We start from the raw sequence: 236219 nt of genomic DNA on the forward strand, positions 1-236219 counted from the left end.
AAAAAATCGAATCGAACTAACTAAATTATTCCACAGATTGAATAAATCAAAATATAATTCAGTTTGGTTGGTTAACTAAAAAAACTGACGAATAAAAATGATGAAAAACAAAAAGAGACAAAACGATGATAAAAGATGAAAAATAAATAAGATTTGAATAAGATGTTGGTAAAGGCAAATAAGAAGAAAACGAGTTATAAGTTACAAAAGATCGAAATTTGACTGTTGAATATTGGAGGCTCTGAGTCAAAAAGGGCAAAATCGCAAAGGGCTAAAGGTAAAGAAGGAGAGGAAATGTCGGGTTGTCAGATTGGTGGTGGCTAGTTGAGATGAGAGGACGAAAATCGAAAAAGACAAAATGACTATTGCAAGTTTAGATCGAAAATCTGATAATTGAAAAAGACATCGCCAGAAGGCTAGAAATAGACAACAAGGCTATTTGTTGCAAATTGAATTGGAAACTCACAAAGAAATTGATAAGTCTATTTGGAAAAAGTCAGAGACAATGACACAGGGGAAGGGTCGGGTTTTCAAAAGGGAAGGGGATGGTAGCGAGGCAATGCCTTGCTTCTCTAATTTTCTCTCTAATCAAATTAAAAAATGACAATGGTTTATGAGCGAGTAGGTTAATTCGGTCAAAAATGATACCATTTTGGAATATTTCGATGGTTTGATTATTTCATTTTTTTTAAACAAGGAGATTGAACACTGAATCGAACTAAACTAGTAAAAAATGTTCAAAACCCTAAATTGAACATAATTGTTCTATAAATTAAATCAAACTTAACTGCCCTATCTAATTGATTTGATTCGATTAATTCAATTTAATTGAATTATTGCTTACCCTTACTAATAACACGTGTTTATTGTATAATAATAAATATTAGCAAGTAAATAATGATTTATTATTAAAACAATTTAATAAGTTAGATGCATCTATGAAACAAAATTAAAAAATCAGTCTAAATATAAAGACACAATTAATTTTATATTTAAAGCTAATAAAAATAGTAAATACTAAATTGCATTTTCTAACTTCAGACAAACTTAAGAACAAAACAAAACATAACCCATGAAATGGGAGTCCAGTGGGTGCTAGTGGCCCACTGGACCAGAAAAAGTAAGGCCAACCATAGGGAATAAGACAATCACAAGTACCATATTGATGGTTGTTGAGCTAAGCATTGAACTTGAAGTGAAAAGTACAAGAAAAAAATTAAGCGACATGTATTAAGAAAAATTTAAAATATATTTTGGATCAAAATATGGAATGATTAACATAAGGTTGGAAAAAATTTCAAGATTTCTATCAGAGTGTTTGTTAATTTTTTTGAAATCCATTGATAATTGTATTTTTTATTTTTATGTGTTTGTTAATGCATATGATAAATATCAAAATAAGAATTTTTTACCAAAATATCCCTATTATTGTATATGTGGTCAAATGCATCGCTGTCTACTCTATGGTTGTATTTTCATCTATTTTTTTATTTTCGCCCGAGCAGCCATGTATGGTGGCTGAGGGTCAATTTATTAAGGTAGCGTTTGTTAAAATGAGCAAGATAATGGAGTATCAAGATAAGTTTGGAATGGCTTTTGAACTAAGATATGGAATTATCAAGATAAAGTTGAGAAATATTTCAGGATTTTTATCAAATTTTTTGTTAATTTTTTTAAAATTCACTAGATGACACAAATGTCATTTTTTTTTTTTATCTATAAAGACCAATATATGTTTATCTTAAGGACGGGAGAGATAAACATATATTGAAAGATCAAAATAAGAGGTCATTAATGATTTTTTTAATAATAGTTAAATAAATTTAATAAATATGTTAAAAATTATAAAAATCCTGAATGCATCTCATATATTGATTTTTTCAACTCATATCTTGATTGACAAATGCCCCTTAAGAGAGAAAGTGGCTGTGGAGGGTAAAATTAAATTTTCAAATAAAGGTATTTTAAGTATATTAAAAAATGACTACAAAGAGCAAAATGGGTGGTTGTGAATATAATTTCCCTATACATTTTAATGAGTAAATTATTACGTTCGACACCTCCAAAATGCAAGCAGTATCCTTCACTTCTTAAATTATTTAATAAAGTTACATTTATGTTAAATGGAGCATCCTTATCTTACAAGATACATGTTTCTTAACCACTCTGACCATGCAAAATTGGAGCTGTAATTTGATAAAAATCTTAAAAGAGTGGGGGACCGTAACCTATCCTCTGTTAATTAGTACAGGACTTTGGTAAGCACGTGATATGTATGGAGTGGCAAGGTTTACCCCTGGTTTTTAACCTATTGCAGTATTGCCCATAATAAGTCGTAAGTACAGGGAAGCCATGTTCAAACTTGATGACGACAGCTCGCAAGCTCATGGCTGGTCTGGACATCATTCCCATCATTTGTTTTGAAAAAGCATCACACTTGGGTAAAAATCTCCACAGGGAGAAGAAGACTTACCTCAGCAATATTATATATGTTACGCATAATTTTTTGTTCTGTTCTTGTTCTTGAGGCGATCGATCGACCCAAGTCATCAAGCGTATGCATATCCAATAATCCAGCGCCTCTGTGGAATTTGGTCCCTGCAGGGGCCATGATTGGGTCTTGAGAGTGTTTGAATAAAAAAGCAGATACGAATTGAAGAAGCATTTATTTAAACAAGGGAACACCCACACGCCACCAAGTATTTATTTCTACAAGATTTGATCATCATTCATGGCTTCGTGCAAATCTATGCTCTTCCTCCGCAAGACAAAACAACTGTTAATTAATTTACGAGGCTCTTTTACCTTTTGGTTGGTTTAATTGGGTCGAAGACGGTAAAAGTAAAAGTAAAGTAGATCAGCAGTACTGAAGTAAGTACCTAGAGAAGCTCGCCGCGCGCTGTGGGTTCTCAAGACCACGCACCTATCATCATGAAGAACTTGCGCGCAACACGCAAAGCTGACTCGCATTTCCTGCGCTTATTCCTGCTCGTCCTTGGCCCTAAGCTGCATTGAATTCTGGGAGGAAACAGAGCAATGTTGGTGACTTGTTTTAGGAGGCGAGAGGCCGACAAAGCCCACTGCGCTTGCGAAGTCCGCTTTATTATTATTATTATTATTATTATTATTCTCTCTAGTGTGAATTCTTCCCTGGCTAGCTAGCTAGCTAGCGTGTGAAGAAGCTAAGCTGATCATGGCATGGAATGGAGCCCCAGTATTGCTACTTTCTGAGACTCACTCAATTGCTCTTCCCTGCTTGCAGGGCTCGATCGCCTTTAAGGCTCTCTTCTGCGCCTATAAATGAGAAGCCAGCCGGTGATCCGATCGCCCAACTAGCGATGATCGAGAAGGCGGCCGCGGGTGAGTAGCTCCATGCTGGAGAAGCAGGGCACGTGCAAAAGTGAGTAATTAATTTGATCGATCTGCTTGCTGCACGTGCTCCCCTTCTCCAACACGGGTTCCTCACCTCTCCCTCTCCTCTTCCACCGCCAGAACCAGATCAGAACCGTTGCATCTCCATGCAAGTAAAGGGTAAAGTGCGTGAGCACCAACTAAGTTCCCGTATAACATAAAATTTCACTTTTTTTCTGCTCCTTCTCTTCTTCTTTCATTTGTGCAGCATGCTGATGCAACGGTCTATATACACGCACACAAATACAGAAATACTACCATTTAGATTAAGGACTTTACGTAAAGTTTAGGTCATCTATTTCGAGTATCACGCAAAGTATTATCATTTCATATCCAAATAGCATTTTTCATGTATCTATCTATATATATATGTATATATATCTCTCTGCAGGTTTTGTGCAAATGTTTGGTTTTTTCTTATAGCCATTAATAAACTATATATATATTATTTTATTTTTTGTATATATATATATATGAAGACAACCAGATCTCTAGGGTCGAAGACAACCCCAGTGATGGGTTGTATTGCCCGTGGCAGTCAGCCACCATGGCTAGCCGAAAGGGTAAAGCTCATGTACATGTACATTTAGTTCATATTTTTGTTTACAAAATATATTTAATTTATGTTTATATTTATATAAATATATTTTTGGTAAAAATTACTTAAGTGGCAATTATCTCGATCTGGTTTCACAAATCATGTTAACATTTAACTGTTTTTATTAATAAAAGAAGAATGACAGTTTAAAATTGGAACAAAAATAGAGATGGCTATTATTATTGGTAAAAAAAAAAAAAAATTTAAAATAAACTAAATGGGTATTGGGCCACGATTTATCAGGCTAATAACACCCAAGCCCTTTAAATAGGCCCAAGCCCGTGTACAGAATCTCGAACGAAACCTGCATCCTGCAACAACCGGCATACATCACAAAAACCCTTGTTGCGAACCCGAATTGCAAACATAGAATCACAAAACCCTTGTTGTTACAAACAACGATCGACGCTCGCCGACTATCGCATCTGTAAGCGATGATATCTATCTCCTTCTTCTATTTGTGCGATGGCCAAACCCTCAGTGACTTGTGCGATCTTATTTTGAATATTTTCACTGATTCGTGCGATTCTCTCTTTGTTAATGAAAATTTGCTCGTTTCGCTGATTTGTTCCTGAAATGTATATTTCTGAGGAGTTTAATCTCTTCCGCTTGATCTTTCTTTCAGGGCTTTCTTTCTAATCTCGATTATCTTGACTTTGCTTTCTCTCTCTGTCTTTATTCTTTTTATATTTCTTTCAGATAAGTAGATGCTTAGCCCACTAGGGTTTTACAGGAACGCTGCAGCTGCGGAAAAATAGGAGAGACAATCAAGGGATAATCAAAGAAAAGAGTTCGCCGGCGACAGAGGGTTTGCGAGAGAACCCTACGTCGTCCGCCGGTTTCATTGTTTTTTTTTTTTTCTTTTTGCGGGTTTCCGCTACGGTAAATTCCTCATCGCTTCTATGCTCCTTTCATTCTCTTCCGGTGATTCTTATCGTTCTAGCATGGTCACTATCCTTGATTTTTCGCTCATCTCCTGCTTCTTGTTTGAATTTCTTTTTGATTTTGATGGAGACTAGATTTGCTTGGTCTCTCTCTTTATTTTCTAAAGCGATGGCGGAGAAGAAGAGAAAAGATAGACACGAGAATGGAGAAGGCAGGAAGAAACGAAAGCATCCGTTTCCCGGAGCCCTAAAAAAATCAAAGAAGAACAAGGACGTCGATAGGAGAAAAAGGAAGGGACCTCACTTGCCGAATGCGTTGCGGCGGGAGTTGGATGCTATGAACCACGCGAACGCTCCGAAAAGCGACGGGGAAGAGATGGAGTCTGATGGTTTCGACGTTGCTGGCGACGTGTACGAGTATGAAGAAGGGGTTCCCCAGGAGGAATCGATGAAGAATCGCCGGTTTGATCACGTTGATAACTTCGAGTACGAGTTGCCGGAGCAATTCGAGGTCAGTTTCTTTCTGCTATCGACTTGTGAATTTTATTTTTGTACACCGTTTGACCTCTCTTTCGGTTAATAAGAGAAGTGAGTAACATCCTTGCAAATTTGTGTTGCTTTGGACCCGCAATTGATATTTGGATTTCAGATCCTGCCCCCCCTCCCCCTTCTTTTTTTTCTTTTCTTGCCCTAATTCTGTTTCCTTGATGTAATTGTTAATGATTACAGTAAATCTGTCCGCGCCGTAGTGTCTGACCTGCTCACGGACCAATTTTGGATATAGATTAACAATGGAGTCTGGATTTATTTGAATTGTTGCTCATGATAAATGTTCTATTTGCGACTGATGAATCATTTTATTATTTAAATTGAGAAAAGTTTATTTTGTCTATCCTGCCCCGTTTATTGTGATCTGAAACCTTTTATGAGTAGAAGGTGGTATTTATTTTTGCTAGAGACTTTTTATCAATGCTTCATGTCTTAATAACTGTAATACTTATGGGCTGCATGGGCGCAAAACCATGCGTTGTCCTATCTGTCTCTCTAAATAGTTTATTGCTCTTTTTTTTATTATTTTTTGTATAGGATGAGAATGTTGGATCAGATGAGGATGAGAACAATGATGAGGATGATAGTGATGATAACAATGACAGGCAAGACCACGAAGAAGATGAGGTTGAAGAGGAAGATGGAGGCAGGCATGCAAGAATGTTGCAAGGAATCACAGGACTTCCAGTTGAGGCTTTTGAAAGTAAGATCAATTCTTTAAGTTGGTGGCACTGATTTATCTTCGTAGCTGTTGAACTGCATTCAAGAAATAGTGTTAATGGTCACTGATTGAGGTTTGATCTCTCCCCCCCCCCCCCCCCCCCCCCCCCACCAAAAAAAAAAAAAAAAAAAAAAAACCACACAGGCACAGAAAACGACGACATTTGTCCCCAACCATTGAGCTTAATCTAGTTAAGCTTTGCTATCAAACTGGTCCCCACTTGCTTTTGGAAGAAAATTTAGGAGTCTAGTACATGAAGATGGATATTTATTTTCTAAGTACTTCTGTTTAGATGCCGCTTTTTATTTTTTATTGATCATTGCTCGTGAAATTGAAATTCACGTAAAGCAGGTCGTTTATAACCATCTTCTAGCTCTCTGTGCTTTTTTCCTACAATGGCTTAAGCTTTCTAACCTTGACCTTGGTGTAGTTGAATCTCTTATTGCTAAGAAATTAAATGGTTTTAGACGCATGTCTTGTTGGAAATTTAATTAACTGTAAAAAAAAATTTCTTGGCAAGTACATATGAGCTTGAGTACAGTGTGGGAATTGCTAATGGTGTCTGAAAGTCATCCTTGTACTTATTCAATTGCAGTCAATAACCTGACTTTCCATGTTTTTGCCCTCAACTTTCCAGGGAAAAAGAGGAAGAATGATCTTGTTGTATCTGAGGCCTATCTGGAATCCGAATATAATCCCAGTCGCGATGTTCTTGATGGTGATGGTCGTATTAGCATTCATGACCTTCTGGACCCTCTTCATGGAAAGTCTGGCTTCAGCAAGCTTAGAAAGAGTATGCAACGGATGGAGAAGAAGTCCCAGCCTCTTCATGCCCCACTTCCAAAGGCAGATCGTGAGAAGTTGGAGAGAAAAGTAGCATATGAACAATCAAAGAAAATTATCACTAAGTGGGAGCCTTTAGTCAAGAGGAATAGGGAGGCACCGACTCTTTACTTTGATGAAGACACAAGCTTGGGCTTTTCAACTGTTGGTGCAATAGCTTCTGAATTTGAACCTAGATCTGAGTTTGAGAAAAAAATTGCTTCTTTAGTCAATGATAATGAGGTTGTTGAAGCTCACAAGAAAGATGGCGCGAGGCTGTTAGAACTGAACAAGGTATTGAGTTCCCATGTATTTATTGTTAATGTTTGCTATGATACTGGCACATCTGATTATTGTGTTGTTGCTACTGAGGCATCATTCTTATAAGTTTATTGATATAAATAGCTTGCCCTCAAGTATGGTCAAAATTAGGTATTTAAACAAGTGCTAGATGTCATTTTTGGCATGCAAATCATTTTTCTGCTTGTATATTTTGATGCATCATTCATGATAATACTGGAGATGCACCTGGGTTGATACAAACTGTTTGATAGATGTCTTTTAACTTGTGGTTGATGATTGTCAGGTATCCATAGAAGATGTAGAGGAGCGCCAAAATCGTCTTGCCAAAATGCGTACCCTTCTTTTTCGCCATGAATTGAAGGCTAAACGCATAAAAAAGATAAAGTCCAAGGCGTACCATCGTTTACTAAAGAGGGACAGGTTGAAAACAGTAACTGCTGAAATTGAAATGGATCCAGAAGCAGCTAAGGACCTTGCAATGAAACAAGAGTTCAAAAGGGCTGAGGTAAGTTTCACACATATTCGTGCTGCTTAAAATTTGTGCAGTATCAACATCTATTTTATTTTCTTGACTGTAGAAGATATGCTTTTTAATGTTTGTTAATTCTTATGTCTTTTTTATGGTAATACAGGAGCGCTTGACGCTGAAGCACAAAAATAGCTCCAAATGGGCCAAACGTATTTTAAAGCGTGGTTTGAATGTCCAAGATGAAGGAACACGAGCTTCCATAACTGAGCAACTCCACCAGCATGCTCTTTTGACTAGAAAAATGAACTCCGTGAAGGATAGCAGTAGCTGTGACGACAGCAGTGATGAGGATGATGCTGATGATATTTCTGATATTTCAGATAAGGATCGTGCATCGAAATTATTGGAGAAAGCAAAAGAGAAGACTCTTGGAGTACTAGAAGAAGAAGATGAAGTGGCTAAATCTGGAGTCCTTTCTTTACCTTTTATGGTAATCTTTGTTGCATCTTTTTCAATTCCTCTATGCCTAGGATTTTGAATTTTTTGCTTTTCCTTTTTGCTTATCTTTTTCAAAGGACATGGAGGAGCATATATGGTCTCATGCTTCTTGGTTTAGCTATCTCTTCCTCAGACAATTTCCTCGGGGAACTTTTTATTATTTCTCTATTTATATTTAACTCTTCTTTGTGCCTATTTTGTTGATGCAGGTCCGGGGGCTGCAAAGGAGAAAAGAGGCAGCTGATGAAGAAGCCAAGTTAGCTCTAGAAGAGTATGAATCATCGTTGCAGCAGTTAGATGATAACAGCATAGGAAAAAAAATAAAAACTGAAGGTACTGGTGGTGGTAGACGAATTTTTGGAGCTTCTAGGAAGCATGTTGAAGAAATAGGTAATAAGGCTAAAGTAGATAACTATTATGGCAATAGTGATAGTGAAGACAACTTGGAGGCTAAAGAAGGTGCTGATATTGAAATTGGACAAGATAGAAGAAACAATTTCCAGAAGGATGTTAACATTGATCCTGATTTCCTTCGTGAAGAGTCTCAGATTGATCACGATCATCTCTTCAAGGTGATTAAAGTATTGGCCTATTAGCCTTCAGTTGAGTTTCATCTTTCAACAGCTAATTCTGACTAGAATTTCAATTTTGTTGTCCATAGAGTTTCAATGATGTTGTCAAAGACCCAGGACCACGGACAACATATGAAGTTGCTATTTTTGCATCTGACTCATGGAAGAAGGCTAGTTTATTTATTTTTTCTTTTTTCCTTTTTTTTGTTTCTGTTTTCTGAGACAGAATAATCAAATGATATTCACTGTAAACCATTGTATAAATAATGAACAGATGCCCAAAAAACATAATGAGCAGATCAAAAGTGAAAAGAAATTAGATGCGAATATGAACTCTTCAGAGGTTGAGAAACCGGCTTTGCGTGATCAAGATGTAGAGGTATGAGTCGTATGACCTCGCTGTATGTTAAATGTGCACTACTGATTGATTGCTTTGCTGCCTTTCTCATTCTGATTTTTGTATTGTTGACCATGAAGGAAGAAGAGAATGACAGTGATTCAGGCAGTGACATGATGGTGGATGGGGTTTTGTCCTCTGGCACCAAGTCAACTTATGAGCTTCCGTCACAAACTGATTTAATACGACGTGCTTTTGCTGGGGATGATGTGGAAGATGATTTTGAGAAGGATAAACAGGAAGTATTGAATGAAGAAAATCCTGAACCAGAGAAGCCTGTTTTACTTCCTGGCTGGGGTCAGTGGACGCATATACAGAAAAAGAAAGGTCTACCTTCTTGGATGCTGGAAGAACACGAGAATGCCAAGAAGAAGAGGGATGAAGCTCTGAAGAAGAGGAAGGATGGACGTCTTAAGCATGTGATCATCTCTGAGAAATTGGACAAGAAGGTAAGACACTTAGAAAGAGGCCCTTTAAATGGTTTTAGATAATTTAATTAAGCTCTTCTTATGTATTTTCATTTTTGCAGGCTGAGAAGCTACATACAAAGACGTTGCCCTACCCATATACATCTCAGGACGTGTTTGAACAGAGCATCCGAATGCCTATTGGACCTGAATTCAACCCAGTAACAGCAGTTGGAGCTCTTAACCGTCCAGAAGTGAGTTTCTCATAACCTTTTTATAGCACAGTATATATTCTTCGTGAAGCTGCATCAATTTCCATGTGCGTATGCATACATTCGTGGTTTTATTAGGCATGAGAAGACGAAATTGCGTTGCAGAAGATAGCATCCCCTGGTTTGGCATGCATACAACACATTCTAAGCCTGATTGCATTTGGTACAGGTGGTCAAGAAAACTGGAGTGATCATAAAACCAATCAAATTTGAGGATGTGAATCCCTATGAAAGAGAGGAGCGCAGTAAGCGGAGTGGACAAAAGCAGAAGAAAGGCAGTGGCAGATCTGTAAGAAGTGCAAACGCCGATGGGGTTAAAGTCAAGTGACCGAATTTTGGGTCGTTAGAATTGAATTTTTGTTTTGCAGTTCTGGGGGCAGGGGGTATTGAAGCCTCAAGCGGGAGGACCATTTTTTTTTTTTTTGTTGGTTTTGGGGGGGGGGGGGGGGGGGGCGGTTTGGGGGAAAGAAGAGTATGAGGTGTTTGGTTGAGGCTATTATTGTCAAGTTGGCTGGGATTCGTTCCCATGAAATTAGGCAAAATGGGGAGGGATATTTTCTAGCACATATGGTAATTAATAAAAGTAACTCTTGTAACTTTAAAAGAATTGATGTATTATTAGAATATGATAAAAAGGTCAAAATATACATATTATTGAATAATATAAAATTTTATTAATTATTTATTTTTAATAAAATTAATTATAAATTATTATATATATATATATATATATATAGACATAGCGATGGAGGAGATGGGGATAGGGATGGTTGGCAACGGGTAGCAACTAATGGAGGTGATGGATAGACGAATGATGATAGAGGAAATGGGGGGAGGGCTGACGAGAGTATGAGAGTTGAAGAAGGACAATGACTAAAAATTACTTAAAATATTAAGAATAAAATAGTTATTTATTCTCTCAATACAACTTATTTGATAATAATATTTTGGGAGAGGGCTGGCAACTGAGAGTTGAAGAAGAAGGATAATGACTAAAAATTGCTTAAAAAATTAAAAATAAAACAGTCATTTATTCTCTCAGTGTAACTTATTTGATAATAATATTTTAGGGCGGCAGCGAGGAAGGAGTTTTTGCAAAACATTAATGTATACCTTAATTATTCTTTATAAAATCAAACACTTAAAAATAAATAAATTTGAGTAACTTAAAAGCTGCAACACTAACTTATAAATTGTCAAATCGCCTAGTTAGACAGGCCCTTAATAGACCTCGTTGAGTATATGCGTTCATCTTATTTTATCCCCTACTATTAGGGGTGTGCATTCGGTTATAACCGAACCGACAAAAAAATTCTAATCGAACCGAACCGAACCGAACCGAATTGCATGTAATAATCGAACCGAACCGACCGATTAATTCTAACTAACCGAAATTGAACTAACCGAAATCTAAACTAAGCTAACCGAACCGATAACCGATTGGGCAAAATCAGTAAAAGAACAAATCGATTTGCTGAAATGAAATACAAGAACATCCATTGAATTGATATAGAAAAATGCAAAATCATTTAGAGATTGAGAGAAATACAAATCAATTTGTGCAAAAGAATGAAATACAAATGAAAAACCCAGCAAAGGAAGAAATATAAGAAACTAACCTCACTGAGTTAAAAAAAAATTAAAAAATTAAAACCCTAACCTAACGTCAATACTAACCTCTGTCTGACGGTCGGTCATCGTTGGTACTTGGTATGGGTCGATCGTCCAAGCACAAGGAAGGAAAGAAATAAGGAGACGAAGCCTCGTGCGATCAACGAAGGGAAAAGCATCGGTTTGTGTAACACCCGAGAATAATTTGAGAATAAAATGATATTTGATAAAGGGCATAATTGGAATTTTGAGAAAAATAAGACTATAGGGCACACTAACACAGCTTTGGACTACCGAATTAGTCAGAGGGAGTATCTCGGACCCTAGATAGTCAAGGAAAATGGTATAGTATCGACGAGTAATTAAAATTATGATTTTTAGTAATAAAAGAAATGACATTCAGAACAGTTTTCGGCACAGCAAAAATACAGCTGCCAATTAGGCCGTATTACCGAATTGTTGTAAACGACGACCAAAAAGTCAACGGAGAGTGCCAAGGACTAGTATTCGATATATAGAACAACCCTTAAGTGGTTTCAAGTTGAATCGAGTGGATTTGAGGTCAAACAAATCAGTCGGGCCTAAGTATAATTTCTAAAAATTGCCCGATGGAGGTCTAAATGGAAATTTTTCAAAAGTTTCAAGGGATAAATGAGAAGTACTAATCTTGAGGGTCTTAGTGAGGGTGTTAGAAAGATCAGGGGCTTAAGGTTAAGGGCCAAAATGCAAAAGAAAAATTTCAGGGGGCTAAAGTGCAATTTTCAGAAAATTGCTCAGAGATGGCAGATCTGGCCGAGATTTTGGCCGGAAAATCCGGCCATTTGGACAGCCTAGGACCGTTAGGGAATGGCCTAGGAGGCGTGGGGAAGAAGGCTTGGCCGGAAATCGGCCACGTGGGGGTTGTTTTTGGCTATAAATATCGAAGGTATTCGGCCGAGAATGAAGCACCAAATCGAGCTCGTTTTTTAATGATTTTTGGAGTTTTGATAGAGGGCTTTTGGTCTCTAGGCATCAAGGATCATTTTGGGAGTATTTTGAAGCATTTTGGTGAGCGTTTGAGGGGGTTTCGAGTTTGGCCGAGGGTTTGAGACGGTCTGCTAGCCGGACCTGTAACCGGCCATTTGAGCCATTTTTCGGTGGCCTTTCGACCTGATTTTTGTGGCATCGTGATCGATTCTCAAAGAGCTTTCGAACGGCACTGGTTTCATGGCCATCGGAGCAACCGCCGGCGACCAGCTAGAGGTAGAAGACGGTGGCGCGTGACTGCCACGCGCCAGCAAATTTTGTCCAGCCACTCGCCCGCGCGTGAGGGCGCGTGAGGCCTCAGGTAATTTTGAAATTTTTTTTATTTATTTTAAGAAAAATAAAATAAAAATTATGGTGGAAGAAAATTTTGAAAAATGTTGGAGAAAATGGTCATTTTGAAATTTTCAAGATAAATAAGGCTTATGAAAAATAGAAGGAGATATTAAATTTTTTTTAGAAAATTCCAGAAGTTAGGAAATATTTATTTATGAATTGTTATGAAGAGAAATCGAGGAAAAATCTTGAGTAGGCATTTATTAGAATTTTTGAGGAGAAATATAAAGAAAATAGGAAGAAATTATGGAAAAATTGAAAAAATAGATATTGATATGATTTTGAACAAACGTGATGACTAGGGTATCGTTGAAGCTCGAGGTTGAAGTATAAGAGCGTCGGGCGCAAGAATCGAGGTCAGGCACGCAAATCGAGGTGACTCGCGCTCTTCAAGAAAGTTGAGTTACAAGGTGAGTGTTCGCCCCCAACTTTGTTTTGACTTGTGAGTGGTTCTACCCGAAAGGACCTTGAGTGACATGTGAATGGTTTACTGTGAATGTTCATCCCTATGGTTTGGTTTATTATAGTTGTCCAAACAGTTATTTACACATGCATTAAATTTCGTACGGTAAGTTGCATACATTGAGATGTTGATTTTTATGCATGTTATGATTTTTCGGCATTGGCTTGTTTTGTGTTGTCCATGTGGGGCGTGGGTTGGTAACCTGTGACGTAGCCCAGAGTGACAGCACTTGGGATGCGTACCTAGGATTAATGCTAGGTGACCCACTTGGGACGGGGTTGAGACGGACTTCACCTTACGGGACCCAAGTGGCGGGGCTGAGAGTGGACACCACCCCAGTTGTTGGCTCAAGTGGCGGGGCTGCGAGTGGACACCACCCTAGGTTCCTTTAAGCAATAGCATTAATGCCGAGGTGACGTTGATTCCGAGGATAGTGCTGATGTGGCACTCTTGGGGCTAGGGTTGCGTTGGGTTTTGGAATGCTTTTGAGTTGGAGCGTAAAGCCTAACAATGACAATGGGGTGATTCCCGGGTTCATATGTCGAGGTTGTTCCTCTTAAGCAGGATTGTTTTGTCAATGGGCCGAAGTGGTTGTGTCGCCTTTAGAGAGATTGCATTTTCCCCGGTTAGGGCTAAATACTGTGTGGGGTTCTCTTAGGCTGATGCATGTCGAGATTTATCGATTTTGTGTATGATTTTTCATATTTGCATGAAAACGTTTTTGAACTCTCACTTAGATGATTCATAATCTAATTTGGATTATGTCCCTGGAATATTCAAACGTTCCAGGTGAAAGCAGTGGCGCCAAGGGAAAGAATATCATCGAAATGTAGCGGTTATGTTTAGTCTTCGTAGGTTTTGTCCATGATTACGACGTTCAGAGGTTATGTAATATTTTGATATTTTCATGTGAAACATCGATTTGATTATTGTAAAAGGAATTGTCGGTTAAGGGAATTGTTGGTTAAATATTATTGAAGTTTCGATCTTGCTTCCGCTGATGTGATTGTTAATACTTGTCTTAATTCATTATTAAATTTTGATATGCTAAGAAGGTACGATCGGGATTGCTGGGAAATGATTATGATGAGAGTATGAATATCGAGAGATTTATGCTGTGTTTGATTTTTGAAAAAAAAAAAAAATTCCCGAATTCTCGAGTTAACGCACGCTTGAGGAAAAATGGGGCGTTACAGTTTGGGTCTGATGAAGGGGACCACGATGGGCGAAGGGAAAGGCGGGGGGTAGCCGATTGCTGACGGAAAAGAGGAAGGCGTTGAAGGTGGAGACGACACCGATGGCGACGAACTCGAAGGATCTCTCTCGGTATCTCGCTTCCATCTTAGTCCACCCTTTTAGTTCCAGGTGAGTGAGAGTCTCTGACTCTCTGCCTCAGGTGCCGCGGCGTCGACGTCGGCATTGGAGGGGGCAATGGTGCCGCCGTGCCAGAGCGTCAGAGACGATGGAGCGTGACTTTGGTTTGACTTGGGTGGGGATATTTTCACTTTGCTTTATAAACCCAAACCAAAATTGTGTCATTTTTGTAAGTTTAAGTTCAGTTCGGTTATTTCAGTTATTTCAAGCAAAAAATCGAACCGAATACCGAAAACTGAATTTTCTAAAAAAATTAACTGGACCGAAATTTTGTAAAAAAATAACCGAACCGAACCGACTAAACTCGTCGATTCGATTCGGTTATTTCGATTTAACTGAAGTTGTGCTCATCCCTACCTACTATTCATGGGTTCTAGCAATTCATGACTACTTGCTTGCTTCCTTTTTATTTATTTATTTTTAATGCTTCGTCCGTGGAAGGCTTTGCGCTTGGGTTGAGATCACTCGTAATTCTTGACCGTCTGGTTTGGTAACTTTCAGTCTTATTTTTACCCCAAAAAATCAAATCTAAAAATTTTGAGTGATGTTAAATTTTAATTATTATCGAGTGTATGAGTCTACTTATATCCCGGACTCGAAAGATAATATATATTTTATCTTGTAATCTGTAAGTGTTTTAACTTATTGTGAATGGCGTCTGTCTTACTGGGGTATCCAAACAGGCTCTAAAATGTCTCCCAAACACGACCTTAATTTGCTCGGAGGAGGAGGCCGCCAGGGCGGGCGCGCTTGCTCGGCATTAATGTAAAGTGAATTCTGGGCTCACGCCGACTCAAACTTTTTTTCCCGAGTTGTAAACTAGTCGTCGTTATGCCAGCAACCGATCCTGATCCTGAGAGTTGATCAAGCAAAGCGCAATGTTGCACGAACTCTTGCTGGCACTCCTAGGCTACACGGGAGACCTAATCATCGACGAGAGAGAACAGCAGCAATCGATCGGCATTGTCCTGTCTCCGGACGCTCCCATATCAGAAGAACGCACCTTCAAACTCGCTCCTGATCTCTCTTTTATCGAACCCAGCGAAAGGTATGCCCCGAAACCCAATCATCGACTTCTTCTTTCTTTCCGAAGTGCCATTTCTCTTAGCTCCTGGAGTTTCTGTCTGGATTTCAATGTGCTTCCGGTATCTGTTGCTAATTCTAAGGTTTTATGTCTGGTGCAAGAAAAGCAAGTTCTCTGTAAGAGAATTGACTACTATGAAAAATTTGGCATTCTAATTATTTTTTTTTAAAAAAAAAATCCTGGCTGTCGTGTAGGAATTAGACTTTATTTTCTCCTTTCCTAACTGTGTACTCTGTTCGATAACGTTTTGAGAAGTATAAACAATCGTTACTATTTCTTCACATTTTGGGATAAGTCTTAAATTATTCTTGCGGTATATTTAACTTTACTTGGCAGTGAAGTAGGGACTAGGGAGAAAAAATTGTGCTCCCTGAGCTTACGTGTTTATCTTTTCAATTGCATGCAAGTGCGTTTTTCGTGGCTAAAAATCTGCTGGTTTTTATGTTCTATTGCGCATAAAATGATGGCAGGGATGCTATTGAGAGGATAATTACCTTAGGGTTTTACTACAGAGAACTTGACCGCTTTGCCACTAAGTCAAGGAATTTAAGTTGGATAAGGTCTGCAAACGAATGTCCTCTGCCTCGAGCATCTGAATTAGCCAAGGGGAAGAAGGAGAAACAGAGTGTGTACAGGAGGGCAATTGCTAATGGCCTTGTTGAGGTGTTGTCAGTCTACCGGTCTGCTGTCCTACAAATAGAGCAGAAATTGTTATCAGATAATGTTCCCATCTTGGCAACGGTTACCCAAGGTTTAAATAAGGTAGGTGGTTTATGCATGCACTGGCTCTTTTGAAGTTTTCTTACTAAAACACATTTATGTGATTGAGGAGATGATTGACATGTAATTAACCTATCTGTTTTATTAGGAAGACAGTACAGGTGAAATTTTGGGAAAAGGGTTATGAAATAGTCAGGACAGAGAGAGTGTAAGAAAAAAAAGTCAGTCTTTGTGGAAGCTTAATTACATGATACCTTCCATCAATATTGGGCAAAATGGAAAGGGATTTCTAGCATTGATGGTTTTGAAGTCACTGATGTATGTATGTTATTTGACAATAAAGCCATATTGAATAACTATATTTCTGTAGAGGAAATTGTTGATGATCCTTTTGGACCAATGTTTGTAGTTTCTTATACCTTTTACTTTGCATTGTTTACGTGTTTCCTTCCACTGCTAGGGCAGCTCTTGATTCTCCATTTAATAGACCTTGCTGGAGAGCTGGTCCACACAGAGTATATGCTTTTCATTTTATCCTTATTCGCGGGTTCTGGCAAACTGTGACTACTTACCTATGAATGACTGTTTGCTTCCTTTTTTTCCTTTATCAATGGAGGGCTTTGTGCTTGGATTGAAATGAATAATAATTATTCGACACTTTGAAGATTCCAACGGGTTTTGGTTTCTGATATTTGGGTCGGTTGACCTCCCGATCTCTGCCAGCATGAGGTTTACTTGCTCTATGGTTATTACTTTTGCTTCAATATACATCTCGAATTCACCATTTCCTTGAGTAATATACATGTTGAGTATATAATCTGTTTATACTAATATATTCTGCTTGCTAATTGATATAGTATGAGTATTTGTTTTTTATTAACAAATATCCTGCCCATTAATTAGTGCTTTTTTACTACCAGAATGGGATCAAATAACTTTCTTCTTAATTACCAGGCTGCATTTTTATTTTATTATTCCCAACATGGCTTATGGATGAATGTTTGTTGCAGTTCTTTGTTCTTTTGCCACCTCTTTATGAGCTCATTCTAGAGATCGAGCGTGATTGTATTTGCGGAGGACAACTTCTTAACCTTTTGCAGAAACGGTGCCATTGTGGGGTGCCAGAACTACAGACATGCATTCAAAGGTATGAATTCTTTAGTTACAGATATTTCCCACCCACTTCTGTCTTGTTGTTTGCCCTTTTAATTGAATTTAAGTTAATGGTATGGGGCAGTTTTATATAGACTTTTGAGGAATCTTTACGACATGCATTTGCTGTTTCTATACACTTTGGTGAAAGTTGATGTGGTTTATGCATGCAACAGTTAAAGGGAAGTGCATTTAAACTAAAAATGTTTTCTGAAGCATTCTTGTTATTGACTTTTCTATTGGATGGATTTTTATTTAAATAAACCAAATTAACTTGTACACAGCCTCTCGTGCAAAAACTTATTTTTCTTAAGAATCCAAAAAAAAAAAAAAAAGAAAAGCAACAACTTATTTTTCTTAATTTGCTTAAAGTTGGAGGACGGATATTACCATGCTAGTTTGTTGGGAGTTATGGCTGAGTTTCAACCCAGGGAACTCTTTTTTTTGTTATAGTGTGACATGTTGTAGAACATTTGGAATAGTGTATATTGGATGTTGGAAGTTACAACTAACAAGCTTTTTATTCTGATGGTGGAGAGTAGCTGTTTTCTATTTTTTTGTTATCTTTTCTTGTAGTTGATTGTTGGATATTAACTATTAAGCATATTTTGGATTTTCTGGGAAATTGCATTTTTGAGTTGTTATATGGCTCTGTTTATCTTCTGAAGAGGTGCAATTTCATATGTAGGAGGGTAGCATCCCCTTTTGGAGCCATAATATAATTATATCCCTCAACTAACTGGCTTCAACTTTCTTCTTATTTTTCATCCTGGGCATTGGAATGCCTCTAATGTAGAAGTACTGCTTTAGAATTTAATCTCAAATGATCAGCAGGCTGAACTGCTTTTAGTAAAAACTTAGTAATCTTCTGATCATAAGGTATGGATGCTAGATATTTCCAATCATGATTCACCCCTTTAATTAATTTTGGCAGATAGTGGAAATGCAGAGGCATTTCCTATAGGGGCAAGCATAAATATCTCATCTTTTTCTCAACAAATTAAATTTCTTTAAACTTGTATTCTATGATTTACTGGGAATAGAGTCTTACATACTGGTGCCTCCAGCATGCACAAGCATGCATGCTCTTTGAGCCATATAACATTACTAAGCCGTGTGAATCCAAGAATGATGCAAGAACTAGGTATTTCATCAAGGGCGTGCTTTCTTACCTTTGCTTCAAATCATTCCTGTGGTTACTTCTCCCACCCAATATGGGATATAATTTCCTTATAAAAGTATGGCCATGGATATAGGTGATTGGAGAGCTAGAATTCCTGTAGCTGGCCCCGCCTAGTGGTCTTATTAAGACTACTGGTACCTTTGTTGTTTTTCTTCTTACTTCTCCCAGCCAGAATCCGTGCCAAATGGAAAAATGGAGCAATAAGGAAATGTTGGTTTAACTGAGTATAAACATATCAGACTCTGAATGCTGAATTGGCCTGATGGTGGGCATGCTTAAATGGGCATTGGAAGTGGGGAATGTTAACTTGTACATATGCTACAAATAACAACTGTGATAGATATCTAAAACTGTATCCGATCCAAGTTTTCCAGTTTTTGGCTTTTAGCTTATCTGTTTCAAGTATTTCTGCCATTTCAGATTAAATTTACTTGAGGTACGGTTGGGTATTGGTTTGAAGTACTGGTCTCTTTCCTACTAGTGAGATAAAGTTACTTATTGAGTCTGAAAGGCAACAGGTGTTATTGTATTAATTTTCTTCTGGTTGTTTCTAAAATTTGGGGAACCGTGAGCTGTAGGGATTTCCTTTTTTTTTTTTTTTTTCTTTTTGTTTCTGAAATGCAGACTTCCATCTTTATCACATCATAACAACCAAACTGACTTATAGTCCTGATAACATAGGCTTCTTTGGCATGGGCATCAGGTCATGTATAATCAACTTGCTTCCTGGATGGTTTATGGGATTCTTAATGACCAGCATGGAGAATTTTTCATTAGCAGGTAAAAACTGATAATGTGATTTTGTTCTTGCTGACTGCATTTCTTAATTCATGCAGTTTCATATTTTCTTGAATAGAATCTATAATCTATAGTATTCCACAGCATTTTCATAAACAGTGAAAGGATAACATGCACAAATATTTGGTCCCTGAAGATGCCTTTCGTTGGATAAAATTATTTCAATTATGCATTCTTGTTTAAGGTTTGAATATTTTTAAATGGCTTCTGTAGATGTTCATGGTTATCATGCGTAAGCATATCTTTGATTTGTTTGATACTCTTACTAATACTATTGCTTTCATTTTTTCCTTTTTGGACAAGTAATAGTTTGTTTTGAAGAAGAATGACCTTTAGACAAAGAGAACAGTTGAACGTCAAATTACAAAGAATTGTTATTAAAGAGCTGAAGATAAGACTATAGGGAGAAAGAAGTGCCTTTCTACTCTCGAAAGCTTGTTCCTTTCCTTCCTATGTGTCACATAACATAGAAAGGATTAGTACTCACTTGAGCAAGCCTGCTCCCAAGAATTTAGAAAATCCAGCACAAAATCTGGCATGACCCACTATATACCAAAAAAAGGGAAAACGTGGTCCAAATATCATAAGCCATTGAGTAGTAAAGAAGAAGATGATTCACCAACTCATCTCCTGTTTCACACACTGCACTGGTAATACCACTCAGTCACGCAAACATGCAATGTACTCTATCTTTTTAGCTCGTTTGGGTCCTCAGGACACCAGTCTGTGACATGTTGCTGTTATTGAAGTCATTCCCCCACTACCTCGGGGAGGAATGATCTGTCTTTTTATTTCAAACTATCCCTTTGTGTGTATGTTCTCAAGTTTCTAAAACATAGATTTATAAAGATATCAAACATGTATTCTTAGCCCTAATTTTTTATGGTCCTCTCATCCTAAATGCAGTCAGGCTTATTTGTTGGCAAGTTACGAAAGATAATTTGCTGTCTTCTTGGGGCTTTAAGATAAAAAGGAGAAGTGCAAGACAGACTCTACTATTATTATGCATGGACTTTTACATATTGTATTCAATTTCAAGTGTACTTGTTATGCCATCTGTGATTGCTATCTAATTCACATACGTAGAATTTAGGATATTATCTGGGGAACTGTCAAAGATATCTCTAGAAAAAAATTGACATTCTCTTGCCCTCCCTCTATTTCTGGTGTTTCAATGATTTGAGTATTCATACAACTTCCAGTTAATTTATTTTTTCTGTCTTTTGTCATTTTACCTTTATAACTCCTGTGAAGTAGATTAAAACTTGATATGTCTTCTTGTTTTTCTCTAGCCAGGAAGACAGGGACGCTGAGCATGACTCATCTCATCCAGACATGCTCGACAAATTTGGGCGAATGTCAACTAATGATGCATCTCTAACAGATTGGCACTTGGGCTTTCACATTTCTCTGGTATAATAGAGCATATTTCTTGAGTTGTTTTCCATCCTCTACAGATTGACACCATCTTTTTGGCTGTAAATCTTGATGGAACCACATATTGGTGATGAGTTGGCCACTTGATCTTCAAATTTTAATATGTGACCGTCAATTCTTGATATGGATTCCAAAATTGTTTTCACACTTCTCTTCTTCCTCGAGTCTTGTGTAATTTGGTGAATTTATCATGACACTTCCTGTAGGAGGGTGATCAGTCATACTTATAGGGCCTCTTCTTTATCAATGCCTCCTACCGCAAATTGTTTGAAGAAACAATAGGTGTCTGCAAGTTTTCCTTGGTAATGATTAGGGTGCTTTTGCTTGAAGTTAATTAAAACCTATTCTGAAATGGCCCCTGATAGTAATTTTTAGTAGACCTTTGCGATTGGTTTATCCCATGCATGCTGCTGTCAACTTGAATTTAATTTTTTTTCTTTTATTGAGTTGAATGCACCATTTCTGCTGTTGAATTTCTTGATATACTAATGGTTATATGACATGGTATCAAAACTGTGATTCAAGGAAGTCCTTATTGAAGACTTCTTATGTGTTCGTTTCCTTCTTGTGTTTGTTATTGTGCATTTTATTGTTGATCTGTTGGTGTGTCCTGTTTAGGTAACCAATTTCTCTATGGGACACTTTCAATAGAGGGTCGCATGTGAGAAGTGTGATGGAAAAATGTGAGATATGTTGTAGATCCCCTTCCTAACCATAGTTACCAGGAACGTGGTATGGGAACAGATGTGTGTCACAACCTGATTTGTGACGAGCTGGTTTTAGCTCCGAAGAAGAATAGGAACATAACAAGAAGGATAGAAGAACGAATTGTAGAGGGAGAATAGAGAGAAATAGGGAGGAAATGAGATGTAGAAGGAAATTCAGATTCTATTGCTTGATGCCTTCTCCAGAGAACCTTGGAGAGGATATATACTAGCCAGAGGTAGGGTAAGTCTGCCATAGCAGATTCCTTCCCTCATGCAGTTACAACCAACCTTTTTGTCCTATTCGCCCCTTGCATGTGGGGCCTAAAACTAACTCATAACAGAAAAATACAGCTAGATACTAAGTGTTACAGCAATAAGAAATAATAGGATATTCGGCTACTAAGGAATTAAAAAAAACCTCCGAGCAAGCTGGTTCATCTCGTGACAATGTGGAGTATGTTAGTATTCTAATTTTGTTATATGGAGAGGGCATGCTTAATTAGTTCATTATTTTGGATCGTGATGTTTTATAGTTGTGTGCAAGTTGAAATTAGGTAGATTGATACTTTGCCATTATAGAAGTTGGTTTATTTTTTGTTCTGAATTCTTTTCTATATTCTTGTACAACTTGTGGGATGAAGAATCTTATTCAAATGAAGTTAGGTTTGAATATAATTCAAAATGCAATAAAATACAAGGTAGGCATGCTTTCTTTTCTCTATTTTTTTTGGGAAATTATTTTGAATATAAGTTTCTTCCCTAGTTTTTAAATTATTTTAACTTTTTTACTCATGCACTACTTGGGATCCCCATTCTTGGGGATCTGGATCGCATTCCTTGTGATCCTGGGATGCAGAAGAACCACAATTTGGAGCATGTGATCTGGATCATGGTTCCAGGGGGTAGGAGGGAATCCAGTGACTATGTTTCTAAAAATGTAAGCTCCTAGGAGTAATGATGTTTTAGCGGCTACTTTTAACCATTGCCTTCTATTTTTAGTTTTAATAAGCACCCATGTAATGCTGTTTTTGTATATTGGTATCTTACAAATGGTGTTTGATTAAGAGCATCAGCTTAATAGTTTTGGTTGTCCAAAAAGTTGCTACAAAATTGCTATCAGAATATTGATTCAACAGACTCTTCCGTCAAGCAAATCTATGAATGTTTAGGCCCCATTCAGTTCAGGGCTGTTTGGCTCTTTCATTGTTTTGTATTCATTTTTTTTTTTTCAGGTTTTTGTGTTCGGTTTTCAGTTTAATTTAAAAAAAATGAAAATTTAACATGGTGTTTGATATATTTTGTTTTGCTGTCAATTTTGTGTTTGATATATATTTTTTTTCTTTGGTATATTTTCTGCCCACCCATTCATTGTTGCCTTGTCAGTGACCAAGGGTCATTGGACGAGTCGCTGCAGGATAGGGGAGGGAAAGAAAATGAAAAAAAAAAAAAAAAATTTGTGAAACACCTATTCCTTGTTCTGTTTTTGTTCTCAAAATACTGAAACTAAAAACTAAAAACATCATCCAAATGGACCCTTCACTTTTTGTTTTCAATTTCCAATTCTTGTTTTCATTATTTTGAAAACAAAAATAGGAAATAGAGTTGGATTGCTTGTTTTCATTTAAAAAAAAATTGAGTACTTTTGAAAAAAAAAATGAAAACATCAAAAAGGTATTTTTCACATTTTGTCAAAAAATGAAAACATTTTTTGTTTGATTGCCTCCCTCTAGCAATCCATTTTGTCAAACCTCCCAAGGAATGAGACTGGTCCCTGGCCTTTGGCCTAAGGAATACTTAAGTCATCAACCTTATTTTGTATATAGTTTAACTTTATAGAGGCACATATGTAACGCAGAAACTTTTCACAAATAAAGTTTTTATAATCATTGGCAGTTGCTCTGCCAAAAATGTTATTGTTTTCTTGCATCATCACATTCCTTAGATTAATAAATGAAGGAGATATAACATGGAAAGTCTTACAGAGTCCTGCAAAAGGAGAAATGCAAAATTATGAACATGAGCTATCATGAGATCTTGAAGTAACCGTTGCCACTGTAAGCAGTTTAGTGTCTAGATGTGTAATAAAAATATATATATAAAGGGAACTTGTGAAGTAGGCTGTATGACTGCTTTCTGGCAAACCTTTATGGTCTGTGAGTCATCTTAGAATATATTATGGATGTAATCCACTGGTTGGTTTCTCTCAAACACTTAAATTTCTCAAGTTACTTTGCATTGATGGAGAGGTTAAAAAAGTGCACTAAATTTGATGAGGTCAATTGTGATGGAATACCTGTGAAATGAGTGAAGAAATGGTGGATTAAAGAGAGAAAAAAAGGAGTGGAAAAGTTCTCTCACGGTAGGTGATCTAGGAGAAAAAATTTTCAAAGCACCGTCATTCTCATACCTCGCCTGTTAATGTTGTGTATAAGATTGCAACCTAACACTTTAAATGCAGCCTGAGGCTACTTCCTTTGTGAGGGTTGGGAGGATTGTTTTTATGCATCCTTACTCTAGCTTTGGAAATTGGCTATATTCTTAACTCGAACTCGTGAACTTGCAATCATAAAGGAGCAACCTTACTATTACTATCAAGGTTCACCCTCTAACTGACGTTATAAATTAAAAAATAGTAATAATGATCCATACTCTCTTTTGTTCTCTCACCCCATAATGCGTGTGGACAGCTAAATGGATTCCAGCACTTAGGGCTTTCTACTTTTGGTTTGCCTGCATGTCTTGTTTTTGGAAATAATATCTGTTTGTTGGGCCTTATTGCCTTCTCAGTACTATTGGTGGACATATTTGATGTTGCAAAGCTTTTTGTACCTCCTGTTTTCTTACAGGGTATGCTGCCAGAGTACATCCCTATGCGTGTTGCAGAATCCATTCTGTTTGCTGGAAAGGCAGTGCGAATTCTACGGAATCCAAGTTCTGCATTCCGATTCCAGGACACTGCATATCATCACCAGAAACCAAGAGGACCACAAAGATTTCAAGGATTTTCAGACCGCTTTTCTTTCCAGAAGGAACCCTCCTTGGATGCAAAGATTGGTGAAGAATTGCTTCCTCAGTCAGAGGCTGATAAGATTGAAGCCATGCTTCAGGACCTGAAGGTTCTACATTAGCCACATTCATGGTCTATTTATTTTCTTTTGCTACCCCTCTGTGATTGATGTCATTTGATGTCCTTGATTTTCTCTGACTTGTTTGCTCTAGTACATTAAACTTTTAGACTTGAATTATAGTTTATGCTCTGACTTCATAATAGACAAACTTTATTTTCTAGATAATGAGAATATATTACTCTTCACCACATTTGTGCTTGGTTTTGTGCTCAGGAATCATCCGAGTTCCATAAAAGATCATTTGAGTGTGCTGTGGACTCAATTCGGGCTATTGCAGCCAGTCATCTTTGGCAGGTGCAGAATGTGACATTTATTATTTGTTTTATTTTCAAGAAATTGAGGGCATCCCTGATAGCAATAGTAAGGTTATTCTTTTGCAACTGGAAGGTCACAGGTTTGAGTTGTGGGAATAGCCTCTTTGTAAAGCAAGGGTAAGGTTGTGTACAAAAGCAACCCTTTGCCGATCCTTGCAAAGCAGGGAGCCTTGTGTATCAGGGGGTGCCCGTTTTCTGCAGAAATTCTGTTTACTGTTGTCCTTCCATATTTTCAGCTTGTGGTTGTACGCGCCAACTTAAATGGCCACTTGAAGGCTCTTAAGGACTACTTTCTGTTAGCCAAAGGTGATTTCTTTCAGGTAAAATATAATTAACAAATAGATTATAACAATTCCATTAAACTTTAGATATCACTCATATATTTTAAACCCATGTATTTCAACTTCTTATCAACCTTTGTCAATATGTATGTGCCCTTGTTCAACAATTGGGAAAAGCAATTACAAAAAACAAGGCAATGCATAGGAACAGTGAGTCCAAAAAACAAAAAAGCACTATTATGTGGGTGAAGACTTCTAGCAGTTATTAGTCTTCATCTTTAGGCTTACACTTATATGTATGTTTGGCTTTTTCGTGATACTTTTATACAGCCTAACAGTTGATGTGCAAATTTTCTACACCATATTTTTGGATGTAATTCCTGAGATTGAACTATTCATATATCCTGGCAATGTGCTGGAGATGAATGTGTAATTCATTTATCTTATATTATATGATAATAATCAGAACTGTGAAAGCAAAAAACTGATTTTTCCATAACTATATCCATGAAAATGGGGAAAATATTGTAGCAACTGCCCCACTTCATCACATCCCATCCTGTTCCATTTATATACATGGGTTGAAAAGCATAAACTTTATATCAAAATAATAGATGAAATAATTGGTAGACAACAGATTCACTATCCCGATTATCATACTTAGGTTGACTGCAAAAGGAGCTATTCAATTCATTGGATCCCTCCATGAAGTTTGTTCCATGTCTCCATGATTGAACTGAGCATTTTCCTGATGATGATTTCTGCCTTCAATGTCTGAACCAATTGTAGCACCCTGAGTTATAGTGTATTTTAATTAACTGGTGCAAGGATTGAGAAACTGCCGAATCAACTGCGGAGACCACCTTGGGACTTCAATGTCCAAGAAGCTTAGGAGATGTATGAGCATCATGAGACGAGTCTAATGATGCTAAGAATTTTCAATAGAGGAGCAGTTCCTGAACTGTCAAAGATACTGGCACAGAAAACCAAATCTTCAGAAACAAAGTCAGGAAAAGCAGTAGAAACCTAAAGGAGGCCCAATTTTGCAAGAGGAGTAATCCTGCCATGATTCCTTGTGAGACAGAGGTACTGTGTATTCGCAGGGATGCAAAATGAAACTAGGGAGTATGGTAAGAAATTCATAAGGACTAAAACCTAAGAAAACTGGGTTTTAAGTGAAACGAGTTAAAGGAATGATGTGTAAACCAGACTAACACACGGGCTCTGTAAGGATTTTCATAATAAGCCCAAGGGTGATGCAGTCACCAATCAAGACTCAGCCCAAGACCGAACCAACCAAACCGGAACAGTATCACCAAAATAGTAGTGCCATAATGTTATTTTAATACTTCTTAGGTTTTAGAATTCTACTTGATTTAGGATTCTACTTCATGTTTGATTAAGGTTTTATTTTTATTAGAATTCTAGTTGACTTTTATTTAGGATTTATTTCTATTAGAATTCTAGTTGGATTTTGTTTTCCAAATATTAGATGGCTTTGGATTAGCCAAATACTATAAATATGCTTAGGATCTAGAGTTTGTAATCAAGTTTTAATCAATCAAATTTCAGCAACTTATTTGGGTTTTTTTAGCAAAACAGTCTTGTTTTTGCGTCTTCTTGAAAGCCAAGCTTCGGCCATTGAAGTTTGCTCTTTCAAGGGTTTATTTTGGTGTGTTTTCTTCACACTCGCGCTACACACTGCGTCAGGTGGTATCAGAGCGGTTAATCAACCAATTAGATGGCCAATCTTGAAGGTAACGGTAGCAACCAGCCTCGTGACGGTGATCAGGGGTTGTCCGCAATTTCGAGAGCAATCGAAGAACAGCGGGAAGTAACTCGTACTATCCAGCAGCGATTGGAGCAACATAGCAACCAATTGAGCACCTTATTACGAGTTGATGATGACAGGAACCTGAATAATGGGGTGAATCAAGCCGGAGCGGGAAGACCACCCATTAATCATGTCCTTGTTAATCCTAGAAGACCAGTGATTGAAGATAGCGATAAAGATGATGATTTTGGTCGAGCAATAGCTAAGCCTGGTGGTAGAGGGGTTCGGAGGAATGCGCATCAGCACAACCATTGGGGCAACGATGAGTATAAACTAAAAGTTGATATTCCCACCATTAGTGGAGATCTTGATATTGAGGGGTTCCTAGATTGGATTACTGAGGTTGACCGTTTTTTCGAATACATGGAGATCCCAGATGAACGACAAGTAAAGTTAGTGGCTTACAGGTTGAAGGGCGGTGCATTTGTTTGGTGGGAGCGATTAAGAGAAACGAGATTGAGGGAAGGCCGACAGCTAGTTTAGACATGGAGACGAATGAAAAGCTGTTAAGAGGTAGGTTTTTTCCCCTTGACTATGAATAATATATGTTTGAAGCTTATCAAAGATGTGCACAGGGAATGAAGAGTGTGAATGAATATACTTCTGAGTTTCTGCGATTGGCGGAGAGAAACCAATTGTCAGAAAGTGACAATCAACAAGCAGCTCGTTACTTGAATGGATTGAAGCCTGCTATTCATGATAAAATTGGGGTTCAGATGGTTCTGAGTGTGCAAGAAGTAAGGAACTTAGCTTTAAAGGTTGAGTTAATGTTGAGTGAGAGATCTCATAATGACAACTATCGTCGGTATAGTGGGAATGAAAATAAACAACCAGCTTTTGATAAAGGCAAGTCGGTTCAAGGAGTGCAACCCTCCAATCCACTCCATACAGTCAACCCTAATAAGGCTACAACGGGGGGAAACATTCGAGGTACTACTTCTAATCTTCCAAAATCCCCTAATCCTTATGCAAAGCCTATTCTTTTAAAATGTTTCAAGTGCAATGAGGTTGGGCATCGATCTAGTGATTGTCCAAGGAGGAAAACAGTTAACATTGTAGAAAAGGAAGAGGAAGATGTTGCTGAAGAGGAAGTATATTGCGGGTCTGATGGGGAGGATGACGAAGAAGATTATGGACATGGGCAATATACCTGTGTAGTGAGGAAGTTAATGCTATCTCAAAAGAATGAAGATACTACTCAACGGCATAAGCTTTTTCGCACGAGGTGTACGGTGAAAGGAAAAATCTTTGAGTTGATTATTGATAGTGGAAGTCAGGAGAACATCATAGAAAGAGACATCGTGGCAAAGATGCAGTTAACTCCTGAAAAACATCCAAGCCCTTACATGATTAGATGGATCAAAGAAGTTGGTGGCATACATGTGGATGAATGTTGCAGGGTGCCTTTCTCTATTGGTAAGTACTCCGATGAAGTCTATTGTGATATTGTTGATATGGATGTTTGCCATATTTTATTCGGGAGGCCTTGGCAATTTGATGTGGATGCTAAGCACTCGAGTAGGAAGAACACATATCAGCTTGAGAAAGAAGGTGTGCGTTATACTTTGTTACCTATAGTGGAAAAGAATCAAACCAAAGCTTCTAAAGTGGAGCTTGATTTCGAAGATTATGTTGTCCCAGCACCTCAACGTTTGCAAACTCAGGTCTGATTTATGCTGCTAACATGATAGAAACTCCAAAGTTATTGACTCATACTGGAGTATTTTCCAGTCCGGATGGCTCAAGCATTGCTTCGCAACCCAAGGATGGTGGTATTTCTTCTGATCGACTTGCGACTGTAAAGGAGATGGAGGTCATGGTAGCAAATCTTTCTACAGTTTATTCAAGCTCTGGCATGGTTGAATCGAAGGCAATAAGATCTACCAGATTAGAGAAGTAGTTCAAGAAGATGTCAAACAAAAGTTGCACAAATAAGAAGTACAAGGCGACAACTGACAAGCATAGGAAGTACAAGGTATTTGAGGTTGGAGATGAAGTCATGATATTCTTGAAGAATGAACGGATTCCAGCAGGAAAGCAGAACAAGTTCAAGCCAAAGAAGTATGGTCCTTACAAGATTCCAAAGAAGACCAATGACAATGCTTATGTTGTGGATTTTCCTAATCATATGGGTATTTCTAAACATTCAAAGTGGCTAATCTCTCTTCGTACTTATCGGATGTGGATTTGTCCAAACATGATCAAAATTCGAGGTCGAATTTTTTCTCAAGTGAAGGTGAATGATGCAGTCACCAATCAAGACTCGGCCCAAGACCGACCCGACCAAACCGGAATAGTATCACCAAAATAGTAGTGCCATAATGTTATTTTATTACTTCTTAGGTTTTAAAATTCTACTTGATTTAGGATTCTACGTTATATTTTTACTTGATTTAGGATTCTATTTCATGTTTCTACTTGATTTAGGATTCTACTTCATGTTTGATTAGGGTTTTATTTTTATTAGAATTCTAGTTGACTTTTATTTAGGATTTATTTATATTAGAATTCTAGTTGGATTTTGTTTTCCAAATATTAGATGGATTTGGATTAGCCAAATACTATAAATATGCTTAGGATCTAGAGTTTGTAATCGAGTTTTAATCAATCAAATTTCAGCAACCTATTTGGGTTTTCTTAGCAAAACAGTCTTGTTTTTGTGTCTTCTTGAAAACCAAGCTTCGGCCATTGAAGTTTGCTCTTTCAAGGGTTTATTTTGGTGTGTTTTTTTCACACTCGCGCTACACGCTGCGTCAAAGGGTGTGTTCAAGTTGAGAAGTGTTTCATCAAGGGTTGGCCACTACAAGATCCTAAATGGATTAAGGATTGAAAAACAAGGGAAACGTGAAATGAAAGTGATAAAATAATCAATTAGTTGCTAGTCTTCCTCGTGAGATGCTTTAAGCCATAACATGGCCTTGAAAAATTAAACAAGAGGTGATGGCCAAGTATATATCCCTAAATTGAGAAGAAAAGTATTATATTAGTCATATAAGTGCTCAGATGGTTCTACTCAAATTTTTGAATTTGAGAATTGAAGTGGTGACAACATTTGAATTACCTCAAGCCGGAGGTGTCACCATGGTAACAAAAGGTCTCCGTTAAGAGATGATTCATGCTTTAGTTGATTAGTGGTTGATTGTTGTCGGTTGCACGTAGTGGAAGCTTGGAGAATATTAGCCATTTTATGTGAGCTTTCAGAAAGGAAGCCTGAGGTGGCAGTAGATTAGGCTAAAATCTACATCATGTGAAGATGTCAACATTAAGATGGGAGTGAAGAAGAAGTCAGCAGACTCAAAACCTTGAACCAGTGGATTCATCTTTCAATGGTGTAAATAGGTGGGTTTTCTTTGTAAATGAAGTTTTCAGCTAAGAGATGAAAACAGTGAGAGTTTGAAAGAAAATTGAGAGTTAAGGCGTGAAGCCAAGGACCACTCTCAACTAATTAGTATGAATCGTGAGAAGGGAAAGAAGAGAAGAAAAGGGAAGTGGAAAGCAAAGCAAGGGAGACTAATCTTTCTTCAAGCTACCCTAAAAAGGCATGGGGTATGAGTGCTATTTTTACTTAAATTGTGTTGTGACATGAAAGTTTAGGTTGCACGTGTGTTAAATGGCCATGCATGTGCTAGATGGAATTTCATTTTGAAAAGCATGTTAGCTTGCAATTTGAATTGTTTTGTTGCATTCTAAGATGCTTAACTGCTATTCATGTCATTCTCTAGTATGGAAGATGTTTCTAGAACTGTATATCTCACCCTGAATATGTTATTTTCTTGTACAAAACAATATATATATATATATATGTAGATGTAGCAGGTTCAAGGAAGTGCAAGGAAAGCTTGAGGCATAAGAGGAACCAGCTATAAGGATGTAGAACTACTTGGTTCAATCATGTTTTTGTTATGTAATGATATATCAAATTGTATATTGTGCATACTGTAGTTTTATGCAAGAATTGGTATATGTAAGTGATCATTAGGTTTGATCCTATTGCACAAACTCACCTTTATTTGTCATTAAAGTTAAATATGACTAAGGGTGAAATCCACTAGAGGTTAATTTGCAATTGGTTAAGAAATGTGGAGTTAAGTGGCCTCTAGCTGGGAATGTGGGAAAATTAAAAATTAATAGTGAGCATTTGGGATTTTGTAAATAAAATTTCCCAGTTGTCATTCATTTAATGTCCCTGGGGGCAGGGTGTTACACCAATCATGAACCTAGGAAAGAATGCTGCCTGCATTGCTATATATCAGCAAATTTTATACAACTTTCTTTTATTACTTTCAGATATTGAACATGTCTTTGATAAGTTATGTTATATTGTGATAGAGTTTCCTGGAAGAAAGTCGCCAGTTGATGCGTCTTCCACCTCGGCAATCAACTGCTGAGGCTGATCTTATGGTCCCATTTCAGCTGGTATGTAGTTATTTTCCATTTATATATGTATGTTTTTCATACATTGTTTATTGCCTTGTATAGCTTCCATCAAATGATAAAGCATAGGACCAGCATTGCTTGGGGAAAACCAACGTAAACCATGGCATTTCCGTCGATGATGCCTTATCCATGTGGGATTATGGTACAAACAATTTTGTAGTCAAACGTTTACTTTCATGGTTGCTTTAAGGCCACAATTCTACTAGTAATTTTTCCAATCACTGAATGTTGAATTGCCAAGAGCCATCAATTAATGAAATTGCAGCATTATCCTTAGTTTTTTTCTGATTTGTCCATACTTAAAATAGCTTTAGCATGTTTTCAAGTTTTCAGCTTGAAGTACCGACCTTGCAATATGTAGATCTCTTAAAGTGCTTGTGTTGAGTTTTAGCTTAAAATCTTCGTATGATGGGATGGCATGACTTTGGAAATCTATATAAACTTGGTTTCTTTATTACCAAGGAAGCTTGAAGCTTACTATTATCTAATCTTGTATATCTTGGAATAATGGGATCTGATACATCCTATTGGCATGGCTTAGCTGGTGAATAAATTTTTTGGTGTACAATAACCACTGGACATCTTTTTGTGCATATTAATCTATGTGTTGGTTATGCCAAGTTTCTTGAAGTGGGTCATGGAAAATGGAAAATCAGGAATCCTATTGGATAATACCCACTCTTTTTGTTCTTCCAGCAGACTAGATATGAGGAGTGTCAGCACGCCATCTGAAGCTCTAACTTTACTAGTGTCAAATTTCCTGTGTTTTTCTTCCTAACCCTAATTTGGTTCATAGCTTTCAAAGATTTTAGCATTATTAAAAATAAATTTGTATGCATGTATGGCATGCAGGCTGCATTAAAGACCATTGGTGATGAAGACAAATATTTTTCAAGGGTTTCCTTGCGGTTAGAAGCCATATTGACTACTCTTTGACAATGTCTTATTTTTCTTTTCTTCTTGCTAATCCATTTTGTAGTATTGTGGAGAACACATGCTTATTTCTCTTTTCACCAATACTAGGATGCTGTCCTTGGGAATTTCAGTTAAATCCTCCCAAATGGATTTGCTAAAGGCAAAAGCTTATGGTGAGGGAGATTCTAATTTGCTGTCAGATACTGCAGAGATGTCAGTTGATGGCTGGGATGGTATTGCTCTTGAATATTCCGTTGATTGGCCCTTACAATTATTTTTTACACAAGAAGTGCTCTCAAAGTAAGTTTCTTGTCTGACTTTTGTTGGTGATCTCAATCATCTCATTATAATGGAGTTGAATCCCTCCCCCCCCCCCCCCCCAAAATTCTGTAAATTTTCCTTAATTTATAATCAAACTCTCATAGTTCATCCCATTCCTGGGTACAATTCATGTGTGCAAAAGCAATGTAAGACCATTAGTGATTTTTGTTTTTACTAGCTTACCTGTTGCACCAGATATCGTCGGATATTCCAATATTTGCTTCGTCTTAAGCGAATACAAATGGAACTGGAGAAATCATGGGCTTCTGTCATGCATCAAGATCATACTGATTTTGCCAAGCATCGTAATGACCGCATGAACTCTTCAATATCTCAGCAGAGACGACAACGCTTTAAACCATTGTGGCGGGTTAGAGAGCACATGGCTTTCTTGATTAGAAACTTACAATTTTATATCCAGGTATAATGCACATGAATTCTTTGTAGATATTTTTAGTTAATTGAATCTGCATAAATTATGTAGGCATCAAGTATATTCTCTCTTACAAGGGAAATGAAAAGGAAATTGTATGCATGAAGTATTTGGAGTATCACAATGCTGTTGTCATGTGCAAATGGTTGTGCAGTCAGCAAGTTTTTTTACCAAACATATGAGATAGAACTTCTTTGTTGTTTCTCAAACCCTGGACTTCTTTTCCAAACTCAGGCACTCAAGGTGAAATCATATTTGGTCAGTAAACCACAACTTCGAGCTTGAAGGCATATTTCAGAAACACACCTTGACACTTGACAGTGAAGTCATTTTGTGGACCCATGATTTGCCAATTTCAAAGTGAAGTTATGTTTGAGAAATATGGCTTCAAGCTTAAATTTTTCTTTCTCACACAACTTGAATGAGTGCCCAAGTTTGGCAATTAAGTTCGGCTACTTTGCAAACAGTCATCTTAGTTGGGTGCTTCATGATGCATTGGAATATGGGCATTGCCTAGTCGTCTTGAGAGTATGAAAAAATAGGAAGAGGAAATAAAATAAATTTCTATGGTCAAAATGAAATTGAAGGTTGATGTGTAACAAATAAATTTGGAGTATAGAAATTCTTGACAGGGAAGATGTTTTAATCATTCTGAAGAAACTGTCATTATGCTTCTCTACACTTGGGATTCATCCTCTTATGTTTTTCTTTAGGTCTGCATTTTCCTGTTTTGATTCTTGTGGATATGTGTTTGTGGTTATGATATCTTTCATTCACATTTGTTCTTTTACCAAATGATCTTTGCTTGCAAGATTTGACATTTTTGAAGTTGGTTGCTGAAGCAGTACATATGTCCCCATTCTCTCTGTGTGTGTGTATATGAAATCATCAGTTGCTAGCCTGTTTACAGGACATATGGTGGGGTTGTGGATGATGTGGCAAAACTTTTTTAGTAAAGTTACCGTCTAGTTTTTTGTTCTAGGAGAAGTGGCAATCGTGATTTTGACCATAGGATGCTACAGTAAATAGTTTGGGCTATATGCTAGTATGCTATAGTATAGATGTATTTAGCTTGAATTCTTTTATGAACTGGTTGTGCACAGCCCAATGTCATCTACAACTCGTGTCATTGGTGGATTATATCTTATTTCTAGGCTCACACATTTTCAAACTGGATGCATTGTCATCTCAGTAACACTGTACTTGTTATAGGTATGCATCATCATCTTGCTGTTCCTTGTTTTCAGCACTAACAATTTTCTTCTAATCTTTGATTGTTTTTTCCTTTTCACAAAGAGTTTTTCTTGCAAGCCCTCCTTTCTCAATTCCACTTTGAAATTGGGGGAACAAGAGAGGTCCTTGGTAGGACATGTGTAGTAGTTACCATATTTTTCCTGTCACAACCCAATCCCACATCGGTAGTCTAACGGGAAGGTCTTGGGTATATCACTTGGTTCCATGTACTTGTAAGTCATCTTCACCTAGCACCTTAGGATGAGGATCCATGGTGTTACTTTTCCAGTCAATATATGATATGAAATTGTAATTGCCTCTCTTCTGATTTTGAGAGGGTTTTGTACTTGTTTAACACACCCAGTTTTTTCGCAGGTGGATGTGATAGAATCTCAATGGAATGTATTGCAAGCTCGTATTCAGGATTCTCATGATTTCACTGAACTGGTGGGCTTTCATCAAGAGTAAGTGCTCATTTGGGATTGTTGTGAAATTTCTATTGTCATTAGAATTACTTCTGTAAAAAAATGCTTTTAGTATAATCAAATTTAAGGAAAAACAGTTTAGCTTTGCCCTAATCATCTGACAAACATTTTTTGTGTTATATGTTGCTTGACCAAAGATTGGAAAACGTACTTTTAACAATAAAGCTACCAAAAAGGGTATTAACAAACTGTTTATGCAGTTAATACTTTGATGAGTGTAATGTTTACAATTTTAAATGTTGATTGGGGATAATTTTATCTAAAAATAATGTTATTTTCTGCTTCTGCTTCATAGTAAAAAAATAGTTTTTGCTGTCAGTAGAAGCAATAATGTAATTTTTGCCAAAAACCACAAAAAGCTGGCATTTTCTTGCAAAAAGGTCACTTTTCTGGCTTCTCACTGCCCAATAGGCTCTAAGTAAGGTTTCTTGTTGCACTCATGCATAATCTGTTATTAATTTTGATTGGCTAGATCTATTTCCTTGTTCAGTGTTACCCAGTAAATAAATTTGTTTTTGCATGTTAGTTGCTAGTAACCGTATCAGAAAATCAAGAGTTATATCTATAAACACAAACGAGCAAACATCAATCCCTTGTTCCCATTAGGTGGGGTTGGATTTAAGGAAATTGCTTCTGGCTTATCAATAATCTCTATCCATGTCCATACTTTCTGTAAGGCTATCATATCTCATGTCATTCCTATGAAATTTCCGCCAAATTTCTTGTGATCTTTGTTTACCTTTTTCCTGCAAAATTCGTTTATTTCATCTATTCTGCTCACGGTGTGTATTGATTTTCTTCTCATATTTCTAAATCACCTTAAACACGTCTCATGCATCATGCATCTTATCTTTAATAATAAGTATCACTCCCATTATATTTTAGATAATCTCATTTTTAATTCTATCTGTTTTTATATGGCTGCACATCTACAATAACATCCTCATCTCATTTATGCTTATGTTTTTCACATATTGGTGCTGAACTGCCCAATATTTTTTATTCTTTTAAAGTATTGCTACACATCTACTGTAACGTCCCCATCTCCTTATGCTTATATTTTACATAAATATAAAATATAAGCAAACTGCCCAAGAATTTGTGCCATGAAATAGAGCTAGTCTTATAGCATGCAATAATAAGCAAACAAAACACTCTTTTAGCTATATGTTTATGGATCAAAGCATTGTATATGCGTTTGAAACGGCATACTCCTTGTTGATTATATTTCCAAATTTCATATTCTGTTTTGTTAATTTATTGTGTCTATGCTATGAGATAAAGCTTCCTGAATGTTTCTGGCTTCCTGTTAAGATGCAAATTTGGCATATTCATGATTCTCCTCATAATAAAGCATGTCTTGGCTGATGTTTCTGTCATAGTAATATACCTTTCTTTATTTAGTTTGGCTTATTTAGGGTCTGGGAACATATTTGGGTTTTCCAGTGTCTGCTGCTCTCTGTAGCTACCATCTTATTTGGTAATTAAGTTGACAACAGATGGTTTTAGAAAAAAATAAAAGGTAATTTGTGTAATTGCATGTTATCTATAAAAGTGTGAACTTATGAACAAGAAGTGTAACTTAACAACAACAACATATCTACCCTTTATCCCACTATGTGGAGTCGGCTACATGAATTCTAGACTTCCATATATTTCTGTCTTTTGTCATATCTTCATTTAGGTCCATACACTTCATATTAAATTTTAATGTATCTCCTAAAATCTTCTTGGGTCTGCCAAACAAGAAGTGTAATTTAATGAACTAAAATAATCTGCTATGTTTTGATGCATTTATAAAAGACCCATATAAAACTCTTTTACATAAGCTAGGTTGTCATTATTGACAAGAAAACTTATCTGAAATTGCCTGATTTTTATAAGTTGCTATATTTGTTACATTACATGCAGGTACTTATCAGCCTTAATTTCACAATCTTTTGTGGACATTGGCTCACTATCAAGGATACTGGATAGCATAATGAAACTTTGCCTTCAGTTCTGTTGGAACATAGAGAACCAAGAAAATGGTGCAAGTACTGTTGATCTGGAGCGTATAACTGAGGTAGGGACATCTTATCTCTCCCTTATAGAATGACAGTAACGCTTTTCAAGGCATGCTTCCCTATACACACTTCATTCTTATCTGTACGTGTCCAGGGGGCATGGGTCAGTTATTTTGCCAGATATTTTGCCTGTCCCATGTGATCTCCTTATTAGCTTGGATTGAAGCATGGCTGTTGAGTTAATGTTTTAGGGGTTAAATTTAGGACTCCCAAGATTAGGGTTGCAAAAAATTGAGTACATTGCTGGCTAGTAAACTTTTATTGCACTTTTAATTTGGGTAAAGTGATTATACACTTCCTTAACTTTGATTTTTGAGCCTGGACATTCCTTGAACTTTAAAATTCACCCAATCAGTCCCTGAAATTTTCAAAATTAGCCACAAGACCCCCTCAAATGGCCATCGTTCAGTGGGTGTTGTGGCTAATTTAAGGGGTGTCACGGCTAATTTTGGAAAGTTCAGGGATTGATTGGTTAATGTTAACATTTAGGGGGTGTTCGAGCCAAATGATCAAAGTTCAGAGGCTGTTTGGTCAATTTACCCTTTTAATTTTGTTCTTGAACACCTTTACATACTTTGGGGGTGCATCGTCAAGCAAATAGGCTGATCAGAATTCTCACCTAGTCTGCCGATCATATGTCCCGTGTGTCAATTGGATTTGGTGAACAATATACCTGCACTCTGTTTAAGAGTTCAGACACGCTAATCCAAAGTGTTATTGTCTTTGCACATTTTAGTATAATAATATTTACTATTTATTATTGCTATTGTTATTTACCATCAATTTTCTTTGGTGTGTCCTCCACTTCAGGAATTTAATGATAAATCGAACTCCTTATACACCATTTTGCGTAGCAGCAAACTTGCTGGGAATCAAAGGGCCCCATTCCTTAGGCGTTTTCTTTTACGTCTAAACTTCAATTCCTTCTTTGAGGTAATTATACATCCCCAGATAAAGGCATCTCCTAAGTTCATTCCAACATCTAATATTTATTCATATGCTTCTGTTAACAGGCAACAGCTAGAGGCGTGATGAATGTTGTCAGACCACGCCCAACACTCCCAGTTTTGCATTAATAGCAGTAAATTAGCAATCAGTAATCCCCCTCCTTCTGAAGTGGCCAATCCTTGGCTGTGAGGTAAATCCTATGTTTCCTTGGTTTACTTTTCAGTTATTAAATCAATAAAGGAAACAAGGTCTAATAGGGCTGTGTAGTGGATGTGTAATCTCTTCTCATCTGGATGTTGAAATTTGGTTGATTCATCCGGTAGCTGAGCTTGAGGACACAAGCTAACTCTTGTTAATTTCGTGTGACTACCCTTCCGAAGCTGACACTTGGGGTAGCTCAAAGGAGTGCGGATCGATGTTCTGTTGTCACCTTGACCTTCCAGTGTGAAAGTCTGGTGGTGTGCTATCCGTCACTGGATTAGGTGTACCTGAGTCTCATTTGACTCAAGACAGTTAGGTGGTGCTTCTGAAGTTCTGGTAACTAGACAAGTTATCAGATTGTTTTTCTCCAGCTAATTTTTATGGGAATTTATGTGGTTTGCCTTTGTTACTTGTCTTCAGTTGCTTGCTCCTTAAGATGTTTCACTGTAAAAAGTGAGAGTTATTTCGTTTGTAATCAATCTATTGATTGCTTACCTGGAGTTGTGATTTGAGACCTGAAGGTCTGGTTTTTCTTTTTTGTAAAATTATCCCACCAAAAGGCAAATGAAGAATTTGTATCGTCTTGGACGGAAATTGAAGAAGTTTATCATGGCAGTGTGATGTCAACACGCAACTATGTTTGTTTTTTTTTTTTTTTTTCTTTTTGGCTGCATATAGCAACTTATGATATCTGTAGTATAAACATTTATCACTGCTTCTGGATGTGAGCACTGGTATTCTAAGTTTGTTGGGGTCGGAGCCACAATCAAAACAATACTGAGAGATGACAAGAAAAAGAAAAAGAAAAAAAAAGAGGTGAAAACTAGTGTGGCCGTTTCATGCTCTTGCAAGCATACGTTGGGCCACAGAAGATATAGTTAATTGACTTGTACGTCAACTTAAACTGGGGGCCAAAACCCCCCATGCAAAGGTAACTTCCTTTCTGTCTAATAAAACTGTCGATTAAACCATCTTTGAGCTTAAGCAACACTAATTTCATGCATTGGTAGAACTGTCGATTTTTGTTTCTTGAGCCAAACAAAAATCAGAATACGTGCTTGTCTAAATTTCATGTACTAAGTGAAGGTCTTAAATTAGGGTAAATTACTAATAAAAATATCAAATTTTGACCCGATTAATAATTCTATAGGAAATTTTAGAAATTATCAATTTTTTATATTTAAACTAATAAACGTCTAGTATTTTTATAACATTGCATAATGTAAGTAATTTTTTACGGTATTATAAAATTAATATAGTTTATAAAGTTCAAATGGAGAATTAAAAGTTTTGAAGTTAGTAGAATTGGTAATAGTGTCAAAATTTAATATTTTATTAATAAATTAGCCTAAATTATATATATATATATATATATCTAGTGGAAGCAAGTGCAAAGTGTGAACTATGCCTTCTACCAACCCCCCTGAAAATTTAAAAATGAAATTACTAAAAGGACCACCCCCTTAAATTGGGGGCAAAGCTGTTGAGTTTGAAGGTTAGTGGGAATGGTTAGGTGCAGTATTGAGGGAGGGGAGAAGGGAAGTGTGAGAAAAGGCAACAAAACTAGCACAGATAACGGCCCTTATATCCCCATCCCCATTCCCCTCCTTGAATTTGCCTCCACCACACCACCAAACACGCCTTCTTCACCACCACCATACCACCACTAGCATTGGATTTGGCTAGAGAGAGTGAGAGAGAGAGCAAACAAAGCAGCCCAGCTAGGGCTAGGAGAAGGGACAAAGAGCGAGCTTATCTTCTTCAAGAAACCCCTGGAAATGGATCCCATAAGCCAATCCACAGAAAACCCAGAACCTCAAACGCCATGCGAAGACCAACAAAACCAGCTGGCCATTGCCCAATCTTCCTCTTTTGCCTCTATCTCTGTTTCTCTTTCCACAATCCTTCCAACCCACTTTCTCCTTCCCCGCAAAATCTCTTCCCTTCTCGCTTCTCCTCACCCCTGCAAGGTCAAGATTCCTTCCCAGATATCTTCCCTCTCTCACGTCTCTCTCTCGTCCTCCTCCTCGCTCTCCCCTTCAAAACCATCCTTCAAGTCTACCATCTCCTCCAATCCCCTCCAAAGCCCTCTCTCTCTCAACCCTTCCCGCCCCTCCGAGCCCTCCAACGCCGCTGGAATCCGTCGGGCCACCGTCGTTTGGTTCCGCAACGATCTCCGTGTTCATGACAATGAGTGCCTCAACTCGGCCAACAACGAGTCAATGTCCGTACTTCCTGTCTACTGCTTCGATCCCAAGGACTACGGCAAATCGTCTTCTGGGTTCGATAAAACCGGGCCGTACCGCGCCACGTTTTTGATTGAATCGGTTTCCAACCTGAGGAAGAACCTTCAGGCGAGAGGGTCGGATCTTGTAGTCCGAATTGGAAAGCCCGAGACCGTGTTGACCGAGTTGGTCAAGGCGATTGGGGCCGAGGCCGTGTACGTTCACAGAGAGGTTTCGCACGACGAGGTCAAGGCGGAGGAGAGGATTGAAGCGGCGATGAAGGACGAAGGCGTTGAAGTGAAGTACTTCTGGGGAAGTACTTTGTATCATGTTGATGATTTGCCGTTTAAAATGGGGGAAATGCCCTCGAATTATGGAGGGTTTAAGGAGAAAGTTCAGGGACTGGAAATCAGGAAGACGATTGCGGCTTTGGATCAGCTAAGGGGGTTGCCGTCAACCGGCGATGTTGAGCCCGGGGAAATTCCGACTTTGGTGGATTTGGGTCTCAATCCCACCGCCACGTTGGGTCAGGTATGAGTGATTTTTACGATGTGATCTCATACTTGTTTTGTAGATTTTCTTAGAGATTTCTTCCAACATATTTCTTGTCAATACTAGTATGGAACTTGGATTTGTGGACGGGAAAAGGAGAAGAAACAAATTGAGGAGTAGAACTGTAGAAGTTGGACTGGTTTAGGAGAGTTTGGGATTATTAGGAATTAGAAAATGAATATCAAAAGATTCAGGCTTGGGCTCGGAAATTTGACGGGTCTTATTTGGTTTTCTGCGAGTATAAGCATCAGGAAGTTTTATCTGCCTACAGATCTAAATGTAAAAGTGAAGATGACTTAAAGGACGTAGTCTTAGCGGGTTATAGCTCATTGTGCAGGGAGGAATGTGCACTGTTGATTTGTTTCAATTATACCACTGATCTACTTAATTGACTTACTTATCAGTGATTCTACTTTCTGGAAACTCCATTGGGTTATATCATGGTGTTAGCAAACTTGTTACGGTGTGATTAGAAACAACAGTTATTTTGTATCTCTATTTCCTTGTTATCTCCTCCAGGTAAACAAAATTTGCAGTCATGTCCTAAGTCAAACATCTATTACTTCATCCGAACTAGATGTTACCTGGACAGTTTGGTCACTGGCCTTACTTTATTGCCCTTGTCTGAAACATGATATGAAGAGCCTTTTTAATGTAATATTATGTCTATCAAGTCCTGTTTAAGTACTTTGACTGGCTATCAATTGGCATCCACCTGCTCTGTTAGTAATGTTGCAGTGTATAGGTCTGTCTTTCATGCAAGTTGTATCCTCCTCTTCCATGTCATTTGGGTCCTTTTAAGTTGTCCATCTCCATGATTGTGCTGGGTATCAATCTGCCTGGTGATTCTTGAAATTGTGTTAAGGTGTCACCCCTTGGCCATACAGCCTTGGCCAGAAGCACAGGATGGATTGCTAGACACATTTGAATGATTTTGCATTTGTCACAATGATATCGAGAGAGAAACAAAGAAAGGAGAGAGAGGGGGAGTGAAAATGAAAAACTTTATAGTGGCCTTGCTTATTTCTTTTTGGAAGGTGGAAGAAAAAAGAAAAAAAAAACACTGATTGAATAGACAACGGAAAAGATGTTGCAAACAGTTTGAGCTTCTACTTAATTTAGACCCCTTCTTGCAAATTGCAATGCAGACTCTTTGAGCAAGAATCACAAACTGCAAACGAGGCCTTTGGTGAAGCAGCCCCTTTATACTTCTGCCACAATGCTTAATACCAGTTCTACTATGTTGAGATTTTGGGTGGGAGTTGTGGGACTGTTGAAGGCACTCCCATCCATAGATTCTGTACCAAATGAACTCTTGCTTGGAATCACCAACTTCAGTGGTATACTTGTCTGCACAGAGGATTTTGCACAATTTTTACCCTGATCTACATTGTGAAGCGTCAACAACCCCCTGGTTCATTTGAAATAATAAGAAAAACTAACAAATGTTCTGTTTAGAAAAATTGACACTCTTTTGTCTTTTTTGTGTTGCCTAGGATGGAAAACCAGCTGCTAATGCTTCTCTAGTGGGTGGAGAAACTGAAGCATTGCAGAGGCTTACAAAATTTGCTGCTGAAAGCCGAGCACAACCAAACAAGGGAAACAATGGAAATGGCAATAGCATCTATGGTGCAAACTTCTCCTGCAAAATCTCACCATGGCTTGCTATGGGATGCCTCTCTCCGCGTGCAATGTTTGATGAACTGAAGAAATCTGTTTCCCCGTACGCTCTATTGATCTATTGAGATTTTGTGCACTGATGAAAAAAATATTTGCCCAACGTGCTCTTATTTTGGAATGGTTTAATTTTGTTGGCAGGAAAATTTCTGCTGCCATGAACAAGAAAGATGGTGGATCTGATACAGGACTGAACTGGTTGATGTATGAGTTGCTGTGGAGAGATTTCTTCAGGTACGCCCCCCATGGCATTTTTGTACTCTGTAACATGCTATAACTTAGTTTTCAGATACAACACCTACTATAGTCTTTAACATTTCTTAATTTGTTAATATGCGACCAAAAAATCTGAAGCCCGATATTGAGCTCTAGAATTGTATTTTCCCTGGAGCTGCTGAGGCTGATGTTTCTGGTCTTTCGTTTTCAGATTCATCACCAAGAAATACAGTTCTGCTAGGCAACAAAGCGCCACTCAAGTTGCTGCTTGTGCTGCTGTTTAAGCAGAGGAACATTTTCAGAGATGGAATAAAATTGGGGTTGTTTCACCTATTAATCACATCCCAGCCCGTTACTGTTTGTCTCTTTTAGAAGTAAGGTAGTTGTTCCTTGTTAGACTTGTGTTCTCCCCCCCCCCAAAACAAAATTGTCGAGTAGAGCAGCTATCTTTTACTTGTGATGGTTAATATGTCCCGGTCCCATTTTGCATTTAACGCCTGTAAAGAGCTATATGGTTTTTCTTTTATTGCTTCTCAAGGGCTTGAACTATGTTAGGAGTGGTTAGTTTGGGGCATTTATTTACTTATTCATTTATTTTAGATTGATTGTTTTTTTATCAATTATTATGCAAGCCAAAAAAAAAAAAAAAAACAAAATTTGGTGTAAGCTCCTCTAAATAAAGAGGTTTGAACTTTAATGGTAGGAGATTATATTAACTTTTTATTACAAAACTAATCTTTCAGAGTCTCTGATTGTGTTTATTAACCTTTAGGGAATAATCACTGATCTTTTTAATAATGACAAAATAAGGGGAAAGATGCTTTATTTCAAAATTCCAACATTTCCAAAATTTCTTGAAGCCCTTAAAAAATTTGAGACAGTCAAACTTTACAAATTCTTTTTTGTTTTAATTCATTTAGAATCCTTCTTAAACAAATCCTAGATCAGTTAAACAATTTTATGAAGTTGGATCCATCAAAGATGTTTAGTATTTGTCTTTTAATGAAAGAAACATATTTGGCCAATTATTATTAAAAACATGATTAGAAAAATAATTTTTCAACCCCATTTTAATTTACCCAAGCTATAGAAATAGTCAATTGCAGATAAACAGTGTCCTTTGTATATTTTTGTCTTACTAATTTAGTCAATTAAATTCAAATGTGATAAGATAGCAAGTTAGATAGTCTATCTTTTTGAATTCTTGATAGGACCAAGTTATTGGTATTCTTTGAACTATATCTTGGGCTATACAATATATTATAAATGATAAAAATACTTCTTGTACTTCACCGTCTCTCATTACTTTGGGTAATGGATATTTTAGTCATACGTCTCACTGTCTCATCGCCTCACTTCACTGCTTTAGGTAAGGAGTATTTTAGACATAGTTACATTGTGTAATTCAAAGTGTAAGCTATGATGTATCAATAGTATTTTTTTTTTTAATATTCGACTAAATTTTAGTCTTGATTTGTCAATCAAAATTATCAGGAATTGATTATGAGAAATTAGGTTAGCTAGACCAAAAAAAAATTTAATCGATTAAACTCTGTTAAAAACTAATTTTTAAATTTAAAAAAAAATATGTTATTGCTCTCTCTTACCACATCCTAAACAATCTTTATTTAATTTTTTTTGTTCCCATGATTTCCTCATTTGCCATAAAAGACAAGTTTTCACTAAAAAAAGGTACCTAAAATGTTCCTTCTTCATTTTTGCAAGTCATAACCTGCTGTAGAGCCATACCCTTTCCAAGGTTATTAATCCATTTCAATTTTATTTATACTTCTTACACATCAAATCAAATGTTTAAAATCATTTTTTGATTTTCTGAGAAGGCTTTGCAAACCACCAAACTGTTTGTTCTTTCTTTTTTTTTATGCATCATTTATTATGGATGGTTAATGGTTTGATGACATTTGGCTCCTTCTATATTAAGCTAACTAAGAAGCTCCCTCTGCATAATCTCTCTTTTCCTTGAATGTTTTAAATTTTCAAAATTGGTTATATCTATTTTTGCCTCAAGCAACTAAAACCAAGAATTTAAAAGTAGCTCACCTACTAATATTTAACTCACTTATTTGCTCTCTTAACTTTTTTTTTTTTTTTGGATGGCACTCTGTCATGGACGTTCTTACTACTTGGCTCCACAATTTGAGTAGAGGGAGTAAATTAGAGAATTGCAGCAACCAATGTTTGAACATTGGTACACAGCAAATGTAAGGGCAAAAAACCTTTTTTCATGTTCGCTCTGATCACTATGCTATGATTTTAGGGACCTCTTAGCCTATTTTTTACACATTCATTTTTGTGTAACATGAGCTTACTATAATATGTTTTTAGCCTATTTTTCACACATTAATAATTTATATCTTTTTAGTTGAAATTTTATGCTTTTGCTTGAAGATAGGGATTTAGATTCTTAAATTCTAATTTTTATAAACAAATGCTGTGTTGTGTGATTGTGTTTGATTTATTTTTCACTTAATAACATAATCAACAAATCAAGCTATAAATCAAACTCGTTAAAAACATATAGTTTTTTTATTTTTTTGCAAAATTACTTACACTTTTATAAAACCCAATTCATCCTTCTTAGGCAAAAGTGTTTATTTTTTTAGTTCTTAATTTTAAATTAATTTGAAAATGTGAATTAAAAAATGAACACCATCAGTTTTAATATTTTCAATTTTTATTTTTACTTATTAAATAAAAAATTATGTTTTATTTTTTTAGATAATAAAACTTATTATTTATTTGATATATATGATTTGATTTTAAGTTTGTCTTAATATTAATATTTTTTCATTTTTTTTCCTCTCTTACCTCATTTGTTGTCACGTGACATTTAGGTTAGGTTGCATAAAAACAAAAATGGGAGACGAATACGATATGAAATGGAAATGAAGAAATATATAAATAAGAAAATATAAGAATTTTTTTATAAATATATTTTTAAAAAAAATAATTATACAATCAAATATAAATATAAATTCCATGATCTATTCCGTTAAATATAAATATAAGTTACTTTTATCTCTAATATGATCACCAAGACAATGAAAATGGAATTACTTTTGTCTTATACGTGATTGTGAAACAAAAATGTGTTTTCAAATTGAAAACGTATTTTTAATATTATAAAAAAAATAAAATATTTTTAAAATTATAGAAATGACATTTTGTGTGTGTGTGTGTTTCTTAGCGTTTTGGGGTAAGAAAAGTTTTAGAAATGTTGAAACGATTCTATTTCAATGTTTCCATACATCAAAGAGTCTACTTAGATATTTGACAAGGTAAAGGGAGAGAATATTGAGTTATAGTTATATTAATTAGGGTGAATTATATAATAATTATATAAATGATAAAGATGGTTCCATTTTTTACATTATATATCACACAAAAAAGTTAGAATAATTCTAATGAAACTTAGATATACTATAAAATAAACATAGGCAGATATATTAATAAGATGATGTGTAAATTAGGTGGTCATGTGTGTGCAAGAAGAAGGAAAGGTTCAGAGTTCGAGTTGAGGGAGAAATAAGTTAGAGTTAAGAAAAGATCTTGTGAGGATATGAAAAATAAATTTATAATGATTTTTGAGACATTTTTAAGTGTCGCAACAAACTTAAATTTATAGTTGTTTTTGAGGTATTTGTAAGTGCCTCAATACGTTTTGAGGTCACAATTACACGCGGCATTATTATTAGTGCCATAATAGTTAAAATGCTCCAATAAACTATCTATTAATGCATTTTTAAATATCTCTTAATTCAAAATTTGTTGTAATAATCACATAGATTATTAGACATGCAGTTCCATTTTTAACAGCAAGAGAGCACGGAGAGAGAAAAAAATAAATGAAAATTTTGAATTTTTTTTTTGTAATTCTTTTAATAACAATAAAAGCGACAACATTTAAAAAATTGAATGAAGGTATTGAATAGGAAGGGGAGAGATTTACACTTCAATGAATAAATTACATTCGGACTGTGATTAAAGTGGAATATGTTTTAAAGAAATAAATATATATACTAATTAACACTATGAAATAAAAATTTAAAAATAAAATTATCCCATATTACTTAATGAATTTAAAAGTGTATTAAGTAATATTGTAGAAAAATTAGAAAAAAAAATTATTTCTAAAAGCCAAACAATTAGAAAAAAAAATATTCAACAATATTAATGCAAATAATAAAGAAAACAAAATAAAACTCAAAATCAAATATTTAAATTAAAAATTCAAAACTAAGAGAAATTATTTTTATATTAAAAAATGATAGATGGTATTCAAATAGTGGGATATAACTTTTTTAATATACATCTCAAACTATTTTTATATTATTTTTTAACATTTAACAATAAAATAAAAGATTAAAAAACATCTCCATTAATTTAATAGTTGAACTAACCTAGTTCGACTGTTTGATGGGTTAATCAACTAAATTTTAAACTTTTATTGATTATTAGCTTTTCAGTTGGTTTACTTTATTTCTCAAAATATTGATGAATAATCAAGAGTGATTCTTTATTTTTGTTTTTAAATAATAAAAAAGAAAATAAAAAATTGAAAATAACGTGAATACAATATCAGCCATGAGACTTGAGAAGGGCATGTCTGTCTTTACCTCTTCTATGATAATTTACCCATCTCCGACAAAATTGCACTATGCCCCATTCTAATTTCTAGATGTTCCCACTTATTCAAGAACAACAATGGCTGTCATGTGCTCAAAATTCACTTGGATTGCATTTTGTATTTTCATTGTCTTGAATTATGAGAATAAAATTAAACATCAATCAAATTACCATAGCACGAAAATTAATAACTAACTATTAGTTTAGATTCTATTCTCTTTAAAAAAGAAAATTCTTATCGCCTATCATCATAATTTAATTTTTGAGTTAATTTTCTTACACGATTGACGAACTCTAAATCATCATTTATGAATAGACAAAATAAAACGAATAAGAACACAATAGAAAATATAAACCAAAAGAAGAAAATAAAAGAACTATGACAAAGAGAACTTCATATGATGCCCAAAACGCTAAGAGATGACAACACAACAAAGATAATCCAAAGCATCATTAAGTAGACACTAGTAAGCCAACCCCACAACCTTGGCCCTCCTAGCTCTGCCCCTAATGTTACACGCCGGAGTACCAGAACAGCAATGCAGCCTGCAGAAGTGCAGAAGAAGACTAGCAATGAGAAGCTGAGTCCGTTGGCATTCTTGATCCGCAGAGGTTCCCCTAGCGCTATGAAATTGTACAAGGTGTCAATCAGCCATGGGAAACCAATGCCAATATAAATGTTCACAGAATTGCTGCAGAACAAAAATAAGACAGGCATATCAATTCACTTTAGCTTCTTCACCTACTACTCTCTTCTTTAATAAGTAAAATATAATAGACCTAATCTTTTTTGAGTTAATTGAGATCCTAATTGAGTTAGAAATTCACAAGTGAACCTGCAAGTGATATTTGCTATCGCAGAATCTGCGGTTGTCTGCCGTTCAGCAGCAATCTTGCTTGCCACTAAATCCGGCCAAGAGGTTCCCGCTGCCAACGCAGTAAATGCTATGACATATTGATTTATTCCTGCAAAGACATGGAACGTGTGTATAATGTCCTTGCCTCCGCTAAATAGACTTTATGCAAAGTAATAATAAGGTGAACTAAAGAAAGCCTGGGATTTATCTGCAGTCAGGAAGGAAACCTGTGACACAGCTTATTAGATCTGTGAGCTGAGTGATAATGTATGCTACTCCACTGATGAAACACAGAGAGCAAATGAAAGCAATCCACCCATGAGCAATTTGGTAAGGAGGTACCAGAGCAAACAAAAGTCTCCATGGCACAAGGAGTGCCTGCCAGGAAATTTTAGCAAGCCAGAGGTAGGTATTGTTCGATTTTGTCCATTCTGCAAACTTCAACAGTCAAAAGAGGAAAATTATTCACCAAAGAAAATGAACACCTTCTCAAATTTGATGAAATGAATACACTGACATCAGAGTTCAGCAAGTCATATATGCACTCTATACTACAAGAAGGTTGACATATATATGTGTTACATAAGGATGCATCGAGTTGCAATAATTTGAATTACGGTTTTATTAATGTAAAATCCTGACTGAAATTTGGTTTCCATCATTAATCATGTCAATGATTAATTTGGTTAGTACAAAAAACCGACGAAACAGTGGAAGTAGAAATGAGATGCCTACTTCCAGTTTGAATGTTGCATTTGCATGCAAAGGAAAATCGTTGACATAAATCTACATCAGTTACAGAAGACTTAAAGAGCTTCTCAAGAAGAACAGAAGAGAAAAAAACAGTGCCATAGAGCTAATGCAGGACTTGTATTTCAAAAACTAAAATAACTCAACCGTCATTGCTTGGACAAAGGAGTCCAACTAAGGGAAGCAAAATGTACAGCAGGATCAATAGGTCATTCCCCCCAACAAACAGCAGATTTAGAATAATGTCTACAAATGCACAAATAAAACTTGACATAGAAGGTAAATTGTTAAGCTGTCAACCTTATTCTGCTTGAAAAATGTATATGGAAGTGTTCTAGAACCAAATTTAGCATTTATTTTTCCCCCACATAAGCCCAGAGAGAGAGATCAAAGTATCTACTCCTGCATGAAACTAAAAGAGTTGCTTTTCATCCACTATAGTATAAAATTCTGAAATAAAAAAAGAATTCATATCGTATTATACCTTAAATGCGTCCACAAATTGCTGCTTCCAAATTGAGAGCACATGTGATTCTCCAAGACGAATCTTTTTGCTAGATTGTTCAATTGAAGATTCAGCTAGATCATTTTGAGGCAACTTGCGATACTCGGGATCTGCAAGTTATGCTTTGAAAAGACATTTAGATTTGATTTTTTCCACTCACATGCAAACAGACAAAGAGTTAAATATAGTACAGAGCATCAGAGCAGAACCTCATGACATTTTGTTGATGTTTGCTATCAATTTTCAACATCTAGTGTATTTAGAAAAAGTACGATTTTTAACTATACTTCAACCGTATTGAGACCAAAGGCATCATTTTATGGAAATGTCTTTGAGTTTGACAAGTGGTTCATCTTTCGAACAGAACAAGGTATAAAAAGACACATTTTATGACATTTTGCAGCAAACCAGATGGAGCAATTTCTATAAATTTAGTGTGAATAGTGGCAAACTTGAAGAGGAAAGAATCAGTTCAATTAATGCACTTCACAACATTTCACTTACACGTGTCCCTTTCCTCCATTTTGTAGTGTGAATATTAACCATGGGCCTGAGAAAGTTTAACAGAACTGTCCTTCATTCAGACTTACGACTAACTTCGCATAGATAGAATGTAGAGGTATCCCTCACCTCCAAATTTCATGGGTTATTCTTCTGAGATCTGGGAGGATATATCTCCTTCATCCTGACTTGGGACTAACTATGCAAAGATAGAACATGACTTTTCATGTGCCTTGGGTCATTCATCTGACATCTGGGCAGGACGTATCTCCTTGTTCTTTAGTTTAACTTCTGTTACATCCAGGTTCCGTGCCATTGTTATCTCCGGTTGTACAATGCTTGTTCAACATTTAAAAACTAATAATTATCTAGTGTCATTGCTACTTAGGTTTTTGAAATTGATTTCCATAGTTGTTCTCTCTCCAACCAAAATGGGTTCAAATTAAATTCAGTGATATGGTTCTGGAGTCTAGTAAAGCAAAAGTGAATCCTCAGCAGGAGAAAACAAATGGAACTTCAGAGGCCAATTTCATTGCCTGGCTTTAGAAGATTGCTCTGCTTTCACAAATAGGCGTCAAAGAAATGGCCAGCTTTCAAGGAAGGTAATATGGGGTACATTCAGGAAATCTCCTTTTTTGCTCTCTCTCTCTCCCCCCCCCCCCCCCCCCCCCCCTCCCTGCCCAGTTGGAGGGGGCTTGCAAGTTTTGACAGACATTAATTATATCTCGATTAATAAATGAAATCTTACGAACTAACACTCAACCATTAACATTATCTATTTAAATAATTTGTATCAAAGGCCTCAAACACCATGACAAAAATTTAATTAGTCGCAAATTTTGAATGAAAATAATAAAAAGAATCATTATAAACCTTGCTTAGGATAATATAAACACAAGAATACATATATGTCAATAATCAGTTGATGCTGATCATAGAATTTTTAGTAAATATCAGACTTTTCATTCCCCTTTTACTAATCACAAGCAGTTGTTATCTTCCATTGAAAGTGTATTATCTACAAAGAGAAGACAGATACCAGGTATCTGAATTGAGTATCAATCAGGGTTACCTGCCTCTCTTGCTGAATGAATAGAAAAAATATCAATGATCCTTCTGTTTTCATCTTCATTAGTTTCGAATACTTCAGTATCATCACATGAAGCAGCCTCTTCGGGCACCCAGTCCTCTGGCCTCTCACTTCTTGCACTGAATCACATGGAAAGGATGAGAAGCCACAAACCAAACCTTCTAAATGCAATCATCAGTGCAAAAATAGAAAAAAATAAACCCAAAACCATACAATGGAAGAGACAAATAGCGCCAGTGCTTATCCTGAACATAAGCATGCATCAGCAATAACCCAAACTGAAGAACTGTCAATGAGGCTTCCCATAGGGTAACAACATTTGGAGTCCATACCTGCAAAATAATGAAACATCATTCATCGTTAATTTATCTAAATGTGAAAGAAACATGCTAAATAATTATAGCAACCTACTCTAATGGTCAAAGAAGCAGATCTTTTGGCTAAAAAAGGGCAAATACAAGAGAACACATTTATGAGTTCAATGATCAATGGAAAATGCATCCATTTCAAAGCAACTAGAAACTTAGTTCTCAAAAAAAAAAGGGGGGGGGGGGGGGGGGGGGTAAAAAAGAAAAAGAAGAAGAAGAAACCATCAGCTGGAAACTTATCAAAAAAAGAAAAAACAAAAGGGCAAAAACTTCTTCCTCCTCATATATTTCATGCACATAATACAACAGATGAAACTGTTTTCGCATTGTACTTGTAATATGTACATGTTAAGCATGGAGTACAGCCAATAGCATAAAGCAAACCTTTTTTTATTGCAAATAGATTCAAGAAGAAGAAAAAGAAAAAATATAAAGCGACCATCAACTTCTTCCTCCTCTTTTATCTCATGCAACATATTATAAAAGATGAATCATGAAGCTGTTTTCACATTGTACTTGTAGTATACGCATGTTAAGCATGGAGCACAACCAATAGCATAAATCAAGCTTCTTTTATGCCAAATGGATTGAATAGCATGTTGAGTTCCCAGCCTAAGCAGTAGCATGTGCAATATAAAGTGTGCCATTTTGATTACTAATTCACATCAATTAGTATCAAGGAAATAGTAGAGTTGAAAATTGTCATAGCAACAATTTGGCTTGTTCTACCACAACATTTGGTCATTGTTATCCACCTGTTCTTTTAAATTAAGTCAACTTTCCCACTAATACTTTCTTCTGACAAGAGCTCCTAAAGGTAACATTTAATAAGATGGGTCGTGAGATGTGTTACCTGTCAGTGTAAAGCTTCTAAGCCTTTCCATTGAAATTTAAAGAGACACAAACTAGGTTTGTAAATTAAAGCCTTAATCAAAGTAGCAGTATTATAATCATTATCAGAAAAAAATGTATGTGCATGTTCCGCATTTGTCTTGACATCAGAACAAACAAGCAGAAAAGATGGCTTACCCAAGCAAGAGAAAATATTACCTCTAGTATTATATATAGCCATATATAAGCCCAAAAGGACCAAAAAAGCTCTACTAACCAAACTCCTAAATCTGATATCTTTTTCAATTCTCCAGCTTTTGGAACCACAACACAAACAGCATGGATAGGAAAGAGGTCGAATGCAGCAGAACCAACAAGTGTTCCAGGACCCAAACCTGTTGACCAAGAACAATGTTAAAATTCCATAACATATAAAAATATAAGATGTTAAACTGACTTTATGCTGATTCCAAGGCAAAAGGAAGCAAATGTTCCCAGAAGAAGCCAACAATGGAGAGCTCAAATATTAATTTGGATAAATTTTTGCTTATTTAAAGCAAAGGGACAATGAATATTTACTCCCAGAGCAATCACCCAAAAAATGCAGCAAGGGAAGCCTATGGCTAAACTCGGAAACAGTTCTGACTGGATTTGCATAACCAAAGGTCACATATGTGATAAATCAACCTCTATAATGCCTAACTTTGTCAATATGTATGAACACTACAACAGATTCTCTTTTTAATTTTGTTTTTTATACTGTTTTGTATGGGATGAGCATGTCAATGGGGTGGGGAGAGTTGCTAGAAGTTCTCCCACATTTGTTACAATAGAATTGGAGGACGAGAAATTATCAAAAACAAAAAAGAAGAACATGAAAACCTTTTAATTTTTTTTGGAATTTATCCAAAAAAAAGTTGAAGAACATTGAAACCTTTTAAGCTTTTTCTCTCCTTTTCACGTTCTCACAAACACAATGTAAGTAACAACAATTTAAATTCAGAAAAGTTTGCAAAGTAAGATAATAGTTTCTAAATGATATCTTCTCGATTCTTTTGATCTTCCAAATTTGTGAGAAATTAATTCCCTCAACGACATAAACTCATCTTTCACCTGTCAAATATAATTTAAGAATTTGTTGTGTTTCCATCACAAGATTGTGTCACCCTTCTCAAAGATCCATGAAATGAATAAAGTGTAATCCTGAAAAATAAATAAATAAACATTAATTTGAATCTAGGTTGACATCTTGGATTTTCATTAATCATCATCATCAACACTTCCTCTAAAGTTAGTGTTAGTGGCACGACATTCATAATATCAATTGACTTCTAAAAGTTAAACTAACAAAATAAAACCCATGCAATAGAATAAAGTGGCAAAATTTCATATCGGATGTCCTTGTTGATGCAACCCCCTAATAAGGGAATGATGAGATAAAGTTTCAACACTATCTTCATATAGAAAGTTTCATGAGATGGCGGTAAATGAAGATAATAGATATAGTCATGTTCCATCTCATAGTTGATATTGTGAAACAAATCAGTACAACATCAAATCCTGACTATGACCTCAGGTTAGTTTGACTTTCCATTTCTACCAAGTTTGTTTCTTTAGAACTCAATCTAGCCATCAAGCTCCATGACAGGAAGCAAGATGATTTAATGGTATGAGGATGGTGTTATATAACCTAAAGATGAACGAAAGCATTTGCTTCTGACCTAGCATTTCCTTTTGACCTATAGAGGAGCAGGTAGACTTATTCAACAAACACAGAACAGAAATCTCTTGCCCAACCAATGAGGGACAAAAAAGTATGCCTTACTCGACACATTGGATAATACAGAAGCTGGGTAAGGTATCTCTCAGCAAAATGGTGATCATGAGTGGTAGTTCAGAGATTTCCAATCTTTCTTCATTATTAGATACATGCACTATTATCAAGCAAAAAAGGAAAAAGATATATGCACTATGGAAAAAGCTTCTATAAGAGCGGAAAAGGCTATCACCTTTATTGGGGAAAACCTGACAGAATCAAGTAGAGAAAGAATGTAAGACCAACCTCCAGCATACAGTTGCCCAATGTTTCGTATGGCATCAATGGTAGCCAAAGAGATTTGGGGGAAGCTAGTTCCGAAGGCCAGCAGAGTGATATCTGCAATTGTGTAATTCCACACTTTTTCGTGTCTAACGGTTTCCTCATTCGTTGAAGGATTTATCTCCACAACCATCCTAGTATGCTTAACAATATTTTCCATAGACCGGAAGAATCGAGCAGTTATAGCCGATAATCCAATGAAACAGTAACCAAGGCCAAGGAAATACAGGCAGGCCCGGAATCCATCCCCAAGGGAAACTTCACAACGAAAAATCAAGTAGGATTCACATTTTTCATGCCCAAAACTACTGGAAATTCCATGTATGCTCTCAGCAGAATGGTTATGATTGGAGCCCATCATAAGCAGTCCGAGTTTCACTGCTCAAGCATATTGAGTCCCTTATCACTTGCTGCAAACGCTTAAATATCTGAAAAAAATAAGCAGTTAGCCATAATCAAATATCAGACTTTGAAGGAAAAAAATGGTATTCCGCCACAATATGCATTCAAAAACCTTCCGCACAAATTCTTAGTTGCCTCCTTTAATTGATTAATAAAAATTGAAGGCTTGATTCAACTCCCGCGAGAAATAGAGACACCAATTGGCTTTACAGATCCATACATACACGACATAACTAGTTGGTTCAGCATTAAAAACAACAAACCAAATTCAATTAACCTATGAAAGAAGACACTTGGAATAACATGATATGGCATTAGAATTCTTTAAGATGAAATACATGCCGAAGGGAACCACATCACTCCGTACCAGAGGAGGAGGAATCGCCGGAGAATCCTCCAGGCGGCGAACCCCTCCACCTGAGAAGCGATGACGTAGCAGCGGAGGTCTCCGAACACAATGGAGATCCGTGGACACGCCCACCACTCTACTAGGCAGTACTTACATACACGTCGGAGAACAGAGACGCTTGGTCAATGGGGTGTTTGTTTCGCCGTGCAATTGTGCAAGTGTCGGATAAATTGCCCGTTCTGTATTTCCCTTCGCAATATAAGAACACGATATTAGGTGGTATTCTCTTTATATTTTAGTTTTTAATTTTAAATTTTAAATTTATTTTTAATTTTATATTTTAAATGTCTATTATAAAATCGTTAAAAGCACATTTTTTTTTTCATTCTGAAAAACTATTTTTTAAAATTAAAAATTCGAAAATACTTTCACTTTAAATCTTTTTACAAAAAATATTTTATAATATTTTATTCAATAAATTTGATTATTAATTAAATTAAAATAATTTAATATTAGTATATTATTGATAGTATATACATTTTGTACATCTATTCATTTGACACACACAAAACACAGAATTAAAGACACAATTAATTATAATTTTCTCGTGCATATAAATTTTTTGGGTATTTATTCATAACAAGCACGTTTTAATCACTTATAAAGAATTTGGGCTATGGCCATCTTTTCAAATTAAAGATACAAAATTACACAAAAAAAAAAAGAATCTCTGCAGCATTAACTCAATCACTAACAACCAAAGGCCAACAATCACCAAACAAATTCAATCAACCCAACAACTATTCAAGAAATCTCTAAAATACCTCATCACACTTTTTAAATCTGAAATCCTATTTCGAGAATAGATTCATAGATCCCAAAATTACAAATATAGATCTAGATTTAAGCATCAAATTAAAAACAAAATTACAAACATAGATCCAGATTTAAGGGTTCAACAAAATTAGAAAAGACAAAACTAGAATACAAAATTACAAAATCAAAATACAAAATGAAAATTAAAAACAAAAGGTTCAACCTAAAACAAGAACTGTAAAAGGACGGTGTAGGCGGATGGTGAGGCACGACAGATTTGGAAAGGTGAACGGCATAGGCGAACCACGTGCGGCAGATCTAGAAAGGCAAACGATGTAGGTGAACCATGTTTTGGCGACCATGGATGGTGTAGGCGAACGATGTGTGACAACGGTAGCAAGAGCTGCGATGGTCAATACGGAAAAGAGAGACTCGAATCTGAAAAAAAGAAAATAGAGCTTGGAAAATACGAGAAAGAGGGAGTGCGATTGAGTCTGATTTGGGTGTTTCAGGAAATGAGAAGGAAGGGAGATGGAGTTTGTAAGGGAGAAAGGGTCGATGTTTGCGAGAGAAAAGTTTTTTGTGTTTTTCATTTTGTACCGTGTTTTGGCTGAAAACAATCAAAACATTTTTTTTTTTGTTTTTCATTTTCTTTATGATTTTTTTTTATTTTTAAAAATATTTTTAATATTTTAAAAAATTAAAAACTCAAAACGAATTAAAAATAACAATACCCTTAATTATTGGTTAAAGGCCCGGCATTACACCAATTTTAGCATTATTATTAGCACCATATTCCCATGGAGCACCGACCACCCGGTCTCGGTGTTGCCCCATAATATCTTGAAATATTAAAAAGATATCTTCAGATTACTATTAATATTTTGAACAAAGTTTTAGTTATGACTTATTGATTGATTGATGGAACTTTAAAGATAAAAAAAGAAAGAAAGAAAGAAAGCAAGAAACACGAGGACAGGGCATGGGGCCATGGCGTTGGTGGCGATATATTTGTATTTGACTTATTAATTAACTAACCAATAACCTTCAATCGCCGTCTTCAACTTGCGACCATAAATAATTTACATTGCCTGGCTGTAACACGTGGACAACAATAAACTATTTAATTAAGTCACTCCCCTTTCCCCCAAAAGGCAATCCTTTCTTGGGATTATAAAAAGTTGTGTATGATTATAAAAATAATAATAATAATTTGATATAAAATTAAAAATACAATTAAAATTCCTTTTTTTTTTTTGTAATTTACCTTTTTGTGTTAAAAAAAAAAAAAAAAAGAACAACCTTACAATAATCAGCAGAGGTGTACATAGTTCGGTCTGGCCGATTTTGGGCCAAGAAAATTCGCCGAACCATACATGCGGTTTGCACCTATAAGCAAACCGACTGGTCTAATTTGGTGAGGAGAAACCGCACCACAGATTGCAGTGCAGTGCGGTTCGATTTCTGTGGTTTGCCGGAAATGCAACGACTCTCAAAGTCTCAATCTAGTTCACCATCACCAAGCTTCCACACACGCTTATCGACTAAGATTTACTCTAAATAATAAAAGATTCGAACCCATCTTATTTTAGTTAGGATATTGCAGTACCTTGATCGAAATGGCGTCGTGAGCCGGTTTGGTGTGGCAGGCGGCGGGGTCGGTTAGTCTCTCTCACTTTAGTCAGTGTCTTGGTGCGACGGGTGGGTTAGGTCCATGTGAGTGGCAACGACGGCCAGTGAGGGGATGGGTCGGTTCATCGCAAGCTTCGTTACTCTCGCCTCGGTTGATGTCCGGGCACAACGGGTGGGTTAGGGCCAGGTGTGTGGCAGTGGCGACCGACGGGGGCATGGGTCTGTCGATGAGAGACCTGGTGCGACGGGGGTGCGTCAACGACGCCAATAGACGAAGAGGAGGAGAGACAAAGAGGGGAAGTGATTTGGAGATTTAGGGTTTGTGGGTTAAACAACTCCCCGTGGCGCTGAGTTTTCATTTGATATTATATATATATATTTTAAATATAATTAAAATATATTATATCGGGCGGTTCGGTTTCAAATCGAACCGCTAACCTCCAAACCGCAGAACCGCGGTTTGAAGGTTTTTCAAACCGCACCGAACCGACTCTTTAAAAAAATCGCACGGTTCGGTGTGGTCCGGTTCGGTGCGGCAGTTTCTGCAATCCACCGATTTTTTTGAACACCCCTAACAATCAGGGCTAAGTGAGGGTGGTCCATAAATGAATCACCTTCATTTTGTTGTGAACTTAGAGTCCGAGTGATCAAAGCTTATTAGATTGATCAAAACTTGAAGTAAAGCTTCTTTCTTATCAAGAACATAAAACTTGAAAACAAATACAATTAATGTATAATTCATGGCAGATGGTTATGAAGGAGAGGTGCCTATTTTATTTATATATATAATAAATATACTCATCAAGAGATCGATGTGCCCAAAATTTCCTTCCTTGCCGTGACCAAATCGCATGGAAAGAACAATTAAAATCCCAAAAAGACATGCCAAAATTTACTTGACAATTGTTCAGATTCTGTTCTCTTCGTGGAGGAAAATCCTTACAATTCATGATAATCTAATTTGAGAGTCAAATTTTCCCCAGATGAAGAGTACACAATCATCATTTGTGAAGGGGCTAAGTGAAATCAGTAACTAAAGCAAGAAAAAGAAAGAACTCATAAGATACCTGAAACTCTAAGAGATGACAACACAACAAAGATAATCCAAAGCACCATTAAGTAGGCAGAAGTAAGCCAAGCCCACAGCCTCGGCCCTCCCAGCTCAGCCCCTAATGTTAAGCGCCGGAATACCAGAACAGCAATGCAGCCTGCAGAAGTGCAGAAGAAGATTAGCAATGAGAAGCTGAGTCCCTTGGCATTCTTGATCCTCAGAGGTTCCCCTAGCGCAATGAAGTTATATAATGTGTCGATCAGCCATGGGACGCCAATGCCAATATAAATGTTCACTGAGTTGCTGCAGGAAACAAGAAAAACAAAAAAAGACAAGAAAATTAAATTGCTTTAACTCCTGATTTCACTTATAGGTTTTCCGATATATGGGATTGTGGAGAGATTCAAATCTTAGGAGCAAGCGCAACTGAAATTTGAAGAGATTTCGTGAATGATATTAATCATATCTCTAAAAAGTTTAAGAAAGTAAAATATAGTAGAACTAGTTTGTGTTTGAGTTAAATTGAGGTCCTAATTGAGTTAGAAACTGAATAATGAACCTGCAAGCGATATTTGCTATCGCAGAATCTGCTGTTGTCTGCCGTTCAGCAGCAATCTTGCTTGCCACTAAATCCGGCCAAGAGGTTCCGGCTGCCAACGCAGTAAATGCTATGACATATTGATTTATTCCTGCAAAGACATGGAACGTGTGTATAATGTCCTTGCCTCCATTAAATAGACCCTATGCAAAGTAATAACATGGGGAACTAACAAAAGCCTGGGATTTATCTCCAGTCAGGAAGGAAACCTGTGACACAGCTTATTAGATCTGTGAACTGAGTGACAATGTATGCTACTCCACTGATGAAACACAGAGAGCAAAGGAAAGCAATCCACCCATGAGCAATTTGGTAAGGAGGTACCAGAGCAAACAAAAGTCTCCATGGCACAAGGAGTGCCTGCCAGGAAATTCTAGCAAGCCAGCGGCAGGTATTGTTCAATTTTGTCCATTCTGTAAACTTCAGCAGTCAAAAGAGGAAAATTATTCACCAGAGAAAATGACCACTTTCTCAAATTTAATGAAATGAGTATATTGACAGCAGAGTTCAGCAAGTCATATGTGCACTCTGTACTACAACAAGGTTGACATATAAATGTGTTACATAAGGATGCATTTGGTTGCAACGAGTTGACTATTCTATGGCACTACGATTTTATTAATGTAAAATCCTGATTGAAATTTGATTTTCACTATTAATCAAGTCATACGTTTATATCATCAAAATATTTTCATTTATCTAATAGAAAAGAAAAAAACAAAATGTTCTCAGTACAGAAAGCAACCAAACAGTGAAAGTAGAGGAAAAATGAGGTGCCTACTACCAGATTGAATGTTGCACTTGTATGCAAAGGAAAATCCTAGACATAAATTTACATCATCTAGAAAAGGCTAAAAGAACTTCTCAAGAAGAGCAAGAGAGAGAGAGAGAGAGAGAGCAATGCCATAGAGCTAATTCAGGACTTCTATCATTTTCAATGCATTTGGAAAGCCAAAATAACTCAACTATCATTGCTTGGATGGATAAAGGAATCCAAGGGATGCAAAAAGTACAACTGAACCAATTGGCCATAAATAAAAGAACTTTTGGCAAATATATGGAAGATATTAGAGGAATATCTACAAATGCAGAAATAAACTTGAGATAGAAGGTAAATTGTTAAACCACCAAATCTTATTCATATTTAAGTTTTCTTCAACCAAATTTAGCATTAATTCTTTGCACACACATGGACAGAGAGAGAGAGAGAGATCAAAGTATCTACTCCTTATATCAATGATGTGCATGAAACTAAAAGAGTTGCTTTTCAGCCACTATGGTATAAAATTCAGAAATCGAAGAAGAATTTGTATCATATTATACCATGAATGCGTCCACAAATTGCTGCTTCCAAATTGAGAGCACATGTGATTCTCCAAGACAAGTCTTTGTACTAGATCGTTCATTTGAACATTCAGCTCGACCCCTTTGTGGCACATTCTGATATGCAGGATCTGCAAGTTATGCTTTGAGAAGACATTTAGATTTGATTTTTTCAGAGAGAATAAATGCAGTACCATGCATCAGAGCAGAACTCATGACATTTGGTTGATGCTTTCCATCAATTTTCAACATCTAGTATATTTGAAAAAAGTACGATTTTCAAACTAAAATGCCATAACAACCTCGAGATTCACTTTCATGGCTGAGATTTTCTAGCTGTAATATCAATATTGGTAGAACATAAAAGCACAATACTCTCACCTTAAGTGGTTGGCACACATAATGTTGAGAAGGAAAGCATCATTTTGTGGGATTGTCTTTGATTTGGACAGTGGTTCATCTTTTGAACAGGACAAGGTACAAAAAGACCCATTTTATGACATTTTTGCAACGTGCAAACCAGATGGAGCAATTTCTATAATTTTGGTGGGAACACAAGCAAAAATTTTAAGAGGCAAGGTTCAATTCAACTAATACTTTCCCCCACATTTCACTTACATATCCTTTTTTTCCAATTCCTAGTGTGAGTACTCACAATGGACCATAGATACAATGTCATTCATTCAGATTTAGGACCAACTACACATAGATACAATGTAGAGCTATCCCTCCTCTCCAAACATCACGGGGTATTTTTCAGAGATCTGGGGAGGGTATATCTCCTTCATCCTGAATAGCGACTAACCATGCAGAGATAGAACACGGGTTTTCATGTGCCATCAGTTCTTCTGAGATCTAGGAAGAATATATATCTCCTCCCTCCTGACTTGGGATGAAGTATGCAAAGATAGAACATGGTTTTTCATGTGCCATGGATTATTATTCTGAGACCTGGGGAGGATGTATCTCCTTGTTCTTTAGTTTAACTTTCCATTGGATCCAGGTTCCATGTCATTTTTATCTCTGGCAGTACAATGCTTATTCACCCTTTAAATAATTCACTAGCAGAGTTGTTGCTAGTTGGGGCTTTGAAATTGATTTCCCTAGCTGCTCTCTCTCAACCATTAACATTATCTATTTACATAACTTGTATCAAAGACCTCAAACACCATGACAAAAATGGAATTAGTTGCAAATTTTGGATGAAATTAATATAAAGAATGATTATAAACCTTAGGATAATATAAAAACAGAATAGATATATTTCTAATTTTCTATAGTCAGTTGATGTTGATCATAGAATTTTTAGCAAACATCAGAACTCATTAAGGTATCAAGATTACCTGCCTCTCTTGCTGAATGAATGGAAAAATTATCAATAATCCTTCCCCTTTCATCTTCATTAATTTCAAATGTTTCAGAGTACTCAACATGGACATTGTTATCCTGGTCACTTGAAGCAGCCTTTTCTGGCACCCACTCCTCTGGCCTCTCAGTTCTTGCACTAAATCACATGGAAAGGATGAGAAGCCACATATCAACCTTTCTAAAAGTAGTTATCAGTGCAAAAAATGCAAAAATAAAAAATAAACCCATAACAATACAATGGAAGAGACAAGTAGGGCCAGCGCTTATCCTGAGCATAAGCGTGCATCAGCAATAACCCAAACTGGAGCACCGTCAATGAGGCTTCCCACAGGGTAACAATATTTGGAGTCCATACCTGCAAAATAATGAAATATCATTCTCAATAATGATAGCAACCTACTCTAGCCAAAGGAGATATTGTGTGTGGAAAAGGGTGAATACAAGAGAATGCACCCAGTTCAAAGAAAATGGAAACTTGCTAAATAATGATAATAGCATAAAGCACACAAATAGCGTAAAACAAATTTCTTTTGTGGCAAATGGATTGAATAGCACGTTGAGTTCCTGACTTGTTGTTGTCAGAAATACAACAATTAAAATTTATGATGTGGGGTCCACTCGAGCTCGGTGTCGAGTGAAGTGAGGTTTCTGTGAGAGAAGTTGACTCAAGGGAGCTTGTCACAAGGGTGCTGGCCGCAAGGATTTTGCCACTAGGATCTTCCTCCCCACAAGGATTTGTCTTGCCACAAGGATCTTCCTCGCCACAAGGATTCACCTCCGCCACAAGGATTTACCTCCACCACAAGGTCTCGCCGCAAAGTCTTGCCACGAGGATTCGTCTTCACCGCAAGGATTTGACTTCGCCGGAAGGTCTCGTCGCAAGGTCTTGCCACAAGGATTTGACCCTGTTGATGCTCAAGTAACCAGCTCCAGCCCGGCCTTGCAGCAAGGCCTCTTGGGCTTGTCGCGTGCTCCTTGCGATGAGGCCCTTTGGGCTAGCCGCGTGCACCTTGCGGCAAACCAAAGGAGCCTTGCTGTGAGGGCCTTGCGGCAAGCCAAAAGGCCTCGTGGCACCTTGTGCATGGCTACCCTTGCAGCGCCACAAGCCTTGCGGCAGGGAGCGTCTTCCGGGTGAGGCCAAGTGCCCCATTCAGCAAACACCATGTGTCAGCACCTAGCATCCTTGAGAATCGCGCCCTATAAATACCCACTACAAGACAATGAATAGGACTGTCGATTTCAATAAAAATTTCCATACCTTGACTGCATTTTTCACTTTTTTCGTGAATAGTTATCTAGATCTGCTATTGACTTAGGCATTGGAGGGTCATCACGGACGAGGATTCCCGCGAGCCTTCTAACCCATTTTTGAGCATCAACAGAGTCAAATCCTTGTGACAAGACTTTGCAGCGAAGAAAGATCCTTGTGGTGAAGACGAATCCTCGTGGCAAAACCTTGCAGTGAGACCTTGTGACAGAGGTAAATCCTTGTGGCAAGACCTTGTGGCAGAGGTGAATCCTTGTGGCGAGGAGGATCCTAGTGGCAAAATCCTTGCGGCGAGCATTCTTGTGGCAAGCTCCCTTGAGGCAACTTCTCTCACGGCTGCCTCACTTCACCTGACACTGAGCTCGAGTGGACCTTATATCATAAATTTGAATTGTTGTATTTTTGGCAACAACACGACCTAAGCATAACTTTTATGGTTATGTATCATGTGCAATGTAAAATGTGATATTTTAATTAGTAGATCGCAGCAATTAGTATCAAGGAAATAGTAGAGCTGAAAATTGTCGTAGAAACAATCTGGCTTGTTCTACTGCAACATTGGTTGTTATCCATCTGTTCTTTCAACAGAATTCAATTTTCCTACTAATACTTTTTTTCTGATAGCTCCTAAAGGTAGCATTTGATTCCCATCCAACAAATTGCATTCAAGTAAACAATCTCATCGTACAATATACAGGGGATGGTATTACAAGCACATCAAAGAAGGCCCGTGAGATATGTGACCTGTCAGTAGAACGCTTTTAAGCCTTTCCATTGAAATTTAAAGAAACGTACAAACTAGCAATTCAAGCCATAATAAAAAGGAGTAAAAGTTTTATGATCATTATTGAAAAAACATCCATATGTGCATGTTCCACATTTGTCTTAACATCAAAGCAAGCAACAAGCAAAAATGATGGCTTACTCAAGAGGATAATGAAAATTATCACCTCTAGTATTATATATAGCCATATATAAGCCCAAAAGGACCAAATCAGCTCTACTAGCCAAACTCCTAAATCTGATATCTTCTTCAATTCTCCAGCTCTTGGGACCACAACACAAACAGCATGGATAGGAAATAGGTCAAATGCAGCAGAACCAACCAGCGTTCCAGGACCCAAACCTGTTAATTAAGTACAATTTTAAAATCCCATAGCATATAAAAATGTAAACTAACTTTATGCTGATTCCAAGGCAAGAGGAAGCAAAGGTTCAATGTAAATGTTCCCAGAAAGAGCCAATATTGGAGGGCTCAAATATTAATTCGGATAAATTTTTGCTTACTGAAAGCGAGGGGACAATAAATATTTACTCCCAAGCTTATTGCTAAATTTGAAACAATTCTGACTGGAATAGCATAACCAAAGGTCACATACGTAACAAATCAACCTTTATAATATCTTAACTTTTTTAATATATATGAACCCAAAAAAAAAAAAAAAAAAGATACACTATTTTGTCTTTTCTATTTTTGTGTATGGGCATGTCAGCCGGGTGGGCAGAGTTGCTGGAAGTTCCCCCGCCTTTGTTACAATAGAATTGAACAAGAATTTGTCCCACAAAAAAGAAATTGAAGAATTTGAAAAGGTTTTTTTTTTTTAAATTTACAAACAATGGAAAACATGAAAACCCTTTTTAAGATTTTCTCTCTTTTTCACATTCTCAAGAACGGGATGTTAGTAACAAAAATTTAAATTCAGAAAAGTTTGCAGTGGTAAGATACTGGTGTCTAAATGATATTCCTTCCTAGTTCTCGTTAATCTTCTAAATTGGCAAGAAAAGTAATTCCCTCAATAACGTAAACATCATCTTTCACCACTTAAATACAATTTAAGAACTTGTTGGGCTTCCATCACAAGATTGTGTCGCCCTTTCCAAAGATCCATAAAATGCATAATTCTAATTCGGACATAAAAATAAAACATTGTCTGAATCTAGGCTGACATCTGGAATCTCATGTTATTGAAGGGAAAAAATGACAGAACCAGGTAGAGAACGAATGAAAAACCAACCTCCAGCATACAGTTTCCCGATGTTTCTGATGGCATCAATGGTAGCCAAAGAGATTTGCGGGAAGCTAGTTCCAAAGGCCAGCAGAGTAATATCTGCAATTGTGTAATTCCACACTTTTTCGTGTCTAACAGTTTTCTCGTTCGTTGAAGGATTTGTCTCCACAACAGTCCGACTATGCTTAACAACAGTTTCCATAGACCGGAAGAATCGAGCAGTTATAGCTGACAATCCTATGAAACAATAAGCAAGACCAAGAAAATACAAGAATGTCCGGAATCCACCCCCAAGGGAAACTTCACCGCGAAAAATCAAGTAGGATTCACATTTTTCATGCCCAAAAGTACTGGAAATTCCATGTCTGCTCTCAGCAGAACGGTTTTGCATGGAACCCATCCCATTCCCACGCAGTTTGAATTTCACTCTTCAAAGCATATGGTATGGGGGGGGGGGGGGGGGGGGGGTCACTTATCACTTGCTGCAACGCTTCAGTATCTGACAAAAATAAGCAGTTGGGATTAGGAACACAAAGCCATAACCAAATATCAGACACTGAAGGAAAAATATTGCATTCCACCATAATATGCATTCAAAATCCTTACATATAGATTTTTCAGTTGATGGCTCCGTTCAACCCGTTGGAAAACCTTAATCGGCTTTACATGATGGCTTGGTTATACCGCAGAATTACACGGCAAGAAAGGACCGCCGGCCGTACCAGAGGAGGAGAGATATACGAAACGCCGGAGAATCCTCCGGCCGGCGGTATCTGAGGATCGCGGATGTAGCCCTCCAATTTAGAGGCTTAGAAGCGATGACGCAGCGGCCCTGGAATTCAATGGAGAGTTGTACACAAAAGCGAAGCCGTCCATAATTTCATAGAGGCTGGTAGGCAGTGCATGCTGTGGAGAAGACAGGATGTTCGGCAAGGTGGAATTTTTAGTTTCTTTGGCTTCTGGAGAAAAAGATGACCTTTACTCCGTCACCATTCATTCCCCAACCAGTCCTTTCAAGAGATTTAATTATTTAATAAAATTAAATTTAAAAATTATATTTTTTTTTAACTGAACAAGCTCACGCGTTCACGTACAAAGTGATTTTTTTTTTTTTTATTATGCCCCATTATTGGCATCCTCAGCCATTCTGCTTCTAGAGTTACACTGAAAAGGTAAATCAAGAGATGTGCCCAAATGATCAAAGTGATAAGTCTTAACACCACTAATATCACTCCTACGATTTTCTCACAAAAAGAAACATTCTGTTTCCCCTAAGAATTGAACCCACACTAATAATCTCCAAACAAGCTTTCAGCCTACTCTTTTATCACTTGATTATGCCCTTCGAGTAAAAAATGTGATTTTTTTATTCATATATTTGGGAGTTATTCAGCAGAGAATTGAGATGAGATGGCAAACACAATAGATTTAATAATAAAAATATTGTGAAATTATTATTAGGTATTAGCTTACCCATTGGTAATAAATAATGTTATCGAATTTAAGGTCCTAAATTTAAATTACATGAACTTCAATTATTCGGTAGCACAATTTATTTTTATATTTGAAATAATTTATTTATAATTTGTGATTTTGAAGAATTTCGTGAAGAACATTAAATTTATTATATTTTTGAATAAAAAAGTGATTGAAAGTTTTTAAAATCTAAATATAAATTTATAATTAAGTAGTTGGTTTAAAATTAATTGTTTATTTATAAAAAAATAAGAAATTTTATAGGGTGGTTACTTGTGCACAAAAAAAGTTGATAGGTTGTATATTCAAACTTTTACGAGTAAAAATCTGGAAAAAAAAAAATCAGTAAAGAGACTTAAATTAGTATATAATTAATTGATGTATGTATATTGAAGGCGACTTTTGCAGCTGGAGTGATTTCGCTCGCGCGCGCGCGCGTAGGTGGTTGGTGGCGAGGGTTCCAACTGGGGGGTTACATCACCGGAAAATATTTTGCCGCGCGGGGTGCGGCTGTGTGGGCACGATGAGTGGGCAAAAGTAAGTATGGAATATGGATGACCAGGTTAAGTGCAAGAGCGGCTGTGCGGGCCAGATTAGTTAGGTTGGCCAGGTTAAGTGGAAGAGTAGTAGACAATGGTAGTGGGAGCTTAAATGATGAGTAGTGGACAATAATGAAAGTAGAAATTAGTGGATAAGGATGGCTTAATTAATTAAAAAAAGTTTAAATGGAGAATTAGTAGATAAATAAAAGAAGATAACGAGAATGAATAGTGATAAAAAGACTGTTGGAAGTGAGTGTGTGTGGGGTTTTTATCTTTATTTTTTATTTTCTTTTCTTACTTGGTCCCCAAGGTGTTCTAGATTTCCTTAACCCCCAAAGTCTTCTAGAAATACTTGGCCCCCAAGTTCTTTTAGATTGGCTTGGTCTCCAAGTTTTCTTCATGACTAAGAGAATGGAGTGCTTATATATATTGGTTGTGTTAGCTCATTTTGTGTGTGAAGTTTTCAATTCCTTCATAAGTTTTCATGGTTTTCTCTCTTCTCAAATTTTACCTCCCATCTTGAGTTTCCTTCATTAAGAGCAAGCCCGTCTTGAGTTCTGCTAGTTCCGATTGTTCGTGGCTGCCGTTCACTTGAGAGGTTGTTTCATCCTATTGAGACAGTCACCGTAGTCTGCTTGTCGCCGGTGCAGGGCGCTAACTGTCTTCAAGACAACGCAAAGCGCGACTCGACCTACTTTTGTTCCTGGTTCTTCACGTTCCAGAAATTTATCCCTGATAACTGTTCCACCTGCAAGCGTTGTTGTTCAACTGTCTTCTCCACTTTGTTGTTCTAGTCTGGTAACCTCTATTGTTGTTCATTTATTATAAGCTCATATTACCGTTAATATCAGCTGTTATAATAATGGTCAAGTATATAGTATATGTTTCATGTACTGTAACGAGTTAGAACTATTTTCTTGTATCAAGCAAGTTATTTTTGTATAACGTACACATTTATACTCTCTGTCTCCCTAATAAAGATTTAGTGGGTAATAAAGTTTAAATGGAGAATTAGTGGACAAACAAAAGAAGATAATGAGAATGAATAGTGATAAAAAGGCTTAGTGGGTAATAAATAATATTAAATAGATAATGATGAAATTAAAAAAAAAAGTAATTATACTAACCTTCAATTAATTGTCTACAAATAGGTAACGAGAGAGGGGAATTGGAAGTAAAGAACTGACACAATGAGCATAAATAGCAAGGTAAGTGTAAAATGTTTAATTTTATATAGAAGTTGATATTAATAATATTTATTTAAATGATTCTTTATCTTATTGTGTTTAATTTTTTGTTTGAGGAATAATATTAGTGATTTTAACACTATGGATAAATTTTTTCAAAGGGATTATCAAGGCATTAAAAATTAATATTGTAAGAGTTTAATATGTTTTATATGCAAATTATTTTGTCATGACTTATATATAAGGATAATGGAGTGCTTAAGCATGAGGCTATGATTTGAGACTAATAGAGCTTGTATTAGGACTTGGGAAAAGTTGTATGAGGTCACTAAGAGTTTGAAATGGATAAGGTAGACGAGTCTGCATGCATGATTCATTCCATATATTTTCTATAATTGTAATGAATTTATGATTTATTATTTTATATATTACATTTATTGAGTCTTAAAACTCACCCCTTATTACTAACTATATAGATTGCTCAAGTTCTAAAAAAGAAAAAGCGATAATGATGGATGCATCGCCAATAGATGCAGTTGAAAAGTCGTGAGGGGATTTTTTTATGTCATGAGTTTCATGAATAAACTATTTTGGTTTGTATTTTATGTGTGTAGAACAAACAAATCCTATAGCAAAATTGATTTTTTTACTATTTACTAATAAATAATAAATTTATGTAAATTTGTTCTTGTGATCTCATCATACTTCTGTAACAGTTTTAAGAGTCCAAACGTGTAACCCGACCAAGTTTTGAGTGTCCTCTGTTACTATTTTTTTTTTTGAGCTCGAGTTCTCAGCAAGTGAAGGCGACAAAATCTGAATTTCACCTAGAATGTCCTAACTTGTAAGGGTATAATTGACCTTCAAATTTGATGAATGACCATAATTGTAACTGTAAGTTACAATGGCACCAAAGGTGGGACTGAGGCACCGCACTTAATTCATGAGTGAACTAACGAGTTAGGCAAGATTAATCAAAACATATATTTTGGATATCCAACTTTATCCTTTAATAAAAAAAAATATTAAAAATTTATTGTGTTCATACACAAATAAAGAAACCACGAGGAAGTAAGAAATCTGCATAAAACCTTCACTGAAATCATGTAACTTTATCTTATTTCTCATATTCAACATAATAAATTATAATTAACAAGGTATAGCTATTATATCATTTTAATATCGCCTTTTTATGTCAAAATTTACAAAAATAAATGTAATAATTAATTACCCATAATGAGATAATTTCTTCCAAACCCAGAATCGCACTGTGCGAATTAATTATTTTTGAATAGAATGAAGTTGCCTTTTACTCTTGCTCTTGATTAAATTTGTTTTGAAATGCCACTTGTCACTGTCTCAAGTCTTCCAAATTATAAGAATAGAGGAATTATTTTGCCTCAGGGCACAAAAATTTTAGACCAAATGGAAACGTGCGAGGTAAAGGTAAGCGCATCAATGTTGAACAGGACCCCACAACAATATGAATAAAATTTTCCCTGAAAATAAAGAAGGTAAATAGAAGAATGTGGCATCAGCTTCAATTCGTTCACCAGTAATCTTTGCAAGAGCATGTGCCATCAGCAAAATGGTGAAACCTATTGCAATCTCTAATAACAATCTTCCTACGAAAGATCTTAGAAATCATTTTCATAGCAGCGTGGCAATCACAACATATCCTAAGGTTCTTCACTATATGGATTGGTGTACCTGCACGTGTCTTCAAAATGGAAAAGGCAACAGCCAATTTCTCACTGTGAACTGAGAGTGCCATCTCCTTTCCTTCTTCATCCAAGTCCAGCAGTACCTCTTTGGTGTTGCCCACATAACCCTCCATCTTCAATCTCTTCATAATCTCCTCAAGCATTGAATGTATTTCTTTTGCCTCTGGATGAGACTCATCTGCCGCAAAAAACTCATGAATGGCACCACCCACCTCAACCATGCTGCAACCGGGAACTTTTTGAATCCCTTTTGCCTCCATCAGATCTCTAATGTGCCTGGCATCCTCCCATCTACCAGTCTTTGCATACATATTCGATAGAAGGACGTAGGCTCCGCTGTTCGTTGTCTCCAAACCAATCAACTTCTTAAGGGCAATTTCACATGTTCTAATGTCCCCATGCATTCTAGACCCACTCAAAAGAGCTCCCCATACAAGCACATCAGGCTCCATTGGCATGGAGTTTATAACATTCCATGCCTCCTCTATTCGACCAGCTCTTCCATAAAGATCGACCATGCAACCGTAATGCTGAATCAAAGGAGTAATGCCAAAGTCTATTGTCATCCTCTGGAAATAAGACTCCCCTTCACTGGTTAAACCCCCGTGCACGCAAGCACAGAGCAAACCTACGAATGTAATAGCATTAGGTCTCACCCCATGATTCAGCATCTCTGGGAACAAGTCAAGGCATTGCTCACTGTGTCCATGCATGGCCAAACCAGAGATCATGGCACTCCAAGCTATGACATCCTTGTTGGGTCCTAAATTGTTGAACACCCAACTTGCCCTTTCAATGCTCCCACATTTGGCATACATATCAATCAAAGAAGTCCCTAGAACCGCATTAACCTCTATCCCACATTTGTGAATATAGGCATGAGCCCGTTTCCCATGCTCAAGTGTACCTAGCTGCCCACAAGCTGAGAGCACAACAGTCATGGTAAACTCATTGGGCCTAACGTCCTCGGCTTCCCCCTTTAGCATCTCCCTGAACAATGCAAGCGCTTCTTTGCCATCACCGGAACTAACGTACCCACTCATCATACAACTCCAAGAGATTACGTTTCGTTCAGGCATTTCATCAAACAACTCGCGTGCAACATCGATGCGACCCACTTTAACATTGGCATTCAACATGGAATTCCTGGAGGGTAAGTCCGGTTGGGGGATCTCATCAAATACTTGTTGGGCGAAACCCAGATTGCCACAAGCGGAGTACATGGTGATGAGAGAAGCTTGGATAAACGGGTCGGCGTCGAGTCCGAAGCAAATGATCTGGGAATGAATGCTCCGTCCAGAGTGAAGGTGAGATGAAGAACGGAAAGACTGGAGCAGGAAAGGGAAAGTGTGGAAATCGGGGGGGACGCCGTGAAACCGCATGCGGAGGAATATGGAGACGGGAGAATTAGCGGGAGGAGCCTTGCCTTGGACACGGGCTCGAATGATAGTGTTCCAGACGAAGGATTCGACGGTAGGATGGGAAAGGTAAAGACTTGGGTGTGTTAAAGATATCAGTTTGTCTTTGGCCAAACTTCTCATTGCCGATCCATAAAAGTGACAGTGAAACAAACTTTTTATGACCCAAGAAAGAAGAAAAACCAAAGGCGAAGAACCCTAGATTAAATGCATTAAAGATATCAGTTTGTTTTACGGAGGAATGGTTGCTGGGTCTGGGCGTAACATTTTCAATTTCAACTATTAGCTCCTCATTCTCTCTCTCTCTCTCTCTCTCTTTTTACTTCATCGGTTTTGTTCATCTTCGCTTTTGAGTTTGTTTCACTCTCTCTCCCTCGCTTTTCCCTCTTTCCACCCTTTTTGTTTGCCTCTGTTTTTCTCTTTATAATCTAAACCAAATGCACCATGTTACCTGTTTATAACTATTTATTTTTTTTACATTTACGTGTAATATTACAAATACCATCGCGTTTGGTTTGAGTCTATGCTTATCAAATGTCACACGGCTAAATCATACCAAAGTTCACAATTTTTGTGTTCTTTTTAATTTGGTTACTAAACTTCAATTCCTTATAAAGTGATAATAAAACTTTAAAATGTTTTGCAATATGATTACTAAAGTAGTTTTTGAATAATTTTTTACCAAAATTACTGACGTGACAGTGGCCACATCATTGCCACGTCAGCACCACATCATCGCCATGTCAACAATTTTAGCTAGAAACCATCAAAAAAATCACTTTAGTGACCACATTACAAAATATTTTAAAATTTTGTTATCATTTTGTAAAAAATTAAAATTTAATTATCAAATTAAAAAGAATACCAAAATTCTGTGACCCTTAGTATGATTTATCCCACAATTCTGCATTCATGTACAACAAATTCACCATATCCATACAAAAACGAGATATTTGTATAAAATTTCCTTCATTAGTTATAAAGGAGAGAGGGCGGACCCAGCCCATGGGTAGGGTGGGCTCCATTTTTCTTAAAAAAAAAGTGAACTTTTAAGTCTGAAAAAAATAATTTTAGCCAGCCCAAATATATTATCAGCTTAAACCTAAAATAAATCTCTAATCTTTTAACTTTCAAATCTCAAAATTAAACCTAAAATAAATCTCTAATCTTTTAACTTTCAAATCTCAAAATTAAACCTAAACTCAATCCTTCACTGCTGCAATCTTCTTCTTCACAATCAGCAATCAGCTCTCTTCAATCTTCAACTTCCTCAGGTAAGCCATCTCTTCTCACTACTTCTTCCATTTATATACTTCAAAATCTATTTTCTCTAGTACTTCAAGTTACCCAAATGGTCCCACAATACTTCTCCTTCAAATTCTATATTCCCATCTAAAATTAAAAAAATCCAAGCCTTCGTATGAATGTATTATTGAACCACTTGAAATTAATATCTCATATTATAAATGTAATCATGAAAAATGAATCTCGATATCATAAAATCTATTAGACAAATAAGATGAGCTTCGAAGAACATATATTGATATGGGACCGTGTCAATCTATTTATAAATATCCTTATGTAAAATTTGGAGCTCCAAATCGTCGATTTCAATCCACTTAGTTCATACAACATCCGTGATTTGAGTTTTATGTGGAAAAAGAAAATGTATTTTGTTTTTCATGTTATTTTTTTAAAAGGAATACATCATAACTTGAAACATTCTTGGTCAAAGGGTTAAAAAATTGGAAGAGAGTTAATTATAAAGATTGTCCATTTGAGAAAATATGAAAGAGACGGTAATTGATTACATTACATTGCTATGAAAAAATAGAAAAACTTGAGAATTCTAAATCAATATATTGAGAGAATGATACGCAAATAACTACTTATAATGGAAGACTACTATCACTTTTAGATATTCAATATTATAATAGATTTTTAATTGATGGAGTTGAATAATAAATTTATCAATAAAATAATATAACTTCTTAAGCTATGTGTTATACGCTATTCCCGCATCACCCCTTATGGGTCAGGCTCAGTCTAATGAGCCGGTCCAATCACCCAGAGCTCAGAAAGTCAAGGTGACCTCGTCAAAGGAAGTCCTTACACCATCGAAGTCCGAATCCCATAAAGCAAACACCTTGCGAGCTCCTGGTAAAACCCCCTAGCGAGCTCTCAACGATCAACTGACGGGCTCGCAGCAAAACCCTCAGTTCGTTGGATCGCCCAGGTTGCTGGCCTAAGACCGTCAGCTCGCATAAGTGGTAAAGCTGTTTAGAAGTCAGATGTAGGGACTATTCACTTTACCTGCAACAGCCTATGCCCCTCATAATGAGGATCTCACTCCCGATTTTGTGTAGATGATAAAGGCTGTTTGTCCCCCATTATGTAATCATTGTATTTCTATATGTTATATAAATTGTAAAAGCCCCTCAGTATAAATAAAAATCATAGATATCATGAGGGGCAATGATAGGGAGAATAATCAGATACCGCCATTCTGAGAAAATAACCAGAGTGTGATCGTGGAGTAGGTATCGTTCTGGTCGAACCACGTAAAAAATCCTAATGTTTACTCACGTCTAAAACCTTTGTATTCTTCTTCTCGACGCTTTGGACTTATTCACCGTGGCCCAAAACGAATCACGGTCGGCTGAAATTGAACGTCGACACTATACGAGTCTTTAAGTCCTATGAATGGTTTCAAATCATTCTCTATAGATACTATTTATGGTTTAATTGAGAAATTTTATTCTTTGAATTTTAATAAAGAATATATAAGTGATTTGAGGAGACCGTTGGATCATTACAAGTTTGATATAATTTGGCATCTGTAGTTTTAGAATCTTAATTATTTTCCTCAATTATGTCAAATGTTAGTTGAAACGAATAAGTCATATCATTATTTCTTTATTGAGAGGTTGATTTGTTCTAAAGCAACAATAGAATGAGTTTTTTTAGGGATGAAACTCATCAAAACATCACTTCATAATAAAATAGAGAATAACTTTTTAGCAAATGACATGATTATCTATATTGAGAAAGATATTGGTCTTACTATTGATACAAAGGTACTCATTGACAAATTTGATCTTTTAAAAAATTGCAAGTTACGATTTTAAATAGTTTTATAAAGAATTTGTATCGTACATTTTTTATTTTTTATTTTTAAATTAATAAATTATGTTAAATATACGTATTAAATTCGTTAAACTCTTATTTTTATTATTATTATTTTTTAATGAAGTTCACGATTGAAAAAGAAATAATTTAAGTCCCGCAAGTAAAAAATCCTAGATCTACCCGTGGCCGAAAGCACGGACAGCCTATCTTAAATTCTCTCCTAGAGGAACTTCTCCAGCGAGGCAATCTCCATGATCTTGTCTTCCACAGGGCTTCCCACAGTCGATCACGAACGTAGCTCCCTTCTTCTTCACGTTGGGCCCCGCCGCTGCTTCTCTTGACTCACCTTCGAGTCCTAACTCTGCAATTCAATGCCGTCAACAAAAATTGTCGAGATATTAGGATTTCGTTAAAAAGATTGGGAACGTTTGCGTGCCGTTGGTGATGTTAAAGCGGCTGTCGAATTAGAGCAAAGATGGAGGCCACTCAGGCCAGAGAAACAAAATGAATCAATCTATTAAATTAAAATTGCTAGGGAGCTGAGCACTTACAGTTACAGCCCAAAGAGAAATAATGGACTCGTCGTCTTTTGAAGCCCAGGCCTATGTTATAGCCCAAACCTTAAGGTGCTAATTAAAGAGCATAGGTTTCACTAATCGTGCCCTTAAATTTTAAGCCACAATAATTAGATTCACATTTGTGTAACATTTGCTATTTTGTTAATAATAAAATACCAAACAATCAGAATTTTTTTTAAAAAAAAAAATTACCTTTCAAATCAATATACTCCCTAAAAGTTACTCGGCAAATTTTTATTCAATATCATTTCTTATGTATGAAAGGTGTTCGTTATTTTAAATAAAATTATAATTACAAACTACTTCTCGTCATGGTCATGTTATTCTAGTGATATTCTAAAATAAAATACAAGTCTCTCAACAGAAAGAAAAATGGAAACACGGAGAGAGGAGGAGAAAACAAAAGGTGACGTGAAAAACAGTCGGTTAAATATTCGTCCAAATTCAAGGAGATGCAGAACAGATACCCCCACAACAGCAAATTCGTAAAAACCATACTCGCAGACAGCGCCTAGCCACTTGAGAGAACTGCTCTCACTGATATCGCTTTTTTTCATCTGCAAGGGGCAAGCAATGGATCCATCCATAACCATCACCCATCCTATAAATAATCGACATTTATTATGATGTATTTCCTTTTCCAAAGGACTATAACATAAGCAAGCAACGAGAGGGGGAACGTTCTTAGAACATCGCCAGCAAGCATTCACCCTGCAAAATAAGGCCTAGACATACAATTAACGTTTATCACGTCCCAATTCTAGGTTTGCTGCAGTGATTAAAACTTTAAAAGGAACCAAAATCACTGAAACATACTTGTCAAAGAGAATAACTCACAAACTACCAAACAAGCCCAACTAAATTGAAAGATTCAACAGCCACACTTGTAAGAAAGAGGCTCTAGAAAGTCAAGCCAAGTACAAGATAATATTTTGATAAAACACAGCACCGAAACTTCATTCTTCTTCCTCCCCCTCATTCTCCGCAATGTTGAAGTACCGTAGCTCATACACATTTCGCTCTTTGTTGGAAGCAATTACTCGCAGCCAATCCCTCACATTATGCTTCTTCAAGTACTTCTTTGTCAAGTATTTAAGATACCTAGAGAGCAAAAAAAATATGAGTGCCAACTAAAATATAACATCCAGCTTTAGGACTGATACAATGATATAACCTAATCCAAGGTAGAACTGTGAAGGGTAGATCAAGCCACATAAAACCTAATCCAAGACTATATAAGAAAACAATGGGGGGCATAATTTGGTTGAATAATAAGCCTCGAACAACCATGTGGATTACAGATGTAGAAAACATACATCTGTAACACAAGTATATAGTTTACTTCATTAAGCAACGATCTGATGCAACTAGAAGTATTCAACATCTGCCACCAATACAATAAAACAATACCATCTAAAGTATGTTTTCCTTAAATCCCTTGTCAAATACTTGCACCTAGGGCAGCCCTAAATTCCCCACTGCCCTTTAAAATATAGTTTTGTTAGTACTATAACGAACAACATACCATGTTTGTGATTGGTCAACATGATAAAATAGGTACCGTTTCAGATGTCTTGCTATATATAAATCAATAATACATTATTTTTTAATGCATTATACAAAAATTACACACAGAACAAAAACACAGCACAAAATCCCATTAAATTATGTCAAAACTCAAAAATAATTACAGTTTTTTTTTTTTTTTGGGCAAAGTACACAGATTTTAGTTCCAGAAAACAATTCAGACAAAAAGGTTTCTCCACAATTCACAGAGAGAGAGAGAGAGAGAGAGCAAATGCTGGTCCTGATCAGTCAGTGTTTTGTACAATTTCTCTTCAAATTGTGATAATTATTTTTTCCCTTTATTCTTAATTTTCTTCTGTTTCTAAATAATTCAATATTATATTGACATGCAACAATTTTAGTTCTAAATGGGAATAGTACAATTGTACAAATAAAGGAAGTAAAAAAAAAAATTTAAACAAAACAGCTACCCTGGATATGACATCAGAATTCTGAGACGTGTTTATAAATGAAAAACAGGAAGAAGGGACACTCACGAAAAAAAGATCATCGCGTTGAAAAGAGAAGACTTCAACACACAGAAGATGACAAAAGTTTTTTTATTTCTATACATATCTATATGGGAAGTGCCTTTTGAATTACCTCTTCTTTTATGGGGTCAATGTTGAAGTTTTCTTAATCGATTACCTACCAGTTGGCTTTTATGAGGATCGTTTTGAATTGCCTGTGGTCCTCCACCGAAATTGGCTTTTTTTTCTATTTTTTTTTTTTTTGGTGCGATTGAGGGGAGGAGGGCACCAGACTACCAGAGAAGTCCAATTTCAGCGGAAAAGGAGAGTTCTCTGGTTCCTGGCATGAGAATCATACCTGGTTCTACTTCCCCATTGGAACCAGAGTTCAGATCTGATTATCAGGGTATCCAGCTCTAGAGAGGAAAAAAAAAAAAGCATTAACTTACTCACAAGACAAGCATGCGAGAGGGAGAGTGAGTGAGTGTGAGCCTCCAATGTAAGCAAATGAGATGTTGTGGGTTTGGGATTGGAGCTTACTGGTGGAAGGCCAGAATTTTTCTTTACTGGCCAGTGCCCCTGCCTCCACTACCAACCAGTACCATAACCAAAAATGAAAGCATTTTTGGTACCGAAAACTGTTCAGTAACGGAAGAACATGCTAGGGTAGTACATAGACCTGAACCTCCAATGGCCTCAACCTGAACGTCCATGGCCTCAATATAACCATGTATGCATTAGTTGGCTCAAGATCAAATGATATTAAAATTATTTCGTGCCATAGATCAAATAGTTGTTCCACCGAAGTGAACCTCTAGTGTTCTACAGACTCAAGACCTAGGCAGATTTAAGCCTCGTAGATTGTTGATTATGACTTTTCCAATAAGTTTTTAACGCAAACAATCATCTAGTCTTTCTGCAATATAGTAGACAGTCTAGATGTTTAACAAATGATTCAAAACAAGCCCAACATCACTGCCCTTCTAGCTAGATACATATCTTAACAACTGAAACATGTAACCTTAAAGCACGAACTTCAGTTAAAAAAAAAAAACCCACGAAGTTCCGTTCGATAAGGCAAAAATCCAGAATACTAAAGTTACGGTTTGTCTTGTACGGACGAGTTCGAACTGACGAACTATGATGAATGAAGAGAATGCAATGAAGAGCATTAACAATAATGAGTAGTACCGTTTAGAGAATGTGGAGTCGGAGGTGACGGTGATCTTGGTCTTCTCGCGAGTGACGGTGATGGAGTCCCCGAGAGCACCAGCCTTGCCGCCGACCTTAATTCTCTCCTGGAGGAACTTCTCCAGCGAGGCGATCTCCATGATCTTATCCTCCACCGGCTTCCCACAGTCGATCACGAACGTTGCTCCCTTCTTCTTCCCCTTGGCTCCCGCCGCAGTTCCTCGACTCATCTTTGCTGCCTAACTCTGCAATCCAACATCAACAACCAAAATCCATCAGATCTGAGAGAAAACAATAGAGATTCAGCCTAGAGAAGAGATCGAAAAGTACCGTTCCGTATAGCGAAGCGGCTCGCTGCGTGGATGTAATAGCGATGGGAGGGTAGAATGGCTTAAACGAGAGAGAGGCCTTAGGGTTTTGTAATGTTACATTCTTTGTTGGGCCTTTTTGTCTCGGCCCAGAGTAAGCTTCGCTCTTGTAAAGCCCAGCCCTGAGAGATTTTTTTGACGGCCCAGCTGGAAAATGCTGAGCAAAGAATGTTTGAATTTTTTTGGAACGTCCTTTACTCCATGCATGTTCTAATTAGTTGGGTGGTGTCACAATCATATGTTACATAAATTTATAGAGGTTAGAAGGGTTTATGAATCTAATTTACCAAAAGAAATTCTTAACAGAAGTTTTACCCAGAATATGTAAATGGCTCAATGGACTTATACTGCACAAACTTAACTTCTCTCAGAAAGTAGAACCTCGAACGATCACAATAAAAGACCATTATAAACTCATTAGAATTGCAATCTCTCTCTCTCAATATACATGGAAATAAATAATAATAATTGATTTAAAGCGTGTGTTGATATATATGATGTTGTAAATGAATATACAGTACACGGAACGCATTGGCCAAACAGCAACGGGGTCTTGCAAAAATAATTAGACTGCATTCTCTTTACTTTTCAATTTTCAATTTTCAATTTTGTATTCATTTTCAATTTTTTGTTTTGATAGTCTGTTTTTAGAAAATTAAAAACTCGTTCTCTTTGTCATTTTGAAAAATTATTTCTCAAAATAGAAAATTAGAAAATAAGTTATTTTTGAAATTTTGAAAATAATTTTTTAATAATATTTTATTCAATAAATTTGATTATTCAGTAAATTAGAAATATTTAATGTTAATATATTATTAAAAAAATGTATACATTTTAAAGTTAATAAATTTTATAATTTTTTTATTATAATAATAAAATATAAATAAATAAATATATTTTGAGTTTTGAATTTATTTTGGATGAAAATATTTAAAAAAAATTATTATTTTGAGTTTTCTTTATAATTTTTTTTATTTTTAAAAATATATTTTTAAAAACAATAAAACAACACGTTTTTATTAATTTTAAAAATTAAAAATAACTTAAAAATAATAAAAAGAACACAATCTTAGGTTTTCTTTCCTGCACTCAGGAGTAATGGAAGTTGGTGCAGTTGAACAAATTCCAAGGCATTTGAAAAGAAACCAATACCAGACAGTTGGATGAACCTGAATTAGACACCCTGAACCACCAAGATTGATTGGTGAATTCATTAAACTAACACTATTAACTCTACAACTACAAATAATTTATTTGTAATGTTTAATTATCAATAAATGAAATCATTCTCGATGCAAACATTACTGAAACTAATTAACTGGGTCCAGTGGTTCTTAATTACAAGTTAGAACCAGAAGAAGCAAATCCAGAAAGTACTATTAAGAGAATCGATAAATCTATTTGGATAGAATTTATTTGGATAAAAAGACATTTAATACTTGTTTTATATTATTTTATAATATTTTAATTATATTAAACAAAATAGAAAGACAATTTTAATCTTATAAAAATTCTATCTCTTTACTCGCTTAAAACTACTGCCCAACATATTAAAGCTGCACATTTTCAAAGCAAACAAAAATTAATTATGAAAATGAATAATAACAATTATGACACTTAGGTGGCAACACACCATTGGTTGTAATCAATGTATTCTCTTTCTATTTTATTTCATTCATGGATTATTTTACTTTATCCAAATTGATCAATATATCGAGTTAATTGTGATTTCAAGGTTCTCCTCGTCGGCCCTTTATATAGAGATTCATGGAATGTGCAGTAGTACTGTAGTCTGTAATAATATAGCCAATTAATCATGCATACACTGTGTAGAGAAAAAAATATATTATTTTTTTTTCTTAAATAAAAGATTCAGCGAGATGCAATGCTTGCGGGGTTGCATCTAAGATGTAGTTCGCCAGCATTGCACCTGGCGGACTACATTTAGATGGAGTTTGTCAGAAATTGGGGGTTGCCTGAATTATTTGACGAATTTCATTACTAATATTTTTGTTATTTGATGTCTTTAATGATCTCGTGCATCAATCAATTCAAGCAAAGTAGAATAATCTGTATTTAAAGCCATTATGACTCTTCAGATTCTAAAAATTTATTAAATCAGGTGAGAGAATAAAAAGAGTATTATTGGTAAATAAAATGTTAAATGACATAATTATCCTAACATCAATAATTGAAATGACAAAAAAGGACAATTCTATCTGGATAGATTCTATCCAAATAGCAAGGTCTAGAATCGATAAATCTATTTGGATAGAATTTATCCGGATAGAAAGACATTTAATGTTTGTCTTATATTATTTTATAATATTTTAATTATATTAAACAAAACAGAAAGACAATTTTAATCTTATAAAAATTCTAGCTCTTTACTCGTTTAAAACTCCCGCTTAAAACTACTGCCCCACATATTAAAGCTGCACATTTCCAAAGCAAACAAAAATTAGTTATGAAAATGAATAATGACAATTATGACACTTAGGTGGTAATACACCATTGGTTGTAATCAATGTATTCTCTTTCTATTTTATTTTATTCATATATTATTTTACTTTGTCCGAATTGATCAATATATCGAGTTAATTGTGGTTTCAGGGTTCTCCTCGTCGGCCCTTTATATAGAGATTCATGGAATGTGCAGTAGTACTGTAGTCTGTAACAATATAGCCAATTAATCATGCATACACTGTGTAGAGAAAAAAATATATTACTTTTTTTTCTTAAATAAAAGATTCAGCGAGATGCAGGCCGCCAGCGGATGCAGATGTAACATCCGATGGCGGGCTGCATCTAAGATGCAGTGTTGGCGGGGTTGCATCTAAGATGTAGTCCGCCAGCATTGCATTTGGCGGACTGCATTTAGATGGAGTCCATCAGAAATTGGGGGTGGGGGTTGTCTGAATTATTTGGCGAGTTTCATTACTAATATTTTTGTTATTTGATGTCTTTAATGATCTCGTGCATCAATCAATTCAAGTAAAGTAGAATAATCTGCATTTAAAGCCATTATGACTCTTGAGATTCTAAAAATTTATTAAATCAGGTGAGAGAATAAAAAGAGTATTATTAGTAAATAAAATGTTAAATGACATAATTATCCTAACATCAATAATTGAAATGACAAAAAAGGACAATTCTATCTGGATAGATTCTATCCAAATAGCAAGGTCCAGAATCGATAAATCTATTTGGATAGAATTTATTCGGATAGAAAGATATTTAATGTTTGTTTTATATTATTTTATAATATTTTAATTATATTAAACAAAACAGAAAAATAATTTTAATTTTATAAAAATTCTAGCTCTTTACTCGTCTAAAACTCCCGCTTAAAACTACTACCCAACATATTAAAACTGCACATTTCCAAAGCAAACAAAAATTAGTTATGAAAATGAATAATAACAATTATGACACTTAGGTGACAATACACCATTGGTTGTAATCAATGTATTCTCTTTACATTCTCTTTCTATTTTATTTTATTCACGGATTATTTTACTTTGTCCGAATTGATCAATATATCGAGTTAATTGTGGTTTCAAGGTTCTCCTCGTCGGCCCTTTATGTAGAGATTCATGGAATGTGCAGTAGTACTGTAGTCTGTAACAATATAGCCAATTAATCATGCATACACTGCGTGAAGAAAAAAATATATTACTTTTTTTTTTAAATAAAAGATTCAGCGAGGTGCAGCCCGCCAGCGGATGCAGATGTAGCATCCGATGGCGGGCTGCATCTAAGATGCAGTGCTGGCGGGGTTGCATCTAAGATGTAGTCCGCCAGCATTGCATCTGGCGGACTGCATTTAGATGGAGTCCATCAGAAATTGGGGGTTGCCTAAATTATTGGGCGAGTTTCATTACTAATATTTTTGTTATTTGATGTCTTTAATGATCTCGTGCATCAATCAATTCAAGCAAAGTAGAATAATCTGCATTTAAAGCCATTATGACTCTTGAGATTCTAAAAATTTATTAAATCAGGTGAGAGAATAAAAAGAGTATTGTTGGTAAATAAAATGTTAAATGACATAATTATTCTAATATCAATAATTGAAATGATAAAAAAAGACAATTCTATCTGGATAGATTCTATCCAAATAGCAAGGTCCTAAGAGAATAAATGAAAAAAAAAAAAAAGATTCAATGTATTTCATCGATCGATTTATTAATTAGATTAGAGAGAGGTCGGAAATTAAACTTTATAATTTATATAGGTTAACGTACGTATTAATGACGCCAGCGAGCTGTCAGGAAAAACAAAGGAAAATTATAACACAAATAAATGAAGCAGAAATCATTAGAATTTTAAACGTATTGAGGGAGTGGAAGCAAGGAAGGAAGGAAGGAACTCCATAAATGCAGCAATAAGTGACAGCAACTAACTGGGTACGTGCGAGTTTAGCGAGATAAGGGACGCAAAATGCCCATCGATCCCATACCATACCATACATATGCATGCATGCATCCGTATCCAATATTTATACATCTAATAATATATCTAATTTCCTTTTTCTTTTTTCATATATATATTCTTTTTGGGGAACTAGTATATATATGGCATGTAGATATTATATATATATGCAGCCCTTTAACGTCAACGAAACCAAACCAAAGACTTTCTTCTCGTCTCCAAAGACCCTCTCTTCTCGTCTGCTAATTCCTCTCTCTCTCTCTCTCTCCCCCGAGCACAAGCCAAACGCATGGTTTAATTTTACTCCCTCTTCTTCTAGCTAGCCGAGCTCTGATCGCAGATCCGGAAGTGTTCGGGCGAGTTTGCTCGTCTTTTTCGTATATATATTCCGCAATGGACATCGAATATCAGGAGGTGAGTGAACGACGTCTACGTAATTCTTGATTTCTGTCTTTCTTAATTGCTTTGCTTCCTTCGCAATGCGTTGCTTTTTTCGTTCGGTTTGTTTTATATATGAACGTGAATGAATGGATATATATGTGCATATCTGGCGTTTCATTAGGAGTACATAAGGAGTTCTAGAGGCGTCCAACTCTTTACTTGCAGATGGTTGCCGTCTTCCTCTTCTCCCAAGGCTCTCGTTTTCCTCTGCCATGGTCTCTCTCTCTCTCTCTCTCTCTCTCTCTCTCTAGTATAATTTACTGGCAGTGATTATCTATATATTGTTGTTTTTTGATAATCCGGTTGTCAATAAATTACATTAATGCAGGCTACGGCATGGAATGCAGTGATTTCATGAGAGGTGATGATGGCGATTTCCCATGGCTTCTTGATCTCGACCTTCTTTGTTGAAAATTCATATATTTGTCACGGAAATTCACATTAATTACGTACTCTGATTGCTATTCTGAGTTGCGAAACAATACGGATCAAGTTGGTTGAGTAGGTCGCCAAACGAAAACACTCGCTTATATATATCTCTCGTCCAGTACGAAAACTATATATCTGCAAATTTAATAACGTGACGGCAACAGCTACCCACAAACAAATTATTTAATTTACCTCCTTATTAATACTAATTATTAATCATCATAAGTTGTCAATAGTAGTGTCTATTTAATTTAATTATTACTGCAGGATGTGGAACGATGCTGGCAAGGTATGGATACGGAGTGGTGGGGATAGATTACGAAGGACACGGGCGATCCATGGCTGCCCGATGTTACATCAAGAAGTTCAACAACATCGTCAACGACTGCTCCAACTTCTTTAAATCTGTCTCTGGTAAACCCAACTCTAACTGCCCCCTCCCCACCCTCCCTCTCCTTGCATTTACTGCGAAATTAAAGTTTTCCTTAATTTGGTTGGTGATGCCTTCAATATGCGCATTAAATTTTGTTACTTTTATTAAATAATCGATTGGCCTTTCAGCAAAAGAAGAGTACAGGGGGAAGAAGAGGTTCCTATACGGAGAGTCGATGGGGGGAGCCGTCGCGCTGCTGGTTCACAAGGAGGACCCAACTTTCTGGCACGGCGCGGTTCTTGTTGCGCCCATGTGCAAGGTAATTAATAAAAATATTTAGTACATGACTTCATATACTTAAAAGATTAAGATTTGATTACCATATCTAATACTATATATGAGATTTTTCCTAAGCATTAAAAATAGAATAAAATATGAATTAGTCAACTGAAATTATTAAGCAACTAATTAAACCTCCTTAATTAGCCAATAAATAAATACATGAATATGTACCCACCTACTAACGAGTGTAGTTAAAATATTTTCTTGTAATTAAAGGCCACGCCAGTTTTAGTGTGCTTGCATTGACAATTCCAATTCATTCAGTAAATGCAAAGATGGTGGGTGGGTGGGTGGGTGTAAATTAATGGGGTGGGGGGCAATTCTAAGTTGCTCCAGGATAATGGTATTTCCATTTTTAATGTGTATTGCATTTTTTTATTTTTAAATTACATTTATTCGTGTTATATTATATCTTTATTTTTTATTTGTACATTATGCCCCTTTACTGTTACATCAATCTTCATTCACTCATGTAATATCCATACTCAAAAATACTGTAGCAATGCCCTAAATTAATTAATTTACGGCGCAGATCTCGGAGAAGGTGAAGCCACACCCGGTGGTTGTCAATTTGCTGACAATGGTGGAAGACATCATACCCAGATGGAAGATTGTCCCCACCAAGGACGTCATTAATTCTGCCTTCAAGGACCCTATTAAGCGGGAACAGGTGAGCTTCACAAGATAAAAGTAAAATTCATAAAATTAATTTGATATAATTATAAAAACCTTAACATGTTAATTATTATAAACAAATGTGCAGGTTCGAAACAATAAGTTGATATACCAAAGCAAGCCAAGGCTGAAGACTGCCCTAGAAATGCTCAGAACTAGCATGAGCCTTGAGAACACCTTAGGCGAGGTTGCTATATATATATATATAATACCTAGGTTTATTTCATTAAACCAATGTTAAAGAAATTTATAGACGTATATGAAAACTCCAAATGTGTGTTTGGTAGGTGACGATGCCATTCTTTGTGTTGCATGGGGAGGCGGATACGGTGACTGATCCGGAAGTGAGCAAAGCATTGTACGAGAAGGCGAGCAGCAAGGACAAGACCATTAAATTGTATCCCGGAATGTGGCATGCTTTGACATCTGGCGAGTCGGACGACAACATTGAATTTGTCTTCTCGGACATCATTTCTTGGCTTGACAAGCGGTGTGGAGGAGATTACTACGATGGCCTTAATTACGAGCAAACGAATAGCTTGATAGAAAATGTCATGCCAGTTTCATTGTCGGTAACGGGGACTTCCCGGAAGGCGCGACGAGCGAGATCGTCGGCCAACTATTTGTGCGGGTGGAAAGGGCGTTAACTAAGGCGATTGTTCTTCTTTCTCTGCTTGACTTGTCAAGTGAATAGAAAGGCCCAAAAAAAACAATTGGACTAAATCCAGAATTGAAGTGGGAGTTTAGTAAAAATTTATTAGTGTAAACTGTTTTTGGTCGAAATTAATCTAAATTATTCCTTTGCAAGGCCCATAAGCTGTGGCACAATGCAAAGGCCTAGTTGATTATTTTATACAATTACGTAGACAGTACCTTCTGTTGTCGGGTACTTCTATCTGGAGTCCGTCTGTCGCTGTTTGGTCGGCCCAAAAATTGCTTCTCTTTGTTCCACCAGGCCCAGTCTGGTTGAAACTTCCCTTTTTAGGAATTTTTTTTAATAATAATTGCAATAATTATTTTTAAAAAAAATTATAATAACCTTTTATATTATCAAACAAAAAAATAAAATGATCATTTTATTATTTGTTCTCTCTCCTACTTTCTTTTTCTCTATTATCTCTTCTCTGAATTTAAAAAAAAAAAAAATTAACTACCAAAGGCAACTAGAAACTTAGAACCAATGTTGCCAAGCTAAGTTAAACACAACTCGAATTGTCTGGGTTTGACAAACTCATAACATAGAGAGAGAGAAAAAAAACATAGAGATCCATTGAAAGAGGAGCTAAAAACCCCAACTCAACCTTGGGTTGGAGCCTAGTGGCTAGGTGAAAGGAAAAGGAAAAATAAGTTGTGGGCATGTTCAGAAGCAAATAGAAAGCAAAGCTTCTCGTTAGATTTTTTATTTTTGCATTTTGCAGGATTTTAGAAAATTTTATGCCAACAACAATGTAACAGATGGTTTTGCTGACGTATGGTGTTGTCTAATCTCTTTTAGTTGAAATAAAAATTAAAAGTCTCTAAGTGTGGATTATAACAAAAATTTCTTGTCCATGTCAAGATTGTATGACGCGAATATGCAATGGGGCAGGAGAGAACCTATGCCTATTTCTCGTTTCATTTGTATCGGATAAATGTTATGTTATCTGATGCAGACAAGATAACATTCTCTAAAGTGATATTATTAAAAATTAAAAAAAATAATTATATTTTTTTAAAACTTCATAAATATTATTTATAATTACCTCAAGGAATATGAAATGTAATTTTTTTTTTTATAACAATACCTAATTGAAACTTCCAAAATAATGAAACTACAAATAATAATATAACTGTAGAAAGACTTTAACAAAAATTTCTTAATTTTGCTTGCATGCAGAAAGACACATCTCCACAATATTAAAAGTAAAAATGAAAAATATGTAGTTTTATGGTAGACACATATTTTCACTAGTAAATATATTTGGCAAATGCAGTTTTAGTTTGGGTAAATTACACAAATTACTTTTGAGGTTTAGTATAACTATTAGAAACACAGTTTATGTTTTTGAAATAACAGAAAATACATGCCTTAAAATGATGAAATAATAATTTTGCCTTCATAAATAAATTGGTTATTGATTTTAGTAAACAAATTTAAAAAAATAAAATCTTATCGTTATTAGGTGGCATATTTAAAAATAATTTTATTGTGTTATTCATGTTAAGTAACATAACATTTGTCCGAAACAAACAAATTGAGAGAGTGAAAGAAAAGTATAAGCCCACTGAGAGAGATTGAACTCATACACCCATTATTTGTTAGTCAATGTCAAGCAATACATATAATATATTATTTTTCTATGTAAAAATAGAAAGTGAAAAAGAAAAATATACACATTGAGATGTGCCAAAAAAGATTGATAGGAGCAACAATGAGAAATGGGAGAAAAAAAATAGATATAAAAGTAATTTGTTTTGATTATTTTATAATATTCAATGAGATTAACCAACAATAAATAAAATAAAATATAACATTAATTTCAAGGGTTATTGTCACATTTTCTTATACTTTGAAAATTAATTCTATTATTTTATAATTAGAGAAAAAAATGACAGTATAATATTAATCTCAAAAATACATTTTACATATTATCGCACGTTAAGAATTATCGCACTGTAATTTACCCTTTTAATTTTTGGCAAGGGGAGAAGGGAAAGCTATTCCTTCCTTTTTCAAACTCGAGTATTGAGTTCAAGCTACAAAGCTCTAACTCAAGAACACGGGAGCGGGAGGCGCTACAAAGCTCTAACTCAGTAAGCGATCCAGCTCTATCCTATTGTTTCTTGGTTTTAAATATTTGAAGTTGTTGGTTCGTATTATCGTGATCAGGAGACCAAAACCGTGAGAATTTCTCTCTCTCCACTCAAACCCTAGACTTTTAGGGTTTAGTTAGTCATGGTGGAGTAACCCTAGTTAGCCCCCCTTTGTTTTTTTCTCGCAGGTGCACTCATCGTGTTTTTCGCGCCTGTTCATTTGATTCAGTATGAGGTATATTTCGTCTTCTCCATTTCTCTGTTTCTGAATTGCTATCTTTTTTTATGTAAATATTGAACGGGGGTTTCTTTTTTTACTCGGACATGTACTAAGGTTGTTTTGAGCAGAAGCCAACCTATGCTATTGTTCTTGTGCTGGATCTTAACTGGTTATGTGATAATCACATCTTATTGGCTAGGACTTAGGTTACCAGATTAGCGATATTAGATGACGGCTTCATGCTTGTGTTGAAGGAAGCTTTAAGTAGGTTTTACGAGGGTACTATGTCTGGGGTCTTACAGTTAAATAAATAAGCAGAACTTGCCCCTGTATTCAGAAACCTAATAAACGAATTCGTATTGGAGCGGGTGAATGGCTATCTATCTATACCTTGTAATTCAACTGATTTAGGACTATTACATGGACTTCTCAACTCTCAACCAATGACCCCCTTTCTTCCTGGAACACTCTCTGTTCTCTTGCCATACAAAATGGTTCGTCTTCATAGGCGTCCAGGGAGAATTTTCATTCTTCTTTTGCATGAAAACCTGTTTATGCTCCATCAAGTTTGAATGTTCAATGCCTGTACATTTTCTTAAATATTTGGTTTGCCGTGCAATTCATTTTTCAATCTGCTCAAACTCTTTACTACTTTTTATTGTACAAATAGTAATTTATGCGAACAAGAAAAATACAGAAAATACCTATTGTTCTATATACTTAATGTTAGTATGGCAGAAAAAAATGGCCATAGAAAGGAGATATATGCTGCTACTATTTGGGCTGCCTTATCATATTTGCCTTCCCTATTCTTTAACTATAGTGTAACGCTATGCTTAAATATTTTCATTTTATGTGATTAACATGGATACGGGATACTTATTTATTTATTTTTTGGTATTTTATCTTTTCACAGTCGTCCAATGGAAGAAGAAGCTCCTGTAAGTTACCATGCTTATATTCAATTGCATGCTTGGATGATCAGTCATTGTATTTACTTTCGTTTAGTTATTTATCACTTCTATATATCCTTTCAAAGAATTTTCTTTGTAGTTTCAATGTATCAATCCTTTTTGGTGTTTGAAGATGTTTGTTTCTCTCTATATCAATCTTCTAATTAATATGGAGAAATATTTATTGCCTATGGAATCATAAACAATTTTTTTCTTATAAGTAGCAACTCAAATGGTTCTGATACTCTTTACAATTTTTTTTGTTATTATTGCTCATTATGTTATAGTTGTTAATCACTTTCCTTACCTTGTCTCTCAATAGCCAGTGAATAAAAATGGACCCCTGATTCTTCCTTTTTCCATGGGCATTTGAATTGTTATTAAAAACTTCAAACAAAACAAAATGAAGTATTATCAGACAATCCACAATTTTGTTAGTTTGTTGTATAATTATTCAAGTTTGCATGAGAAGCGTTATATAGTGTGTAATGTTTTTCTGTAGCCATCTTTTTTTTTTTTTTTTTAATATTTGGTTAAAAGTAGACTGTGAGCATTCATTTGCATGTTTTTATTTGCTATAATATCGAGTCCGAGCTTGTTGGCCCAATTGAAACTTCTTTTGACAGGGCAAGAACGAGGAAGAGGAATTCAGCACTGGCCCACTCTCTGTACTGATGATGAGTGTTAAAAATAACACCCAGGTAATGCATAATGTTGACAACTGCAACTCATGGTGAAACGTTATTGTATTTGTGGACTGTTATATGCAAGTGCAATTTATAAGTTGGCTGACAAATTGCTGTGCATACCATGCATGGAACTAATGCAAAAATTTGTGCATGTTTGATCTAGCTTGTAACTTTCATTTCTTAGACGGGCTAGTCATTTCCTCTTGTCAGTTTACTTATTTTTGTAACTGGATTGATGATGTATTTGGTTGTGATATTGATCACACTGCACCAATCAGGTGCTTATCAACTGCAGGAACAACAAGAAACTTCTAGGTCGCGTAAGAGCATTTGATCGCCACTGTAACATGGTGCTGGAAAATGTTAAAGAGATGTGGACAGAGGTTTGTTCCACACTACTGAGATAGCTCATATGCCTCGATTTCTTGGTATAATGTATTGTTCAATGCCATACAAGATCCACATCTCAAAACTTTTGTCTTTGCTCAGGTACCAAAGACTGGGAAAGGCAAGAAGAAAGCCCATCCAGTAAATAAAGATCGGTTCATAAGCAAGATGTTCCTCCGTGGAGATTCTGTCATCATTGTCCTAAGAAATCCGAAGTGAGAGGTATATATTCACTATTGTTTTAATTGACTAAATGGAACAACTATTGGAATTCAAAAATTTGTTGGATGAATGTTCATGAAGTTCCCCTTTTTGTTGTAGTAGAATTTTCTGCATCTTGTCTTTTGTGGATTCTTTTAGAGAAATTTGTTCTTGACCTCATTTGGATGCGTTGAATGTTTGTCATTCCCCTTTGATTCCTTTGAAATAACAGATATGTTCTATTTGTAAAAATGGTTAGATTGGCTATTTAGTTTATTTAGATGTACTCTGTTGACAGTCTATTTACACTGTTGGGCTGAAGTTGAAATTAAGAAGCTGTTTCAATTGGCATGCGAGTTAGTATGTCCTGTATTAAGAGCCTATTTATTATAGTGCTTTAACCTTTATGTTGATTCTGGAGCTCTTAGCATAGTTTGGCAAGGTGATGTTAGATGTTTACTTTTGCAATATTTTGCAATCTATATTAATATTAGTTATCTTTGATATTTTGGGTGCCTTAACTCTTGATTTTAGTTTATGGAATTTATTTTCATTATGTGGCCTTTAGATTATTGAGTTTTTTCTAGATCTGAAACTATCTTAAAAATAATTTACGGAATAAAATTAGACAAAAGTATTTCCCGTAAAAATCTAGCTCACTGTACTTGTCAAAAGATGTATAAAAAATCTAAAATCCCTCCCTCACCCTTGCTTACATGTTTTAACAAGAGGAAAAAACACCACTTTTGCAGTTTATGGAGGGAAAAGAAAAACCACATTTGAGGTTGTCATGACCCCGAGGATCCCCAAGGATCGAGTAGGAAATATGAGTATTTAGCTTACATGCATTACTATACTTTGTAATTTCCTTTTTTCTTTCTGTTATAGCTAATCGTTTTAGCTATAGGCAGTTATAGTCATTGTTGTAACTGCACATGGGTGCATGTGCAAGGCTGTGAGGCTATATAAGCCACAGCTAGAGAGGATGGAAGGCATGCTTGAATTGAATGAAAGAAACTCTAATCCTCTCTCTACAATTCTCTCCAATCTCCCTCTCATTTCTCTCTACTGCTCTCCCTCATTTCTCTCTACATTCTTTCCCCATTTCTATCCATTTCTTCTTCCCCAGTATTCTGTTCTTGATTCTACTCCATCAGCTCCATCCGATTGTCATTCCAATCCTAGGCTAAACCCTAGGGTCATGACAGAGGTTTGTGGATAAACTCTGAAACTGGTTTTCCCTAAAAACAAAAAACCAACAAATTGCGATTTATTCAAAACTGCTTTTGTGGTTTATGTAGAAGAAAGGAAAAGTTCTCACGTGGTTTGTGGATAAACTCTAAAAAATTGCTTTAGTGACTTTTCCTAAAAATGAAAAATTGAGAAAACAAACCTTTTGTGGTTTATTCATTATTGAATAAACACAAAAAGCAGTTTATTTTATATTGAAGAAACAGGAAAAGCGGTTTTCCCAATAGTGGAAGCAGTTTCAACAATTAAAGATTTCTTCAATAGGAATAAACCATCTTTTAAAGTTGAACAAAGCGAGATAATTATACTTGACAGGTGATAGTGGGAAATGCCTTTGTCTTGGTTTTATTTTTTAAATATTTTTTCTAAAGATGGTTTCAAATTTTCAAAAAACTCTATCACACACTTCATCTAAGTGATAGTTTGTCCATGTAGTATAGAACATAAACATGGTGTTCAGAGGCTGCATACCATGTAAGCTTTCAGATCATCAGTGAACACAACTTTGCATACCATGTAAGCTAATCTCGGTAAACAGATTGGGAGAATATCCTAGGTTTGAACGCTATAGTTGTTGAAGGTGCGCACAAGAGCAGCTGCTCTGTGCTCTTATTCAACAGGGAGGCACAGTGCCATGCAAAAGGTCTTGTGCGCCTTTTGTAAATAGTTTAATAAACCCTAAAACTGAAGTCAGACATCAAGGAACATCCAATGCCTCGTAAACTCTTTTGTTCAATTTGTCAATATGAGTCCATATTTGCGTAGATTGGCAAGAGGCAAGGCTGCCGGAGCTTTCGTGAGCTGGCGAGCAACTTGTGCATGTGGGCATGAGACTTAACTTTGCACTTATTTCACCAGCAGCCAGAGTCGGTGACAACCTCTGATTATCTTTTTTGTAATTCCTGTAGGCTTTTTGTTGTTTTCATTGCCTATTTTGTTTCTTCTTTCTGTTTTTCTTTTCGGCTAATCTGGTTGTTGCCTTTCTTCATGACTTGAAATTGTTAATTTCAATTAGAAACGTCCCATGTTCAGATGGTTGTTCTCTTCCTATTCTAGTATTTTGTATTTATTTTTTCTTTTTAATTTTATGGTAATCCATTTGTTCTCTTTTTAACTATAAGTTCTTTATTTCAATTAGATACACACCACCACAATGCATGTGCTTTATATGCCTCAATTCTCAATTTTAATTAAAATCTGTTAGATTAAATTCTCTAGTTTTCTAAATGTGTTTAACTAATTAATGTATATTTAATCTTTGATTTTATTTTATTTGTTTAAATGTGTTGTATGCTATTATTAAACTATTTTTTAAATTTATTTTAATTACACTTGGTACTTTGTTGAAACAATATTAGTTGCTATTAATATTTTTTATCTATTTTGCGGTGCACCTTGGCTCCAAGCGCTGTTTGTGTTAGATTGTCCTGTTAAATTTTGTTCCTTAATGTGCCATAAACTTATTGGTAGCAATATGTCTCTTAATTTTGTCCATTTTTATGCTTCAAAACAAAATAACAAATCATGACGCCACTACTATGGTTCGCATCTGAGATTGCATTTGCCGGTTGCTTTTCTGTTCCTTTCTAGGTCCTTTGTGCTAATATGGTGTAACGAATCTTGTATCTATAACAGAGTGGTTAATATAATATAATTTTTTATGACCTAGGTGCATGGACGTGTAGAACAGGATCCTGGACCTTCCTTTGTGGAGATAGCTGTTCACATCGTAGGACTTATGGCCTCGTATATAAGTCATTGGTGTTCCAATCAATTTCGATGTAGAGACTTTGATTTAGATATCTTTCTATTTTTGTGTTTTCTGCTGTTGAGACATTAGAATGAAACAAATATTGGCTGTTAATTCTAATATCTGAGATTGTTTTCCTTGGTATTCATGACCTCAAAGGCTATGTTTGGAAAATGATGTTATTATGTTTGAGAGCATTTAATTTCGTCGTCTCCTATTTTCCTGTTACGAATTGTAGTTCCAAACAGAGTGAAGAGGTTGCATTATCATTTTGTTAGTTTGATGAGAAATTGATGAGAGAACAAGGTTGCTGGATGTTAATATAGGTGCAAATTTTTAATTTTGAAACTAGAAATTGTTGTTTAATGTAGCGGGCTGGTAACCAGAACCGGACAAATGGCGGCACCGGGCCTAACCTCAGTTTCAGAGGTATGATTCATTTTTGTTGTTGAGGCCCCTTGAAAGCTATATTTACTTCTGTTCCCGGGCTGAACAAGTTTTTTATTGTTAAATCATCATTTTATCCAACTGCTATGCATCCACTATTTTTATTGATTATGTAAAAAAATATTCCTGGGAAGAGAAATTTGCAGCTGAACACTCAAATGTCGAGGAAAGCAAGGATTTGTATCTCCGGAAATTCTAAAAATGACTGAAAAATAGAGTGCGAAGGAAAAGAGCCAGAGAGAGAGAGAGAGCTCAAAACTACTCAAGAAAGAAAACTAAATGGGGGGCTAATATCCTACTACTGCAGCTGCCCCCCCCTTTTGCCGTCTGGCAGAGCTAGAGTTGATTTCAGTTGGATATGAATATTCGGCTTCAACATGCCTTCTTTCTCCTCTACTTTGACGCATTCAATATGGTCCCCCTATCTCCTTAGGCCGAAACACCTCCTGTACCTTCTTTGTGGTCACCAAAGATCCGTTGCCTAAAGTCTGAGACCATTAAGGGTAGACCCTTGCGAAGGGATATTTTGGGCTCCCAGCCTAGGAGCTCTTTAGCCTTCGAGATATCGGGCTTCCTCTTGTGCGGATCATCTTCTGTGTTGGGCTTGAATTCTATCTTTGCATTCGGGTCGATTGTTTCTTGGACCACCTGCAACATGGGTACAAGCAAAGGAGTGAGTTCGGGCTACTCAGCTTGCAGAAATCACCTATGCAGGTTTTGCCAATCAGATAATCTCCCAAGTATTCTCTGTGGCCTTCTCTTTCTCAATCTGTCTCTCTCGAGATGAAATATGTCACAAACCAACATATTTCACATTTTGGTAATATGGCTCATATGCTTGTGACAGCTAGCCAGCTAAGAAGAAAGGTTAAAGAGAAAAGGACAAATCACTTTGGCCAGAAAATATATATATATATATATATATAGATCATGTGGAACTTTCCACCTATCCAAGACCGTAACAACTTTTTAACTTTTTCCTCGTTTGCTTTTTCACAACTTTTAAATTTCTGTTCTGGTATCCATTGCTTAGTATCATGCCATGGGCGCAGATAAAGAATCATGTCATCAGGGAGATACCTGAGCAAGTTCAAGCATGGTAAATTCACCGGGGTTCCCCAGATTGAAGGGCCCTACATGTTCTCCTTCCATCAAACGCATCAGTCCCTCCACCTTGCACATTCAAAGACAAATCATAATCAGTCCCCAGAAAGTAGCAATTGCAAATAATCACTGTAATGTAATGTAATGGATTTGCAATATGAAAATTTCACTTTCAAGGGAAAAGAATTCACGAGAGATAAGTGGGGTGAATATTAATTAATGTTTACCTAGCAGTTTCGAACTTCATTTATTGGAAACATCTGGGTAAAAATTTAAATCTATACACACCATCACTGTACCTAAATTTTCTGAACGTTTAATAGACGAAAAGACTAAACAGTTCCTCCCACATGTACGTACGACAGTGTTTAATTAGTGTGAAGACAACACTGCACGGATACATTAGAGAAGCTGCCTGCTGTAATTACACAACCGGCAACCGCAGTAAAAGCACAGAGCAACGCACATGGAAAAACCAAGAATAGTAGAGAGTTTCAAAAGCCTGCAACTTTACATAAGGAGGAGCCATGCACATGCAGAGAAGTGAGAGTTACAAAAGGGTCACGAGTTTTATTGCAGCTTCAGTTAAATTCTCACCACAGCCACGGCACGCCACATGCATTGTTATGGTTAAAATATCATAAATATATATATATATAGGCCACAATCTTTATTCCTTCCTCCGCATTTAATGTTAAAACATCCATAACATACATACATCCCATGGAATTCAGTCATGAATCACGATAAAAGGGAAGGAATGAAGAATGCAGGCAGGCCGGCAGTTAAAACAAACGACACATAGAAGCAAATAAAACTACATATCTATTAAATTGGTCACAGCGTGTGTGAGAATCAAATTTTGAATTAAATTAAAGAGCGAATTAAAGCGTCCGTCGACTTACCAAATCCGACACGTACTGGAAGCTCCTCGTCTGCTTCCCGTCCCCATATACAGTCAGTGGCTCCTTTCTCAATGCCTATGCACCACCACAAAAATTCTTATACCTACATATCACAATCTCAAAAAAGATGGGGAGTCCAGAAATCAATCGACCTCACCTGAGCAACGAAGTTGCTGACAACGCGGCCATCGTCGATGCACATCCGAGGCCCGTACGTGTTGAAAATCCTAGCAATTCTCACCTGGTCATCATCAATAACCATAAGCAATGCAATGCATCATTCACAAATCAAACAGAGAGAGAGAGAGAGAGAGAGAGAGAGTTTAATTCAAGAATTTCATAGATGAAACCGTGTAAGAATCAATTGATTGAAGACCAAACCTCGACTCCAGCGCCGCGGTGGTAGTCCATGGTCAGAGTCTCTGCTGTACGTTTTCCCTCATCGTAGCAGCTCCGGACACCTGTCACACACCGGTCGTTGTCAGGATTCTCTCTATTATTCGTAATTTATACGACATACACCCTCCTCCACCAAACCCCACTCCCCATTCTCTGTCTTCCCCTTTAAATTACCATTATCGCCCTCCACCACTTAGATATTTTCTTTTCTTTGCCGTGCCATTGTTTAACGGACACGATTACGGGGAAAAGCGAGGTGGGCCGTCCGATTGGAAGACCCGCCAATGACGGGGCAGTTCGTTGATAATTCCAAACCGGACGATATCACGGTCAAAAGGTTGCCGTTCCAACCACAGTTGCCCACGTGGATTCTAATTTTGTCAGTTCGAAACCAAAAAGAAAAAAAATAAAAGGAGGCCACAAGCGTTAGGTGACTGACTGCCGGTCTGCTGCCTATGCAGCGCATGTTAGCGCCGCACGCTCGTCAGGTTGGTACCCGGCCGCCGGCGACGGCTAGGCCGCCGCAGACGGCGTTGGCTTTTCTAGGGAGAGGATCTGATGACGTACGTACCGATTGGATTGACGTTGCCCCAGTAAGTCTCGACCTGAGGGTGTTGCAGTGGATCGCCGTACACCTCGCTGGTGCTCGTTAGCAAGAACCGCGCACCGACTCTCTTGGCCAGCCCCAGCATGTTGAGAGTTCCCACTACATTTGTTTTGTGGATTCCCCAAAAAGACTCAGAATTAAGGAAATTCGATTAAGAGAGGGAAAAAAAACAAAGGAAAGAAATCAAACGGATTTAGAGAATGTGAAATTGGAAGGATATGATGGTCTTGACGGGGTTGAACTTGTAATGGACGGGAGAGGCGGGGCAAGCGAGGTGGTAGATCTGATCGACCTCCAGGAGGAGAGGCTCCACGACGTCGTGTCGGATGAGCTCGAACCTAGGGTTTCCGAAATGGTGCATCACGTTCTCCTTCCGGCCAGTGAAGAAATTGTCCACGACAATCACGCTGTCGCCTCTCGCGATCAGACGGTCCACCAGGTGGCTCCCGACGAACCCCGCGCCGCCGGTGACCACGATCCTCAGCCCCTTCCGTTTCAGTCCCAGTGGCACCTTTCCTCCCGAATGAACCGACCCGATCCCGCCGTGGCCCTGGTAGAACACGCCCCGAGTCACACGAGTCGACTCGGAGATCAAGTGCGAGTCTGAGATCTGATCATAGTTCTCGCCGGAAACTCCGCGGGAGGTGGCGGGAAGGAGAGTGAAGAAAAGCGTGGCGATGGCCATTCCGACGACAACGAACACGAGCCGCTGTTCCCGGAGCACGTATCGAATCGGACGAATCACGGACAGCCACGGCTTCGGGCGCTTCGGCGAGTAAGCGTCAGCTATTGTTTGAGCCTCGTGGCCCCTGTATATCAACTCCGACGACCCCATGTTCACTCCTCTCTCTGTCTCTGCAAATCAATGAAGAGAGAAGAGGGGTTCCGGAAGAGGCGATGATGGGGAAAATATATAAGACGAAACGGCAATGGTGATGGCGGTGGTAGTTTGAAGCCGGAAAATCGGCCGCTTTTAATCGGCGACGCGTGGTTGATGATGGGTGTGAGGGTCGGTATAAATAGTCCCGCTTGTTTGGCCACAATTACGTAATTGTCCTCGGGTGCTCTGAAAAGTAAACGGTTGCTACCCAGGTTGGGAAATTGGAGATCCACTCCAAAAACTGCTAGTGACAGGTCAGTGACATTTCCATGCTTTATTCACTTAAATTGGGTTTGGTTGGGTTCACTTTTGGAGCTTGGACTCTCTAATACTCCACCAATCAGCTTCTTATTAATTGGGGGAGGCGAGGAGGCATACATGATGGCCCAATCTCAGCCCATTCTTTTAATTTTTTCTGTTTTTCAAAATGTTACATATTATTCGTTTGAAATTGTATTATTCTGTAAAAAAAATATATATATATTTTAAATGTTACTTGGTCAAACAAGATATATTTACTTTTCAGTAATTATACCAAGAATAATTCGTATTTCTTGGCTGAATTACATATTATTATTTTTTTATTTTAAATATATAGAACCAATAGATATGCCAAACTTTATTTAAAGACAGTGGAATGTCCAAATTAATCAAGCATTACCTAACCTGCTTTTTATAGGCTTATAGGTTGTTAGAATTGTGAGATTTTTATTTAAATTTGAATTATATAAATCTTTGACAAAATCAAATAAAAATCAAAACACCCATCAATCTTTTAATTATTACTTTATATGTATATATATATATATATCCAAAAAAAACTTAAGAATGATCGAAAAGGTAATAATGGTAAAGATATTCCAGTAAAATTAATTGGTGTCAATATCTTAATAATTAATTACCGATTTGATTTTTTTTTTTTTTTTGTAAAAATTATTCATATAGTTTTGTTTTATTTATTTAATACTCTTAAATATGCTTTTAGGATATTAGATATTTTATATAAATACTCATTTTTTTTTTTTGGGGGGGGGGGTTAATTTTAAACGTGACACCGAATATTAATTTAGCAAAATTATAAAGGGAGTACAGAGTGAGTGGGGCTACCACAGTAATTTCCATCCATCAATGATGGTGTGGCTTTCGGTCCAAGCGATGGCAACCCTCCTTGAGAGGCTTATTAGACTCTAGTTTCTAGAGGGGAGGGGAAAGCGCCGAAGCCTCAAAAAGCCAATTTGGCGGACAGCTTTGAGTAATTTGGACGCCCATTTTGATTGATTTTATATATATATATATATATGTAGCTCACATGCAATGCAATGCAACCATATAATAATATATTTTCCGACTAATATTATATGACCAAAGCATTTTGTTTTGTTTTAAAGATTTGGTCACCAACTGTGTCGTTCCTTCCCTGCCCTTCCCTGCCCACATCCACACCCACACCCACACTTTATCTGCCTGCCTCTTCACATAATAATAAAGTAGTAACAGTAGAAAGGAATGCCCCTTCACCCAAAATAATTTGTCCATGTTAATGATTGCATGTCTATTTGTCATCCTTACAGGTCTTTGTTCGGTACATTTTCAATCTTTCAGTGTACATCGATTAAATTATTCCTTCCTCAAAACATCAAGAGTTGACGAATCACCACGTGTTTTAAGTTAATCCTTATGATGATTTATTCCGCTGAGTAATTAGGTAGGCTACAAGTTTAGTATATAATGGGTGGGTGGGAAGGAAGGTGGAGATCGAAGAAGAAGAAGAAGAAGAAGAAGAAGACTGCGCATTGTATTATATATTTCCAGTTCCACTTGCTCGATGCTTTCAAATGCAGAGATCGATCATTAAAGTAGTATATGATGAGGATGATCAGTTTATGACTTCTTCTTCTTCTTCTTCTTCTTTTTTTTTAATTTTTAAATAATAATTACTAAATATATTACAGTTCGTGTTTGAATTGTTCGCAAACATGATCATTCGTCAATTACAATTAATTTTCTGATGAGGGAATATTTACAGGGGGCAATTTTACTGTACTACCCCTGGGAGGTTACCATTAACTCGGAGCCATGTGTGCCAGTAAAGACCAATATGCGATCGCCACGTGTCAAGACTTAGGAGCTCCGCTTATCTTTATAATCTTTATTATGATTTTGAACTGGAAAGAGATAAAGAAGAAGATTAAGTCAACCAATGATATCTTTAAATATCCCAAGAATTATCTCTATTAGGGAAGATTATCTTTTCTCCCCATGGAAAGGGGATCAACCTCTCCTTTTGAAATATATCTTATCTCCTAAGGGAAAGGCCACGGGACATCTATAAATAGAGGGCAACCTCTACAGGTATGGGGATCTGATCTGATTCCTAAGGGACTCATTGATTATCTTTCATTACTGTTATTATGCTCCTCAAAAACCCTGTGAACTGACTTGAGCGTCGGAGGGATCACGGGGAGCAAGTCTCCACCCCTTTTTGCAGGTACTTGGTCCGAGACAGAAGAAGGTGATCGGCTCCGCATCATCAATTGGCGCCCACCGTGGGGCCTTCGTCTTTTTCTTCTATTTTCCAAGTACAATTTCAAGCCGTAGGAAATCTATTCAACTCAATTACACGTATTTGCTGATTGCATCATGGGTACGCTTGTTTCTCTTTTAATATTTTTTGTGCCTCCTATGATTTTATTTTTCAATTATTGTTTTATGTAAAAATAATTGAAAGAGAAGGCCGAAAGATTTATATATATATGGATATATATATATTCAATCACATAAAAGAAGCGTAATTCTGCCATTACATTCATATTATATGAATATATATATATGTTGGAGAAAAGCTTATCATGGAAGCCTAGCAGAATAAATAAGAAAAGAGGTGTTATATTATAATATTAAAGGGGAAGACTTCCTGGAAAAGGGGTATATACCCAGAAACCACCATGGATGAGCCAGGCGATGGCCGCAGCAAGCAGCGATAATGGTTACGACGGAAGCTCCGTTAATATCGCTTTGGTTAAAACTTATTTCCCTTGTTTTATCATTCTAGTGTTTTAACTACTATTTATTGGAGAATTGCTAGATATATGCAAAAGGTTTTAATTTGAATTGCTTGATAGATATGCTCCAATGACTTGAATTTTAATTGATTCTGTTAAAATGTTCGGGATTAATAACGTTAGCAGACGAAAGGCTCGCCCCGAACACCTACGGATGTAGGCGTTATGCCAAACCGCAAAAATAAAATACTCTATTTAATTGCGGACGTAGGCGTTACGCCGAACCGCGAAAACAAAATATTTGTTATTCTTTAATTGCGGATGTAGGCGTTACGCCGAACCGCGAAAACAAAATATTTGTTATTCTTTAATTGCGGATGTAAGCGTTACGCCGAACCGCGAAAACAAAATATTTGTTATTCTTTAATTGCGGATGTAGGCGTTACGCCGAACCGCGAAAACAAAATATTATTATTCTTTAATTGCGGACGTAGGCATTTCACCGAACCGCGAAAATAAAATAAGGATATTATTTGAAATCCCGTCATCAACTATAATCCAAGCCAGCATGTGCGAATGAAAATCGAAGGTCCGAAAGGCCTCAACAACGCAAAAGTAAAGGATCAGATGTGATCCTTAGGGGGCCCTGAACTCCCGAACACTCAAAAACAAAGGATCAGATATGATCCTCGGGGGGCCTCGAACCCCCGAACATTCAAAAACAAAGGATCAGATATGATCCTCGGGGGGCCTCGAACCCCCGAACACTCAAAAACAAAGGATCAGATATGATCCTCGGGGGGCCCCGAACCCCCGAACACTCAAAAACAAAGGATCACTTATGATCCTCGAACTCTTGACAACTCAAAATCGAAGGTTCAAAGGGGACCACCCCTACTAATTAAGGCACCAGTTCGGAGGCTACAAACCTCTGCCAAATGAAGACCAAAGGGGACCACCCCTACTAATTAAGGCACCAGTTCAGAGACTACAAACCTCCGCCAAATGAAGACCAAAAGGCATCAGTTCGAAAGCTACGAACCTCCGCCAAATGAAGACCAAAGGGGACCGCCCCTACTAATTAAGGCATCAGTTCGGAGGCTACGAACCTCCGCCAAACGAAGACCAAAGGGGACCATAGCCTCAGCCAATGGCCCCGAAGGCAAGGCGCGCAGCCTCAACCAACACAGCTTCTGCCAACGGCCCCGAAGACGAGGCATGCAGCCTCGGCTAGCAACCCCGAAGATCAGGCACGCGGCCTCGGCCACCGCAGCCTCGGCCAACGGCCCCCAAAGATCAGGCACACGGCCTCGGCCACCACAGCCTCGGCCAGTGGCCCCCGAAGACAAGGCACACAGCCTCGGCCAGCGGCCTCGAAGATAAGGCAAGCGGCCTCGGCCACCACAACCTCGACCAGCGGCCCCCGAAGATGAGGAATGCGGCCTCGACTAGCATAGCCTCGGCCCTAGGCTAAAAATAACAATAAAAATATATGTACTGATTTAAGAGCTGACCCTTTTTCTACTATAGGAAAATTCTCGAACGTCACTATCACCTCGAGCGACCTAATCACCCTTTGCATGGGAAGACTGAAAAGGCAACGGGAGACTTAAGAAGCGAATTCAACATCCGAGACTGCTAACCCAAATTTTTAGCAGAATTTTTTTACAGAGGCTCAGAAAAACAGTGACAACTACTCCTTCAGCTGCCCAACCTCCTTACTCGATCAGCTCAAGGAGTGGGGGGCAAGTGATGAGGGAATATTTACAGGGGGCAATTTTACTGTACTACCCCTGGGAGGTTACCATTAACTCGGAGCCATGTGTGCCAGTAAAGACCAATATGCGATCGCCACGTGTCAAGACTTAGGAGCTCCGCTTATCTTTATAATCTTTATTATGATTTTGAACTGGAAAGAGATAAAGAAGAAGATTAAGTCAACCAATGATATCTTTAAATATCCCAAGAATTATCTCTATTAGGGAAGATTATCTTTTCTCCCCATGGAAAGGGGATCAACCTCTCCTTTTGAAATATATCTTATCTCCTAAGGGAAAGGCCACGGGACATCTATAAATAGAGGGCAACCTCTACAGGTATGGGGATCTGATCTGATTCCTAAGGGACTCATTGATTATCTTTCATTACTGTTATTATGCTCCTCAAAAACCCTGTGAACTGACTTGAGCGTCGGAGGGATCACGGGGAGCAAGTCCCCACCCCTTTTTGCAGGTACTTGGTCCGAGACAGAAGAAGGTGATCGGCTCCGCATCATCATTTTCTATGTCTTAACGATTTTATTATAAAAAATTTAAAGAAAGATTAGATCTTTGTTTCAATATTTATTGTGTTAGCAATTAGAATTGCGTGACAGACAGACTCACAGTGCTGCCACCATAACAATTTAATTTGCAGGGAGGAGGAGGAGGATGGGGCCAGCGAGGAGAGGACATCGTTAACAAGTCGCATCGCAGCGGATTATTTCTCAAGCGACGTTGACGCACCGCCATACACGTGTCGTTTTTCTGATCTAAAAGTTCGTACCGGTCCGCCCATGTGTATACATGTCTCCGTGTGTTCCTTCCTTCCTTCCTTCCTTCCTCAGTTGGTGCCTTCAACCTTCTCCAGGACCACCTGCCGCCGGCCGGAAATGCTCCCACCTTCGTAACATTTAATAAATAATTACCCATTCCCATATTATTTTAAATTTTAAGCCCAACGTAACCTCCTAAACAATAAAAAAATATATTTTCCCTGAGTTTAAGGAAATAAACAAATAAATTTCACCCAAACTAGATTGCGACTTAGCTGATTTGTATTTTTTATTTTCTTATAATTTATTATTTATGGACTTACATTGGGTTAGAATTGAATTGAATGTGAAAATTTTTGGCATGCTAAATAAATCAAATCAAACCAACAAAAAAAAAAAACTATTTAACACTGTTGTAGAGTGGTTGACATTTTCCCCTTAATTTGCCGACTTTCTCCGGTTAGGTGGATTTTCACCTTGTTGTCTACCTGAAACTAACCGGCGAGGGGCTTGAAATGGTGAGTTGGCAAAGGGAGGGAGGAAGCAAGCACCAATTGGGTCTCTTCTCTCTAAAGTGACTCTGCCCCAGCAAATATTAGGCCTTACGCACCCCATTCATTCATTCATTCATTATTTAATTATATTTCCACATGTTCGTGCAATTTCTTCCAATTAGGTTGCTGCCTTTACGGTCTGTCCTTGATGTCTTCGTCTTCACTCACCCAATCATATATATATATATATATTGAAAAAAAAAAAACTTTAATGCCCGGAAATAGGTTGTGGATATTTGGAAAAAAAAAAGAAAAAAAGAAATCCTTGTCAAGCGTCACGGAAGCCAAGCGATCAGCTCCCTCATCTTTAAAGGGATGAATTATATGGCAAGTGACCAGTTAGCAATTGTTGGATACCAAACTCAAAGTTGAGATCAATTGTGCAAAATGATTAATGTTTATTTTAAGTGTTAGCATAATACGGGATAGTTTATAATTGACCCAAGATGATAAATATTAGGGCTTCGTTGTAACTCTATCCCAACTCAAATGTTTAGGTCCAGAAAATAGACTTGGCCTGGGCTTAAGCCTGGAGAATAGGTTGGGCCCAAGCCCACTCATAATATTGCAACTTTTGAGACTACCACCAGATTTAATCATTGAAAATTTGAAATGGTAATACTGTGTTAATTATATATATATATATATATATTCATTCCAACGTGAGAATAGTGTATTGTATAAATTATTCAGTTAATATATTATTATTATAAGTAGTTTTATGATTTATTTAAAGAGTCCCCTAGTTGCACATATTAAATATAAGCAATTTCAAATAAGCTATTATGTTGTTAAATTAAATTGACATAGTATCTAAAGATGGAAAATGGGCAAGTCCGGCCAGGCCAAATTTGGCCCTCGAGGGAGATGGGCTGGGTCCGGCAATGAAAAATGAGGGCCCGACAAGACCCTATAGCCCTTAATAAACAAGTCAAGGCAAGCTGGGTTGAGCTATTTTGGTGGGTCACCCTCATTTTTGGTGGGCCAGGTTGGGCCGTGGGCCACAAAGCACTAGCCTAACCCAGCCCTTTTGCTATAGTACCAAGTCGAGCTAGGTGGGTGGGAGGTGGGCCCATGGGCTACCGGGCCCATTTGCCAACTCTAATAATATCACCCTTATAATAATTATTTTCTTGAAGGCCACGTGTTCATATTAATCACAAATTTTGGAAGTAAGTAATTTTTCGTGAAATCATAATACCACACGCCATGTAACAAAATAATTTTTGTGGAAATTCTGAAAGGGTCCTTTCACTTCAACCATGGCATATAGTAAGCTGAGAAAGTGTAAATCTCAATATATAGGGCATTTATTCCTGCATATGATACGTTATAAATTTCTTCAACCAGGGTCACCTTCTTCTTCATGATGGATCAGCTAGCTAGGGTTTGTGGACCAGTGGTTGCAAGCTTGTGAACAAGCGCCAGAGCATTACTGGTGATGCAAGACACATTCGTAACCTTATCCCTCAGAACCTTCACTTGTCTTCCTCTCTGCCCCTCAAAGCCGTCCAAGCAAGTATCTTCGTCGGTGAGCGCCGCGCTCAACCACGTCGTTACGTCGTCCATCTGGCTGTAGAAGCTCGGGCCATGGAGTTGCCGGAGCACGCCGAGGGAGCGGTGGAGGTTGTCGACGGCGTCCTGGAAGCACTCGACGCAGTCGGAAAGGGCGGCCAGGTTCGATCTCCCTCTCATGGCGCCGGTGTTCTCCAGTTTCGCCAGGTATTGGGCGAGGCTCTTGGCCGCTCCGGTCGTGACCGAAACGCCGGCTCGTGCCCACAGGCTAGGGCTGCGCTTGGCCGAGCTTGAGAAGGAAGAGAGAGTGTGGATGCAGAGGTCTGGGTAGCGGGTGACGCCGCATGCTTCTCTGACGTAATTGTCGCAGTCAAGCTCGACGGATGCTGAGGTGCAGAGAAGCAGACATGGGAGCAGGGTCATCAGGGCGAGAGAAAGGTCGCTGCTGCGTGCCATTTTGATGGAGGTGGAAGTGAAGAAGAGGAAAGAGAGAGAGAGAGGAGTGGGAGCTGGAAGAGAGGTGAAAAGGGCATGGCTTTTAAAGAAATGGGGATGGATTCCGAGATGGTACGAACATGGTCGGCAAAGGTTGGGAGCTTTTGGTTGAAAGAGCGAGACTGCAGTAAATGAATACGGTAGGTCGAGAGATAACGATGATCTTGTGAACCGGCACCTGAAATTTTCTCCCCATCCCCACTGTTACTGTTTGGAGATCAAGCTTATCATTTATTTCCATTTTTTTTAAATGCTCTAAACCCTAAGTTTTAAATTTTCTTAAAACTTTTGTATCTTAAGTTTTAAATTTTGTATCTTAAGAAGATAAGTAGTTTTTAATCTTTTGTCTTGTAGTTGGTGAATTCATGGCAGGATGACATTCTATTTGATGCATTCATCCAACTGATAGTGCTGCTGAAAACATTTATGATAGTCCTAGGAAAATTTAGGGCGGGTTTGACTGTAAGTATGGAATTTATATAAAAAGAATATTTTTTAAGTAATTAAATTTTAAGAAAAATATTAATTAAATGTGTTTGATTGAGTTAATTTTTGATCTAGAAATTATTATATTTTTATATCTTGATGTTTGATAGTCATTATTTTTCATGAAAATTGTTACTTTTTCTATAAAAATTTTATCTTTTTAAATTTAAAATTTGACATCACCCATTAAGTGAAATCCCAATGTGGGAATTTCCGACGAGACGATGGAATTCCACCGTGGGAAATTCCCAGGCAGCATGCACAAGCAAATTGAAGGGGAACTATATATTTTGAGGATTTGCAAGCAGAATGCACAAGCAATGAATGTTTTAGTAAACAAACCCATAATAACACAAACCAAAGATGAATTATCAACAAATCAAAGGGCAACTCGGAATGAACAAAACAAATCAAATGATAACTTAGACACTGGAACAAATCAAAGCTCGCTGGAATAGAATGGGAACCCGTAACCTTATTGCAATATAACCTTTATATGACTTCATAACAAAAAACGAAAGAGAACTCAAAATTGATGAAAACTAGAAAAGAAGGCCGCTGAAAACCTTACCGTTGACGAATACGAAGATGAACTTGGAATCAAAACTCATATTCGAAGAGGACAGCGATGAAAACAAAGGGGAAGGGCTGGCAGCAAATAAACCTTACCTATCGTGGAGGATGATATGAAAGCACTACGTGAAGGAACCAGCTAGAGACGAGCTTGATAGGGAACGTAGTGGGCAGTGTGCAAAGTTCCTTGGAAAATCCAATCTACCCCCCCCCCCCCCCCCCCCCCCTCCCCCTCATGAGAAAACATTTTCTAGCATGAAAAATCTAATCACGTGATCAAAACTGAGAAAATTAATATTTTACCTATAAAATTTGATTAATCAAACACCTCAAAAATTAGAATTTGGCTAAAAATGACAATTTTTCATGTAAAATTTGATCAATCAAATGCACCTTTATTGTTTGACAATTGAGGAATTAATTAGCTTTCTCCCATAAGATGGAAACAATCCCATCGCAATGAAATAGGTGTGGTTCAGTCGCTAAATAGCAATTAAACGTATTGTCATTAAATGAAATTGGTGTTTTGTTGCTAAACACTAGTGATTTGGTCACTAAATATCAATGAATTGTACTCCACCACTATTTGGCAACAAAACGTATACCATTGCTAAATAATGACAACATTTTACATTGCTATTTGGCAATAATATTACTATTCCATCCTAATGTGGAATTAGTCAATTCGATTGCTAATACTTAATTTTTAACTTAAAATTTTGTCAAATATAAATTGTAATTAATTTATATTTTGTAATTTATTAATTCTACTTATGTTGTAACATATCCTCTGCAAGGTTTCTTCTAGAAGGCCTCTGGGGGTGTTTTCCCGAAAAAGTCAATTGGCTTTAGAAGAGTGTCTTTTCCGGAAAGGGTCTTTAAGATCCCTATTCCTCAAAAATCTAAGTACCCTTCCGAAGACTCTTTGGGAAATAAGTTCTCCAAAGGCTTACGTAGTCTTTTGAAAATCCATTGGGGTCTAGTTTCCCCAAAAGCCTCTATAATCTTTCAAAGACCATTCAAGGGATAGCTTCCCTGAAATCTTGGCCTAAGGTCCTCTCGAAACCTAACCTAGAGACAATCGAACATACTCATTTGAAATGGGTCATGCTACGTGTCGTTGCGCATGTGTGTCATGTATCATGACTTGCCACGTGTCCTAGTTCTTCAAGGGGTATAAATACCCCTTAACTCTCACATTCCGGATCTTTCTCCTAGATTTGAAAACCTCATTTCGACTTTTCCAAGCATATATCTTTTAAAGAGTCTCTACCCTTCTGAAGGCACCATTTGCACTGTATTGCATAACCACTTCCACACCACGGCTATATTTGATTTAGGCATCAGAGGGCTCGTATAAGAGAGATGTTACGTACCTTCTGACTGTCTTCTATCTTATAGATCAGAATGTTGAAAGCTTTCCCAAATACCCATTTCGAAAGACCTTTCTGTAGCTTCCTCAGAAGATATTTTCAGAGCCACCTTTCTATAAGACCCTTCCAGATGACCACTTTCGAGCATACCTTACTCTTCCACTTAGTCCTGCCAATTTTCTGTTGAGCTTCTGTAAAATAAACAAGTTTCAATTGTTGTATTTTGACAATAAGATCTTATAATATAAACAAGTACAATTAATAATTATCCAAATAGCACTTGAAAATAGAGAGATGAAACAATAATTATTTATATATTAATATAAACTGTCTCATAAAGTATAATTAATAATTAGTAAATAACATTTTAATTCTTAATAACATTCTCCTCTCAAAAATAGAAGTAAGAACCATACTGTAACATCCCAAAAATTTGGAGATAAGAAATAATTATTAATTTTAGTATTTAAGGATATTTTGGAGTATTTGGAAATTTTGGAGAAAATATTTATTTGTGGTATATTTAAGGAATTAGGAGAAAATGTTTAATTATGTTATTTTGAGAAAATGGGTAAATAAGGAATTAATAATTCTTATATTTATGGAGACTATTGGTTAATTGTGAGTTTAAATAAAATATTAAATTATTTGGAGATTTAAGAAAAAATAATGGTTTATGTTGTTTAGAGGAAATAAGAAATTAAAGTAATTAATTAATTTAATTGGGAGTATTTATGAAAGTAGTGGAATAAATTAATTTAGTAGAATTTCTAAAAATTTGGGGTGTAAGTGTAATAAGAGAAAAAAATTGGATGTCGGTGTAAGGGTAATTATTAAGAGAGCGCGTGTGTAATAATGGAAAGCTGTGGGTGTTGGTGTGAAATCTAAAAAGTGATTGAAAGTCATTTTAAATTTAATTGAAAGCATATATAGGTTGAAGGTGAGCGCGAGCGTGGTGCGCGGTAGGTCGCGAGTTCGATCCGCTGGGGCGTGCATGCGAGGCTGGGTTTTTGGCTGATTTAATTTTGCCAGGGAGGACCGAAATGACATCGTTTCGGCCCCAAAGGCGGTGGCTGCGTGTGCGACCCAGCAGTTACCACATGGTCGCACCTCCTGCCTTCCGTTTTTGCTGATTTAAGGCTGAATTTGGCCTTCTTCAACCCATTAAACAGAGAGAAATTAAGGAGAAGAAAAGGGAGCTCGGGCAGCGCGAGAAAATGGAGGAAAAAGGGAAAATTGGGGAAGAAATTCATTAATCTTGAGATTTTTTTACGATTAAATTAGTCAGGTAAGTGAGTAAAATTATCATAAGTATTATACGTTTAAATCACGGATTTTATACGGTTATATTTGATTAATATACGCTGATTATTTTATGTTAAACGTTTTACTTCGCAATGAGAGTACGAGAGAAACTAGGATCGGCTATCTACAGGTAAGCTCCTAACCCTCTTCTCATGTTCTTCATTTCCTGCGAGAGTCTTCGTTATTTTTCATATTTTAAACCCTCCCTCACCATGACTCGGTTCTACGCATAAATAATAATAATCCGCGTGGTAACCATTTTATGACTTTTATTTTATTAATGGATTTATTGTTAATGGAATGAGCTTAGCAATGTCATCTTGGTGTCTTTCATTTCACCTGTCAAGGAGCTTCGTATCGCTCCGCTTCTCTTGGGAATGATGTTGAACCTGTTGGGGCTAGATTTTTAGAAAATGATATGGTTTAAATTATGGAAATATGTTAAGAGTTTATTTTGTAGGTTGAGATGGTTTTATGAAAATTAGAAGGAATGAGAACATGAATGGTATATTAATGGTTAAGTTACGGGTGCATGAGATGTCATGGGAATGATTTAATAAATGTTAAGTTGGAAGTGTTAAGTTGATGTTGTCAGTAAGTATGTCTAAGGGTATGGGGTATAAAGCCACTGACTGTCGACCGTGGGTCGTGGCAGTTGATGGCTGGATATATGGGCGTCAGTCATCAGCAGTTACGATAAGCACTAGACAGGCCAGAAGAGCTGGTATTGCCAGATTCCCATCTTGACTTGTGCGTAGCATGATGTGTGTGCTGCAAGGGATTGAGTTGCATTCAGTTGAGAGACATGCTTTGTGTGTGTCGGGATGTGTGAACATTTGCATGACCCGATTGGTCTAAGAACCAACTTGGGTACTTTAGGTGAGCCGGTGCATTTAGAGCATATCGCATGTGTGAATTCCTATGTGGGCGTAGCATGGCTTGATGCTTGGTTCATGGGGGCCTTGTCATCATGTTGATGATGTATAAGCCATTGCATTTCTTATTTGTTGTATTGCATGGTAAGGATGTAAGCTCGAGGAAAGACCTTAAAAATTAGCTCGGGAGAAGCCCGAGGGAGCTTCAGCTTGGTTTAGAAATTAGCTCGGGGGAAGCCCGATGGAAAATCACGATCGCGGAAGGAAATGACAATGTGATGGATGATAGGAAGAACATATAAGGGTGTGATGAGTATTAGGAAGAGCATGTGACGAGTGTCAGGAAAAGCCAACCATGGTCAGGAAAAGGCGGGCCCTATTGAATGAGGAAATGGTAACCTATGTTAGGCTACAACAGGTTTGTATGCGGGACTTGTGCCAATGTGTGGCTTATGTGGGCCCTAAGAACCCTTTATGTGCAATTGATTTTATGTTGTGCATTTAGAAGTAAGGCACGTATGGATCATGACATGGTGTGGTTGCATTGGCATGAATTGCATGGTATGTTGGGAAGAGTCCTATCCATAACCAGTTGTCTTTCTTTCATGAGCTTGTTGAGTCTCGCGACTCCTCTTTGTTTTCCATTATTCCAGGTAAGAGTATCTTGAGATCGTAGGTGCGTACGGTAGAGTTGGGTCCAGATCATCGAGTCAGGATAACAAGTGTAGAGCTTTCCCGAAACTAGATCCTGAGTGTCATTGTACTTGTGTTAAGGTTAATGTTTGATGCTTGAGATATATGTATATTATGTGAGCCAAATGGGCTCACGGTGATCAGCTATGTAATGATGATCATGAGAAGTTATAAAAAAGAAAAGAAAAGATTATGATTTAAATAAGGGTGTGTGTGAGTTGTAGTTGTATTATTGTTCGGTATCATTTTAGTAATGACCCTATCACAGATCCTCTTTGTGCACGTGGAGGCTCCGGGAGGCGGGCCGTTACACATACAATTAATAATTTACAACAAATACAAAGTAAAATATATAACTTATACACTAAATACAAAATAAAAATTGAGAATTGAATAAAAAAATTAATAATAAATAAAATAAAATAACTTGCTAATGCATATTGAAAAAGCTCTTTTAAAAGGACACGACCATAAGCGGAACCTTGCCGATAAAACCATACGTTTTTAACGTTGGTAAACTTATATTTGATGGTGTGATTAAAGTGTGCATATTTTAGTTCATTAATTGTTGCTCAATTTTCTTTTTTTAATTCTTTATAAATAATTTTATTTTTTAAAATTTGTCTTTTATATTTGTACGTGCTGGTGGGCTTGGGATTGATGGAAGCAAACCCTACCTTCGCCTCTTCCAGGGTGGATCTAGCCCATGGAATGGACTTTTGACCTTAAAAAATAATAAATATTTTTCCAAGCCCACCCTTAATAAGCACCTCACCCAAAACCTATTGCGCCACCCCCCCTAGTTCACAAACTCCCATATTCCAAACAACCCTTCTGCAAACCTTCTCCCCTTCGCAAACTCCCCTATTCCAAACAACCCTTCTGCAAACCCTCTCCCTCTTTCGCTCTTGTTGCCTTTCTCTCGCTCTCGCTGCCTCGCCCTCGCCCTCGCCCTCACCTTCGCTCTTAGTCGGTAGTTGGGGAGGTCGTATCTGTGGCTCTCTTGCTCTTGCTGGGTCGCTCGCCTCTCTGCATTGCCATTGGGACACTTTGGTTCAATCTTTTAAGGTTTGGTTCAATCTTTGGTGTTGTGTTCTGTTCGGGTTCAATACCAATGGCAAAAAATCTTTTGGTTCAATCTTTGGTGTTGTGTTCTTGTTTTTGGCATGCAGACAGTGGCCAATGGGCATCCCTTCATACTCTAGAGACTAAGAGACTAGAGATAAGTTAATTTATTTGATTATGTTCTATTTAATGTGTATTTCTATTTTTTGGGGGGGCTAATTTAACACCTATAATTAGTTTAGGAATTAGAAATTTAAGGTTTAAAAACTGCATTTGGCTTTTTGCTAATTGTTATTAGACTACTGCATTTAGTTAGGAATTGCCCTGGCTGGGATTTGTTAATTGTGATTGAATATTTGAATTGCCCTGGCTAAGATTGTTAATTGTGATTGAATATTTGAATTTCCCTGGCTGGGATTTTGTTAACTGTGATTTGTTAATTGTGATATACAGTTCTATTAAAATACAGAAACGGAATATCTTCCAATACTTCACTAAGAAAACCGATGATCAACCATCAAGTAACCCAAATGGTCCCCACAATGCTCCTTCTTCATGTTCTATATCACCATCCAAAATTAAAAAAACCAAACCTTTAAATGAAATGTACTATTGAACCATCTGAAAGTAAGGCCTCGTATTATGAACATGATCTTGGAAAGCAAATCCCAATATCACAATATCCATTAGAAAAATAATAAATTATATTAAATATGTATGTAAAACTCGTTAAACTCTCATTTTTATCCTTTTGTTTTTCTCTTTTTTTTTAAGCCCCCCTAGGTAAAAACTCCTCCTCTCTTTCTTTGCCTGCGTCTCTGTCTCTTCTTCTCCAGCCAGCAGCCACCGTCTGTCGGCTCGCCCTCCCTTCCTCTCGCCCGGCAGTTCCTTCTCTCTCATCTGGCCTTCTGACTGCCATGGTAGATGCCGGCTGCCTGAGTTCTCCGATTTAAAGGTAGCATGAAAAGGTTTTTAGAAAAAAAATTAATTTTCAACTCTCGGAACGTTTCGGTTTTTGGACATGTGGGTCACAAGACCAAGGTGATTCTGATGGTTGGTTCCGGTCGTTGGAATCTTCCATGGACGGTGGCTGGTGACTGGCGACATAAACGGCTAGGTTTTTTCGCGATTCCAATACACACACACACACACATATATATATATATATATATACACACACACACACATATATCCGACACTGGACGGACACTGCATTTGGCTCCATGCAAGGTCGATGCTTCCTTGACAAAATCTTTTGCCTAAAATCACTTATATTAATTTTTGTCGATACTGATGTAAAATTTAATTACTCAAAGAAAATGACAACGATTCATGTTTTGTAACTCGTGATTTAAGACGTCAATGGATAATACCACGTGTTCTTAACTATAGTAAACTTATTTGATGCTGTGATAAAAGTGTCCATATTTTTAGTTCGTTAATTGTTTGCTTGGTTTCCTTCTTCTTCTTATTTTCCTTCTTACTTTTTAGTTTTTTTACATCATAGATGCTTATCCAATACTGTTTTAACAACCTTGGAGGCCACTGTTGAATAACAGCCATAGCAATAAAGATATTTACAAACTAGTGTAGGAAAAACTTTAAATGTGGTTTTGTCAGCCATAAACACCCGTTCAGTGACCTTCTCAATGTTGCATTGAGAGTGCACTGAACCGTCCTGATGTTGGACAGTTTGGAATTGCATTGTTAATCCGTCACTATGATGCAAGTTGAATTATGTATATGTAGAACTCCAGTATGATATTCCTCTGTTCTCCGGCTGCAAGTTGGAACGTGTGATGATTCATGTGGTAGGGTTGAACGGGATGGAATATGTTATGATTCATGTGATATGGTTGAACGGACTTCTGCTGTATGGCTCAATTTCACATATCTCATATTGTGCAGGAGTAGAACTGAAGGGAGATACTGTAGAAATTTCTACATGTACATGGTTTAATGTGTATTTGTCAGGTTACCAGTTGCATTTTTGAATGGGATATGTTCAAACCTTTCAATGGAGTTAAAAGGAGTTCAAATACACTGCTCGTATTAGGTTTAGGGTCAAATCGCATATTATGTATATTGTCTAAGCAAAGGTATAGTGTGTGTGTCAGAATTAATGGAGGATTAAATATGGGATTAGATCATGAGTGGATGTATTCTAAGCTTAAAGAAGGCCTTCTAAATCAAGAGTTCTTGGATGGGTTGGATGAGTAACATGAGTTTATAGATTTTGCTTGTGGGCAGCCAGAGTATATGAACGTAAATAAGATAAGGTGTCCATGTAATCATCGTAAGTGCCAGCATTGCAATTTTGAAGAGGTTGAAGTGGTTAAATACCATTTGGCTAAACACGGATTCGTGCCAGAGTATTATAAATGGACACTATATAGGGAGACAGAGGAAAGGGAAAATAAGGGCTATAATGTTGATGATCTATATTTGATGGTGTGATTAAAGTGTGCATATTTTAGTTCATTAATTGTTGCTCAATTTTCTTTTTCTTTTTCTTTTTTAATTCTTTATAAATAATTTTATTTTTTAAAATTTGTCCTTTATATTCGTACGTGCTGGTGGGCTCGGGGTAGATGGAAGCAAACCCTACATTCGCCTCTTCCAGGGCCGATCTAGCCCATGGGAATGGACTTTTGACCTTAAAAAATAATAAATATTTTTCCAAGCCCACCCCCAATCAGTGCCTCACCCAAAATCTATTGCGCCACCCCCCTCCCCCAGTTCGCAAACTCCCATCTTCCAATCAACCCTTCTGCAAACCCTCTCCCTCTTTCGCTCTCGCTGCCTTTCTCTCGCTCTCGTTCATGCTCGTTGCCTCGCCCTTAGTCGGTAGCTGGGGAGGTCACATCTGTGGCTCTCTTGCTCTCGCTGGGTCGCTCACCTTTCTGCATTGCCATTGGGACACTTTGGTTCAATTTTTTGAGGTTTGGTTCAATCTTTGGTGTTGTGTTCTGTTCGGGTTCAATACCAATGGCAAAAAATCTTTTGGTTCAATCTTTGGTGTTGTGTTCTTGTTTTTGGCAGGCAGGCAGTGGCTAGTGGGCATCCCTTCATACTCTAGAGACTAAGAGACTAGAGGTAAGTTAATTTATTTGATTATGTTCTATTTAATGTGTATTTCTATTTTTTGGGGGGGGGCTAATTTAACACCTATAATGAGTTTAGGAATTAGAAATTCAGGGTTTAAAAACTGCATTTGGCTTTTGCTAATTGTTATTTGACTACTGCATTTAATTAGGAATTGCCCTGGCTGGGATTTGTTAATTGTGATTGAATATTTGAATTGTCCTGGTTGGGATTGTTAATTGTGATTGAATATTTGAATTGTCTTGGGTGGGATTGTTAATTGTGATTGAATATTTGAATTTCTCTAGCTGGGATTTTGTTAACTGTGATTTGTTAATTGTGATATACGGTTCTATTAAAATGCAGAAACAGAATATCTTCCAATACTTCACTAAGAAAACCGATGATCAACCATCAAGTAACCCAAATGGTCCCCACAATGCTCCTTCTTCATGTTCTATATCACCATCCAAAATTAAAAAAACCAAGCCTCTAAATGAAATGTACTATTGAACCATCTGAAAGTAAGGCCTCGTATTATGATCATGATCTTGGAAAGCGAATCCCAATATCCATTAGAAAAATAATAAATTATATTAAATATGCATGTAAAACTCGTTAAACTCTCATTTTTGTCCTTTTGTTTTTCTTTTTTTTTTTTGAAGCCAATTTCATTCTTTTAACTAATTGAGGAAGAATTTGCAAATTGACAAAACCTGGTGGTCGAATTTTCCATCTCCAAGGAAAAACATTCTGATCTCCTATCAGAAAAATTCCTAATTCTCCTTTTGGAGCTTCGACTCTTACATAAAGTTCTTGCTTCGACAATTCAAAAGTCGGAGAGGGTTTTTTACTAATAAATCGGTATTCAAAATCATTCCATTCGGGATTCCTTACTTTATCAAAGCGCCGGATTTCTAAATTCTCATAGGGCCCCCCCGGAATTGCTTCCAGAGCCTGCTGGATAATTTTTATAGATTCTGTCATTTCACTGATTCGTACTAAATAACGAGCTAAGGAATCCCCTTCTTTTTGCCCCCCTAGGAAAAAAATCCTCCTTTCTTTCTTTGCCTGCGTCTCTGTCTCTTCTTCTCCAATTAGCAGCCGCCGTCTGTCGGCTCGCCCTCCCTTCCTCTCGCCCGGCAATTCCTTCTCTCTCATCTGGCCAACTGACTGCCATGGTAGATGCCGGCTGCTTGAGTTCTCCGATTTAAAGGTAGCATGAAAAGGTTTTTAGAAAAAAAAAAAAAATTTCAACTCTCGGGACGTTTTGGTTTTTGGACATGTGGGTCACAAGACCAAGGTGATTCTGATGGTTGGTTCCGGTCGTTGGAATCTTCCATGGACGGTGGCTGGTGACTGGCGACATAAACAGCCAAGTTTTTTCGCGATTCCAACACACACACACATATCCGACACTGGACGGACACTGCATTCGGCTCCATGTAGGGTCGATGCTTCCTCGACAAAATCTTTTGCCTAAAATCACTTATATTAATTTTTGTCGATACTGATGTAAAATTTAATTACTCAAAGAAAATGACAACGATTCATGTTTTGTAACTCATGATTTAAGACGTTAATGGATAATACCACGTGTTCTTAACTATAGTAAACTTATTTGATGCTGTGATAAAAGTGTGCATATTTTTAGTTCGTTAATTGTTTGCTTGGTTTTCTTCTTCTTTTTTTTCCTTCTTACTTTTTAATTTTTTTACATCATAGATGCTTATCCAATACTGTTTTAACAACCTTGGAGGCCACTGTTGAATAGCTGCCATAGCAATAAAGATATTTACAAACTAGTGTAGGAAAAACTTTAAATGTGGTTTTGTCAGCCATAGACACTCGTTCAGTGACCTCCTCAATGTTGCATTGAGAGTGCACGAAACCGTCCTGATGTTGGACAGTTCGGAATTGCATTGTTAATCCGTCACTATGATGCAAGTTGAATTATGTATATGTAGAACTCCAGCATGATATTCCTCTGATCTCCGGTTGCAAGTTGGAATATGTGATGATTCATGTGGTAGGGTTGAACGAGATGGAATATGTTATGATTCATATGATAGGGTTGAACGGACTTCTGCTGTATGGCTCAATTTCACATATCCCATATTGTGCAGGAGTAGAATTGAAGGGAGAGACTGTAGAAATTTCTACATGTACATGGTTTAATGTGTATTTGTCGGGTTACCAGTTGCATTTCTGAATGAGATAGGTTCAAACCTTTCAATGGAGTTAAAAGCAGTTCAAATACACTGCTCGTATTAGGTTTAGGGTCAAATCGCATATTATGTATATTGTCTAAGCAAAGGTATAGTGTGTGTGTCAGAATTAATGGAGGATTAAATATGGGATTAGATCATGAGTGGATGTATTCTAAGCTTAAAGAAGGCCTTCTAAATCAAGAGTTCCTGGATAGGTTGGATGAGTAACATGAGTTTATAGATTTTGCTTGTGGGCAACCAGAATGTAAATAAGATAAGGTGTCCATGTAATCATCGTAAGTGCCAGCATTGCAATTTTGAAGAGGTTGAAGTGGTTAAATATCATTTGGCCAAACACGGATTCGTGCCAGAGTATTATAAATGGACACTACATAGGGACACATAGGAAGGGGAAAATAGGGGCCATAACGTTGATGATCTATATCGACAATCTACTTTTGGGTTTGGGGGTGAATCATCAAACACATACAGCACAATGGTAATGGATATCATGGGTCCTGAATTTATTCTGAATGACATGGAAGAGTCTCCTAATCCACCAACTACAAGATAAAAGATACAAAACTATTTATCTGAAGTCTGCATGGTCATCTATTCATTCAGAAAGTTCATCTACACAGCGGATTTACGCGTGAGTTACCTGGGCTTCCACGAGAAAATTGAATTAGGTGGGCTTAAATTTGCCATTGTTTGACCCCAGCCCACCCCCAGCCCCCCCTCTGAAAACCCTTCTCTTCTCCACTTCTTCTTCCTCTCCCGACCTCACTCTCGCTCTCTCTCACCCTCGCCGCCTCTCGCTCTCTGCCTCCTCTCTCTTTCTCGTCCGGCGTCTGCTCGCGCTGGCCCTCGCTCTCTGCATCTCTCTTGCTCGCGCTCGCCCTCGGCCCCTCGCTCTCTTCATCTCTCTTGCTAGCGCTCGCCCTCGGCCCCTCTTGCTCTCGCCTGTCGCTTGCCCTCGCTCTCTGCCTCTCTTGCTCTCGCTCGCCCTTTTCTCTTGCTCTCGCTCGACCTTTCTCGCTCTCGCCGGCCCTAGCTTTTGCGACGCTGCCTCTCGGGTCTCGGCTCTCGGCGTCTCGCCCTCTTGCTCGCCCCGACGCCCTCTGCTCTGCCTCTCGGCCTTGCCCTTGCTCGCTGCCTTGCTTCATTCGATTGAGAGCTAGGTAATTTTTTTTTTTTTTTGCCTCTGCCTCTGCTTAACAAGTAAAATAAATTGTTTCAATTTGTTTGTGGGTTTCAACTTTGTTGTTGATTGATTCGTTGAAGCTGCTGTCTTTTTTGAGCAAGTTATAAGTGATTTTTTTTTGCTAATTTTGTGTCTGCTTGGAGTTGGCTGTTTGATTGCTGCATTCAGTTAGTATTAGGAATACAATTGTCAATTGTTAATTTGTTATATTGGCCTTGCATTTGCCTCAAATCTTGAGTTAAATATTTTAATTGTTCGATTATTGAATTATGTTATTTTTTGTTTGTATATCTTAGAATTTAGAATGGAACAACCACCTTCTGCAAAGAAAGGAAAAACATTATTATCTTTTTTCAGAAAGAGAGATCATCATACTAGTGAAAGTACTTCAACTGATAATGTGCAAAATCAATCTAGTGAATTTACACCAATTCTTTCAAGTTTATCTCCTGAAATTGAAATTTGTCCATCTTCAAATTCTGAATGTCAATGGTCTTCTTGTATTGAAAGTACCTCGCCAAGCTCAAGTTTAATTAAAATTTGTTGTATTGACTTTTTAATTATATAAGAATTTTATTGCATTAACATTTTAAAATTTCAGCCCCCCCCCCCCCCCCCCAACCTAAATTCCTGGATCCGCCCCTGTCGACTACACATAAAGAATATATATAAGAAAAGGCTAGGATGCAACAATTGGCGGATGTGTGTGTAGGTAGAGAGAGAGAAAGAGTATAAAAACCCATGAAATATTAGATAGTACACTAGACAAATTTGTAAAAAGAGACATATATGTTGAAGTTTGCACAAATTAAGTCTTAATGTTAAAATTGGGAGCCCTAGAAATCCAAGAAAACACCCTATGAACCAACAAATATGTTCACTCTTGGACACTCTCACAATCCTCTCGGTTTGGACACAAACATCACAACAGAAAATAAATGTAATCAAAACAGAACATAATGAAACAAACAAGAAACGCAAACCATAAACATGAGACAATAGATTTATCCAGATTCAGATTGCAATATGCAATCCTACATCCAGCCTCTAAAACCTCCCAAGAGCAGCCTTCCTTTGATTATCAGAATGCGATCATTACAAACCCTCACAATTACAAGCCTTCAAGATTACAAAGACTATTCTATCACATAACCTTTTCGCTTCTACTTTCTCGTGAGAATGATACATCTTTTATGCCTAGATCACTGTTCTATTTATAGAATAATCTTATAATCAGTATAGACATTACCGGTTTTGACCCCCCCAGTGTTCAAAAATTCGGCCTAGGTGGCCACCTAAGCGTTAGGCGACCACTAGCCGCGGCGATTAAGGGTTGCTTGGCACCCCTAGTTGTCAGGCTCGATTAATCGGGCCACGGCGGTGCCTAGGCCGCCCAGGCGGCGCCAAACCACCTAGGTCGCGCGCGGCCAGGGTCGCCTAGGTCATGCGCGTCTTGGGCAAACCTATTACCCCCTTCCTTTTCTGTCTCTAGTCGTTCATCGCGGGTCCTCTCTCTCTCTCTCTCTCTCTCTCTCTCTCGCTGTTGATCTCGTCTCTTGGTCGTTCGCCGCCACCGTCGATCTCATCTGTTGGCTATCATCTCTCGTCCCCAATCTCATTTTCCTTCGGTATGTATCCATCTTCCTCTGATCTCGTCTGTTGCGTTACTGCTTGCTACTCCTTGCTGCATGTTGTAGCTGCTTGCTGCTCGCTGTAACAACTTGCTGGTTGCTCCTTGCTGCAGCAACAAGCTTGCTGTTGATCTAGTCGTCGCCTAGGCCCTGCCTAGGCGCTAGGCGCCAGCCTACCGCCTGATTAGCGCCTAGCGCGTTTTTGGACACTGGACCCCCTACTTTAATTATAAATACAAGCAGGAACCCGCCTATCTATGCCCTCTAAATTCCGATGCATTCTTACTGCATATATTTTGGATTTCTCGAGACAACATTCTAACACTTAAAATTAGAATAAAGGCATTAAAGAAATTAGAAGTTATGTTTTAATTTTTTGTAACGGTAACTAACCATGTAACGGTTAGTACTGAATTTTTGTTTTCTTTTATGTCTTGTAATTACTGCCTCCTCTATCCTCTATAAATAGAGGGGCCAACTATGTTTCTGTCATTTCTTTCCTTCAGTTTTTCATGTGCACGATAGAGAGAAAAGCCTAGGTTATTAAACTTTGTAATCTCTGTGAGGAAAGGCTGTGTGAGAAGGCTTTGTGTGTGTGTACTGATCTGTTTGATAGTGGATTCTGTGGTATTGCCCTCAATTTGGATGTAGGACTTTGATTCATTCAAAGTCCGAACCACGATAAACCCTTTTGTCTCTCATTTCTTTCTGTTTTCGAGACAGTGTGTGAGTTATTGTGTGCTTAGTATTCAATCATTCACTCAACAATATAGATGGAGAAATATACCTTGTGGAGGAATTGATGTGAGTTTGCAGAAGCACCGAGTGTAAAATATTAAGAAAGACATAGATGTACGGAGTGATCAGACGAAGCCGAGTTCATGAATCAGATGGCACTGAGCAATCGAATGGCCCATTTGAACTTTGAACTTCTATGATAAAGCCCTAAAGTTTCGAGTTGAGAATTTTGAGAGAGGATGAAGAAGGGAAGAGCAACCTTCTTGTCATCTCATTCTGCATATTCGAACCCCAATCTGTTGGAAATTTCTCTCTCTTTCGTCACCGGCCTCATGGAAATCTGATTGCCCAGTGCCATCCGATTCACGAACTCAGCTTTGTCTAATCACTTCGTACGTCTATGTCCCCATAATATTTTACCCTCGGTGCTTTTGCATGCTCACATCAAGTCCTCCACAAGGTATATTTCTTCATCTATATGTCTCTTTTTTAAATATCTATCTGGTGTACTGTCTAATAATTCACGGATTTTTATTCTCTCTCTACACACACATCTGCCTATTGCTGTGTCCTCGCCTTTTCTTTTGTATAAATGTTCTTTATCTGCAGATGAACTTTCTGAATGAATAGATGACCATGCAAACTTTAGATAAATAGTTTTGTATCTTATATCTTGTAGTTGGTGGAATTCATGGCAGGATGACATTCTTTTTAATGCATTAATCTAACTGATGCTGCTGCTGAAAACAACTATGATAGTCTTGGGGACATTTACTGTTTGACAATTTAGGAATTAGCTCTCTCATAACAGTTGAACAAAACCAAACTAGCTATGGAGTGGCTGCAAAACTGTCCTGTCCAGTTCTGGAAAGCCTTAAATCTCTTCGGATTGAAAATGAAGGTTGAGTTAAACTAGATATCTGTCCAATCCACTGCACTGCACTGAGAACTGGGTTGCAAATTACCCTTCATGCACATTTATAGACAAGACCAGTAGGGTGAGGGTCTGAAAACCTGCACTCCAATTCATTGTTCAGCTATTATTACTACTTCCCGATTTTTTTGTGTGTGTCTGTAAGTACATGTAGGTTGTATCCAATTCAAAATTTTATTTAACTCTATAATGTGATCCAAATCTCATTATCATTCTTTTTCCAGTCTCACTCGGTTGAATTAGGGCTCTGGAACATCCATTGAGACGATGGCACGTTTTTGTAATGTAAGTGATGGATAATTTATCTTTCTTATGGTGATTTACAACTGTTCAGTTTCTTGGGAAAACCAACACAATCAAAAGAAAGTGAGAAAATTTGAGCCTCCCAGCCATGTTATCATCCTAGGTTTTTGTTTTATTCTTTTCCTCTTCTTTGTGACCAAATGCGCTATTAATCTAGTGTTGTTGTTGGCATGTCTTAACTTTTAACATCTAACATGAATTGAATCAGAAGAAGAAGAAGGCATTTGTAAAGCCAGTTGTGAAGAGGAAGCAGACAAGTGTTGATCAGATCACAGGTGAGAAAATCCCAAAAAGCTTTGTCTTTTCAAGGGGGAAGTTGCCCGGTTCTCTTAGACAATTGCAGATTGACTTGAGAAAGTTGATGCTTCCGTTTACAGCCCTTAAGCTTAAGGTAATGACTTTTTGTGGCTTTACTCTTCTATATGAATCTTGTAATTTTCCCATTCTGTTCTTTCATGGGGCTGAAGAAAGTGACTAAAACAACTTCCAGTAGTTCCTGGCAACATTACTTAATTTTTGAGATGTGGAATTGGTGTAATTTTTAGGGTATCTTTTTAAAAAAAAAAAAAAAAAAAAAAAACCACTGCTGCCTTGAGGTAGATTTCATTTGGCCTGATTGTTGAGAATATCAACATCTTGTGGACACATTTGGATGATCCAATTATGGCAGGTTCATTTAAAGTCAACCACTCACTTTGAAATCCCATTCTTAGAATCCATGTGAGGTAGATAGATGAGTTCAAAGAAGTAAATGGATTTCTTTCTCAATTAGTTTAAGTCTCCTCTTGTTCTTTGTTTGTACGGATTTAAGAGGGATTGTTTCATGATAATCCATGATTCTTGTATGAGCTATAACATGAGCACTCTCCTACAAGCTCTTGACTTAGCTTGCTATGTTTTTTATGAATGCAATTAATATTTGTAGGACATTCTTTTTTGGGAATTGATTAACTTATTTGTTTTCTTACTATCACAGGAAAAGAAAAGAAACAATCTCAAAGACTTCCTGAACATTGCAGGACCGATGGGTGTTACACATTTCCTCATGTTATCAAAGACTGAAACGGCACCTTACTTGAAGGTTGCCAGGACTCCACAAGGGCCAACACTAACATTTAAAATAAATGAGTACTCATTGGCAGTTGATATTGCTCAATCTCAAGTGCGCCCTAGATGTCCTCAAGATCTTTTCAAGAACTCACCCTTGGTAGCTTTCTGAGAATGCATATAACGCAGCATCCATGGATATGCATGCATGTGTGTGGTGCATTATTTGGTCTCTGCACTGTTGCAAGTTTCAAGTGATTTATGCCTGTAACACAGTATCCATTCATATGCGTGTGCTGCATTACACGATCTCTATACATTCCTGCTTCAAGCGATTCCTAGCTTAACTTAGTTTACACAACATCTATGTGTTCTGGACTCTCCAATTATTGTGCATTTTGCTAAGTGGTATTGTAGAGTCCAGCTTTTGATTACTTTCGGTAAAAATCCATGTTAGATATTTCTTTGGGCCATGCTATTTGCTTTTTTACCAATTTGCCAGTATGATAAATACTTCACGTCATTTGCATACCATGAACTGTTATACATGTACATTTCACCTCTTATTTAAATGTACAATATGCAGTTGGCATCAACAAGTCATAGAAATGTTTTCTTCTTATTTTTATTTGGTAACTTGCTCAATTTTTGAATTCGCTTTTGCCAGATTGTTCTTTCTGGTTTTGGAACTGGAGAACAACACCTGAAGCTCACAACTGTTATGTTTCAGAACATCTTTCCAGCCATTGATATCAACACAGTGAGTGCTGAAAAAGTAACACTAGATGCTTGTATTTGCTTGGTTATTGCCTTTCTCTTACATCACTTGTTTTGCAGGTCAACCTTTCTTCATGCCAGAGAATTGTGTTGCTAAATTATAATAAAGAGACAAAGTTGATTGACTTTCGGCATTATTCGATCCGTTTGCAACCTGTTGGTGTCTCACGGAGAATCAGAAAGTTTGTGCAGAACCATCAAGTGCCTGACTTAAGAAGTCTTCAAGACGTGAGTGACTTTGTTACCAAGTATGCCCCTCTCTCCCTTAAATATTCAAGGAAGTGAACTGTACATTAAATTGACATTCAATTTGAACTTAAACTGTTATATATCTGATATTATGGGTTAGTTCTACTTTACTTTTGTTTTTTTCTCATCCAGTGCCCTAGATTTATTCCATGAATGGTCATCAAATGTCAAGTTAAATTGGATGTATAATTGTGTTATCCTAATTAATACGGTGTTAAGTTGAAAATATAACCTGTGAGGCCATAAGTGTTTTCTACAAAATTAATGTAAACTTCTAATTCTACTGTACTCTGGTCAACTAATTCTTAAGTTTTGTTAGATTATGGATGTTGACCTCTCTTGTGTAGTAGGCAAACGTGTTTATATTGAGGGTTTGAATTGTTTCCTTATGCCTTGAAGGTTGGTTTTTTCTATAGTTGATAATGAGGAAAGGAAAAATAAAAGACTGGAAATTGGTTGACATAGATACGCAGGCAAAGAAAAAAAATTTAGATGCTTCAATTTGATGGCTGAGATGCTACTGAATTGTTCCTCTTGATAATATTTTTGTTCTCTATCTTGCTTTTGTATTTGGAAGGGCTGGTTACGGATCAGAAAGTGAAGCAGATGATGAGGCAGCAACTGTAAGTCTAGCAAGTGATCTTGGTAGAGTAAATCGAGCTTCCACTAAAAGTGCTGTCAAGCTTCAGGAGATTGGACCCAGGATGACTCTTCAGCTCATCAAGATTGAAGAAGGATTGTGTGCTGGTGGAGTTATATTTAGTGAATACGGTAAGTTATATCTGCTTCATCCTTCACTTTGGTGGAAAAGACAAGGAAATCCATGAGATCATATTTGAAGTACAGTAGGTCCATGGTAATGATCTTATTGTTGTGAACCATGATGTTCTGGTCAACTGGGGCATATTTTCGACGATCCAGTAATATCTTGTGATATCTGGTGGGCTTGGGTACATATGTAGGCATATGAGATTTTATTTGGGCTTGAGTTTGAACTAAAAAATATAGGTTTGGGATGTGGGGTCCCATTAAAACTTGTCTAGTTTGAATTTGTTTACATCTGGCCATTTCATTGACTTAAATGCCTGATAAGAAGTATGCAGACTTCCAAGATGTGATGCCTGTGCAGGATACTGTTGACACTCATTAGATGCTTTCGACATGTTCGTTTTTTAATTTATCTACAACTGGAATTCTTTGGACATGTTACCTAATGTACACACAACACATTGTAAATTTGGAGAATATAACTGACAATCCCATGATTAATTATTTAACTATGGATTTATACCCCTATTAAGTTCCCCGTGTTTGGTTTTCTAACTCCAATAATTCTAAAGCTAAAAATCTGATTTTTCTAGCAAAAAAAAATATCTGATTTTTCTAGCAAAAACAAATATCTGATTTTTCTAGATGGATATTTCAAGTTTTTTTGCCCCCCCCCCCCCCCCAAATGCATAGAATTAGAAAAATGATTGTTTACTACCTTGATATATGGATGTACTCATCAAATGTTAAATAAAACTACACCTAGTGGGATTAGTATGTTGTATGACATGAAAAGTATGGAAATTATCAGTATTATTACGCATATATAAAAATATATGGTATTTGGTATTATGCTTTTCTATGGCTAGTCTTTATTTACTTAATTCTTTTTTGAAATTATTGTGTTGGCTGCTTTGTTATCTCTAGTATACATTTGGCAGGTCTGTAGCCATGGACCATGGTTTTTAGATGCACATGCTTCTCTTTTTACTTTTCTTAGATTTTACTGTGTAAATTGCTGGTGATCATCAGATACATTTTGGAGATATCTGTTGGCCCTTAGGAGCAAGATTCCCTTAAATGGCGCTTAAATCTGCCCTTCTTTTATGTGATCTCTTGTAACAACTTGGTGTAAACTTTTTGATTCGTGCACTCTTTTAAGCGTTCCTGTTTGCTGCACCTAACTCTTGTTTCCTGTCCCTTTTCAGGAAATCATGCCGAGAAAAACCAGGCAATAGAGGAAGAGGAAGACTTAGAAGAAGAAGGAGCAGAAGGGGAAGGGGAAGAGCAGGAAGATATGGTAGAAGATTAGCTTCCAGCAATTTTATTTGGTGATGGGACTTAGGAGGCAGTCCAACTCTTGAGTGTTGGAACAATTTTCTCTTATGTTTCCTTTTTTGTTTGCATTTTAAAGGAAAATGAGGTATAGGTTTAATCCTAAGAAAAGTACTACTTTTTTCAAAGTATCTTGCTTTAAATTTTCTTTGGTAGTAGAACTTGGCCTTTCTGCAAGGAATTTTACGACTGCCCTCCCAGGGGTTTACTGTTGATTCAACCAGTGAGATTGTATCCCCAGGAGCGAAAGAAACCAACTCTGTGGTGTATTTAAGGCATTCTGAGATGCTACAAGCAAGTTTTCAGTTACACCTAATTTCCATAAATGAAGTCTCTTCATAGAATTGCCGAGTTTGGTTACTGGCAAATCAGTTTTATCTCCTTAATGGGTGCTTGTAGTAATATGTACTAGATACCTAGATCTTGAAATGATTTCTTCTTCCTTGGCTTATAAACCCACTCGCTCCCCTATGTAAGTTAATTCTGTGTTCAATTTCCAATCATATCAAGAGTGAGGATGCTCTTTCTGAAACATTTTCACCCCTGGTTGCACCCTTTTGCAGACACATTACTATTATTCTGACACAAGGTTACATGAACGAACGTTGCTCGGGAAAGCAGTTGTTATCGTGGTTTTTTAGCCACATTAACCTATGTTAGGCAACAACCAGAAAAAAAAAATGCCATCTGCAGTGGTTAAAATTGAGCTGTCAAGTAATATTTTCTGGGTGGCCTTCCAAATATCTTGAATTTTCTGGCTTCTAAAAGTGAATCAGGGAGGAGTTGAATCATCATAAACATCAACCTCATTTAATCTCTCATTTTATCTTTAACCTAGTTAAGATCAGTAACACCGCTTTCATAATAATATAGCAAACCAATGCAGAAAAGCAATATTGCAAAATTTTATGATGGATGCTCTTCTTTAACACAACTCTCTAGCAGGAGAAAAAAGATCAATTGAATAAAGATAGTGGTGAATAAAGATAATTGTCATAAGCAAATAAGTTGAAAATAGTTTTCGGTTAATTTAAGGGCAATTTAACTCAGGACGTGATTTCTAGATTGCAAATTTGCAATAGAACAAAATATGACCCCAGTTTACTTTTTAAGTTTATGCAACTGTCATTTGATCAAAAGGACAAATTCTTAATTGAACTACAAAAGGTACAGTTTCAATAATTTCTAGAAGTGTAGAAATTCACTAGCATCTTTTATGGCATTAACAAAGAAAAGTTGAGACAGATGAAACATCAAAACCGCTGATAATGTCTTGCATTTCTGCCCATGGACCCTCTCCTTATACAGACTTTTTAAGAACCTCCTCTGAAGGAATCTCTAGTGTTGCTCCCGCATGCTCTTTAGCTGGCTTCACCTCTGCAAATACGTTTGAAGCAAAAGGAATAGGTACCCACATCAACAGAAATATACTCAGCACCATAGACGTAATCATATCATGCATAATAAAGGAGTAATACTGTCTATCATCAACCAATACATTTTTCTCAGTGAAAAAGTGCAGTTACCGAACTCAAAAACATTAACTTGAGTCCAGAAATTTGAGCAATCAGATAGCTGGGACAAAGTTTGGAAGGCATCGATGTAACATGCTATCAAGGCTACAAGCCCCAATCAACAAGGTGGTGACTGCAAATTATGTGATGTTGTGGGCATTGACTCCAAGAATATCAACCAAATGCGCAATGGACAAACCGTGCGAGAAACAATTGTTTGCCCATTGCCTCAGCTGATAACTTTTAGCACGATAGCAAGTTTCTTGTATTTACAAACTGCCATTGACATCAGCATATATATGCCTGTCATAATTAATTAAATGTTTGTATTTCGTGCTTACTTCTAGTAGTAATGTAGCTGTAGTAGTCATCGCATATCTAAGATATACAAAATCATGTTGATTCATGGACAATCATATTTTGGGGAAATCAAAACAGTAATCTTAAAAATTTGTAATACAAGTTATATTTGGCAAGTTGGGATATTACATGTTATGAATGAAATTTTATAAGACAGACGTGACTCTACAAGCTAATTAGTGCAAACCACCGGTCCAAAAATTGTCATTGTCACCACGAAATATATTTGCAAACCAGTTGCACACTCTAAATACTATCTTTTCATCTTTTGAAATGTAACAGCGATGCTACTAATGTCTTGCTAGAAATATATCCTCATTCAAAACGAAGTTACTTTTGTTAATGCTCGAACGCCCAACAAATGATATTGACAAAAGCATCAATGCCCAATTTTCTCCAGCAAACTGAGACCATCAACTAAGATTGTTCAGTGACCACCATAAATCTCGGAGCCCATCGTTTTTAATAACGAAGCATACGGGGAGATTGAAAAGCAGGGACAATTAAGCAAACAGAAGGTGCGCGTGCACAGCAAAATTCCGATGAAGTAAAAGCGGAAGACGGAATGGAGAGAGGGAGAGATCATTATTATTAATACCGTAACCGCCACGGGAATTGAGTTTGGCCTGGACGATCATGGTGGAAATGAAATCGGAGGCCTGGCGAGCCTCGTCGAGGAGTCGCCGGATCTCGGCATCGGAGGTGACGTGGCGGTTGTCCTCGAATTTCTTCCGGACCTCGGCCGCAGACTCTTTCAGCATCAGCGTGTCCCCTTTAAACGTCTTCCTTGTCGCTCTCAGCAGCCCCCTGTACGCACACAGTGCCTCCATTGCCATTGCAATCTCTCCTTCCCAGGACTCGACTGCACGCCCCAATTTCTCGGGGGTTTTATATGCGAGGAAGCAAGCATCAGCTACCGTGACGACGTCGTTTTACACCACTGGCTCATTAATATCTATAGTAAAAATTAAGAAAAAAAAATGTTTCTGACCTTTCTGATGGAGCTACGTTCTGAATTTGAATCAGTGGGCTGAATGGAAAAAAAAAATGTTACTTTTAGGTTGGGCTAAAATGAAGAGAAAATTCATAAACGTTTGGCGGAAATTACTGTTTAATTTGATTAATCATGATCTCAGTGTGTCCTCCGAAGAGTAACAATTGACAAACTGATACTTCTTATAGTAACAACTTTATGTTTATATTTAAACAAACCCACACTCTGACTCAGTTATAAAAATACCATTACATTATACAAGAAGATGAAACACAGTTTGGTGCACTGGAGACATTCTTCTATACAATGAAGAAAGTTCAAAGACAGTTTCTTAAAATGAAGCACCGCAGCAGCATTTGCACTCGCAAAACTCATTTTGTAGAGCAACGAACAATGCTAGTCTACTACTCTAGAGTGTTGCACCACAACAGCATTCTACTCCACCCCCTGTCCCAGCAAGCAACCTCGGTTAACAATGTTCCTCTGGAAAAACAACGAAAGGTTACACTCGAGCTTGGAAACATTTTGGCATCGGCTAATGAAATGGCTGCCCACAACCCACGACATTACAGTACAATCTCAAGCTGTAGGCGTAGACCCATGGCAGTTCCAGGAACCAACCTTCCTTCCTTGGCGAAATGTAAAAGCTTCAAGATACAAGAAATTGACAACTTTGTCCATGGCCTTCACGGAAGGGGATCAATCATCCTCACATCATGTTTCTTACGCCGACATCTGTGATGGGCCTTTTGTAATGTGTTCTCGCCAACCATCTCCATCTTAGAACCTGTGCCTGGTTAACATCAATGCAAGAAACATAAGGCAAACATGGTTGAAGAATCGGGCATAACTAGACTAATTAGCTGGGAAATGATGGTGGTAGCAAGTACCATCTCTCCATTCTAAGGCTGACAATGGGATAAATGTCAATACAGCTCTCATCAAAGTTAAAAAGCGCCATCAAAGGACTCCAGTGACCTAGTGAAGAAATAAATCCAGCTCTGATTTTGCTTTTATGATAAGATGCCGATGCATATGAGACTGCTGATTTCTTTCACTATTCACTTCCTAGCTATGCTTTCATTAGTTTTTTGTTAATCCTTCTCAATAGCCCCCCACCCCTATTTTCTATTTATTTGGAAACTGAGACAAGCGGACTTGGCCCTTGAATAGATGAAAAACAAAGCAATACAAATATGTGAGTCATAGCCATCTGGTTCATAACATTATGTCTAGATTTGATTCAAGTACCTGACAGAAAATAAACTCAATTTCATGCTCAAGTTTCAGTAACAAAGGGGCATTGCATCCAAGACCATGTTGATAGGCGTATATGACTATATCAAAAACAAATAAAAAGGAAATCCACATCCTAGCTTAATGTACAAGAATTTAGCATGTTAATTTGGACATAGTATCAAGACCAACATCATCACGTTCTTTTATTATATTCATTAGTTATTTAAAAGAAAGGAACAAAGATGCTCTGAATTTTTTTTTTAAATTAAAAGAATCAGGCTTTCCCAAAAAAAGTGTTTGGCAATCAATGTGTCAAGAATTTCAGGCATCCCACTTAAAGCCAACAGTTGATGCTGCCACAACCAGAACTGTCATCCAGTCAACTTTAGTAGGCTTAAGGCTCAAAGGGACGGACCATGATTCTATAACATATTGCCACTTAAGCAATGCTTGGACGTGTGTGACATTAAGGCTAGAGCTAGGTGCAAATTAAAATGTTTATGTTCCACGCCTTTAACATGCTTAAGAGGATGGCTAGATATCTCACTTGAAATGGCAACCCATGTGGATGGGATGGACTTGCCTACTGGTATGACACGTCCATCTTCACGATTTATTTGACATTTTTCATATAACTAACCGAATCGGAACCTGTTTATAAAAGACTCATATAGCTGCTTAAGCTGTGTTATGACGCAATTTTGGTTTACAGAATCCTCAAGTTAGGCCTCTATACTGCCTTCATCTCTCCCTTATTTGTCCATCAAACCATCCTATTTGCCTAATTTTCTGTTCTTATCTAAGCTTTATGTTTCTAGAATCACGCTTTGCATAATTCTTGGACTGGGTCGAACTAATCCAAGAATTCACTACTGTTATAATTCTTGGACAGTTTCAAACTAACCCAAGGATTACCCTCAGCACACTCGTTATATAATGCTGCCTCGGCATCCATTCCACATACTTCAACTAAGCGCAGATGTTTAGTGCGTATTCTATTTCCCAAAAAAAAAAAAAAACACTGTGAGCAGTGAATACTTTCACTCACCATATTGCCAAGTAGAACCTAATTGCACAAAGATATGAAGCTAGATTAGGATTACGTACGTATAAAATATTAATATATGCCATGCAATTCAAATCGAGCAAATGAAATTCCAAAGCATACACTGCAAGACAAGTCTTACCTCCCAATCTGTCTCCCCAGAACAGAAGTCTTTGATCGTCCTCCTCTTCATCCACTTCATCACCATAACCAAATTCGGCATCTCCCCTATATCCCGGTTCACTTCCATATCCCGATTCATTCCCCTGACTATCAAAATTCCCAATTTGCGGAATCCCACAAATCAAACTCTCTCTTTCCCCACATCCGCCATCTTTCTCTCTCCTCAAATTCTTGGCCGCCTCGCTCACATCGGAAGCCCAATTGGCGTCCCCATTCAAGAACAACTCCCCGCTCGAATCCGTGCCCACCGCCATCGGGAAATCCGAACACGTGGCGTAAGCAGCCGAAGCCCCCACGGAGCAGCACCGCCGCCGGTTCCCACTCCGGTCGCTGCTTCGGCCGGACACGGATCGCGAGCCCCGGCGGCGCCTCTTGCGGGCGATCCAGTGGAGACTGTCGCGCTTGTGGGACGAGATCGAGCGATCGTCGTCGAACAAGGTCAGCTTCGTCATGTCGAGGGCGTCGATGGGGAACGACGTCGTCCGATCGGAGAGGCACGGCCTCTTGGAGTGGACGCCATAGGCGGAAGCAGCAGTGGCGGCGGTGGAGGCAGAATAGTAGGGTTTTGAGGGTTCAGAATCTAGGGCCTTGGGCGCGTTTGGGAGCTGAAAGGGTCTCCAACTGTGGAGCTGGAACGCGCACGACTCTATCGCGCGCCGCGAATCCAGTGCTTTGTGTCGCATTGTTCGCCAAATTGGAAGTTTCTTGGCAGCAGAATCAGGGGTTTAGGGTTTCAAATCTTCCAACCGGAACCATCGACAAGACAACGGAGGGAGGGAGAGAGGGAGAGAGAAAGAAGAATCCGAATGTGAACAGATGGTTCCGTGTCTGCGTCAGTGCTTAGATTCTAGATATTAAGTGAAGATGTTAACCTCCTCTGCCACTAGTTCCTAAATGGAACACGTGTGCAGCTGAATTTACTGTTTAAAGACAGATATTTGGGTTTTGTGTTTGTCGTCTGTTTGCTTTAAGAAAATAATTTGCTTGCTTATGTCTTATGATTTATTCAATAATCAAATCAAATACAAATTATTATTATTTATTTCTGACTTTAGATCCATGGGAATAACTTTTAGAGAATTAATAACCCAATTCAATAAAATTGAAAAGGAATGGAATGAAATGAAAATGTTAAAGAGTAAAATAAAAAATATTTTGTCCTTTTCTTGGGAGAGTATGAGATTAAAAATCAATAAAGTAAAATATTTTATTTATTTATTTAAGAGAATAATGCAACATTAACCAATAATTGATCATTAATACTCTTTTAAGAGTGTGTAATGTGTATTTAAATTAAAAGCAAATTTCAACCTTAAAAAAATCTATTAAATTTAAAATTACCAAACCATAAGATTATGTTTTTCTTTCATTCCTATCCCATCTATTCTTTTTCTATTTCTGTGTGTTTAGATGAGACTAATAAAATGAAAAATAATTAAATAATAAAGAATATAAAAAAAAATTATCCTACTTATTAACAATGAAATAGATCAAGTAGAATCGTTTTATATTCAATTTTTTTTAAATTATTATTTTTGACCTTTCTAAATTGAAAGATAATATATAATAAAAAAAAAAGTCTTATATATAAGTAGAACTCTATTTCCGTTACTTTTATTAAAAAAATATTTTTTTATGTATACTATAGGAATAAAATTGATATTTTTATTTTTAATAATATTTCATTTTCTCCGTTTCCATAATTCTTCCAAACAAAAAAAAAAAATCATTTCAATCTATTCATTTTCATCCAATTCTCTTATATTCTACTATTGAAAATCTATCTTGAATACAAAGCGGGCCCACGAAAGTTGGGGGTCATGAGCCATTTAAAATTTAGAGTCCCTTTAAAAATTATAAAAATTTTATTAAAGTCCCTTTTTAATACTAAAATATTTATTATTAGAAATTTATTGAGCCCTTTTTGGATAAAAAATATTTTTAATATTAAAATATTTTTATTATTGAATTTGGTAAAAAAAATTATTAGAACCCCCTTTTAGGGGACCTTAGACATAGGCCTCATTGGCCTATGCCTTAAACCGACATACTTAGATATAGTCTTTCAAAAAGACCAAGCTAGAGCTTTAAAGGAGAATGTGTGAAAAATATTCATTATTATTATTTCTCACCAATAAGAAAAATTTTCTTTTATCTATATTTATCTCCAATAAAAAAAAAAACTATCTTTTATCTATATTCATCCATCCATCCACCATTCCCATCACAATTGCACCATTAATTAATATAGTTTAAAATATCATTACATTTAACCACCACACATAAGTTTGTTTACAATCCCAATCAAACATAAACAAACTTAAAAACCACATGTAATAAAGCGGAAGCAATCCTTCGAACAACTTTTTGAGTTCCTATATATATATATATATATATATTATTTAGAGGAAAGGTCATCGCCTGGTGGTCTGTTCCGCCGGTACCTCCGCATATGCTTGGACAGCTTAGTTGCATCCTCGCCAACAAAAACATCAGATGGAAGATTGAGGTCAAAAACATAACATACAGGCCTCGACAGCACCGTTGGTTTTTTTGCAGTCATTGTGTCCGCCACCCCACCAAAGTTTGAGTCAGCGAGTGGAAATGACTCTCTAAGGTAGAAGAAGCTCTCCCTGGCCAGCTTTTCCACCTGCAACAAGAATAACACGATGCTCGTATATCATCAACACAGCATATAATAATATGGCTAATTTGATTGTCATCAACATCGATCCTCGTCACAGTCACTACACTGTTAAGGTATTCAATAACACTCACATTTGGATGTCAAGAGAATAGGCAGGAAGGTGTTGGTGTTGGGTGATTTGTGGATCATGAAAACAACAAGAAGAATTAACAATCATTGCAAATCTAAATCCAAACCTGGATTAGCAATCCATCTATCCAATTATAGCATAAAAGGCAATTCAATGCTTTTTTCACTTGATAAAAAGACCAAGCAGTACCTGTAATTGCGCAAATCGGATATTGTTCATGGTGACGATTACTTGCATATAATGTTTGGCGTCAATCGCCCATATACGAACAGCTAGATAGGAGAAGAAGGTTTTGAGAAGATTTATGTGCTCTTCATTATATTCAGAGACGCCACCAAACGTAGGAAACCACATGACACACCCAACCACATTCCATGGGATTGGGTTGTTTCTCCCTGCTTTGGGGATGATTGTTTGGTTAGGGTGAGAAAGCCCCCAAAGAATTCTAACACCAGTTAGAGGTGGGTGGAAAACAGAACCATCTGGCAGAGACGATGTGGTTATTATTTTTGATGGATCGTAGAGACGAGAGAGACTCAAGGAGAACTGAAAATCATTGTCATCCAGTACAAGAACGCATCCATCTGGAGTTGCTGGAAACAAACTCAGTAGTGCATTAGGATCAGCACCTTCTTCTGGCAAGCACAAGCTTGGTTGATCAGATATGGAAGTTGATTGCTGCAACTGATGAGAAAAGGAACATGAATCTCCATTTCTGCAACCCTACAGATACATGTTTCAAACATTAGAAGCTGTTGAGATTACACTAAACAAGACAACTTTAAAGTAAGAAACATAAGGAGAACCAAATAAGCATAAACCAGAAGCCAAGTCTTTTTAATTAATTGCACTCACTGACACAAAGACAAACATCAAATATGCGTGTTTTGTCATGAATCCAAGTGAAATAAGACCACATAGAGATAAGAAACAACCAGACGACATGGGATTTTAATTTCAAAAATCTCAACAAAATGGCATCCTTTAAAAGATATATACAGCTTGAAACGCGAAATTTTTAAAAATACTACAATCTTTAAAAAATTTAAACAACATAATATAATTTCCAAATTAATAAACAAATTATTACCCTTCTTCTACCATGACAATCCACACTGGAAGTGGGGTCAGCATGCCAATTATAACTGGACAAAACTCGCTCTTTTGTACATAGTAACTCGCTTTTGTGAGGAGCGAGTTTTATTTTGTTAGTTGGACACACCAACACATGATGCTGACATAGAAAAATTTGTCGCGGTTTCTTAAATAGTTTCAAAACTGTAGTATTTTTTTAAATATGTTTAGAAATGGTAGTATTTTTAAAAATTTCTCAATTGAAACTGTGGGAGAGTACAAAAAACAAATGCCTCATAATGATGGTTTCTTGAAAACAAAGTGTGGGAGGGGGGTGCGGTTCTGTCAAAGATGAACTTTCCCCTATATAGAGTTCTATGTGATTTCATACATTCTCCAATATCCAGCAGCAGCAAAAATAAGTCAAATGTTTCTCTAACAACTTTGGAGTGCAGGGGAAAGTTTTGACCATCTCTGACAACTGGGTTATCAAGGCATATCATCTTTAATATTCCATTTTCACAGTCAGCACGACAGTACTCTCTACAAACTCATGTAAGAGAAACTAGTATATATGGACAAGCATAAACAGTGTGTTATACTAAAAGATTTTGTCACAAGAATTAGCCCTCTTCCAAGCCCATGAAATATTCCTCATGGTAATAGAAGCTGAACAGGTTGTCAATAACTCAAAGTTAAGACTCCAAATGCATGTAAATGCATGGGTACCACTTAGTGCTACTGCATAAGCCTCTCTAATTGGAATTAGGGAAAGATAGACTCTTCCCTGGGAAAATGACAGTTTGCAATACTATTGTTGATTAGAAGCCTGCAAAGCTGGCTGCTGTAACTTGATTGCAACCCTAAAGCAGATTAGGTATTTTTGAACAGGTCCAAAGCATCAGACACTGATCAGCAAACAAAATTGTATAACAAGGTAAAACTGCAACTCAAAGGCTGTAAGGTAGCATTTAAAGCCAAATAAAACAGATACCTGCAATGAAAAGAAGAACTTGCAGGCAGGCCCTCTTTGGTGAACTAAATGAGAAAACATGCACTCATTGCCCCTGTTGCACCTCCCTTTGACAAAAAATTTACATAGAGGAGCTTCAAGAGGTATATGAGGACCGTCGCTATCGTCATGTTCATGCCCATTGCCAGCTATGCCCTTAATATATTCAATTCTTATCTATTAAACATGATGAGCAAATGGAAAGATCAGTCAAAAATATAAAAAAACAAAAAAGACCAAGCAAACTAATTGCAGTACCTCTTTCATTATAGTTGCCAAGTTTTCAGCCACCACATTCAACTGATAGATATTGGAAGGAACAAATGGTGCAGAAATACATTTCCTCATTTCACCAAGAAGCTCAAGGTGCTCATTATCTGCGGTGAGTGAATCTATATCTCCATTTTGCTGACAAGTGAGAAGACACGCATGTTGAGGAACAAAAGGTTCATAAAACAATGGTAGGCCATCAGATGTCGCCAGAAAATCAGGTCGAAATCGATGAACTGAATTTAATATATCTTCATCTGCAGAAGAACATGCCATAAGATACAGCCAAATCATGCTTGTTTTTGAAAGGAGATTGTCAAAGTCATACATATTTCAGCAACATGTTGTAGTGATGGCTGAAGAAGATTATGGAAAGAGCACCATTGTTCTTCAGTATTGTGGAGCAATAATTCTGGAGCTTTTATATCATCAAAATGTAGAAGTTGTTTCAACCCTTCAAGACGGAACTTATCCTACACCAATTAAACGGGAGAATTTTCTATGGTATTCCAGCCGGCAACATTAAATGTTTGATCACCTTTGAGAAATACAATTTTTACCTTGTAACTCTGTTGCCAAAACTGAAATGCACAAAAGTTTGCCATAAATACCACTTCCTTTCCAGTCAGGGCATCGTCTCCAGAATAGTAGCTGTCAGTGTACTCTTTGAACTGAAGAATAATTTGATTAATTACAGAAGAGGAATTATTAAGCAATCAACTAAAATAGTGAAACTCAAAAGTTTAATCGATCTAATACCAAAATTTCCTGCCCGAAAGGGTGAAGTATAGGCTGTGGTTGGATATCCATCAATACACCAAGTAGAATGCCTTCGCGTAGCATTCCTGCTTTTCCAAACTTGAGTACAAGCACAGAAGCATCAAATGATAAGGAGAAACTAGCAAGCAAGCATCCATAGAATGTGGGCTCATACCGGGCCCTAGGAGATCTTCTCTCCAATGCATTGATATGAACAAGCAAACTCAATGCCTCTTCAAGTACTTCTGGACAAGGAGGATCAAGAGCCTTCTGCAACAAGACTAAAGCAACAAAAAAAAAAAAAAATGGCTACTAAAAATTAGGACCCTATTCTGACTCTATGCAGACTTGTTAGCAAGGGTAGAGTAATCTTGACTCAAGTACACATCTTCTTGACCTAAAAAATCATGGCATACCTACAGAAACTTTCATGAGTAATGCATTTTAGTGTCTCAAGATTACCTAGCACAAACTTCTTAAATGCTTTCAGAAAAAGGTTCGTGAGATATACCATAGACAATATTTTCATTCAAGTCGGGTCATGACTACTTGTAAATTGACAACCAAAGCAAACTGAACTTAAGGTCTGAGCAGCTCACCCATAGTGGATCCAAACCTATCTCAGTAGAAAGAGTGTTCTCAGCTATAACACAAGTTCAGACTGGGTCCAGGGAGAGATGAAGATAGTAGGCTGTGTCGTAATGAAGAAGTACTATTTCTCAAGCAACCTTCATGAACTACTCTGGCAAATGCATCCATCACGATTTTAACTCACCAAGTGTGTCCAAAAGTATGCTTTGCAAGAAAAGATATCCAGAGAATTATGTGACTAGCTTTCAAATCAGGATAGAAAAATCAAAAATATAACATGAATATATGAAAAAATGGGCTTGCATACAATAATTCGTGTCTAGATAATACCTAATATACCAAGAGGCAACTCGAGTGACTGATAATCGAGATGGAAAAATTAATACAGAAATCAAAGCCCTTGGCCAGAGGCATTGTTTCACTGCAATGTTTAACTTTTACATGCAGAAACAGTATAACTTTACAAGTTATTGATCTATAGCATGGAAATTAGTAACCAAGGCTCGTCCCCAGCTGCTTGGTTTAAGTTGGGTTGGCAAATCTTTCATTTCAAGTTAACAACTTTGGTTCAAAAGGCATTTCTAAGAGCTATTCCTTTATAAGAATTTCAAACTGTACTCAAAATTAAGTGAATCACCTTATCATCAACTTCCCATCTAAAGAGCAAGTACCATTTTTATTTTCCACTTCCCCCAATGTGATCATCCAAACAAATGAAGTGAGAAGAATTTCTTGCAGTTCCGTCAACAAGCAACAATGAAAGCAAAGCAAAACACAAACTGACATACCCTTTGGATCATTAATGGCTCTAGATTCAGCACAGCAAAGATGAAGTGCTTGTTGTCTCAGTGACAACCTCAGTATTGCTGGACGCTCATAATCCTCTAGCTGACTGAAGAATGATCTTGTGACCAATCGATAAATCTGACCATCACAAGTTCGGCCTGTTCTTCCTCTGCGCTGCTCAGCCTACAGCATATGCCCTTTTAATCATCAGAAATCAGTAAGTAAAACTCTAAATTTAGCCAGTAGTATTTCCCCACCTACCTGAGATTTAGACACCCAGACAAGCTTTGCAGATTCTGATTTCTTGTTGCTATCCCAAAATACTTGTAGAGAACGACATGAATCAATGACGAAAGCTACTTTGGGAATTGTAACTGAAGATTCTGCAATATTAGTAGCCAATATTACCTGCAACAGTAAAAATTTCAAAAACAGTCAAAATCATGCAGGGATATATGGTTTAATGCAGAAAGCTATGGGGTTCAGAAAGATTTAGAAACAACTTGAAGATTGGGATAAAAGGGAAAGAAAAAGAAAGTGATGCACAAAAACAGCCAGCCCAAACTCCATCGACAAATTTGACTGGTTCCACCACCATTTGGTGCCATTTCTTGTAGTAACCTCCTCATTGAAAAAATGAAATACAATACCTGAAACCCCATCACACAATGTTTTTTTATTGAAAAAATGGCTTTGGAGAAAAGAGCAGAAAAATGTTTACAGTTATTTTAATCAAATTGAAAGAAAATACATGTCAATAAAGGAAATATACAGTATAATCACATAGAGGAACCACTGGGTAGCTACAAAATTAGAAGCAGTGGATACCAAGTGCCTTCACTTTTCCCCTCCTTCAACTCAACAAAAACATATATGGACATATGTGTACAAAAAAAGAAAAAAAAAATGCTAACCTTGCGACGGTTTTTGCAGATTTTCATGGCCATAAGAGCTTGTTCAGTGTCAACACTGCGATGTAAAATGTGAACTTTGAAAGAAGAACTAAAAGGCTTTAAAAGGATCCACTGCTGCTCAAGGAAATGGTATGTTGGAAGGAAAACCAAAATGCTTTTTTCAATATCTGGCTCATTTTTATGAATGTACACCACCAAGTCATGTATAAGTTTGTGCATCTCAGGCATGATAACAGCACTGGAAATGAAAGGGTTTAGACCAGAACAGTATCTGAAAGACATCAAGTCTCTGTTTGATCCAAGCAATTCAGTTACCTGTTCATCCAACACTTAAAGATATAAAGATCAAAAACAGAAAAATACATATACAATGCAAGAACAAAACTATGCTGGAAGTCATCATGTGATTACATGATTCCATAAAAGTTGCTTAGCCTAATTTTAATTGTCCAAAGACTACAACTTCTGAAACAAAAGTAACTATTTCCCCCCCCCCCCCACACACCAAATGTTAGTGGATAGTAATCCAACAATAAGTACAAGCCAAAAATGCAGTTTATATGCCCTTGATAGTTGATGAAATTGGGAGCAAAAATAAGGGACATAATGGACAGCTTAACCCTAACACGAATAACCAGCATGATAAACAAATAAATTGGAATAAACAGTGTTTCCAGAAGCAAAAATAGATCAATGGCGCACCTCTATTAAACAAACCACAAATTCACTTATCACAAGGAAGAGAAACTTACATGGCCTTGAAAACTGAAGTTACCAATATCCCTTGTCAAGACTTAAAAAGAATGTCAGTAACAAAAAAAAATTTAAATGCCAATAATTAGTTTCAAAACATGTTCTGCATCAAACTGATGCTGGCGACATTCAGGATTGTATAGTTTTTTCCCCTTATTTTTTAAGCAAAGAGTTACCACTGAATATTTGAGCATTGTATTTGAACTTTAGCCCCGTTTAACTAAAGTTATGATTAGCATGATAGTGGTAAGTTTATAATTAGCAATATCTGCTCAACTCATAAATTCCAAAAATTGAAAGCAACACCCTCTACAAAGAAAGAAAGGATTAAAATTCAGAACAACAAAGTTAGCCTCTTAGAAACAGTTCATATTTGTAACCTTTATGAGATACATTACTCACCCTCATGAGATACATGACACACGTATGCTAAACTATTCTTCCTTTCACAACTTTTTGTCATTAGTTAGCTGAGAAGAAAAGCACATTACTTATGATCTTCTACTTCATGGCATAATTATAAGCAAAAATAATGCATAATAGCAAATTAATTCAAATCATCTCCCACATCCTCTTCCCAGATTATTAGTCTAATTTTCCAATCAGGCTTGTTGAATATTACATGCAAAAAATACCTGTTCAAGGTAAGACACTTTTCGCTGATATATGGTGTGCTGATCAGAGCTTGGAATTGCAAGAATCTCTACTCTCTCATCCTTGCCAAGGTCCCTGAAGTAATCTCTGTATTTTGTGATGTCAGCAGTAGCAGACATCAATACCAACCTGGAAAATTACAAAAAAAAACTTTCATATCATCAGGCAATAGATACGAGTTATAAGGGTCAAGCCTTATAGAAAATATAGCCATAGATAGAAATTATTAGAGAGCTAGAATTCATCTAGCAACCCCACCTAGTGGAATTAAAGCTTAATATGGTGTTCTCATTGTAGACTACACCATTGTGATGGGCCCTAATGGGCATAAAATCTTATTTTTTGGATCATAAATCATCAACACTTCAAGATTCTCTAACAATGATATGAAGATATGATCAATTATACCAAGGACCTGAAAGTTATGTAAATTTGTATTCCTTTGACATTATGATTTCTTTTCTTTTCACTGAGCAAAAGTTTTCAGCAGTCGTCAATAAGAGAAAACTAGGGAGAATTTTATTTGACTATAAAAGGCAAGAAAGGTAAGTCACGTATCTAATCTTGAATTAATCTAATTTGGTTCCAATCAGATCTCCATGTCTTCCCCATAAACAAGTAAGAGTTGGGGCATCCAAAAGATCTAGAATATGCAATAAGTCAAGGAATTGCTTATTCGTGGACAATTTATGAAGTCCAATAATATAAAAGGAAAAAAAAAACAAAAAGAGAATGATAAGAAAATAAGAGGAATGTATGGCAACCTCAAGTCATTGTTTTTCAGCAAAAACTGCTTCACACAAACGAGAACAAGATCAGACTCCACAGATCTTTCATGCACTTCATCGAGAATGATGGCCTTGTACTTAAGGGCATTTATCCCTTTATCCCGGATTTCATCCAGCAAAACTCCAGCAGTTTTAAAGATGATTTTGGACCTGTGATTTGTCATATATTATTGATATGATCTAGATAAAAACATAAGCAAAATTGAGAATGTGAAAATGAGACAATAGAGTGTCAAGCAAACTTATTACAAATTACAAAGAGTTAAAGCAATTTGCCTTTTGTTTCATTCAGCTTGAACGGTATTTGTATAAGAAGAAACAAATGGAAATGGGACAACCATTGTCTTAAGATCATGATGTACCTTAGATTATAATGTCTTAAGTAGAAACAAATGGAAACAAGTGGCCTTAGATTATAATGTACAAGGATATCCAAACTCATCAAGTTGTAATCAACTCTAAACTTTAGTAACTGCCTAAAGGTCAGATAACACCACCTCTCCTACTGTAACTGACCTCGGACTAGCTTCATATATAAAAAGGGCTGCCATCAGGACATTAGACCAGACCAGTAAAACATAGGCAGTTGCAATAAGTTGCTACTACAATGAGGAAGCATTATTTGCAGATATAAGAAGCAAGCTGAGAGTTTCAAACAAGCTATAGTGTATGTACAAGCAAGTCAGGTTTTAAGAAAAATGAAAGAGATAAAATAATAGAAAGCCACCAAAACAGAAAAATGATCTCAGTATTTGTTGCTTTACTCTGCAGGGACATGCAAACAAATTGGAAACATTTGATCAGTACTAAAAGCCAAGTTGTAGGTGTTTCTTATTCTAACTAATGGTATGAAACATCAATTACGCCATTAAGCTTCCTTGTTACATGGGAACAGCAGTAAACAAACATCCACCGCTTCCAAAAGTTACTTTTTGGCAGTGTTTATACACGTCCATTTACCTATATTTGCATCAGTATCCCTGGTTGCCACCCCTCCAGAAGGAAAAAAAAAAAAGTATGAATAACTGCCCTCAGTTAATGAGCCAAAAAAAAAAGAAACTACCATCAGTTGCCATAATAAAAATGAACATAAAAACAAAAACATAAAAAGAGAGCTTAAGAGAAAGACAACAGATAAAATGGCCTTGACAACAAGATCATACTGATCTTAGCATATGTCACTATGAATATGCATGGAGATACAAACAAATTGAGCACAATGTGAAGAACCAGTAAGTAGTAACATGTTGCAAGTCATTTTGTTTGGAATAAACATAATCAAACATCAACATCAAAGATAACTACCATGTGGAAACAGCAACAAGGAACATGTACTGTCTTGTGAGGTTTCCTCAAGAGATTTGATGAACCCAGATTGCACCTGTTACTACATTATTACCACCTTGCAAACAATTAATTCAGTCTTTGTAACGTCTTCCCTCTTCCATTATGATAACCTTAGAACCAATATTCTTGCAACCTTGCATGAGAAACAAACTAAGACCCAGGCACTGAAAAAACCAACAAATGCTCATCTTTGAACACAATAATAGCAACTTGAGGATTTAGTACTATTAAAAACCAGGAAAAAAAATAAAAACTTATACTATGTTAATTTTTCTGTATGAATTGAACTCAAGAACATATGGTACAGCCAATTTCATTGACTTAATCTATCTGCCATTGCTCACAAATGGGTAATTCAATAAAATGGAGTGGAAGCAAAGATAAACTTAGATATCTGACTAGTGTAAAGCTTTATCCAAAACATGGATTAAGATTCTCATTGGTAGTAAAATATACCTTTGCGATACAACCCTTGAATGACCAATATGGTAACCAACCTCATCCCCAACTTCACAGTCACGAGCCTTTGCCACCATTCTAGCAACAGCCACAACAGCAAATCTTCTGGGTTGAGTACATAATATGGGCTCCATATTTTCTTCTAAGAGAAACTGAGGTACTTGCGAACTCTTCCCTTTAAGAAAGAAAAGGAACCTTTAAATCAAATGTAATACGTTAGAAGAGACATAATATGAGGACTTGCATCAATTAATTATCTTTCACCCTCATTTCTAATCTGGAAGGTGAAGAAATGATTACTGCGAGTGTTAAAACATCGAAAATTATGCTTAGCAACAAACCAAGACAGAGAAAAGTTCAAAAGTTCAACAACACAATTGCATCTAATGGTCTGAAGCACATAAACAAATGAATGGACAAGCAAGGGCATCAATTAATAGAAGTATTATTACATGGGATTAAATGAAGTAATTGCCCACAACTCTTGACCATCACCACCGCCCCCCCCCCCCCTCCCCCCCCGCCCCCGACAACAGCATTGTGCTTTCTGTAATTTTGGATTCTGCTTAACCAACAAGAAACAGCATAACCATGACTTAGTAGAGCCATAAGACTTAGCAAAGTTAAGTCTTTCTTTCCTGTCATTAAACATTAGAAACTACATAAAATAAGTGGCTGTTTAGTCACAAAAAAAATTCCAGTTTCTTATTTCCAATTGTCTACTTCATCTCTAATTTTCCTTTTGCACAGAAAATTTATAAAATCCGTTGTATGGAGAACTATTTCCTTATCTTGAAAACTGAAAACAGAAGTGTTGAAAATGGTTATACAAAATATATGTTCAATATCCTATTCTTGATAATATTGTTATAATATTAAAATAATATAATTATACTATTATTAAAATTAAAATTATCTACACGATGTTTACGAAATTGCTAATTTTATATTCTTAGTGATATTAATTTATTAATAATATTATTAGATTAGAATTATGAAATAAATTAGATTGACAATATCATAAAATTAATCTTACCAATACAATATTTATGATATTACTAACATGAAAATATTAATGATAATCATTAATAATATTGATTCTAAATGTTAAAATTCTCTATATTTTTTAAAAATTTAGAACACTGGTAGTGTTATTGTTAATATTTTTACTACTTATTTTTTTATATTAAAATATGATAATGTTATTAATTGTAGTCAATTTTTAAATCATAATACATAGAATAATAGATTATTTATTATTAACAAAACTTTCTACCTATTGATATTGCTGATATTTCTATATTCTAATAATAATAATAAGTGACAGCAACATAGATTTGCAAATTTGAAAAACTGATTTTTCTCTGCTTTCTATTTGAAAATTTTCTCACGAACTCAATTTCCAACATTTTTTTTTTTTTTTTGGTAAACAAAAAAATAGGGCATATTTCTACAGCTGAACAGCCCTAAGCTTTCTTCCCCGATTGCTCCTGCAGTCCCGCTGCAGTTCCATAAGCGAAAAACGAAGGATAACTTTTGTTGCTCTTAAATCAGTTCCATAAGCAACAAACAGAGTATCGGGGAAACAATTAAGAAAATACGAGGCCATTCCAGCACTCAAATCGATCAGATATAAAAAACCGTCAAATCTACTAAAATTTAAAAACACACAATCGATGAAAGGCGATTGACAAGCAGTAAAAGGCGGAGAGAATATGCAATACCACAGCCAGTTTCACCGACGATCAGAGTGACGCGATTCTCTTTTATCTTCTCGACAATCTTCTCTCTCAGCGCCACAACAGGAAGGTTGCAGAAGTTCGTCTCCGAGGACGAAGCAAATTCACACAGATGCGACGAGTTACTGGACGAACCGAGAGAAGACGACGACGCCATGCCCGAACCCTCGCCCTTCGCTCTCGCTCTGCGCTCTCGCTCCCGTCGCGATATCGAGAGAAAGAAAATATGGAGTTCAGTTGGAAGAAGCGGTGATAAAACTCTCCCGCTTACACTTCTTTTTGCTCGCTTCGCTCACTCTCCTGACTTTATTTGACCAAACAGGGGGTGGGATCACCGCTTATGGACGCAAAGCGACGGGCGCGGTACAGCTACGCGCCTTCAATCTCGCCAGGCTCGACACGTTCTGAGCATGCAACGCCCTCGTGACGTCGCTTGTGCAACGTATCCGGATGGCGTGTCTTCACGACTCGGCTTGTCCGCTAGCACCCAAGCTCGATCCGTTTGGTTAACGGGCCGGGTCCCAATACGGCCCTCAGCCCCTACTAAAGCAGCTTGGGCCTTCAACTTTTATTTTTAAATTCCTAAATATCATATTTACATAAATAAACTTAAAATTTTAAATGCCACTTGATTATTTATTTGAATTTTTAAATGCAATTCAAATATCAAAACATAAGATAAAAATTATTTTCTACTCTGAAATATTAAACATAATACATTAGCCTATGTATTCTCAATTGCCTAACTATCAAACCAAACTTCAATGGGTAATTTATATATTAAAAAAAATCAATGATTAACTCAAGTGGAATTGTTGGGTGGGTCAATAGAGTAGGCACGGTCAGACTAAGAATGCATAACAGGAGATGGAACCGTTGGCTGGTGATTGGGTGATCAAATGTGATCTTCAGTGAAAGTCGGCCATTTGTGTTCGTCGATTGGACAACTAATGAGAATACAAGGAAAGCGATAATCAAGAAACAATATTGATTGAAGATTTAGGGCTAGCGTTTTCCGACATTGCATGACCCAATGGTGGGGTTGATGAACACGAGCAAAAGTTGTGATCCAAGGCGAGGAAGAACTAATAGACACAAGTAAGATAATTAGTTCAAATTATCGAAATTGGCTAGGAATACACTAACGGGTGATGAACAACTCGCGCCATGGCAGAAGGCACACGTTTGAAGCAACTTGAGTCCCACGTGGAGGCTTTGGAGTTTGGTATGGTGCGCATGCAAGAAGACATGGTGTCCATGAAGAATCAAAGTCAGGAAGACATGGCTGCCCATTTGGAAGATATGGCGACCTTAAGGGATAGGGTACGAGAGCTCAAAAAGAGGGCTAAGAATGAGCAAACTCCTATTAATAGAAGATTGACAACATATTTAACATGTTATCTACCTTGTCACAATTTTAATTACTGGATGTCTTCTTTTCAAGATTGAAACCAAAATCAATCTTGGGCAGGGACGAAATTCTATCTAAGGTTGAAAGGGCTAAGGATGGCAAAGGATAAGGTTGCATAGGAACAAGAAACCCATAGTGGAGGTCCGACTTCTTTGAGTGTTGGCCATATCTTCGCACCTTGATTGAAAATTCTAATATTTGAGAGGGTGAAGTCAATATGGTAACGGTTCTTTGAATTGTATCGGATTGGAGAATAGCAAAATATGATTATGGCTGCGACATATCTCAGTGACATTAAAGACTCCTAGTACCAAAGTTGGAAGCAATCGGAGGGTTGAGATACAAATTTTTAATTTAAAAAATTCATTATTTATCATGTTGTTGAGCATTGGTATCTTGATCTTTTAGATTTTTACATCCAATGTTATCTTGTAAGTTCCTAATTTATCTTGTAGTAGCCCTAATAATTTTTTACTAAAAAATAAATATTTTAGCAATGAGATCTCAATTCAGAGCCACATCGACGCACACATATACAAGTTTATTTGGTGCTAATTTCAACCCATGTTCCTTAAGCAAGCACCTTTTTATGGTGTAATGAATCTTCTTCTAATTATTAAAATTTCCTCTTTCAACATTTGTATTTTTAAAAAAACAAAACTTTTGTAGTGAAAAATGTCCGTAATAGTTTATTTTTTTCTACATAGAATGTTATAATTATAAGTTAAAAATTTGAACTTGTCACAGCCTTAACGTTCAACCCTCATGCAATGCTCCATCCCCCTAACCATTGAGGGGCAGAGTTATTCTTACCGTTTAAATGACGAACAATGATCACACCAATAGGCATCATAGAGCAATTGTACACATGCACTCATTACAATATATACATATATATATTAATCATATAGGAAAAATATATAAATACCCTGTTTAGTAGTGTTTGTTAAAATAAGTCAGGTAAAACTCTATTAATATAATTTATCTATAAAGTTCAAGATAAATTATCCGAATGCAAGAAGGGATAAATTTATTTTTAAAATTTTAGATAAATATAATAAAAAATATTTTTATTCGAGATGATTTCTATATTTATTTTTGTCGATTTATATCTTAGTTAAAAAGTACTATTTTAGTATACAATTACCTCGTGTAATAAGGAGTGTTAGGATATAACATACTATTCCACAAAAACTTACAACACCTTCATTAAGAGTAATATCGACCTACTATTTTTTGATTAATTTATGTTAAACAACCCTTATTTACTATGCCTCAAAGTGCCCCATTTGCTTTCATGCGTTCCCGTCAATGCTCAAAAAGTTATTTCTAAGACATGAAATAGCTAGCTTTCATGAATTTAAAACTCCTCTTTGTAAGACATGAAAAAATTGTCTTTCTAGTGCTTAATTTTGTAAGAGAGTGGGCACTTTTCTTTTCCCATTCCTACCTCTTGCCCTTGCTAGCTAGCTTGTGCAATCAATGAATTTTTTGTTGTCTTAGTAAACCAGTTTGATTATTCTAAACATTATGATAAGACATGAATTAATCAATGATAAAATGGACTTCTCTAAAATAATTTAGAAGTCTCTGTCCAATTTCCTAACCTTTTTCCCCTCACAACTTGATGAACGAGATATGAATTCAAATTTAGAGACTAAATTTCATCGTGTATACATGAGTATAATATTATATGTATTCTATAATATTATACAAGTACTACATTTATATCATTTGTCTAGATCCTAACATTTAACCCCTATGTTAATTCAATCTTTATTTTAAATTCAAATGTGGGTAGATGCCGTCACATATAAGAAATTATAATTAAGAAACATAGTTATTTTTTTAATTTTGTTGATAGATAACATACTTACATAAGTCCAAATGATATATGAAATACAAATCAAAGGAGCATTAATTATTTAAGTTTAAAATATTATAAAACTAAAAGTTAAAATACAAAATTATTAATTTTTTAAATTTATTGTTAAATTGATACACTGTTCAAAATTTAGTAGTTTTTTAATAATTATTTTTCTTAATTAAGCATTCAAATAATGAAAAGAATCATGCAATACCAGATAGCTGATCTGTCCGTGATGGTTATTGTAGTCATTTCACTCTTGTTCTAATCCCCCAAACACCCTGAACATGGTCCCTTCGTCGCTGTGACAAGAAGTTGGCTGCGCCACAGCCGAGAAGCAGCGTTTACAGAGAGAGAGGGGGACAGAGACAGAGAGAGATGGCATCTGGATGGGGAATAACGGGAAACAAAGGCAGGTGCTACGATTTCTGGATGGATTTCAGCGAGTGCATGTCTCGGTGCAGGGAGCCCAAGGATTGCGCTCTTCTCAGAGAAGACTATCTCGAGTGCCTCCACCACTCCAAAGAGGTCCTCTCCCTACCTATCTCCTCCGTTTTTAATCCTTATTTCAATCGCAGTCTGATTATAATTTGTTGAAAAACGAATTTCAAGATCAAATATTGCACAAAAGCCGAATCATCAGTTACCGCGACTTAGGGTTTTGTAGATTTTTGTTTCTTTGATAGTTATTTGGCATCACGTCAAGTCCGGATCCATCGAGGCATTTTAACCTTTTTTTTGTTATGATTTATGTCTATCACTAATTAACAATAGGAAATCAATCCGGCATTGAGGTTACGAGTCTAAAACCATTATCAGAGAGATGGCAGACTGTAGATGGTTAGTCCGCCTTGAAATTGTGCAATTCTGCATTTGAATATTCCTTTGGAAAACAGGATATCTAAAATCTAGAATTGGAAGATTTATAATATGTATCTATGGCGTCAAAGGCAATGTTTTCAAATTTTTGAAAGTTCGTCAGTTAATCTTCAATGAAATAGTTCGTATCAGGCACCAAACAACTGGTTAATGAATCTATTTGTTTTCGAGGTGGACCAACAACAATACTGCTTAGCTTCATTTAATGAATCAAATTCGACAGTGATGTAATGGACCAAATTTCAGTGGTTGGTCTTTGCTACAAAGGGAATGTATATTACACTTTTGATTTAATAGTTCTCTAAATTTGGTTCTAGCCTTCTAGGGAAGCACATGAAACATTTTTTGGAGATTTAACTTTTCATCATCTAGCCAGAATGCAAGACACTTGATTATTTTATTTATATGTATTTTTTATGTAGCAACAGTTGAAACAGTCATCTTAAGTTGTATGGGCTGCACCCATAAATTTCCTTAATTAAAGTTCTGATACCACACTTGTGAGGATCCAGTTATTACCATCTACAAATTAATTCTTATATAATTATGGGGGAGAGAATTTTTCTTTTATTTGAACTGTAATATCGTTAATTCGTCGAAACTCGAATTTGATTGCCATAGCTGTGATGGATATCATCCTAATCAGATGGTGGCACAATGAAATGCACATTTGGGAACATGCAGTCCCCACCTCTGGCCATCGACACATACTCAGGGCAATGGTGAATTTAATCATTCATCTTTATTGGGGTTTTGGATGATGCCAGGTCTTAATGGGGTACCTTCACTTGTTGTTTGGGTTTTGGTGCCATCACCCTACTGCAATCATCCCTGACACATCAGTGGTTGGGATCATTCCTCAACCCCAACGAGGTTGGACACTTCATGAGAGGTTGTTTACTCTCATGAGGTTGGGGTCATCTCGGGCTCTCCTGAGGTTGAGTTGTTCATTGTCCCGGGTTGTCTTCAACCTTGAGAGTCTAGGGGCTTCTTGTCCCTTTTGTGGGGTTGGGGCCCCCCCGGGGGGTGGGGGCATTCCTTGACCCTTGTGAGGCTGGGGTACCTACTGTTTCCAGCTTGTTTTCCTTTGCATTTCAATTTCAGGGTCTAAACTTGCTCTGTAGGTCTTGTTGGGGGTATTGTAATAGTTAATTCACTTCTCCTCTTTGATTATTCCTTTCAGTCCACACCAACCCAAAATCAAAGGATTCATGATAACTAATGTGTCCCTAATGTACCTTAAAGCAACATGATCGTATTACAGATCTCATAAATCAACGTCTTGGCCTCCCATCTGGGGGAATACATACATGCATCATATATCATGCAATCTCCAAACAACCACTGACGCTTACAACTAAATGTACATCTACATGTCAAATAAATGGAAATGTGCTGGATATGGTTGTACACCCCATTTAATTGAGTCTTTAGTCTGCCTCTTGACTTCCTCAGACCTTGCGAGGCTGTGGCCTTCTGTGATGCTAGGGCTGTTCTATCATTCAGGGCATCTTGGACTCATTTATTAGGTGGCTCTCTTGGCTCACTTACTCGCTCAATCCCATGCCTCTCATACCTAATTCCAGTCAGACACTTAAAACATAATATCAGTAGCCATATATTGTAACCCATCATAACTATGTATGAATACAAGTACCAAAACCTCAAAATACATGATCTTGTCTTGGCCTTACATCCATCATAATCAAATAACATGTATATGATCAATGTTCATTACTTCCTTTATAAAACACAACATGCTATTTAATAGTACAGCTCATAGATCTCAAATGTTTGTGCATGCTTCTAGGGTAGTTGTACATCCTCCTAAGGGCAAGCCCATGAGCATCTCAGGCTTGGTGTCTAGTACTTGAACCATATCTGAAATGTAAATTATGCAAGAATTAGCTACAAGAGCTCAATGATCACACGCACATGCACATGCAAACTATGCTAATGCAACATAAACTTCTTTACATCAGCCGGGTACTCCCATGACCACAAGGCAAAGACTATGCACACTCCATCCTTATGGTCAACAGACCACTTCTTAGGTGTTCTGCATGGCCTTAAGTCCAATTGGTTGGGATGAGTTTTGCACAAGCCTTGGACCCATATATATATATATATATATATATATATATGGGTCAAGTTGTATGCTCACATAACTGTGCACAACATAAAATTACATGTATTCCACAACAATGCATTCACAACTCATGCAAACTAGCTTCATGCTCATGCTATGCACACATGTCATATGAGATATGAGAAAGTTATCTTATCTATTCTATGATAGCTGGAATAACACAACAAGAAGCATCAACCCTCAAGCCACTGAGCTAGGTGAAGCACCACTCATTTCTTCATCAACAACACACACAATGACACAAGCTCTCAAAATGCTCTTTGAACGACACACCAAGCACTAGACACGAGCAAGGTTCCCATGCACATGGGAGGAGAAAGGGCACAACTTCCTCTATGATAGTTCTTATATAAGCAATAGGTAGGAAATGTGAAAGGGCTAATGTACCCTTTACAATCTCAACATTTATCCCATTTTCAACCCTATTTTTGTTTTTGGGCACTGCAACCTTCTTTTCTGTCAAATCTGACTTTTCTTCAACTTTCTCAGTTCATTTTTGCTTTTCCATAACCATAAGGATGCTCCCCCAGTCAGTACCTGCCTCGGCGTTTAGCCACTATGCTATAACCTCCTGTGAGATCTTGCAGCCATCACACTACAGTACTCTCACACACACGCTCGCACACACATATTTGTAACCTTTTTATCTTACCTACCAGCCAATTATACTGCCACGTGTATATATGTATAACAATCCTCTTTCCTAACTAAGCATCCAATCAGGCTCCTCTCATGCCTCTATTTCAGTCCAAGGCTTTCTGCCCTCAGTGAAGCCAGCTTTTTCCATAAAACTGTTGGCTGCCTTTTGTCCCCCCTTCTCCCAAAATATATATATATATATATATTCTTAATGTTCCAGCATACAAGACCCGCATAAATTTACACACGCTTAAATGTACCAAAATGCCCCTTTCCTATCTTACTAACTTCCAACACTTAGGCAAAATTTCCACTTCTTTGGCCATTTTGATTAATTTCCTACTTAGTGCTCCTTTTTTGCAACTTCCTTTTCTATTCAGATAGTTTGGATTTGAACCAATATAGTTTGTATGAAATGGCATTGATATGACCCAAGTCTGTCTGGACCCTGGTGCCCAGGTCCCAGGATATAAAAAAAAGAAGATTATTCTTTCACATGTATGCTTGCATTTCCCACCAATATGTAGTGTTATGTCACTGTTGTAGAGGTTGCAAGGCAAAGGAAACAGGGGTGGTTGAACTCAAGAGGGTAGAAAGCGCATTCCTCAAACTTCTGATTTTGAGCTTCAATGTAGAAATCTCAATTTTTTAGAAAGACCCGCAACTACTATTTGCTCAGTCAGAACCCTAGCTACTACTGCAATTGAATTAAACTGCTATAGAGGGTATCAAATAAGGCATTCCATGTAAGTATGGAAGTAAGACAATGCTGAACTTGATAAATCCTTTTTGAGTATTTATGTGATATACCAATCAAACACTAAATCTTATGAAATATGAACTATGTTTGTAACATGTTTGACAGTTGGCCGTATTTCATGTTTTACATGTTTTCCTTTGATGTTTAGATGTTTTTCTCTTATCATTGTTATTGTTGTTACTCCAGTTATTGTCATCTCGACAGATTTACCTAGAATTGTTTGGTATTTATAATTTTGGGGAGAAATGAGAATACAATCAAAATATTCTGAAAGCATGCATTTGTGCTAGAAAATAGAATGTGGCAGTGATGTGAGATTTATGGTTATATCACTCATCTATTCCCCACCCCCCACCTTATTGATTCAATACACCTACGTGGACTTGTGTTTTGCAGTTCCAACGTAGGAACCGAATTTACAAGGAGGAGCAGCGTCAACTGAGAGCCGCTGCTCGGAAGGCCAAGGAAGGTGGAGATGTCCCGGAACATCACCATTGATAGAGTTGCGGTTTATCTTGTTTTGGACCTTCACAAATAATTAAGCACAACTGATTTGTATTTTATGTTTTCTGGCTTGTTTCTTTCATGGCCCTGTTTCATCTCTGGAATGGGAATTGTACTTTTAAGAGCAAACTGGCAGGGTAAATTTCTCTTCTCTTGGTTGCGTGCACCAAATGATCGGGCAATGGCCGGCAAGGCATTGGCTTTTGTTGTTTGAATTGCCTCTCAAATTTGTTTTCTACTTTGAAAAGTGCCTTCATAGTGTGGCATTGTGGGCACATGATCATTGTTCCATTTAGCATTCTTCAGGATTGTAGGTGATATACGTGGGATATAAGTTTGATAAATAAATTTGTGGATGTTGTCATCCTAAGACTCTGAGATCAAATTATTATCTCAATTAAAGATCAAATGTTCAATAATAAGGGAATGTATTGAGGATCTTAATCATAAAATTAAGATCATTATTATGGAATTGTCCGACTAGTATTTTATGTGATTGCAAAATTCTTTTAAAACTAAGCAACAATAAATTTTCGTAGGCAACTATTAGGATATTTTTGTTGCTTAAAAATATAGTGAATACGCACATGAGCATCTTAATTGAAAAGTCAGGTTATTGGCCTTCTAAATTTTAAATGGAAATAGCATAAACAAACATGTCACATTTGCATGAATATTTCACAATTTATTAAACAACTATATGCAAATATAATTGTGAATTTGTTAATCATTTAATATATATATATTATTTACAAAACTAAAATTTCATACTTGAAATAAAGGCAATGAGGTGTTACGTTCCAATGGTTCATCAATTTACTTGTTTTAGCATGATCAATTATAAAAAGCGTTTTCTAACTTTTTAATCTTTTTTATTAAATAGTCAAAATTTTCAACATGAAAATAAAATTTTAAAAATTTAACTTTACATTATAAATTAAAAATTATAGTTTCTAATATTTTAAAATTAAATATTATTATTTTTTAAAATATATAAGTTTTTTTGTCGTTTGAACATAATAATAAACTTATTAACTAAAAACATCATCTTTAAATCAATTGAACTCTGTAAAAAAAGATATCGATAGAGGGCATAAGGTAATCATTGTGTAACCACTTTGATACTTAATTGGATATTTAATACTTGAATACAGTATTGAAACCAGTATTATAGATGTATCTATTTTAAAATGATGACTCATTTATTTATAGAATAGTATAGAGTTTTTTTTAAATTCTCTAATATTATGATTTTTTGAAATAATGTTTATTTTAATATGAATCATGCTAGATGTACATTATTTTTGTACATCTTGGGCTACACAAGGGGTATTATGACTAAAATACTCTGTACCTCTCTATGCGTCTCATGAAAGATATTTTTGTCATTAGTACACTTTTATGTAGCTAAAGATATATACAAAGGTGTATTAATAACATTATTCTTTTAATATTGAGGTATATTAGTATTAAGATTCTAATGAGTAATGTTTATTGATATTTTATAATTATTTATAATTAATTTTTTTATAAATAATGTCTATCATAACATTTCAGAATTTACTATAATTAAAATTTTTATGAATAATACATATTTTAATATTTATTTTTTCACTATAATTAATATTTTTAAAAATATTATTTATCCTTTTTATATAACTTTTTGAGGAATTTTTTGATATCAAAATTATTTTATTTACATTTTATTCGAAACCTCTTAAGGGAGAATTTTACACATTTTTAGCTCAAAAAATTATTTTAAACTTTTAGATTAACACATCAATATGTTTTACTATAAAGTTAAAAATTTAAAATTTAAAATGTTTTCTACAACTAAATTCGCCCTAAATTAATGAATGTTTTAAGTAAATATTTATCTCATTATTTTTTTGATATTTTCTAACCCAAAATTAAAAGTACGTAATTACCCCCAGAAAAAAAAAACTCATTCTGTACTTTTCCTTCTTTAATTTTCGAATGCAAACGGCACGGCATAAGCTTTGATTGGATCAAGATGCGATTTTGACCGTTGGATTGGATCAAAATATCACGCAATCCCCAGCTCATATTTACTATATTGCCCCCCTCATCCATCGAAACCCTAATCTTGAAAACAGTTGTTATTTTCCCGTCTCTCCGCTTCGCTCAGAGCAATCTTCAACCTTTCGAAGGTAACGTCTCTTCTCATGCCGTAGAGAACCCCAAAATCCTGTAAGATCGAACATGCTTTTGTAATAGGTTCTCTCGTTTATCATCCTTGATGTCACTGTTTTGTGTGTTTATTTGCGTGTGTCTTGTGTATTGTAAGGAGGGTTTCACTCCATAGGGAGTCATTGTGATATTTTCTCTTCACTTACGCTAACTTCTGGAAGCTTGATAGCTATTTCTAGTTTTGGGCGTGAACCAAGAAGATTTATTCTTAGTCGCTTAAGGTATAAGTTTCTTGAAATCAGTTTGTTCTCGACATTCAAATTACCCGTGCGTTCTAGGGTTTAGTGTTCGTGTCGTTGCAATTTCCCTTTGTAGCTCCTTTTTGCTTCTGAGTTTTCACTTAGGATCTACCGCTCGTTTTCTTTTTGTTTATTTCTAATTCACTTGTGTCTTCTTTTTGTCATTTTCGATGTTGGGTATCAGGAGAAATGAGTCGCTCAAGCAGAACGCTATATGTTGGCAATCTTCCTGGTGACGTTCGTGAACGGGAAGTTGAAGATCTCTTCTACAAAGTAAAAACCCTATCTACTTCTGTTCCGTCGTGGTTACAACATGGCATACTTCAGTTTTATTTTGATGGTGAAATAAAATAATGTGTTGCTAAATGAATTTAATGCATCCGGTTAATTTGGAAAGTTTGTCGCTCTTGTGGTTACTGCACGACTTAGTTTAGTTTTTTTATTGCGGCAATGAAGTAAAAGAACATGTTGCTAAAAGAATTTAATGCATCTGGTTATTTTGGCAAGGTCATTAGTCTCCATAGATTTACCTGATAAAAATTGTAGAAGATGCGGTGTGTTGAAGTGAGTGTGTTTACTCCATTCACCCTTCCTTGTTTCCTTCCTCCCCCTCTTTCCAAGATCCTTTTCTTTATTGCCCTTTCTGTCTCCCCTGACTCCTTCTGAAAATGTGGATGTATCAACAAGAATGGGGAAGTGAGTGTGTGTTTGAATCCTGGGCAATGCAGTTTGTATCAGCTGGTGCTACACCGGGGTGGGGGGGGGGGGGGCGCAGGCACAGGTTTTTGACCTGGGCTTATCTGGTCTCCCGCTGTTGCCCTGTTGGTTGGAACCCACAGGTTATAGGGGAGAAGGTGACGGTCTCTGCCAAAGGTTTATGTACTAGGGCTTCCTCTGATTCCTCTGATATATAAAAAAAAAAAATCTCAATAATATCTATGGTAATTTGTTTGTAAGATTATTGTATCTCATGCCAGTTTATTACTTTATAACAAAAGATTCAATGATTTTTACATTGGCTGTGGCTGTGTAACACAACTATCTTCCTTTATCCATGCTTGGGATCTATTGTCAGCCACAAAATATCTCTTAGATCAAATAAAGGCTCACCCCCCCCCCCCCCTTCAAAAAAAAAAAAAAAAAAAGAAGAAGAAGAAGAAGAAAAACCTGACCCCTCCAAGTAAAAGGTGAAGAAAGTTATTACCATGCATCAAAGATTATATGCAATTTGACCAGGGATTTACAAATAAAAACAGGGTGAATAATAGAAGTAGTGCTTGTGCATAGAAATAAATGCCAAGAAATTCAGTCAGGGCATATGCCTGAATTCTATCAATTTTCCTTAAAAAACAGGTTAAAAAGATCAAAACGAAAAGAGGGGAAAAAAGAATCAAATTCCCCATGTGGATCTGCCCATGGCTTTGAGTTAAGATTTGGATTTAGCGTGATGGAGTGGGGAATGTGGTTTACTTTGCCATAAGGCATACAACTTTAAGGGTACTAGATTCTCATTTGTTTATTTGTTTTGGAGGGGAAAGTTGTCAAATTATCCATCCTATTTCATTTTTGTTGCCAACTTGTTATTTATTCTTTTTCCTTTCTTCTGGGGGGGGGGGGGGGGGGGGGGGTGGTTTCTGTGTCACTCTTGCGCGTGAATACTTTCATGAGCGTGAATGGTTTGTTCATGCTGCAGTATGGACCAATAGCTCATATAGATTTGAAAATCCCGCCAAGACCTCCTGGCTATGCATTTGTTGAGGTGAGTTTGCAACCTCCTTAATTGTGGTTATTTTGTTTTTATACACATCATATTCATGCAAAATATTCCTTAACAGTTTGAAGAGGCTCGTGATGCTGAAGATGCCATTCGAGGACGTGATGGCTATGATTTTGATGGGCACCGCCTGCGGGTGAGTCACATTTATGATGCATTCTATGCAACTTGTATACTTCTCTGTAATAGGGTGGCTTAAATGTATTCTGTTGCTGATATTATAGGTAGAGCTTGCACATGGTGGGCGTGGGCATTCATCATCAATAGATCGGTACAGTAGCCATAGTGGTGGTCGAGGTAGTCGAGGAGGAGTGTCAAGGCGTTCTGAGTATCGTGGTTTGTAATTCATATGATATATATGTGTTGTCTGATTTTGTTTGGCGTGACTTGTTCTGAGTAGGAATTGATTGTCAATTTGTCTTTATTGTCAGTGTTGGTCACTGGACTACCTAGTTCTGCATCATGGCAGGACCTTAAGGTGAACAGGAGTTGTTTTGGGAATTGTCTTGTGTGTGCATGGATATACAAAATTGAATATCCCCACCTTGTTTTTCTGGAGTCCTTATGTTAGTCATCCATTTGGTGCAGGATCACATGCGTCGAGCTGGGGATGTCTGTTTCTCCCAGGTTTTCCGTGATGGAAGTGGTATGATTATGAGCAGTTACATTGTATAATTCTTCTGAGCTATATAATCTGCTTGTTAGTGATGGGCTTGTGGTTACTGATGAGATTTTACCTATTATTATTTGCTGTCCTGTTTAGGTTTATGTGCTTTTTGTTGACTGTTGCCTAAAAGGCCAAGCGGCAAACTTGAATGGCCTTTTAAGTGACAGTGTTTGTCCTCGCCACCTTCACAAAAACGTGCTTGCTAAGATGGTACCAGTCTGTGTTCGGTCTGGAAGGACAGCTATGTGGCGCAATTGTATGGGTGGCCCATTTTGATTATCATTGGATCTCTAGGTGGACCTTCTCTTTTCAAAAAAAGTTTGAGATGTAGGGTTCTCAAGAGGAGGCATTAGTGCATAGATGAGCCCTTTAGTTCTTCAACTTCAGATCTGAATCTCTTCCTCGACCTTAGCGAGATAATGTTTTGCTGAGGGATCCTGTCCAATAACCTTGACACCAATTTCGAGGGGAATTTTAAGCCCTGCTCCAAAGTTAAAATACCAAGGTTCTTTTGGTCATAAAAGTAGAGTTAGCCTTTGGGACCTTGATAATGTGCTATTAGCTTTTGAGCCAACCTTGTGATGCTATTTTTGAAGATGTCATGGTGGTATGTACTGATGAGTTGGCAGGCCATTTAGGTGGCATCTGTATATGTACCCAAAAATGCAATTGCAATAACATTTTCAGTGTATAAAGTTAAGGGTGATGAAGCTAATTTGTTGGCAGCGTTTGTGTTACTTGACCATAGAATATTTATTCCCACCTTAAGGCATAGCCTGTACTTGGATTTGCTGATTGATTCTATGTATTAGGTCCATTTTTCTAGTTGTATTAGTGTGATAAAAATTGTGATTTTAAGTGAGATTGAAAAAGGGTTCATAAAATCGAATCGTAAACTCGGATCATAAAATTGTAAGATTTTAGATACAATTAAAAATGCTCTTTAATGTTTGTAAATATATGTTCAGAATGATATAATTTTATAAAAAGTGAATTAATATTTCTTCATAACATGGTTATTACAATTTACAACCGTATTCCTTATGAATAAAAGTATAATATGTACCTATTTTAAAATAAATTCATCTATTAATTTCAAAAATACTAAATAATATGAAATTTCTAAAAGTTAAGTCCATCTTTTGTCATCATTCATCCATAATCAAAATTTCAAATATGAATTTATATATAATGTAAATTCTCATAAGTCAATCATAACTTAATATAAATAAAAACAACACACATTGTTAAACATCTAGCAAAAGTATGGAAGTTTAAGAGTTTATAGACCAAGTTTATTGAGTTTATAGGTCAAGTTTTCCGAGTTTACAGATCGAGTTTACGGGTTTACAAACTGAGTTTACAGTATTGAATCGCGAGTCAATTCCGATTTTATGAAAATTTGAGTTTATAAGCAAGTTGACTTGTTTAAAGCTACATGGCTCGTAAACTCGTACGAGTTGACTTGTGAGTTTGACAACAATGGTGATAACTGATCTGCCTGAAACTCAAGTCCTCTGTTCTGATTGTTTTGTTCTGCAAATTGCTGCAGTGGACTTTTTAGAATTATTGGCCTACTACGATTTTTTTCTTTGTGAATGATGTCTTATATTGTCTGTTATGCCTGTCTTGCAGGTACTACTGGAATTGTCGACTACACAAACTATGATGACATGAAATATGCAGTAAGTTATAATTTGATTGCCAGTCCTTTTTTGAACTCATTGAAGCAACGACTTGTGAAAATTTTGAAGTTATGAATGTTTACTGGGCTGATCATTTGCTTGATGTCTCTAAGCTTCCTTGTTTTGTTCTTCAGATTAGGAAACTTGATGACTCTGAATTTCGGAATGCCTTCACTCGTTCAATTGTTCGGGTATGATTTGCCTATTATTTTGATATCTTAATGCCAACATGCATTATGGTGCAATGCTGTTTCACATTGTATACACCTTTTTAACATTCCATGTCCCTTAAGGTAAGAGAATATAAGTCAAGCCGGAGTCGGAGCAGGAGCTATTCTAGGAGCCGTAGCCGCAGTCGTTCTAACTCAAGAGGCAGGAGCTACAGTCGCAGCGTGTCTCGAAGCAGGAGGTTGGTATATGACTATATGTCACATTGGGATATTTCTTTTTCATGTCTTTTGTCATCTTGTTCATTTTCACATTTGTGGAATTCAGTAAGTCCCCAAAAGCCAAGACTTCACGCCGCTCACCTGCTCGATCCCGTTCAAGATCTGCTTCTCGTTCGCGTTCAGGATCAAAGCCACGTTCTTTGTCAAGGTATTCCTTTTTTGGTATGGTTTTGGTTGATAACCTAAATCTTTATTATCAACCTATCATATTTTACCTTTTTTTTTAGGATGCGTGAATTATCATGGTTCATCATCCTTGTCCTGTTGTTTTTGGGCCTCTCCATCTCTTCTGCAAGTACTTTAATTTTTTTAATGTGTCCGCCCCTTGTAACTTTTTAATTACAGTAATCTCAACTATCACTTGTTATCTGTAAATACCCATTAGCTGTAAAACATTACAGTTTTTTTTAGATCAAATTCGTGTGCACCATTTGAAATTGTGGTGGCATTGTCCTGGCTAACCAACCAGCCATTTTTTGTCTGATCGCTCACTTGAATTTCCGAGTTAGCTTCTGATCAGTAACATGTTTTGAACACAGGTTTTTAATGTTTTGTGGTCATATGAATTGAGAAATCTGCATTCTCAACTCTTGGGTTGAATGGACCTATTTTCACTATTGCTGAGGAGAGCTATTTAATATCTTAACTCTAGGATATATATGTGAGTTCTATTCTCAGTTCAGTTGGAGAAATGGCTAATACATTCTTCTGTGCTCTCCCAATTTCGAAGCACATTAGCTTCAGAAAACATGAAACTGGGAATAATGATGGCTTAATTTGATAATTTTGTTTGCTAGCGTTGCTTCAATTCATGTTTTGTTTGGCAGATGTGGTATTGAGGAAGCATGCCTCATTGTCAAACTATCATCAATTCCATTTTGACCTTATACACATATATGAAATTACCTTGCTTGTTTTTCTAGATATGGATTTATGCGGCGATCTGGGGATTGCTTATTAGGATCTTGTTGGGATATGGTTCAAATGCCTGCAACTCTTTTGGTTGTGGAGGTATGGTGTTTTCTAGATGGGCAGCTTTAGAAAACCTTCATGGTTTGTCTGTTCTAATACATTAAGCATCGCAAATGTCCATGGGTGCTAGATTGGGAACAAAGAAGATCATGGATTGCGATGGTAAAGCTGGACTATGTACTAGGTGCTATTGGAAATTGGGAACCACCATCGATCTGCGGTGGGAACAATTTACTATCACTGCTTTTTCAGCATTGCCAAGTAATAAGGCATGGTATCTGGATTCTTTGTTGGTCATCCTGTCTACTGGTGTCTTAACAACTATAGCATTGCTTTCATTGAGGTCTGCTTTATGACTTTTACTGGACCCTTTTATTTATCGGAGGCATATGGTCTTTTCATATTTCTCTATTGGTCTGCTAAATTTTTGTGCCTTTCTTTTTATCCATTTGATTGTGGTATCTATGACGTGGAAGAGGCATCGAGGCTCTTGGATCAGTTAAAAGGAACTTGTGGATATTAAAATGAGTTGTTTCTGGAACTTTTGCAGATCTCCTTCAAGATCCAGATCTCCTGTACCATCTGTAAGTGAAACCTTACATTCCTTCATGCCATATTGTGAGACCGGAAAAGGATTGATGCCAAAATGTTTCTTGGACTGCCCCATTACTTTGCTATGAAGTTTGTGAAATCAGTTGAACCCTGCCATTGTTTTCACCAACACCAACGAAGTTGAATTTTTCTACTAGGGTTTGCTGTTGAACAACTTTCCTTCCATGAGTAAACTCTAAATGGACTGCCTAAAAGTTGCAATAGCTAACCTATTCTGTATACGCTCCCGCCGTTCTTCTGTTTTTGTACTTTGTACTTGCTTTTATTTTGAATTTCATTACCTCCAGCGTCAGAAGCGCAAGAGTAAAAGCCCAAAAAAGCAGAGTCCTAGCCGGAGCCGTAGCCCTCCGAGTCCAGCCAAGAGCAGGAGCAGGAGCAGGAGTAAGAGTGTATCCAGGTTCTATGTTTTACAAAATCCCTCATCTCCCATTGTGTTTTTTCTTTTCCTTAATGCTCAAATGTGTTACCACCAATTTTTTTTTTTTTTTTCGCTCATGTGGTCCCAAAAATGTCAGTTTCTGATAGCAAGAAGTGTGCCTAACAGCAGGTGATGATGCTTGATTGTGGCTGAAGTGACTGGGTGAGTCCAGATGCAGAATGAACCTCACCCGAGGCTTGATCTGTAGGGGTGGTCTATCTACTACAACTATAAATAAAATTAGGATTGAAGTTTGGATGAACTCGGAATGATCAACATGTGTTATTACTTCGAATTAATTCTTGAATGCCTGTCCGAATCAGAACACTGGTATATTACTGTGCTTTTGATTTTTGCGCCGCTTGCTTGATGTGTTCTAGTGGTTGTTGTTGAGTGCTGACAAAGATATATGGTTCTGGTTCACTCAGAATGTGTGGTTATTATGTATGGTATGGCAAGTGTTTTAGGTAGCCCCATGCAATTAAAGACTTTGCCGGCCACCTTAGGCCGCCGACCTGCTAAGGTTCCCTTATCTTCTTCGCGTTGGCATATATTGTGCATTGCTGGCAATAATGATGAATAATGGCCTTGGTGGGTAAATATGTGGTTTGGAAGCATATGCAGAGTAGATGGCCCCTCCCCCAGAAGCGATCATTGCTTTACAGCCGAGACAAACGTCTTCGGACAGCTCGTGCTCTTGCTCGTGGCCTTGTTCTGTTGCAGCTTTTTGTCATTATTTTCTTTTGGTTAAGCAGTTCAAAAAATAAAAATAAAAGGAACAAATTTCACTCTAAAACCAGTGGGAAACATGTGAAATAAATGTTATTGTTTTCAAAATACAAGATTTATATTTTAAATGGTTGTCTACTTTTTTTAGTGAAACTTGAAAGTTAAAATGTTGGTGAAATATGGTAGGTTTTTTATGTTTTACGTTTATATTAGTAAATGTAATGCCTTTCAATTGACCTTTAAATGTTTTTTTGTCACATCCTATAAAACGTACATTTTATTTTTAATATGCTTTTTTAAGATAAAAAAAAAAGAAGAAAAAATAGGTATGTCACTTAATGCAGAAGAATAATGTTATTGGTATATTTTTATGAATATTTTAGATTATATAAAAATGTATTAATGATAAAAATGTTGTTCATGAGGCACAGAGCATGAAAATAAGAAATATTTTGATTATAATACTTTTTTATATAATTCAAGATAGACAAAAATAATGAACATCTAAACGGACAGCGTGCCAGCAAAAAATGAAAACTTAAAAAGCAATGATGGCAGGCGATGGATGTTTCAAAATCAGCCAAAAATCTACCGGCTCTTGTAAAAAGAGAAATTCATTTCAGCCGTCGGAAACTATCCGACTGTTGGGTTTGGGTTTCCATATTCATCTCACCACGCAACCGCATTGATTTTGATTTAGCCATTCACCGCTGCTCTAGAGAGATCGATCGACACCCATTTCCAGTTGACGATGAGCGATTCCGCGTTCTCAGGCCTTTCCGACGACGTCGTGCTTATCATACTCTTCAAGCTCCAAGACGATCCTCGCAACTGGGCCAGGCTTGCTTGCGTTTCCACCAAATTCTCCGCCCTAATTAGGAACGTTTGCTGCAAAGCCAGATGTTCCCAGACAATTCCCTCCGTGGTTTCCGATCTCCTTTTCGCGTCTCCCTCCGCCGCTGACTCTCCCGCCGGCGGCTGGGCCGCCCTCCACAAACTCGTCATCTGCTGCCCTGGCCTCGCCCACGCAGGAGTCTTGTTGGAGAACTCCGATTTCGGTCTCGACCGCGAGCTCGGTCCGGATCAGAGCCATCATGACACTCGGTTGTTTCAATTAGGTCAGTGCCAAGCTACGGCTTCTTCGAGCGGAATTGATGGTACTCCGGTAGCGGTTGCCTCTGGTTCCGAGTGTTCCTGGTCCTTATTCGACGATCTTTATTTTGATACGGTTCACAATGCTTCTGAATCTCAAGGTCTCGAAATGTCTGAAGATTCCAATAGGGGTCTTATAAAGACGGGCTGTGAATTTTCTGTTCCTAAGAGAAGGAAGACTCGCGGATCATTCGGGTCTCATTTGGCTTCGGGAGTTCGCAGCTTGAGCCGCGAGCAGGGGAATAAGTTGCTGGCGAGTCGATTCAGAGGCGATTGTCTATACATTTGTGATTGGCCTGGTTGTGTTCACAGCGAGGAGAAACGCAACTATATGCTTTTCAGGGGAATTTTCAAGAATTTCAAACAGTCGCGGGTTTGGAGGACGATAAATGATGGGAACCGCAATAAAATTGACCTCAATTGTGCGTTTTGCCCTTGCAACCAGACGTGGGATTTACATTCTGCGTTCTGTTTGAGGAGAGTTTTCGGATACCATGACGATGGCGAGCCAGTTGTTCGAGCTTTTGTCTGCGAGAACGGCCATGTCTCTGGGGCGTGGACAGACTGGCCCTTATACACATAGTTCGCTCTTTCACATTTATGGGTACCTTTTCCTGTCCTCATTTGTGATAAGCAGGCACTGATTATTCTATTCTTGTTAGTTTCCTTTTCTGGGTTTAAATGAATTCGTGTTTCAGAATTGGTAATTCTCTGATTATTCTATTATTGTTATTTGTTTAAAAAGTTGCTTGGCCCGTTATCATTTTGTTTAGACAGTTTTGGGTAATAATTTATAAGCTTATGCTACTGAAAGTGTAAGCGAAAATGTTAAGAGTTGACTGATCATGAATAACTGCCAATGCGTTATTTAGATGATCAATACTGTACAGGAATTGTATTTTTGTGTAACCAGTTAGTTCACTTTGTGAAGATTTGTTTTATTGTGCCTTTTGTTCCTTAGGCATCCCTTGCTTCTTGCTGTGAACAACCCCTTGATGGAGGAGTAGAAGCACTGGTGTTGAGTGGGTTTGCCATTTACCTGGGTGGTAATGGTATTCTAAGATTCAACAGGTTGAATTATTTCCGGGAACACACTAAACAGACATGAACTCACAGACCAAATGTGTAGAGGAAATAAAATTCAATTTGAAGGAAAGAATTAAGTCTCTTAAAACTTTTAGAGGATGACATTAGCTTGGTACCATATGGAGAAAGATTAATGAATTCGACATCTTGAAGATCAAATAAGTGCTTTGAGCAAAAGTAGGTTCATCCAAGAGATGTTCGTAATCACGAATAGTCACCATCACTTTTTTAAGTTTATCCAGTTGTTTTGAGAATAAGCATAAAAATCTTCTGGCAGATCCATTAACTCAGTGACTTCTAAATTAGTAAAATTAGATTTTTTTTGTTTTGATGGTGGAGATGAAGATGAAGATGAACCTACTAGCTGGATATGTTGAGTTGAACAGTTTTCTGTATTCCAGCATACAGAAAAAAGGAACAAGTCCCTTTGGCAGTGGCCTTTGAATGGATATGGAACTCTTGTATCGACTAATGAAGATTAAGTGGAAAGTGTGGCATAGCAGGTCCTATTACATATGTTGACTTCTTTGGAAACTTCAAATAATTTAAACAAACAGGACTTGTTTGTGATTACCAAAATACCCATTTGAAAAGCTTCTTAACTGTGCTGAAAGGATTTCTCAAACCAAAAAATTAGTTGGTTTGGTTTGTTAGTGCTTTAAAGTACCTTATATGAGTACCAAGTGCAAGCTCTTCATCCTACTAACCTCTCAAGAGCATTAGGCTAACTCATCTCTACAAGGTTAAGAAAGGCAAATTCATTTGGGCCAATAAAGGCGTGAAGACTGACAAGACTCTCAGAATCATGAATCTTGAGTTTCAACTGTAGAAGGGTTGACACTTGGAGACATTAAGGTTGAAACTCAATAAAATGTTAAACTCACGCCTTGGGTAGAGAAAATGATCAGATATAAGATGCTAAACTTGTTAATGGCCAATTCCCATTTCCATTTTCTTGAGGCTGACATGGAGTCTTTCCCCAACGTGTAGTCTTTCAGGGGTTAATTTCATTATCACCATCAATTGCACCATATCAGTTGATTACTTCTGTTACTTATCACCATAATTCATTTCAATGATCTGCCTGGACAAATCGCCTGAATATCAATAAAGAATGGTGTTATTTGAATTTGTTGCTGCATATTGCTGTCTATCACCTTCTAGATTTGGTTTCGAACTCTTTCAATGCTTTTGATTAGTAAAAGAATGTAAGATGGGCCATGTCAATTGCTTTATGGGTATTTAAAAGCTGTTGCATTTTCTCATTATTTTTCTTTTCTGTTTCCTTCGTCTGTTTACCTTATTATTTTTCTTTTCTGTTTCTTTTTACCTTATTGTATGCTGAGTTCTTTTCCCATACACATTTTCCATTAGCAAGTGCTCAGTGCTCCTCACACATCAATTCCTGTTTCCTTATTTTCTACAATGTGACAGACTGTGTCAGACTAGTTGTTTATATGTGCTAAGATTGGAAATTGTGAGGACCCTAGGGTTTGGCTAGGGTTAAAAGAAGGAATTTGGTAAGAATACGGGAAAGAGAAAGTAGAAAGGGAGGGAAAGACAGAACTGGACACAGAGAATTGAGGGGGAAGAGAGGAAGAAGCGAGGGAGAGAGAGGAGAATTAAGAGAGAAAACTGAATTCAATTCATTCATCAACATAACATCCATCCTCCTACAAGTAGCCTTTTATAGGCATCAACTAACAACTAATCTGAAAGCATATTCTAGAATCAGCTCCCACGTGCACTTCAGCAGAATTAATAGCATCTCCTAACAAACAATTGTAACAAATTACAGTATTGCCTCTCTAATTCCCCTTGGGTCGTGACAGAAATGAGACATCCACAGTTACAATTTTCAGATTTAGAGTTACGCTATTTAACCTTGTGATCTGGGTAAAGAGGTATTGATAAGAGAAGCTGATGAAGAAGTGATAATTGGGTTTGGGATATTTGCATGTTGAAGACCCTCTTTATGTCTGGACCTGCATCTCAAAACCAGAATAGAGTTAACAATATATTTGCCTTTTGCTTCTTTTGCAGAAAATAGGGAAATTATGAGACAGGGTAGACAATGACAACGTGCTTGAAGAAAGGCGGGTATCATCTAGCTATTTCTGAAGTCAAAACAAGAGGCATGCGCCACTTTTTCTGTCTTCAATGTATACTATATTTGCCCATTGGAAAAGAAAAAGTTTTCATATATTGAAATATTCTTGATTCCATCTTTTCATGTGCCATTATTTGGATCAAACTTCTTTTATGTTGCACGTGTGATTGTAAAGATAATGTTAGTTGGTTGCTTGTGTTTTGGATCTGTAAGAATTTATTCTCCATGATATTTGTTGAATTAGAATGATCAATGCAACTCATGGCTTCCGGAAATTGCTGTAATTGAAAAGAACACTGATAATGAAAACGAATAATGATGCTAATGCCGATCTTTTTGATCGAAATAATCGGCTCCTTTATCATGTTCACATAAAACACGTGAGAGACTGATAAATTGGTCGTAAGTTTTGGCTAATTTATCTTTATTTGTTAAGAGAATGCTTTTTATGTGGGTTGCTGTTAGCATACTTAAAATTGTTGTTTATATATCAAATGTAAGGAAAAAGACCAAATATGTATTTGAAAGACAATGCTCTTAGGCAGCGTTTAGATATAGAGATTTCAAATTATACTATTTAAAATTTGTAATTTGAAATGACATTTCTATAAGCGTTATTTTAATTTCTTCTATTTTTTTAATCAAAACCCAAGATAGATTAGAATCAAAATCTAAATGCTTTTGTATTTAGACAATGAATTTGAAGTTTGATCTTATTCAAATCTAATTTTTTTTTCCTTGTAAATTATTCAAATGCAATTTTAAGGTCAAAGGTATTTGAAAATTCTTTATAATATAATTTTTTTAACAAGTTTTATGTCTTTTTACTCATGTGTAAGTAATACTACTAGATGTGTGAATATCATCATCTTTTAACATTAAAAAAAAAAAAATGGCTAAAGGCATACCCAGCTCCCTCATCTTTTACCATTTAACCATTTTGCCCTCTTAACTTAAACAAGCACCTATTAACCCCCTTAACTTCCAATTTTGAATCTTACACACACCTGAGTCAACGCGTGTATTACACACGCGATTGAGCCGCGTGCAGCACTTCACCTCTTTCTTCCTTGTTGTATTCGGCGACCTCCTCTCGCTCATTGCCTCTTTCTCGCTCTCGCTGTCGGTGGTCGCCAGCAGCGTCCGAGGCGTCGATCGAGGTTGGGGGGCCTTTGATAGCAGCGACCAAGCGTGGGCGGGCAGAGGGCGATGGCGTCGATTGGGGTCGGAGGGCGGCGTGAGAGGTGGGTCGCGGGCAGATCGGGGCGTTGATTGGGGTCGGGGGGCGGCGATAGCGTCTTTCTCTTCCGCGATCGTCTTCTTCCTCTCTCTCACTCTCGCTCTCTCTCTGTCAGTCTCTCTCGCTCTCGCATCTCTCGCTCTCGCTATTTCTCTGTATGTATCTCTCGTTTTCTCTCTCTTGTATCTCTCGCTCTCTCTATCTGTATCTCTCGCTCTCCCTCTGTATCACTCGCCTTTCTCGTGCGGGTGGCCGGCTATGGCGTCAGGGGGCGGTGCAGGCGTCGATTTGGGGCAGGTGGCCGGCTATGGGGGCGGTCCTCTTCTTCCTCTCTCTGCCCCTCTCTCGCTCTTTCTCTGTCAGTCCCGCTCGCTCTTTCTCTCTCTGTCGTTTCAGGTGGCTATCCGCCACCGCTCGTCGGCCTCTTCCTCTCTAGTAGATGGAGACACGTGGCATGCTCCCATTGGCTTGATTAATGTGGGGCCCATCGCGTGTAACTCACGCTCAAATACTTGCTGCAATAAGGTATGTATTTGTTACAAAATTAGTAGTTGAGGTACTTAATATCTTTAAAATTGGAAGTTGAGGGGGCTAATAGATCCTTATTTAAGTTAAGAGGACAAAATTGTTAAATGGTGAAAGGTGAGGGGGACTTATTATGCCTTTAATAGCAATGGATATCCTACTTTGGTGAGTAGGCCCAAAATCTATGTTGTATAAAAAAATACTCATAGGAAAAGTATAGATGAGGTATTTAAATATTTGCTCGGACATGTTGGCCTCTAAGCACAATCTACTTGTGGCCTCTTACCCTTGTGATTGATAACTAATGTGGTATTTTTTACTACTTTATGTATTTCACCAATTTAAAATATTGTAATGGTTGTTTCTTAACTTTTTGCTTGCACTTATATCAAATTATTGTAAAGTTATTTAAACCATGAATATTAATTTGTTAGAATGATATATATAAAGTATATGGGCACCCATTGAGTACCCATTACCCTATATGTATGAAAATGTGGAGCTAAATAATATTTTAAAGATACAAATATAAGATGAGAGACAAAAAAAAAAAAAAAAAAAAAAATACAAGTATAAAGGTAGGTAAAGAGATCTCCTAGATGAAGGAACAAAATTCCTTACACTATCATTTAATAGTTATTCGTAAATTCGGTTAAAGATATCAAATGAGTCAAGTCATGTCTAGCATAGTTTGCAACTATCTTAGATCATGCCAAGTTGTGCTAAAAATTTTAGGTGATCGTTGACCATTAACGTAGATAACTAATATCTCTTCGTTTAAGGAAAATTTTAAACTAGAATTTATGATTTAAGGTACCTTGTTTCTATTTTAGCTTGGGATGGACTAAATTAAATGTCTAGTTATTCCTATTCCAACTTTGTAAATCCAATTTTACTTACAATTGTCCTTACTACTAGAAAAAACTTAATTCCTATGTGATATTTAGTTCACCCTTGTGTTAAATGGGGATTGAGGATAACAAATCTATTTTTCTTTAGTTTGATTGGTGGCATCTTTTGGGAGACGGGTTGGTTGATATGTTTTCTTCTTAGTTGCTTTGAGAGTTGAAAATATTTATTGAAGTGAGGGTGTCGAAGATGTTTGATAATGGTGTTTGACATTGAGCTACAATGGAGTCCCCAAACTGGTTGAGATTCACGAATCCTTGCCTGCTTATGTGGATGAATTTAGAGTGTGTTTGATTATACATATTTTTGTAATTATTATACATTTTTTATGAAAAACAATCAAACACTCTTAATTTTTTCATGAAAAATTATATATGGTACAATCATTTAAAGTTTCTTTTCATGAAATTCATTTTTCAAGGGAGTGAGATGGTTTTTGTTTTCTAAATAATATTACCTAGAATTAAATTCTAAATAATGCAATCAAATACACCTTTAGTGCAATAGACCCTAATTTCTAATGATATTGTTTTTGGTAAAATGTGCCTTTTCCATTTTTGCAATAAGACATGAAATTGTGCTGGAAAAAAAATTGATGTGGCATAGCTTGTGTCTTAACCTATGTTTAACATATCTATTTTAATTTTTTTTATATAACCAAATATATAATTATTTATTAATACCTTAAAAATACATTTATTCAAACATAGAACTTTTAAAATTTATACAGTACCTAACTTAAAAACTCTAAAAAAAGGGTAAGCCAAACACCCCATAAACTTCACAGGCCTTCGGATCCGAAGCTTTTTGAGCTGATCGTCTCCAACCTCCCTCTTCTGTTGGTTCGGAATGTGCGAGACGACATGGATCACTTCTTCTTATTCTTCTTCTCATGGTATGACTGGATGCTTCCTGGGGCCTACAGGCAACGTGGCCAAAAGAAGAACACAAGAGACGTGAGCATCTTCTGGTGTGTTCGGCATCATCTTGCAACTGTGAAAGAGAAATATTATACACTACTAGTATACTGCGAATGAAATTTTGCTTAGAATGCAAAAACGCCCATTTAGAGAGTTTAGAAGGGCACTCGGTTTTTCATTACTTGGCTAGGGTGTAAAATTTCCCGAATTTGGGAATCGTCAATATGAACAGAATAATGGGGACAAACTTGGCTTGGTGACGTTCAGCTTTGAAATGGCCGACGATTGAGACGTTAAATGACTGTAAAAGATGGAAGGATTAGACGAAAAGCCCGGACTCTTTGGGGCTTTCTGATCAGATAAGATCGGTCAAATATGGCGAACGTGAACCTCTCGTTTCTGTTCTCTATTCTTCTCTTGAACTTTGTGGCGATTGTCTTTGGCGCCGATAAATTTAGCAGAAGCGATTTCCCTGCTGATTTCGTCTTCGGCTCAGGAACCTCTGCTTATCAGGTTTGTTCATTATATTTTTATTTTTCATGTCTCTTCTGAACGATTAAGAGAACGATTCTATAGGGGATAAAAAGAAAAAGAGAAAGGAAAGGTTCTGATGTATATTGTTGCATCATATGCATGTGCGCTTATATTTACAAATATTGATGCATGCACGATGAAGTATGAGGGGGCGGCTTTTGAAGATGGAAGGACTCCAAGCATTTGGGACACTTCTGCTCATGCTGGTCAGTTTAATTCCTTTGCTTGCTCTTTTCCTATTTACTTTTCGCTCTAAGGATTGGATGAGTTTCCTAATGGATTAGGCATGTTGCAATTTGGTAATCCTGTAGAAAAGGTTTATGTTTTCGGTATGTTAAGATTGAACTGTAGAAGATTTGAACATATTGACAGAAGTGCATGCGAATTTGACCATTTTGCCGACTTAGTGCGTTTGATTATGAGTGTTAGACTGTAACTACTACTCTTTAACATCCTACATCTTCTGGTCGGCGAAGTTCCATTCTGTGTATGTTCTGTATTTCCGTTCCAATATGCCTTTTAATATTTAAATTACGAAGCTGCCACTGTGTAGTATTACTCAATTTTTGTATAAAATTTACTAGGCTGTTCAGAAATAGAGTTGATCAATTGATTTTTGCAAAATTGGGGGTCAATTTCCATTTAAAGGAGTAAATAGAACGGAAACTCAATGAACCACAGATATTTTCTTATAGATTATTGCATTTGAATGGTGGTTACTTGGTGTTTTACTGTTTTTTCTTGGAGCTGTTTGAACTCAATTACACAGTTGGAGACAAAGGCATTCCAAGAGTATATTTTTACTAAAAACTATAAACTGGTTAGTTGTGATTGGAAAAGAAAATAGGATTATAACTACAAAAGAAAAGGAAAGGGAAAAAGGATTGCTTGGTACTTTTGGTTTTTCTCTTTGCTTTTTGAGGAAAAAAAAAATCAAAGGCTTGCTTGTCTTTGTTTTCTGGTTAAGTTCAGAGCAGAAAATTCATGAATAATGAATAAAACAAAGTATTGACAGTTCTTTTTTTACATGCTTAATTATTGATAAGAGCGTTCCAGACTTGGTTGTTAGCTTCACATTAAAGAGTGTGATGGTTTAAAACAAAGCAGTGTGATTTTAGCCTGCTTGGCTATCAAATTACTTGCGGCTCCTTACCTGGCAAGTGACAGTTGACATTTTTAGGGTGTATTTCAGGGTTCACCTTGTAAATTAGCATCTATGATATGATGATTTATTGTATGACTTGATCATAATTATGTTATCAAGTAAACATTATTTAGATCCAAATTTAATTGCAATGTGTGCCCATGCGCATCTTTCAGGGAATATGGGTGGAGCCACTGGAGACGTAACATGTGATGGGTACCACAAATATAAGGTGTATTTTTTAGCTGTTTCTTTTTTCTTCTCTCTTTTCACTGAGGTTGGTTATTGCTATAAAATGCATGCCTCATTATTTCCTCTATGCAAAATTGTTGAAAGAGCTGTTATAGGTGGCAGATTTTTGTTACTGAATGAAAATCCATCCTTATAGCTATTCCCCAGTTGTAGAATTTACTCCTTTTTCTCCTCTGTTTCTAAACAGAACAGGGGATGAAATAACCAAATCTAAAAGTAAAAGTATCATTTCTGTGCAATCAAGTGGTCTGCTTATTGATTGTACTTCACATGATTATGCTGATTTAACATTAAACTGTTAACTATTTTTTTTGGCATGTCCCATGTGTGATTTGGAGCATTAATCTATTGCAGGAAGATGTCAAACTCATGGTGGAAATAGGGTTAGAGGCATATAGGTTCTCCATCTCATGGACAAGACTTATTCCTAGTACGTTGGATTGCTTATGCTTCATGTTATATAATAGTAAGAAGAAAATGGTGGTTTTTCTCACGGGTTTGCTTGTTCTCCCTTTTTCAGGTGGCAGAGGACCTGTCAACCCAAAGGGTTTAGAATATTATAACAATCTCATCAATGAACTTGTTAAAAATGGTATTGCCAAATTTTCACCATACCTATTATATACTATATGGTTAGCATTGGAGTGCTTGAACTCTGAAGAAAAAAAGATAGGAAAGAACTTTTCTTCCTTATAAAACCTATAAAAACTACTCCTTACATGCTAGTTAAAAGCCTTTGAGATTGTGTATCATTTGTAACTGTGTCTTTCCAACTCATCAAGCAGGAATCCAACCGTATGCTACATTAACACATAGTGATATACCTCAGTCTCTTGAAGATGAATATGAAGGATGGTTTAGTCGAAAAATTGTGTAAATTTCTCAACTTCCTTCTCTTGTACTCACTAGTTATAGACCAAAACCTGCTTGGAAGTATAAAACATGTTTCTAATTTCCTACTTGTGAGTGTAGGAGAGACTTCACAGCATATGCCAATGTGTGCTTTAGAGAATTTGGGGACAGGGTTTTGCATTGGACCACCGTGAATGAGCCTAATGTATTTGCTATGGGTGGTTACGACGATGGCTGGACACCCCCTCAACGTTGCTCTCCCCCATTTGGAATGACAAATTGTTCTAGGGGTGACTCCTCAACAGAGCCATATGTTGCTGCTCATAATATCTTACTTGCACATGCATCAGCAGCAAGATTGTACAGGAAAAAGTACCAGGTATAGAATGACCATTCATATGAAAGGGAATTAACTAATCTGGTTCTCCATTTTCTTTTGACTTAAAAATGTGAATCCTGCTTCAGCACTGAAAGACTGCAAAAGCCATATATTTTTTGAGAATTTTTTGTCTATTTTTTGATTCTGTATATGTCATTTCAACCTTTAATTCTTCTGTTGATTGTGCAATGATTGAAAAATTTCCTACATTTAAGGGAAAAATACTTTTCCTGATACAGGAGAGGCAACATGGATACATAGGAATTAACATCTATAGTAGTCAACTTGTGCCATATACTAATGCAACTAAAGATTTGATTGCAACTGAAAGAGCCAGAAGCTTTTTGTTTGGTTGGTGAGTCACAATCTTTATTAAACAAAATGGCATCTCCGTCTCCAGTTAGGCTAAGTGAAAATTTTTATTTTTTAGAAGTGAAAAGCATTTTTGTTTTCTTATGATTCCTGTGCAGGATTGTTGAGCCCCTGTTATTTGGAGACTATCCAGAGATTATGAAGATGATTGCAGGTACAAGAATTCCAGCCTTTACCAAATCTGAAAGCAAACAAGTCAAGGGCTCAATTGATTTCCTAGGATTGAACCATTACTTCACATTGTACGTAAAGGACAGATCGAGCAGCCTAGAAAAGAACAACAGGGACTACCATGCAGATATGGCTGCACAGACAATATGTATGTTATTATGCTTAATAATGTTGATTGTTTACTTCTGAGTTCTATTTACTTTTAGCTCTCATCGATTTTACCGCTGGGAGTCTCAAATTTAGCTTAATGAAAGGATCTATAAGGTCTGGTAATTTGAAAATTATGTTTCTTTTCAACTTGGATAAGCCAACCATTGCCCTCTTAGGGACAATTTTCGTTATATGGGTCTAAGTTGGCTAACTGATTATTTTTGTGGTTGTAGATGTGCAAGGTGACACACCATCAGATGAGGTGAGTTCTGAAAGACATATGCATAAAGTTGCTTTTCACTTCTCAGGATTTATTTCATTGCACTGATCACGTTTTGTTTCGTCTAGTACCCAATTACACCCTCAGGTCTGGCAGGAACTTTGGAGTATTATAAGCAATTTTATGGCAACCTACCAATTTACATCCATGAAAATGGTTATCTCTCTCTCTCTCTCTCTCTCTGTATTCTAAATTTAAATAGTTCTTGAGAAAGGCTGAAGTAGGGCATGCTTTTTATACAATTTTTCTATCCATCTTTGGAGAAAAAAAGTACCAAAGGATTTAATAAGTTTAGCATCTCATTGGGTGTTGAAAAGCATCAACTGATGAAATTTCTACAACTTGTTTTGTCAGGTCAAAAGACACGACGAAATTCAACACTGAATGACACAGCAAGGGTGGAATATTTACATGTTTTTATTGGGAGTGTTCTTGATGCTTTGAGGTATGTGTATCTCATGTCAAGTAGGATCACTATTTATAAGCTCGAGTCAAGATCATCTGGCTTGATTTTATCTGTCATCTCATGTGCAGTCACATATCTTATGCCTCTTGGGTTGAGCATGTATTTAGTTCTCATTAGCCAAAATGTTAGTCAATTTTGAGAAATCATAATGAGTTTTATACAATTGCATCAATAATTGGCTTACAGGTTAAAAGGTACGGCTCATATGAGTGCTTCCTGAAATAACTGACCCCTTTTGGGGTTCTTGCGTTTACACTTTACATTTATAGTTTCTTCAATAATTTGGGCTATGACGTCGTTTTTTCTTTTTGATAATAATGAAGGAATGGATCAAATGTTAGAGGGTATTTCCAGTGGTCCTTCATGGATTTATACGAGTTATTGGACGGCTACAGAGTATCATTTGGCCTCTACTATGTAGATCTGGATGACAAGGATTTGAAAAGACATCCTAAACTGTCTTCACATTGGTATTCCAATTTTTTGAAGGGAAAAATTTCCAGTCTGGATGCTATTGTTGACGTTAAGAAGAATATTTCGTCTCTTTCACAGCCTCACTTAATCAGTGATGCTTATAAATTTACTCAAACGAATGCCAAGGGTTTGTAACTTGCCTGCATGACCAGCACATTGATCCGTTTGAGATACATGATGTGGTTTAAATTTTCTACGCAGAGTTTTTCTTTTGTATAACATAATTAGACATGAACTTCTCATCTCATGGAGATTGTTCTTTATGCATTTAGTTTGCATTTTGAAGTTTCTCATTCAACCTTTGGATGCTTCTGGTGTTGTCCCTAAAGCTAGGCAAGGAAAATGTTGATTTTTTATTCAAAAAGGATGCTGCCGCTGATGAGGGGGTCACTTTTACTACGAATTAGATAGGCTACCATCAACAAGAAGAATGTTGTTTCTTAAAGATAATTTACCATATCATCAGCTTGATTTTAACAAAATAAAAACATTGACAATTAATGGTAGCCCATAAAAATATTTCCAACGAGTTGATGTTCTAAAATTGCAGCAAACTCATTTACTTAGAACTTCTGTAGTGCTAAAAGTAATTAATACTTTTTAGTTCTCCATTATTTAGTTTATAAATCATTCATACTTCATTTCATAGTAAGCAAAGACTAAATAGCGACACATTGAAAATCAAGGAAATAGATATGCAAATGAAAATCTTTAATTTTTAATTTCGAAAGGATATAAAATAGAGAAACAGTGAAAGTAACGAAAATAGATATACAAAAAAGCACGGCCTATAGGGTACTGACTCGAGAGCGTAGACAATACGCTATCCAATTCTCTCTATCACCTTCTGTACTTCATCCTTTGTAGAAGAATATCTGCTTGCCAGGTTTAGTTCGAATTGCTATAAAAGAGCATCGACAAGATGCTCATTTATAACTTGAAGGTCATTGGTTGGAGTGGTGGATGTTAGATAATTTTTTTTATAAAATTCACATATCATATAAAACAAAAAAGATTACTGAAAAAAAAATACCTCTCAAATCCGTAATTAGTGATAAAAATCTAATTGAATAGCAAGCACAAATGCACAAGTCACAAGTTAAATCTTTCCCTTTTTCTCTTCTATGGTGCCAAAGTTGTTTCTTAATGGATAAAAATTGATTTGATAGATTGAATCAGATGAGAGATGAGACTGAGTTTTTAATTTATAATGTCAATATAATTCTATCCATCATAAAACTCTATTGAACTTATATTTATTCCACAAATCAAAGAGAAATGGGCCTAAACTCATAAAGGTGCACCAAGCTTAATATATCAATTATGATCACATATAACATAGTGGGCCTCTAGGTAATGTTAAGCTAAAATTCAATTGGTTTTCCCAAAATAAGACTCAATTAATATATAACAACAATATATATTATTATGTGTTATATATATATATATACATATACATATGAACAGTGAAGATGGTTGGATAAAGAGGCGACAATGGGGGTTGGGGGTGACGGACGACGAGGGATCCGATAAGGGTAGGAACGACGATGAAGGAAGAAGCTTCGTAGCAACCCACTAAATGGCAACTGGCAACGACCGATTGGGATGGGGACGACGATGAGAAAGAGATGAACGGATAGTGGGAGCGACATCGATGATTGACGGTGGCTGTTGAAAAAGCTAGGGCGATTGGTGGCGGGAGGCAGAGGTTGAAAAAGAAAGTATGGTTGGAAATTAACAAAAATGATGAGGATAAAATGCTAAAATACTATATCAACGCAACTTATTTGGTAGTAGCGTTTTGCAAAAGCTCATTCTTACCAACTTTTGCAAAATGCCGACGTAAAAGCGTTTAAGCTAAAACTGCCCCAGCCAAACACCCTTAAGTTATCTAGTGTTTGACTACTTATAAGTTAGTTATGTAGCTTAAAAGCTATATAGCATTTTTTCCTTAAGTGTTTGGCAACATCAAATAGTTTAAAAGTTATGTAGCTTAAATACTGATACAACAGTATTTGAAAAAAGCTTATTCTCCCTAACTTTTGCAAAAAGCGCTATCACCAACTTATTACGTTGACTGAATCATTTACTATTTTGCCCTCCAACATTTCCATTATTTACACCCATTGTTCCTACTATTGTAATGTTACATCTTTTCCTCCATTGCTATCTTTTCTCCCATATTTCCTTCACATATGGCATTATCGTTGTTATTGCCATCGCTCAGCTCAGTCGCCGTAAGCCACCTTTTGTTGGTGGGTCTACTCTTTGGTTGCGCCATCGTTGCCTCTGCTTCCAGATCTGCCATCGCAAGCCTAGTGCCGTCGTCTCTTTCATCTCTAAATCGACCGTCACCTTGTGGGTTTCCTCCTCGATTGTGCCATTGACGTCTCATGCTTCCACTGCAAGCCGTCGGGATTCCTTTACAGATCTACTGTCGTCGCTTGGTGGGTCGCCTTCTTGGTCGTGCTATCGTCGCCTCTGCTTCTAGATCTATTGCTGCAAGCCACCCGTTGTCATTATTATCTCATGCCATCTCCTTCTTCCAAATCGCCCGTCGCCATTGCTATCTCCTTCATTGCTAATCAATATATCTTTTTATACTGCTCATCGCCTCCATTGTTTGCATATTTATATAGCTTACCTGTAATTTTTTGCATGTATATGTTTTTGTAATATTATTTGTAATTTTGAATTTTATGATTGGTTTCTGTAAATACTATATTTCTGGTGATATTTTGTGATTATTTTCTAAATCTCTTTTGCTATAATATTTATGTTTCATTTATAAGGGAGACAAATACTAGATATTTCAGTCTTTGCATATCTCCCATATTGTTGATTGGTTAGGAATTTAGGTACTATATTCAAGTTAATCATATATTTATCAACATCTTCAGATTTTTATGTCTTTCACATGTATTAATTATGATATAGATGGATAAAGGAAAAAAAAAAGAAGATGAAATCAAACATTAAATAATCTTATTAAATTTTGTAATTTTGTAATATATATCAAATTTATGGAAGAAATAAATATAAATTTTAAAAATAATTTAATTAAATATTAGTATTAAACATAAAGTATTATATTAATATATTTTTTAATAATTATGTATAATTTATCAACTTGTAATTATAAGTATTTTATCAATTAAAAATTAATTATAATTTTTTTATAAAAAATAATATTTTTATAAATTTTACTTATATTATTTAATATGTCTATTTTAATTTTTTTTTATCTTTAACAACTTATTAACTTTTATTAACCAAATATATAATTATTTATTAATACCTTAAAAATACATTTATTCAAACATAAAGGCTACAGAACTTTTAAAATTTATACAGTACCTAACTTAAAAACTCTAAAAAAAGGGTAAGCCAAACACCCCATAAACTTCACAGGCCTTCGGATCCGAAGCTTTTTGAGCTGATCGTCTCCAACCTCCCTCTTCTGTTGGTTCGGAATGTGCGAGACGACATGGATCACTTCTTCTTATTCTTCTTCTCATGGTCTGACTGGATGCTTCCTGGGGCCTACAGGCAACGTGGCCAAAAGAAGAACACAAGAGACGTGAGCATCTTCTGGTGTGTTCGGCATCATCTTGCAACTGTGAAAGAGAAATATTATACACTACTAGTATACTGCGAATGAAATTTTGCTTAGAATGCAAAAACGCCCATTTAGAGAGTTTAGAAGGGCACTCGGTTTTTCATTACTTGGCTAGGGTGTAAAATTTCCCGAATTTGGGAATCGTCAATATGAACAGAATAATGGGGACAAACTTGGCTTGGTGACGTTCAGCTTTGAAATGGCCGACGATTGAGACGTTAAATGACTGTAAAAGATGGAAGGATTAGACGAAAAGCCCGGACTCTTTGGGGCTTTCTGATCAGATAAGATCGGTCAAATATGGCGAACGTGAACCTCTCGTTTCTGTTCTCTATTCTTCTCTTGAACTTTGTGGCGATTGTCTTTGGCGCCGATAAATTTAGCAGAAGCGATTTCCCTGCTGATTTCGTCTTCGGCTCAGGAACCTCTGCTTATCAGGTTTGTTCATTATATTTTTATTTTTCATGTCTCTTCTGAACGATTAAGAGAACGATTCTATAGGGGATAAAAAGAAAAAGAGAAAGGAAAGGTTCTGATGTATATTGTTGCATCATATGCATGTGCGCTTATATTTACAAATATTGATGCATGCACGATGAAGTATGAGGGGGCGGCTTTTGAAGATGGAAGGACTCCAAGCATTTGGGACACTTCTGCTCATGCTGGTCAGTTTAATTCCTTTGCTTGCTCTTTTCCTATTTACTTTTCGCTCTAAGGATTGGATGAGTTTCCTAATGGATTAGGCATGTTGCAATTTGGTAATCCTGTAGAAAAGGTTTATGTTTTCGGTATGTTAAGATTGAACTGTAGAAGATTTGAACATATTGACAGAAGTGCATGCGAATTTGACCATTTTGCCGACTTAGTGCGTTTGATTATGAGTGTTAGACTGTGATGATGCGGAGCCGATCACCTTCTTCTGTCTCGAATCAAGTACCTGTAAAAAGGGTGGGGACTTGCTCCCCGTGATCCCTCCGACGCTCAAGTCAGTTCATAGGGTTTTTTAGGAGTATAATAGTAATAGAAAAATAATATATGAGTCCCTTAGGAGTCAGATCCTATACCTGTAGAGCCTGTCCTCTATTTATAGATGTCCGTTAGTCTTTCCCTTAGAAGATAAGATATATTTCAAAAAGAGATGTTGATCCCCTTTCCATGGGGAGAAAAGATAATCTTCCCTAATAGAGATAATTCTTGAGATATTTAAAGATATTATTGGTTGACTTAATCTTCCTCTTTATCTCTTTCCAGTTCAAAATCATAATAAAGATTATAAAGATAAGCGGAGCTCCTAAGTCTTGACACGTGGCGATCGCATATTGGCCTTTACTGGCACACATGGCTCCGAGTTAATGGTAACCTCCCAGGGGTAGTACAGTAAAATTGCCCCCTGTAAATATTCCCTCATCACTTGTCCCCCACTCCTTGAGCTGATCGAGTAAGGAGGTTGGGCAGCTGAAGGAGTAGTTGTCACTGTTTTTCTGAGCCTCTGTAAAAAAATTCTGCTAAAAATTTGGGTTAGCAGTCTCGGATGCTGAATTCGCTTCTTAAGTCTCCCGGTGCCTTTTCAGTCTTCCCATGCAAAGGGTGATTAGGTCGCTCGAGGTGATAGTGACGTTCAAGAATTTTCCTGTAGTAGAAAAGAGGCCAGCTCTTAAATTAGTACATATATATTTTTATTGTTATTTTTGGCCTAGGGCCGAGGCTATGCTAGTCGAGGCCACATTCCTCATTTTCGGGGGCCGCTGGCCGAGGTTGTGGTGGCCAAGGCCGCTTGCCTTATCTTCGAGGCCGTTGGCCGAGGCTGTGTGCCTTGTCTTCGGGGGCCACTGGCCGAGGCTGTGGTGGCCGAGGCCGCGTGCCTGATCTTCGGGGTTGCTGGCCGAGGCTGCGTGCCTCGTCTTCGGGGGCCGCTGGCTGAGGCTGTGGGGGCCGAGGCCGCTTGCTTTATCTTTGGGGCCGTTTTTCCGAAGCTGTGTTGGTCGAGGCTGCGTGCCTTGCCTTCGGGGCCGTTGGCCGAAGCTGTGTTGGTCGAGGCCGCATGCCTTGCCTTCGGGGCCGTTGGCTGAAGCTGTGTTGGTTGAGGCTGCACGCCTTGCCTTCGGGGTCGTTGGCCGAAGCTGTGTTGGTTGAGGCTGCGCGCCTTGCCTTCGGGGCCGTTGGCTGAGGCTATGGTCCCCTTTGGTCTTCGTTTGGCGAAGGTTCGTAGCTTTCGAACTGATGCCTTTTGGTCTTCATTTGGCGGAGGTTCGTAGCCTCCGAACTGGTGCCTTAATTAGTAGGGGCGGTCCCCTTTGGTCTTCATTTGGCGGAGGTTCGTAGCCTCCAAACTGATGCCTTTCGATCTTCATTTGGCGGAGGTTCGTAGCCTCCGAACTGGTACCTTAATTAGTAGGGGTGGTCCCCTTTAGTCTTTGTTTGGCGGAGGTTCGTAGCCTCCGAACTGATGCCTTAATTAGTAGGGGTGGTCCCCTTTGGTCTTCATTTGGTGGAGGTTCGTAGCCTCCGAACTGGTACCTTAATTAGTAGGGGTGGTCCCCTTTGAACCTTCGGTTTTGAGTTGTCAAGAGTTCGAGGATCATAAGTGATCATTTGTTTTTGAGTGTTTAGGGGTTCGGGGCCCCCCGAGGATCATATCTGATCCTTTGTTTTTGAGTGTTCGGGGGTTCGAGGCCCCCCGAGGATCATATCTGATCCTTTACTCTTGCGTTGTCGAGGCATTTCAGATCCTCGGTCTTCATGTGCACATGCTGGCTTGAATTGTAGTTGATGACGGGATTTTAAAAAATATCCATATTTTATTTTCGGCGAAATGCCTACTTCCACAATCCGAAATAAAATCCATATTTTGTTTTCACGGTTCGGCTTGATGCCTACGTCCGCAATCAGAGATAATGTTCATATTTTGCCTTCGCGGTTCGGTCTTGATGCCTACGTCCGTATTCCGAAATAATGCTCGTATTTTGTCTTCGCGGTTCAGCGAAATGTCTACGTCTGCAATCCAAAATAATGTTCATATTTTATTTTCGCGGTTCGGTCTTGATGCCTACGTCCGCGATAACCATCTCTACCGTCTTGTCATGCAAAGATGCATCCTACTAACCATTGGCCATCTCTTTGAGGGTTCGGAGCTAGCCCAATTTGGCCCTTGCTGCCGTCATGGAATAAAACCTCCATGGGTAGAAAAAGATGCTATGCTTATTGGAAAAGCCCTTTATTGACGTTGTAACCCAAAAGGTAGGCCAGAAAAATATAATGTATACAGTATGAACAAAATCAAGCTTCATCATCTTGAGGTTTTTGACCTCAACAAGTGCAATTAATAAGCAACAATGATAAACAAACACATAGACTCAATGGATTAGAAAAATTAGCAGTACCTTGCTGCCGTGAAACTTCATCCATTGATTCTGCTTGTCTTTTTTCCCAGCCTCTAAAAGGTTTTATTTTAACATAAAGCCGCATAGGATGGCAAAATCAAGCCTCATAAGATCTATAAAATAAGATGAACCTCTTCTTTCTCCTGGATTACCGCTCCCAATTTCTTCCCCCATTTTTTCGGAAGCCGTTAATGAGGTCACATAAGAGCCAAACTTATGGGAAAACAGCGAAAATTGACACATACAAAAATTGATCTTTACACACATAAATTAATAGTTGATACGCATAGTGCCTCCAGCTATTTTTTTTCTTTTTATGTAACAGTGATCGATGTATAAATATTAAACCAGGGAGCATACCGTTAATGAGGCCACATACGTGAAACCTTTTCTTTCCCACTCAATCTGATTGTGCTTCGAGTGGCTTGAGATTATACTTGGCAGACAAAAAGAAAAACGAGGGCCCCATGGTGGGCGCCAATTGATGATGCGGAGCCGATCACCTTCTTCTGTCTCGAACCAAGTACCTGCAAAAAGGGTGGGGACTTGCTCCCTGTGATCCCTCCGACGCTCAAGTCAGTTCATAAGGTTTTTTAGGAGTATAATAGTAATGGAAAAATAATATATGAGTCCCTTAGAAGTCAGATCCTATACCTGTAGAGCCTGTCCTCTATTTATAGATGTCCGTTAGCCTTTCCCTTAGGAGATAAGATATATTTCAAAAAGAGATGTTGATCCCCTTTCCATGGGGAGAAAAGATAATCTTCCCTAATAGAGATAATTCTTGAGATATTTAAAGATATCATTGGTTGACTTAATCTTCTTCTTTATCTCTTTCCAGTTCAAAATCATAATAAAGATTATAAAGATAAGCGGAGCTCCTAAGTCTTGACACGTGGCGATCGCATATTGGCCTTTACTGGCACACATGGCTCCGAGTTAATGGTAACCTCCCAGGGGTAGTACAGTAAAATTGCCCCCTGTAAATATTCCCTCATCAGACTGTAACTACTATTTAACATCCAACATCTTCTGGTCGGCGAAGTTCCATTCTGTGTATGTTCTGTATTTCCGTTCCAATATGCCTTTTAATATTTAAATTACGAAGCTGCCACTGTGTAGTATTACTCAATTTTTGTATAAAATTTACTAGGCTGTTCAGAAATAGAGTTGATCAATTGATTTTTGCAAAATTGGAGGTCAATTTCCATTTAAAGGAGTAAATAGAACGGAAACTCAATGAACCACAGATATTTTCTTATAGATTATTGCATTTGAATGGTGGTTACTTGGTGTTTTACTGTTTTCTCTTGGAGCTGTTTGAACTCAATTACACAGTTGGAGACAAAGGCATTCCATGAGTATATTTTTACTAAAAACTATAAACTGGTTAGTTGTGATTGGAAAAGAAAATAGGATTATAACTACAAAAGAAAAGAAAAGGGAAAAAGGATTGCTTGGTACTTTTGGTTTTTCTCTTTTCTTTTTGAGGAAAAAAAAAATCAAAGGCTTGCTTGTCTTTGTTTTCTGGTTAAGTTCAGAGCAGAAAATTCATGAATAATGAATAAAACAAAGTATTGACAGTTCTTTTTTCACATGCTTAGTTATTGATAAGAGCGTTCCAGACTTGGTTGTTAGCTTCACATTAAAGAGTGTGATGGTTTAAAACAAAGCAGTGTGATTTTAGCCTGCTTGGCTATCAAATTACTTGCGGCTCCTTACCTGGCAAGTGACAGTTGACATTTTTCGGCTGTATTTCAGGGTTCACCTTGTAAATTAGCATCTTTGATATGATGATTTATTGTATGACTTGATCATAATTATTTTAGCAAGTAAACATTATTTAGAACCAAATTTAATTGCAATGTGTGCCCATGCGCATCTTTCAGGGAATATGGGTGGAGCCACTGGAGACGTAACATGTGATGGGTACCACAAATATAAGGTGTATTTTTTAGCTGTTTCTTTTTTCTTCTCTCTTTTCACTGAGGTTGGTTATTGGTATAAAATGCATGCCTCATTATTTCCTCTACGCAAAATTGTTGAAAGAGCTGTTATAGGTGGCAGATTTTTGTTACTGAATGCAACCTATGAAAATCCATCCTTATAGCTATTCCCCAGTTGTAGAATTTACTCCTTTTTCTCCTCTGTTTCTAAACAGAACAGGGGATGAAATAACCAAATCTAAAAGTAAAAGTATCATTTCTGTGCAATCAAGTGGTCTGCTTATTGATTGTACTTCACATAATTATGCTGATTTAACATTAAACTGTAACTATTTTTTTTGGCATGTCCCATGTGTGATTTGGAGCATTAATCTATTGCAGGAAGATGTCAAACTCATGGTGGAAATAGGGTTAGAGGCATATAGGTTCTCCATCTCATGGACAAGACTTATTCCTAGTACGTTGGATTGCTTATGCTTCATGTTATATAATAGTAAGAAGAAAATGGTGGTTTTTCTCACTGGTTTGCTTGTTCTCCCTTTTTCAGGTGGCAGAGGACCTGTCAACCCAAAGGGTTTAGAATATTATAACAATCTCATCAATGAACTTGTTAAAAATGGTATTGCCAAATTTTCACCATACCTATTATATACTATATGGTTAGCATTGGAGTGCTTGAACTCTGAAGAAAAAAAGATAGGAAATAACTTTTCTTCCTTATAAAACTTATAAAAACTACTCCTTACATGCTAGTTAAAAGCCTTTGAGATTGTGTATCATTTGTAACTGTGTCTTTCCAACTCATCAAGCAGGAATCCAACCGCATGCTACATTAACACATAGTGATATACCTCAGTCTCTTGAAGATGAATATGAAGGATGGGTTAGTCGAAAAATTGTGTAAATTTCTCAACTTCCTTCTCCTGTACTCACTAGTTATAGACCAAAACCTGCTTGAAGTATAAAACATGTTTCTAATTGCCTATTTGTGAGTGTAGGAGAGACTTCACAGCATATGCCAATGTGTGCTTTAGAGAATTTGGGGACAGGGTTTTGCATTGGACCACCGTGAATGAGCCTAATGTATTTGCTATGGGTGGTTACGACGATGGCTGGACACCCCCTCAACGATGCTCTCCCCCATTTGGAATGACAAATTGTTCTAGGGGTGACTCCTCAACAGAGCCATATGTTGCTGCTCATAATATCTTACTTGCACATGCATCAGCAGCAAGATTGTACAGGAAAAAGTACCAGGTATAGAATGACCATTCATATGAAAGGGAATTAACTAATCTGGTTCTCCATTTTCTTTTGACTTAAAAATGTGAATCCTGCTTCAGCACTGAAAGACTGCAAAAGCCATATATTTTTTGAGAATTTTTTGTCTAGTTTTTGATTCTGTATATGTCATTTCAACCTTTAATTCTTCTGTTGATTGTGCAATGATGGAAAAATTTCCTACATTTAAGGGAAAAATACTTTTCCTGATACAGGAGAGGCAACATGGATACATAGGAATTAACATCTATAGTAGTCAACTTGTGCCATATACTAATGCAACTAAAGATTTGATTGCAACTGAAAGAGCCAGAAGCTTTTTGTTTGGTTGGTGAGTCACAATCTTTATTAAACAAAATGGCATCTCTGTCTCCAGTTAGGCTAAGTGAAAATCTTTATTTTTAGAAGTGAAAAGCATTTTTGTTTTCTTATGATTCCTGTGCAGGATTGTTGAGCCCCTGTTATTTGGAGATTATCCAGAGATTATGAAGATGATTGCAGGTACAAGAATTCCAGCCTTTACCAAATCTGAAAGCAAACAAGTCAAGGGCTCAATTGATTTCCTAGGATTGAACCATTACTTCACATTGTACGTAAAGGACAGATCGAGCAGCCTAGAAAAGAACAACAGGGACTACTATGCAGATATGGCTGCACAGACAATATGTATGTTATTATGCTTAATAATGTTGATTGTTTACTTCTGAGTTCTATTTACTTTTAGCTCTCATCGATTTTACCGCTGGGAGTCTCAAATTTAGCTTAATGCAAGGATCTATAAGGTCTGGTAATTTGAAAATTATGTTTCTTTTCAACTTGGATAAGCCAACCATTGCCCTCTTAGGGACAATTTTCGTTATATGGGTCTAAGTTGGCTAACTGATTATTTTTGTGGTTGTAGATGTGCAAGGTGACACACCATCAGGTGAGGTGAGTTCTGAAAGACAAATGCCTAAAGTTGCTTTTCATTTCTCAGGATTTATTTCATTGCACTGATCACGTTTTGTTTCGTCTAGTACCCGATTACACCCTCAGGTCTGGCAGGAACTTTGGAGTATTATAAGCAATTTTATGGCAACCTACCAATTTACATCCATGAAAATGGTTACCTCTCTCTCTCTCTCTCTCTGTATTCTAAATTTAAATAGTTCTTGAGAAAGGCTGAAGTAGGGCATGCTTTTTATACAATTTTTCTTTCCATCTTTGGAGAAAAAAGTACCAAAGGATTTAATAAGTTTAGCATCTCATTGGGTGTTGAAAAGCATCAACTGATGAAATTTCTACAACTTGTTTTGTCAGGTCAAAAGACACAACGAAATTCAACACTGAATGACACAGCAAGGGTGGAATATTTACATGTTTTTATTGGGACTGTTCTTGATGCTTTGAGGTATGTGTATCTCATGTCAAGTAGGATCACTATTTATAAGCTCGAGTCAAGATCATCTGGCTTGATTTTATCTGTCATATCATGTGCAGTCACATATCTTATTCCTCTTGGGTTGAGCATATATTTAGTTCTCATTAGCCAAAATGTTAGTCAATTTTGAGAAATCATAATGAGTTTTATACAATTGCATCAATAATTGGCTTACAGGTTAAAAGGTACGGCTCATATGAGTGCTTCCTGAAATAACTGACCCCCCTTTTGGGGTTCTTGCGTTTACATTTATAGTTTCTTCAATAATTTGGGCTATGACGTCGTTTTTTCTTTTTGATAATAATGAAGGAATGGATCAAATGTTAGAGGGTATTTCCAGTGGTCCTTCATGGATTTATACGAGTTACTGGACGGCTACAAATCATCATTTGGCCTGTACTATGTAGATCTGGATGACAAGGATTTGAAAAGACATCCTAAACTGTCTTCACATTGGTATTCCAATTTTTTGAAGGGAAAAATTTCCAGTCTGGATGCTATTGTTGAGGTTAAGAAGAATATTTCGTCTCTTTCACAGCCTCACTTAATCAGTGATGCTTAGAAATTTACTCAAACGAATGCCAAGGGTCTGTAACTTGCCTGCATGACCAGCACATTGATCCGTTTGAGATACATGATGTGGTTTAAATTTTCTACGCAGAGTTTTTTCTTTTGTATAACATAATTAAACATGAACTTCTCATCTCATGGAGATTGTTCTTTATGCATTTAGTTTGCATTTTGAAGTTTCTCATTCAACCTTTGGATGCTTCTGGTGTTGTCCCTAAAGCTAGGCAAGGAAAATGTTGATTTTTTATTCAAAAAGGATGCTGCCGCTGATGAGGGGGTCACTTTTACTACGAATTAGATAGGCTACCATCAACAAGAAGAATGTTGTTTCTTAAAGATAATTTACCATATCATCAGCTTGATTTTAACAAAATAAAAACATTGACAATTAATGGTAGCCCATAAAAATATTTCCAACGAGTTGATGTTCTAAAATTGCAGCAAACTCATTTACTTAGAACTTCTGTAGTGCTAAAAGTAATTAATACTTTTTAGTTCTCCATTATTTAGTTTATAAATCATTCATACTTCATTTCATAGTAAGCAGAGACTAAATAGCGACACATTGAAAATCAAGGAAATAGATATGCAAATGAAAATATTTAATTTTTAATTTCGAAAGGATATAAAATAGAGAAACAGTGAAAGTAACGAAAATAGATATACAAAAAAGCACGGCCTATAGGGTACTGACTCGAGAGCGTAGACAATACGCTATCCAATTCTCTCAATCACCTTCTGTACTTCATCCTTTGTAGAAGAATATCTGCTTGCCAGGTTTAGTTCGAATTGCTATAAAAGAGCATCGACAAGATGCTCATTTATAACTTGAAGGTCATTGGTTGGAGTGGTGGATGTTAGATAATTTTTTTTATAAAATTCACATATCATATAAAACAAAAAAGATTAATGAAAAAAAAATACCTCTCAAATCCGTAATTAGTGATAAAAATCTAATTGAATAGCAAGCATAAATGCACAAGTCACAAGCTAAATCTTTCCCTTTTTCTCTTCTATCGTGCCAAAGTTGTTTCTTAATGGGTAAAAAACGATTTGATAGATTGAATTAGATGAGAGATGAGACTGAGTTTTTAATTTATAATGTCAATATAATTCTATCCATCATAAAACTCTATTGAACTTATACTTATTCCACAAATCAAAGACAAATGGGCCTAAACTCATAAAGGTGCACCAAGCTTAATATATCAATTATGATCACATGTAATATATTGGGCCTCTAGGTAATGTTAAGCTAAAATTCAATTGGTTTTCTCAAAATAAGACTCAATTAATATATAACAATATATATTATTATGTGTTATATATATATACATATACATATGAATAGTGAAGATGGTTGGAGAAAGAGGCGACAATGGGGGTTGGGGGTGACGGACGACGAGGGATCCGATAGGGGTAGGAATGACGATGAAGGAAGAAGCTTCGTAGCAACCCACTAAATGGCAACAGGCAACGACCAATGGGGATGGGGACGACGATGAGAAAGAGATGGACGGATAGTGGGAGCGACGTCAATGATTGACGGTGGCTGTTGAAAAAGCTGGGGCAATTGGTGGCGGGAGGCAGGGGTTGAAAAAGAAAGTATGGTTGGAAATTAGCAGAAATGATGAGGATAAAATGCTAAAATACTATATCAACGCAACTTATTTGGTAGCAGCGTTTTGCAAAAACTCATTCTTACCAACTTTTGCAAAATGCCGCCGTAAAAGCGTTTAAGCTAAAACTGCCCCAGCCAAACACCCCTAAGTTATCTAGGGTTTTACTACTTATAAGTTAGTTATGTAGCTTAAAAGCTATATAGCATTTTTTCCTTAAGTGTTTGGCAACACCAAATAGTTTAAAAGTTATGTAGCTTAAACACTAATACAACAGTATTTGAAAAAAGCTTATTCTCCCTAGCTTTTGCAAAAAGCGCTATCACCAACTTATTGCGTTAACTGAATCATTTACTATTTTGCCCTCCAACATTTCCAATATTTACACCCATTGTTCCTACTATTGTAACGTTGCATCTTTTCCTCCATTGCTATCTTTTCTCCCATATTTCCTTCACATATGGCATTATCGTTGTTACTGCCATTGCTCAGCTCAGTCGCCGTAAGCTGCCTTTTGTTGGTGGGTCTACTCTTTGGTTGTGCTATAGTTGCCTCTGCTTCTAGATCTGCCGTCGCAAGCCTAGTGCCATTATCTCTTTCATCTCTAAATTGATCGTCACCTTGTGGGTTTCCTCCTTGATTGTGCCATTGACGTCTCATGCTTCCACTGCAAGCCGTCGGGATTCTTTTACAAATCTACTGTCGTCGCTTGGTGGGTCGCCTTCTTGGTTGTGCCATCGTCGCCTCTGCTTCTAGATCTATTGCCGCAAGCCACCCATTGTCATTATTGTCTCATGCCATCTCCTTCTTCCAAGTCGCCTGTCGCCATTGCTATCTCCTTCATTGCTGATTAATATATCTCTCTATACTGCTCATCGCCTCCATTGTTTGCATATTTATATAGCTTACCTGTAATTTTTTGCATGTATATGTTTTTGTAATATTATTTGTAATTTTGAATTTTATGATTGGTTTATGTAAATACTATATTTCTGATGATATTTTGTGATTATTTTCTAAATCTCTTTTGCTATAATATTTATGTTTCATTTATGAGGGAGACAAATACTAGATATTTCAATTTTTGCATATCTCCCATATTGTTGATTGGTTAGGAATTTAGGTACTATATTTAAGTTTATGCATATATTTATCAACATCTTTAGATATTTACGTCTCTCACATATATTAATTATGATATAGATGGATAAAGGAAAAAAAGAAGAAGATGAAATCAAACATTAAATAATCTTATTTAATCTTGTAATTTTGTAATATAGAAGAAACAAATATAAATTTTAAAAATAATTTAATTAAATATTAGTATTAAACATAAAGTATTATATTAATATATTTTTAATAATTATGTATAATTTATTAATTTGTAATTATAAGTATTTTATCAATTAAAAATTAATTATAATCTTTTATAAAAAATAATATTTTTATAAATTTTACTTATATTATTTAACATGTCTATTTTAATTTTTTTTTTTATCTTTAACAACTTATCAACTTTTATTAACCAAAAATACCTTAAAAATACATTTATTCAAACATAAACGCTACAGAACTTTTAAAATTTATACAGTACCTAACTTAAAAACTCTAAAAAAAGGGTAAGCCAAACACCCCATAAACTTCACAGGCCTTCGGATCCGAAGCTTTTTGAGCTGATCGTCTCCAACCTCCCTCTTCTGTTGGTTCGGAATGTGCGAGACGACATGGATCACTTCTTCTTATTCTTCTTCTCACGGTATGACTGGATGCTTCCTGGGGCCTACAGGCAACGTGGCCAAAAGAAGAACACAAGAGACGTGAGCATCTTCTGGTGTGTTCGGCATCATCTTGCAACTGTGAAAGAGAAATATTATACAATACTAGTATACTGCGAATGAAATTTTGCTTAGAATGCAAAAACGCCCATTTAGAGAGTTTAGAAGGGCACTCGGTTTTTCATTACTTGGCTAGGGCGGAAAATTTCCCGAATTTGGGAATCGTCAATATCAACAGAATAATGGGGACAAACTTGGCTTGGTGACGTTCAGCTTTGAAATGGCCGACGATTGAGACGTTAAAATGACTTTAAAAGATGGAAGGATTAGAACGAAAAGGCCGGACTCTTTGAAGCTTTCTGATCAGATAGGATCGGTCAAATATGGCGAACGTGAACGTCTCGTTTCTGTTCTCTATTCTTCTCCTGAACTTTGTGGCGATTGTCTTTGGCACCGATAAATTTAGCAGAAGCGATTTCCCTGCTGATTTCGTCTTCGGCTCAGGAACCTCTGCTTATCAGGTTTGTTCATTATATTTTTATTTTTCATGTCTCTTCTGAACGATTAAGAGAACGATTCTATAGGGGATAAAAAGAAAAAGAGAAAGGAAAGGTTCTGATGTATATTGTTGCGTCATATGCATGTGTGCTTATATTTGCAAATATTGATGTATGCATGATGAAGTACGAGGGAGCGGCTTTTGAAGATGGAAGGACTCCAAGCATTTGGGACACTTTTGCTCATGCTGGTCAGTTTAATTCCTTTGCTTGCTCTTTTGTTATTTGCTTTTCGCTCTAAGGATTGGATGAGTTTCCTAATGGATTAGGCATGTTGCAATTTGATAATCCTGTAGAAAAGGTTTATCTTTTCGGTATGTTAAGATTGAACTGTAGAAGTTTTGAACATATTAACAAAAGTGCCTGCGAATTTCACTATTTTACCGACTTAGTGTGTTTGATTATGAGTGTTAAACTGTAACTACTACTCTTAACATCCAACATCTTCCTGTTGGGGAAGTTCCATTCTGTGTGTGTTCTGTATTTCCTTTCCAATATGCCTTTTAATATTTAAATTACGAAGCTACCACTGTGTAGTATTACTCAATTTTTGTATAAAATTTACTAGGCTGTTCAGAAATAGAGTTGATCAATTGATTTTTGCAAAATTGGAGGTCAATTTCCATTTAAAGGAGTAAATAGAACCGAAACTCAATGAACCATTGATATTTTCTTATAGATTATTGCATTTGAATGGTGGTTACTTGGTGTTTTACTGTTTTTTCTTGGAGCTGTTTGAACTCAATTACACAGTTGGAGACAAAGGCATTCCATGAGTATATTTTTACTACAAACTATAAACTGGCTAGTTGTGATTGGAAAAGAAAATAGGATTATAACTACAAAAGAAAAGGAAAGGGAAAAAGGATTGCTTGGTACTTTTGGTTTTTCTCTTTTCTTTTGAGGAAAAAAAAAAAAAAAATCAAAGGCTTGCTTGTCTTTGTTTTCTGGTTAAGTTCAGAGCAGAAAATTCATGAATAATGAATAAAACAAAGTATTGACAGTTCTTTTTTTACATGCTTAATTATTGATAAGAGCGTTCCAGACTTGGTTGTTAGCTTCACATTAAAGAGTGTGATGGTTTAAAACAAAGCAGTGTGATTCTAGCCTGCTTGGCTGCCAAATTACTTACGGCTCCTTACCTGGCAAGTGACAGTTGACATTTTTTGGCTGTATTTCAGGGTTCACCTTGTAAATTAGCATCTAGTTGCATCTATGATATGATGATTTATTGTATGACTTGATCATAATTATTTTAGCAAGTGAACATTATTTAGATCCAAATTTAATCGCAACGTGTGCCCATGCACATCTTTCAGGGAATATGGGTGGAGCCACTGGAGACGTAACATGTGATGGGTACCACAAATATAAGGTGTATTTTTTAGCTGTTTCTTTTTTCTTTTCTCTTTTCACTGAGGTTGGTTATTGCTATAAAATGCATGCCTCATTATTTCCTCTATGCAAAATTGTTGAAAGAGCTGTTATGGGTGGCAGATTTTTGTTACTGAATGCAACCTATGAAAATCCATCCTTATAGCTATTCCCCAGTTGTAGAATTTACTCCTTTTTCTCCTCTGTTTCTAAACAGAACAGGGGATGAAATAACCAAATCTAAAAGTAAAAGTATCATTTCTGTGCAATCAAGTGGTCTGCTTATTGATTGTACTTCACATAATTATGCTGATTTAACATTAAACTGTAACTATTTTTTTTGGCACGTCCCATGTGTGATTTGGAGCATTAATCCATTGCAGGAAGATGTCAAACTCATGGTGGAAATAGGGTTAGAGGCATATAGGTTCTCCATCTCATGGACAAGACTTATTCCTAGTACGTTGGATTGCTTATGCTTCATGTTATATAACAGTAAGAAGAAAATGGTGGTTTTTCTCACTGGTTTGCTTGTTCTCCCTTTTTCAGGTGGCAAAGGACCTGTCAACCCAAAGGGTTTAGAATATTATAACAATCTCATCAATGAACTTGTTAAAAATGGTATTGCCAAATTTCCACCATACCTATTATATACTATATGGTTAGCACTGGAGTGCTTGAACTCTGAAGAAAAAAAGATAGGAAATAACTTTTCTTCCTTATAAAACCTATAAAAACTACTCCTTACATGCTAGTTAAAAGCCTTTGAGATTGTGTATCTTTTGTAACTGTCTTTCCAACTCATCAAGCAGGAATCCAACCGCATGCTACATTAACACATAGTGATATACCTCAGTCTCTTGAAGATGAATATGAAGGATGGGTTAGTCGAAAAATTGTGTAAATTTCTCAACTTCCTCCTCTTGTACTCACTAGTTATAGACCAAAACCTGCTTGAAGTATAAAACATGTTTCTGATTGCCTACTTGTGAGTGTAGGAGAGACTTCACAGCATATGCCAATGTGTGCTTCAGAGAATTTGGGGACAGGGTTTTGCATTGGACCACCGTGAATGAGCCTAATGTATTTGCTTTGGGTGGTTATGACAATGGCTGGACACCCCCTCAACGATGCTCTCCCCCATTTGGAATGACAAATTGTTCTAGGGGTGACTCCTCAACAGAGCCATATGTTGCTGCTCATAATATCTTACTTGCACACGCATCAGCAGCAAGATTGTACAGGAAAAAGTACCAGGTATAGAATGACCATTCATATGAAAGGGAATTAACTAATCTGTTTCTCCATTTTCTTTTGACTTAAAAATGTGAATCCTGCTTCAGCACTGAAAGACTGCAAAAGCCATATATTTTTTGAGAATTTTTTTGTCTATTTTTTGATTCTGTATGTGTCATTTCAACCTTTAATTCTTCTGTTGATTGTGCAATGATGGAAAAATTTCCTACATTTAAGGGAAAAATACTTTTCTGATACAGGAGAGGCAACATGGATACATAGGAATTAACATCTATAGTAGTCAACTTGTGCCATATACTAATGCAACTAAAGATTTGATTGCAACTGAAAGAGCCAGAAGCTTTTTGTTTGGTTGGTGAGTCACAATCTTTATTAAACAAAATGGCATCTCTGTCTCCAGTTAGGCTAAGTGAAAGTTTTTATTTTTTAGAAGTGAAAAGCATTTTTGTTTTCTTATGATTCCTGTGCAGGATTGTTGAGCCCCTGTTATTTGGAGATTATCCAGAGATTATGAAGAAGATTGCAGGTACAAGAATTCCAGCCTTTACCAAATCTGAAAGCAAACAAGTCAAGGGCTCAATTGACTTCCTAGGATTGAACCATTACTTCACATTTTACATAAAGGACAGGTCGAGCAGCCTAGAAAAGACCAACAGGGACTACAATGCAGATATGGCTGCACAGACAATATGTATGTTATTATACTTAATAATGTTGATTGTTTACTTCTGAGTTCTATTTACTTTTAGCTCTCATCGATTTTACCACTGAGAGTCTCATACTTAAATTTAGCTTAATGCAAGGATCTATAAGGTCTGGTAATTTGAAAATTATGTTTCTTTTCAACTTGGATAAGCCAACCATTGCCCTCTTAGAGACAATTTTTGTTATATGGATCTTAGTTGGCTAACTGATTATTTTTGTGGTTGTAGATGTGCAAGGTGACACACCATCAGATGAGGTGAGTTCTGAAAGACAAATGCATAGAGTTGCTTTTCACTTCTCAGGATTTATTTAATTGCACTGATCACGTTTTGTTTCATCCAGTACCCAATTACACCCTCAGGTCTGGCAGGAACTTTGGAGTATTATAAGCAATTTTATGGCAACCTACCAATTTACATCCATGAAAATGGTTACCTCTCTCTCTCTCTCTCTGTATTCTAAATTTAAATAGTTCTTGAGAAAGGCTGAAGTAGGGCATGCTTTTTATACAATTTTTCTTTCCATCTTTGGAGAAAAAAGTACCAAAGGATTTAATAAGTTTGGCATCTCATTGGGTGTTGGAAAGCATCAACTGATGAAATTTCTACAACTTGTTTTGTCAGGTCAAAAGACACAACGAAATTCAACACTGAATGACACAGCAAGGGTGGAATATTTACATGTTTTTATTGGGAGTGTTCTTGATGCTTTGAGGTATGTGTATCTCATGTCAAGTAGGATCACTATTTATAAGCTCGAGTCAAGATCATCTGGCTTGATTTTATCTGTCATCTCATGTGCAGTCACATATCTTATGCCTCTTGGGTTGAGCATGTATTTAGTTCTCATTAGCCAAAATGTTAGTCAATTTTGAGAAATCATAATGAGTTTTATACAATTGCATCAATAATTGGCTTACAGGTTAAAAGGTACGGCTCATATGAGTGCTTCCTGAAATAACTGACCCCCCTTTTGGGGTTCTTGCGTTTACATTTATAGTTTCTTCAATAATTTGGGCTATGACGTCGTTTTTTCTTTTTGATAATAATGAAGGAATGGATCAAATGTTAGAGGGTATTTCCAGTGGTCCTTCATGGATTTATACGAGTTACTGGACGGCTACAAATCATCATTTGGCCTGTACTATGTAGATCTGGATGACAAGGATTTGAAAAGACATCCTAAACTGTCTTCACATTGGTATTCCAATTTTTTGAAGGGAAAAATTTCCAGTCTGGATGCTATTGTTGAGGTTAAGAAGAATATTTCGTCTCTTTCACAACCTCAATTAATCAGTGATGCTTAGAAATTTACTCAAACGAATGCCAAGGGTCTGTAACTTGCCTGCATTACCAGCACATTGATCCGTTTGAGATACATGATGTGGTTTAAATTTTCTACGCAGAGTTTTGTATAACATAATTAAACACGAACTTCTCATCTCATGGAGATTGTTCTTTATGCATTTGGTTTGCATTTTGAAGTTTCTCATTCAACCTTTGGATGCTTCTGGTGTTGTCCCAAAAGCTAGGCAAGAAAAATGTTGATTTTTTATTCAAAAATGATGCTTCTGATGGGATCATTTTTACTTGGGATTGCTATTCTTGCACGGTCTTCCATCGTTCGTGCCCTTGATTTCAGCAAAGGAGGTAAATTGTAGGTGAAGATTTTTTCTCATTGTGCAAAGCAAAAAATTAAACTCATAATTTATTAGTACGAATCCTATCATCTCGTAGTCCAATCACTTAGACCTATAATCAATACATATGATATGAAACTTGAATAGTAAGTATAATTAAATAACATGATCGTATAAATTAAATAGAAAACACAATATAAACAATAGACAATCATTTATATTTGTCATAAAATAATATTATATATAATTGATCTTACATTTACTAAGGGACCCAAACACGAATTTCATATCAAAATATATCTTTATGTGACTAGGTATTCTTTCTTTTACTTTTTAGATAAGTAGTCAATTAATTTGACAAACAAACAAAAGTTGGGAATAAAAAATCTTAACCCAACATTACTATTTAAAGTAATAGAGAGGGGACATAATTGTAATTAAAATATTTAAATAATAAACTTTTCATTACAAGTTAATTTGATAATGATTTACACTCAGTTTTAAGACACTTAAATTCAAAATTGATGTGCACATGTTACTAAGAATAGATAGACTACTATCAACGACAAGAATGTTGTTTCTTAAAGATAATTGACCAGCTTGATTTTAACAAAATAAAAACATTGACAATTAATGGTAGCCCATAAAAATATTTCCAACGAGTTGATGTTCTAAAATTGCAGCAAACTCCTTTACTTATAACTTTTGTGGTGCTAAATGTAATTAATACTTTTTAGTTCTCTATTATTTAGTTTATAAATCATTCATACTTCATTTCATAGCAAGCAAAGACTAAATAGCGACACATTGAAAATCAAGGAAATAGATATGCAAGAGGGTATAAAATAGAGAAACATTGAAAGTAACGAAAATAGATACACAAAAAAGCACGGCCTACAGGGTACTGACTCAAGAGCATAGACAAGAGGGTATCTAATTCTCTCTATCACCTTCTATACTTCATCCTCTGTAGAAGAATATCTGCTTGCCAGGTTTGGTTCGAATTGCTATAAAAGATCATAGACAAGATGCTCATTTATAACTTGAAGGTCATTGGTTGGAGTGGTGGATGTTAGATAATTTTTTTTATAAAATTCACATATCATATAAAATAAAAAAGATTAATGAAAAAAAATACCTCTTAAATCCATAATTAGTGATAAAAATCTAATTGAATAGCAAGCACAAATGCACAAGTCACAAGTTAAATCTTTCCCTTTTTTCTCTTCTATCGTGCCAAAGTTGTTTCTTAATGGGTAAAAAACGATTTGATAGATTGAATAAGACGGGAGATGAGACTTAGTCTTCAATTTATAATGTCAATAGAATTCTATCCATCATAAAACTCTATTGGACTTATACTTATTCCATAAATCAAAAATAAATGGGCCTAAACTCATAAAGGTGCACCTTATACTTATTCCATATATTGAGTTTTATACTTATTCCATAAAACTCAATATATCAGTTATGATCACATATAACATATTGGGTCTCTAGGTAATGTTAAGCTAAAATTCAATTGGTTTTCTCAAAATAAGACTCAATTAATATTGCACATATTATAAAAATTCCAACATTCTCTCTCACTTGTGCAACATTGGTTGGTGTCTTGAAAATATATATATATATATATATATATATTGAAATTGACTCTCTAGTTAGACAACAAAATTTTTAAAAACTTGAGAAGTCATGTTAAAAAAAATATATAGCTTAATAGATAATCACATTTAAACATGTTTTGTTCAACCTAATTACCAAAATCAAATCTTAGCCATCAAAATGTATTTATTTTCATAAATTCACACTATGATAATAATCTTGGCAATTAAATCAACATAAACACAATATGATTTAAAAGTGTAGTATAAATAATAGCATGTATCTTGTGATCTTCATGCTAAGCTTATATCAATTCTTTAACCATCACTACTCATGAAAGTTAAATTCAGATGCCTTTAATAATGATAAAATAAACAAACATATAGCTCCAAGCATAACAACTCCAAAGTATACAATAATATCAACAATCTCATATCATGAAGAGATACATCAACATACATATAGCTTTAAAATTTAACATGGATTCATGAAAGAAAATAATCGAGTTCATTACATAACAGTAACTAAAAGTAATAAACCAATAAAATAACAACTCCTATTAACCAAGCACCAAAGGACTCTAAAATCTCCATATTGACAACATGTCTTTTAAAATCAGTAGGTTTAAGTTCTTTGGTTAATTGATCAACAATCATAAACTAGGTATTTATGTGCTCCACAATAATATCACATTTCTTGATCATATCTCTAACTGAAAGATACTTGATCTCTACGTGTTTGGAACCACCGAAACTTTTATTGTTTTTAGTGAAGAAATTGCTACACTATTGTCATAATAAATTTTGATTAGCTAGAAGATGGAATCAACAACCAAAAGTTCAGAAATAAAGTTCTTCAACCACATAGCCTATGATGTAGCTCCATAACAAGCTACAAACTCTAGTTGCATAGTAGATGAAGCTATAAGTGTTTTTTTTTTTTTTTGTACTTTTCCATGAAATTGTCCCACCAGCTAACATGAAAAAATATCTAGAAGTGGATTTTTTTTTTTCATTAGGACACCTTGCGAAATCTGCATCTGTATACCCAACCACCTCAAGGTGATCAATTTTTCTATACACAAGCATAAAATCCTTTGTTCTTTGCAAATATCTCATAACTTTATTTGCTAGCACCCAATGCTCAAACCCAGAATTTGAAGAAAATCTTCTCAACACACTAATTGCAAAAGCAATATCGGGCATATTACAAACTTGAGCATACATCAAGCTTCCAACAGCACTAGCGTAAGGCACATTTTCCATCTGTTGTTGCTCTATTACATTTTTGAGACAATTTTTCTTACTAGGCAATTCTCCTTTGGCAATAGGCACTTCCCTAGGTCTGCAGTCTTGCATATTAAAGTGTTTGAAAACACGATCTATATATGATCTTTGAGAAAGTCCCAACAAATCTCAAATCATGTCCATGTTAATTTCAATACCAAGAACAAAAGATGCATCACCAAGATCTTTCACGTCAAAAGATTTGGAAATCATTTGTTTAGTATCATAAAGCATATTCAAATCATTGCTTACAAAGAGAATATCATCAACATGCAGTACAAGAAAAACAAATCTACTCCCATTAATCTTGAAATATATATATTGGTCTATCTTATTTTCAACAAATTCAAAATAGGTAATCACCTCATCAAACTTCAAGTACCAATGTCCAGAAGATTGCTTTAAACCATAAATGGATTTCTTTAACCTGCACACTAAATGTTCTTTGCCACTTTCTTTGAAGCCTCTAGGTTGTTACTTATATACTTCTTCATGCAAGTGTCCATTTAAAAATGTTATTTTAACATCCATTTGATAAAGTTCAAGATTAAACTGTGCTATTAGTGCTATAATAATTCCGAAGGAATCCTTAGAGGAAATAGGTGAAATAATTCCATCGTAATCAATTATTTCTTTCTAAGTAAAACCCTTAGCCACTAGTCTCACTTTGTACCTTTCAACATTGCCTTTTGAATCTTTTTTAGTCTTGAACACCCATTTGCAACCTATAGACCTAACTTCTTTAGGTTGTACAACTAGTTCCCACACATCGTTATGTGCCATAGATTTCATCTCATCATTCATAGCTTCTAACCATTTATTAGAATAAGTACTTGAAATAGCTTGGCTATATGAAACTGGATCTACAACATGTCTAATATCATAGTCATGTTCACCAAGGTACACCACATAACCATTTGATACATCAGATCTTCTTTCTCTCTGAGAACACCTACTGGGAACTTCACGATGTGGAATATGTACTGGAACATCTTGTTGTGATACTTCTTCTGTTTGATTTGGTTGAAGCAACATCGTTCCATGTATAATTGAAATTGGCATTATCACAATTTTCTCTTCCAAGTTAACATCTCTTACACAAGAACATGAGCACTCACCTACATCATTCTCCAAAAATTTAGCAATGATAGAATCTACAACCTTTGTGCTTTGACTAGGGCAATAAAATCTATATCCCTTAGAATTGTCAAAATAACTAATAAAGTAACAACGTGTAGCCTTAAGATCTAATTTACCCTTAGAAGGATTGTAGATCCTTACTTCAGCAGAGCAACCCTAAACACGAAAATAATTTAGGCTCAGCTTTCAACCAACCAGAGCTTAAAATGAGTCACGGGAACAGATTTACTGGGAACTTTATTCAAAATGTGCATTGTTGTCTTTATGGTTTCTCCCTAAAGAGATATAGGTAGATTACATGCATCTACTCATTATCATTCTCATCATATCTTTTAGTGTGTTATTTCTTCTTTAAGCTACTCTATTTTGATCTAGTGCGCCAAGCATAGTATATTGAGCAATTATCCCACATTCTTGTAAGTACATGGCAAAAGGACCCATACATTGCCCACTAGGTTCATGCATGTCGTAGTATTCTCCACCCTTATCAAATCTTATAACTTTTATACTTTTCTCTACTACTTTTCAACCTCAGTTTTGAAAATCTTAAACTTTTCGAGTGCTTGAGATTTATTTACAATAAGACATATATATCCATAAAGAGAAAAGTCATCGATGAAGGCGAGAAAATATTTGTTTCCACATAATGTAAAGACATAAGATCCATTGATATTAGTGTGAATAACTTTTAGAATCTCATTATTGCGAGTTGCACCTTTTTTCTTAGTCTTGGTAAGCTTTCCCTTTTTACAATAAACACAAGTCTCAAAATCATTAAAGTTAAACAGTAGACAAAATACTATTTTTAACAAGTCTTTTTATCATTTCTTTAGAAATATGACCTAATTGACTATGCTATAAAATTGAAGAGTTTTCTTTAATCAAGATTCTTTTAACACCAACATTCTCAACATTCAAGGAAATAGTCATGGAAGAAAAGTTTAATTTATATAACCCATCACAGAAGAGCACACTGCCAACAATAATTTAATTAAGAATCAAATTCAAACTTCCATTACCAATACCAAAAAAATATCCCACACGATGTATCTTAGAAATAGAAATCAAATTCTATCTAAGGGACATTACATAAGTAACGTCATTCAAAATAAGAATATAATTAGTCTCTAATTTAAACTCTACTACTCCTATAGCTTAAACTTGAACTCGAATGTCATTTCCAACCACCAACATTTTCTCATGATCACTTGGATTTTGTTGGTTCTTGAACCCTTCTAAGGTATTAGCCATATGAACAGTTACCTCAGAATCAAAACGCCAAATATTCAATGGAACATCTATCAAATTAGATTCAAAACAAACAAAAGTAAATGGGTTACCTCCACTTTTGTTCTTTGTTATCAAGATGTTAAGAATACCTGTGAAATAAATCACACAACCAAGCTACGGTAGTACCAAGATCCAAATCGGAATAAATCAAATAAATGAAAAATATGCACACAACACAACAAAAGCAAAACATGAACAAGGCATGCATATGTTCAGATTCGAAAGAATCTTACTCACGAGAGGGCTTCACCCTAGTCAATCCATTATAATAATAATAATGGATTTATAGAGATATACAAGACTAATCAAAACTGTCTTACCGAATCAAGAAGACGAATCAAACAAAGTACAAAGCTCACAAAAAACCCAAAGCTATTCCCAACACTCAATCTCACCAATCTCTCTCCCAACTACATCGAATAAACAAGTGATACACACTTACAGAAAGTGAGATCGGATTTACCTTGCATCGTTTACCTCTCCGATCGTCGAGTTCTTCTTCTGATCTTGCTTATCTTCGTTCTTCTCTCTCTCTCTCTCTCTCTCACACACACACACACACACACACACGTTTAGGGTTTCTCTCATTGAATAGTGACCATTAGAATGCCTTATAAGAGCCTTATATACAAAAGGGGAGAAATGATAGCAGCTACTTGATTTAGGGTTATCAAGATGATCAACGACCCATATAGCAACCGATTATTATACATATATATAAAGCCACATGTAACCCAAATGCAATGCAAATGCACATCAAAATGAAACCCAAATATATATATATATATATATAAATTATTTTGAATCATATCTCAACATAAGCCTTATACTTGTGACAATCAACCTTCTTATGACCCATTTTCTTATAAAACCAGCAACTAATCTCTTTTCATCTCTTAAAGTTGGTTCCAGTTAGAGTCTCAATGGTTGAAATTTGATTACCAACACTGAAGGTGTAAGGGGTTGTATAATTAAATATTCATAATTAAATATGGGCAAAAGATAAACAAGAATAAGGCTTAAACCTTCATGGCATTATTTTCACAAGAACTCAAGATGCACATTATAAAATCACCTTTGGGCGAAAAATATAATATACAACTTAAATTCTCAAATAAGTAAATCAAGGCAAAAGATAAGCAAGAATAAACCTTAAACCTTGATGGCATTATTCTCATAAGAACTCAAGATGCATATTATAAAATTACCTTTGGGCAAAAAATATAATATACAATTTAAATTCTCAAATAAATAAATTAAGGAAAAACATGTAACTTATAAACAATCTCCTTTGGGATATAAGTTACAAGTCATAATGTATTTTCACATTTACATCATGTTCTCTAAATTAAAATACACAATTAACACATTTGGGCAAAAAATTATGCACTTCAATTTAGACAACACATATCCCAAAATACATTGTGAAAAACTACATATTTCAATTTATGAGCCACTTTGGCGACTACAACTCACTTTAATCTATAATTCAATAATTGGGATATCAAAATTCATGCCCATAAGAGAATCTTATATGCCAAATAATTAAATGAAAATACTAATATTAATCATCTAAAAATTTTGATTTTTTTAAATGTGAAAAACTGTTATGGATCTCGAATCTGGTCAGATTGGCCCGGTCCAAACTACTTGATCTGCACCTTAAAGGGTTAGATTGCGAATGGGTTAGATTAATTGACCCAGATCGTGATCCATACGTGACCCAGCATCTTACCATTTTATTCTTCTTTGGGCTAGGGTTTCTGCCCTTTCATGTGATGCTGCCACTACCTCTGTCTCTCAGCCATGCTGCCTCCGATCGTTTCCTTGTTTCTCTTCTCTGTTGTCGGTCACCTTTTCTCCTTCTTCCTCTATTGATTGTGGCTTTGGCCACCAGCTCACCTCATTTAACAGTGGCCATAAAACCTTCAATAGCCAACAACCCACTCATTTCACAAGCGATGGCAAACGATCTGACACTCATGAAGACTACACTACCATCGTAAGCTCAAGGCCAAGGTAGAGGTGAGACTGATAGAAGAGCTTTAGTCGATGACCATGGCATAGACAGAAAACCCATGGCCACCAGTGTTTGGTCTGCGACAACGTGTGGTCACGGGGAATCTTCAATCGACGGCCATGGCGAACCAAATCAACCATCAAAAACAGAAATAAAACAAATTCAATACATGCATAATCTAACTCTTAAATCATACATCAACATGCCATAACAACATATAATCAATTAAAGATTATACAGATGCAAACCAAGGCTCTGATACTATTGTTGGGTTTCAAGGAACCAAATGCATCAGAAATATAAAGTTTTTTCGATCAACCAAACTCTTTGGCCGATCTTGAAACCTAAAAAGACCAGATTTAGTTTGCAAATATATAATCTTTTCATTTGAAATAAATAACCAAAAATAAATCAAAAACCTTTTTGATTATCCGATGCGAGAAAAGGTTGAATTTTCGTGTCTTGAGGTGTCACCCACTCTCTACAAGTGATCCACACTAAAGAAAAGTTTTATGAATGTTAACGTGAATGCCTCTTAGGTCTTTTTACATCAAACATGCAAGATCTAACCCAACCTCTTGGGTTTCTTTCCTTAGCTTTTCTCAAAAAGTCATTTTCTTTCTCTAGAGATGGAAAGCTTCAAGAGATCATCCAAATGAGGCAAAGGCTATAAAATGCCTTATATAGGGGATAAGTCAAACCCTAGTCAAAATAAGGTTAAAACAAAGTCCCACTATTTTACTCCTTCTCATTCTTGCTCAACTTTTGGCATCCTATGGATTTTTCCGCGAGTGTTAGCTCGCCCAAAAAACCCATGAATTCATCCGGGCCCAAAACATTTTTCAATCCCATTGAATTTTTCATAAAACTTATTTTTGTTTGTGTGTGACTGAACTCTCACCCTGCAATTAAAACATAATAAAAAAAAAACACAATAAAACTTTTATATTTTTTCTTTATTTTGGTGAGAGGTTTATACTCATCAGTGTACGAGTGCAGTTATAATCCAAATTTAAATTTGTATTTTCTGGATGAGTCTAGATCGTCCACTGAGAGATTTATTTATGACAAAAGAAAAAAGAATGTCACACACACACACATTTGGATGAATTGGCAACATGATTTTTTATGAATTTTCAAATAACATATGCTAGGAAATAAAGCAAGGCGAAAATTAAAATAAACACTGAATGTAAAAATATAGAATTAGATAAAACTTGAGTTAAAGCAATTTCAGCACCAACCCGCTGATTAATTTAATTTCAGATATGAGGGTCTGCTATTAAATGCAATTAGAGATAATGATAGTTCTAGTTTAAGCAATCCCCATACATGATATGTGAGATTCTAATTTAAGCAACTACCATAAATCCGATTACAATTAATACACAAAATAACTAAATTAATCATTCGGGTTTGGGTATGATAGCGTTTTCAGTTCTAGTAACTCTCATATGTGGCATGAAAGCTCTAAGTTAGGCTATGCTCCAATCCAAACCTAGTGATTTTCTCAATTAATAATACACACTCATATTGAAATTTAAATTAATATCACTCATTTAAAGTGCAGCTTTCTTTGGGAATCATTGGCGTTGGACACTGTCATTGCCTTAACCCAAGATTTGATTTAGCTACTCAACTTTATTTGAAAGTTAATTGACAAGAATTTAAATGGCGTAATTTAAATGATAGGAATTAAAATAACAGAAATTAACTGGCTATTTAGGCGATGGATAATAAAAAGACGTGAATTAAAATTGTAGAAATTTAAAGGCATAAATTAACCGACCATTTAGGCGGTGGATAATAAAGTAACAATAAATGACATAAGAATTCAAGAAAAGAAAGAAAAGAAGTAAGATTACAAGAGAAAATAAGAGAGAAAATAAGAGATAACAAGAGCAATTCTCAAAGAGAAATTCTAAGAAAAATAACTAAACTTTGATTCAAGAATAATAATAGCCATTTACAAGTGCAACCAAGTGAACTATTTATAACCCACAAGATGCAATACAAACCACACAATTTCAATTATACAACTAGACATAATTATATCTAATGGGCACTCACATACCTAAAGTTAAATGGATTTTAACTAAAATACACACCTAAAGTAGCACTCATAAAATAAATATTCAAAAATAAAAATAAAAATAGATTTTTACAAGTTGGGTTTTGGTCTTCTTTATGTTAGATTTGGGTCTTCCTTAGAATTAAAATACTTGGGCTTTCCTTGGAATTAAAATGTTTGGGCCTTCTTTGGTTGGACTCCATTTAATAGTTGACCCAATTGCATTAGATCTTGAGTAATAACATTGACCATCTAATTGACTCTTTAACATCTTCAATTACGCGACAAAAGTCAATTTTTTCATATCATCATGACAATAGTACATAATGCGCATAATTACTCAAATTAAATATTAATATAAGATAAAAATAAGGATATAATTCATTAAGATTTAAAAAAATTAACTCCTCATCAGTGACCTTATAGGTTTACTATGAAGATGACAAAGGACAATCTAAAGAATCCTACTCCTAATCAAACTCTTTGATTATGATTCATAATTTATGTCATCATATGACAAATTATCATCTTGTCCTTAAACCAAGATTGATGTCTAATAACATATCATGGCCCTATATCATAATAAAATGTAAACAAAATTTCGGATGAACCTTTCTACAATGAGTTATGGTGTTATTCAATCACTCTATCATAATGCCCCGGTATGGTCTAGAAAATGCCAAACCTCTAATAACCAACAATATGTGTACGAATGCTAAGTCCGCAACTCTTATAGTTGAATTAATAATTCTTATTAATTCTCAACTATTCGCGTTGGTCAACGATTTCTTGAGTTGTGACTTCATCATTCACATATGACGTATACCTTTTAAAATTTTTACGAAGGTTGATAGATTCCATCTTGTGTACTCACCTACCTTTGTATGATTCAAATCATACCCAATAACCACTCTATTAGACACCCATCTTACTGAACCCCGTACAGTAACATCAAAGCATGATGCTTTTCATACAAGATAACCGTGGTACCTCAGGAAAAAAGATTACTAACACCTGTCACCACATAGAACTCCCAATTGACATTTAGTAAGAATTACTATTTGGGTGTTCTCAAGTTAGGTTATTCAGTGAATTCATTCACCAATGATATACACTTGCATTAATTAGTGTCACTACACAAATAGTCAATGATATCAACTACCCTTTTTATGAGTATGCATAGTGTGTATCGGTCTTAACGGTACTATAGAGGTCTCACTCTATGTTCCTATGATCAGGAATAATTTAAGAATGAAGTATCAGTCATTCGGTCTTATTAGTATGATCTCATCTTAACTCGATTAACATCGCTATACTGTTTGGGCTTCATCTAAATAAGAAAACATAAAGATGAATGTATTATCAAGTATTAAAAGAAAAATACTCTTATTAATCAAAATATGTTCGAGATTAATAAGAGATGCAATCAACTCATAACTTTTATGATTGGCTCCCAAGTTACAACTCTATTAAAAGGCCCATGGCCTTGATGGATTTCCAGCTATGACTGATTTTCAGCCTCAATTGGCAACTCCAATGCTGACTTACGCTTGCTAGCGACATGAATGGCCACGACATATGCGGCTGCCACCGACAACTTTGGCCATGGCTGGTTAGACGGCGGTGGTATTCTCATTATAGCCATGGAGATTGCACAGAAAAATTCACAATATATGTAAACACGTATCAAGTTAAGGTTTTATATGAATATGTGTTGTCTTTGATATCAAATGTCAGATAATTTTTTTTATAAAATTCACATATTATATAAAACACAAAAGATTAAGAAAGAAGAATACCTTTCAAATCTATGATTAGTGATAAAAACCTGATTGAACAATAAGCACAAATGCATAAGCCACAAGCTAAATCTTCCTTTTCTTATCTTCTATCGTGCCAAAGTCGCTTCTCAATGGGTAAAAAATGGTGTAATAGATTGAATCATATGGGAGATGAGACATAACATTCAATTTATAATGTCGATAGAATTCTACTCATCATAGAACTCTATTAGTCCTATACTTATTCCACAAATCAAAGACAAATAGGTTTAAACCCATAAAAGTGCACCAAACCTAACATACCAATTATGATCACATAACCTATTGGGTTTGCAAACAATGTTAAGTTAAACCCCAACTAATTTTCTCAAAATAAGACCCAATTAATATTACACACATAATAAAAATTACACGGCCTCCTTGCAAAACAAAGATAAGGGTATGTACAAAACCAACACTCCCAACAGTGGGGTGGCTCATGACCAGGGATGCCCTTTTATACGTATCTTGTCAACTTTGTCAGGCAGGGATCCAACCACATGTTACATTAACACACAATGATATGCCTCCGTCTCTTGCAGATGAGCATGGAGGATAGGTTAGTTGAAAAATTCTGTATACTCGTCAACTTCTTTTTGTTTTTTTCTACTTCGATCACTTCTTACAAGACATATATGCGACACATTCTACTGATATTTCCTATTTGTGAGGTGCAGGAGAGACTTCACCACGTATGCTGATGTCTTCTTTAGAGTATTTGGTGACAGGGCATTGCACTGGACTACCGTGAATGAGGCTAATGTATTTGTCTCGGGTGGTTATGATTATGGGTTCACACCTCCTCAACGACGCTCTCCCAAATTGTTCTAGAGGTGATTCCTCTTCTTCAGAGCCACATGTTGCTGCTCATAATATCTTACTTGCACATGCATCAGCTGCAGGATTGTACAGAAAAAAGTACCAGGTAGTGTGTCCTGCCCGTTCATAGTAAAGCGGGGTTAACTAGTCCCTCTCACGATTTTCGTTAACTTAGCACTGTACTTCTGCAAAAAGCCATGTATTTTGGATAATTTTGTCCCAATTTTTTATTCTGTATCTGTCATTTGAGCCTTTACTTCTCAGGGTTATTCTTTCTACTGACCACGGTTTGTTTGTTTGGTTCAGTACCCAATCAAACCCTCAGCTGTGGCAGGAATGAATTAAAAATGCCAATGGGTTGGAAGGTGCCAGCCCTGCCAGCACATTGTCCCATTTGAGATCCATGATGGTCTGAATTTGTTTAAACATTTGGTTTGCATTTTGGTGACGACAGAACTGGAACTTCTAACACCAAACATGATTTAAGCATGGTTAGATTAAGTTAGCAGCTTATAAATAAAATTATACAAATAATATGATTTATTTAGTAAAAATAGTAATGAACTATAGTAAATTTTTTTATAAAGTATCACCGTCGCTTCACCGACTGAGGTGATGGCGATGTCGACGACGACGGTGGCGATAGTGATGGGAGACGATAAAGGTAGGGTATAATTGAAATTATGTATTTTGTTTAAGGGTAAATCGGACATTTTGTTGATCAATGCAATAAGCTTTTGGCAACGTTTTTTAAAAAGTTAAGAGGAGTATTTGTCAAATGTCGGTGAAAGAGTTTTTAAACTTAGTAGCGTTTAAGCTATTGAATACTTGTCAAATACTTAACAAAATAAGTATGACAATTTATAAGCTAAATGAATTCATACGGATAACCCAAACGTCCCTAAAATAAGAAATTCTAATATTATTTTTGTTGGCAGTGTTAGGGTATCTTTTTAGTATTGGGCATTTAAAAAATGATAGGATAAAAATAAAGACAATTAGTGTAACATAAAAATAAGCAGAGTAAAAACAAAGAGAATGTGGTGAATTTAATATTATATATACGTTACTTTTTGTTATCGAATAAGACTTGTTAAAAACAGCACAAGATTTTATATTTTAATACAGACTTTGTCTGAATCACGTTGTCTATGCGATACAATCTCTCTCTCAAAGATTATGTACCTCATCATCAAAATCTTGATTTGTTTTTCGTAATAATTATGTTGTTTTCCATAATAACAAATAATTGAAAGTGTAAAATCTAAATCATTAATCTTCAACTAAATCCATTGAGTTCCATCCTGTAATTACCTAAGAGGATGTTTGGCTTACCGATTTTATCCACTATAAGCTATTAAGCAAAAATTGGTAAGGTGTTTGGGTGCACCTCACTAGTATTTAAGCTAGATAGTTTAAACACTATTACCAAAGCATTTTGCAAAAATTAAGGAGGGGGTAGCTTTAGTAAAACGTTGTTAATTTATAAGTTGTGTTGATTGATCATTTTATTATTTTATTCTCATCTTTTTTGCTAATTTTTAGTCATGCCCTTATTCTTCAACCTCTGCCTCCTGTGTCTCCTGTTGCCCCAACTCTTCTTGCTGCCACTGTCGGCCATCACCATCAACCTCACCAGCAACTTCCTATCAACCATTACCCCTATCGGCCGCTGCCCCTATCGTTTCCTCCGTTGACTATCGCCCCCATCTACTTCAACTTCTTCTATGTCGTCGATCGTCTATCACCTCATCGGTCGTTGCCTATCGTCATCCCCACTCTCATCTCCTCCATTTGTGCTTCTCCTTCATGTTACCATTGTCTGTGTATATGTATATATATATATATATAACAACAATAAACATATATACACATATAATAATATATATTATTATTATATATAACATATATAAAAACATATAATAACATATTTATTTTTAAACACGTTATTAGTTTAAATCTTATGGAACTTTTAAGATTTATATAATTTAGAAGTTAAATAATTTAAAAATTATGAAAAAAAAAGGGTAAGTGTGGGATACAATTAGATCCCACACCCAAAATCCAATTATGGAAGTGTGGGATACAATTAGATCCCATAATTAGACCCCAAATGATCAATTGTCACGTTCGGGAACCATGAAACAGTTCCCACTCCAACTCAATCATGCAGTCGTTCTCAGTAGTACTAGCTGTGGGGGGTCGATTGTGAGGGCAAGCAAAACCTCAGACATCTCAGACCATCATCATATATGGCGAATCTCTCGTTTCTGCTGCTATTTCTTCTGCTTATAAGCTTTGAACAACTGGTCTTTTCCGCCGGTAAATACAGCAAGCATGATTTCCCTTCGGACTTCGTCTTCGGTTCCGGCACCTCTGCTTATCAGGTTACTTGCTTTCTTCTTCTTCTTTTGTTTTTTTTCGAAGACGCTTCGGTGCTGTAGTGTTTTAACTCGTTTACATTAATTTTGAAACCTTGATTGAAAAATTGAAGGTTTGCATATGGCGATGAATTTTCTGTAGTCTACTACAAAGACTGGACATTAGATTAACATAGTCAAATGATGGATTCATGATTATGAACTCTCATATTTAATTTTTGAAGTTGGTTGAAAGTTGGAGATAAGAGGCATAATTGATATTTTAATCAGAAAGGGATTCCAGTCGATTAGGTTGAAGGGGCCAAATTTGAAGAAATGTCTGAATTTGAAGAACGAACGAGAAGCAGGGATATATCTTCCCAAGAACTTCATGGTAGATACTAGTTAATGCACAAGAAAATAGGACTGCAACATAGAACATAATAAAAGAAAGGACAGAAAGAAAAGAAGTATTTGTTGGTTTATTTTATTTATTTATTTATTTTTCTAATTCTTGCTATTCTGCCTCTCGATATCTGGTCATAAACTCAGAGCTCTGTACTGCAGAAACTAATGAATAAGGAACAAACAGAGAGCATCAACGTGCTTCATTGCATAATGGGCAATGAAGAAATGATGTTTTCAACTCTTATTCGCTCCATGTAAAGTCATTGTGAATGCTTAAATTGGTTCCAAACTGTGATTACAACAAACGTCCTAATGGTTAATTTCTGTGTAACACATGTACAATTTTTTGTACTGAAATTAATTGCCATATGGGTCCACTAAATCTTTCAGGGAGTATGCAAGGAGGGAATGGAGACATAGCGTGTGATGGGTACCACAAATACAAGGTGTCTTGTTTCATTGTTTTTTTCCTTTTTTGTTTCCCTTTTTTCACTGAGGTAGGATTTATGATGCATGGCTGATTCTTATCTCCATGCAATGTTGTTGAAGAGCTGCTATAGCCTATAGGTGGCAGATTTTGTTATTCAATATACTAACACCCCCCCACAAAAAAAAAAAAAAAAATTCACGGTGGCCTTGGATATGAGTAAGAGGGAAAAAGAATAACTCTTTCTATTAAAGGAGATTCAGCTCTAATTATTGCTTGCTTGATGAGCATTACCTATGCTTGCGACAGACCAGTTTGCTTCTTGATTGTCAAAGAATTAAATGAAGTTACAAAATCCATTCTTACAACATTGGCTGACTTGTAGTAGTAAAATTTGGTGTTTTTTCTCCTCTATTTAAAAGAATCACATAATTAAGATACACCAAATCTTAAGTTGGTCCTTGTTTGTGCTCTAAAATTTAAAATTATTACTTCACGTGATTATTCTGATTTAACATGTATCGCATAACTGTACATATTGTTAGCATATGGTCCATGTGTGATTTGGAGCATCCACCCATCGCAGGAAGATATCCAACTCATGACGGAAACAGGCTTGGGAGGCTTATAGGTTCTCTATCTCATGGTCAAGACTTATTCCTAGTAGGATCACCAATATCTCATGTTGCCAAATATGCAAGAAGAAAATCTTGGTTATTTTTCTTATTGCATTTGCTCATTCTCTTTTTTCAGATGGAAGAGGACCTGTCAACTCAAAGGGTTTAGAATATTATAACAATCTTGTCAATGAACTTATTAAACATGGTATAGTAAATGTTATGTACTGTTTCATTAGCAATTTTAATTTATTAGTGCTCAAGAAAAAATTAGCCGAGCAATTTCTTTCTTATATAAGCAACATAACAAGCTCATCCCCCAACACTTTAAAAATGTGTAGATATCTATCTATTGTATCAAGGTGCCTTGGTAGCAAAAATAAGGTTACTCCTTTATGACCTGAAAATCACCGACTCAAGTTGTGGAAACAGACTCTTTGCAGAGCAAGGGTAAGGCTATGTATAAAGACAAACTTTGCAAAGCGAGGAGGCTCGCACGCTAGGGATGCCCTGTTTTTATCTATCTATCGTATTTGTATCTTGTCAACTTTGTCAAGCAGGGATCCAACCACATGCTACATTAACACACGATGATATGCCTCAGTCTCTTGAAGATGAGTATGGAGGATGGCTTAGTCAAAAAAATGCGTATTCTCCTCCACTTATTTTTATTTCTACTTAACTCACTTCTTACAAGACACGTATGACATATTCTAATGATTTTTCCTACTGAGGTGCAGGAGAGACTTCACTGCATATGCTGATGTCTGCTTTCAAGAATTTGGTGATAGGGTTTTGCACTGGACTACTGTGAATGAGGCTAATATATTTGTTTTAGGCGGTTATGATTATGGGATAACACCTCCTCAACGATGCTCTCCCCCATTTGGACAACAAAATTGTTCTAGAGGCAACTCCTCATCAGAGCCTTGTGTTGCTGCTCATAATATCTTACTTGCACACGCCTCGGCAGCAAAATTGTACAAGAAAAAGTACCAGGTATTGCATGACTTAATAAGAAAGGGAATCAACTAATCTTTTTCTTTTGTTTGACTTAGCTTCAGCATTGTAAGCCAAGCTATATATTTGGAGAATTTTTGTCCCTAATATTTTATTCTGTATATTTCTTTGAACCTGTATTTTTCTATTGATTCTGGTGATGATAGTAGTAGTACACATAAAATGTTCTACATTTAAGGTGTAAAATATTTGATACAGGAGAGGCAACATGGATACATAGGAATTAACATCTACACTTGTCAGCTTGTGCCATATACAAATGCAACCGAAGATTTAATTGCAACTGAAAGAGCCAAAAGCTTTTTGTTTGGTTGGTGAGTCACTCACTATCTTAATTAAACAAAGTAACATATCTTCCTTAAGCTTTCTTCTCTGGTTAGGGTAGGCAAAAGTTTTCATTGTATAAAAGTGAAGCATTTTAGTTTTCTTCTAATTCCTGTGCAGGATTGTTCCCCTGGTATTTGGAGACTATCCTGAGATTATGAAGAAGATTGCAGGTACAAGAATTCCATCCTTTACCAAATATGAAAGGAAACAAGTCAAGGGCTCAATTGACTTCCTTGGATTGAACTATTATGTCACATTTTACGTAAAGGACAATCCCAGCAGTCTAGAAAAAGACAACATGGACATAAGTGCAGATATGGCTGCTCAGACAATATGTATGTTACTATGATTAATAAAAAGTTCAATTGCTTTACTTTCAAGTTCTATGTACTTTCTGCTCACTAAACTTGATTGAGTTTCCTGATTGGCTCTGAAAGCCTCTTAACTCAAATTTAGCTTCCTGTGAGTATGAATAACCTCTCAACAATTTCAATTTTATATTTCTCTTCTACTTGGTTGAGCCAAATATGGCACTCTTTAGAGAGAGTTTTGTACTTATGGATCCAAGTTGTCTCACTGATTATTTTGGTGGTTGTATATTTGCAAGGTGGCACACCATCAGATGAGGTCCGTTCTGAAGAACAAATGCATAAAATTGGTTTTTACTTGTCAGACTTTCTTCATTGTACTGATCACAGTTGTTTGGTTCAGTGTGCAGTTACACCCTCAGGTCTCGCAGGAATTTTGGAGGACTTTAAGCAATTTTACGGCAACCCACCAAATGGTCTCTCTCTCTCTCTCTCTCTCCCCCCTCCCGCGTTAATAAATGTTAATAGTGCTGGAACAAGCATGAAAATAGGGCATTTTTTTTATCCAGTTTCTCATTCCATCCTTGAATGTTTCTGGGATTCTGCAAGAAGTTTCAGGAAAAAGCACTCGGGAATTGAATAAGTTTGCATCTCAAAGTATGTTGAAAAGCATCAATTGTTGAGATCTGCGCAACTTGTTTTGACAGGTCAAATGACACGACGAAATTCTACGCTGAATGACAGAACAAGGGCGGAATATTTGCATGTTTTTATTGGGAGTGTGCTTGATGCTTTGAGATATGTTTGTCTCATGTCAAGTAGGGATACTACTGTATATAAGTTCAATCCGGCAGCATCTGGCTTGATCTTTTTCCATCATATGCTGTGTAGTTACATCATATGGCTTCAGCATATATGTACTTCTGTTTAACCAAAATGTTGGTGAATTTGATAACTCATAATCAATTTTTTCAATAATTGCACAGCTAGAGTTTAAAAGATGTGGTTCACGAGTGCTTCATGAAATAACTGATCCCATCTGGAGTTCTTGCATTTACATTTATATTTTCTTCAATAGTTTGGACTTTCATGTTGTTTCTTCTTTCTGATAATTTTCAAGGAACGGATCAAATGTTCTCAACTCCAGTGGTCATTCGTCAATTTATTCGAGTTTTTATATGGCTACAAATCAGCATTTGGCTTGTACTACGTTGATTTGGAAGATAAGCATTTGAAAAGATATCCTAAATTGTCATCACATTGGTACTCCAATTTTTTGAAGGGAAAGAATTCCAATCTAGATGGTACTATTGAAGTTGAGAACATATCGTCCCTTTCACTGTTTCATTCTGTTAGTAATGCTAGCTCATTGGCCCATATGAGATAAATGATGTTAAATTATTTACACAAGGGCTTTCTTTTGTACAACATAATTAAACATGAACTTTCCATCTCAAGGAGATTGTTCCTTAATCATATATGGTCTGTATTTTGTAGGCTAAAGGCATACCTAACCTTCTCACCTTTCATTATTTAATCATTTTGCCCCCTTAAATTAAATAAAGACCTATTAACTCCCTCAACTTTCAATTTTAAACCTATTATGTACTTCAACTCCTAATTTTGTAATAGCTACATACCTTAGTGCAGCAAGCATTGCAGTCTGTTGTGGGCCCCACATTAACCGAGCCAATGGAAGTATGCCTCGTGTCTCAATCTGCAAGAGAGGGAGAGGGTCGGCGACGGATAGCCGCTTCAAACGATCGAGAGATAGTGAGAGAGACCGACAGAGAGAGCGAGAGAGAGGAAGAAGATGACTGCTGATGATGGAAGAGGAAGACGACCGCCCGCCTTCCTAGTTGTTGGATCGACCTCGTATGCCATAGCGCCGCTGCCCACCCAGCCCAATCGAAGCCATCCCAGACCCCAATCGACGCCTGCGCCACCATCTCGACTCCATAGCCGACCACCTGCACGAGGAAAGCGAGCTAGCGAGCGATTGCTCGCCTTCCACGCCGTCGGCTTAGATCTGCCTGCCCCATGCCCAGTCACTGCTATTGACTGCCCCCCAACCCCGGTCAACGCCTTCCACGTCGCTGACGACCATCGACAAAGAAAGAGCAAGAGCAAGAGAGAAGCAACGAGCGAGAGATCGCTGGCGAGAAGGAAGGAAGAAAAGATGAAAAAGGAATAAGAAGATATGGTGTTGCACGCACCTCAAATGCATGTGTAATACACGCGCTGACCCAAGTATTTACCCATTCAAAATTGGAAATTAGAGAGAACTAATAGATCCTTATTTAAGTTAAAGAGGCAAAATGGTTAAATGATGAAAAGTGAGGGGATTGAGTATGCCTTTAGCCTTATTTTTTTATATTCTCACCAAATATTATTAAAATTTTGGTGTGTTTTTCATTTTGGTCACCAAACTTTAATTCTTTGTAATGTAATCATAGAAGTTTAAAAAATTTTGTAATGTGATCACATATAAGATTTTTCTGTCATTCTATAGCCGGAGTGGGTGACATGACATTGATGTGACAAACAATAAAAATATTCTTTGACACGTGACATTCTGATTAGTTATCATTACATAATAATTTTTATTATTTGTCACATCAACGCCACGTCACCTATTATGCCTATAGAGTGATAGAAAAATCTTGTATGTGACCATATTATAAAAAAATTTAAACTTCTATGATCATATTGTAAAGAATTAAAATTTAGTGAGCAAAACAAAAAAATGCACCAAAATTTAGTTGTCTTTAGTGTGATTTACCATGCTGCTGGCGTTGTGCAAGAAGTTAGGCATGTAAATGTTGACCTTTCATGTTGATTTTTCATTTAAAACTGGAGAGGAGGAGAAGTTTGTAGGAAGGGACCTACAGCATCCATGGATACTGAGACACAAAAGGGTTCGGTGTAAAAAACAAAGAGGTGATGTAAAAACAAAGTAGAGGGTGTGATATCTAACACCACGGGATGTCACATCTAAGATGTGGTGTGTAAATCAAAGGGGAGGGGAGGGGGTTGCGGGGGAGGTGGGTAGTATTGGTACCCTATAATTTTCCATGTAGAAAATATGGGAGCTAAAGAGTAGTCTATGTATAAAATTGTTGCAATTTAAAAGTAACTTATTGTAGAATTTAAATATTTTTACAGTATGTCTCGTTACATAATTACAAGTTTTTAAATAAGTATTTTGACCTAATAGCCCTCTATCTTTTTAGTATTAGGGTATTAATAATAATATTAATAATCTATTATTAATGATAATTATAATATATCTTTTTAATATTCTTTTAAATGTTTTCTCACCGTCGCTGATGGAATTAGAAATTATATCACCAATCACGTGTTAAAATAATGATCTTTTTTAACTTAAAATAATATTTACATATAAATTTTTTATAAAGAACAATATAATTCATTTAATAAAAAAATCACTAACATGAGCTGTAATTACAAAAATTATCATTCATAAAAAAATATAAAAAAAAGGATCATTTCTTTTAGGAGTACACTTTCACATTACTACTCCACAAAAATTACCGAACACTTATAATAATAATTCACAAAAGCTGTCAAAAGATAAATTTGACTTTCGAATTAAATTATTTCAACCTTATTAGTAGTTATTAGCCGGAACAGGTTCATGAATGACAAAGGAGACATGATATGCCGTCCAAATAAATTAAATTGTCACTATCACCAAGCAAAATTAAAATAAAATTTGTCACTATCAACAAAATTCAGAAATTTAGTTACATGATAATTGTTATTTTTTTGAAATGATCGTCCTCGTATGATATCATGTGCTTGTATTCTTAATTATATCAAATGAGCTAAATTATAAATTGAGCTTTTGACTTTTGCGTAAGACGAAAATCGAACTCATAATCTACCGAATTAATCATGATATATTGCCCATTCAACCGCTTAATTTATGTTTTGATGATGGTAATTGTTATTTCTTGTTCATCGTAACTCCCGAGTGATCTTCCATTTCTCCGAACTTTCAAATTATATTGGATCCTCGGGTACTCAGCCCCAGCCTACCCTCTGTTTGGATTCTGGAAAGAGAAATAATTCTAAAATATAAAATATCTAAACAAACAAACGGAGTGTTAATTCTGTAACGAAAATAAATAAATATACTAAAACCATGGTACAGACAAAGAGATCCTCCATTTCCCCTAATTGCTGTCTTAATCAGGTTTCTCTAGTTTTCCAAAGCACTCTCTAATCAGCTTCGTCAGCTTCCCAAACACGACCTAAACAAAGAACCGTTGAAGGTCTAGTCACAAGGTCCTGACGCAATATTAATTTGTTAATATAATGGAGTAGCTGAATGTGGATTGCCACTTTGCCAGGGCGAGCAAGCAAGCAAGCAATAATTGTGAGATCTCCGACGATCAAATATGGCGAATCTGCGGCTTCCGATGCTATTTCTTCTGCTTTTAAGCTTTGAAAAACTTGTTTTATCAGTCGACGCCGAGAAATACAGCAGGCGTGATTTCCCGCCAGACTTCGTCTTCGGCTCCGGCACCTCTGCGTATCAGGTAATTGCTTGCTCAATTATTGCTTACCGTCATTATTATATTGTTTTCGTGTTTCTTCAAGAAACAAACATCAGAGAAATTGTAAAATAGGACAGAAAATGGAGGAAAATGCTGTGATGTATAGAGATTGATCTTGTGCGCGCGTGTGTGTATACATGATTACTTGTATACCTGTGTGGATAATGACAGTATGAGGGGGCGGCATTTGAAGATGGAAGAACACCGAGCATTTGGGACACTGCTACTCATTCTGGTCACTCTCTTCTTTACCTTCTAATCGTTTTGTTTAATTTTCGAGTCTCTCTTAAACAAAACTCCACTTACATTAATTTTGAAGCATTGATATAAAAATTTGAAATTTTTATATTGTGATAAATGTTATGCATTCTACTAATAAACATGGGAGATTAGATGATCGATCGTAGTCAAATGATGGCCTTCATGTTCATATACTTTATTATTTAAATGTGAAAAGTTTGAGATAGAAGGCGAAATTGATATTTTAGTCAGGCAGGAGATTCCAGTTATTAAAGCAAGAAAGGATCAAATTTGAAGAGATGCAAAAACAGGAAAAAAGGATTTGTTGGTATATTTTATTTATTTATTTTTTATTCTTGTGATACTACCTCTTGTTTTCTGGCATAAACTAAGAGTCATGTAATGTGGAAAATTAATGATAATGTGTTAACAAAAGTTAATAGAGATATTTGGATCTTTAGTAACATTATTGTTATCTAACAATATAAGTTAGGGTTTATAAACAACTTAATTCTGAACTTATATTTTTGACAATAAAAATATAAAAAATATTACGCTAAGAATTCACCTTTATTTCTCAAGTTTTTGAGTGCTCTATAATGGGAAATATATATATAATATAACTACTCTTAAGAGTGTATTTATATTATTCATCATTAAAGTTTTTAATTTATTTAAAAAAAAAACTTGAGAATTGACGTATCAAAGGTTAAGTTTTCTCATCACTAAATTATGGATTCACGTTAGTTTAACTCATATTCATTTAATTTGAATATCAGCCTATTAATATACATTAATTCTTATAAATTTTTGAATATTATATAATAATACGAATATATCTTAAATTAATTTAATATAAAATAAAATTCACAATTAATATAAACCCACTGAATAAAAACACCTAACATAATTAACAGATGGGGAGCCACCAAAGTTGCCAAATTTCGGTCACTGATCTATAGCTCTCCGTCGTGGAATCTGTACCCCAAGATCATCACTATTTGAATGTGCTTAGTGCTTAACATATTCAATAAAAAGTCAATCAATTGCCCTATTAGTTAGGGTGCGCCATGCGAATTAACATGTAGTTGCATCCAGCATCCATGAGATGATGATTTATTGTACCCCTTGGTCACAATAATTCAGCAACACATGAACTGTTGCAAAGATTTTACAAATACACAATATCTAATCTAAAACTAATTGCTATTTTTGTCCGTTAAATCTTTCAGGGAATATATATAGAGGGAATGGAGATATAGCTTGTGATGGGTACCATAAATACAAGGTATATCTTGCTTCATTGTTTCCTTCCCTTTTTTCAATATTGAGATTGGATACATGATGCATGGCTGATTATTTCCCCTATGCAACATTGTTGAAGAGCTATTACTATTTGAGGTGGCGGATGTTGTTATTCATTATTGCTTCTTCCTTGTTTCCCCTTACGCGGTGGCCCATGAATTTTAGTGTAAAAGGGAAAAGGAAGAAGTCCTTTCTATCAAACTAGATTCGAACTCCTAACTACTGTTTGCTTGATGAGTATTACTTATTCTTGTGATAGACCAGTTAAGTCTATAAAATCCATTGGTACAGGATTTGGCCAACTTGTAGTTGTAATATTTGGTGTTTTTTCTCCTTTAAACTCATAAAGTTGCCAAATGCTAAAGTTAAAACTTTTCCTTCTACGTGCTCCAAAATTTAAAACGATCATTTTTGTGCAATCAAGCAGTCTACTTATTTATGTATTTCACGTGATTATTCTGATTTAACATGATTTGCATCATTGTACATATTGTTGGCTTACGGCCCATGTGTGATTTGGAGCGTCAACGCATTGCAGGAAGATATACAACTCATGGCGGAAACAGGCTTGGAGGCTTATAGGTTCTCCATCTCATGGTCAAGACTAATTCCTAGTAGGATCTCCTATATCTGATGTTACGGAATGAGCAAGAAGCAAATCTTGGTTCTTTTTCTTGTGCAGTTGATCATTCTCCTTTTTATTTTTGCAGATGGAAGAGGACCTGTCAACCCAAAGGGTTTAGAATATTATAACAATGTGATCAATGAACTCCTTAAACATGGTATAGTAAAAATTGTCTATTGTTTGGTTACCGATTGCAGTTTTGTAATCCTCAAGAATATATATATATATATATATATATATATTAGCAAAGAAAAATGTATTTCTTATAAAAGTAATGCTATTTATTTAGACTGGAGAAGAGTAGGTGATATTTTTTCACTAGGTAATGAAAAAGTGCACAATAAACATAGATACTTGCACATTTTCATTGTCAATTGAAAAAATGCCAACTAAACTGAATCTAGATAAATAGTATTATTCTTCTTATATAAGCCACAAATTTTACTCTTCTTACAAACTCCACTTTTGTATTTCTAGTGACATTTTAAAAAAAAATATATGTTTTATCTGTCTATCCTATTAGTACGTATCTTCTTAACTTTGTCGAGCAGGAATCCAACCATATGCTACATTAACACACGATGATATACCTCAGTCTATTGAAGATGAATATGAAGGATGGCTTAGTCGAAAAATTGTGTACACTACTCCATTTCTTTTTACTTCTACTTCATTCGCTTCTTACAAGACATGTATGATGACAAATTCCAATGATATTTCCTATTTGTGAGGTGCAGGAGTGACTTCACAGCATTTGCTGATTTGTGCTTTCGAGAATTTGGTGATAGGGTTCTGTTTTGGACTACCGTTAACGAGGCCAATATATTTGTCTTAGGTGGCTATGATTGGGGAGCCATTCCCCCTCAACGATGCTCTCGCCCATTTGGAATATGGAATTGTTCAAGAGGTGACTCCTCGTTAGAGCCATACATTGCTGGTCATAATATATTACTTGCACACGCATCAGCTGTACGATTGTACAAGAAAAAATACCAGGTTTCATAAGTATACTCAATACTCTACATTTATGTTTATTGGTTTTCTCTGAGTCCTGCTTCAACAATTTTTGTTTGTATTTATCATGTTCAACTGTTGTTTTATGTTAATTCTCGGGGTCATGTAAAAGGCACCACAGAAAATGTTCACTATTTAGGGTGCCAAAATGTGATGATACAGGGCGTGCAACATGGATCCATAGGAATAAACATCTATACTTTTCACTTTGTGCCCTTTACAAATGCAACAGAAGATGTAATTGCAGCTGAAAGAGCCAAACGTTTTTTTATTGGTTGGTGAGTCAAGAACCTAACTTCATAATATGGCTTACATGCATCTTAAATTTTTATATGGCATATAGTGGCAGTGTGGAGAAGTTCCTTTCACTGCTTATTAGGCCAAGAGAACTTAATTTCCTTCTGATTCATGTGCAGGATTGTTGACCCCCTGGTATTTGGAGACTATCCTGAGATAGTTAAGAAGCATGCAGGTACGAGAATTCCTGCCTTCACCGAACATGAAAGGGAACAGGTCAAGGGCTCATTTGACTTCATAGGATTGAATCATTACATGACATCTTATGTTACGGACAAGTCAAGCTCCCTAGAAAGGAACAGCAGTGATTTCTTTGCAGATATGGCTGTACAGATGATGGGTATGTTAGCCATACTTGCTGAAGTTTGACTTTGATTGATTGTGCTTCCAAGCTCTGTTTATTTGAAAGCCTCATACTTGAATTTTGGCTTACGTGAATATCTGTAAGACTTGATTGCCATAGATCTTAATTGTCTCACTGGTTCTTTTCGTAGTTGGAGATGTACATGGGGACACACCACCAGGTGAGGTGAGAACTGAAAAACAAATTCATAGAGTTGCTTTTCATTTCAAAGGATTTATTCGTTATACTGACACTTCGTCTGATTCAGTACCCATTTGAACCCTCTGGTCTGGCTGGAATTCTGGAGTACTTCAAGCAATTCTATGGCAACCCTCCAATTCATATCCATGAAAATGGTCTCTCTCTCTCTCTCTCTCCCCTTAAAATACAGTGGTGCCAGAGCTAGGCTTATTTAAAGAATTGGGGGGCTAATTTGGGATAGAGATGGCCAAATGAAAGATCGGCATAATTGTTTATTGAATATCTAACTTGCACTTTAGTGTTACTCATTCCATTCTTGATTGATTTTGGGTTCTAAGACTTGGGCAAAAAAGGAAAAACTTGAATAAGTCAGATTCTTATAGTGTGTTGAAAATCATCAAACCGTATAATTTTGAAATGTCCATGCCTCTTTTTTGACAGGTCAAAGGACGCAACGAAATACAACACTGAATGATACGGGAAGGGTGAAATATTTACATGGTTATATTGGGAGTGTGCTTGATGCTTTGAGGTATGTCTCTTTTACTTTATGGACTTGAATAAACTAGACCTAACCAATAGTTTCCAACTTGATATGAAGAGTAGCAACATGGCATGCCTTCTGGTTTCGACATATGATGAAAATCCAGTGGGGCAGGGCATAGTATGATCTAAAAGAGGATAAAAGGAAATTGATTTGGTCTGGTTCTGTGGTTTACAATCTACAATTTGGTTTTCTTGTATCTAATGTGGTTATTGTCATGTTCTTGTTCGTTTCATTTGACAATATCAAAGGAATGGATCGAATACCAAGGGGTACTTCCAATGGTCTTTCCTGGATGTATTTGAGCTGGTGGATGGCTACGAATCAGCATATGGTCTATACTACGTAGATCTAGATGACAAGGATTTGAAAAGATACCCTAAACTCTCATCACATTGGTACTCCAATTTTTTGAAAGGGAAGACAATCAGTCTGGATTTTACTCTCAATATTGAGAAGAGCACATATCATTTTTCTCAATAATCAATAGCAGTTTACTTGTATGACAAATGATAAGTCTATAGCAGGCTCGTAGCCTTAAACTCTCTATCTATTTACTGGATACATTGTGGTGTAGAATTTGTTACTTGAAAGATCTTTTCACATAATATTGTAAATTTTTCACCCATTATGTTAAAATGTATGCGAGTTATATCAATAAGTGGACTGCTACAATGCCCTTGGGTATCGATACCCAGGGTGCTGTGTAAAAATAAGGGTGTGGTGTAAATAAGGGTGTGTAGTGTAAAAAGAGGAGTGACGATACACTTCAAAGGGGATGTAGTGTACTTCAAAAGAAGTGCGGTGTATAAAACAAGGAAGGAGGGTGCAGTGTGTAAGAACAATCGGGATGTGGTGTAAGAGTTGCAATATAACACGAAGGGATGCAATGTAATTTAGAGAGGAGTGCTGTGTAATAAAGAGGGGTGAGGATATGGGTACCGCCAGGAACCCTAGAATTGCCCTATCAATTAAGTGATCCAACATATCCTCGTACAAAATTAATTGCAGGGTAGATGCTATTGTTATCATTTCTCTTCCTAAATGAATAGGAAAGCCCCTTCATTTGTTTTGGTTTAGGGGAAAAAAAAGAAGACGAAAGAAATAAAGAAACAAAGAGTCACACAGAAGCTATAAAGTTAAAGTTACTCTTAGTGAGATCAGCTAAGAAAGTTAAAGTTAATGTTGAAAATGAAATTCCTATACAATTTTTATACAGAAAACGTTAGCAAATCATGTAGCAAGCATTAATATTTCGGCAATGCATTTAACCATTCATATTTCAAATATGGATTCCCTCCCGTTAGTTCAGGACATCAAAAATTTGCTGACCTCTCTCGCAGAGGAGGGAGAAAAACCCGATGACAGCTACACAGCTCACCCATTTCAAATTCTAACCAACAAGCATATAGTACATCTATATGGAGAAAGCTATATGGGTAGCAGGCTGCCACGGCCAAAACGGTATCACAGTTTATCAAGCTATATACCAAGATGAGTCTGGTCAAAATTTACAGGAACAGAATTTCTTATCTGTTACCATACAGATTTGCTGGATAAAGAGTTGAGCATTCAGACGGTTTATATGCAACAACTGAGAGAGCAGGGTATATAAGATAGAATTTGCAAATGGCACAGCAGGTGCTTTCAAGACCGGTGCCTATGCCCAAGGTTGCCAGACCTGTTGCTCGCATCAGAGGCACCGGAAGCATGATTAAGCGGACCGGAAACTGAGTACCTGCCTAATGAGATGGCTGCTAAATGAGACTGGTACCTTTCCCATGCATGGATATGGCTCAGCAAGAAATTTTCTGCTTCATGCGGGTTCTGGAATGATGGGGCTGGAGCAGGAAAGACAAAGAAGCCTCCATTGTGACCGGATTGAGAGATTGCTGGCATTCCTACGGGAAAGCCCCTTGGACCGTTGAATATCCTGGCATCAGGAACCATAGCTGAAGGCATGCCCAGGGAATTGCCTGGTTGTGGCTGCTGATGTATAGGATGAGAAGCTTGAACTCTTTCGTGAGGCTGGCTGTAGCTGCCAGGATGAACAACTGGTGAGTAGAATGAGCTAGCACCTCTAGGATAAGAACTACAAAAAAGATACGGCATACATGTATTTAGTACAGAGTTATCCAAGAATTAAGATGAGCACTCAATTTAGCACAGTAATACAATTGTATGACTTTTTTTTTTTTGTACAAAAGATGACAAATATAATTTGCAGCCCCTCCGCAATGACAAGGAAGAAGAGTGGTTGCTAGCAACATCATTAAGATAAGAAACCAGGATAGATGCTGCAAGCCATGTTCAGTGCAATGAAGAAAACCAAAAATCATTCATATTGCCTGCTTTGGATTTAGCAAGAACAGCTTACCCCTGACCATAGAAAAATGGCTGCACAAAAGCTCCGGATCTTGTCATAGCATCATAATCATCCCTGGTAGATCTGAGAGTTGCAAGAGGAACTAGAGCCTGATCAGTGTGGTTAACATGCCTGCTGTTTATGGGGAAAGGATGGGAGTGATGACCCCAACTTTGCTGTTGAATATCAGTTACTGGAAAAGTATGACCAGAAAAGATTTCATTTTGTCCAGGTATGCCATTCCATTGATGATTGAAATTCAGATCTTCAACATTCTCATTGGTGTTTGAGGAAACAGATGGAATGGATCTGACGTACGCGTACGCGACATATGGAGCTACAAATGACACAGGCGTATGTTGAGCAAATAAGGCATTGTATCTCTGTAAGTTATGATCTGCACCCCAATGGTCCATTACGTTTAGTTGCTGAGGACTACTGAATTTTAATCAAGAAATAGAACAAAAACACTTACATATTGGTGATGGAGATTCCACTGCCCTGAGAAAAATATATATTAAATTGTTAAAAGGCAGTAATAAAGATGAAACCATGGAAGAGGCATTAATAAAATGATGACACAATGGAGATTTTACTTTGAGCAAAAGACTATAGCTGCAACAAGATTATAGCATGAGCAAAAGGCATGTGTTATGTTTCCATCATTTTTGTCTATTCAGTTACAGATTCATGAATCTGTAAAAATGAACAATGGGAAGGATGGAACATAATTGTGATAAACCACTTGGCAATTTCTTTGGAATCAATTTTTCAGAGAATACCTGATTCAAATAGTTTCCTGAAAATATGCTATCTTATGCAAATTTTCTTTAAAATGGCTCCAGGAACCACTTTCAACAAATCAAGTTTCCCTACTGTTTCTCAATCTATATTTTCAAAGACAGAAAACAACTTTCAAAATGAGAACCAAAAAGATTAATATTTTGAAAATGTCTTGAATCCGACTCATTAAACCAGTATTATCCAATAAAAGAAATAAATTAATTTACAAAATTTCAAATGTGCATTATGCAAGGATGCATTGTTAACTGCTTCCTCAATTGAAGGTCATCACCTATTCATTGCTTATCATCTATTCTCCCTTAAACCACTTTCCAACATAAATCTGCTTAATGATCATAAATGTACTGTAGGACATTGAACTTTCACTTCCTTGCAAGATTTAGGTAAGCAAACTAAAGCAAAGGTACTTATTTGGACAGGAAAAATCTTTGTGGAGCAAGCAGGTTGTTTTCTTTAATTGGGCAGAAATTTCTTGAGCATCACATGCTAGCTAAGTGAACCACTATTGAATTCAGTACAGTCCCTCACGTTAACATGAGAACTCGATTCAACACAGTTATTTTTCAAAGAAGCATGTCAACCAAATGCATTCAGATTGAGCCTCCAAAAGCATGAATGCTGACCCCATACCACCAAAAAAAAAAAAAAACAAAACAAAAAATACACACAAAGTTCATTCAGGGGGCGGGTGGAGTATAAGTTTATAAATGGTTTATTGACTAGCACATATAATGTACAACAACTGGTATCTCAATTGTTCAAGCAGCAGAAATCACACAAGTTGGCATAACTGTAGTGAAAAAGTAACCTCCTATGTGATACCATGCAGGGAAAATTGTGCATACCAAAAGGATGTTTGAGCTTGAGCCACTCCACTGAATGGACACCAATGAACTCCAATTGGCTGCAAGAAAAAGTAAAAAAAAAATGAACTTCTCATAATTCATTAGTCAAATGTGTTTGGAAACATAACAAGTGGACATCTCATCTACACATTCACGATGCAGTGTCTAAAAAGTGCGCCCCCCCCCCCCCCCCCCCCCCAAAAAAAAAAAAAAAAAAAAAAAGCAAAAAAAAATCTACTGAGAGTCTAAAAACTGCAGCTCAGAGATATGAGTCAACAGATGGCAAGATTATGGTGCACTGTTCATCCCATTTCTTGAGCCTAATATTAGCTATGGTGAACTCATATAAATTGCATACAAGTGCACGAGGCTCTACTTTTCCAGGGATCAAGGGAATGTTGTATTTGCACACAGCCTTCCAACTTGCTTGTTTTTCTTTGCAAAAAGGTTGAATCCAAAATGGCTTTGCTCTCATTATTTCTTTCACCAAATCAATAAGCCCCATGTACATCTATGTACTTATTCACTTCTCTGCCCACATGACAATACAAGTCACTTCTTATAATGATTTTCTCTCCTCTAGGTATTCCTTGTACCAACCTGCTTAAATCCTCTCAAAATTTTATTTTGCATCTCCTCTCCTGACCTAATTTGTGGTGCATATGCACTAACAGTATTCATAGTCTCTTCCCCTAGAACCACTTTAGCTGCAATAATCTTGTCTCCTATTCCTTTCACATCCACTGGCCCATCCTTAAAGTCTTACTAATAATAATCAACATTTTATTCCTTTCATGACATTATCTGAATACCAAAGTTTATATCCAGACTCCAAACTTTCTAGCTCTCGCCCCAACCCATCTCTCTGTTGGAGGCACACAACATTAATTTTTTCCCCTAATCAATATATCCACCACTTCCATAATTTTTATTGTCACAATCTTAATGTTCCATGATTCTTAATCTATGATCTTAGACTAACTTCCTTACTTGCATATGTCCATGAAAATGCAACAACCTTTTCAAATTTAACACTACATCCAAATATCAATGCAACAAAGCTAGCTCATATTTCACTGTACTCAAGCAATACAACACATTGCTAAAATGGGCATGCCTCAATAATTTTCTCATTTTGTAGAATTGACTATATTTGATCCAATGATTTTCTCAACATAAAAATGTTTTATTTTATAGTAAAGTCCATACCAGACTGGCCAAAAATGTTCAATGGCTAACATAAAAAGTTTGGTTGAAATACATCCCCGCCACCCCCCCCCCCCAAAAAAAAAAGGAAAAGTTGCAAAGAAAAGTAGGTTTTGTACTCACCATTTCATAATAACTTAACTGATAGGGATGCTCATCAGGATGCTCCATGTGAAACTCAGGAACTGAACATGTGGAGCCACTTGCATATAACCAGCGACCTTTCTCAACTTTACGACAGTTAGGGCATTGCATTGCTCCCTTTATATTAAATGTTGAACCAATGCAATCTGCATAAAGTAGCACGAGGAACATAAGCATAAACCATTTACCAAAATGACATCAAAAATAATCTCTAGATGGTTGTCCAAATTTGCATGGCAGTACAACATGTAAATGCAGAGATAGCTCATTTAACAGAAATATGGTAAGAAAAAAATCTTATCCATCAAAGTGGGTTTAGAAAGTGAATCTATGAAATAAATCATGTAAATACTAAATATGGTGCCACAAATCCATGTATGCAAATGCAAAGGCAACACAACTCCATGCAATAATGTATATACGGCATCATATCTCCATCTAATGGAGTTCACTAGCCAAACCAAAAATAACATGGGTTGCAGACCTGCAGTAAGAAATAAATTATCATAAAAACAAAAAGAAAAAAGAAAAAATAATAAACCCAACAAGTAAAAAGAAAAGAAAAAATTACAAAGTTGATCCTGTTGGTGGAGAGTCTTATGGGTGCTTAAGCAAAGGTTGACTAGCAATGTTCATCAAAAAGGAAAAAACAAATGTTGACTAGCCATATTAAGACTCAGGTTCCTAGGTCAAGTTTTTCTACTCTATCTTATCTAGGCATGTTTTAGCAGTATATTGCTATCCCACTAAACAAAGGCACATGGTTTAATTCCTAATTGAGAAGTAATTCCGTTGAATAGAGCACCAGGTCAGGGGCATCTGGACACCAAAAAGAGTTTTCAATTTCCAAAGAAATGCTGTCCACGTTTATTTGAAGGGGGCAGATTCTCTACTATATTATATTAACTCATAACCAGATTCTCAGTTGGAGATACTAGGCTAAGTAGAAACTGGGAGAAGGCAGAAGGGGAGGGGTGCATACACAAGACTCGCCCACTTTAATTAGGTAGGCCTCAGAGATTTGTTATCAACAAGCTAGGAGATGAAGCTTGAGCATGAAGTTCTTGAAGCCAAAGAACAAGGATTCAAGGGTTACTAATACTAACAAAGCCACATTTTAGCCGCTAACAATTAGCCTAGGAAATTTTAGCATCCCTACTTCTGTGTCCATGTATGAGAAGTTCCATAGGATTTGTATTCACTGATTTTAATCATACAAGCCATCAAAAGTAGCTGGCTCTAGACAGAACCAAGTTCAACAGAAAACATGGGACGATCCAAGGTAGTCAGGGGTGAAGGGCACCCTTAAGGTGCTCAAAAGCACTTTCCTAAGCAAGTAAGGCACTAAATTGACAAAATATATATATATATATTTAAATAAAAAGATAATCAGATTATGTATATCAGACTTTTAAAATATTCTCAAAAATACAAGTTCTTTTAATAATGTTCAAACAAATAACTTAGGGATCTTTCAAAAAATGGCTAATGTTTAAACAAACATCTTTGGTATCCTTCAAAAGATTATATTGCCAGGCTAGATCCTTTTTCTACACTTCAATTTCTTGTAGCAATACAAGAAAATACAAAAAATTACAATATATTGTAAAGCAAATAAAGAAAGAACATAAACTAAATTAATTGCATAATATAATAACCATCAATAGCCTAATTATAAGCCCAAAGAAAGAAGCATACAAGAACTCAGACAGAAGAAACATAGAGATTGGGTGTCAGCTGCATAACTAAGCCACAAACCCTAGGCCATCAGAGCAGCAACCTGGAAGGTTAACCATAAGCCCTCATGTGCTATGGGTTATTGACGAGTGACTTCACTTGTCAGAACCCACTTGACACATGAGACTTCTAGCCAACCTCCAGAGGATTTTCTCCAACTCGCCTTCTTGTGACCTATATCATGGTAACCTTTCCAATTACAAAGAAGAAAGAAGAGAGAAGAAATGGTGAAGGCAACTTATGGTGATCACATGAATAGTAGCAACCAATCGACAATAATCTTCTTTCTCCCCATTTTGCTTCTGTTTCCCTCTTTGTTTTTGACTTGTAAATGCCTAATTTAATTTTTAAGGGGCAATTCTTCTTTGCTTTTTGCTTTTAATTCTTTATTAAATTAACATTTTTTTTTGTTTTGTATGCAACTAGCATTGGATTCTGGATTTTTACCAAAGTAGTATTGGATGTTCTCTCTTATTTGAACCGGGGGCCAAGAGAGACGAGCTAATCTAACTAGCGGGTCTCTCTAGCTTCCCTTTGCCAACATTTAGCAAAAGATGCTAACTGTTCGGCTTAGAAAAGACATTCCCGCTAGTCGAACTGGCGGGTTTGCTTTGCTTTGCAAAAATTGATGTGTTTTAGACCCGTTAGTTAGACCAACGAGTCTCTCTCAGCCATGTTCAGAAGCCATTATGCTACTTTAGTAAAAATCAGAAAACCAATGCTAGTTGCGTAAAAAACAAACAAAAAAATGTTAATTGAACAAAAACTTCCCTTGCTTCTTCTAGGACAAGACTGGAGCGCCATCCAACAGTTCTGTCACTTACTTCTGCAACACAGCCAGTTCTTGGGGAGCCATCTTGTAAGGAGCCTTCATAGGGGATTTTGCACCAGGAACCAAGTTTATCTTGTGGTCAGTGGCATGTCTAGGTGGCACATTCTTGGGGAGTTTCAGTGAGCATTACATCAGCATACTTGTGGAGTATCTAAGCTCCTTGATCAGGCACGTCCACCCATTTGTATGCTTTATTTCCACAAGAGCCACTAGATAGGTTGTGTCGCCTCTCTTCAAACCTTGCTCAACTTGAATGGTTGAGATCATGCTAGTCTTCTTATCATTTCTGGGCTTGTTCAGTGCCACCAATTTTGCAGCAGAGATTGGACTCAGATTAAGTTTGCAAATATGACTTATTTTTCACAACTAAACTTCTACTAGTGTCAAAACTGGAAGGTAACATAACTTCGTTTTTTGTCAGTCCACAGCATGTAATTGCATATATATTCCTATTTAAAAAATCCTCATTGAGAGCCTTGAAGCCCACACACATCTGCAGTGACCCATCTTATTTTGGAACAAGACTGGAGCATCATTGGGAGCCTTGGATGGTTGGATTAGACCACTGTCCAACCACTTTTTTCAATTGCTTCCACAACACAGCCAGCTCTGGTGGAGGCATCCTGTAAGGAGCCTCGCATCACAAACCAGGTTTATATTTTGGTTAGTGGCATGTCTAGGTGGCAAGTTCTTGGGGAGTTTCAAGGGCATTACATTAGCATACTGGTCAAGTATCTAAGCCACTTGATCACACACTTCCACCCATCTGTAAGGCTTTTTTTTCCATGAGATCCACCAGATAAAATGCCTGCCTCTCTTCAGACCTTGCTCAACCTGGATGGCTAAGATCATGCTACTCTTCTCATCACTTCTTGGCTCGTTGGGTGCCACCTATCCAACAACACATGACTGTTTCTCCTCCATGATCAGCATGTCTCCTAGATTAGGCATCAATGCACCCTTTGCATGTTGGAAGAGGTATATGCCTGGGATGATGCCAAAGTCATCCAAACACACCACCATTAAGTTTAGACTTCCCTTCCATGTACAGAGGGTTACTGACACTTCTGTAGCCATCCCATGCACATTGGTAAGAATTTACATTCATATTTGAACAAGTACTGGCGAAATCCCTATTGACCTACAAATTTTTCACATGAAAAATTTTGGGGGTTGTGCTCTGATTTGCTAATTTTCATCAAATTTTTCATGCTCAAGAACACAAACCCCAAATTTTTCATGTTTTCGTGTGGAAAATTTGTAAGTCAACTGAAGATTTCACCAAACACTTGTTCAGCTCAAGAAATCCTAGTCTCAACCTTGCAGCTAAAAAACCCCCTCAGTGAATCCTTGAATTTTTAAGTCCCATTTACATACCAATCATGAAACACTGTCCCAATCATCTCGAGAGAATTGCTCGAGTGCTGGTTGAATCATGTTTGCACTGCCTCAACTACAGTAGTTTTTGGTGCTAACCCTAGGTCATTTATGATAAACAAGATTAGACCAGAAAATTTGGCTTTGAAAGAATAAAGAAAAGCCCTCACTTCTGCCATCTTGTCCCAATAGCTATGCTACAAAATATATTTCACAAATCAGTTAATATAATCATATCATAACCAAATGAACTATTTTTCAGCTTTCCACCAGTTGGTACTGACCTTCAAGCTCGTCTCCCATAAAAAAAATTTCACAACCCCTGCCAAGTTCTTAACCTTGCATTTCCATAGATAGAATTCGCACTCAACATTGCAAAAATATCCCAATCCACAGAAGAATCACATTCACATTCCATATACGCATTCAATCATAACAAGAACAAGGGAAAATGAAAAACAAAAAAGAGGAAGAACCGCGGGGGCGGGGAGGGGGGAACACGGGTATCTCAATCAGACGTCCGACAAATTAACTGGAGTGGCTAAGAAAGCAGAATCAGTGCGACATTGGCTGTCTAAATGCAATGCAAGTGGCATTATGCAAAAGGAAAGGGAAAGGGGGAAAAGTGATCACGCCGGCAAGCAAACACTAGCCAATTCATGATTTCATTTGAAGAGCAACACTTTAGAAGCGGAAAAAACAGTGAAGAAAACAAAGGAGAGGGTGTGGTTTTACTCACCGAGATGGAACTCGTGGCCACATTGAAGCTTCGCTGTCGACCGGGCCCCTCTATCGGTGACCAAATCGAGGCAAATCGTGCACCGAACGGAGTTGTCATAGGACTCCGGCGTCGTGCTCTTGCCGTCGTCGGGCTCACCCATAGCATCAGCCTTCTCCCTTGAAGCAAAACCAAGCAGCGGCGGATTCTCCCGGAATCAGCGAGAGAATTCAGACAGAAATGAGAGAAAAACAAGTGAAATTGGTCACGGCTCGTTATTTGCTTTTCCTGGGGGTCTATCCGTAGTGGTTTTTCTCTCTCTCTTCTCTTCTTCTCTTCTCTCTCTCTCTCTCTCTGACCTGTCGCGAGGTTAACGTGGTTGGGACCTTTCACAGGGGCTTCCTTGCTGCCATTCGTCGAATAACCAATCATATGATCACATGATGATGGCTAGTCGATCGATTGCCGGTCGGGCACTCGGTGGGCGATGTCTATATTATCGTAGTATAGGACTCTGCCCTATCCTCATTAAATTTGGCGCTTTTGGATCACCCCTTCTGTGCCGCTTCTGTTGTGCTCTACTGTAATCTATATATATAATATATATTACGTTTTTCAGTTTCAATTTCAATTTTCTTCCCACATAAGGTGGTGTATGTCTCGTCATTATGTATATTCTTGTAATTTATTGTATTGTAATATTACATTGTGATGCGTCGTAATATTATGTAATAATATGCTTTACTTATTACCTGTTGTTGTGTTGTAATATTACATTGTATTGCGTATTTAATTACTCTCCATAAAAGATCATCATCATATTGTCATAAATAATATGTTGTTTTATAATATATATCACCTTATATTATACTTTCATTTATCATAAGATGTCATGCTAATGTAGTGTGCCGTTATTCTTACATTCTATTATTGCACATTTAAT

At 36.6% G+C, this 236219-nt stretch overlaps 22 protein-coding genes, 3 long non-coding RNA genes and 1 pseudogene across 64 annotated transcripts; 16 read left to right on the forward strand and 10 right to left on the reverse strand.

The window, feature by feature from the left end:
• The first annotated feature begins 4306 nt into the window (after positions 1-4306).
• LOC127788018 (uncharacterized protein C57A7.06) lies at positions 4307-10348 on the forward strand. Of its 5 annotated transcripts, none has more exons than XM_052316153.1 (13): positions 4307-4436; positions 4743-4891; positions 5029-5404; positions 5980-6145; positions 6801-7279; positions 7572-7793; positions 7921-8247; positions 8465-8827; positions 8917-8997; positions 9102-9206; positions 9305-9673; positions 9754-9885; positions 10073-10348. In XM_052316153.1, the coding sequence occupies exons 3-13, from the start codon at positions 5063-5065 to the stop codon at positions 10229-10231; spliced, it is 2745 nt and encodes a 914-aa protein (XP_052172113.1). In that variant the 5' UTR covers positions 4307-4436; positions 4743-4891; positions 5029-5062; the 3' UTR covers positions 10232-10348. The 5 variants fall into 5 exon arrangements, with proteins under 5 accessions (XP_052172113.1, XP_052172105.1, XP_052172116.1 ...); XM_052316145.1 differs by having other exon boundaries at positions 4311-4436; positions 4709-4891; XM_052316156.1 differs by lacking the exon at positions 4307-4436 and adding an exon at positions 4469-4587.
• Positions 10349-15366: 5018 nt separating this feature from the next.
• On the forward strand, positions 15367-38992 carry LOC127788042 (gamma-tubulin complex component 4). 3 transcript variants are annotated; one of them, XR_008020294.1, is made up of 17 exons: positions 15367-15758; positions 16265-16556; positions 17525-17661; positions 19531-19629; positions 20940-21060; positions 24638-24907; positions 25133-25213; positions 25470-25553; positions 31678-31764; positions 32638-32693; positions 32809-33000; positions 33217-33442; positions 35063-35151; positions 37084-37237; positions 38049-38171; positions 38252-38376; positions 38510-38992. XR_008020294.1 is itself a non-coding variant. In XM_052316166.1 (16 exons), the coding sequence occupies exons 1-16, from the start codon at positions 15589-15591 to the stop codon at positions 38312-38314; spliced, it is 2244 nt and encodes a 747-aa protein (XP_052172126.1). In that variant the 5' UTR covers positions 15367-15588; the 3' UTR covers positions 38315-38992. The 3 variants fall into 3 exon arrangements, 1 of the variants encoding a protein (XP_052172126.1); XR_008020293.1 differs by having other exon boundaries at positions 38567-38992; XM_052316166.1 differs by having other exon boundaries at positions 38252-38992.
• An 888-nt stretch (positions 38993-39880) lies between these two features.
• Positions 39881-43472, forward strand: LOC127788053 (blue-light photoreceptor PHR2). The gene is made up of 4 exons (XM_052316176.1): positions 39881-41143; positions 42661-42887; positions 42983-43075; positions 43269-43472. Exons 1-4 carry the CDS (start codon positions 40166-40168, stop codon positions 43339-43341), a joined length of 1371 nt encoding a protein of 456 aa, XP_052172136.1. The 5' UTR covers positions 39881-40165; the 3' UTR covers positions 43342-43472.
• A 4451-nt stretch (positions 43473-47923) lies between these two features.
• On the reverse strand, positions 47924-55698 carry LOC127804114 (magnesium/proton exchanger-like). Of its 2 annotated transcripts, none has more exons than XM_052340862.1 (9): positions 55474-55698; positions 54669-55132; positions 52826-53001; positions 51621-51739; positions 51390-51526; positions 49796-49926; positions 48789-48999; positions 48541-48670; positions 47924-48328 (listed from the first exon to the last, which is right to left on the reverse strand). In XM_052340862.1, the coding sequence occupies exons 2-9, from the start codon at positions 55063-55065 to the stop codon at positions 48169-48171; spliced, it is 1461 nt and encodes a 486-aa protein (XP_052196822.1). In that variant the 5' UTR covers positions 55066-55132; positions 55474-55698; the 3' UTR covers positions 47924-48168. The 2 variants fall into 2 exon arrangements, with proteins under 2 accessions (XP_052196822.1, XP_052196813.1); XM_052340853.1 differs by having other exon boundaries at positions 47924-48396.
• Positions 55699-58767: 3069 nt separating this feature from the next.
• On the reverse strand, positions 58768-66514 carry LOC127804092 (magnesium/proton exchanger-like). 3 transcript variants are annotated; one of them, XM_052340841.1, is made up of 9 exons: positions 66126-66514; positions 65526-66018; positions 64461-64636; positions 62480-62598; positions 62219-62379; positions 60876-61006; positions 59762-59972; positions 59514-59643; positions 58768-59111 (listed from the first exon to the last, which is right to left on the reverse strand). In XM_052340841.1, the coding sequence occupies exons 2-9, from the start codon at positions 65917-65919 to the stop codon at positions 59066-59068; spliced, it is 1368 nt and encodes a 455-aa protein (XP_052196801.1). In that variant the 5' UTR covers positions 65920-66018; positions 66126-66514; the 3' UTR covers positions 58768-59065. The 3 variants fall into 3 exon arrangements, with proteins under 3 accessions (XP_052196801.1, XP_052196793.1, XP_052196786.1); XM_052340833.1 differs by having other exon boundaries at positions 58768-59257; positions 62492-62598; positions 66126-66513; XM_052340826.1 differs by having other exon boundaries at positions 58768-59257; positions 66126-66513.
• Positions 66515-68002: 1488 nt separating this feature from the next.
• Positions 68003-75614, forward strand: LOC127804124 (uncharacterized). The gene is made up of 3 exons (XR_008023655.1): positions 68003-68335; positions 68689-68745; positions 75266-75614. It is a non-coding gene; the product is annotated as an uncharacterized LOC127804124 (long non-coding RNA).
• On the reverse strand, positions 70148-72278 carry LOC127804084 (pentatricopeptide repeat-containing protein At3g62890). The gene has a single exon (XM_052340814.1). The coding sequence runs from the start codon at positions 71987-71989 to the stop codon at positions 70274-70276; it is 1716 nt and encodes a 571-aa protein (XP_052196774.1). The 5' UTR covers positions 71990-72278; the 3' UTR covers positions 70148-70273.
• A 702-nt stretch (positions 75615-76316) lies between the features above and the next one.
• LOC127792935 (60S ribosomal protein L22-2) lies at positions 76317-79249 on the reverse strand. Its single transcript, XM_052323619.1, has 3 exons — positions 79131-79249; positions 78801-79045; positions 76317-76674 (listed from the first exon to the last, which is right to left on the reverse strand). Exons 2-3 carry the CDS (start codon positions 79028-79030, stop codon positions 76530-76532), a joined length of 375 nt encoding a protein of 124 aa, XP_052179579.1. The 5' UTR covers positions 79031-79045; positions 79131-79249; the 3' UTR covers positions 76317-76529.
• A 4507-nt stretch (positions 79250-83756) lies between these two features.
• Positions 83757-86898, forward strand: LOC127796199 (caffeoylshikimate esterase). 4 transcript variants are annotated; one of them, XM_052328225.1, is made up of 8 exons: positions 83757-84016; positions 84165-84258; positions 84372-84404; positions 84740-84886; positions 85034-85164; positions 85720-85857; positions 85951-86049; positions 86150-86894. In XM_052328225.1, exons 1-8 carry the CDS (start codon positions 83996-83998, stop codon positions 86507-86509), a joined length of 1023 nt encoding a protein of 340 aa, XP_052184185.1. In that variant the 5' UTR covers positions 83757-83995; the 3' UTR covers positions 86510-86894. The 4 variants fall into 4 exon arrangements, with proteins under 4 accessions (XP_052184185.1, XP_052184193.1, XP_052184209.1 ...); XM_052328233.1 differs by lacking the exon at positions 84372-84404 and having other exon boundaries at positions 86150-86898; XM_052328249.1 differs by lacking the exons at positions 84165-84258; positions 84372-84404 and having other exon boundaries at positions 86150-86896.
• Positions 86899-88545: 1647 nt separating this feature from the next.
• On the forward strand, positions 88546-94706 carry LOC127801213 (uncharacterized). Of its 3 annotated transcripts, none has more exons than XM_052336141.1 (7): positions 88546-88655; positions 88844-88890; positions 89792-89816; positions 90455-90529; positions 90796-90900; positions 91007-91126; positions 94478-94706. In XM_052336141.1, exons 2-6 carry the CDS (start codon positions 88886-88888, stop codon positions 91121-91123), a joined length of 327 nt encoding a protein of 108 aa, XP_052192101.1. In that variant the 5' UTR covers positions 88546-88655; positions 88844-88885; the 3' UTR covers positions 91124-91126; positions 94478-94706. The 3 variants fall into 3 exon arrangements, with proteins under 3 accessions (XP_052192101.1, XP_052192093.1, XP_052192110.1); XM_052336133.1 differs by lacking the exon at positions 94478-94706 and adding an exon at positions 94026-94303 and having other exon boundaries at positions 88550-88655; XM_052336150.1 differs by lacking the exon at positions 94478-94706 and adding an exon at positions 94026-94303 and having other exon boundaries at positions 88642-88743.
• An 8-nt stretch (positions 94707-94714) lies between these two features.
• On the reverse strand, positions 94715-98403 carry LOC127801195 (UDP-glucuronic acid decarboxylase 2-like). 2 transcript variants are annotated; one of them, XM_052336103.1, is made up of 7 exons: positions 97788-98403; positions 97533-97679; positions 96944-97023; positions 96720-96803; positions 96563-96637; positions 95634-95726; positions 94715-95201 (listed from the first exon to the last, which is right to left on the reverse strand). In XM_052336103.1, the coding sequence occupies exons 1-7, from the start codon at positions 98401-98403 to the stop codon at positions 94983-94985; spliced, it is 1314 nt and encodes a 437-aa protein (XP_052192063.1). In that variant the 3' UTR covers positions 94715-94982. The 2 variants fall into 2 exon arrangements, with proteins under 2 accessions (XP_052192063.1, XP_052192068.1); XM_052336108.1 differs by having other exon boundaries at positions 97533-97675; positions 97784-98403.
• On the forward strand, positions 97531-104255 carry LOC127801229 (uncharacterized). 3 transcript variants are annotated; one of them, XR_008022989.1, is made up of 3 exons: positions 97531-97675; positions 97784-98702; positions 103866-104255. It is a non-coding gene; the product is annotated as an uncharacterized LOC127801229 (long non-coding RNA). The 3 variants fall into 3 exon arrangements; XR_008022990.1 differs by lacking the exon at positions 103866-104255 and adding an exon at positions 103221-103613; XR_008022987.1 differs by lacking the exon at positions 103866-104255 and adding an exon at positions 100475-100944.
• A 1518-nt stretch (positions 104256-105773) lies between these two features.
• On the reverse strand, positions 105774-106537 carry LOC127801208 (pectinesterase inhibitor 6-like). The gene has a single exon (XM_052336119.1). The coding sequence runs from the start codon at positions 106506-106508 to the stop codon at positions 105912-105914; it is 597 nt and encodes a 198-aa protein (XP_052192079.1). The 5' UTR covers positions 106509-106537; the 3' UTR covers positions 105774-105911.
• A 12384-nt stretch (positions 106538-118921) lies between these two features.
• On the forward strand, positions 118922-127731 carry LOC127810339 (peter Pan-like protein). Its single transcript, XM_052349770.1, has 8 exons — positions 118922-119392; positions 122943-123003; positions 123230-123412; positions 123998-124228; positions 124736-124828; positions 124906-125093; positions 125672-125865; positions 127071-127731. Exons 2-8 carry the CDS (start codon positions 122986-122988, stop codon positions 127172-127174), a joined length of 1011 nt encoding a protein of 336 aa, XP_052205730.1. The 5' UTR covers positions 118922-119392; positions 122943-122985; the 3' UTR covers positions 127175-127731.
• A 566-nt stretch (positions 127732-128297) lies between these two features.
• Positions 128298-129943, reverse strand: LOC127790181 (mitochondrial zinc maintenance protein 1, mitochondrial). Its single transcript, XM_052319484.1, has 2 exons — positions 129670-129943; positions 128298-128574 (listed from the first exon to the last, which is right to left on the reverse strand). Exons 1-2 carry the CDS (start codon positions 129905-129907, stop codon positions 128498-128500), a joined length of 315 nt encoding a protein of 104 aa, XP_052175444.1. The 5' UTR covers positions 129908-129943; the 3' UTR covers positions 128298-128497.
• A 286-nt stretch (positions 129944-130229) lies between these two features.
• Positions 130230-133374, reverse strand: LOC127790175 (uncharacterized). Its single transcript, XM_052319476.1, has 2 exons — positions 132492-133374; positions 130230-130858 (listed from the first exon to the last, which is right to left on the reverse strand). Exons 1-2 carry the CDS (start codon positions 133213-133215, stop codon positions 130752-130754), a joined length of 831 nt encoding a protein of 276 aa, XP_052175436.1. The 5' UTR covers positions 133216-133374; the 3' UTR covers positions 130230-130751.
• Positions 133375-134758: 1384 nt separating this feature from the next.
• LOC127786564 (DExH-box ATP-dependent RNA helicase DExH8) lies at positions 134759-146828 on the reverse strand. 2 transcript variants are annotated; one of them, XM_052314049.1, is made up of 14 exons: positions 146441-146828; positions 144714-144891; positions 142887-143060; positions 142104-142251; positions 140716-141030; positions 140063-140209; positions 139804-139984; positions 138425-138705; positions 138226-138336; positions 137994-138138; positions 137654-137922; positions 137378-137572; positions 135499-136032; positions 134759-135182 (listed from the first exon to the last, which is right to left on the reverse strand). In XM_052314049.1, the coding sequence occupies exons 1-14, from the start codon at positions 146610-146612 to the stop codon at positions 134931-134933; spliced, it is 3102 nt and encodes a 1033-aa protein (XP_052170009.1). In that variant the 5' UTR covers positions 146613-146828; the 3' UTR covers positions 134759-134930. The 2 variants fall into 2 exon arrangements, with proteins under 2 accessions (XP_052170009.1, XP_052170018.1); XM_052314058.1 differs by lacking the exon at positions 146441-146828 and adding an exon at positions 143871-143935 and having other exon boundaries at positions 144714-144787.
• Positions 146829-150006: 3178 nt separating this feature from the next.
• LOC127795491 (NADH dehydrogenase [ubiquinone] iron-sulfur protein 5-B) lies at positions 150007-154875 on the forward strand. The gene is made up of 2 exons (XM_052327206.1): positions 150007-150261; positions 154557-154875. Exons 1-2 carry the CDS (start codon positions 150112-150114, stop codon positions 154656-154658), a joined length of 252 nt encoding a protein of 83 aa, XP_052183166.1. The 5' UTR covers positions 150007-150111; the 3' UTR covers positions 154659-154875.
• Positions 154876-156757: 1882 nt separating this feature from the next.
• Positions 156758-164045, forward strand: LOC127795461 (serine/arginine-rich-splicing factor SR34-like). 8 transcript variants are annotated; one of them, XR_008021803.1, is made up of 15 exons: positions 156758-156835; positions 157299-157387; positions 158808-158873; positions 158950-159024; positions 159113-159224; positions 159320-159366; positions 159477-159534; positions 161191-161240; positions 161375-161431; positions 161534-161649; positions 161736-161837; positions 162613-162700; positions 162792-163004; positions 163138-163245; positions 163561-163670. XR_008021803.1 is itself a non-coding variant. In XM_052327166.1 (15 exons), the coding sequence occupies exons 3-15, from the start codon at positions 157304-157306 to the stop codon at positions 163822-163824; spliced, it is 918 nt and encodes a 305-aa protein (XP_052183126.1). In that variant the 5' UTR covers positions 156799-156835; positions 157045-157096; positions 157299-157303; the 3' UTR covers positions 163825-164045. The 8 variants fall into 8 exon arrangements, 6 of the variants coding, with proteins under 6 accessions (XP_052183102.1, XP_052183144.1, XP_052183126.1 ...); XM_052327166.1 differs by lacking the exons at positions 162613-162700; positions 162792-163004 and adding exons at positions 157045-157096; positions 163818-164045 and having other exon boundaries at positions 156799-156835; positions 163212-163245; XM_052327175.1 differs by lacking the exons at positions 162613-162700; positions 162792-163004 and adding exons at positions 157055-157096; positions 163818-164045 and having other exon boundaries at positions 156821-156835; positions 163212-163245.
• Positions 164046-164946: 901 nt separating this feature from the next.
• LOC127795452 (phytochrome A-associated F-box protein) lies at positions 164947-166176 on the forward strand. The gene has a single exon (XM_052327128.1). It carries the CDS (start codon positions 165172-165174, stop codon positions 166153-166155), a length of 984 nt encoding a protein of 327 aa, XP_052183088.1. The 5' UTR covers positions 164947-165171; the 3' UTR covers positions 166156-166176.
• A 6192-nt stretch (positions 166177-172368) lies between these two features.
• LOC127801078 (beta-glucosidase 11-like) lies at positions 172369-198422 on the forward strand. Of its 5 annotated transcripts, XM_052335936.1 has the most exons (14): positions 172380-172875; positions 173039-173102; positions 174217-174272; positions 174647-174722; positions 174813-174884; positions 175078-175165; positions 175265-175523; positions 175739-175878; positions 175994-176214; positions 176450-176478; positions 176565-176652; positions 176851-176941; positions 177286-177515; positions 198223-198422. In XM_052335936.1, exons 1-14 carry the CDS (start codon positions 172738-172740, stop codon positions 198243-198245), a joined length of 1575 nt encoding a protein of 524 aa, XP_052191896.1. In that variant the 5' UTR covers positions 172380-172737; the 3' UTR covers positions 198246-198422. The 5 variants fall into 5 exon arrangements, with proteins under 5 accessions (XP_052191913.1, XP_052191881.1, XP_052191896.1 ...); XM_052335953.1 differs by lacking the exons at positions 177286-177515; positions 198223-198422 and adding an exon at positions 189053-189377 and having other exon boundaries at positions 172369-172875; XM_052335921.1 differs by lacking the exon at positions 198223-198422 and having other exon boundaries at positions 172379-172875; positions 177286-177734.
• Positions 181002-198422, forward strand: LOC127801105 (beta-glucosidase 11-like). 6 transcript variants are annotated; one of them, XM_052336002.1, is made up of 13 exons: positions 181002-181493; positions 181657-181720; positions 186325-186380; positions 186763-186838; positions 186929-187000; positions 187194-187281; positions 187380-187638; positions 187854-187993; positions 188108-188328; positions 188564-188592; positions 188679-188766; positions 188962-189052; positions 189392-189788. In XM_052336002.1, the coding sequence occupies exons 1-13, from the start codon at positions 181356-181358 to the stop codon at positions 189642-189644; spliced, it is 1575 nt and encodes a 524-aa protein (XP_052191962.1). In that variant the 5' UTR covers positions 181002-181355; the 3' UTR covers positions 189645-189788. The 6 variants fall into 6 exon arrangements, with proteins under 6 accessions (XP_052191962.1, XP_052191956.1, XP_052191940.1 ...); XM_052335996.1 differs by having other exon boundaries at positions 181014-181493; positions 187878-187993; XM_052335980.1 differs by lacking the exons at positions 181657-181720; positions 186325-186380; positions 186763-186838; ... (7 more) ...; positions 188962-189052; positions 189392-189788 and adding exons at positions 193731-193794; positions 194923-194978; positions 195361-195436; ... (7 more) ...; positions 197563-197653; positions 197993-198422 and having other exon boundaries at positions 181047-181493.
• LOC127801173 (uncharacterized) lies at positions 181731-186282 on the forward strand. The gene is made up of 3 exons (XR_008022971.1): positions 181731-182053; positions 185024-185491; positions 186040-186282. It is a non-coding gene; the product is annotated as an uncharacterized LOC127801173 (long non-coding RNA).
• Positions 198423-212725: 14303 nt separating the features above from the next.
• LOC127791588 (hydroxyisourate hydrolase-like) lies at positions 212726-217141 on the forward strand (annotated as a pseudogene).
• A 3236-nt stretch (positions 217142-220377) lies between these two features.
• Positions 220378-225913, forward strand: LOC127801139 (beta-glucosidase 11-like). 3 transcript variants are annotated; one of them, XM_052336013.1, is made up of 13 exons: positions 220387-220661; positions 220851-220914; positions 222152-222207; positions 222763-222838; positions 222935-223006; positions 223401-223488; positions 223587-223845; positions 224026-224141; positions 224280-224500; positions 224655-224689; positions 224772-224859; positions 225146-225236; positions 225500-225912. In XM_052336013.1, the coding sequence occupies exons 1-13, from the start codon at positions 220521-220523 to the stop codon at positions 225729-225731; spliced, it is 1539 nt and encodes a 512-aa protein (XP_052191973.1). In that variant the 5' UTR covers positions 220387-220520; the 3' UTR covers positions 225732-225912. The 3 variants fall into 3 exon arrangements, 2 of the variants coding, with proteins under 2 accessions (XP_052191981.1, XP_052191973.1); XR_008022966.1 differs by lacking the exon at positions 225500-225912 and having other exon boundaries at positions 220378-220661; positions 224655-224684; positions 225146-225205; XM_052336021.1 differs by lacking the exon at positions 223401-223488 and having other exon boundaries at positions 220386-220661; positions 223685-223845; positions 225500-225913.
• Positions 225914-226481: 568 nt separating this feature from the next.
• Positions 226482-235832, reverse strand: LOC127801154 (E3 ubiquitin-protein ligase RFI2). Of its 4 annotated transcripts, none has more exons than XM_052336059.1 (6): positions 235298-235832; positions 230592-230758; positions 229263-229321; positions 228089-228114; positions 227626-227950; positions 226482-227340 (listed from the first exon to the last, which is right to left on the reverse strand). In XM_052336059.1, the coding sequence occupies exons 1-6, from the start codon at positions 235437-235439 to the stop codon at positions 226896-226898; spliced, it is 1164 nt and encodes a 387-aa protein (XP_052192019.1). In that variant the 5' UTR covers positions 235440-235832; the 3' UTR covers positions 226482-226895. The 4 variants fall into 4 exon arrangements, with proteins under 4 accessions (XP_052192019.1, XP_052192011.1, XP_052192002.1 ...); XM_052336051.1 differs by having other exon boundaries at positions 226482-227280; positions 227626-228010; XM_052336042.1 differs by having other exon boundaries at positions 226482-227286; positions 227626-228010.
• Between the last annotated feature and the right edge of the window lie 387 nt (positions 235833-236219).

Source organism: Diospyros lotus, chromosome 1, assembly GCF_014633365.1.
Source record: "Diospyros lotus cultivar Yz01 chromosome 1, ASM1463336v1, whole genome shotgun sequence".
Taxonomy (NCBI): domain Eukaryota; kingdom Viridiplantae; phylum Streptophyta; class Magnoliopsida; order Ericales; family Ebenaceae; genus Diospyros; species Diospyros lotus.

Coding starts and splice junctions, on each gene's coding strand:
- LOC127810339 (XM_052349770.1), top strand. Junction 123,413..123,997: donor TTACAGCCCTTAAGCTTAAG/GTAATGACTTTT, acceptor TTACTATCACAG/GAAAAGAAAAGAAACAATCT. Junction 124,229..124,735: donor TTTTCAAGAACTCACCCTTG/GTAGCTTTCTGA, acceptor CGCTTTTGCCAG/ATTGTTCTTTCTGGTTTTGG.
- LOC127804114 (XM_052340853.1), bottom strand. CDS start 55,065: ATGATGGGCTCCAATCATAACCATTCTGCTGAGAGCATACATGGAATT. Junction 51,740..52,825: donor GGCTATATATAATACTAGAG/GTAATATTTTCT, acceptor ATTATTTTGCAG/GTATGGACTCCAAATGTTGT. Junction 49,000..49,795: donor AATTTGTGGACGCATTTAAG/GTATAATACGAT, acceptor TGACTGTTGAAG/TTTGCAGAATGGACAAAATC.
- LOC127801154 (XM_052336033.1), bottom strand. CDS start 235,439: ATGGGTGAGCCCGACGACGGCAAGAGCACGACGCCGGAGTCCTATGAC. Junction 228,115..229,262: donor CAAGCTCAAACATCCTTTTG/GTATGCACAATT, acceptor TATTTTTCTCAG/GGCAGTGGAATCTCCATCAC. Junction 228,011..228,088: donor GGAATCTCCATCACCAATAT/GTAAGTGTTTTT, acceptor ATTGGGGTGCAG/ATCATAACTTACAGAGATAC.
- LOC127792935 (XM_052323619.1), bottom strand. CDS start 79,030: ATGAGTCGAGGAACTGCGGCGGGAGCCAAGGGGAAGAAGAAGGGAGCA. Junction 76,675..78,800: donor GACTCCACATTCTCTAAACG/GTACTACTCATT, acceptor TTTGCTCTCTAG/GTATCTTAAATACTTGACAA.
- LOC127790181 (XM_052319484.1), bottom strand. CDS start 129,907: ATGGCAATGGAGGCACTGTGTGCGTACAGGGGGCTGCTGAGAGCGACA. Junction 128,575..129,669: donor CAATTCCCGTGGCGGTTACG/GTATTAATAATA, acceptor ACGTATTTGCAG/AGGTGAAGCCAGCTAAAGAG.
- LOC127801139 (XM_052336013.1), top strand. CDS start 220,521: ATGGCGAATCTGCGGCTTCCGATGCTATTTCTTCTGCTTTTAAGCTTT. Junction 223,007..223,400: donor CAATGAACTCCTTAAACATG/GTATAGTAAAAA, acceptor TTTGTCGAGCAG/GAATCCAACCATATGCTACA. Junction 224,501..224,654: donor TATGGCTGTACAGATGATGG/GTATGTTAGCCA, acceptor TTCTTTTCGTAG/TTGGAGATGTACATGGGGAC.
- LOC127804092 (XM_052340826.1), bottom strand. CDS start 65,919: ATGGGTTCCATGCAAAACCGTTCTGCTGAGAGCAGACATGGAATTTCC. Junction 59,973..60,875: donor AATTTGTGGACGCATTCATG/GTATAATATGAT, acceptor TGACTGCTGAAG/TTTACAGAATGGACAAAATT. Junction 59,644..59,761: donor TCTAATAAGCTGTGTCACAG/GTTTCCTTCCTG, acceptor ATGTCTTTGCAG/GAATAAATCAATATGTCATA.
- LOC127795461 (XM_052327142.1), top strand. CDS start 157,304: ATGAGTCGCTCAAGCAGAACGCTATATGTTGGCAATCTTCCTGGTGAC. Junction 161,432..161,533: donor TCACTCGTTCAATTGTTCGG/GTATGATTTGCC, acceptor ATGTCCCTTAAG/GTAAGAGAATATAAGTCAAG. Junction 161,650..161,735: donor AGCGTGTCTCGAAGCAGGAG/GTTGGTATATGA, acceptor TGTGGAATTCAG/TAAGTCCCCAAAAGCCAAGA.
- LOC127795452 (XM_052327128.1), top strand. CDS start 165,172: ATGAGCGATTCCGCGTTCTCAGGCCTTTCCGACGACGTCGTGCTTATC.
- LOC127801195 (XM_052336103.1), bottom strand. CDS start 98,403: ATGGGGTCGTCGGAGTTGATATACAGGGGCCACGAGGCTCAAACAATA. Junction 97,680..97,787: donor CAACCCCGTCAAGACCATCA/TATCCTTCCAAT, acceptor GGGGAATCCACA/AAACAAATGTAGTGGGAACT. Junction 95,202..95,633: donor CCATGCTTGAACTTGCTCAG/GTATCTCCCTGA, acceptor CCCATGTTGCAG/GTGGTCCAAGAAACAATCGA.
- LOC127801213 (XM_052336141.1), top strand. Junction 89,817..90,454: donor CAATGGAAGAAGAAGCTCCT/GTAAGTTACCAT, acceptor TTCTTTTGACAG/GGCAAGAACGAGGAAGAGGA. Junction 90,901..91,006: donor TTAAAGAGATGTGGACAGAG/GTTTGTTCCACA, acceptor GTCTTTGCTCAG/GTACCAAAGACTGGGAAAGG.
- LOC127801208 (XM_052336119.1), bottom strand. CDS start 106,508: ATGGCACGCAGCAGCGACCTTTCTCTCGCCCTGATGACCCTGCTCCCA.
- LOC127788053 (XM_052316176.1), top strand. CDS start 40,166: ATGGATCCCATAAGCCAATCCACAGAAAACCCAGAACCTCAAACGCCA. Junction 41,144..42,660: donor CCACCGCCACGTTGGGTCAG/GTATGAGTGATT, acceptor TGTGTTGCCTAG/GATGGAAAACCAGCTGCTAA. Junction 43,076..43,268: donor CTGTGGAGAGATTTCTTCAG/GTACGCCCCCCA, acceptor TTTCGTTTTCAG/ATTCATCACCAAGAAATACA.
- LOC127788018 (XM_052316153.1), top strand. CDS start 5,063: ATGGCGGAGAAGAAGAGAAAAGATAGACACGAGAATGGAGAAGGCAGG. Junction 7,794..7,920: donor AAGAGTTCAAAAGGGCTGAG/GTAAGTTTCACA, acceptor ATGGTAATACAG/GAGCGCTTGACGCTGAAGCA. Junction 8,828..8,916: donor ATCACGATCATCTCTTCAAG/GTGATTAAAGTA, acceptor TGTTGTCCATAG/AGTTTCAATGATGTTGTCAA.
- LOC127788042 (XM_052316166.1), top strand. CDS start 15,589: ATGTTGCACGAACTCTTGCTGGCACTCCTAGGCTACACGGGAGACCTA. Junction 24,908..25,132: donor CCATGCTTCAGGACCTGAAG/GTTCTACATTAG, acceptor TTTTGTGCTCAG/GAATCATCCGAGTTCCATAA. Junction 35,152..37,083: donor CTGGTGGGCTTTCATCAAGA/GTAAGTGCTCAT, acceptor CATTACATGCAG/GTACTTATCAGCCTTAATTT.
- LOC127795491 (XM_052327206.1), top strand. CDS start 150,112: ATGGCATCTGGATGGGGAATAACGGGAAACAAAGGCAGGTGCTACGAT. Junction 150,262..154,556: donor GCCTCCACCACTCCAAAGAG/GTCCTCTCCCTA, acceptor TGTGTTTTGCAG/TTCCAACGTAGGAACCGAAT.
- LOC127786564 (XM_052314049.1), bottom strand. CDS start 146,612: ATGGCGTCGTCGTCTTCTCTCGGTTCGTCCAGTAACTCGTCGCATCTG. Junction 139,985..140,062: donor TCTGGGTGTCTAAATCTCAG/GTAGGTGGGGAA, acceptor CATATGCTGTAG/GCTGAGCAGCGCAGAGGAAG. Junction 138,337..138,424: donor CTTTCGGGCAGGAAATTTTG/GTATTAGATCGA, acceptor ATTATTCTTCAG/TTCAAAGAGTACACTGACAG.
- LOC127801078 (XM_052335921.1), top strand. CDS start 172,738: ATGGCGAACGTGAACCTCTCGTTTCTGTTCTCTATTCTTCTCTTGAAC. Junction 175,879..175,993: donor AGAAGCTTTTTGTTTGGTTG/GTGAGTCACAAT, acceptor ATTCCTGTGCAG/GATTGTTGAGCCCCTGTTAT. Junction 176,215..176,449: donor TATGGCTGCACAGACAATAT/GTATGTTATTAT, acceptor TTGTGGTTGTAG/ATGTGCAAGGTGACACACCA.
- LOC127796199 (XM_052328225.1), top strand. CDS start 83,996: ATGGACATCGAATATCAGGAG. Junction 84,017..84,164: donor TGGACATCGAATATCAGGAG/GTGAGTGAACGA, acceptor GCGTTTCATTAG/GAGTACATAAGGAGTTCTAG. Junction 84,405..84,739: donor ATGCAGTGATTTCATGAGAG/GTGATGATGGCG, acceptor TTATTACTGCAG/GATGTGGAACGATGCTGGCA.
- LOC127801105 (XM_052336002.1), top strand. CDS start 181,356: ATGGCGAACGTGAACCTCTCGTTTCTGTTCTCTATTCTTCTCTTGAAC. Junction 187,994..188,107: donor AGAAGCTTTTTGTTTGGTTG/GTGAGTCACAAT, acceptor ATTCCTGTGCAG/GATTGTTGAGCCCCTGTTAT. Junction 188,767..188,961: donor AATTTACATCCATGAAAATG/GTTACCTCTCTC, acceptor TTGTTTTGTCAG/GTCAAAAGACACAACGAAAT.
- LOC127790175 (XM_052319476.1), bottom strand. CDS start 133,215: ATGCGACACAAAGCACTGGATTCGCGGCGCGCGATAGAGTCGTGCGCG. Junction 130,859..132,491: donor CTGGGGAGACAGATTGGGAG/GTAAGACTTGTC, acceptor GATGTTAACCAG/GCACAGGTTCTAAGATGGAG.
- LOC127804084 (XM_052340814.1), bottom strand. CDS start 71,989: ATGAGAAGTTTGGCCAAAGACAAACTGATATCTTTAACACACCCAAGT.